This window comes from Corvus cornix, chromosome 8 (assembly GCF_000738735.6).
Source record: "Corvus cornix cornix isolate S_Up_H32 chromosome 8, ASM73873v5, whole genome shotgun sequence".
NCBI lineage: Eukaryota > Metazoa > Chordata > Aves > Passeriformes > Corvidae > Corvus > Corvus cornix.
In genome coordinates, this window is record NC_046338.1 from 30,134,752 (window position 1) to 30,421,695 (window position 286,944).

The following is a 286,944-nucleotide window of genomic DNA, read 5'->3' on the forward strand; positions in this document are numbered from 1 at the left end:
AACCCTCCAATCAAAGCCTCCAGATTATCTGCTACCATGCAATGGTTCACTGAACGTGAGCGCTGGCAGGGGTGCGGAGAATGGCAACAGAGCCAAAAAGCCATCCCACAAAACAGATGTGAGCTTTATGGCAAGGCAGCTCCGGTGCTTTATTAGTCCATAGCACCAGGGCTTCAATCCTCCGGGTGATGGGCTGGGAATGCCACTCCCCAGGGCTTCAATCCTCCGGGTGATGGGCTGGGAATGCCACTCCCCAGTGCACTGCAAAGAACTCCTTTAGTGCAGCTTGTGTTTGCAAAGGAGAGGAGAAGGACCTTGAGATGCTCCAGCGGTGGGAAATGCAAGCAAGCTCAGGTGGGTGATGTGCTGGCAGCTCCAACCTGTGCTGCCCGTGAGGCTGCCTCCATCTTCGACCTGGGAGAAGCAAACACCTTTGCTGTGAAGCTGGGGGAAGTTGGTCTTGTGATGACCAAACAGTGCCTAACGTTTTATATGTGACTAATAAATATCAATATTATAGACCAGCACTGATGGGAAGCACAACTCCTGCAGCAGGCGTGTTCAGCCAGCATGCCTGTATACATAATTCCCATTAGGAGAGGAGACTTTTCAGAAAATATCCAATAAACCTGTGCTTAGGGATCACCAGGAGCATACAAGAAACCAAATGGATTCTTTGATTTCGCATGTTAAGGACAGATGCAGCTTTGATGCTGAGAGCATGGAGACACACTGCTCCTTGTGAGAGGCACAGGACATGGCAGCTCCTGGCATTAAGTGTTGGTTTTGTCCACCCTTCTCTATCTCCAGCTCCTCCTTGAGCATGCCCAGGAGAATTCAGTCACCCATGGGGAATCAGAGAGGCTGGTTGCTGCTGTGGGGGTAAGCGGGTGCAAAGCTGTGCCCCATCCTTGGGTTTCAGGGGGCTGCTGGCAGTGATTTCTCTGCTCCTCCCTAGCATCAGCGGCGTCTCCCTGCATTTAACAGCCGCTTTGTTGCCAGCCTGTGCTCAGATACATTCCCAAATACCTCTCCATTATGTTTGAGATGCCCAGCCACAGGGAGAGAGGGGACAGAGGTGCCACCCTGCAGGGGCTCGCTCCTCTGAGGGTCCCTCTTGGAGCCTAGAGCCCAGCAGGAGCTGCACCCAGACTGGCAGGGCTGTGGGGTAGCACGTTGCCCTGATGGCAGGGGGTCCTGCCACGGGGCTGTCACCCCCAGCCTCAAAACATGAACAAAAAACTTGGAAAGCAACCAGTGGCTTTCCTGGCTCACCAGGATGGAGACTGCAGCCTGCCCAGAGGACAGGCTGCAGGCAGGAGCAGGGAATTTGGGCAGGCAGGGACCGAGAGCAGGTGTTGGATAGAGCATCTCCTCCCTTGACAAAACACAGCACAACCCCTTTGGCATCCTGAGGCTCTGCCAAGCAAAGCAAGCTGGAAGTCTCCCCCTGCTGCCAGGGCCAACCCAGCAGAAGGGTTTATCCAAGCCCAGACACTTGTACCCTGGCGAAGCACAACAGCTCCCAGCTTTCTAAAGCACACCGGGTGCTTTGGGACATTGTCTTCACTTTTTCCTTCCCCCTCTGTCCCGCTGCTCCCAGCAGGAGGTGCAGCAGCAAGGCCTCGGCTGCTCAGAAATGCCCGGAGCTGTGCTCCTTCCCTGGGTGGGCAGCGCCAATCTGGCTTTTGCCCCTCTTTACCTGTCCAGGGTAAGCAATGCCTGCGGCAACACTTCATCATCGTTAAAGCATCATCGCTGCGAGGAGCCTTTGCTTTCTCAGCCATGGGCAGTGCCACACACTGGCAGGAACAAACAGCCCTTAACAGCACAGGCAAGAGGCAGGCAGCCTCTGGGGGCTCAGAACAAGTGGTGCTGAAGCTCCCTGAAGCCTCCTTTCGGAAGCTTTCCCCCAGATTCCTGCCTTCCAAGAAGCAGCGCTGATGCCCTCCCCCAGCCCATGCCATTGAAACCCGAGGCTTTGCATCCCATCAGAAGAGGCTCTGCGGGCCCCCAGACAGACAAACAGCTATGGAAAGAGCCACGGGGGAAACTGGTGCACAAGAGACGCCAGTCCATGGCTAAGTGCAAGGATTTATCGAATGGTCTCGGCACAGTCACTCATTCAGGGACAGTTTCCTTGCCCCTGTGCAGAAGAGGACAAGCCCCCTCCCACCCCAAACTGTCTCCTACTCCTCCACATGAGAGCCTCGGGGGTGCTCCATGCCTGGAGCACACTGGACTGGAGATGTCCCCTCACTGGCTGCGCGGTGCTGGACTCCCTCTCCCTCCTCCTCTTCCTCCTCCTCCTTCCAGCCCTGTGGGGAATTGCAGCATACCTCAGCGACATCAGGACATTACAGATTCCTGGGGTTTTTCAAAGTGCAAAATGCCCTTTAGCGCTGCTATTGCCATGCACAAGGCTTTTTAGATGTCACAGGAATGTAGTGAAATAATTAAAACCCATGTTCAGACCTTAAATCTGGTATTAAAATGAAACTCTGGCAGCTCCAGAGCTGTACAGGAGCTGCACAAAGGAAGGAACCTTAACCCCATGTCTGTGCCTTGGGATAAGGCCATGCCATTCTGCCTTTGCCAGCAGTTTGGGCACATCCCGAGTGCTTCATGTGCCCCTCCAGCTTTACTCCTGCAGACCCACTTTCCTGCAGGAACCAACACACGTGTGGGGTTGGCATGGAGGCAAATTTGTGCCCATTTTACAGTCGGATAAACCTAATTCCAGAAGCAGTGAGGGCAAGGCAGGAGTTACAGGGATGGTTCACCACCTCAAACATCTCCTTTGCCAGGAGATGGCGGCAGCCAGAGCAGCTCAGTGGGTCCTGCTGAGCTGGGGGGGGATGAGGGGGATGCTTGTCCTGCAAGCAACCAGCACACAGGTACTGGAATTTCCATCACTTGGCTGCACACAAGTTGTTAGGAAAAAAAAAAAGAAGATAAATAAAGATAAATGGAGGAGAGCTGAGCATGCTGGCAACCCTTCTCTATCATTCCTTTTCTTCCCTAAGCAGATCAAATTATGACCTGGAATCACTGAATACATATTTTATTATGTGGATAATTTAAAGGATGAGGATGAGACAGAGAATTCATAAGGTACAGTCATGTTAGAAGACAAAGAGTTCCCATTAATCTCCTACAGGGAAAAAAACTGAACAGGAGAAAAGGAGGGGGGGACAGGTTGTAATCGATGCTATCCTCTCCTCTCTGGCTGAGCTGGGACACACAGGGATGTCTTCTCCACTAGCATCAGACAGAAGCTGCTTCTAAAGACCTCACAAAACAGACGTGGTGCTCCGAACTCTTCCTGGCCCCACTGCCCTTCGTTAGCAAGGTAAACCCACCATTTCCCATCCCATTTAAAGAACCTGGAAATCAGCTCTCCTCCTCCTCAGTGCAGAGCTGGGGAGCAGGGGTTCCCTCCCTCCCTTGCCCACAGCCCCGGGCAGCGCTGTCCCACGTCCCTCCCAGGACTCAGAGCCCTCCCTGGGGCTGTGCCATCACGGTCTGCTGGGCTTTGGCCCATTTCACCCCGTCTGGTGCCAGCTCGAGCGTGATGTTCTGGTGACTGTGAGGGGTCAGCCCCACTTTACTTCCCCTCAGCATCCCCTGCCCCATTCAGCCAGGGGTTGCTGTGCTCTCTGCAGATCAATGCCAGCTTCAGGATGTTTTCTGGTCACCACAGGACCAGGAAAGAGCCACTGGCTCTTGGTAATTGTTTTCATAGCTATTAAGCAATAAACAAAACAACTCTCAATGGGTTGCTGAGCCTTGGCACCACGCTGGGGGTGTTGAGGGCTCATCCCTGGAGGCAGCACCCTGAGCACGTCTCTGACCCGGGACACTGGTAGTGGGACAGGAGCAGTGGGGCTGGTGGCTCAGTTCCTGCTCAGATCTGAGGGGATAAAAGGAGTGTATTTTCCCTCTTAAACACCCTAAATGGTTTTATGGAGATTTTGACAAGTCAGATTAAGCACTGTAATCAAGACAAACGTGTTGTTGAAATAAGGCCCCTAAGGACAAAAATCAGAGTTGCTGAACATTTTCCTTCCCCATCCCTGCACATCTCACAGTGGAGAGACAGGTGCTGGGATCATGCCTGCAGCACGAGCTGCTCATCCCTCCAGTGGTCACTGTCCTCTCCGTGGGGTCTGGAGAAGGGGACACACAGGACTGACCAGTGCCTTCACCCCTCCATGGCTCGGTCCATCAGAGCCCAGCAGTGTTCCTGTGGCTCCCTGCAGGCCCAGCGTGGTGGTTGGCCCTCTCTGGGGGACTCTCGATGCTGAGGGGGTTATGATGAGGTAATCTTAAAATGAACACTTCTAATTAATGAATTAGAAGCTCCTGGGGCTGCAAGGGCACATCAGTGCTTGTGGGTTTGGGACTCCTGTTGGGCTCATGCTGCTGGCTCAGTGTCAGCTGTCACGTGCTATTACTCGTGCCTCCTAAGGACAGCCTTTACCTCCAAAATTATTTCCCAATAATTTCCTTTCTGCCTGAAAGAATCTTATGAGAGCGTGTGCTCCCCAGTTCTCAGACGGGCAGAGGCACTGGGGGGATTTCAGGGAGGATGATGGTGTTAGAGATGCTCATGGTGCTCACACTCCTCTGCTATTCATGCAAGTCTCCACCCCCAAATTCTGGGAGTCAAACAAGAGCATCGAGGTAGTGCAACTCCCTGAACAGACTGGGGAGACACTAGGGAAGGCAGAACTGGGAGACGAATAAAACCTGTCTCTCTCTGCATGGATCAGAGGTTTTAGGCAAGCAGCTAGCAGAGGAGATTGGTTTTGTTGCCTCACTCCCTGATGAGCTATTTTCCACCACAGCCCACTGACGGTAGCAGGCACGCTGCAAACTTTCTATTCCAGGCAGATTAGAGGCTGTGATGTGCATATGGAGCCCTCCTTGCCCTGAAAGCTTCGTGATACTGGGAGCCCCGCGAGACGCTGCGCTCCTGGGAGAGGTGGAACCACCTTCTTCCCTTCCCCTGCACACTGGTCAAGGGAAGTTCATACTTAAGTTTTCTTTCTCACAATTTATTTCTAAGAGATGTCAAAAAGCCCTCACTTTTTTTCCCCCTCCTAAGTAGTTTTCCCTGCTGCTTGATGTTGGGGGGCAAATTCTTGTCGCGCCTCTGCTGAGTTACAATGGCCAGCCATCAGCCAGAGCCAGATTTAAGATGTGGAAGTTAAGATGGAGAGATTTGAAAGAGTTTTTTGGTGAGACCTACTCAGGTCAAATGGCTGGTTAACACACAGAGCAGGGAATTCATCTTGCTTTAACCCAACTAAACATTTTTAAATTAACTTATGAAGAATGTAAAGACTTAACCTACCCCAGTACTGCCTTGTAACTGAACAGGGAAGAGATGATCATCACTTCAAGCATTTGCAGCTCCCTCTGAAAGCAAAATTAAAGCAAACCATGTGGTGATGGTTAGCAGAAGGCTGGGGGGACTAGGGCTACAGGTGCTGCACCAAGAAGATAGATGTGGGCTCTGCTCCTTATGCCACTGGTGCTGCTGTAATTTGTGGATTCCCATGGTCTCAAGCACACCCTCCCACTAGCCAAACCTCTCAGATCCTCAGCATTTGAAGCAGGTGACACTCCCTGACCTCTACAGATGCTCCACCCATTAACAAGTGCAGGACACTGCTGAGAGGAAGGAAAATCCCTCTCTGAGATCAGGTGAGGAGCATCCCATGAGGCTGGCCTCGAGGAAAAGTCTTTGCAGGCAGTGGTGAAGGCTGGCAGGAGCAGGATGCAGTCACCTCCTCTGGATGCCCGCCAGGATGCCGGGTGCTGCTGACACACGAGATGAGTTCTTCAAAGCAAACAGTGAACACTCTACTCACCCCTGGGCTGGGCAGGTCCTTGCTGGGTGTTTCTGGCCTCCAGAAAAGCAGTGAGAAAGGAAAGAGCACTTTTGAGCTGGAAAGGAGTGAGATTTGCCTTCCCAATTATCTGCTGATGTCATTATGACCTTCCATAGTTAAACAAAATTACCCTAAACAAACAAGGCTCTGCACTCGGGTCAAACACTGGCATTAGCAGCTGGCTGCACTCACTGCAGCAGAGTCCTGACATGTTGATACTAATTTAAATTTCCCATTGACCATCATTTTCAATTCCCTCCAGCACTGAATTTTTTTTTAGCACTAAGGCATGTTCCTCCTACTCTTCTGTTAAATGCTTTAAAATTAATTGAAGAGGCTGGCTGGCCAAGAAAGGTTTGAAATTCCTTTTCTCAAAGAAAAATCCGACTCACCACCTCTCGCAAGGACACGAATGCTGGAGGCAAAACCGTTCTGGGGCAGTTTCCAGTCAAGGGCTTTGTAAGCTGGTTTTCTCAAAAGAAAGTGAGACTAAAGCCTCCAAGTGCCCACCATCTGCAATTAATTTTCACAAGGAGATTGGTTAAGTGCTGGAACAGGTTTTCCAGAGGGACTTAGGAATTTCCAATCCTTGCCTGGTTGAACTGTGAACATCTCCAGGCCCTGAAGCAACCTCATCCAACTTTGAGTAAGCTCTGCTCAGGACAGGGGCTTGGACCAAAGACCCCTGTACATCCCTCCCAAAGTCAATCATCCCCCAACTCTAAAAAGGCTGAAAACCTGGCAGGAACCATTTGTTGAGGAGGTGTCTAATTAAAAAAAATACTGACCACACGCTGTTTAAAAAAACCAAACAAAATTACAGTAATTATATGTGACTTAATATGTCAACTGTGAAGAGTTACCTGAAGGAAAGAAAATTAAGGGGATTAAAATAAGGAGCATTACCTCTTGTGACAAAGAGACGAAGACAAAAAAATGCCATCAACTTGTGTTTATGAGCTGCTGTGTTTCTAATTAGGGCCAGACACCAAATTTGCATTTTATCTTGATTGAAATAGAATGAAAACCGAAGAAATAAAGGCGGCCGATGTTAAACAGCTTTCCCTGTTTAATTCAAGGAGTAACCTTACAGCATTCAAAACAGCTGCTTTTTTTCTCCTGTTTAAAGATCTCAGCTTTGTCAGAGCAATTTCAATTTAAAACACAGAGGATCTTCAAGTGGGGGGAGAGAAGGAATGAGGTCACCTGCCAACAGCAGCTGCGTGGCACCAGGCTGGGCTACAACAGCAGCCATAGCAGTTTGCAAAATAAATGAGTAGGCATTGATAAACAAGCCAGAGGCTGGGGAAAACCCACACCTGAAACCAGGGGAAGCAGGAAGAGCAATGGCAATGGCTCAGCACATCAGCCCTGCCTTTGGAGGGGCCTGGCTGGGATGGATGCTCAGCACTGTCACTCCACACCAAATGCTCTTAAAATGCAGCAAAATGGAAATCAAACTAGTGCTCAGTGTGACGTGTCGGACAGCTGCCATCAGGCAGAAGGAACCAATTTTGTTTTCTTCCGCCACAGTGACTCGGCTCACTCATACAACAGAGAGCTGCAGGTAGCACTCTGAGCAGGACACAAGCTGGCGTGCTCTCTCCTCTCTCCTTTCCTTCTCTCCTCACTCTCACCCCCAACTGACACACCAGAAATCATGGAAGAAAACCAGCATGCAGCATCTGAAAGCCATCCACCACCCCTCCCTTGGAGCTCAGCAGCACTTTTCTTCCCACTGGACTAGACTGTCCAGAAGCTACTGGTGGTGTGCCCCCACATCCTTCTACCTTTGAAGGAGCGTAGATGACCCTCTAGAAACGTGCACCAGCACTGAGCCAGGACAGGAGCTGTCCCCAGTTCTGCTATAAGGCTTCATCCCTGCTTCTTTATTCATATCAAGAGCATCCTTGCTCTTCCTCCCTGCTCTGTGAGCAAAGGGTGTGAGAAGATCACACAATGCTCCTGGGAAGATCAGAATCAGGCTTTGAACACCTGCAGGACACGAGGCCTGTTAGGGTTCCTGCATGGGTAGCCCATGACCACAGCAGAGCCTTGCTTTGCTGACACGGACTGCAGGCAATGAACGGAGAGAGAATGTGTGTGCAAACCAGAACACTCCCACAGGTACCACTGTCTGCACTGAACCTTTGGTACTCACGGCAGGGAAAAGACGTGACGCCCACCAAATCCACTTGCAAGCTTAACGAGTTCTGGCAGCAATCCTGACAGTTTAGCTTGGCTGCTGCTCGTGACGACCGTCTGCACCTTCTTATCTGCTCTGCTATCCTGCCAAGAAAGCAACAACGACTCCCAGCTTCATGGTTTATTCCCCCTCCATATGTACAATTAAGTGTATGCATGACCATTAAAAATAAGGCTACTTATATCATGGCTCTGAAAACACGTTACAAACCAACTGTGTCCCCTCTCTTATTACAACATTCAAAATGCTTGGCTTCCACGGTGTGCAGAGAGGGGCAAACACAACCAGACCACACAGGTGATTGAGTGGTGCAGGGCTTTGGTAACTGGATCTAGAAGCTTCCTCCTGTAGCTGAGATAGCCAGACACAGCCAGGCCAGTGGGAGGCAGATCTTGATCCCACAATGTCTTGGCAAGGTCAGTCCAGGTCCCAGGAACTGCAGGCCCCCTCATCTCAGCATCTTGCTGCTGGCAGGTGGCCCACATGAAACTTAATCCTCTCCTTCAGAACTGCCCCTTTGGGGCAAGGAAGGGGTCTAAGGAGAGGAGGAAGGGGAAGGTGTCCTTCTCTTCTTGATGACTAGAGGACTTCGGTCTCCAACGGTGTCAACCTCGGTGACATTTCTCAACATATAATGCATCTAAAAAATAATTAATAAATCAAAGGAACAACAGAACCATACCATGATGGCATTTCAAAGTGAATTGCTTGCGTGTCCAGGTAAGGCTTAGAGACTTTCTTTTTCCAGTGAGGATGAAGAAGAGTCCAGACGAACGTAACTGGAGATGTGCAACTGAGGACAGCCCTGTGTGCTCCCGTAAGCTCCCTTCACAAGTAAATCTGTTCCCTTATGCAACAAGACAATCTTCCAGCTTCAGCTTGTGGCTCAATAAATTTTATTATTCCTTTTTGTCTTTATTTAAAAGAATTTGTTTTCCTATCATAAAAATTAGACAACCGTACCACCACCACCACCAGCAAAGTCTGTGGAGTTAATGTTGATGGCACAGTTCACTGGTGTTACCAGTATCTCAAAATGTCCTAGAAAGTCCATAAATGGAAAAAAACCCAAACATGATCGTTTTGGGGGAGGAACATCAAGGTGGTTTTGGTTTCTTGTCCCACTGTGGTTCCCAGATGAATACTGTAGCATATCAGCAGGACCAAGTACCTCATGCCTTGAGAGAAAACCCTTCATACCAGCTCCAGTACCTGATTAGTAAGGAAGACGAGACATTTAGAATAGGAATTTATGACATTCGGTATTTCCTACGTCAGCAAATAGATCACCAAGACAGGACTGACCCTTCCATCTCCACCCCTTACCCTTTCTTCACCAGCATGCAATAATATCCCACAAATGGGATAAGCACTTGGCAAGCATCCCAATTTTGATGTCTGCTTGTGTGATGATAAATGAGCCATGAAGCAAAACCATCCACAGATGCCTCATTTCCCCTCAATCACACAGCTCTTGGAAATCCTGTAACAGAGATCAGAGCTTTTGTCAGCCCAGCCCTCTGTGCTCTTGTTTCCCTTGTCCAGGCTGGGATGGAACAGCAGCCTCTGACAGCAGAAAAGTGCCTGTGGGGCTGCCACAGTCTGCATTAGCCTGGTTGGGCTTTACTGGGACAAGCTCTAGAGCTGTAGCTCATGGGTAATGCCCAGTATGGCATCTGTCCCCACAGTGGTGTGGGTTTGGGCAAACCCAGGCCTCTCCCAGACCATCCCACCTTCCCGCTGCATGCTGCCAAAGGCAAATGGAGACACCAGAGTTCTGACAGCCCTGGCTGTTTGCACATTTCTCTCTGTCTACCTTCTCTCATTAACAAGCAAAGTGCACGAGCAAAACCTCTCCTTTCTAATCATTGCTCTTGCTGCTGGATTCACTTCAAAATATCAAAAGTGTCGGTGCATTTTGTCCATTTTACTAAGGAGGAAGTGAGCAAAGTGACCACCAACCAATTCCAGAATGTGATAAATACCCTATGAATGAGAGGCTACAGCATCACATGCTGCAACAGCAGGAGTAACCCAGCCACCTGAGTCCAAGAAAAGGGGAAAAAATCTTGACATGCAGTTAAACACAGACCACTTGGGTCTCTCACCATTCTTGCATTCTTGGTGATTTTTCCAGGGTGGTTCAGACCAGCAGCTCTGGTATGGCTCCAGAGAACTGCTACTGCCTCAGGAATGTGAGGGACAATCAGGACCTCAGCCTCATGACAGTGACAGTGCAGTGTATGACTCTGCAGACAGCAGGTAAACCCCTTTAGCAGCAGCTCCAGAACGCTGCCAGGGGTCTGGGCTACAGGCTTAGGGCATTAACCACTGAACCTAACAGCATAGGTGGAGGGCAGTGCTGCTGTGTAGAATGTGGGATGAAGTTCTGCGTTTGGGTTCAGTTTGGTACTGCCTTGGCTGAGGGACACATAAAGAAGGGCAGTCCTTTCCCTATCATCACCTGACATTCCATGGATGGAAATGCATTGAACAGACACTCTGGGAGACTTAATTCAAGCGCTGAAAACCTGGCACTGCGCTGGCATCTCGGTGCACGGGGAAGGCTGATGCTTTCCCAAAGCCCCGTGCTGGCAGCTGCTGCATGGTTACTGCCTGTCTGAGCACCAGAGTCAGCAGAGACAGGGAGCATCCCCGCTCATTCCTGCCCTGCTCCAGCCACCTGCGCACCAGCAGCTCAGCTCTCAGCCCTGCTGCACCTGCAGCAGCCAGAGGATGGGCTCAGGTTAACGCTGGTGAGTTAACACTCAGCCTCTGCTGCCGTGGGAGCCAGCACCGGCCTGGGGAGGTGCTTGTGCCAGGCTCTCTGTGGTGCCAGGACCCCAAGGAGCAGCAGCGGGTGCTGGATGCCCACCAGCAACTCTTCCACACCTCACTGCAACTGGTTTCACTGCTGGGGCACTGCCTGCTCGCTCCACTGTGTGCCAGAGGCAAATACATCATTTAAATTACAAACCTCCACAGCCAAGATGACCTTCTCTAATGGTTTCTCCTGGCTGTTCAGTGTCTCTGACCTTGCTCTTTACTATCAACAGATTCAAGTGTTTAGAGGCGAGATGTGTAAAATAACTTACCTTAATTGTACCCTGACTGTTAGCAGCAATAAGCACGTTGGACTCCTGGAAAAAAAAAAAAAAAAAAGGCACTATCAGAACCTGCCATTACTTTTATTGCCCCCCTTTTTTGGATGAAGCAGCAGCGAAGAAGTTATTTTTATCTTAAACATTAGAAGTATATCTAATTTCAAAGGGATTTAACTCTTCCTATATCTGAGATGCTTTCAAGGCTAGAAGTCTTCATAAATTAAACTACCTTGAAGAATTAGAAAGCAATAATCCTTAGTGCTTGTACAGAGCTTTGAATCTCCAAAGCAATTTACAAACATGAACTAAATCTCACAGCCTCCCTGTGAGGTGGACTAATAAAAATAATAGTTATTTTCATCTTTTGGCAGCCTATGGACAAAGGTCTCCAGCACCCTAACGAAACCAACTAATCACCGTTTCAAAACCCCTCCAGCTCCGAGTACAGGAGGCTGCAGATGAGTAAAACAAAGAGGAGGAGAGATTAGAGAGCAATAGCAGGTGCACCCAGTTTGAGGAGGAAGACAAACAGAGAGGGCTCCAGCCCTGCCTTAAGCAGAGAGGCAGCATCTATTTACCTCCTGCCAATTGATGGAGTCGCATTTGGAGATATCCTGGTTGACTGCAAATTAATGGTCTGCTGCATCAGTCAGGCAACCCCCCGGCAAAAGCAGAAGGAGAGAGAGCATCTTCTCTCCAGACCACATTCCTCACGTGACCAGCAAGCACAGATGCACCCTCCCCAGCCAAAATCCTATCCAAAATCTACAGGGAAATCCAAAGGAATGACACAGTGCCAATAACCTAAAGCATGTAAGCACCGGGGTGCTGGCAAGAGCCCCAGACATGCTGAGGGAGAAGCACTGCCCCCAGATGGGTGTCCCACAGCCAGCCCCGTGCCAGTAGATGTAGTGCACGCTGCTGAACCGCCTGCTGCCAACTGTTTTCTCTCAAGACAGCTGATATCTTTCCTGAAAGATGTTTTTAAATTTCTCTCACTGCTGCTATCCATCCCCAGCCAAACTTGCTGTAATTATCCCATCGCTTAACACATGCATTTTTAATAAACTTAGTGACTAGAACACACCCCGCTCCAAAGGGAGTGGGAAGGCAGCTCAACACAGCCCCAAGCTGGCTGTGCACTGCTTCACCATGAAATTCAGGACTTTGCACAGCCCCCAGATTTGGGGCAAAGGGAGAAAAATCCCCTTCATTGTGAAAATCCACAGAGCAGCTAAGAGTAGCCTTGTGGTGGACCACTGGGCTAACTGACACAGATAGATTTGTTCACCCTGGTACAATCATTAGAGGGTTAGTTAAAACTCCTGGTACTATCTCACTAATGATCCTCCAAGTCTAAGCTCCTGAAAAGAAAGTATATCCTCAAATGAAAAATATACTCCAATTTCTGTTCAGTTGGTGGCTAAGAATCTAATCCAGTAAACTGCTCAGCTTCTGGTTAAGCATTAAAATCAAAACCCACTGAGGGGGGGAATGCAGATATAAATATTATTTGGGTACTGAAACAGGGACCAGGATGCCCAATAGGATTCTGGAAGCAAGGGAGAGGGACCAGCAGCTATCTACTGTGCAGTGCAGGAGACCTCAACTCCTGAGTACAGATGATGCAGGGTTTGAATGATTCCTGCTTCCACTGTGAGTGACTGGTAATTCATCCTGCTGCTGCAGTCTGCTGGGGTGCCACTGTAAATGAACTCTGTTTCAACAAACAGTTTTACCTGCTAAATAAAATAAAAAGGCCAGAGGGTAATTTACTCTCACTCCCTTGTTCTTCAGAAGCCCCTGGGTGTTGGGTTTTTTTCAGCAGGGTCTGAGCTAATCGCTGCTCTGCTGCTTTCATCCACAACCATGAGATGCAAACAGGAGCAGACAGCAGCAAAATTAGCACCAAATCTGTCACAGAACAAACAGTGACTTGCTTGTTAAGGCACTCTAGCGCTGCTTCTCCAGGAACACAGCTAAGTAACTTGTTTTTAATCCTCCAAAGAAACAATGCACTTCCTTTCGTGTTGCCTGTAAAACAGTCAATATACTCAACGTGTTAAACACCTAAAGAAGTCATGAAGTTGTTTAGATCTGTAGCTTTGTAACTCGTGACAGCCACGTACACATTAAACCAATCATTTTGCCAGGACATGTATGAATGGAGTCACCGGGACCTCAAAAGAAAACCACATCACCACTGACCTGGCAGAGCACCTATTTCCCCAAACACACTACTATGACCAGCTGTATCACTGAGGCATGAAAAACAGGGTCTCACCATCCATTGTGGCTGCATGTTCTACTTTACCATAATCAATTGGTGTTTCTGTGCAGGGCAAGAGGGTTTAAAGACTGGTCTTACTCATCCCTTCCATTTCTGCTGCCTGCAGGAGCCAGCAACTCCCAAAGCAGAGGCAGCAGGATCTTCAACGATCCAGCCCAAGTGAGTAATCCTGCTCTGAAGAAAGCAGTTATTAAAATGACTCTTCTACACATGAATAATCTTCTCCTATGAGTGGTTTGCACCTCCAGCCCCTCTTAGCAGGAGAGGCAGAAGGAACCAGCTGCCTTTGCTAAAACAAGATTGAAGAAGAAAAAGGAACAAACATAACAAAAATTAAGAGTTTAGGGTTTACTGCCTGGCAAGCAACAGCATTTTGTTCTGTGTGGCTGCTAATCTCAAGCATTACTGCACCCCAGAGGAAAGCCACTGACCGTGTCACCTGCTGGAACGCGGCAGCCTCTGCTCTGCACAGCACGGCAGGTCAGGAGCGATGGGAGGAGACGCCCGCGGGGCGCTCCGGTCCTGCCAGGAGGTAGCACCGCACCTCAGCGAGCCAGGGGGAGCCACAGAACTGACAGGAGACACCTTCAGAATCTTGGTCCTCTAAAGGCAATGGAAAAAAAGCTCTGGGGATGTGAAAATTATGCATCTTCTCGTCTTTTAGTGTTACATATGAATTAACAAATTTGATTGGCAGATGTAGGTGCACGTCAGGACTCATGTTAAGATTAATAAAGGGTGCAGTTCCAGAACTGCTCTAACGTGCTCCAGGGCTGAAGTTCTGTGCTAAGACCTATGAAAAACTTTCTTCATCTGCCTGCCTTTTTTTTTTGACTGCAGAGACAGCATTATGGGAAATCTGAAGGGCAGTTCCTTGACATGGGAAGGACTTGACTCCACCATAAATCTCTGTTATTGCATAGGCTGGACACATATTCACAAGGAGGTAAGCATTATGTAAAATGAAGTAGTAAATTGGTCTTGAGTGCAAAGACAGACCAGAAGCACCTCTGTCCTGAACCTGACACACCCCCATTTCTCCAGTCTGAATATGACTGGTGCACCCACCGTAACTTTGGAGCATTAACCCACAGGATTCGAAGGGACTTTCACTGATTGCACCAAAAAAAAAAAGAATTTTTTGCAGCACATTCTTGATGGCAAAGGAAAACAAAATCAAGTTTAGGACCTTCCTGAGTAGATGAGATACCTGCTACATTCATCATTCGAAGGAACTGTTCACCTGGTGACAGCTGGGTTTTGAAGCACACTGATTTCCTTCCCTCCTAGATGAGCCCTATTTTGGATGGCCCTGGGGAAGCGATTTGTACAGGAAAGGAGCAGAGGAGAAGTAGAGTCTGGCTGACTGCTGGTACTCATGCAAGAGTAGTCAACACTAAGACAATCAGAAATGCTCTGGATGTTTTGCGAGGTTTGAAGACATTCAGCTGAACAACTGAAAAGTTGTCAGAGCTGCTCCAGTGCAAGAGGGAGTCAAAGACAGCTGAGGTTGTAGCTCTTCCCCTCCTTTGTGTAAGAAAACATTGCTGGGAGGGGAGGATAGCTGGATGAAGGTGATCCCAGATGGACAGTTGTTGAAACCACGCACACATCTCCTTGAAGGGACACCCACTGATGCCCAAGCGGACTCAACTCTACGGAGCGAGGAAGAGCTCTGGACAGAGCCTCCAGCAAAGCTGTGGCCCATCCTCCAGCACCTGCACAGCTCCTCTCTGGCTACCCCTCCTCACCCATAACGATGCCTCACTGTGGCTGCAGGAGCTACACATCCCTCTCACCAGTGGGCTCGTGCGAAATCATAGCTGAGCATTTTAGTCCTCCTCTGCTGACATCAAACCTGTGCCAAAAGGGCTCAAAAAAAAGGCAAGATGAGCACAAATCACTAAGAATTTTTTTTCCCTTTAATATAATCCTTTCTGAGACCATTCCTCCCCTGTTATCCCACACATATCGGTCCTTGAAGTGGAATTCAGAAGCCCACACTGAAGGAAAAGCTGAAGAGATTGTTCCTTAGGATTAGAATAGGCGAAGCAGGATGCGTTTCCAAGTTATATGTGCACATTTTCACACAATGGACTGGAAATCCTTTTTGGGTCTTTCACCATATTATAAATAATTAAAGGCCATAATGTTTGTGCTTCTTTGTTATCCTTCCTTTTTTGCACAAATAAAGAAGATTTACCTCAAACTTCCAGCACAGCCATGCTCAGGTAAGCATGAGTTTTCTGGATTTTCAGCTAGGTTTGTTCTATGGATTCACCATTTGGGTTCTTAAAGATCTCATTTTAAATTAACAACTTCTCACTTCCCTACCCAGCAGATGTTTTGGCTAACAAATGGCAGGTTTGTCAGCACTTCTCTTTCAAGCAGACAGACTCACTGTTGGGCAAGCACAACACTTATTCCAAGGAGCTGGAGCCTAATTAAGCAAAGCTGTTGATACAGTGGGAAAATCATTGGGGTGAGAAAGCTTGCACTCAAGTGGCCATTGTCTGCTGTTATTTATAGGTAGAATAAAAGTATATAGTTGAACTAAATCTAGTGCTGTTTGTACAGAAAGCCCATTATTTAAGTAAATTTACTCCTACCTTACTGAAGGTGGCAACTATTACTCAGCTGCTGGCTTTTAGGACCGAGCTGCAGACCATCTGCAAGACGTATTTCAGCAAAACTTTTCCCACCGATGTCACACACAAAGTCTTTCCACACATCTCAATGTGCAAAAGTGGTTCCCCAATAGACCACCACTGCTTGACTGCTCTTCATCTTGTAATTAGCAGATTCTAATGGCTTTTCACTCTCATTCCCCTGAGCCCTGGCTATTTTCTTGTTGTATGACACAAGTCAGCCTTTTGTTTTTGAAAGAAAATTACAAATTCTAACCCAGGAAACACAATGAACCTCCAAGCGTACAAAAATCAAGAGGTTTTGAAAAGCAGAACTGCTAGATTAGATCCCTTCCCAGCAGGACAATGTGCTGCATGCCAAATTTTGGGGTTTTTTTCCTATTTTTGTGATAAAACTGTTATCAATGAAAGGTGCACAGTGGGTTGGTTGAAGTGGTGCACAACCCTCTATCTCCCTGTGAACCAGAATTTACTTTCTATGCCATCATGCTCACATAACATTAATCCCTTCTGAACAAATTTAAAGGAATATTTATTATCTATACTGTGAACATCAGGCTCAAGCAGAAATTAATTACTTTACACCAAGTGCTGCTTTACAGAACAAGGTCTAACGTATAAAAGATGTTGTACCAAAATATTTCAGGAGCAGCAACACCCAACTCTTTAGGTATTAAACCTGAACAGGACATGCACACCTCAACTGTGTCTTTTAATCCTTAGAAACTGTATTTTTATCTCATTCTGAAGGTAATTCCTTTGTTCACACAGAGATAAAGCCTCTTTAGGCCCCAGAAAAAAAGCAAAAACTCAATACATCTCAAAAAGGTCTTGTCTGTGCTTCTTTCTAGATCCAGCTGCAAATACACAATCTTTTGGGCTTTTAAGTCCATAAATGCTACACAATTATACCCACCCAGCATAACAAGGATATTTACTTAAAACGTTGAGCCACAGATTTAAAGATGATGGCACTCCTTTGACTCACTTTCTGTAGAATGAGTTGCCTACAGTCACATGCACATATGTATAGGTTCTTCTTATGTCAGAATTCATGGGCACAATGTAAAGCTTTTTAGAAAAAAAGTTTTCAAACAAATTAGTGTTTTCATCATCCTACATCATGCAGAGTTTGCAGCTTCCACACAAGATGAAGTGCATCTCGCTAGGAAATGGGCACAGGTAGAAATTCAACATCTCCTTGAATCCCTTCCCTTGTTTTTCAGCAATTCTAGACTTTAACCTCCGTATCTGGGATGCCTTTTGTCAAGTTTTCTGACACTTCCACGGCTGATGTTTTCTAGTTGCAACTCAATACCCATGACTATAGCCCTTTTTCCAACTCCCTGAAGCAGTCTTCTCATTTTTGCATTTTTACAACGCATTTTTCTCCTTCTATTCAGATCAAACACAGCACAAGAAGACACTGTGTAACTGAAAGCTGATTTGTTATCATACACACCCAGGTCTGTATTCACAGCACATGGATGCCCTGAGGAGAGCAGTCCAAGGCTTGCTCCGATGACACACTCAAATAAGGAGTAAGCTATCTCTCAGCCAAGGGAGAGTTCTCTTTTTCTTAGCACACCCTTTTCATTGCAGCATGTAGCTCTCAAAAAGCCAGTATCAACAAGGCAACTGAAGGCAGGGCTAGAAGAAAATAGAAGCACACAGATATACAGTGCTGCACACAGGCATCAATTTCCTTGTTTCTACGCCGTCTTCTGAATTCAAGATGGAAATGGAGGCCAACGAGACTGATGGGAAGAAGGCAAAGAAAGCTCTGCAAAGGCAGGAGAGGCCAGCCAGCAAAGCCCACCCCAGGTACTGCTGATATATTACACGCAACTGCCTCTGCAATTTAGTCCTTCTAGAACAAAACTGCTATTGATGAGCACCTAATTTATTTAGAATCCAAGATGAGGAAATCTCATTAGACACTTATTATTCTGCATCTACTGCAAAGCAAGGTACACAGCTCTAACAGCTGCTGCACACTCCCCCATCAGGCAAGGTAGGGAGACATATGTTAAAACCAAATTATTTTGGCGTTAATCCTGCACCCCCAAAGGGCAAGTCTTCCCCTCCTCTCTGTGTGGGAATATTGAGTTCCACTGCCCATTTATCTGTGACAAGGTCTCTAAAGTTACTTGTTCCTGTGGTCATAAATCCTGGGATTTCAGGTGCTCCCCATAAACAATATGCTCAAGACCTTGAAGGAAGTGGCAGCAGTATATAAATACAGCTTACTATAAGCATCCAAAAAACATACACATAAACATGCAACACATTAATATCAATATTGCAAAACCACAGGAAATGGCAAGGCATTACTTCAGCGAAGACAGTTTTAGCATCAATTCTTTTAAGACTTAAAACTCCCAAATATTCATTTGGCAATGCAGTGCCGTACACCGCTTGACAACTGCACGGTTTGAGACCTGCATTCCTCCTGCCAATATGTTTCCCCCCTTTCCCTTCTACTATTTGTTGTTTATTGTCATTACATCATGCTGGAGGTGATGTATTTAATCTCTCCCTAGCCAAGGTCAGGCTGCCCTGCCCATCAGTGCAGTATGGGGCAAAACCAAGCCCCAGGGTGTTATCATTAATATTGCTATTGCCGATGTCGCCCTTCCAAACTCACATCAGAAACAAAATATACAATCTGGACAAACAGCCACCAATCTGTATGAGAGTATTCAGAAACATCATCTAAATCTGGTACTTTCAGATTGTGATTTTGTGCAGACCAGTGGCAAACCATCAGGGATCAGAGCTGTAAACAGAAATCAGTAGAATGTGAAAAGCCTTTTCAGTTCAAGCTACCCTGAATTAGATAAGACAAGCAATCCACCCTACAAACACAAGAGCTATGCAGCCCAGTCCCAAAGCACAGCAAGGACCACAGCTCCCAGCTGCTGGACTAGGAAAAAATGGATGCAGGTGGGAAGCTTATGAGAGAAAGGTTCTTCCCCAGGAAGATAGTTGGGCACTGGAACAGGCTCCCCAGGGAGGTGGTCACAGCACCAAGCCTGACAGAGCTCAGTACGTGTTTGGACAACACTCTGAGGTGTGTGGTGGGATTGTTGGGGTGTCCTGTGCAGGGCCAGCAGTTGGACTTCATGATTCCTGTGGGTCCCTTCTAACTCATGGTATTTTATGATTCTCTCCCAGCTCCTTGGTTCTCTTTAACTTACAGCACACTCCTTGCCCTTCCTGTGAAAGGCACACTTCAATCTGCTAGAGCCCTGCTTCGTGTTCAGATGGTTCTCTCGTGCCTCTTTCACACTCATGATGTACTTCTCCCACCCCTCTTATCTCCTCTATTCTTTTTCCTTCTTTTACCAAGTCAGTGATTTGTCTTCCAGCTCAACTGTACCCAACGCTCCTCAGCTCTCTTTCAAATCATCTTCACACTCAAATCAGCAATTTCCTTACTTGCGCAAGAACGCTTGGATCTTTCCAAGACCATCTGTCCCACGTTCTTCAGGGCTTTTGTATTTGTGAGATCACTGTCCCTGGCATGCCATTTCTCACCAACACCTTACTTTCAGCCCTCTGTTCTTGGTTTCAACTGCCCCTTCCACAGTACTGGGTACATCTTTCCACCTCCTCTTATGAATTCACCTTTGAAAATCCTGCTTACAGCAGTTTCCTTTCTTTTCCAACCCTCCAACACAGCAGCACCAACAGCAATGTGCACATCTTTCTTGGGGCCAGAAAGGGAAGGGATGATGGTTAGCCTTCCTTTCTGGTCCCAGTATCCGATCAACCAACTGTATCTGCTTCTAGAGGCTGCTTTCCCTTCTTGGTTCCTGAGCTTGTTAGTGCGCTAGGATGACACATCTATCCCCCTGGGCCTGGGCTGTCAGCTACAGCTCCTTCCCACATCTAAGAAACAGTTGCCTAGATAAACCCCAGAGGACAAAAGGATATAAGCAGGCAGAAGCCTTATGGTTAGGGACTGCAACCCCATGTTATTTTGTGGGGACAACCTGGTGCTGGGCCAGGAGCATCCAGCTGCAGAAGGTGATCCACGTCAGCAGCTCGCAGATGCACACATGCCCCAGATATCCTTGCTTGCATGCTTTTTCCTGATACACAAGAGCTAATACTGCACGTCAGCTGCTGTTCTGAGCTGGAGCATGGTCCTCTGAAGGCTGACAAATGGTTTCCCAGCTGGGCCAAGAGGTATCACTGCTATGTGACATGTCTCCTGTGCTCTATAAAACTCAGCACACTGTTGATGCTGCCAGCAGCTCGCCTGGGCCAGCCACCAGAATTAAGACACCGTTATTAAATTGGTTCCCACATAGAAATACCACAAAATAAGCCATTAGCCATTGGTCCAGCTCCTGCTTTCCTTCCTTTCCCAGTGCCATTTGTTTCAGTCACTAAACAGCTGAATGATAACAGGCTTAAAATTGATCCAACCACCTTGATGTTAATATTTTAAATTATTAAGTCTGAGTTCTCTAATGCCAATAAATCATTTATATGTGCACATTTAATTAACAATCCAATCAGTAAAAACAACTTTGCATTCGCGCCACACATTTTATCAGAGGAACCAAAGACACATTACAACATTAATTAAGCGTAATAAAGGCCCTGGTGAGGTAGCCAAGTATTATCCTACATGTGGGGAAACCGAGGAAACACACTTGGTGGATTTGCCCAAGGTTAATCCTGATGTTCCCAATGAGGTGTTGAAGAAAAAAGGCAGGGATGAAGACCACTGAGGTTTAACTCTCCTAAGAATTATTCCTGTTGGAACTGCAGTATTTACGTATTTGCTGATGGGAAATCCATTCCAGTTGCATTCCTCTCCCAAAAAGACTTGAGGCACAAACCACTGCTATCAAGCATGCTGAAAACCAGCCCTCAATTGTGACAGCCAGCCAGGTGAGGTCAAACACACTGGGTCCAACACCATCCCCAGCCAAGGGTTCTAAGGATGTTTTATGACCTTCCCACCCCACAGTTCACACCTATGCACACCCCTAAGCTCATGGGATGCTGGACACTCACCTAGTGGTCAGAGGTCCTAGACCTACAAGAGTGTCTGGCAGCTCCCAGGTGCTTCAACAGCTCATCCAGCCCTTGGGGAATTTCATACCAGACTCCCAAGTGAGGGGAAATTCCTGAATGACCCAAGCTGACCTCTGGAGAAAGAGGCCTTGCAGCTGTGTAACTGGTGCTAGTGGGACAGGCTAGGGAAAAAACCTTCCTAAACCCCTCAGATGAAATCGTCCTCTCAAGGCAAAGGTGGAAGAACACTTCATGCATCACAACCAGAGATGGTGGCAATCAATACAGGAGGATGGGTTAATCACAGGTGATGTCAGGAATGATGAAGGGAGCCAAGCTGAGCCAGGCTGGCTGGGTCAGCAGAAGGGAAACACTTTGGCAGAAACTCATGAAATCAATTTATTTAAAACCGATAGTGGATTCATACTGTGCTACTGTTCATTTTATATGGTTGGCTGTCAACAATCTGGGGCAGCCAAGCTGTCTGTCTGGGCAACACCTAGTATGGTGGGGTGACCTGGCTGGAAGCCAGGTGCCCACCAAAGCCAGTCTGTCAGTCCCCTCCCTCAAATGGACATAGGAGACAATAGGCTTAGAATCGAGATAAGGACAGGGAGAGATCACTCTCCAATTACCATCACAGGCAAAACAGGCTCAACTTGGGGAAAATCTGATTTATTACTAATCAAATCAGAGTAGGATAATGAGAAATAAAGGAAAATCTTAAAAACACCTTCCCCCCACCCCTCCCTTCTTCCCAGGCTCAGCTTCACTCCTGATTTTTTCTATCACTTCCCCCCCAGTGACAGAGAGGGGCAAGGAACTGGGGCCACAGTCAGCTCATCATGTATTGGCTTTGCTGTTCCTTCACTTCTCAAGGGGAAGACTCCTCAAGCTCTTCCCCTGCTCCAGCCTGGGGTCTCTCCCACTAGAGCCAGCTCACAACCTCCTTCAATGTGAGTCCTTCCCACAGGCTGCAGTTCTTCACAAACTGCTCCAGTGTGAGTCTGTGTGGTCAAAAGTCCTTGCCAGAAAACCTGCTCTGGAGTGTGGGCGCCTCTCTCCACGTGTCCACAGGCCCTGCTGGGAGCCTGCTCCAGTGTGGGCTTCCCACAGGGTCACATCCTTCTTTTGGGCATCCACCTGCACTGGCACAGAGTTCTCCATGGGCTGCAGGGGGATCTCTGCTCCCTGTGAATCTCCACGGGTTGCAGGGGGACAGCTACCTCACAGGCTGCAGGGAATTCTCCTGCTCCAGGAGCACCTTCTCCCCCTCCTTCCTCGCTGAGCTGTGGGTCTGCAGAATTGTTTCTCACATATTGTCACTGCTCTCTCCCTGATGCAGCTGTGCAGCATTCCCTCTCACCTCTCCTCAAATACATCATCCCAGAGGTGCTACCAGCATCGCTGATGGGCTCAGCTTTGGCCAGCGGTGTGTCCACCCTGGAGCCAGCTGGCACTGGCTCTGCTGAACATGGGGAAAACTTCTCACAGAAGGCACCCCTGCAGCCCCCCACTACCAAAACCTTGCCAGGCAAACCCACTTAGTAAATCACATCTCCTGCAGATTGTAGTTTCTTTGCCCCATTCCAATGAAAACCACCTCCACTCCCAAAACTGGTCTGATACAGAGAATCAAAAAAGGCTCAGCCTGAATTCTGACATTTAGTTTCTATGCTTTATCTGTAATAACATGCCTTGAACATACCCAACCATTTTTAAGTGGGATCCCACCACCAAACCAAAGCCAAATCCTGATACAACAGTATCCCAAACCAACCAACTTTGAAAGTTCGGGACATACTTTTAAATCCTGACCATTGCATTAGTGGGTCTTAAAATAATGTTGCAGGGGGACTTGAGTGCTCAATAAACACATTAACTCTTCTAAATGTTTTGCTTATGCCAGCTGGAAAAGAAGGATGATGGTTTCACTGCGCCTGCAAGCCTTCTAATTGTGTTACTGGATGGGCCAGAAGTCTGGCAGCCATGGAAATCAAACCCTTCATTTCTCTTCAGGCCAAGAACAGTGTATTTAATAGCAATGGGAATGGAGTCACAGGTCCAAGTGTCAGCACTGAGGGGGCTGTCTGAGGCAGGGAATGACAGCACATGTAAAGCTGAGGCTGCAGGCAGGGAGCATGGGGAATTACACATCTGTGGGGCAAGCAGGGCTACAGCAATAGGAAGAAACACACCAGGAAAGCAAAAATATCTCATCCCTGCAGGCTGCTTCCAGCCAAAGGGCTGCAGGGTGCTTGCTGGTAAGAACAGACAAGGGAAGGATACCTGCAAGATGGCCCAGCCTGTAGCTGCATAAGCCACTACTTATATAAAAAGATATATTTATAAATATTTTTTCCTTTTATCTTCTACGGAACACACATGTGCCACAGAAGTGAACAGCACCAGGATCTGGTGAGATAAAAGAAATGATAAACGGTTTCTTGCAGAGAAAACTCAAGGCACAAACATTAACACTAGCACACCAAGAAGCTTCATGAAATTATACCCATAATAATGCTATGTATAACGTATGCTGGTTTGGGAAAAAGGACTGTGATTTAAGGAACTGAAATTTAATTAAGGTAAAACAAAAGTTTCCATTAATCTTGAAAGATTTCACAACCTGCTGCTCTCCTTCACCATCCACTCCAGCTAATGCTGTAATGGGATCAAGTGCAGCACTCTGGAGCTGAAACCTCCCGCAGTGCAGACACGGCTGGGCAAGATGTACCAGAGCACGTGGCCTTCCCTAGGCTTGGGAAATAGGACACTTTGTCTCCTCAAGGTATTGTTCCAAAGACGCCCTGAGTGCAGTGGACACATATTTTCACTAGCCAGGATGCACAGGAGAATGAAGAACAGATGTTGATAAACTTGAGAATGGCAAAGACAAATGGCCAGAGCCTAGACCTGCAGGCAGGCCCTGCTGATGTGCATTTCCTGTCACGAGCACAAGTCTTCTCCTGAGCAGGTAAAATTCCAGTTATACTGAAATCTTCTCCGTGCGTGAATTCCAGTCATGGAGTTGGTGTTACAAACGTTTCCTGTCTTCTGTTCCCATGGTACAGGTAAGCACAGGTAAGGATGGGGCAGCAGAGCAGTGAATCCTCCCCAGCCAGCAGAACCATGTCCTATACACCTGTGGCCAAGAAGGGGTTTAGAGCTGGCTTGGCTCACGGTCAGTGAGGGCTCTGTAGATGTATTTTAACTGTAGGGAAGAAGGAGCTGACCTGAACCACGGCTGGGTCATGTCTGCAAAGCTCTTTGGAAGAGAGGGATCTTTGCTTTGCACAGTGAAAGATGCTGGAATCTCTGAAGAAGATATATCAAAGCTGTTTTTGCAGGTCAGCTTTCGAAGTAAAGCCACAATGCAAACTATCAGCTTTCAGGACAAAATTGTATGGCTGGTATTGAAAAAGACAATACAGTAAATTGCATTTTAGTAAGGTCTGACTGTACATAAAAAGTGAGGAACTTCATTAAACAAGATCATACAGAGTACAGATGATACACATGAAGTTGCTTTCTGATATCCTACTCCTGATGTTTTCTCCATTGTATTTATCTGAGGGGAGAAGGGAGTGAGACCACAGCTATGCCTTAGGCATTGAGAATGATGAGAGTACAGCTTTATAGCTTTAGCACAATAAATGCAAAGCATGGCATCTTCCCTACTTTGTTCTGCAGAATGAACTATTCAAAAGATAATAATGAACTTTGCATCATCTAGAGGACTCAATTGTGCCTTCTGCCTGCTTCCCTCATCTCAGCCATCTAAAACACTCCTGAATCCAGAAGCATGAGTGAAACCAGAAACTAAAATGCACCCGAGAAGTCAGAAATCACTGGGTCATTCAGCTGTAGAAAAGCATTTTGGATTTGAAAACAAAGGATGCAGAAAGAACAAACAAGGAAACCCACCGAGGACTGAGATTAAAGTCAGAAGCAAATACAGGATGTCTTAAGATGAGTTCATTGATTGTGAAAGGGAAAAAAGCCATCCAAACTCAACGCACAATTCATACTAGACAAAAATTCTCTATTCTTTCATTCACCTTCCAACTTTCCCTCTCCTCAACTTGCTCATTCACCTCCCTGCAACTTACCTTCCCCTAAGGAATACCAGGAGGCAGCCCCTGAATTCTAATTGCATTTGCTATTCTACTAAATCCCATAGATTTAAATGGGCAAAATTAGCTGAGTTCACCTATCAGGCATTCTCCACAATGCTAGAGGAGAAGCCACCTGAAGCTGTCGACGGGCTTTCTTTTGTTTATGGCTTTTAAATAATTCAAAGAGGAGCTGTCAAGTTGAATCTGCAAAGCTCCCTTGACTTTGGACTTACGCTATCAGACTGCTTGCCTATTGTTTATAAAGACAAAAAAGGAAAACGTTACGGGATCATATGTCTGCACAGGAGGGGAGTCAAGGACTAGGAGAACAAGGGCTGTCAGGACAGAAGTCATAAAAAATACAGATGGGAAAGCAAAAGTAGGCAGTAGGTGAAATACAGATGTACCAGCAAGGGAGCAAGACCAAGTTGCCACTCTGGTTGTGCTATAAATACACAACACTAGCAGTTTCTTGTGCAATATGATGTTGTCCTTCAAAAAGGAAAACCCCAAATGCAAATGGTTAACTTTAATTAGCAATTAGAAGTCCAACTTCCCAGCTATACAACTGCAGCTGCCTCTCCCAGATCTGTCTCACTTCTGCAAACCCACGACAGCTGTCAGGCAGTGGGCCAGCACTTAATAATCATTCCCAAACCTCAGACAGCACAATTCCATCCTTTCTTTCCTTTTTTTCTAGGCTCTTTGGGTAGACAAAGATTTACTGGATCCTACCTGGGGGCACCAGCAAACCACAGGCGATGGCCCCTGGCATCCCAGGGAGTTCATACATTTCAAGGTGCCTTTTAGAATTATTTTTTTCTTAAGTGACTCTGTGGCATGCACAGTTCTGATGGGGTTTTGCACAGTCATTTTCAATCAAAGCTGCAAACCTGACTTTAAAGCAAATGACTGTTTCTTGAAGCAGCAAGAATGGAGAGAGGAGGGAAACCTCAGGATGTGCGGCCTGCTCCACTCATGCACATCCCTCCAACCGGAATGCAATCACCTCTACAACCAGTTTGCTAAACCTAACCAGAACTTTAAAAAAAAGAGCATCTTAATACCAAACCCAGTAACTATGATTACAGTCTTGCTCTAACCTACTGAGCTGGATTAACACTTGGCAATTATACTTAGCTCTGGATGCTGCAAACAAAATCCTGCCCAAGGGCTCTCCCCACGTGGTAGGACATTGCAGCTGAGGATGCTGCAGGAGCTCTCTCTCAGCACACTGCAGGATAACACACGTGTAAGGAGGGGAACGATCTGATTTAGTTGGCTGTCCTAAAGCAGACAGAGACCCCCACTTTGCTCTAGGAAGACTGCAACAGTGGACAAAAAATATTTATTTTGCCCATGACTGGACCCAAAGGGTCCCAGCAGCTTCCAGTCCTAGAAAATTTCATGATTACACCAGCCTTTTATATAGTGTCTTTTATCCTGGGCTCCTGACCGTATCAAATGCTAAATGAAACATGATGTAAGGCATGCAAATAAGCCGAAGAAGAGAGGATTCACATAATAGGAAAATATCATTAAGTGGAAAAGTTTAACTCAGAAGGTCAAAGTCATTCTAACCAGAAGAAAGAGATGCTGCACGGGGCACACTTACATGCCCGAAAGCCTTAAACGGTGCTCAGTGACTGCCAGCCAACAGCAGGGCCTGGAGCTGCAGTGTCATTAATAAGTCCCTGAATTTCTTGGCCTTGAATTCACTGCTGAACTCCAGGGAACAGCTTGCCAGTGGTGTATTGCCTGCCAGCATCCCCACAGCAAGATGCTGCTTCACCACTCCCTGACCCCCTCCCCTTCTGTTAGAAATTATTTTAAATGAGGTACGTGCATCTGAAATAAGCAATGCCAGCTCCCAAACTCCACTGGTAACAGTCCACTGTCAGGTAAGAGCCCTGAAATGAACAGAGGGGTTGTCAAGTTCCCATGTCACCGCCTGGAAATCCTTTAACTGGCTGCTTCCCCCCCATGCTCTCTTGTTGCCCTCAAAGAGCAAAAACCAGCTGGTATCTTAACTCTGTTCCAGGCTGGAGATTTAGGATGACCTTATAGGTCTACACACTTCCTGGTGGAAAACAAGAGGTTAGAAAAAGACAGGAATTCTAGAAAGCATGTTCTTGTTGTTATGGGCAGTGAGCACTTGGGGCTAGCAGCAAAGGGGAGCAGTGGATCGTGCTGCGGCTCTGCTGGACACACTGCCCAGTGCTGGAGCTTGTCCTCCTCTGGCTTCTCAAAGAGGCATCAAAGCTGCATTAAGGTACTTCACTGTCCATCCTGGCTACTGCACAAACCCAGGAGCAGCTCAGTTAATGGCAGAACTTAAAGCCATCAGAGGCTTTTGCAGGTCGAGTGAGCCTTTTCACTGCATGCCAAAGTAATTTCCAGCTAATCCATTACACAGATTTAACCCATCCTGTACTACACCCCCTAACGACTTTATTCTAAAAGCCAGAAAGCATTTTACTTTCTAATGAGCCAGCAAATGAATAAAAAGCATCTCTCTTTGTGTAATGTACTCACAAGCAACTCTCTCGTGGTTGTGATTTTTCAGCACTGCGAGACTGAAGTGAGATCTGGGTAATGTTCTACATCACTGTTTAAGAGCAATTCAATCATCTTTGTTCTGGATTAAGTCTTGCTCCCGATTAAATTTAACAGAGCAATGAATAGGAAATCCATGACTCAGGAAGTAGGCAGATTTTATCTTTAAACCCAATTCACAAGTAAAATCATCTCTCTTACAATAGATAATTCTGCTACTGTTCAAGTTATTTTCACACAGTGGCTATAAAAAATTATCTCTAGATATCTCAAATGGAAATGACTGTTTTTAATGCTCCCTGTCACTTTGAATGCATGCTAAGACTAACAATACTGCATCAAAAAGAAGAGCTCAACAATCAAGAAATCCATTAAGCTACCAATGGCACTAATAGAAAAAAAAGAAGTTGAAAAAGACTCAAGTATATAAAGAAAAGAATTACCTATTGAGATAATAGGAATGAACAAAACCCCTTGTGTTGCACCACAGTACCTCTGATTTTCTAGTATCCTTCAGCTACATAAATATTAGAATACAAACCCCACCTTTGCTGACAAAGGGCGACGGAAGACAAACACTTTTCTTTTTTTTTTTGCTAATCTGCTTCATCCTCCCTTTGATTTTAGATATTCTTTCTGAAGAGATGCTGCTGTTGACTCATTCCTCAATAGACACCACAGAGCTGGAGCACGTGGCCAGTACTCTCTGCTTTTCTCTGAGTCTGATGGTGCTTAAAACGTTTCAGAGCAGAGATGGGGAGAAATACAGAACAAAATACAGGGGATATAAGAAAATAAAAATAACTGTCCTCTGTCAGGACTACTCAACTTACTTCTTGTCACAGCAAACTTACATGTGCTGTTACAAACAGCAGTAGAAAATCTCCCACATTATCATGTCCTGCCCTACCTACACCATCCAAGGAAGAGATATAGGACTGTATAACGAAATGGCCTCTAAAATAAAAAAAGCCAAACACAGAGCACATACACAGTGTGTGTTTGTGAGGATAAGGAGAGGCAGAGACACTGGCGTTTGGTGTCACAGTCATTACTTCATTAACTTTGATGTGTGATGAGCTAGGCCCAAATTCTGTATTCATGTGTTATCTGAAATCAATACAGAAGCTCCAGCCTGACTGAAAATACATCACAAACCTACCTCAAATTTGTTTGCAAAGGAAAACAGCAGAAACGTCAAAAACCTGTGCAAAAGTAAGTTTTCTTAGCTCCCCATCTCACTCCAGAATGGGTAAGTCATAGGTTCACAATGAATAGCAAAATCCAAAAATTTAGTGGTGGGCTTAAGAGGAGACTGTCCTTGTCCCCGCAGCCATGCTCAGACATCTCTGCTGTTGAGGGAAAACCAAGGAGCACTATGGCAGGAAGAGGAGGGAGGGCTGCAGAGGGTGGCCAGGAGGCATGGAAAGGGTCTGAGTTCACACTCAGGATACGCTGGGAGAGCCGTGGCCAAACTGCATCCCTTCACCCTGAAACAGCACACCTAGCAAACATCTATCTGAAAGGAATCTCCAAAGCAGGAGTTTTCTTAAACAAACTTCTGAGCCTCAGAGTGATTTTTCTTTGCTTGCTTTTGGAAAGCTAAATATACACATTCTGAAGTTTTGAAACAAAGAAAACTCCCAAGCTCCCAATGCTGGCTGCTGCCTGCTGTAACACCAGAGGAAAAGTTTCATAAGCTGCTAACTCCCACTCTACTTCCAATTTCCCAACAATCATGTGGGTTTTTTTCCATGTGTCTCCCAACAATTTACGTTTCTTCTGTTGCATTGTCAAGCAAAGCATGAACCAGGGAAAAACAGAAAGCCAATAGCGAGCTGAATCCCTTTGTATTAAATAAGGACATTTGTATTTCACTTTCAAGTAGTTTTCTCTCTTTTTTTGTTACTTCTGCTGGCCCAAATTTATCTTTTCAAATGCTGTGCAATTTGTGAAGCAAGACATGCAGAGAACTATTAACCTATTTTAATCAAGGATATTTCACTCTAAACAAGTCAAGATATCCCCCAAGCACACACTCCCCAAACTAGAGCAGCTTGCTGTTATTTAGGGGTTGGAAGAAACTTAGCCAGAGCAATCTGCTTTGTAGAAGGTCTTTCTTGGAAGAAAAAAGGCAACGAGGTCTCAATTGATCAGCCTAGAAACTAGGAGAAAGAATCATGAGTGCCTGATTAACACGAGGGTTCTTGGCTGGCGATGCCGAGCCTCTGCCAGCGTGGGTAGTGAGGAGGGACGTAGCTTCTCCTCCTCCTCCTGCAGTTAATTTATGTGCTATCTGCAGATTACAGGTAAAAGGAACTTTTTTCTTTCCTTATTTAATGGATCTGAACCAAACTTTCTTCCCAGTATATGCAATATTGCATATAGTATCTCTCATTATTATAAATACTTGGGAAACAATGCTCTGCCTCATCTGCAGCTCCTCAGGCTGCCCCAGCTACACCTCTCTGCTTAACTTAATATTCACTTCAGACATAAAACAGTAAAACTAAGAAATCCAGTACTGCACCAAACAGCTCACTTCTGTCTGGCTTTAGCAACTAGATAAGCATTTTGGAAGTGATTATGACATACAATACCATAAGAGACATTATTATTTAAAGCAGCGCTTCCCTCGCAGAATTCCCAACACCTTGTGCGAGGGTGAACTCCCGTCAGCTGCGCAACCCCAAATTTAACAGTGCCATTTCTGTCAAAGAGGCACTCATTACATTACTAAACATAACCTTCCTGTCATACTGGCTTTCTCTTCCCTACAAAAGACTGATTATTATAATCCTGTGTGTAACCTATATAAAACAATTATGCCTCCTAATTACATATCACGTAGTTTCAATTCAGACAGAAGATTGCCTTCAAAGAAGCGACCATTTTCACTCTGTGCACATACCTAGCTCATCAAGCATTACCTAGAATTAGAGCAGAACACCACCAAAAGAAATTTAAATAGGTTAAAAGGATACCAATTGTGTTGCTGTTAGAAAATCAGTCTAAGCAGTTGTTTTTGCAAGCCTTTATTCTTGCTTTATTAACATGCAACGCAATTGGCATTAAGCTGGTCACAAGTTAGTGCATTTCAAAAGGCTTTGGGGCTTTGGTACTGACAACAGAAGGGCAGAGAGCACACAAAAACTTTCAGAATGGATACCCAAAGCCAAGCAGTAACTCTATTAATGCACAGATGTACATAAAGTAAAGCTTTTGCAGAGAAAACCACCTATGCATAAATGCTCCTACTTCCATTTCACCCAGAGGTTAAATTATCTGATCAAAATCTTGTGCTGGAAAGGAAAAAAATCAGTTCATATTTTTTCCACTTCATTTAGACTCTGTAAAAACATTAAATCCTGTCATTAAAATTGCTTAATTAGGAGTGCTAGAGCAAAAGGTTGATGCAGCTCATGAATTGTGACTGCTGAATGGTGGTGGCCTGGCAGGATTTGCCATCAATATTAGCACTGAAGAATGGGGAAAAGAAAAAAGAAAAACACAATATTGTGAGGTTGTTTTGACTTTAATTGAAGCAGTGTCATTTGTTAGAGGGAATGAGGTTATAAACCAAATTCAAACAGCAGTGACAGCAGACCACCATCCTTGTGGGGGAATTCTGCATCTACATGGAAGCTGGCTTCAGAGGCAGTGCCTTCAGCCCAATGCCAACGGCATTTCAAAGCCTGCCTCATGCTAGCTTTGGTCTTGCTGCTCTGAAACCGAAGTCCTCCTTTAGCAGTAAGTGTTGGGACACACAGCTCTACCCCTGCAGCTCCTTTCTTCAGTGAGCCCCTTCATCTGCTTTGCAGCACACTGAATACTGCCCGACGGCTATCGGCTCCCGGCACTCAGACCTCATCTCACTGGCACTTTGTGCCAGCCAGGGACTTCAGCAGATGGCACTTCACACAGAAAAAAGCCAGCATGAGCCTAGCAGTGGAAAGTAAAGCAAAGGCTGCTCATGCAGGAGATGCTCTGACTCAGAGGAAACCAGCTTTAGTCAGAGCTTGAGATCAGGCAATTTTGGCTCAGTACCTACAGGACTTGCCAGGACCCTGCTGTGACCTACTGCTTTCAGGGGCTCTGCTCCAGGACACTACACATCATATACAGTGGGTCCAGGGGAGGCCACAAAGCTGATTAGAGGGGTGGAACACCTCTCCTGTGAGGACAGGTGGGGTTGTTCAGCTTGGAGAAGAGAAGGCTCCAGGAAGACTTTACTGCAGCCTTCCAGCACTCAAAAGGAACCTATAAGAAAGATGGGGACAAACACTTTAGTAGGGCCTGTTGCAACAGGACAAGGGTGAATGGTTTTAAATGGAAAGAGGGTCAATTTAGAACAGATATAATGAAGAAGTTTTTTTCTAATGAGGGTGGTGAGGCACTGGCACAGATAGTTCAGAGATGTGGTGGAAGCCCCATCCCTGGGAGTGTTCAAGGCCAGGTTGGATGGGACTTCGAGCAACCTGCTCTCATGGAAGGTGTTTGTGTTTACTGATGGTCTAAATGTGCCTTCCTACCCGAACTACTCCATGATACTGTGATTGTAAGACCCCCCCAAAAAATACTAGGAATGAGCCTTCCTGCCCAAAGGCTAAGGGCTGTAGGAGGGCAGAGAGAGCACTGCTGCCACCTCTAATTCCCACAGTGGCTGAAATGCCAAAGGCACATTGCTAAGAAAAGGCATGGTAAGAGAGAAGCTTACACTTCATGATAAATAGCTTTCCAGGCATCATGTGAAAACCCCCCAAACCTTACAACAGCCTGATCAATTATTTAATCAGTGGCTTTAGAGCCCAACAGGGTACATATCAGAGTCCAGACCAGGGGGCCCAACAGCAGCACTGCTGAGACTGGGTGGAAAGGGAATACAGTTGTCCAATCATTTAATTCTAAAAGCAAGTGCTCTCTCTGAATACAAACCTGCTCTTTTTTTTCTCTCCAACCCAGTATGAGTAACACAAATAATTCTCTTTGCAGTTGTGCTGTTTGGGACATAGCTTATGTAAGGGCCCCATGACACATACTGCTGCACCTTGCAACACGATGATTCAGTAGCAAGCTGAGGATGGAGTCGGGAATGAAGTCCAGGTTCCATGTGAATCCCTGACTTCGGTTCATCTGTCATAAAACTGATACTTGAATAAAGAATTGATGGTTACTAAAGCAGCTGAGTGCCCACAGGAGAAAAACATCCACTTAGAAGTTTAACAACAGCTACAGAGAGACTTCTTTGCATCCCCAGCTCACTGTGTGTAACACAGCAGTATGATTTGCAATTGCATTGGGATGCTCTTATTTTTTAAAGCTTAGGAAACAGCAAGTGCCTGCTCAGACCTCTGCTTGCACCAGCAATGATCTGCAATCCATTATCTCTACAGCTGCACCACTGGGATCACCTACTGGAACTGTAATGTCAACAGCACTCAGTTATGTTGGCCACTATGTCATTCACTCAGTCTAGAAAGGTGACTCCCATAAGAAGGACCTCAGTTCCATCTACAGCTCGCTCTCTACTCCTCTCGACATTAGAAGAGATGCACTGATGAGCAAATATCATCTGTAAAAGTCTGAAAGAGTAAATACTGTCTTCATTCAGGAAACAGATGGACTTTGACGCTGCAGCCATTTTCTGTGATTATGCAAGGAAAAAAAAAAAAAGTGCCTCACCTTGCAGAAGGAGAGAAACTGAGTTTGCAAATGTAAAAGTTAAAACCAACAAAGAAGAAAAACCCGAGCCACCTACATTTCTTAAAGAAGCTATTCTTAAAATAGAAGCTACGATGATATCAGAGTGCTGCAGTACCGCAGGGGACCTGAACTTCCAGAGATGAGCAGAAGTGCCAGACTCAGCCCCCGTGTCCTCCGTGGTGGCACGGGCAGCTGCTCTGCATCTTGGAAAGGAAGAGTTAGCACAGGTACCAGCCACTGCTCCTGTGCCACCCTGAGCCCTGAAACAGCAACATAAATGGTGCAATAGAAGTTTTTGCCCCCAAACACCCTAGGCAGGAGGAGCACAGTGGACTCTCCTGGCTCCCTTCACCCCTGTGGCAGTGGTGTGGTCATGTCCTCACTGGGAGGAAGCTCAGAGGGTACCCTGCAGCCAGGGAGGAGACAGTAAGAAAAGAACATTTACCAGTATTTTTCTTCTTCTGCAGAACTCTCAAAATTAAACACTTCCTCATAAAGTCGGTCATTTGCATAATCACATTATCAAGATGGTCTTTCACATGGATCGAGGTGCCAACAGACTGAGATTTCAATATAATGCACAAACTGCTAATAAGAAGAGTATGATTTCTTCCCCCCCGCCCCCCCCCCCAAGTTCTCCACACTTTGGCTCCAAGGTTTTTGACAGGGAAGAAAATATTGTTAGTCACCTGAGTATTTTTTAATTAATTCTCCTTAGCCACAGAAAAAATAGAGCCCAAAATAGAACATTTGAAGAGATATGGAGTTGAAAGGATATGAGCATGTTCAGCACAAAGGATCATACATACTTACCTTGTGCCATCTTTTATCTGCAAGTAGAAATTATTCTGCATAAGGAATTAGTTTTCAAGCAGCACATAAACCAGTATATACAATGTGTGTTGGCACACATAACTAATATGCTAAAATCTGGGGAGGGGAAATGAAGCACATATGACGTATCTTGTGATGTTCTGAGTTCCATTTGCTTTTAAATTTTAGATTTTCAAATGAGTAAGGGAGCAGTAGACATGAAAAAGGTAGATGGAAGAGAAATCAAATACATTTACTACCTAAGGAAAGCGCAAAATAAAAGTCAAAGAAAACTCTGCGTTTAAAGCATTGCCAATGGCCAGAGAGCAGAGGGCATGTCAAGAGGAGTGGGAAGCCATCACACAGACAGCTGTGAGCCTTGCAGCATGCAGGCTATGGGGATCAGACAGCTTTCACAGGAGGGAGAAAAGCCTTTGAAGACTTTCAGGTGGGGGAGAAAAAAACCCAGTAGAATAAACCCGATCAAAGCCACATCTTGTGTTTTTTAGAAGCTGATTGTTCTCAGCCTTCCACAAACTGCTGTGCATTTCAAGCACAAGAATGAAGACCTCTGTGTTTCCAGCATGAAGCAGTGGTGTGGGATTGCACTGGAGGATAATGTGCAAGGACACAAACTTGGGAGATGCTGCACACAAATGCTACAGGCCAGTCCTGGTCTAGCAAAGAAAGGATGAGTCAGAAAACAGCAGATGCCCTTCCAGAAAATACCTCATGCTGTGACCTGTGGCACAGCTGGTATCAGAGGCAGGCACGGGGCAGCTGGGGTCTGATCACTCCAGGCAGGCACTTATCTCCTAAACTTTAGGTTTCTACCTGGCTATTTCCTGACATCTGAACAGGTAAGTTAAGGATGACGTAAAAATAAAACACCACAGAGTTGTAGCTGGAAGTCAAAATTCTTACCAATTTTAAGACTTTAAAATTTCAGCAGCAAAGAGAAACAATGAAGTATGAAGTGCTACTTGTTCTCCCCCCAAAGTCCCATTGGAATTTGTACTTCAAGCTACAAGAGATATAGTTACAGCTGATACAAGTTACTTAAGAATGACACTGAATTAGCATTTGGTTACTTGGGAATGACAAAGGAGGTTTCATTTTTAATGTTCATAAGTCACCCAAATTAATTAGGGCTTTAAAGTGGCAATGAATCACTTCCTGAAATAATTTGTATTGGCTAAATTAATTCCTGTGAAGGGAGCCAATTTGCTGATTGTAAATTACAAGAGCCCCTGACTAGCTCCTGTGTACACTGTGTACCATTTATAAGGCTACTGGGAAACAAAGGATGGCTACTTTTCATCAGTGAACAAGACTGCAGCCCTATTAAGTGACTAACTTATAGTGCTACAATTACAGGTTTCTATTTAAAGAATCCAAGCCAGACATCATTAAGAAACAAAGCTGAATATTCAAAAGAAAGGAAAAATAAACAGAAGAAAAGCTTGTTTTCTGAAAAGATGCACCAAAAACCTATTTGAAGGGAACATTTCATCCTCTTAGATTAACAAACAGAAGTTCAGACCTGTAGGGCTAATTATGAAGATACTTCCATCATAGGGCAATGCCCAAAGCCAACCTGAAGCATGGAGTTCCAGAGCTGCCTTCTCTCACCCATGGTTAGGTGACTGCTTTGAGAACCCCCCCATCAATTTAAATTACTTTGGAGGAGTGATGAAGTGAGAAAACACATGCATGGATTTCTACTCAGGTGGAGGAGATGCTTTCCTACCACTGGCAGCCTTCCTCCCAGGAGACCTCTGCACCCATCCAGTACATCCCACCACCCACCTGCTCTTTGGTTAAAGACTGCAGCACTCTTCTTAATGGATTTCCCTTCTTTACTCCTCCAAAAAGAAAAAAAAAGAAGTGCATTAAGCTTTACCTAAGCTAATTTGCATGGCTTTCTCCTGTTCTTATCTGCATCTCCTCACTGGTATCAAAGCCTCGACATTTCTGCTTGTGAAATCCTTCCCCGGTAACCTGCTTATCAGCAGTAATGAATACTTGTGCAAACAGGTACAAAATTAAATGGCTTCTTCACAGTGATTATGATAGATTGAGCCATGCTTAATCTACATAATCAATTTGCTTCTGTGTTCTGCTGTAATACCTTTTTGCTGTCCTGGGAGCAGGTTCAGCCTTGGTCTCTCTTTCAACAGCTTCTTTCTGAGAAGCACTAACTGCCTGGGAAAAGGCAATCTTGAGGTACAATCATTTAACACAGCATGTATGAGGCACATAAACTCTGCAAGAGGGCAGAGCAGGTCCAAATAACAGGTGTCCCCTTTAAGGAAGAGAAAACATCCTGTAGGACACCTAAGGGAAAGCAAAGCACAAACCAATCTCCTCCAGCCATGATCCGCATACCCAGACGTAACTGCGGTGACCTTTCCAAGACAGATGACACCTCTACCCACTTAAATGCAGTGAGCTACTACCACTACTAGAATCTCCTTTCCCTGTGCAAGAGCATCCCTGCATTGAAGAGCATCCCCTGTTTACATGCTACTAAAATAGAAGACTGCTGTTTTCAGTCTCAAGACCGGATCCTTGATTGAAATCAAGCTGGTTAAAATGGGTATATTATAAAATCCTTGACTTGGGAAATTAAAGGATTTGGTCCAGGGAATGTTCTGAAAAGCATCTCCATGTCTAACTCATGTTTATCAAGTCACTTAGGCCAAAAGTACCCTGAAACTTTCTCTTCTTTTAAATATCGATCAACTTTTTGCATAAAACAAGAAGGGAGAAATGGTTTTCCCCACAAACAATAAGTGGGTGCTATTTAGAAAATATCCAACAGCCTATTTACCTTTGTCCAAAACACAGCACTGCAAGAATCAGAGCTTGCTTCATAGTCAGCCTGGTGGGAGGCTTGTTGTTTGCCTGGCTTTTTCCAAAGAGTCTAACTGAACAATTAACCTACAAGCTAGTGCTTATTTCTAAACACTTTTATGAATTGAAAATTGAGTAAACCTGGTTCAAAATGCTAATTAAGCACTTAGGGAGAATAATTTCTCTTCCTTATTATGGCTTTGATATAGGTAAAGAGAAGGAGGTGCTGGACCTTTGAGTTGGAAAGGTGACAGCTCCAGAAAAAAGGTCTCTGCATCTTTGTAAGCAAAGAAAAAGCAATGCAGAAGAGAAAAAATAAAAAGATGGGTTCTGGCAAGGGCTGCTGGCACAGATTGACTTAGGCTCAGGAGGAAGTAAAAGCCTGAATTACATAAAAATAGATTTAAGAAAGAATCAATGACATTTCATCTGAAAGTTTTAGTTAAGTTTTAATTAGGATCTCAGATTTTGCACTTAAGTGCACGAAGTGAAGGAGTACATGTACTCATGCTTCCCAAGATAACTGACAGATCTGAAACTTACTCATCTCATCGCAAAAGGTTAATTAAAGAACAATCCTTGAGAACAGCACTGTATAGAAACCGAGAGTCTGCTCCGCTGGGGAGCCCTGGGGAAAGGCTGTGCTGGCATCTCCCACCCCCAGGAACAAACTGAAGATGCTGCCTGGTGACCACAGCATGGAGACGAGCGAGGTGCTTTGAACCAGCCCAGCAAGGAACGGAGAGCAGCGTGCCCACAGCACTCTAAAACTTGCTCACTGTGCTGCCTGTGGATCTGGGGCAGGTTTCCCAGACAGCTGCTGGCCTGGAGCTGCTTCCACACACACAGTCCTTCAGCAGAGAGGTGGGATCACAGCCAGTGGTGAGAGGTACGGGTGGCAATTCTTATAATTAGGAAACTAAGGCAGAGTGACTCAACCCAGGATCAAAATTGTAATTAAGCTGGAAATAGGCTGTGGGTTCCCCGAATCCTGCAGATGCTGACAGCACTACGAGGCACAGGCCTTCTCTGGTTCAGCTAAGCATCAGAAAAAAAAAAATGTCAGCTTGCAGGGAAGCCTGTATATGCAAAGCTTATTTGAAAAAAATCGTGACAGCTTGAAGAAACATTATCAAAATGGAGAACAGGAGAGTTTCATCATTTGAGTAAGACTTTGTGGACATAACTGACCTTTGCCTGTGCAGTAATTTAATTTCCTAAGAACATGAGCAAAGTCTCAATTAGGTCAGAGAGGACTGCTGCACCAGTAGAAAGGAAGAGGAATGTGCAGCTGGATCAGTGAAAAGATATGGTGCAAGGAAACACTGAGGCCTCTTGGCAGAATAAAGCGAGGCTTGCTTGGTATGTGCCACAGTCAGAGGCAAAAACCAGTCTCAGGCAGCTTTTTGCTGCTCTCTTTAAAAGCTAGAGCCAGGTACAGGGGCTGCCACAGGAAAAACAGGCTCATTTAGAAGCAGCCCAGGGAAAAGCAGATGAATGCTGGAGAAAAAAAAAAAAGACCAGAACAGCATGGATTCTGAATGCTGCTTAATGGAGTGAAGCCTGAACATTATTTGGTGAGATCTTGACGGGCCTGATTTAACTATTACATTTTTGTATAATACTTTTCATCCTGATTATGAAGGATTGCTTGACAGCCCTTGGTGACTGCTTAAAAGTTTCTCAGCCACTTAAGCAGAAGATCTATCAGAGCACATTTATCAGAGAAAAGACTGTTACGGAGTGGATGGCAACAGACATGACCCCAGGATGAGACATCTCTGTTATTGCCTCTAGAAGCAGTGGGCAAGACAATCCAAATACTAAAGTGAAGGCAGTTCAAGGAAGGGCATTTCTGGACACACGGGTTCCCACAGCATGTTTTTATCCAGAAGAAAGACAAATTTCCAAACTTAAAACAGCCACGCTTCACCTGAGACACGTGTATACCAAGCCCTCCTAAATCCCCAGCCAGAAAGAAGCTGGTGATCCTACATCACTGACTCTCATGCTCCCTGTTCAAACCACAATGGCCCACTTCTTACTTTTAAACACAAAGGGCAGTTCCAGACATGTGGGTTTATTTTAGTTTTGGCTCAAAAGTGTCCATCCAAAGTGAGTTTGTGTCAGTGACAACTGAATCCCAGTTCTGGGGCAGTGTGTGCACATGCAGAAAGCAGACTGGTAGATGTGTCCCTTCCAAAGTGTTGTCTTTGCGAACACATCATCTCAGGACAGCAATTAGCCAACATTTCAGTTCAGCCACTTTGAAGACTGCATTTAAGATCAACTCCTTTTTGTCCTCTCCCAACAGTTCCATTAAGTATCTGATCTGCAAACCTTGTACATAAAAGAGTTACTTGCTCCATTTTGTTTATGCAAGCTTTTCAAGAACACTCTGAATTCAAAAGCAGCGTTTTGTTCTCCAGAGCAGCCCTGTTCTGAAAGACTCACAAAAGCTGCATCAGGTCTGCCTGACACATTAGCTCACATGCCAGGGATGTGAATTCAGTGTCACTAGAACAGACACTGAGGTGACTGCAGCCTGCACTCACCTCCTTTTCGTATCTACTCATCTAAACACGAAGGCTGTGTTCCAATGAGCAAACCCAGACAGACACAGGAACATTGAGACAAGGCTCCACAACGATCCTTAAAGCAACAACAACCTCACTAATGCACCCAAAAAACCCATCAAGTGCCAGAAAAACAATGCTGCTTTTGGGATTTCAGATGCCGTATAGAGGAATTCTAACACCCAGGCGGAAGAGTTAAGATCACAGCAGTCTCTTCTCCCCCAGCATTTCAGTTACCCTGCAAATCATCAGGGCTCTCACAACGACCTGCAAGTACCCTTAATTTTCCCATGAACAGGGAAATACCAAGTGCAGTCAAACCCTCAGCAAGGCCATTTGGTGAGAAAGCAGGAGGCATTCCTTCTGCATGTGGGCAGAAAGCTTACCCCATCTGGAAGTGCCCTCCAGCACACAGCGCTCACAAACTCATTTGTGTCATCTTCTTTCCGGTCCTTGTCCAGGACACTTTTGACTGTGTCAAACTTGAACGTCAGCAGTGTCTTTGAGAGGCCCTTATAGTATAAGTAAAGGGAATTATTTTCACTTCCTAGAAATAAAAAAAAAAAAAAAAAAAAGTAAGTATACAAGATATACAAGATTAGGTTCCGGTAAGACAAACAGAAATAAGGGGTTTTAGCTCTTTCATTGCTTAAGACAAGCCCAGACATTTCCTTGTAGTTATTGTCACGCTCATGGGGCCCTGGCAGCTGGAAGTGCTCCACAGCAAACTTCCATCACACTTAATAACAGGACATGGTTTTATTACAAGACAACTGCAGCATGCAGCACACCTGCAAAACTTAGAGGATCCCAAGAACCCTCCACAACCTCCTCAGGGCAGAGCATTTTGAGCAAAGCATCTGCACAACCACAGGAATCGCTGCTACATCCAGCCTGCTCAGAGCCACAGCTCAAAAGCAGGTAGCACTATCAAAGTTTTTCCTGCCACAATCAAGTACACCAATTTGGTCTGTGGAGGTTTAAGCAAGAGAGACTAGACTGTACAGGCTTTATTTAGAAACCCATCCCAATTTCTGCCTTGCAAGCTGCCCAGCAATCAGAGAACACATGAGCTAAGGTCCTCCCTTCAGCGCTGGCACAGCTGTCCTGCTCATCCCGCAGCTATCAGCCTGTCACTGCCTTCCCACCTAGAGCTGTGCATTTACAGAGCTTCGACAGTCTGACTTAAGCAGTGAAAGGACAGGAACAGCCAAAGGGGTAGCTAATGAGTTGGTCTTCTAAGGAGCTGTTTGCAAAGCGGGCACTCTTGCTTCACCACGCAGAATGCCACACTAAGTGACAAGTACTGGATCCTCGTGTGGCCCAGGGTACTGGGGATGTATGAGGATGTGCCAATTGTTAATCTTGAAAGACATAAATTGTATCAAGAGCAATGGCATTAGTAGTTGATTTTGATGACAGCAAGCCTGAATCATCATGCACAAAGGACTCATCTGCAATGGAAGAAAACCATCTACAGACCCCCTTAGGGCTGCTAAGGCCATTCCCTGGAGGGGAAGGAGGGTGGAAATTCAGAAGAATTTTCTATTAAAAAGCCCATGCAGCTGTATTGCACAAGTGCTGCTGTGCTTTGCAGCTGGAGAGGCCCCAGCTGCCAGGAATCCTGTCAGCATGTCGGGGTGGCTGCTCTACTCACCACAGGCAATGTAGTCTCCGTTGGACGCCAGCCCTACGAAGTTCTTCTCGTTGATGTGACCCTTGAAGGAGCGCAAGCAGTGAGGCTTCCCTACATTCCACAGCTTCAGCTGACTGTCTGTTGACCTGAAAACAATACTTAAAGTCACCCTGCTGCCATATGGCAGGAACTCCTCCCTGGCCACCCTGCTCCTCAACACTCCAATGACAAAGGAAATGTAGGAAGCCTTAGTGCACAATAGGAGATTTATCCCACTTTCAATCATATGCAGCTCAGCTTGAGCTCAGAAAGGTAGCACCTTATTTTAAAAGCCTGTCAAAACACATTACACGTTTCAATAAAAACACATTACACATTCGAATAAAAACTTCCCTGAAGTATTACTCTTCCTTTCTCCTATCAATTACAGAGCCCTCTACTGAACTGTATGGCCTTTGGGCTACCACTGCCTCCTCCAGATCCTCACAGATCTAGGACGCACCAAAGTTATTTATTTTTTAAACCTTTACAGCATGGATAAAATCTGTTCCCTTCTCCATGCCAGCTGCAACTCTCATTCACGTCTTTCCAGGGCTTGGGTAGGAAGCATTCTCCTCACTCCCCAGCAGCCCTGAAGCATGTTCTCCTCCTCCTGCCCAATACCAAGCAGAAGCACAGAAAAACCTATGGGGGCTCAGAGTTGCTGTTAAAATTAAATCTGTTTTTCTCATGTGTAATCGTGACTGCATGGATACAGAACTCAAGCTTCTACTTTTTTTACCTTGTCGGGGAAAGCTAAATATTACTATTCAAGATATACAAAATATGTTGGGATTAATCATAACTGTTGTTTTCCATGGATCCCCCACATGCAAACATACCTGCCTTCAAAATGTTTTTCTGTTTACTGTGAGAAAACGTTTTGCCTTTGGGGTTAGTAATCTCTACTGCCTGGCAGACCTCAAATAGGAAGAGCCCACATTTCCAGGAGATACAGGATTAATTTCTTCCCCCAAAGCTGAAGGGACATGAACATAATCTCTCACTTCACAGGCATTATTTCCTAGCAATCACAGCTTACATGGCTCTGGTATTCTGGCACTCACTGAGACACACAGCTAGGGAACAAATGGTGATATGGTGGAACTGAAGCCCCATGAAGCCTTTTGAAAGAAAGGGGTAGTGCTGTTCTGATCCCTAAATTTGAAAGGGATTGGGAGCAGGACCTGTCAGCCTCCTGGGCAGGAGGGAGGGGAAGCAGGCAATGCACCCCCACACAGGTCATGTCACCAACCCTGCTGCTCCCTGAATATTTAGAGCTGAAAGGAAAAAACTCAAATCACACAATATTCATCAAATATTACCAATGACATAAGACATCAGCCCTACACCAGTGTCCCATTGACCTAAAAATATAGCACAAAAGAGGAGAGATGCACCTTGTGCTATCCTGCAAAAAACCTTATCTCAGTCCTCAATGACAGCTGGAATGACAAAGGAGCGATAAGGGAGCTGCAGCAAGATTTGTTAGTCAGTATTGTAAGTTAATACGAGGTCATATCACAAAGAAAGTGTGAATTTTATCTGTAATACTGTGACTTAAGCAGGAGTGCATTCCTAACTCCAGGTCGAGATGGGAGGCCCGAAACAGAGCATTCAGCTTCTCTGCCTGGTGCTTGTTCCACATCTGTCCCTGCCCTAGGCTGCTGCTCACTCTCCCTTCCCTTGTCCTTACTCTCAGGGGAACAGCTCAGAGAAGGCAAAAAGGTGTATACTCCTGCTTTTTTTTGGCCCACAAGTACGGGCAGGTGCCTTCTGTGCTATTAGGACAGCTGTATTTTTAAAATGCTGCTTTTAAAAGCTTCAGAGTTGCCTGGAAACTAAACTTTTCTGCAGCCAGGAAGAAGCAGCAAAAGACTAATCCCTGGTCCACAAGCTGTCAGATTCCTATGACAGCTGCTGCTCTTAGCTATCCATCAAGAAGACCTCAGATCCATAGGCACTTAACCTCTGTATTTCACTGGCATACATACTAGGTGTCTTCATTAAAATAAAAACACTTAAGTCTATTACTAATGGGAAATTTTTACTGTTAATGAATTCCCATCAAGCTCTAGCCATGTTTACATTGCTTAGGATAAGCACACCGTGAAAGAAGAAAGCTATCCACCCTGGAACTGCAAGGAGGGAAAAAGGTCATCGATCCTGGTGGTGTTACACTGCTCTTCTGGTTTCATATGCTCTCCAAAAAAACATCCTGGATGTGCTGCTCTGTTAAATCTGTCTCTCTGTAAATCAGCACTGCAATCAATGTGTTGTGCTAAATACCAGGCAGTTCTGAGCACCCCTGAGGTCAAAACCTAACTCTACAAGGCAAAGAAAATCAATGCAATCCATAAAACAGCTTTAGCTAGAAATCTACGGAATCTGAATATATATATAATTTTTTCTTAAATCGGTGCTTGATTTTTGAGAATCACTACTGCTCTTGCCTCTACTCAGTTTGCAAAAGGAAAGACAGGAAAAATAACCTGCTCTGACATTTCTCCCTGTTCACACCTCCCCCTGTTGCTGCCTGTCCAAGTCTGACAGCTCTAACAGCTCTATCGATAACTCCTCTCAGAACTTTGGGAGATGCTTTCTCAGAATGCTGGCCCAAGCAGAACAGGGCCATTCTGTCCTAAAATATCCCATAAGTGATGCTCCACTTGATTATGGCTGTAAAACATTCCCAGCCTTCTCTTGTTCCTGTTAAACACTTCCTCTAACAGAGATTTAGTTCGAAGCATTAAATTTAATTTTCTCTGTGTTCTAGATATGAATTTGCAGCCTTATAGAGTTATAACGTTAATAGAAGTAAGAAGAGAGAAGCTGATTAAATAGAAACAGTACCAGAAGCCACCAGGGAATCCTCCATCATGCAGCTCAGCTCAGAGTAACTCCCTTGCAGCCTGAATACCTTAAAACGCTCTGTTCACTGTGTAAAAACATGGGACAGAACCAAACTGGATCATCACAAGGCAGCAGGCAAACTTCCTGGGACTGGATCTACACCTGTGATCCATCCCTGCTGCCCTCAGGTGTTAGACATGAATGTGTTGAGATCAAAGATCCCCCTGCAGCCCCCCACCTTCTCCATGAGGTAAGAGGGGTTCACCTCTGGTTTACTGAAGAGGCTTGCAGCCAGTCATTCCCAATTTTCACTATGTGACCTGACAGACACATTCATTCCCACGTGATTGAAAACCTACCTAGAAGAGAGGCAGCCACATCTGGCTTTGGGGCAGACACATCTGGCCATGTAACTGAACAGAAGCTGGAGAATATTGTTCCTCAGGGCCTCCACAGCAGATCTTATGGTCTATCCTGGCTGAAAAGCTGCATGCTTATTAGAACCACAAAACACAGCTTCTCTTTGTCTACTTTCTAACCCAAATATAAGGCTAAAAAGTGCCTTCACAGAGCAGATAACAAATTATCAGAGAACAGATCAAACAGTCAGTCCTATTTGAGTTGCTCTCAGGCTGTGGCTAAACCTCCTCTTCAGACCATATACATAGCAGTACCGTTTGATCCCTTCTGTCACTCATTAGCTGCGTTCTGCTGCAGATTATTATCGCCAGGGCTCTGCCAGCAGCTTTCTCTATCACAGAGCTCTGGTCAGAAGCATCCTCAGTGCACACACTGGGAGGAAAGTTCACCTGCAGCTTCCCAAAGTCAGGGCTTGCGGACAGGAGCCACGTCCAGTTGTCTTCACATTCCTCTTGAGCATTTTAGCTCCACAAGACAGAGCACAGCCAGGAGACACCAGGAATGAATTTCTAATTTTGACTCAGAGAAAAGCAACGATCTGCTTCCCAAAAGCACAGCAGCCTGTGAGAGCAGCCACCCACGCAGGTGAACGTGCTCACCAGCCCTGAAGAGCACTGCGAAGCGAGGGCTGCGGAGATTTTAGCCTACATAAAAGGCAACACTTACGCAGAGACGATTTCTTCCCCGCTCACAAATTTTGCGTAGGAGACTGCCTTGCGATGCCCTTTGAACACCATGATGGGCTGCTTAGTGTTGCGAAGGTCGTAGTAGTGAACACAGTGATCTGGAGACAGGGAAGAAAAGGGGCGAAACTTCAGCAGTCGGGAAGGACGCACGGGAAAAGAAGCACAGCAAAAATCCTGCCTGCAGCTTCCACTTCTCACTTCAAGCCCCATCTAGGATAAACAGTCTGCGCTACAGCAAGAGTGGTTAGGCAGGCTTCCTAAAACAGCCCCAAAATTCACTCCACAAGGGTCCATGCTCCCTTTCAAAGGGTCAGGAAGGGAAAAACGTGCATTCACTTGTGTGTGCCTGTACCCGTGTCCTCCTGCCAAGCCCAAGTACCCGTAAGACTCATGTTCAAGGCAACAGCTAAAAGTGCTCTCACCTCTTCTGCCTGCCTTCTCACCTCCCTGCCCAGCCACTCCAACTGCTATTTCTAATTCCCAGCATCCTCCTTTCCCTTTCTCAAGCTGTCCCCTCTTGGAAAACTTGAAGAACTCGAGGGTAAAAACTCAATCTCCTACTTAAACTGGATTGTGGAAAAACAGGATTAAATTTGCCATGCTTGCTTCTGGATGGATAACCTTCATACCTCTGTTTTTTGCTTCTCTCCTCTGACTTTATTACTAATCAAGAAAGAATTAGCATTTCTGCTAACGAGGGAACAGACTAAATTCCAGTTCATCTTAAGATTTAATTCACAGATGTGCCCCAGTGCCACAACCATATAAAAGGGGTCACAGCAGAATCAGTGATACATTTTCTTTTCTGCACAACTAAATACCAATTCCCAAGAAAACAGAAAACCAAGAAGAGAAAACCTCATGAGCCCCAAGCCCCAAACACCCTCCCAGCGCTCCTTCCAGCTCAACAAGGTTAATAAACTGCTCCCCTCCCAACTTTCAGCATTTAATGTTGAATTTCATTTAATTACCCCTTGCAGAATATTCTGGAAGTGCAGGGAGGGACGGCCACACACATGGAAACCAAGCTGGACATCTCTCTCACCGAGCAACTTGTGATACCCAGACATCAGCTGAAAACTGCTCTGACCCTCCTCCCACTGAAATAACGTCCCACTGGTGGAAGTTCATCACAAAGATTACACAGAAATGAACTTAAATGCCAATAGCTACAGCTATTTTTGTATTTACACAGCATTTCAAAGCTGGGTGTTGTCTTCTGTACAGCTGAGAGACCCGCTGCCTCAAAACCCCAGGTGGTTTGAGAGATAACCAGGTTTACATCAATCAAGCTACTGCAACCACCATCGGACCAGCAAGGGGAGCTCCTCCCCCAGATTAAGGAGCTAATTGGTGGCCATGGCAGGATGGGGCAGGAGCTGTGTCAGAAGTACCTTCAATCAAACAAGGCAAGCCACCTTCCCCTCTCACCGCCCCCAGCACTTTACTCTCTGCAGATGACCGGCTCACAGGCCTCTCTGGGTGAGGATTTCTGGCCCTCCTCCTCAAGGTGTAAAAGCAGATACTCCAAGCAACCACACCAAGTTTTCTCCACCACTTACTCTGCCAAATTACTCTGTTGTGTTGAAACCCAGCAGCTATTGCATCCTTTACCATCAGCACTGAAGCTGCTGCGCCCCAAGCAGTCTTTTAAAGAGCTCCTGTGCCTTTCACCTCTGAAATATTAAACCTCCAAATAACCAAAATCCCACTGTGCTCCTACCATTTGGGTATTTTAATTAGCTGTAGAACAACATGATGTTGCAACAGGCTTATTGAATAATGGGATAATTTTCTAAGGGACTTTGAATTAAGCATTAACACTCCAGCAAGATTTGGGCATCCTGGTCTCTTCTACTCTGAAAGCTGGAGCCAAGAAACTCCACAGTTTTTCCATCTATAGAGCAGACCTGTGGGAGCTATGAAACAGTTAACTGGCAATTACTATTTTAATGAGCAGAATGATTCTAGCAGGGCTTTTTATTAGGAATCAGTTAGTGGATAAGCCTTTCAAGTCTATTTTTGCATACAGTTTCAACGCTGGCCCATCATTAGGGCACCTTTTTGAGCACCAGATTTTATCCTTCAGAAAGAGGCAGGGAAAGGGCTACCTGCAGATGTCTGCATGTGAGCAGCTGGAGCAATGCAGAGAGGAGAGAGCCATAGCAGGGCAGACAAGTCTATTTGCAGAGCAGAGCCACGAAGTTGCATTCACCTTCCAAATATCCCAGTAAACAGCTCAGAGCCTGCCAGCATCTGGCCCCAGCACGGCTGTGCCTCTCGGCATCGGCAGGGCAATCAATCACTGTCTGCTCAAATCACAACGGGGCTGAGGGAACCAGCAAGGCCACTGGGCTCTAAAATTAGCCACTTAATTATTAATTGATTATTTCAGCAGACGAAGTGTTGCTGCCCAACTGAGTTTTAGCTTTTTGTTTGTTTTTGTGTTTTGGTTTTTTTTTTTAATTCCATTGAAGCAGCTATTTTTAAGTAGCTGTATGAAGATGAATGCTCACTGCATTCATTAAAATCTGAACAGGTGGTCATGTTTTACAATTAAAAGAGATACTCTCTCTTGTAGGCCATATGGACTTTGCAAAAAACATGATAAAAATGCCATCTGCTGAGGAAGCAGAGAGCCCCAAAGTGAAGTTAAATGGGAAAAATACAACTCCCAGGTACCCCAGCAGAAGCCTTGCCTGGTGGACTTTGATGAGGCTGAATTGTCTGGGATGGGCAGCATCCCTGGCACACCAGCAGGTCTGAGGGGAGGTGGCAGGTTGCTCCAGGAGGCTCAGAAAACGAGTTTTTCCCAAGAGGCAGCTGAAGGTAATGGAAATGGAGTGGGCAATGAGGGGAATCAAACACTTCCTCAACTCCACCTTTAAGCTCATCCAGCATCCCAGCGCTGGCTCCTGCCCTCGGCATCCCTGGCAGACCAGGGAGCATGCTCCACTACTAACCAGCAACACCAGGGGTATTTGCTTCTTGTTTGCTCCTCAAAATGAACATTAATATCATAATTCAGCCAGTTTCCACCCCAACTAGAAAACTCACTTAGAATAAGTTCATCTCAGAATTGACATTTACAGAGTTAAAGCCTCCCGCCCACCCAACCCTTGGGCAGCAACAGCTCCCTGCTTTACCTTTTCTTCTGCATTCAGGCTTAATTTAAATATTTATGAAATAATGGGAAAGAACATCTATATATTTCATAACAAATTAAACACTCCAGAACAATTCTCATCTAGTTCAATGTCACTGCAGAAGCTGAGCACGACAGAAATCCGCTGCTACGTTTTCTGAATTCAAATGTTTGCTGGGAAGTCATTTTATTTTTTATACATTTGTTTTTAAGTGGTCTCAGAAGGCAAAAAGGGCAGCTAAGCTCTGCCATTGCTGCTGAGAGGTCCCTGACCACAAGCCTGAGTTTTTAAATAGTGCTTTTCCATTACGCTCAGCTTAGTTTCCCTTAAGACACTGCTGCTTTCACCTTTGAGCCATCTAGTGACAACTCATCAAGAATTCAGACTTCTCCAAACTTCTGAGAGATCTTGCCACCTCTTCAGTAAATACAACCCGTGTCAGCAAAGGATGGCATCCCTCACTGCTCAGCTGCTCATAAATTCACAAGACTCCAGCTGGCAGCCAAAGGGCGAAAGAGGAGGATGGGTTTGTGCTGAACAAGGTGAAGGGATCAGCACCTCCTCAGTCTCAATTCTTGGATTCAGCTTGGTTGCAGGGGTGGGGATGCAGTAAATGAACTCATGATGTGGTTACCACAGCCATAGGAAATCAGGTTTAAGAACTTCTAAAATAAGAGAATTGGGAATTGCTAATGGAGCCAGCAGCATCTTAGGTAATCTCCGAGTTGTTCAGAAAAATGGGATGGATCTTGGATTTTTGGTTATTTAAACAAAAGAAAGAAAAGGACAAAGTCTGTTTTTGCTAAAAGTGATTTTCCTTACATTTAGATTTGTTACTAAAACTTACAAAGCTGCTGTTACCCACGGGCTTTAGGTTCAACACCACCTGTTGTAAAGCTCTTCCTGTGTACTGATGAGCAGCAGCTCCACAAAGAGCAGCGAGGGTTATGACAGGGCATCACAGACCAGCAATTTTTCACTGAGTACCAGCACACACCAGGCAGCCACACACAAAAACCAGAGAGCAGAGCAATCCCACTCTCCAGCTACCCAGCAATTCCAGGTAACATTCATCTTCTAGGTCCTGTGTTTCACCCACCTTCACCATGAACATTAATCAGCATCAGCTAATTCACAAGACCCCCCAGGCTTTTTTCAACCAAGAACCACTTACTTGAAGGAATATCAAGCCAAGGACAGCAAAACAAAAATTTACCTGCAATGCAACAGTTTTATATTCATAGGATGTAACAACTAGAAAGCCCCAAGAGCTGCATACAAAGGTTCTGTGGCTCTCTCCTGGAAAACTAAATTGCTGGAGAATCAATGCCCATTTTTCTTATTTCAATCATTTAAAAATGCACATTTCTCAACTGCTCAATATTTAGATTATTGATCCATTAAAAAAATAAGTCCTTTACATTACTTGGATTTCTCAGCGCTCACAGACTTGAGAATGTAAGTGGTGCTCCTTGTTCCACAGCAGATGAATATCACAGACAAGAAGATGCCCATATTCAAATGCAGAGCTGTCGGGTAGGCAGCCAGATGTTAATTAAGTGGCCTGGTAGAAGTATCCTGTGATTAAAGCACATCTTGGACTTTTTTTTTTTTTTAATAAAATATATCTTCAACAGCAAACCTAAAGGTCAAAATAATTTCGTGCATTAATGCTCTGGCTACAGCCTGCAGTCCTGCACACCTCGTGCTACAGATCTTTTACTGAAAAGTTTTACACTGAGGCTGGAGTGTAATCTCTAATGTGCTCTTGTGCTTCTCTGACCATGATGATCTGATTTGTTACATCTAGTAACTCACGTCCTCAGCTCATGACTGCCCCATCTTCTTCATTTGTCTGTTTTCCTCCATAGGAACTTCGAGCTTGGATCAAGTCTGGCTTGTTTTCACCAGTGAAACTCTGTACATCAGCAGTAACAACAGGAGATGTTTATAGTCTGAGGGAGTGTATTTAAACGACTTGTTTAACAAGACAAACTGAGTAAGAGCAAACTTGGTGCAAGATACCTCTGCTCGCCATCAGTTAGATTATCCTGGGGAAACCAAAAGAACAGCAAAATAGAAGGATATAAAACAAGCCCACAAAATGCTTTTCATCAGAATGGAAGAGGAGAGACATGACTTTGTAACATTCCATTTCGGTTTTATTTCCACTGGCTAAAAAAAATGACTTCAGAGATCCTGAGGAAGCCTCTATCACTCAAACATTGAAGGGGATAGCTGACACCCAATTATAGATATTTAAACATCTACCTACATAAATTGATCTTTCCTTTCACTCGTTTCTGCTCTGTATACCAAGTGTAAGCAAGATCACTCCGTTTTCAGGGCTCTGAGAATTGTATCTAGGCAACTTGTTTAGCAGGAAAATGTAACTACATCCTTATGCCTTCACGTGTCCAGAGCACAGTGGTTCAAATCAAAGCTTGTTTTGAGTGTCTCTGGGTAAAAGGAAAGAGTACCTGCTGTTATTTCCCTAAGTGGTAAGTCATGAAAGAGGGGATAAGCCATCTTGATGAGTATTTGCTGCCCACAGATAAACAAGAGGTAGAACAACAGAACTTTAGATGGGTTAACCAGAAGTCTCTTTTTCAGCCAGGCTCAGTGTGATTCCTTGCTATAAAAAAAGAAGCTTGCATCCACAAAGGTAAAGTCTTTGGCTGCATTAAAAATGGAAACAGGATCAGGAGGCTCACAGGAAACCTCAGTTTTCACAAGGAAAAACTCTTCTTCTGTTAGGGAGGAGAAAGAAGAAGGAAATAAAAAGGAAAAACATCCTGATTTAAAAATAAACTCAAATGGCTGTACTTCCATGCAGTACACTAAGGATGGCACGGCACATTAGGGTACCTTGGTCCTTAGAGAAACCTGAACAAGGGCTGCGTGACCAAGTGCTGCTCCCTCAAACACCCGAGGAAAGGCAGATGGCTACCATCAGAGCCCAAACCTTGAAAATGAAATGCTTGAAAACACATTTCCTTTAATTCCAGAGGAAATCTACCAAAGCCATCCACCAAGCTCCAGAGTTACTTACAGACTAACTCAAAAGCCATCAATAAAAAAAGTGGAACCAGGAAATGGAGCCTCCCTGCCAAGGCAATGATATCAAAGACTGGTTGAAAGACAACTCAATTTAATTATGGGGAAGCTCAAATGAAACTTAATCCTATATAGAATGCAATTTCTGTTAGAAATCCATTCTTGCTCAAGGGCCCTCAAAGTCATGGAGTACTGTAGGTTGGAAGGGACCTCTGAAATCCAGCCAGTCCAACTGCCCAGTCAAAGGTGGGACGACTGCAAAGTTGGATTCAGTTTCCAAGTGAAATAATTGTGTTCAAGAGTCCTACTCAGTCATGCTCCCAGCATTTCCAAAGACAATTCTATAAACTCTTCCCTCAGCTGTCTTGAAACTGCTCTTATGTCAAAGGATTAGGGAGAAATTTTTTTTAATACAAACTTGCTTAAGCTATTTGCTATTGACATAAGAAAGGCAAGGCATTAGCCCACCTCTCAGCATTACAGCAATATGTTTAGGCTGTGTTTTGCTGCACAAGTTTCTGCCTTCTCAGATGTTTCAGGTTTTGTCTGTCTACGCCCACACGATGGGGGTGGCATGAAGCACTGCCATACAACCTTAGCTCTCCTTTAATTCAACTTTTTTTTCTTACTAGTTAAAAAGAAAATGAACTGCTGAATTTTAACTGCTGCCAAGCCTGTAATACCAAACAACAGTACTCGCAGATCTGACTGAGGTGGCTTTGTTCAGAAAGCTTAGGGTGGAGATTTCATCTTCCCTACAGCAGAGAGGCAGGCTGGAGTTTGAACATCCCTATGTGGGTCTTGCTCTGGAGAGAGGACCGGGGACATAGGACAGCTGAACATTCCATCTTTGGGAATAATTCAACCCAACAAGACAAGTGTAACTTCATGCAGTGACCCCCCACCAGCCCCTCCCCCAAAAAAGATTAAGAAAAAATTCTTAATCTTGGGTCTCCTCCAGGACAGGAAAAGAGTGTGGGGAAGAAAAAGGGGTCTTTATTACAGCAACAGAAATGCCAGGTGGCATTTGACAAAGAATGGTGAAGAAGCCTTCCAGCCAACAAACACTTTAAAGAGATTTATTTCACTTGAGAGAGTAATACTGGGATGGGATATGATCAGTGCAGGCTTTGGCCTACCACAAACCATTTCTGGGAGAGAACAGTGTGATAGCTTCCACTTCATAAAAGAAATAGATGCTTCAGGACAAGAAAAGAGATGACAACGCATTAGGGACAGGAAAAAGTGGACTTGAAGTCACAGGAATAAAGCTCTGCACTAAAAATTAGCACGAGAATTTTCTGAAGAAGAAACTAGGTAACATCAACAACAGTAAAGTTGACATCAGTGCCCTCTGTACAAACCATTTCCCTGACTGTAAAGGCAAGGGATTAAAGATGGGTTTGATAGAGCCCAAAGAGAAGAACCTTTGCAGATGGAGCTATCCAGAGCATCTTGCTGAAGAACGCAGAGTGCCATTTCCCCTCCTGCAGCATGACAAATCACACGAGGAGCAGACAGCAGAAACCAACCCATTTCACCCCAACACCTCCCCTCAGAACACTGCAGCGCAGGCAAAGATAACTGGTATCTTTTATTTTTCCTGTTTGTACTTTCCCTTCCAAAAAAGCCCAAATAGAGCAAGAAAAATTTATCTCAACAGCCATTATCACAGGCACATTAAAATGTTTGCTGGATATGGCTTTGTAGTCACAATTTTTTGTTCCAGCAGAAACTGCAAGCGCTTTGTTTCTATAACTAACACAAAATTACTCATTTGATGCATTTGCTTTTTCCTCTTCTTTGTACCTGAAGTTTCCTTTGCAGCGAAGGAACAGTTTTCCTCTGAATAACCATTTTCTGCAGCCCTGGGGGAATCTCAGCAATCTCTTCTAGAAGCAATGCTCTGGTCCACAGCAGCAAACTGGAACAATGCCCTTATTTTGTATTTCGTGTGTGTCCAAGATGATTTGGGATGCGGCACTTTGTTCATATTTGCCCTCAGAGTTCTGTCTAGACAAGTGCTCTCTCTACAAGTGGTACCAGACTCCTGGGGAGGTCCTGCACACCCCATCTTCATAGGTGTCAAACATTCAATGGCCACCCTAAAAGGGACTGAACTTGAGGAAAGCATTCAATACATATTTTCTCTGCAGGCAAAAACCTCCTCCGTGAGCTCTAAAGACTGTACAAGATTAAGCAAGGTCTGTGTGATTCATCTTGCTGGTGGCAAAATCTTAAAAAAAAAAAAAAAAGGAAACCAAACAAAACCCTTCAAAGTGAGGAAGCTACAGAGCCCGTGATGTTAGCAAGGAGATGAAAGGAAGTTTCTAAAGCAGAGGAAGGCACATGGGTATTTGGGGATGACAACTTAATCTCATTTTCCTACGCTGCAATACACACGATGGGCAACAGCCTCCAAAAATTCGATTTACATAATCCAATGGAAATCCACCCTCAAAAAAATCATATTTAGGGTATTCAACAGAAATCCAGCCCAGGTCTTCATTTAAACGAACAAAGAACACAGCTTTGAGAAGAAGGTAAATGACCAACAGTGTTCTTTTTAGCAAACTGGATGATAAAAGGAGCACCATGAGAAAGATCCACTCCATGAAAACTGAAACAAAGAGCTGAGCTTAGATTGAACGTCTGGTAGCCTCAGTTTAACCTCTGGCAAAACCAACATCACAATAAGACCCTTCTACTTTTCCTTCTACAAAAGAAAGGCTCAGGGATGTGCCAGCAGAGGGTTTCAGGTCAGCACTTGAAATATTTTGACAGAGCTGTGCAGGAAAGGCTATACCCTGCTTCAGCCAGTGATTTGCATCTCTCACACCCACTGTACTATTTTTTAAAAAAATATACACCAGCACTAGCATTCCTCTAAAGATCTATATCTCCCTCTGCTGAACAGATGAAGAGAACAGCAGCCTTGATGGGAACTGCCAACTGGGTTTTTAACCTCTGTGTTCCACGGATTCCCTACGGCTCAAAGTCACAGACAATATTTGCCAGGTTATGGATAATGGTCTTTACACAGTGGGGACATTTTTTTACTGACTTGTCTAAAGCTTTTGACAGAGCAGCCCATAAAGCCTGCACCCTAAATAACTTGTCTTGTATTAAGGAGAGAAGGAGGAGACATAAAACATTAGATATTAATCAGTTGAGAAAAGGGCTCTGATGGGAGAGGGAAGCAAAAGAGATTTCTCTAGAACTCTTTTGAAACTTTGACCTTTATGGTTCTGAAGAGCTACAGCAATTTCTCACAGGAACGAGGTATAGACGGCTTTTGTGCAATTCAAGGATTGTCATCTATCAGACTTGTTGGAGAAACGAAATATTCAGTACACCCAAGCAAGGTTTACTAATGCTACAAAACTAATGAAGACAACAGCAGTAATAACCTGCAGCTTTGGAAAGAATTCATTCTTTACATCTGAAGGAGGAGAAAATAATTATGCACTGTTCAGAGGCAGCATTCAATTATGCTCCTAACCCAGCTTTTCTTACTGGCTATGTAACATGCATAACTCTACATGCACTAGTCCCTGTAACCTGATATCCAAAATAAATTTTATGACACCTAGAACATCTGAAGAACAGCCATTTTATGGTAAAAGGCGCTTCAATCCATGCTGTTTAAATGTACCAGACCTTGGAAGAGATGAAACTTCTTACATGAGCACCAGGAGTCTTTATTTGTACAAAGAGAGCTGGGTTCATCTATCAAAGCCAAAAACACCGTGCCATTTGCTGAACGCATCTCTCTCAATTCAAGATACGTACTGCACACAACAAATACTCTTCTTACTGCAAAAGCCGTGTCAGCTCTGGCTCTTGAAAGAATCAAAGTTGCACAAGTCATGGAGCTGTGATGGAGGGAAAGGGCAGCACAGTCAGATTCCCTGGAACCACACACTCCAAGAGGTCAAGATCATGTAGACAAGAGCTTGAGGCATTACAAAGGACAGATGTAAACAGGAACATCCTCCCTAAGATTTTAAGAGTGCATTCATGAAGCAATAGCTTTCAGGTTTCTGTTGTATTAGCAGACATCATACAAAGAGAACCAAACAGGCTTGAGAGCAGTCAAAGTGGCTCTAAGGAAAGGAAAGCGCACGCTCCTGAGAACCTGAGTCTGCCAAATTATCAGTCAAACCTGATTTTAGTCCAGAACTACATTTTGCTTCACTAGCCTGAGGAGGTATTAGCCTTCTTAACTAGGTTCTGGAGATGACGATGTGATTCATTACCTAAACTGACCTCGCAGCAGGCTCCACTGGAAGAGAGGAAGGGTATTAAATATAGTGTCCCAATTGCTAAAATCCAAGCTTCAGATAAGAAGGCTTAAACCAAAGGTATGGTGGATTATGTATACAGGGAAACAAGCACAGGAAAGCATATGATGATACACAGGTATCCCACGTGGAAAAGAAGCAACGCGTGAAGAGCAACTGGATTTGCACAAGCACCTACAGGCTCACTTCTTGTCTTCTTCTTGAGATTTAATTGGCTAACAGGAACCTTGCCCAAACATTCAAAACTCTGCTCTTAAAAACTCATGCAATGTTTAGATGCTCAGACACTACGAAAAGAGGCCTTTGAGATGAGAGCCCACACTGCACTCACCAGTTACAGATTCTCCTGAGCAATGTGACAGTCTTCACCAGTTAGCATGGAAGCACAGTACCCAAATAAAAGGCTGGAACAGCTAATCTGTGCACCAGTCTGAACAGGAGGAAACACAGGAAGCCATTACAAAGGATGTCATTCCAAAGAGCAATTCCTTTGAATGAGCTACCAGAAAAACTGCAGCTTTGGAAACTGCCGAGGTTGGAAAGCATTAAACTCTTAAGGGATAGAGCAACAGCTAGCAGCAAGAGCAATTTGGCATTCTGAGTAAAAGATGAATGTTGGAGTTGCCTATCTGCTCCTGAATTTCAAGGCTCATTTCAATTTAAATTTGAATTTCATCACATTGACTAAATGACTTCTATGCCAGTTGTAAGACAAAATGTTCAGGAAAAGAATATTTAAGCAAACAATTAGCACGCTCATTTCTGCTAATGACAGATTTATCCTTTTCTCTAGAGAATCAAATGGAGCTTTTCAAGTTCATTTTATTCATTCACTTGTTACTTAAGTGTGATGACCTCTGGGATAAAGTTAGGAAACTCCCAGTAGGTCTCTATATTGTTACTCACTATTCATTGCAAACACTTTATCCAAGACAAGTCAGATACCACTTCTTCTGTGCAAGTAAAAAAGTTGTATCAGCTCTTAAACTCTTGAGGCTTATGTGAAAATTGCACATGCAACACATCCTGCACACTGATGAGAGCTTTCAGGTCCCTCTGTGATTTCCTAGGAAGCAGTGGCAGCAAGGCAGGAAGACAGTGCCTGGCAGCATCCCTGAGGTGCAGGAACAGAAACATCAGCTTAACTACAAACATCTCAAGTCAAAATAACATGGCATAGCTGCAGTTCTCCTCACTGTCTGTCCCGAGCAGAAGTAGAATGTGATCTACCTACCAGAGCCAGAAAGATTGTCTTCACCAGAACAGCAGAAGGCATGGTTTGATACCTCACCTTCATTTACATCCCAGGGTGCACGAAGAGGGATAACATGTAAGTCAAACATTCAAAGAGGTGCTCTCACCCAAAAAATCCCACTAAACTCAGTGCTTCCACTACAATAAGTGCTTTGGGACAGAAATATGATGACAGCCATACTGGCCAAAAATGCAGATTCCTCCAAACAACCCTTAACTGACTGAAGTGCTGTAAATGCTTTCAAATGCAAAACAAACAAAGCCTTTGCAGTGAATTTTGGAATGAGTTTGAATTAAAGGCGACAAATGTGCACTTCCAAAACACAGACCTTGTCCCCTACTTCCCCTGGCCAACAGCCTCAGAGATCATGGACTAGAAGAAGGATTTTAACTATCCACAAAATGAAAAAACACACTGCAGGTAAAGTCTTGTCCAAGTAATGGGCAAGCCCTGGACTGCTGCATGCCACTTTGTTTTCATCAAGGTTGAATTCTGAGCACTGCTGTGAAGTTTTTCCACAGGCCTTGAAAGAAATACCTGAGCTTTGTCTGTGCCTTTGAACACCGTGCTCCATTCATATGCTGAAGGTAATCTTGTAGCTCAAGCCCAAGGAAGCTGCTTAACTCCACCCTAAACGTGTCATACAGTCACACAAAGAGATCCTTTCTGAGTCACTGCAGGCTTTCCATAGAACACACTATTCACCCACGAGAATCTATTAAGGTAAGACCTTGCTCTCAGCTGGAAAACATTAATTCTCTCCCAAAAAGGCACACGACCTTCTTGGCCATTAATATCCCATCATTCTTTTGAGCTGAGTGACAAGCCAGGTAAGTCATCCAGACTTGAAACAGTGTGAAAGGCTAACTCTACAGGGAGATGTTTGAAAAAGAGAAATCACTGTTCCAGTTACTGCAGCAGAAAAATCAGTATTTCACTGGCCAGGATAGTCTCCAAAGTGGCCCCGCTTGGACATCAGGCACATTAGGAAAATGGAATGATGATGACAAAGCCACATGTACCCTGAACTGTTAAGTGCATCAGGGTGATGCAGACACCTTAAGGGGTGGGTAAACAGTTGCAAATGAAAAAGCTGTTGAGACAGCAATAGGAGTCCTTTATCATGCTGATACTGATCCACAGTATCCAATTAGTTCTGTGGCCATTCAATGAGGAAAGGAAGGTTAGCACCATTCAAAACCAGAATACAAGACCATTGTGTAATGCTAAAGATGGTGTACAGGAAACATCTTTAAACAGCCTGGAAAACGTGGTGAGGAAGGGCAAAATCACCTTCCAAGGAAAACCACAAAGTGGGGAAGGGAATAAGGAAGAGAGAGAGCTGGTAAGAGAGGAGAACCTCAGCATCAAGAGCAGACCTCATGTTCACTGAGGGTTTGCCCTTGTTTGTTAATAATGGCATTGATACAGGCTGCCAAAAGCCTGTCTGGGGCTGCCACTGGTGCTCAGTGGATCAGGGAATAACCTGATCCAGGAAAAAGGCAATTCAGTTTTGGCCATGCAGTTGGTAGTGTGAAGGACGAGATGGAAAAGCAAAATTTGGAGTGTGGCATCTCCAGCGCAGGGAGTCTCAAACCCTGGTGCTGTAAGTAGTAAAATCAACATCAATCAGCACTACCCCATTTCTTCCCTGCCCTGGTCACTTAATCTGAACCCACACTATCAAGAGTTTGTGACAACACAGCAAATCTGTTTTAGGGACTGATCAAAGCTAAAACTAACCCAGCAAAACCTTAAGTTCTGATCATGTTGCAGCTGTTCTCTTGCTATCCCCTGTCTATATGTATTTCTCTGCTGCTTCCACTTATTTTGTGAAGCTCCTAGAGAGGAGACAGTCTCTCTCTCCTACATCTCTGCAGACCTGAGAAACCTCTTTCATCTCTCAATCCAACCTGCTAGATTTGTGGTCCTACAGGAAAAAAACACAGCATTTGAGAAGATGATGCATCTAATGTCATTGAAACTTCAGATTTCTGAATTCTTACAAAGTCTCTGCCTAATATATGGGAAATAAAAAGTCAGTGGTAGCTGCTGACAGCATTACAGCAGGCTGGGAATAAAACATTCCTACTATCAACAGCTACACTGAGCTCACTGAAGTTAGCAGACAGTCTGATCTCACCCAGACTGCACAACTTGGACATTCCAGCTGCAAAGTGCATGATGCATTTTCAGCCTTTACTTTCGTTTTTAAATCAGGGAAACAGCACTGCTAGAAAATATATGGGTTAAGAACATCAGTGCTATTGCCGAGGCAGAACAATAACAACTTCAGCCATGATTTATATAGCTAATTTTAGGATAAAACCCTATCTGTTTTTAAAAGGAGGAAAAGACCACAGAATGACCTGATTTTGTATTTGGCAGTGATTACAGTTTATACTGGACAATGTTTCAACTCAGGAAGCATGCAAATAGAATATTTTATTAAACTAACAGACAAAAGGGGTCTTTTCTTTATGTGTCCTCTCCACTGCAACAGATTTTATCAGGCTGCACCCAGACACGCCAGCTTTCCTCTCACCTGAAGTGCCTGATTTTAAGAGAATTACTTCCCAGACCAAATATCCATTTCTCTCTTCTATAGGCTCTATTTCTAGTTTATTGCTCATTTGTTCTGTTTGAAGCTACCCAAGATAAATTTTTTTGGTCATCTAAAAGCTTCAGAGTGAAGAGTCCAGAAAAGAAATATATATATCATCCATATTAGATGCTAATCCTGGGATTCGCTTTTATAGTGGCAACTAAAGCTTGGTTTCCTACAGCATCTGAAGCCAAGTCAGTGCTCTCCACTAAAGAAGAGTGTTCCTCACGGAGATAAACAGTCTAACAACACTTTTAAGCATGGCTACATTTAAATCAAAGCATCACAGCAAATCCTGTGACAGAACCCCCCATTTCACTCACTGTGCCACAGCGTTCACAGCCTGACTTCGCTTCAAAATCCATCCCTACAGTCCTTCAGTTCCCTCCTTTTATTTGGCAATGCAGCATGTCAGCTGGGTGCAGGTGGAAATGCTTTTATTAAACCAAGATCTCTGGTTCAAGATTCCCTACAGAGCCCTGAAGCTTCAGATGAGAAGCAAAGGCAGGCTGTGGAGCCCTGTGCTGCACCAGCTCACGTAATTCCTGCCCTGTGTTAGTAGATCTCCAAGGGCCTTTCGTATCTTCCTTACAATTTTTCTGTAAAAGGGAGTTTTAAAACTGGAGAAGGCAGAAAGGTACCTCTCAACATTTCACCTGTGCACAATGTAGCATCATGGGGAGTGGTGGGCCAACAGCCAAACTACTACTAACAAGTGAGAAGAAATGTAAAATGGGGACAGGGTGGAAAGAATCTTAAGACGGTCATCCTATTTCTGTGGTGAAGGCAAAAGAGGGACCAGCACAGAGATGCTGCTCTAGCTGAAGCATCTGATGAGGAAAACCCACTTCCAGGAGGCATTCTGAACAGATGGATGCAAATGGGCAAGATGCATTTGTCAAGGGCAGAGAAGAGCTTTTCTCAAGCAAGGTGTGAAAGAACAGGACCTTATGAAAAGATGCCCCAGCTTTATGGATGGTTAAGAGAGAACCTTAAAAGCAAATAAAAATACTAACCCTGTAAAAATTTAGACCCAGAGTCAAATTACATTGCTTAAAGAAGTTATGCTGGCTTTGAGCTATTCTGCATATAGAAAAAGGGAACTGAAATGTGTATGAAATTTATTAATAGTATAGTAAATCAATTTACCTCTTCCTTTTATATCTCAAATATTAAGTACCAATACTTCCTTAACCATTTTATGAGTTGCTTACCTCATCTAAACTATAGAGATATATATACACACACAAAAATACAGACACACATTAAGCATTAAGCTCCATCAAATCAGCAAATAAAATGAGAGCATATACAGAAACAGCACTTCTGTTTAAATACAATACCGGACTGTGTGGGCATGAAATGCTAGGAAGTCTTGGCTCTTCTATCCTTGAATAAATCACTGAATAAAGTAATTGAAACAGTTTTCAAAATGTGAAAATCATCTCAGCGTGTGAGCAAGCCAAGGCAGGGCTAGGACAGCTTCCTAAAATTGCCCACTACACTGGTCACTGAATTAGTGTTTAGTGCTGTGGGTTGCTCACTTTTACTCCTACTGGGGGCAAACAGGAGTGGTCAAGTCAGTGTGCCCAGTTCCCTGCTTTTTTTTAGTACTACTCAAGGAAGGCAGCTTTGACACTTCCTTTAGTAATTTTATAGCCTATGTGACAACTCATGATATTTAAAAGTTATCTTCCTTTTTCCACAGACTAAATGAAATCATTAAGCAAGACCAGCTGAAACTGATGAAGAAAAACCTTTGTTTCCATCATAACACATTAAACATGACTGTTTTACTATATGGAGTATGAAAGTAGACACTAACTCATTTCTTTGCTCTGATTATTTTTTAGGAGGTCAGAAATGATGTCTCTCAAGATTCTAGTATTTCTTTTAATATGCCATGTTTTCCACATGTATTCATGGCTGAAAGATCAATTAGAATTCCTTTGTGGGAAGTAATTTCCATCAGTTCAATTACCCCACATAATTGTTTCAGCAATCATAATATCAATCAAATATCCATTTTAATTTTTATTTAGAGATTCCATTACCAAACATCAAGCAGCTGTAAACACTTCTTTCAGTACAAATACCATTTTACCCCTCAGCATCCTCTAAATCATAGAGACACACGTGTAGTCTTTTAAAACCTCCATGAAACTTTCAGGGCTTCCCAATGCTTCTTTCACAACACACTTGCTGAAGACAAACCCAGTTTGTTGGACCTGCCTGTGGGGATAGAGACACTCCTACCTGCTCCTCACCCCACACGCCCTGCAGCTCCAAAAGCCTTCCTCAATTTATCTGTGCCTTATCCCCCTCTCTGCCTTTCAGGTGGCAAGGAACGCAGTTATCTATTTATCAAGAAGAATTCTGTTTCCTGGTGCTTTACAGCTGTATTTTAATCAGTGGCTGATCCATTTGGAGCTAGTGCTCTCATCTTTCCCTAGAGCTTTTCCCAGACAGTCCCTCTCATTCAAATGCTGCTAGTAGGTATTGTCATTCAACTCTATTTTTACATGTAATTCACTAAACTTCAGGAAGATGCCTGTCGAGCAAGTCAATATTTTACACTCCAGCTTGAATCCATTTTTTGCAGTGCATCAAAATGCAAGTTTATTTTTTTGCCTCCTAAGAGTTACAACCAAAGTAGAACCAGCCTGGAAATGAGAACACCTGAATGAAATGGCAAACCAGTGGTTCCAAGAATGATCAATGTATCTCCTAGAGTCCACAGAGAACAAATGTTGTCAGAACAACTAGTTACAAGTGCATTAAAACTCCCCAAGGAGAAAGCAAATACAGAGCTGCTTAAACATTTATAGGTGCTGCTGAGTTTCAGTTACTCTATGCATAGCACAATACAGCTTCCTCCCAAAGTGACACCTGCTCTGCTCTCAAATCTTTGTATAATCACCAAGAACCATTTAATCTAAGTGAATAAAAGGCTCGTCGTGCCTTCCCCACTGACTACTTCAAAAAAATAAAAACATTAACAGCCATCTCTGCCCAGCCTAGGAAAGCATGAGCCCACCCACAGGGATTGTAGTTGGAGCTATGGGAACATGCACAGCCCCAGCTTTACAGCACGCTTCAGGTAAAACCAGTTAAAATTCCCAGTATGGCTTTGTAGTATTTATAGAACAATATTATAAATCAGAAAGAGCAGCTCTTGTCGTGTTAGCACATCGAGACTCCCACAAGCCAGCTCTGCCTGAGTGAGCCCAATAAACACACTAGGCAGCTTGTTCCCCTGCCTTTTATCTCTGATAGAGGCACCCAAATGAAAAAGTCAGGCTGGGGGATGATGTTGACACGTCACTGTGGGTATTGTGGCACTTGAGAAGTTCTACTCAGAGACAATTGAACGGCAAAGACACTCCAGTTTTGGGCACAGCAGCCAACATCACATCTTTGGGGGGAATAAAGAATAAAGGAGGGAAGAAACAATATCCCTTTGCCCCACATCCCTTTTACCTACCTGCACAGCCAAAAGCTAGGTGATACCTAGAAGATGGGCTGAATTTGACACAACACACATTAGCCTTGGCCTCGATGCTCGCGACTGAGTTGTCCAAGTTGGTAGACCAGAGTTTCACTAGAGAAAGGAAAAGAGAGACATGAATAAACATAAACCAACAAAAACATGAACTTCATCTGAAAGGCCTAAAATCTAGTTATTTCACGAAGAAGATTCTGCAAAGCCTCAGTTGCTAAGACATTAGTGAGTCTAAAGGGTCAGTTGTCACTGGTGGTTGGTAAGTTTGAGAATATTCTCACATTGAAAATATCCTGCCCACCTCTAGACACACAGGAGATGCCAAAAGCCCCCATCCCACACACCTGAGACCATCAGAGCAGGAGACTAACCACATGCTACAACCTCAGTGCTTAAGGTTACTGCAGGGCAGATCTGTACAACAAAGAACAGGAAGGCCTGCATCCTTTTTTGCTCCTTGTCCCTGTGCTGGGATGCAAGAACTCCTTGCTCCACAGCAAAGTTGCTTTGCACAGAATAAATATACCTAATTGTATGCACAGTGAGTGAGAACAACTTGTTTTATTCTTGAGAAACTGGCACAGACAGGAGAGAAATCAGTATGCTGGCTTCCTATGATGCAATAATCCCTTAATACAAGAACTTTACTGTTCTGTGAGAGTACCACATGAACACTGATTATACTACGTGCTAGAATGAGCTCTTCCCACAAGCACTCCAGTGCTTCAGAGAATGACCAACAAAAAACACCAGGGCTTTTCAAAATACAGCCTTCCCCACCTACCAGAAACACTTCAAGCACCATGTAACCTTACGATGAAGAGTGCCAGGTGCTCCTCACATAGTTAATCTTGGTATTAAAAGCTGAACAACACCCTGCCTTCAGCCCAGATAAAGAAGCAGCAGACTGGCATCAAGCCCCATTGATGCCTACAAGGCAGAAAAGACTTCAACATTCTCCCCTCCCTCTTTTCTTGATCAGTGGCTCAAGCTGTACTTGAGTGTCACAAGCTGAGGCTGGAAGCAGAGCAAGCTGGAATCAGTGTTGAACATGCAGGAGCTACATGGAGGGTTAATCCCCTCAAGAGCTCCCCTTGAGCTGCACGGGCTTCTTCAGATCTGTGGCCAACAGGTCCTCCACAGTCTTCTTACTGAAAAATCACTTTGGAGGTGAAGTGAGCAAAAATGGCAAAACAACAGGAATCTTGCAACCCACTGTGACCAACACATGAGAGATCAGCAGTCTTGTGGTGCATCCCCCACTCTCTGAGGGGTTCTCTGTGTCACCTCTTGGTCAGCATTTCCCAGGGGCTTTGAAGGAGAAGCAAGGTTTCCACGTCGATGATCCAAGGATGTTTTAGAAGACGAAGGAAAAGGAGGAATACTGGCAGGTTGGTTCTAGTGCACTTTTTAATAGTATAGCAAGCAATGAAAGCAACAAAATCAGGCTGTTTCTGATCACACAAGGATGGAGGAAACAGCACTGCTCAGAGCACACCCAGGAATCCTTGTAAGTACAGCACTGTGTGGATCTCTGGCAGCTGCCTGGAACCACCAGAAAGCAGCACACATAGACACCAGCAGAAATACAAACACCAGTGGCAAACTCTATTTGCCCAGAAGCATTATGTAAAATTCAATGAAAACAGCACCCAGCCCGAAGCTGGTTTTCAGAAAAAAAATCCATTCTCATTGATCAGAGCTATAATATTTGTCCTAAACATCTGGCTACATGCAAGCATGGCTTAAGAAGCCCTCTCCTCCCAGGCACAACTGGATGAGAAAGATTCTCCACCATGTTCTGCACTTGGGGGCAGAGGGGAACAGGAGCAGGGAAGAATTTTGCAAAACAAGAAAATATTAACATTTTGCTTAAATGAACAGACACCAAGAGATGAGTAGTCTAAGTTCTGGTGGCAGTAAAGGCCATCAAGTTTATGGATGAGATAAGAAGCAAATAAAACACGTTTACAAGAGGAGAGTGTCAGCACACAACACCACTTCACCCTGAGGAGTGTGGGGCAGTGGACATGATCTCAAGTTCAGAGCAATACTCTGGCCAAATCTAGTATTAAAACAACACAGGCTTATCTTGAAGCCTTCCAACCAGGTATTTAAAGCTGCATCCAAAGCAGCAAAGTCTCTCCTTGACCCCCCCCACCCCCTGCCCCAAACAAACAAACAAAAAAATGGCCATCTGCTCCCAGCTTTGTAGCAGAAGCTAATTGAGGGGCTCCCTTTCAGCTTGGCTCCTCTTTTCATTCAAGCTTGCAGGTCATAAGCTGAGCCATTTAATCTGGTGAAGAGACAACCCATGTGCTCAAAGTCATGATAATATTCGCTACAACTGACAGGCGCAGATTAGAGCCTGCAATTTCTGTGATCTAACTGCTGTGAGATATACCAGGCTCCAATTATACCTTAGTCAGTACCATAAAAAGGATAGATGGGACATATAACAACACATAATGAAACATGTCAAGTTTTACCTAGAACTGCCCATTATTTTTTAAAAAGAACTGACAGGTTAATCAAGCATAATTCATAAGGGTAGAGTTTATTTGCTGTAGCTTTCATTGATTTTGCTGCGGTCGAGGCAGTAATTATACAACACACAGATGTCTTGATAACATCTAGAATTGTGTTGATGAGACAAGCAACCATCTGAGATTGACTATTTCTGAAACACATGTTCTCAAAGCATATTTTTCCTCATTTTGCAGCTGCTGAGAGACATCTTTATGCGGCCGAACACCTACTCCTCACAAAAGTAGTAAAAAGATGCCTCCAGAACAGTGTTTTCAGTTTAAAATGTTTAGGTCTTTTCGAGGATTTTTTTTTTTCCCCAGTTGGAGCTTTACATCAAATGTGTAAGCTTATAAATTAATTTTCCATGCATCAGTTCTGTGTCTAAACACTGACTAAAAGAGGCAGAAGCCTGTACCACAATAGCTGAAGGTGTTGATGTTCACAGTTAGTACACAAAGATGTTTCATCCAGCCTGTCACTTGTGCAATTCTTATCTGCTCATGTGATGAAGAGCCCGCTGCCACTCTGTAAAAGCTCTAAGCCAGGAATAGGATCTTGCTACCAGAAAATTCATTTGCAGAGATTAGCAGAATCCCTAAGAAAGGAGAAAGCTACTGAATTGTCCTGCTAGGCAAAATTTTGGATCCACTGCCTTGTGCAGGTGTCAGGAAGGTGAGACTGTCAGTAGGCAGTGACTGCAGGGCACTCTGTTGGTAAGACACAGGCTTTCTTGTCAGTATTATAATTGTCAACATCATCTTGACTTTTTCAAGGCACTCCCACCAAATGAATCCAACAACCCCACAAATCTCCAGAAAATCCCTGCATTTTTTAGCCAGGAAAATGACCAAACTGAAGGTTCAACTTGGTATTTTGAGAGCAATAAATACCTACGCCTCAAGTCAACAGAAGCTGAAGGAATGCAATATCAATGAAAGTGAAGTCCCAAACAATCCTGTGGAATTTGGAGGAGCAGACTCTGAGCTGCAGTTCTCAGGCTATTTTCCCTCTGTAGAAGGCTTTCCTTTCTTTGTTTTTAATGAAGTCAATTTTTTTTTAATGAAGCTCTGCATATCTGTGTTGCCTTGCTGAATTCAGGGACACTATAAAAAAAAATAGCTGTAGGACTAGTACCAGGGTCTCATTTACTAAGGCAGCATGGAAATTATTTTCCTGAGATGCAATGAGACAGATGCCTGCATTCCTCCTTGCCATAAGACAATGAAAAGTAACTACTGCCACAAACTCAGTGCTCTCAGTGCTCCTGTTCTATCCTACCTCTTAATTTTGAGCCAGGAATAATGAAGGAACTACAGGTGTAAAACCAGGACTCTTTTCTTCAGTCAAATTTATCAGTGCTCCTTCTATCTTCTTGAGGTTCAGAGAGCTTCAAAAACAAAGCCAGAGCAGAGAAACACTTGGTCACCCCCAAAAAGGCTTCTATCCCAGTGAAGACAAATTCTACCACATAGCATCACAAAATATTTCACTCTCCCTCATCTGCTAACTTCACCATGGCCATAAAACTACACTCCCAACCCAGAACAGACACCTGTAAGGCATTAGCTAAGTGTGTAGCTCCAGCCCTGTCTCGGTACTTTCGTGCCATCATTTTTCCTTCACAAAATTAATCTTTTCTCCTCCAAGAGCAGAAAGTCACCCTTTACTACTTACATGAGAACCACATCTCCTGCCATTATTATGTGCATAAAAGAATTTAAATTAAGACTCTGCCTTCTCCCCAGGCTGCTTGTAGAACAAGCAAACACCAATTTTACTCACTGCTGTCTAGTTAGAGCATACCTTTGGGTCCCTACAGACATACACAAGTACCTTTGTCCTTTGAAGAGGGGAGGGCATAACAACTGTAGATAAAAGCGAAGGGTTTGGACACACAGCAGTTACTCTAAGTACAACAATGTTTTTATGCTGTCATTGTCTGCTATGAAAGTAGAAAGCTCTTGCACAAGTAAGCGTATTCTGGACTACATTCGTCTAACAAGATGGACAATGCAAGAACCTGGGGCCCAAGGATGCTGCTTCTAATTACAGCAGAATAATTTTCTCCCTGGTAGTACTCTGTTAGCACCCCCTCCACAGTGCCTGAGCCCCAGCAGAGAGAGCTGTGAAGCCCAGGATTTTTCATTTATGAGCACCTTCTCCAGTGCACGCCTGCTTTCAGAATTAGCTTGCGACTCGAAACGACCGAGGACAGACAGGCAGATACACAGGCAAGAGAGTGGAACTGGCAAAGCTGTCCCTTCTTTTGCTGGCTTGTCTTGATCACTTGGCAGGGAAACGTGACACTTGTGCTTTGTGGGGAAGAAGGACGAGATTAGCCCCGGAAAGCCCAGTGTGGCCTCAAAAAGCAGAGAAATGAAAGAGGACAAGAGTAGATAAAAGATCTTTCCTGCCAGATACTCTACCTGGCCAAACATGTATTACTGTGTACTAAAACTGACCAGAACTCAACCAAACAGTCATGAACGTAAGCAGAAGGACAACATTTTAAGTTAAGCAGGTTTGAATTAAAACACTTGTCATAAGCATTACCTTTCCCTCACATTCAGTCTTTCAATGTGATCACCAAAACAGAAGGGGGACACTACAACATTAATGTGGACATTTTGCTACTATTGCTCTGTACCTCAAAGACTTTTAAAATCTGTCCTGAGACTCCACTTGCCTCTAAAGGGCTCTTTATATATGCAAATCACAGGCAAATCATGGTAAAAATTAAGGATAAAATGTTCCAGGCCAGTTTTATCTACCAAAACCCCAATACACCTTCAAAGGACCTTTGTGAATTGAAATGCAGGTTATGTGGATCTGCAGGCTTTATTACAATAATTTCTAAGTAAACAGTACACTTTTAGAGACAATTACTGAAGAAGTGAACTGTTAAACTGAAGACAGAAGCTCTGCCTGCAGCTGGGCTTTGCAAAACTGGACACCTCGTTAACATGCTGATAAATGCAGATCAGCTTTTCCACATGCATGGCAGGAGTGGGGAACACTGATGAAGAGGCTGTTAACTTACAAGGTGACTATTCACTCCTGCTGCATTTAAGCACACAGAAAACACACCTGCCTTCCACCAAAAAGGAAGGGGAAACATGTCGAAAACATTTAAAACTCACCTTAATTATAAAATAATCACTGAAGTTTTGTAAACGGAATTACCAGCTTCAGGAACAGGACAAGAGAGAGTGGCTTCCCAGTGCCAGAGGGCAGGGTTAGATGGGATATTGGGAAGTAATTCTTCCCTGTGAGGGTGGGCAGGCCCTGGCACAGGGTGCCCAGAGAAGCTGTGGCTGCCCCTGGATCCCTGGCAGTGTCCAAGGCCAGGTTGGACGGGGCTTGGAGCAACCTGGGCTAGTGGAAGGTGTCCCTGCCCATGGCAGAGAGTGGAAAAAAGTGAGCTTTAAGGTCCCTTGCAACCCACACCATTCCATGAGTCTGCGATTGCCAAATGCAACTGAGGAACAGTCATTTCTTTTGGAACAGCATTTAAAAGCTTTTTGGAAGGGGTGGGGGGAGCAGCGTACAAAGTTTAGTACTTATGAAAAATTAATTTATCACTTCAAAGCAAATCATGAAGAGCTCTGTCCAGAGCTCTATCAGCCCATCTGGGAGAGCAGATCCCCACTGATTAGGAAAGGAACTTTTAAGCTCTTGCTGTTAAATAACTCTGATTTGATACTGTAAACATATTACAGATAAAACTCTCATTCATTAGGGATGAAGAATACTACATCTCACTCAGTGCTATCCTCTTCTTAGAAGAGGAACATTTTTTTACCACCATGTGGTAAAGGGCTTGGCCTAAGGGTTCTCCAAAAGTGCTTTGACAAATGGGACCCTGGAGCGTGGAAAGCTGAGAGCTGCTCCCAGCACTCCTGCTCAGTCCACCATCCAACTCCTAAAAGCTCCAAGAAACGCAGGGCACACTTGGAAAGCAGGAAGCTTCAGCACAGTGTTCAACATGCAGAGCTACAGGTAAAAGAGCAGCAGGCATTTTTTAACTGCTGCTTTTTTATTGACAGCCTCCTTTTTGAAATATACATACACGCTGCTCTTTTGAAAGGCCCCGAGGCTTTAACTCAACAAGCTTAACTAATGTTAAAACACATTTTGGTTCGTTTGGAGTCCAGGAAAATGTTAGCTGAGGGTATATTACACACACACAAAAAAAAAGTGAAGCAAGAGATCTTAATCCAAACAAAGCCTCTCCTTCTCTAAGATCCAAACGGCTCAGTAATATCTTGACACATCATCACAACAACTACAATACTGAAGGCAGCTGAGGAATCAGCTCCTTGAAACAGCACACTGTTGTTCTTCCCAGGGAATACACAGAGCCTAAGTCTTCTGCACAGAGATTGAAATAAAATAGTACCTTTGGCATCATCAGAGCCTGAAGCCAATAGCTTAGGGTCCATCAAGTTAAAGTCAACGCTCCAGCACCTTTTCTCATGCTCCTGGTTGAGAAAAACAAGAAAAATATTGCAAGGCAGTGAGTTGTAATATGATAGAACAGTAAAGGAAAACACACATGTTTGGTATAAATTGTCAGCAGGCCCTGGAGAGAGAAGCTTACTATCTTTAGCAGCTTTTGAAAAAATATCTTTTCTCCCAATCAGACCAATCCTATCAATATGCTAGACATGCCAGGAAAGCAAAAAGCATTAGAATGGTTTTTTTAAAAACCTAGAACTGATTTCATTTGTCCTCGGAAAGAAAGAAAATGTTTCAGGAGATACACATTAAAAACCTGGTTTTGCAGCATGATTTGACTGGCTGTGCTTCCACCATGTGCTGCTTCTCATCCTAGATCGTAGTTTTATCTTCCAATATTAATAAGCAACTTTTAAGTATCTCCCAATATTGACAAGATGGCCATTTCAAACATGCCCTCCACTCTGGAAGTCCTGGAAATCCTCACCTTCCTGTTGAGCTATTAAGCAAATCTTCTGGTATCTAATCCTCTGTTTTACCACTCAAATAAATATTATTAAAAGACTGCACACTCCTCCTCAAAACACAGAAGAGCTGTAATTGCTGTGCTGGCACATCCCACATGGAAGCAGAACATGGCATTGAATAAAATCTGAAATTCAGTCAAACCCTTTGTTTAAAACCTTCACACAGGCTTAGAAGACAAAAAGCTCACGACGATGAAGTCACTAAAGGGTTTCAGTACATGCAAAGCAGATGTCAATGCCTCTATGCAAATCCAAATAAAAAATTCAAGTAATCTGATAGGAAGCAAAATTAGTTTGTTTTAACATAAGCAACAGCTGGTCATCTCTAGGTTGATTATTCAGCCTCATAAAGAAATGCAAAATGTATTTGAGAGGAAAACAGACTAGACTTATTCTGTCCAGTATAATTTCTCCTTCATTGAGATATGCAAAGGATTAATGAAAACAAGCATTATAAAATGGGTAAAAAACAACAAAAAAGTAAACACAGGCTTAGATAGGAATTAGAACTTATGGTGAACTGTCAAGGAGAGGGAACTAAAGTCCAGCCTGTAGTTCCTTCATTATCACTGACCAGTTTCAATGGACTATGCTATCTACACAACAGCCTGCAGCACTTCCAGCCTCTTCCCAAACACAACAGCCCTCTTCCACCCTCCTTGTTCTGACCAAGCTTCTCAGAAGCCATTAGATAGAAACACAACGTTTGAGTGTCACGAAGAAGCACAGCTCCAGGAACTCCTCCTTAGCAGCTCTGGCTGTCGAGCTGAGCACGCTGTGTGCTGAGGGCTGTGTGGGGAAGGAAGGGTTCTGCCTTGTGCTCCCTTCCCCCAGCCTCACCACCCAAATCTGCATTTTGCACTTCTGCTTCACGAGCACCTGCGCTGGCAGTCACTGCAGGGCTTTACAAAAGGCTTTTGACAAGGACTGAAGTGGAACAGGTATGGAGAGACAGAGGCTTCTAAAGAAAGGTGAGACAGCTTCCAGGAACTGAGTTCTCCCTGGGCAGATTCCCTGCCTGAAAGCAGCAGCAAGAAAACACCAGCTGCCTCACGACTGTGACAGGAAGACAGAGCTGCCTCCCTTGCAGGACTACAGCTCAATAAAGCTGTGCGGATGAGACGCATTTACCAAACAGGAGGAACATCCATTTCACCCTGTGGAAAAAGAGGGTGAAAAAGTACCAGCAAAAGTACCTCCAGAACTGAGTAAAAAGCAAAAGGCTTTTGCTGGACTAGGAGCAGAACCTCAGACTCAGTGCTGCTTGCCCCACACAGGAAATGTTGTTTGCTGGTTGCATGTTACCTGGTAGACCTTGGATCTTTGTCCTGTGAATCCATCCCAAAGGATGACGGTGCCTTCATAGTCACTGCTGGCTAGCAGGTTCTTGTGGTAACTACTCCAGCTGATACAGCTTAAAAAGAGCAAGCCCTGGTCAGTTTACAGTCAATCATAACATACAACACAAAAATCACTTTTGCAATACATCAGGCAATAAGTATCTTGGCAAAGCACACAGCACCTTGATCAAAGCACCCCACTGAAACATGCAGTTTAGGGGAAAACAAAAACCCATCAGAAATAAAACAAACCTTCTTTCACAAACTAAAAGCAAAGCTTCGTTGGCTGAAGAGACATTTCCCCCTTGATAAGAAGTGCTAGGGTTTAGAATTTTTTAAAAATGCATTTATCTCAAACACTGTGATTTTTTTGCTATTTGAATACCATACAAATTCTCAGAGAGCTCAAGGTTTGACTCCTTAACCTCCTAGCAATAGACACTACTGTTATTATTACCATAAAGAAATTATTATCATACCATAAAGATAACTACTTACCAAAGAGTAGCTGTAAATGTAAAATGCATAGCTGCATGGACAGTAAATCAGCCTCTTCTGCAGCACACATCTAATTTTCTATATATGTACCTATGTGCACAGGAAAGTTTGACTTCTGAGAAACTACTTCCAGCTTTCTGTAAATGCTGGAAGTAAAGCCTTCCTATCCAGGAAGAAACAGCAGTTTGTTTGCTGTATTTTAGGAAATGTTTCTGATCAAGAACTGGAAAATATATCACACAGATTTTTATTTCAAGCTGAATTGAGGGGCTGTGCAAAACTAAATGATGATTCCACTGGCAAACTCTAACGATGAGCAGAGAAAACAAGAGCAGCAACACTGCCAAGTTGCACTCGTAGCATTCTGGCACTACGCCTCCACTCTGACTCCCAAAAAATGTGACAGAGGTAAGAAAATTTGTAATACTTGTTCACCAATTTTTGGACCATCTGGCAAAGAAGCACGCCAGTTGGTATCAACTGTGATGTACACAGCAGAAGCTGAACTGACAGATCCCATTTGTGCAGGTCCTCGAGCAGCTCTGACACAGATAACTAGATCATGGTAGCCTTGGGGGCAAGTTTTAACCAACAATACAAACCAGAAGTCCACAATTCCGTAACTTCTTAGCACTGCTTTGATCAGTGCAACTACACATTGAAATGTGTTGTAGATACATGGATACTGATTTAGGAGTATTATACCTTGCCAAATTCTTGGTTCCACTATATGCTTGTATCCCGTTTTCCTTAATAATTTACACACAGAAGAGGAAAAATCCTCTTCCTTTCTTACGGTAGTTAAATATAAACATTTATTTTTCCATTAGTTAAGTAACAGCAGGCAGCATTGGTATTCTGCTCCTGACTACGGTGAAACTTAACAGTATCCCTTGGCTTTAAAACTTTACATTCAGAAACTTAAAGTATTTTTTACCCAATGTAAGCCACTGTTTTTAACCACCAGCTGCTAAGAGGATAGTTGCAGTGATACAGCTCACACAATGATTTCCCTGGCTTCACCTCTTCCACGATACATCACTAATGAGGAAATGTTAAGTATCCCCAACCCTTATAGGTGTGAGAGCTGTCCACAAATACACCATCAAGGAGCCATCACTATTCCAGCTCTACTTCCATTTAGGTACCCACACAGAAAAGCAGGTCTTGACAGCCTGTGTTTTACTGGAAGCCTTATTCTGAGAAGCTTAAGTGGCTCCCTGAGTTCCAAATGAAGTTGGCAGGCACTGCCCACCAGGACCATGAGGTGAAGGTTGCAGCAGCCCAGAGATAAGCACATCTGACATCTGGAGTCATGTTTCCAGGTGGAGCAGTCCCTGATGGAAGCAAAAGCGGTTCAGAGGCCTAGAGCAGTGAGCTCTGGGCTGGGAGCAGTCTCCAGCTAATGGCAGGGAGGTCGACACCACACCACAGGAGACCTTTATCAGTTCAGACCTGTTCCCCTGACTAGATTATCTCCTCTCACGTCAGGGCTTCAAGGAGCTTAAGGAAAAAAAGGAACTAATCTGTAAGTGAAGCCATCATGTACAAGCAGGAAGCAGGAATAAAACCCAGAGCCATATCATAGAAGGCAGTCTCCTATCTGGATGGCTTTGAGAGGACATCAGACAATATCAGCAAGTGAAGAGGGTCCTAGAGAAAGGCTGATGTGCTGGTAACACTTCAGGTGGTTTGAGGATGGATGTTCCAGCTGAAGTATGAAGATGATAATCACATAATCACATCTTGTCAAAAAGGAAATCACCTGAGACAATGAAAATTAGGAATTACTGAGTAGGTAGAAAGATATAAAGGACAAGAGTTTAACAGTTCTGTTTGAGATGTGATAGTTGTAAAACAGTTCACTGGCTCAGATGGTCCAGATGGAGAAAAACACAGGGTTTCTGTGCCCAAAAAAGCCATATTCATTGGATCTGGCACAGTAAAGATCCCACTGCAGCCTGATGGTGTTCACAAGGGGTTAACACTCATTTGGAAAGAATTTGTAGATAGACTTAAAGGGGAAAACAGGAACTGACAGGTGAAAAATGTTTTGGGATATGCAGCCACTAAGTGGTTCAATTAACACCTTTTAAGTCACACACACCATAAATCTTTCATTTTTAAGTAATACGATTAAAGGATCATAGTAAGACAAAAATCAACTCTATTCCAACTCTCTGCCTTAATTCTGCCCTCATCCCTACCCAACTCTCTTTACAAAGTTTGAAACTAGAGCTTTTTCCTTAACACTGCAATACCTGACCTTCTTTTTAACTTAAATTCTCCAAAGTAACCTTTACAGAGCACAATTTAGGGTTGGATCAGGTGGAGGGGAGCACCCTTTCCAGGCAGTGTTTGAGCAAGGGCTATCCTTTCATAGAAATCATTGAATGGTTTGGGGTAGAAGAAACCTTAAATGTCCCCTCATTCCAACCCCCTGCTGTGGGCAGGGACACCTTCCACCAGACCAGGTTGCTCCAAGCCCCATCCAACCTGGCCTTGGACACTTCCAGGGATCCAGGGGCAGCCACAGCTTCTCTGGCACCCTGAGTTGTACCATCCTCTGAGCAGATAGCTTCCTAACACGTAATCTAAATCTCTCCTCTTTCCACTTAAAATCATTCCCCCCCTTGTCCTATCACTCTCTGCAGCTCTAAAAAGTCACTCCGTAAAAGTCCTTTGGTTGTATCCTCTGGCATCTGTGACAATGCACACCTGGAAGGAGGATGTCCTAGAGCTGGGATGTTATGATGTTTCTCTTCCATATGGCTTTCCTGGCACCTGCAGAGGGTTGAGAACCTACTGCCAATGTTCCCCTTAAGGGAAGCACTGATCTTTCTTCCATGCCCAACACAGGCAATTTTGTTGAAGCTTTAAAGACATCTATTTTTTCGAGTTCCCTTGAGATGTTATCATGGGTAATGAACTGAGTAACAAACTCAAAAAAGGCATGGAGGAGCAACCTGGAGAAAGGCACAGGAAAGGGCAAAGGTGACAAGAACCAAAAACGCAGCTTGCACAGTGCTCAAAACAGATAAACCATCAAACCCCTGGAAGTTCATAAAAATAACCTTTTGTAGACAACCTTCAGATGGTCTGCAGCCACGTCCAGGAGAAGCTGATGTGTGAAGGCTCTAAGATATGATATAAAGATAACTACCTAGGGCTGAGAGAATGTATAATTCAGCACTGGACTAAAAGCCGTTGTGCCATGCCATCTTTTATTTTAAGTACAGTAGCTGTATTTTTTTTTCAGTTTTTGCTCTGTTCTTTAATCCAGAAAAAGAGTGATAGTTACACCCCAGAGATTTATTTTATCAGGAGGTGTGATAGCTTTCCTTCCTAGGGGATTAAGCTGGAGAAACTGTAGTTGAAAGCTAATCACCAACCTCTGAAAGACTCTCCTAACCTCAGCATCTGATCCAGCCACACAGAAATCCTGACCCTGGAAAGATTCATGTGCATCCTTCATTTTATTCAGAGACAAGTGGGCCAGCTCAGTCAGTGTTGTCAGTTATGCTGATCTTTCTTTCATGAGCCAGTATTTCTATGGCTGAAATGTCTCAAATCCAGGATCAAGCTACCCAGTGTTAACCGCCCCTCTGGCGGTGAGAGTTAAAGGAGGTTAAAGCTTTTAATAAGGCACAAACTTCCGTGGTCTCATCTGCTTCTGAGCACCAAGTGCTTCAGACCCAGTCTGTCACCACGAGCCCACTGATGACTGGTAGTTTTAGGACTGAGATGTTTTTAAGGGCATGATCTACTGCAAAGAACATCCACGTGATTAACAACACGAAACGAATACTTCGGAGACATATGGAATTACATTACTGTTATGAATGTTTTAAATAAACCCCTTTTTCCCTAATCAATTCAAAGAAAACCTCTAGTGTGGTAAAAGACAAATACTTCTACAGAAAATTTCATCTTCCTGCAAAGTGAAGCAGTAATTCTAAAAACTAGAATTAATGCAAGTTGAAGGCATACTTCCTCATAACCTGTTTAGTGTCAAACATCCTCTGTATTGGAAATACAGGCATCCAACACAACCAGCTCATACCACCCCAAATAGCAAAGACTCTATGATGAAAAAGACCATATGACAAGTTTTTGCTTAATTTAAACTTAATAGCAAGAAGTGGCTGCCATTTTCAAAGCTGACAGCAATACACCCATGAAGTGCTACAAGGATACAGAAATCACACGTTTGATTTATTGACACCGAAAAATGAAAACAGTAAATTATTAGCGCCTCCTAAAAAAGAAAGACTACTGATGCTTTGCTTTTACTGCAATTGACTAAACAGATGCAGCTGATTTTGGAGGTTTATGGTAACATCTATCACTGAAGTACAGATGCTGCAAACACACAGTGGTGAGCATGCAGAATACTAAACGTGGATTTCAAAAGCATGTTTACCTAACCACACTCGCACATCACCTGCTGTAGATTAACAAGGTCTAAAGCCAATTTTTTACCTGAATGCTAGATCTCCTTGTTTTTCTCCCCCTGCAACCTATGGCAAAACAACAAATCTGCCTCTTGAATAAATCAGAGCAGAGCTGTGGCTTGCTGCTAGCCATTCCTCTTCGTCCTTTCCCATCTCCCACAAGGGGGGAGCTGCAGATTAGTGCCTGCCATAGCTAGGGACACAGCAAGTCATAATTAGCTCACAGGGTGCTGTTTATAGCTACTATACAATGCCAGGATTTGTTTCTTGTACTGAAGCTATGAATCTGTAAATGGGATTTTTATGAGGATTTATGTGTCATCTTGTGTTTTTCCTGGAAGCTTATGCCACTGTTGTTCCCAGGGGACGCGATGCACATTTACCAGAAACCCGACACACCGACTTCCTCCCCGCTCTTAAAAATAGGGATAAGAAGGCTCAGCAGATGATGAAAAAAGCATGTATTTAAGAAGCAGGTGGGTGTAAAAAAGGGAGTTGGAAAAGAGGAAGAGACTCAGCTACAGCTGGTACCAGGGCTCTGCTCCAGGAAAGCCTACAATCAATTACTGCTGGCATGAAGCTCAAGCTTTCAGCAGGCACCCAGCTGGCACACGGCAGAGCAGGGCTGGGCTGGCGCCAGCCCCGGCCCAGGCACGGGCTTCCCTTCCCGCAGCTGCTCTGGGCCAGACTTGCTCTTGGCCAGACACAAATGCTGTCACCTGTCTGCTTTTATAAAAGCCCATCAGAGCCTCTGCTCCTCTGAAAGCTGAGTCACCAACATCATTGCTAATGATTTATGTTCCAGCATCATTGCTCTGAACAAGGTTAACCAGGATCAATTTAACCAGGAGAGACAAGTCACCAGATCTCATCTGCACACAGACCCCTGCGTCTCTGCTGGGAAGAGAAATACCACCCATGTGCTCGAGCAGAAATGTGTTTGTCTTCAATATCAGAAGGGGCACTCACAGGTAGAGCAAAGCCTCTCAAAGAAGCTGCACTTTCACCCAAATTAAGATCAACAGCTTTAAGCTGAGGCTTCTCACAAAGCACAGGCTCCACATGTTTAGATTTTTCTATTACAATATGGGCACATTTTCAGCACACTGCAATATTCCATAATGAAATTACAGCCTTCATCTATAACTTCTCCCTCAAGCTACACCACTTCAGAAAAGCAAGTTATTATGCTGCTCGATGCTGCACCAGCGAACCCCAGCACCGGTGACTGGCAGCACAGCTAATGGATATAGCAAGGATGCGTTTGACTGACAGACCAACTTTATTTGTCAAAACCAAAAGCACCTACATGCCAAAGGAAGCCTGATATAATTGGAGGAGGCTGATGCGGGGGGGGAAAACCCCACCATTTATTTCTTCAAAGGAATGAGAGAAACCAGGGTAAGAAAATGAGAGAGGACCTGATCCTCCTCTACTGAGGCAGAGGGTCAGAGAAGAATGCATTTAGCACTGTCATATATACATAAAATAGATCTGTGCGTGACATTTGAGAATGAGAAAAAAATCTTGAGAGCAAGCAGCATCTTGTCTGGAGCACAAAGCCAACACATGTAACACCCCTGAGGGCACTAATGTGATTCTCCTCACTGGCAGCTGTGGGACAAGGGAGAATTAACAATTTTCCTAATGACTGGCAAGAGCATCAGGGTAGATCCCCTGTCAAAACTGAAACAGCGAGTTTGGAATTTATTTCATTTCAAGTTGCCCAAGAAATACCAAACACACACTGCTTTCCCCCTTCTAATTAAGGCAAAATTGACTGCTAGATGGTTCTCCTATTATTCTGCTCCTCTCTCCAGAAAAATGAAGCTGAATGGTGCAAACTCAGCTATGACTCAAGTAAAAATGCAGGACTTTTCACCAGCCCAGCCAAACACAAGCTCCATAATCAGTACAGCATATCAATACTAATCACTCTCAGGCTACTTTTACCCACTGTGAAATCTAGTCTCATGGTCAGCTGCATTTATATCCTTCCCTTCATAAAATAGTGTTATGCAATTCCTGGGAATAACGAGCACAAGCAACACAGGAATGACTGATCTATCTTCAGCAATGTGTCAGCTACAAAAAGCGTGACTTTTACGCTCTAAAATAGGCTCGCAAACATTCCTAATTTTGTTGCACAACATTTTGTTTTCACGGAAGCTGGACTGTTACATAAATTTATTACTTGCACTTTCATGGGTGCTTTACTGCTTTTAAAATGTAGAGTACCAATAAAAACAAATGAGTTTAACAGAGATGCTGGAGACTAGCATTATAATACTGAATGGGTTTGATTGCCTGGATTATTTACTTCTGAGCTTTAACAGAATTTTTGAATTAGGATTTTTGAGTTATTTAGCTGCATTCTTTCAGTTGAAGTTCCGACATGGTAGTCTATATTTCATTGGTTTAATACATCTAAAAGGATAAAAAAAATGGGTTGACAGTAATGATAGCAGCACAGAAACAAAAAAAAAATCAAGGAAGGTCTTTTCTCAGGAGCTTTATATTATGAGGCCCAGCAGAACAGTACTTCAGGCAGACAAAAATTCCTAGGCAGAAGGTGCCAGTGAGGAACATTTCCTGAGAACTAGCAACCTCTCAGAAGAATGGAAAGGATTTTGTCAGTGAAGAGGAAGAATCAGTAACTGTTGAGGAACTGGGTACAGAGGTTACCTTGAGACAAGCTATGGCTTTAGCTGGAGCATATACCCACCCCTTTGAGCAGGCATCTAACAGCGTTTGCAAGGAACACAACAGCAATTGACTACCCTGTTGCCTTTTCTCCTCCAGATACATGGGGCTTTGTTACTACTTGGGGTGAACCCAGCACAGATGAGTAACAGTGCTTGTGCCACCCAATCTCCATCAGCTCCTGCATTCCTCCTTTCCCCTCCAATTCCCATAAAGAAAGCAAAACAATCATTATGCATAAACAAGCAAGTGGAAAAGGCACTCTGAGTTCAAATACAAATCAATGCCTACCTGATTTTGGAATTACAGGTCATTTCATTCTCAGGGTAGTGAATATCCACCGCGTCCTGAATGACTGTACCATACTCATAGACTTTAATCTTCTTTGTCACTCCAGCAATGGCAAAGTAGTCACAGTCTCGGTCGAACTCAATACTGAGAAACAAAAACATAGGTTGAGAGCTCTGTAAAACACCACACATACTTAGCAGGAAGATATTTTACCTCCTAAACATCTTGGTATGGCAGAGTTGAAAACCACAATTTGCAGTCTGCAAATACCCAGTTCAACACACCCTGGTCAGGTCTGGCACACACCCCAACAGTGTGGAGTTCTTGCTCTAAGCACTGCTCTCCAATCCACCCCCCACCAACACACCCACATCTCCATTTTTGTGGTAGCACAATCACCCTCCCACAGGCAGGATCTTTGCTCAGGGGCTCTGGAGGTTTTTCAGTTCAGCTACACCATCTACATTGCATGGTACCCCAATGTCAAAGCCAACAGCTTGTCCTGGAAACGTGCTTAACATTCAGCTGTACATTCCACCATTAACGTGCCATGGCATGACTGCCCATTGATCCCTCCTGTGTGCAACAGCTTCAGGAACTTCTACGTGCTAATGCAGAGCAAAGCAGTATTTGTGGAAAAAAAAAAAAACCCTTCTACATTCCCTGGGTAACAACAGGGGGTCGAAATCAGATCATCAGTGCTGAAAAACAATGCACACTCCGACTTCCACTTAGGGTTGCTTGTGCAAACAGAGGCACCTTCTTTCTCGACCTGCAGGGCAAGTTTGTAATAAATATCAATGAAGTTGGAAGTAAAAGCAGACACTTTGTAACAAAGTTAAGCTGCAAATGAGAAAAGCCTGAGGTTGTACACGAAATACATTGAAGAGAAAGGCAGGTAGCCTTACAAACATCTAATATCATTCCTACCTTCACAGCTTGGAAGGGCTTGAGAGAAATCTGCTAGACATCCAGCAGCTGGGGAAGTAATCCTACTTCCCAGGAGCTTCTGCTTTCCTGCAGCGCTGGCACTGCTGGCAGGGCAGGTGCACATACACCTGTCTCCTTCGAGGGCATCAGCCTCAGTGAGACACCTCCCCAGAAAGGGTGTGGGGGCAATGTTTGCCCTCAGTCACAAAGTCTCTATGATCCAGAACCAGCTCTCCCCAAGTCTTCTGACTAAGCAATCAACCTACTGTTTAGAGAGGTCTCTTTTGGAGTTTTTCCACTCCTAATTCATTTCAATCCCTGCTGTCTCTATCCCTTTTTTTTTATTTCCCCTTAAGAATCCAGAGTGTTTATGAATGAGGGAGGAAGTTCTTAATAGCAGCAGGGAAAACTGAGTTTACACTAATTTCACATTCAAAATCATGAGAGCGGGGGTATTTAAGGTACCTTCCTACAATTAGAAGGCATTAAACCAATTACAAGAAGAGAAAGGGCTCCTCAGGCTGCCCCCAGAGCTGTAACAGCAAGAGCTTTCCACTCCTCAACAGAGCTGAGAAGTCCAAGGCAATGCAATGTTCCCAAGGGAAGATAAATTTAAATGCCACCAGAATTTTCAAGTCCTCGTAAAGGAGATATCAGGAAGTTATTTTCAAACTATGGAGAGAAAAGATTGTTGATATGCAGTCTGTTGCTATAAAATAGTTCAGTGAAGCAGCTTGAAACTTGGCCTTTCAACTCAGGCCCCCAGGCTTCTCCCATGCAGTGGCAGGAGATGGTCCCACTCACAACTACTTGCTAGAGAAGCTACTCAAGTGCAGCCTGCAAAACCATGAGCCCCTAAAATGCATGGAGGAACATGCTTATGGCTGGGGAATTAAGCAAGCATGCAGGCATCTATTTAAATAAAATGGGAGAGGGAAAGAAGCCACCTAAGCATCCAGGCTGCTCTCCCCACTCCCCAGACCTATACTAGTCTAAATCACTTTATATACACACAGGATGAAAACACCATTCAGGCCTGTCTTGTTTTGTCAGCTCACCCTATTCCGTGGAAGAATTTTATAATCAAAGCCTCTACAACAATACAACGGATTTACTTGTACCACAATCTTAATTGAACTGCTGTCTCCGCTCCTGCTTGCTGCCCTGTGGATTCAGGTAAAGCACAACTAAACTGATGGCAGTGATTCATCTGCCTGGATTCAATTTATACCCTTAGCCTTCTGCTGAAGAAAGAAAAATAATGCATTACAATGTCTGGTAAAAAGCCAAGTTATTAGAACAGAATAGAACCTCTCTCACTTGGGTTGGGTTTGCTTCTCTAGCATTAATTCAATTTTTTTTTTTTAGGAGACATGCTGTAGACATAAAAAATTAGTATTTCAATATGCCCATTAAAGTTAACAAATCATTAAAAAAATAATAAAGAGCCTTAAGCAATGGAATTGTTAGACCTGTGACCTTCAAACAGCATCAAAGACACTGCAGGGAGAAAAAGAATGCAAAAATAAACCACTACCAGTACAGACCAACACACACCTGCACCTTGGCCTCCCGTCACCTGTGCTCAGTCCTGGGACAGCCAGCGTTCTCACCTTCTGCCAGTCAGCTTTTCATCAGTGATTCACAAATAAAAATAGGAACACCCTAAGTACCTAATCAAGCGGATAACATACCACATAAAACTGTTCCTAATATTTGCAAAGCTCTGCTTAAGCCTGGACTAATCAGCATTAGGACAAACAGCCCACTTGCACAGCAACAATTATTTTTATGCTTTTTCCTGCAAGTCTTTTAAATACACTTAGTATTATGCAAGCCTTATTTGCATTTAACTAGCTCGAGGATATTCCTGTCACTCCATGCTTGAAGTCTTTGTGTCAATGTAAGCACTTGCTTAAACACAAGCTTATCTATATGAAAATTCACCAGAGAACTTAAGTTTTGTTTTGTCTTGTCAGAAGACTCAACAGGCCCAGCTCAGAAAGATAACATTCTGCTTTGCAGGTGATACACTTCCACAGTCCAAGTGAATTCCTCATTAGCACAATAACAACATGCAACAGAATAATAGGAAATAATTCAAACCCCCAGTGAAATTACTTTTTGGACCAGCAGTGGTCCTTGCTCCTCAAAGATGTGCTTGTTAAAAACAGTTACCAATTGCTTGTTTTTTCTTAGCCTTTTTTTAAACTCCACATATCTGACCAACAAAGACTAACCAAATTTCTATAAGGAATCTTTTGGGGACACAAGAACTGCTAGATATTTGAAAGAGCTTTATAAACATGCCGCAGAATTACTTACAGAAATCAAATTGAAAGGATCTGATGGTTTTGCTCTAGGGAAAACAGAAGACAGACATCTCCCATTCCCAAATCACTGTTTTCTTTCTCCTAAGAAGTTGACAACCAACATCTTACAGAAATACCACTAAGAGCTGCTGGAAAGTAACCACATCCTTAAGGGTTCGGGTTTCTCCACTGCTTATCTTAATGCCCAATCTGTGAGATTATAAATCAATTGCTTTATTGTAATGGTAAAACCTATGACCTTGGAGAACACTCATAGCTGACAAATAGAATTATGAAATAAATTGCTTCCAAAACAGGTCTGGAAGCCTGCTTTGGTGTTGAGGATGGAGCAGCAAGGAAAGAGTAAAAAATGAGTATTTAGCAGCTCTGCCATTGTGTAAAGCCTTACTACATTTGCATCCTGCTGGGGTGTGCAGTTGTTCTCCACATCCCTGGATGATGCGCTGGAGTTAGGGAATGCATACAGATGGGCAACCCAATTGATTAAAGGAATGGAGCAGCTACCTCACTGTAAGGGTTATGAACAAGGCAACAGCAAGACTGGTGTTCAACAAGTCACACTACAACTAGGAGGTACTCGCCAGAAGGTTTGATTTGGGACAGATGAGGGTTTCCTCCCTCCCAGTTACACTTCTAAGAGCCACACGTGTTTCAGGCAGCAACTCCTGCAGAAGTAACTGGTGGTAGAGTGAACCTGACAACAGCAATCCATGTACATCTGGTTCATGCCAGATATTAACAGGTACATACTGTATCTCCTGTTTGAAAACAGGAGAAGGCATCTAAGTGCATTTGCCTTTAACTGCATCACCAGTTACAGCCAAAGGTCTTCATCCTCTCCCCTTTCCATACACAGTCTACAATTGCTGCTAAAATCAAAAATGCCTCAGCCCTGACTTGTTACCGAGATCTGTGACTGTAGGAGTTGCCATTTCCACAAAATAGATGATTCAGTTTCTCTCATGGAACTATATCTATATATCTATATAGATATATATATACAGACACACACACACACACGTTTTCTCCCTGAATATACCAAAGCCTTTCAACTCTATTTCTCCCCACCACAGCGCTGTTTCTATTTCTGTATCTTTAACATCAACTCCTATCTTGCTGTGGGCTCCCATATTTAATGACAGCATGGATATATTGCTGGGACTTAAATGGTGAGAAGGAGAGATGCCAGCAGCAGCTTTTGCTCTTCACTTACGAAATATTTCCTTAAAGTCTTTCTTACTCTGTGCTTCCACTCCGTGGCCTCCAAGGGGTATCCTGTCACTTCTAACAGTCCCAAGTCTCGCTCTCTCTTTCCAATGCTCATTTTGAGGCATTGGAAGATTAGCCAAAGATTAGAAATTTATGTTAAAACCCAACACCATGGGCACCAGAGCAGACTGTTCAGCACCTGGGACCAACACAGAAATTGGTATTGATATCACACACCTGAGAGACTTTTTACAACAGACAGATATTTTAAGGCAAAGTAATTAGTGTCACTAAGTATGCACTGGCATACTAATATGTGGTTTTCAAAAACAAAGCTATTTTCCAGCAGAGGAAGCTGCAGTAAAGCACTCAGATTTTGTGTTCTATCAGCTCAAAGCCTAAATTTTGTCACACAAAACCAAAAGCTACTGAGACAAAGCATATGAAGTTTCAGTATCAAAAGACTGTTTTGCTAAAGCTGTGAGTGGCTGAAAAAACCACTGAGGTTTTTCTCTTTAATAAAGCAGCACTTCCATTAGTTACTCCTTACCTCCAGAGCACCACCTAAGTAAGGTCAGTGTTTATTTCTGAGTCCTTAATCTGTGCCACAGGAACAAGGACAGTCCACGACTGTAGAATGTGTTTCTTGGTTCATACTCCCAGGCTGCCAAATGTTTTCCAAAATATAAACTGAACAAGCATGCCATGATCCCAGACAGGTTGTTGCAATGTCTAGTCAGAAAGGACCACTTAAACCTCAATTCTCTCTAGACTGTTATTTGGAGAGAAGTTAAATGTATAAATAAGATTACCACTCAAAGTCATTCTATCAGAGAGCAAACACTTTTATCCCTAAGAATCACATTACTTTAGGTTAGATGTGACCCCTAGATTACCAGAAATTTGCCAGATATGTCCTCTCATCAAGGTGAAGCCATCTTGATCAGATTCAAGTCTAATGGATGTCTAATAAAAACTGTGGGACAGAGGACCCCAAGCTACTTCATGCTGATCCCATTCCTTGGAGTTGTTTGGAATATCCCAGCTCCAGCAGCACCAGCACTTACTGAATGCACCCAGGGTACCCTTCCCATCACCTCTCCTCCTCCAAGCTCCGAACATCTGATGAGAATTCGCTACCCCTAATCAAACCTCTATTTGGAGCATAAAAATAAAAGACGAGAAAGTCAGGTCTGTGTGTTAATTAACCTCCCTTCCCCCCCATCTGGGAAACAGACTGGGAAGGGTGGTGCATTAGCCCATCAAAGCCTGCACTGCACAGGGAAGGACAGTCCTCAGCTCTGGGCTCCCTTGGAAAGGCATCATTGCACCAGCCATGCTGCAGCCATACTTTCAGCATCTCTCTTACAGGCACAGCAGCCTGGAGGGCTGTTCTGCTCTGTTTGAAGAAAGGCATAAAAAGGTACCACACTAACAAAGTAATGTCATAAGACCTAGTTCCAGGCCCACTTCATGCTTATAAAAATCCTTTTAAGTGGAATGAAATGCCATCAGTTCTAACAGAGACCACTTCATAATACTCCCTTTCCATAAAGAGCTTGTTTAAAGGAAACTATTAAACCTGAATCGAGGAGATTTGGTGGTCTTAGATCCATCTCACAGTTTGGAAATCAAATCCAACAGAGCTACTTTGATGCTTTGTCATCTCTAGATAAAACAGAGTCGTTCTTTTTTCAAACCCAATGAGAGCATATACTATGCTGTGAGATTAATTGGGCTCCTTGCAATAGCTCAGTTTTCAGAGCCATGTTCCCCTCTACTTTGCAAAGAGGTTACCATGAACCTAATCTCCTCTGACTACAACCCAAAACCTCCCAGAAAGACATGGCAGAGTCCCAGTCTTGGCTATAAGACTACAGCTAGAGACATCCTCTTCTGCTGCATAAGGTCTTTTTCCCATACATGTATTCAGGGGAGCTTGGCTTAATTAGTACTAATGATGAGAAAACCTACAGGGAGCTGCTGAATTCTGCAAGCAACCAAATATAAAGCGTACTGATAAAAAGCCACTTTGCTGCTGGGCGATGCTCTTCTGCATGTTGAAGAGAAGATGACGACAATCCCAGGGTTTCTATGCCAGATCCACAGAAGTACAATGAGCCAAAGCTGCTGCAAACAACTACCATGCAACTTAATGAGGAGTAGATTCAGTTTTTCCACAAACAGCATTTTAAATAAGCTGGAGTAGGAAAAACTTAACTGAAAGTGCCAACTGTTCAATGCAGAGCGTTCCTTATGACACTATTTAAAATTCAAGCCAAATGATCAGACTGCCCGCTGCAGTATTTTGGGTAACCTATATCTATATTTGAAACCCAGGAGGTGCCATTTCACCCAGCTGGGCTGATACACAGTGGGTTATGAACAGCTCTGACAGCAGCCACGGCTCAGTGCCAACATTTTCAAATACTAAGGTGGAAGAGGTTACAACTATCTAAACATTCTCATCTGCCTTCAAGTTTGGGAAATGTTTCCAGTAGAGAATCACTGAACGGATAAGGCTGGAAGGCACCACCGTGGGCCATCTGGTCCCACCTCCCTGCTCCAGCAGAGTCATGCCAGAACACGTGGCACAGGCTTGCATCCAGATGGTTCTGGAATATCTCAGTGAGGGAGACACCACACCCTCTCTGGGCAATCTGCCCCAGCGCACAGCCACTGCACAGGAAAGAAGTTCTTCACATTCAGGTGGAACAGAACATAGCAGCTCTACCCAAGCTGAGGTTTGAGGGAGGAACCCTGCTCCACGACAACCTGTAAGGTGGTCTGAACAACAGCTCTGTTTTATCAGGATTACACCACTAAGTAGGAAGGAACGAAGTCAGTTGTGGTAGGTACTGAAGTGCCTTCTAAATATAAAGCCATTTGAAAGCTTGTTTCCTGAGCACAGCAACTGTTGACAGAGCTGATGAGGCAGGGGAACAAATGGATCTGAAAGAGAGATCTCCATCAATACTGGGACTTTAAACAGTGCAGTCTGTCTGTAGGCGCCAATTCATGCTTCCTCCATGATTTGGCAGCAGCAGCTGAGGATGTCTGTCTCCAGCTGACCACACTGCCAGAGGTCCCATTTCACAGGACAAATCACCACCCCAAGCACAGCAACTCCAGTAACTCAAGCCTCTGCATTTTCCTGACACTGCCATCAGTTCTTCTGCCAGACACCCTGCAGAGAATCAGGAGGGACAGCTGGAGACAGTAACCTCTTTAGACAACTCAGCTCAATCCAACAGGCACCACCAGTCAGGGCACCAGCCTTCCTAAATATCAAGCTCATACACCACAGATGAGCCTTTCTCAAGGAGCCAGAGGATGGGCTTGGGCAATTAACTCCAATGAGCCTGCTGCCTGGTAATGACAGAACAAGGTTAAAACATCATTTGAAGCATTTTTCCTCCAGCTGACTAAACTGCTTCATGAGATTTGATGGAATTTTGAATCTGACTTCATCAGTATTTTTGAATGCTATCCTTAAGTATCTTTACTTTTTCTAAAGAATAGTTTATGCATACCCTTAATTCCACAGTCTCACAGAGAAGTTGTTCTGACCTCACCTGCACAAATGTATGCACACACTTGTATATAATCCCGTGAGAACATAAACATCACTTCATAGCTTATTCTGTGTTATTTATTACCTTATTCTACAAAATAACTATGCAGCACATAAATCCCCAGCATGACTTGGAAACTGTCTTTATTAATGCAAATGATGACATATTAATAATCATGAGTTCAAGCCTTTTCTCCAGGCTGAGCTGCTTGTAAGGTTTATTCTCAGAATCATTTAAGCCCACACCACACATCTTTGCATGCTTTAACACACCACCTTATCATATTCTTCAACTACCTACCATTTCACAGGCTAACTTCTCTAGTTAGCTGGGAACAAACAAAAAAATCCAAAGGCATGCTAATGCTTTTCAGATCATTAGCTCCTATAAAATTCAGACATTTACAACAAAATGGCTAGAAAATTAAAAGAATACTGTAATAAGCTGCAGGAATCCATGTTCTAATTAATAAACAGGTTTGTGTCTTCAAGCAGAAACAAGCATTCACTGTATCAACACTCAATGTCAAATGAAAGCCATAAAACTGGGGGGGATTAAATGAAATCCATCTTTGACTTTTACAAACGCTGTCAGAATGCAAACTCTGTGCATAAGATGCTCCACAGCTTTCATGGCTTGCCTTTCCAGCTCCTGAGGCCAAGACACAGCACTGCTGCCTGAGGACAGCCATTATCACACGAGCATCAGGAGGAACGGAAGGGCTGCTACCTCCAGCCTCACTGAAAAGATTTTCATCCTGAGCAATCAAGAGGGGTGGATGCAATGATGCAAGGCAATTTCCAATGGCACCATCCTCCCACCCTGGATATTGATCTCTCAGAGCACATTCCTGACACTACAGCATCCATTTTGAGTTCCTGCACTTCCACAAAACTTCTCTTCCAAAGAAAACCAATCCTGAATCTAATGACTACAACACTGTTTGTAAGCAGGGATCCCAAAGTTTGCAGGAAGTAAAATACCCTTTGCACAGTACATGTCAAAGCCACATACAGTGCTCCTCCTTAAATTCCTTCCTCTTGAAACCTAAGGCCACAGGAAGATGCTCAGCAGAAAGTGAGGGCAAAATGTAAAATGTCTAATGATCTGATCACGTACCTTTATCACAAGTACAGCCCCCAAGACTTTGAGGTCTCTAGTCCAATATCCCGGTCAGAGCAGGGGCAGCTCTTTGACCAGACCATGTTGTTTAGGGCTTTCTCCAGCCTGTTCTTGAATAACTCTGCGGATGGAGCTTGCACCACCCCTTTGGGAAGCCTACTCCAAAACTGGATTACCCCATGCTGCAGGCAGTGACTGCTACGCAACAAGACATGGAACCTCATTGAATAAACCACAAATAGATCCTTCAAGATATTGGGGGGGGGGGGAAGCCTCAATAACAATCACTGTTTTAAACATTTTGTTTAAAAGCCAATTCCCAAATTCATCGAAAGACTGCTCAATACTTTTAACAGACCATTTATGAAAATTCATAAGTTGAAATTCAACTAAAAAGTCTCATCTAATTGCCCGCAGATGGAGACAGGTTTGAAGTACTAAGAGAGCTTAATGGGAAAAAGATCTTCCTATGACAAAATAGTCTGAAATTAGTAGGAAAAAAATGAGGTCCCACTGGTGGCCATGCCACTTCCATTCATTAACCTCCCAGTTTCAAGTTATTTAAGTTTTATCCCTTATATTGATGAAAGAAAAAACTTCTCTCTGTAGCAACACCATGGTCACCAGAAGGTTTACTTTTCAGGTCAAGACTGGAGAGAAGAGCAAATAAGCTCTTTACTGATGTCAGTCCCTGCTGGCACCAGCAGCCCGTCCTGGGGACTTGGATGGCTACGTTACAGGGCTGAGTGTCCCTGAAGTCTGAATTCAGAGATCAGAGCTGACCCCTGAATAACCCTTTCGCTGGGTACAAGTCACATTTAGCTTCTGCTCAAGGGACCCAGACCACAACCATGAACTAGGAAATATATCAGTTCAGCACTCCAGAGAAAGATGGGAAAGTAAAGGAAAGGCTCTGCACTTCACTCAGCTCTAATTAAACAAAAATCCCATTTCAGCCCCAGACAATGTCTCATCTAGAGGCCAAAACTTCAGATGAAGGAAAGTAAGAGAACCACAGGAGAAGCACAAACTTCAAGTAGGTTCAGGGAATTATACTTCAAGTTTCCTTGGTAATTCTGCAACTTAATTTTCTTTATCCAAGCATTTCTCTCTCCCTTCTACTTTTGGGAACAGTTCAAATAAGACAGATTCATCCACAGTTTTGAGCTGCCACTTGTAAATAAGAGTCCATTTAAAAATCTATTTAACAGGCTATAAGAAAAATCCAGCCCTCCTCATTTCTCATCTTCTCAAGGAGCAGCATCTACTGCACTCAAACATAATCCTGTAAAGGATAAACCCACTTCCATTTCATTCATTTATATTTACCTCCAAGATAAAGAAGCACTGCTGGTCACAAACTTAATATAATGGCTCACCTAATCCTAGCCAGCCCAAGCATTAAAAAAAAAAAAAAAAAAAAAGAAAATTAAAAAAAGAAGAAAAAGAGGCTTCTTATGGTAGATACAGAACTAAAATGTATCTTGTTAAAGTCTGGATCTGAGAATTTATATGGACAAGTAATTGTAGTCCAAAGTAAAAAAGGGAACAGAAAAATTAAATGGTTCAGTGACTACACAAAAAACTCGCTCATACTGGATTTTTTTCTTTTAAGCTCACCTTTGAAGAAAGGATTTCAGGTCATGTTACTGAAAGGGTGAACACAAACAAAAATGCAATCTTGAAACAGACTTAATTGTGCCGTTTGGATGCTAAGAGATACCTCTTCACACCTTGTTCACTACTTAGAAGCAATGGAATAACGAGCAACCAATGAAAAAAATAATGGACACTACAGGTAAGATGCAGTTTTTGAACACTGGATCATGATTTAATAGAGGAGTTCACTAAAGCTTCTGCAGCCAAAACCACAAGTTGTTTATTTCCCTCTCTGTAAATCACTGAGCCTTTAGATACAGTTAGCATCAGCTATCCAAAAACTTTAAAATGTCACTTTAAGATCTTTCAGAGAAATGGTAAACTAATTTAGAAGAATTTGAAGTCTGAGTCGATGACAAAAACCCACACAAAGCCCCCAAACCACCGGAGCTGGGAATCATGGAGCAGGGAGAACCAGCTTTCTGATACCCAGCTTTCAGAGAAACATCTCGTTGTAGTACATTTCTTGGCTTTTCCTGTTCTTTTTCTCAAATATGAAAGACTGCCACATTATTCTCTAAGGCCTCTGACAGTGGTAAAGCAATTTTCTCCATAAATCATTGTAATGCTAACACAGAAGTTTACAGACTCATCTTTAAAAGAAAGCCTTTACATTTACTGCCACTGCCAGCAGAGAGAAGGAAAGTTAAGCTCTGACAACTGTTCTGTCTGGGGGCAAATTAAATGGAAAATTTATTCCTTGGCCCAATTCTAACAAAATTTAATATACTTGTGAAAACTGTGTAAATACTTTGTACTTAAGAGAAGTGAGTGCATTAAAAAGCCATTTAGCATATTGAGATACATGCACATTCATACTGCAAGCGTGCTGAAGTCCCCTGGATGTTCCAGCAAAACTGAGTAACCTGCAATAGAAAAGCCTCAAATGTTCTTTCTCTGAACGTTCTTCTTGATAATCTGTTGTTCTTGAAGAAAATAAAGGAAAAAAAGGAGAAAAGGTTGGAATTTTCCTGGTTTGTCTCCTCATTCCAGAAGGCAACTGGAGCTTTCCTGAACATTAGTTTATTTTAGTAAACATACGTATGTTTAGAGTACTTTATTAGTCCACAGTAAGTCCAGACATCCATAAACATTCTTACCACAAGGTCCTCACGAGGGTAGTGCTGCTGCCCAGTTCCAGGATTTTTTCAGCCTATTTGTACATAGTCTTTGATTACACTTTTCACCCTGTTAGCATAAACCCAATTTTATTTCACTTCTAAACACCAATGTTTTGCAGATAAGGAACATTTACATCTTTCTCCTCCGTGAACCTAAAGGTAATACATCTTAAAAAGCTGTTTAAGCCAGCAGATCTTTTGGAGTCCAGTCTGTGAACTTCACATAGGGTTAAAACAATCAAACCAAACACTCTTGTATTCTGTCCATCTGTAACAGCAGCTTATTTAAAAAAATATAACCCAGCCAAATTTAATTGCAAGGAAGTTTAACTTCCGGTCAATTCTACTTTTATTCCTAAGTATACTTAAAATATCCCTTTAAATACTTCCTAAAAAATTTATTAAGATTTCTTATGTATTAGTCTTGTATTAACTCGGTATTTAAATCCATTTGTCTCAACAGCAACAGCTAAACACCAAGACTTACCTTCTGCCATTTCATCACTGTTTCTTACTGCATGCCCAGGAAAACCTTTAAAGATCAGTGCAGTGGACCAAATAATAAAACTTTTCACAACACTCTAAAAGCATAATTTCACTTTATAAGTACCTTAATTTGGCTCATCTGTGAATACCTAAAAGCTGCTCTTACTCAGTTTCACAGACTCTCTGAACTTGAGGCTGTTAGTTTAAATGAAAAGAAAAGGTGAACAGCAGACTGTGCTGGCTGACACATACGATGTGTACATTCTCCATGAACGAATTCTGACTTTACAAGAACTCTTTGAATAGCCAGAAGCCAACAAGAAGAACAGGAGCAGCACATTCAGCAAAGCTACTTTACCAAAGCACTGAAGGATGTGCTCAGATGTGAACTGTCTTACTCAGCCTACATGCTAAAACCCCTAAAAATTTCTCAAACACTTTGATAAATAAAAAGCATGAGCAGGGGAGAACATTGACTTGGAAAACAAGTTATTTTTCAATAAAATACACTTAATTACCAATTCTAAGATGGGCCTGGAAGAAGGCCTCACTGTATCTTTATTATAACAGTAACACACATACTTTCCAAACACATATTTCACCCAAGAATTAGGATGCCTTCGAACAGGAGTGTGATTTACTGTCCTTCCAGCATTTTCTAACCAAATACCACAGAAATGCTGCTCTTGCAGAATGTCAAGGAGAAGAAAGGGCAAAGGAGCAAAATCCAATCCGTGCTGAAGCTGGTAGCTGAGAAAGTTTGTCTACACTGCAGTGAGATTCCCATCTGCATTTCATTGCAGCTGGTGTGAACCCAATCAGTGCAGGTTAAGCGTACGTCAGATCCCTGATTACTGTGCTCTGACCCCGGCTAAGACGGACATTATACATTCCTGCTACACACTGCAGTAGCTAAGGAATCAATGCTGCTTTAAACAAAATGTCCTCTGTGCTACACGTGCCTCCAATTTCTTCACATAGTGCAAATTTCTTGGGGTCCCTCACCAAATACTCAAGCTCTTCTGTCGCTCTCCGTGTGGCGCCTTTGTAAGGCACCAGATGAAAAGTGAGAAAACCCAAGTTTAATCTATCTATCTTGTCAACATAATGTTTTTTCCAAGACCTCACGTATGGTCTCCTTGGATTTCCTGCTCCCCATATATAAAACAGGGATGATGCTACTTCTCTCAAGAGACTGCTGTGAAGCAGCCTTGAAATTAGTGAGACGTGCTTGCAAGAAGCTAGAACAGGTCCTGAACATATGCCATGCAGAAAGATTTCCTAGTTAACATATTCCCTCATTTTTTCCACCCCAAGGAGCTCCAAGCACAAACTACCACAAATAAGCAAATCCCCCAGGGTAGGGAGAAACCAGTTTAAGATCAGGGCTGTGGCAAGTCCCAGCCTCTTCATGTGCTCTCTTACAGCCCGATCCCTAAGGGAGCTGGTTCATGGACCTAACTAGAAGAAACTGATCCTGTTGAAAGACAGTCAAAAGCATTTCACCAGTTATGTGTCAAAACTGGTCCACAGGAGGCTCAGATGAGCTTCAGCAGCAGTACACAGGACATGGCCACCCTGCACAGGTGGGATACACAGGAATTGCTGGCAAGAATGGAACTGTTGCATTGGCTTTCCCACAACCACTCCCTCACTAGTGCTCGGCACCGCAAACAGCTTCCAAAGACCAAGACTTCAAGCAATCACAGCTAAAAACAACTCAGCTTTTTAGTATTTGCCATTGTGATTGGATCTGTGGTGTAAAACCACCACGGATTCTTAAGACTACCAAACATGATGATTGATTTTTAAAATGCTAGAACTGCATCACTTAGAACTAAGCTAGCATGAAGACAACAGGCTTCGTACAACAGCTGCTGATACTGGCACCTCAGAGGTTCTGGATTTGGTCTTGACCAACACCAACAGGAATAAAAAGTACTGCTGAGGTACCTGAGTGCCATCACAGACCAATGACAGTCACAAACTTATCACACACAGTCACAGTCACACATTGGCAAAACGATTTTTGGGAAGCAAGTGCTAAGTGCAGCAGGTGTACCAACAATAACTTGCTTCATATAGGCTATTAACTGAGCCTCAGCAGCCCATGTGCCCATGGCCTGCTGCCAGAGCCACAGTGTGTCCTACCTGGATACTATGCTGGAGCCATTGTAGAGGTCACTGGCGTAGGACAGCGTGGCCAGGGGCCGCACAGAATTGTAGCGCGTGAACTTGGACAGACACTCCTGGAACTCATCCAGCTGGCTGGTGGTTCTGCTGTCATCTAGAAGAGGCAGTCACATTGGAGGGGGCAGAAACAGAGCAAGGAGGTAAACTCAACAGTAAAAAAAAAAAAAAAAAAAAAAAAAAAAAAATCAAGGTATTTGTCTCCACGTGATGCTTGTTATTTGGGGAGGACACTTGGTCAAAACCAGGCTCTCTCTCATCTCTAGCATTCTCTGAAGGCATTATGAGCTTTTCAGACCACAAATAAAGTGCTGGGTGAACCTACTATGCTGAGAATCTGCCTAGAAGTCAAATACAACTTTCCTGATAAGCTCATTTATTTTATTCACATTCAGAGCCCATGGGCCATATAGATTATTAATAGGAAACCTTTAAGCATATCAAAATGCACTGCAAAGGACATGTCTAGTTTTCAGCAAGGGTGAAAGTATATTCCTTTCCCTGATCTGTTACGGTATGTTTACATTTGGTGTCAATTACATTCAAAATACTTTTAGTAAAAAATACTTCTCTTGTTATTCCAAAAGCAACAGAGCTAAGGGAGAAGTATTTCAGGGCTGGAGAATGAAGGCAAGCATGAAACCAGAAGGCTCCCTGTACTAGAAATTTTGTGAAAATTATGACCTTCAGCAGACAAGGTGAAATTGAGCCAGCTTGAATAATGATGATATATATTCTGTGGGAAATGGAACAGTTTACTACAAAAGTTAAAAGTAAATTGCAGTGTAGATAGTTGAAAGTCATTCACTGACTTCTGAGAAGTCCCAACTTTTCTTGGTAGGAACATAATTTTGTTTAAAGCATTCTAAATTTCAGTATTTTGTAAGCAAGGAAAAATTCCTAACTTACAGCAATGCCTCACAGGCAAATCTGGGTTCCCAATACCGTCACATACCCACAGCCAAACATCAGGCAGCACCTTCAGGCTTCATCACAACCCCCCAGATCTGCAGCAATTCTCATACTCCTTCTCTAATGCTTCCACCCTCCCTTTCTTTTTGCACCAGTGCATTTTAGGGGACCTACAGCTAACACTGCTGGTTTACAGGTACTGCACACCTCATCTCCTGTTCCACCCCAGCATCAGAGAAACCACCCACACACCCCCACCCCTCCCAGAGATCACATTCCACCCACTAGTTAAGCTAGCCTTATCAGCAGCATGAAGAAATAACAAGATCTACTTAAAGGCTTAGAAATACCAGGGTGAAAAAAGAGAGGTTGATCTATAAAAGCAAAATCCAGCCATGATTTCTTGTGGGAAAACACAGAGAATAATCATTTCTGCACTCTGGTAATTCCTTGCCATCAGAAATTATTATCTCTACACTTACAGGCATTTTGAAGTGTCCCTTATATGCAGTGTTTAATGTTTGATCATATAAAGGAACAGTGAAGGCTAGTAATTAGCATGTTTGGAGTACTAGCATATACATTATCCATGGCAGACAGATGAAAAGGGGCAAAATGAACAAAGTGATGCTCTAAATTAACATCATCAGCACCTGACCACTACAGAAAAAAGCCTGAGAAGAAACACAAACATCAGTCAGCGTTTTTCAAAGACTGTTTTCTCTTTCAGCACTGTGATAGGGACAAATAGCTGCCACCCTTCCATTTCCCTCATTTAGAGATCAAGCACACAGACCTTCTATAATTTTTTCTCTATATGGGCGTGGAAAACCGAATATTATTTCTCAAGACATCTTCCCCTGGCAAAGTGCAAGGCCATTTGATAATTACAGTAATATTAAGTCTCCACTCCCTACTCGAACAATCAGAGGCACTTCTTGCAAAAAGCTTTAAATCCACATTAAATCCTATTTAAAATGTGTCAAAATGCAGGAATGACTTAGGAGAGGAAAACTTAATCAAGTATCATAGGTTACCCCTTATTTAGGAGAAAACCTGCCCTTGCAAATCCTCCGCTCTTGGTGCAGCTGACACATATGAATACAAAAAACCAGTTTCACTGCATTCATATTTATAGTTCCAATTATGAAGAAAGATGCCCTCTACAAGGGAATGCTGGGAAGAGCCCCATTTGTTATCCTTGGTTAATAACTTTTATTTTTACATAAACACAGTTATGCATCACCAAGATAGCACTGCATAACAACATCTCAGTGTGATCTGTGAAGAACTGCATTCTGCAAAGCACCTGCTAGCACTCCACAGGGATCTGGCTGGACACATGCAATGTGCTCCTCCAATATTTCAGATGCTGAAGTAACCTCCCAACGTGCTGCATTCCTTGCTAAAATAATTTTGCTGTGCACCATGAGAACTGAGTCAGCCCGTGCCCTGAAGTAGGTAAAAGATGTTAAATACTTCTAAGAGTGAGCTCCCCTAAGACATGCTGCAGCCTTTATATTTGGAGCCATTTATTAATGAATTTTTAAAGTTACTTTTTATTTATTTATTTTAAAGGGACAGAAACTAAATTCATGGAAAAGAAAAAAGCAGAGGTTTCTACCCCAGCAATCCTGCTGATCTGTTCCTTGGGAGGTTGGTCCTTGCCTTAAGTAAAGATCCTGGGGTGCAGCAACCTCTGCCTGGTTTCCTCTCGTGCCTAAGTGGTGTCTCCCACCCCCTGAGGGCTGGCAGCTTTCCTTGCAGTCTGTCACTCGATATGGGCTGCAGCTCAAAGCCTGGTGGTGCAAATCTCTTGCCTGTTGCAGTCCATTGCCTGAAGCTTTTTTTGCCAAGCTGGTTTGCCCTCCAGAGGGGCTACAGAACAACCCTCCTCACCCTCAAGACTATTTGACCCTCTCATTTCTTAAGAGGGTCTTGTGTGTAATTAAGACCCATGGATACAGTAGGCAACAATTACTCTAGCTGCTGTCACACTGTTAGTCAATTATGAATGAGGCAATCTAGGCAACTTTGAAAACAGCTTCTAATTCTTCAAAACAAGCCTTAAATCTAAGGTGTGCCCCATGGGACAAGAGCACTGCTGCACAGTCAGCTTCTATAGTCCAAGCTATTTGTTAACCAAGACACAATCTAGACAACAAAGGGTAACCTCCAAGTGTCCCCTTGCATGCTAAATACAGGAGAATGTATCCATTTATGTTTACACCTCTGTAGCATTTCAATAGCAGTGTTTTTAACTACTGGGTTTATACCACATCTAGTGGACAGACAACTCAACCTCTGCTTTCAGGCATTTTCATCTTCAGAACAGGCACCAGAGCAATTATTTATTGTAGGTTTTACCCGTCACAGTAAGGGATTACAAAGCCATACGTGTGCCCGCCAAAGTGACAGGATTAAGTGTTCCAAATTTAGCAACTTCAAAGATTGGTCAAGAATAGCAAAAGGGAATGATCTGAGTGACACAAATACATACAGCCACATTCTCATGCGAGGAAGAAGTGCGAGCTGCTCTCTCAAAAGCAAAGCTTTTCTGCGAGAGGTACCTGCCACCAGAAGTGGAACACTGCACAAGCACTCACCCGAGACACGAGTCATCCTGGTGGAGAAATAGCACTGCTCCAGGTCCTCAAAGTGAGCCGTGAGGCGCTTGCGTCGCGAGGCCAGCGTGCTGTTATACCACGGCTGCTTTTTGGTCTGAGGGGAGAAGGGAGAACACTTCAGAAAGTTAAAGCCAGGCCTGGGTTTCGCTTCCATAGATTGTACCCAATTTTAAACAATATATACGATAGGTTAGAAGTGTAAAATGACAATAAATGAAGAATCTTGGCACTGTCAACAGTTATTTCTTAGGGTCCTATGCTGCACCCCTTAATGTAACAAAAACAAACCCCTGCTTTCAGAACCTTAGCAAATTAGTGATTCTGGCCTCACACACAGGACAGGCAATCCCAACCCTTGGGGAACCCTGTCTTGCATTTATTCAGATAGACAGCAGAAGCCATCTTCCAGCTTCACAAATCAAACAGACTCTACAACAAATACTCCCCAGATCCCTGGCAGACAGCTCATTAAAAGAGAAGGGGGTGTTTATTTTAATGAGTTACTGAATTATTTCTTTTGAAGCGACTCAGTAACTCTGTAAAACTAAGCAAATAAAAAGAGAAGTAAAAGACAACATGAAGTTCAAAGGTTAATTGAAAAGAAGTTCATGAAAATCATCACTAAAGCCATTTCCCAACCTACCCAAACAGTAATAGTGAGAGGTAGGAGCAAAGGATTTAAACTAAGTAAGTAATCTTTCCTCCTGAAGGAAACACAGGACATGCAGTACTTACCATTTTAATCACGAGTCGTGAAAAGGAATGAAACCCTCTACTAACATAAGAAGCACAAAGAGCTCCTTGCTTTAATTTCTATTTAAGAAGCCTCACATACCACATCCTCAAAGCTAAATTTTAAAAGATTTAAGAACCATCAAACTCCCTAATGAACAACAACCCTGAGCAAGTACAAGGCCCATAATGCTACTCAATGGCACTGACAAAACCCACTTCGTGTACAACTCCCCCTCAATCCATGCAGGAGAACAGCCTGTTCTCATTACAGCCACCTACCAATCCAACAAGAACAAAATCAGTTTACAGCCCACTCAAATTTTGTTTGTACCTGTACAAAAAGCAATCTAACATTCTAGGAAAAAAGCAAACCCCAAGCAGTGGATCCCCCAAGTCACCACTTCCCACCCGAAGCCACACACTGACATCGTGGCTCACGCTTGCCTGTGACAGCGCCTATGGTCTTCACAGCTTGTTCACCCCAAAAGCAGCTCCAACCTCAACACACAACACTGGGAAGTGCTCCTACATCAATACCTTTCAAGTACCATTTTCTAAAACGTCACATCTTTAAAAAACGCTCAACAGAACACTTCTGTAGCCTCCTCCTATAATTTTTGTGTGCCAGCCTGCAATGCCTCCAGGCTCTCTCAGCACATCAGTAGTGATGTGGGCTCGAGACAACTTCAGGCAAAGAACAACGGCTTCAATCTCAAGTTAAGGCAAGCTGCCTGAGCCATGATGAGCGATACAACCCAAACCCACGCCTGATCTGCCAGATCAGTGCACACTGAGATGGAATCAATCACGTAAGAGTTTGCCTGCTGGGTCTCCCAAGAAAGACCACTCACTGGAGCAGGTCTCAGGCTGGCAACATGGCAACCCAGCTGTGCTGAGAACCAAGCAAGGGGCACTAGCCCATTGTCATCAGACCACCCCCAGCTAAACATTTCAATCTGCTCAAGTTTTGCCCAAAACCAGATGTTCAGTTTCTATGAAGCCTGCTCCGTGGCTGCTTTCTAAGCAATACTGGGCAACAGGAGGAAAAAATAAGGGAAGAGAGAAAAGACACCCAAGCAATTTTTATTCGATGGCTAAAACTACTATGGTTGCCCTAGCTGAGGATATTAGTTTGGATTCCTCTGTTATCAAGAGTGATTTTACTGTCTGAACTCCATCAGATACTCTTAAAGAGTCCTCTAACAACTGTGAAAAAGCATCATAGCTGCACACAAGCTCCTTATTTCTAGCAGAAAAAAGGTACTGCCATTAAAATACTACCTGCAGAATTGCCCAGGGCCTCAGTGAATTGTCCACCATTTACTTCTGAAGCTCAGCTTCTGGAAGAGAAGTGTCCTAGAGCTCTGTGGTATATAAATTCTTCCCTAACAACATGTCTGTGGGCAATGCACAAAGTAATTATATTGAGAAAGAAAGCTCTGCTGTCCATCCTAGATAAACCTTGCTGCCAGCAGTGCCCAATATATGATTTTTGCTGTGACTGACAATTAGGGAAAACCCTCCCAATTTATTTTATATTCTTAAAACTACTTTTATGGCAAAGTCTTCCTGAAATTAGACTACCTTTGAACAGAAGTGTTTAACTTCAAGAGTTCTCTTTGAACTCCCCATCCAAACATATATTAAAGTTTAATTTGAAAATTTGTACTTGAGAGCACAGATCTTGCACTCTTGAGGACAAGAAATCGCATTTGAGGACAAAAAAGATTATTCTCACACAAATAAGGCTGTCATACAGAATGACTAGAAAGTCTGGGTTGTTTGTTTTCTGAGCTCACCAGCAGGATAGCTATGCTATCAATTTTGGCTTTGAAATAGGAACTACTGAGACAAGTAGTGTCAGTGGAGAACAAATACACCATAGCACATCAGAGTCCTGAACATAAAACCCCCATCCGCATTTCACCTGCCCTCTGAAATGTGGTAGAACTACAACTCCCTGTTCCAGCAAAATCCTCCAAGGGCCAGAGTAGCAGGAACCACAAGCATTTTCCCACAGACTAATAGACAGAATTTTCTAATTACCAGTTAGTTACACAGCTTCAAACCCAAAACCCTGCATGCAAACATGTATGTGCACCAGCTCAAAATCCAGGTGGTTTTTTCTTTACATCAAGTAAGATCCAACAGCACTTCAACCTGTTAATTTACCAGTTTGATGCTGGTGCGTGCCAGGGGCAGTCCACCACCACCAGAGAGCACCCAAGGCACAGCTGGAATGTGACCAACAGTCCATCTGCCCAAATGAAAACTGTTTCACCTTTTTGGAACTGTGAGCTGGGTATCAGTGACAGCTTCCCAGCCCAGCTGAATCCCTCTGAGCTGCCAGACTACAGCAGTGCTGCTTGGAATTCGGGAGGCCTTGCAGATCAGACAGTTTGGAGGCTGCCTGCCAAACAGCTCCATTCTATATGCAACTTTTTACCCTCTAGATGAATTTATAATGGTTTGTAAGGCCCTGATGAGGACAAACGATGTAACTGTGCAAGGCAGGTTTTTTTTTGTTTTGAAAGTCAAGCTTGATCTACAGCTATTTAAGCCAATGCAAAGGGTCAGGGATTTACCTCCCTTCCCCAGGGCTGCCCACATGGGAGATGCAGAGCAAACTGTATCCCCTCTTCCATGGAAGAGTCAGCTTTAAGAAATAAGTCTCAGATGTCTAAATACATCACACAAAGTCTCTCACACAACTGGGCACAATCATTCCTACAGCTGCAGTTGCCCATACAACCAGTTAAAAGCATTTTCAAGGCTCCAGCTGACCGGTGCTCTGGAGATGGATGAAGGTGCACCTCAACCCTGCCCAACCTCCACATTCACTCTCCCGTCCCCCCGTGCAGACAGATATATTATCTTACCTGAGAACTGCCACTGAAGCCTGGAGGCTGGCTATACTCGGTGGAGTCAATAATACTACTGCAAAAATAAACGAAATAGTCTGCTTAAATCACTGCACAGCCATCCTTTATCATTTTTAACCTGTTTGCTATTCCCCCCTTGACACTCTGCAGCATACTTGCCTTTGAAATCCATTTTACAGACAGGGAACACAAGGTTATATTTTTTTGGGGTTTTAGGAGAGATTTTTTTTTTTTTAAATAGAGTTTTCCTAGAGCAGAATGCTGTCACACACAATTATGTGTAGTGCAGTCGAATAATTTCTAATTAGAATGCAAAAGCATATCTTTTGTATGAAATATGCAGCACAAGACATTCTGAAAATAACATGCTACCATTCGTTTAAAATTCCTTAAAAAAAATGATAGAAAAAAGAAGTTTAATGCTCTGGCATTTGAATCAACACTGGAAAGGGAAAAGCTAAAGAAATCAGTGTAAGACAGACACTAGTTTAAACAGAAACAACTAAGGAAATACAGAAATAAACTAAAAAACCAAAATACTGACAGCCAGGATTACTATTATTAGAAAACACTACACCACATTATAGTATCTATAATCACACAACATACCCTTTAAATCACTGTTTTAAAAACACAGCATAGACATGCAAACTCAGTGGAATTTAACTTTCAAAACTGCAGAAAGATCTCCTGATCCCAGCAGAAAACAGGTGGTTCAGTGTTCTTCGACATACAGGCAAAAAATTCAGCTCCCACAGTAAGACACCAGAGCCAGATTAAAGCACATTTATCACTCAAATTCCATATACTTCCAGGACAGGTAAAGATTAGCATATTAGAACACAATGATTATGCAGAACACATTATGAAAATAACCATGATTTGTTTCTAAAAAATCTTTTCATCTGCCTTGCTTCTGCTGTGTCATTTGACTTGGACAGAGAAGAAACTATCTGGGATCATTATTCTCATTATTCGCAGTCTTTCTTATGACATAACCTTAGATTTTAAGCATTGCCTGGGGAAGCTGAAGGTTTCTTTAAAAAGCTCCTAGAGCAGTGCTAGAGGTCCTAGTTTTGTCAAAGATGAGTGTACCTATTGCTGCTTATGTAACAGTTGCCAGAACTTATGTGTGAACTTGAGAACCTTGGTCATAAATAAATTGGTTTGCTTGAAATGCCAGGCAGGGCACCTGTAAATCTAGAAGAATGAACCAATGGTACAGCAGTGCTTAATTATTTCTCTGAATGTTTTCAAGCTCCCCTGTAAGTGGAGGGGAGTGGAAACAGAAGATGAGACATAACCACTGGTGAGACTTAAAAAATTAACTTGGAAAATGAGACTGATTTGACTTTGGTTCTAGGCAAGACAAAAAGCTGAAAACAAAGAAAAATCTGAGGGATGAAAATCATTATTTGCTGCAAGCTATTGTACGGGAGAAAACAGCAGAGCTGTTTCAGGCATGGCTGGGGACAATGAACTTTAAATTAGCATGTGGCTTCATGAAATAATGAAACAGGGACAGCAGATCCTGCCAGGAACCGCAGGAATAACACATTCAGCTGGAAAGCGATGAAAAAGTACTCCACTCTGAGACAGGTACAGCAGCAATTAACAGCAAAACACACAGACTTAGAGTGTCTGGTCTCGTTCTGCTGCAGGTTGTCTGGTGATGTAAAGCCTTCAAGAGCGCAGACGTCATCTCCCCAACCAGAGTACAAATTCAAAGACATTTCTGTGCAGTGCCTATAGCTGAATTAACTCATGTGTGCTTGAATGTTTTTCCTTTCAATAAACACGAAGCAAGTAACCAGAAAATTACAGAAGTGCCCTCCAAGTTCTTCTTTAAAAGCTGTAACATCAGGTTCAGTTTGGAAATTCAGCTACACCGATACGACATTTAAAAACCCAGAACAACAACAACAAAAAACAAGGCAATCCACAGACTATAAATCCCATTACAGGGATGGGAGGAGGTAATTAGAACAAATGGAGGGGAAGGAGGATCAGGATTTCAATAACTGAGTCAGAGTTACCAAGCAACTCATTCCTAGACCAGAATTTTCCCCTCAAACTCCTATTAGGGATAGTTTGTTATTGCTATTAGCCCTGGATAACATCTCAGGGAAGCTGCTCATTCCTACCTTCTGTTCGCACCATTTACTGGGAGCACAAAGCACGCGCGCCTGTTCAGAAATCCACGCACAGAACTATTTGTTCTCTTCCCTTCTTCTTCCCCTCTTGTTCTCTATTAGTATACGAACCAAGCAATATGCAACGCTGTAAACAAGCACTGTGCTATTACCCAATTTAGTATTTCATCATCCCCTGTGTAGGCACAAGAGAAAACACGTGTTTCTTGCAGACAAGGATGTACTGAACATTATAGCTGGGCTAGGTTCTTTTGCTAAAGAACTTCTGAAGGAAGCTGGGGGGAGGCAAAGTAATTTCACATTTTGAAGATGTTAAGAATGGAGAGGAAAAAAGCTACAAACAATGAAAAGAAACAGAAAATTAATGAAGCAAGCCTGTGATTTAGAGGAAGCAGATGAATAAGGGCAAGTCACCAGAGACCAGATAAAACTGAATTCCAAAGAACTCTATTTTCTTGAACTTTAAATTCAAAGGCTAAAGAAGTTTTCTTCATCTCAGCACTAGTCTGTGATAACCTTGTACTATTTATAAGGCACATTAGGAAAGTGTTATACAATTATATTTCATTAGCAGTGTGTTAAGTATGTTAAGTTATATTTTGATTTAAATACACCATTTTAATTCACTGATAAGCTAATAAGTCTCCGCAAGTTCAATATAATTTTAACATGGAAGTGAATCCATCCCCAACTATGTTTGTATTTCACTCTTAGTGGCTCATGGCATCTCTAAAATGCACTTGAGATTAAATATTTCAGTTAAGAGAAGTGAAAAAAGTCAGCCTATTTTAAAACTCCAATCAGCTGTTCTGCAGCATTCCTGCCAAGGAGAAATGTTGCTGAGGTAATTCTTCAAAACTTACCCTTAATGTTGAAAATAAAATTAGTTTCAAGTGGTAGACATTCCTGGAATCTAACTGATGGTAATTCACACCAATGCAATTACTTGAATTATACAAAACTGTCGAGACAGGGTGGGGATAGAAGTTACAGGAGTAACTTCTGGCAACAACTGATGCCTCTTCAGACATTCCTTCACATACTGGTTTCTCTTTTACCACTCAAGGCTACTTCTCAATGCAGGAATGTCACCGAGAAAAAGCTAAGGGGTCTTCTAAAGCAGAGAGAACAAGGCAATCCCACATCCCCTAGCACACACCTAAATATGCAATTATCACACCCCTGGCATGTTGTACCAGGGGGAAAACCCAAAAGTTCAAGACACAGCCAGGATGGACCCAGACAGGCATAAGAAGGCAGCTAAGAAAGAGCCCATGGTCTCTGCACCCATCATGGCTCCAACCCACTGCCACCTCCCAGCAGACCCCCAGGTGAAGCACATCAATCCACAAAGCACTACAATATTTTTGATGTTATCTCACACCTTCAAAAGCAGGAACTGAGACTGACTGACCCCTAGGACATGAAATAAATAGGCATAGAGGAATATTAAGAAATTCTCAGTAGACTGAAACCAGTGTAGCTCTCACCACAGTCCATTCCCCCCTCAACTCTTCTACTAAAATGTTATTCCAGCCTTCAACAGACAAAAATGTTCTTTGGGGGCTTGTTTGTTAGCTTAGCTCAAGTAAGAGAGATACATTTTGACTCATAAGTACAATCTTCTGTTAAAAGAGAAAGGTTTCTCGGCCTGAAGGCATCCAACATCTAACATACCGAGCGAGCCCAATCGGTGCTCAAGTTTATCCCAAGCGTCAGTGCCACGGAGCAAAACCAATCTGTTTAATAGCCAATAACCAGAAAAGTAGCAGAACTTGACAAGAATCTCATCAGTTTCACAAAACTGCTTCTTAGCAAAACAGAATACCCCATATCAAGAAACACATCTGCACCCAAAGAGAATTAAAGAGGCACAGAAGAGCTGAATTAGAAATGCTGTTCCCATCCATTGTGACTGTATTCCCAACCTTTCCCTCAGGGCCAGTCAGAGCTTCACAGAAATATGAGAGATACTGCTCTCTGTGTCCAGAAATAGCATCTCAGTAGGAAATCCCAGACAATACTGCTGGGTTCCTCACCACAGCACCGTGTCTACATTTCTCTAGGGGAAGGAATCTGGTCGTTTTTTACTTCTGGGCTATTAGGCAAAAAATCTACCAGTACCATTTTGTAACAGAAGCTGACAGTTTAGAGAATTCTACTTCTAAGAGACAGCAGAGATGATCACTTAATAACACAACTCGGCCCCGTTGAAATCAAGAGTTTTCTTGCCACCAAAAGACACACCTGTAAAGTAGAGCACTTCAAACTCTGGCACTTACAACTCGAATACAAGAAGCATCTGCAATATTATCATCAAGAAACCAGACTATGCAATATTCCAGACAAAAGTACACATTGAAATTAAGTTATTAGAAAGGCATTTCATTAAATCAACACAGACAGCAGATAAACAGAATCATTAGGCTGTACATTTTAAATTTTGATCTGAGCCCATACCTTTAGCTATTCATGCTGACTGGGGAAGCCAGAGGACTCCAATATCACACAAAATTAAGACCTTTCATATGCCAAGCAGAACTGCACAATGTTCAGAAAAGGCAGCATATAAATAACAGTAACATTTTATTCCATAGCAAAGGCTTATGACTCAAGTTTACTAATTCACATGACATTTAAAGCCATCAGTTTTCCATGGCATCTGGTTCAGAGCAGATTCTTCACCCAAATGCAGACTTAGATGGCTTTTTCTTCACTTCTTTGTTCACATAAAGTTTATACCAATCAGAAACAGAATAGGAAAATACTGTACAGCATTTAAAACCCAGTTTTGCTTGTCTTTTGGGCACTGCTTCAAAAGCACTAGCAAGCAGAGTGCAACATGCACAGCTTGAAATGCAAGTTGAGTTGCAAGCTCCATACCTGTGTGAAGGTGAGGGAGCCTCGAACTGTGGCACCGTGCTGTCCTCACTGACTGGGGAGTACAGGCCGCTCATCTCCTGAAACAGAAAGCCATGTCACATCAGAACTGACAAAACACGCATGTTTGATACATGTGTTCACAGAGTACTGGTGTTTTTCTCATTTTACTCAGCTCTTACCTAAAAATCTTTACTATCCCTGACATAACATTGATTTTCTTCAATTTTTTTCAGTTATCGTTCCAACTGAGTTTCAAAAATCTTACAGCTGTGGCACTCAGTGCTTCAAGAGTGGCAGTTTTGGAGCTTCTACTCCAAAAAACCCAACAGATTTGGTTATCATCCAATTGCCTCTAACCCATCTCCCTTAAACACACAGAACAAGCAAGCTGTAACTGCATTTCTGAGATATGTGCAAACTTATCTAACAGCCTTCACAACTGGAAAGTAAAGCTGGATATGGGTCATGGCAAGAACAGCCACAAAGCAACAGGGCAAAGGTGGTGCCACAGACTTAAAAGAGGATCTATCAATCCTCTGTGGGACAGCTGCACAAGAGACAAACTTCACACATAAACTTGGCTTTGTCCATCCCAGACTAAGTCACTGCTGTGTACCCAGTGTGAGACTGTCTTTCATCTGTTTGGGAAATGGAAGCTATGCAGGATGCAGCAGCTCATTAGTTGAGGGGCAAAGCATTCTCAGGACAATTACTACTTGGGCTTTCAAATTCCCACTAGGTGCCTATTAGTTGGTAGGTAGAAAGAAGGGTATTTGTGACAAGAGAGATCCCAGGCTTGAGAGGTCAAAGGCAAGGTCACCACCACACCCCCAGGAATATACCCCAGCAGCAGCCCACTGAAATGCCTGATTAAAGAGCAGAGAAGCAGGTAGCTGGATGCTCTTCTCTGAGGGATCCCACAGCTTTTGGGAACAGTTTCTCCTAGAGCTCAAGGCTTATTTTACCAGTCTGAAGAAAACATGCTAAGGTATATTTATTTCACCAAAGCCAAGAAACATTTAGGAAAAGAGGTCTGAAAAAATTCCAAATAGCTATCAGATAAATGGAAATTCTGGCAGTTGTCAAGTCATATTTATATTTTGCCAATTCATCAGCGCACGTATTAATTGAGGGAAGAAATCTCAAAAGCTTTTGGGAGGTAGTTGGGAACACATGCTGACTGCTCAAGGTGAGCAAGAAGCGAGAAGCAAACAGGCAAACTGATTCCCAAAAAGGTTTAAGGGAATGGTATTTTGAGAGGTGGCAGTCTGATGTATTCTGAAACACCAGCTTCCTACTCCAGGATTAAACACTAGAATGATTACAGGAAAGGACCAAAGAGGAACCTAAAGACTCAATGAAGACAGGATTGCATTGATGGGTTCACAAATTCTTGGAGAATAATTCTTAGCAAAAATGTCAAGAGATTCCCATCATTAAGGAATTAAGAGAACTGTATCAGGAGGTAGCAGGAATCAGTTTTGACATGCAGCAGGAGCTGGTTTTGTTCCTGGCCAGTCTCTGCATAACAATCCTGTTGTGAATCCCCAACACCTCCCCATTTTAAGACCTGCATGCTGCTCAGATTTAAACAGCCTGTGCAGAACACTGCAACATACAAAAATCTTAAGTTCTGATCAATATGCCAGCTGCTGATTTCTAGCAACTACTCTAAAATACTTACTACTACAAAGAAATGATTATATAAGAGCTACCAAACTGCAGCCTGAACACATCAACTAAATGAACAAATTAAAGAAAGAGCATCATCTGTTCATTTTCCCATTACTGACTTAAATGCCATAAATTTAACCCAGCAGCCTCACAGCAAGGCAGACAGCTTGATGAAAATGAAAAATTGCCAGAGTCAGAACAATGTCTGGGCACCTCACCTCTACTCGTTTAATATCTTCTTCCAGAACACTTAGCTCCTTCTGGATCTGCTCCAATTGCTGTGGATAAGAGAATGGGAGAAGTCTAAATCAATCTGCACTGCACCAGCACCAAGATAAATTACAGTCTTTCCAGAGAGGAACCTGAACTATCTTAGCTGGTGTGCTACACAATTCAAAAGTCACCAGGCAGGAAGTTCAAATGCACAGATTAACCTAAGTGTGCACACAAACCACATTCAAGACAAAGCTTATTATTTTGAAACAATGCAAAAGGAGAGCATGAGGTGTTTTGATGTCAATCACAGAGACCCACATTATCCAAAGTAATACTGTTATGCTCCTCTAACATCTCTCAGGCAAGGTGTAACTGGCTTGTAAACACCGAGTATAGAATCACAAAGTGGTCTGGGTTAGACGGGGCCTTAGAGATGATCTCATTCCACGCCCTGCTATAAGCAGGGACACCTTCCACTATCCCAGGCCTGTCCACCCTGGCCCTGAACACTTCCAGGGATCCAGGGGCAGCCACAGCTTCTCTGGGCACCCTGTGCCAGGGCCTCCCCACCCTCACAGGGAAGAATTTCTTCCTAATATCGAAACCCACATTCTTTTACTTTAAAACCATTCCTCCTTGAACTGTCACAATTAGAAAAAAACCCACCATGAACGACAATGATCATTTCACCCTTCAACTAAAGACAAAATATTTTGCTAAAAGGTATTAAGACTAATTCTCATCCTAGCTGTTAACCTGTCACTTGCCCATTTAAACTTTGTCATTAAGTTTTTGGATTGGAAAAAACCCATTATGACCAGAGCAAGATTTGCTCCTGGCACTGAGCAAGCACCGCATGGTATCAAGGTATCACTTCTTCCAAAGGTGTGGTACTTACCTTGGATTACACCACAAACTCGAGTCAATTTGAGGGCTATACCTGAAAGGGTCGGAAGAAGACTTCCCCTCTCACCAGCCAACATTTCCTTTCCCTTCCTTGTGCCACATGCAACATCTTCCAGGTTTTCAGTCAGTCAGCAACGTGGCTTTGCTCACCTCGAGTTACTGAAGCCACAGACTTGACAACTGTTTACACCTAAGCAAGGACATCATCTACTTACCTGCTTATTCAGCAGGTAGGTCCCACCCCAACACCCACAGAGCCTATACCCAGCCCTGCAGGGCCCAAACACACACACGCTGCTCTGGGCGAGAGCTCCAAGTCTGGACGCAAACCAACAAAATTCAGCTCCAGTGCAAGTCTGCTTCACTGAGACACAGAAATGAAATAAATAGATGGAGAACTGGAAGTCCACCTGACTCTCCTGAGCTCCCAGTAAAATTTACAGACAACCAGCAATGTGGCCTGTGACCAGAAGCATTTGCTGATTTAAGTCCACTGAAAGCTTACGCACAACACATTCTCCAAAGACAAAACAAATTTTTGTACTTTCAGCTTTACAACAGAATATTAAACTGCCCAAATCCAAAGTAACTAGTTTGGCAAGACATATTACTCTTAGTATGACATATTCCTGGCAAGCTACTCCTGAAAACTTATTCACTCAAGTGCTTAAGTTCAATCCTTTAAGTGTCAGAAGGTTTTGCTTAAACAAAAAAGCACAATTAAAACCCCTCTTATTGTAAAGCATTCCAAATATGTGGGCTCTACATTAGATAATCCACCATTTCAATTCTCCTTTTAAACACTAACAAAAGCCTCTGTCCCTGAAAACAGGAGAAGGAAGGACTGCTGGGCCCACACCTATTTCTAACATGGCTGCTTCTTTGGAATGAGATGACATTATAAACGTGTCCTAATCTCTGTACTCTGAAGGTTTCAGTTTACATTTAATTTGAGGCACAGACAGCAGAAGTTTAATGGTTTAGAACTAGACTGCCACAGATAATTTACAAATCACTACACCATAACAGATAATTCCATTTTCACTTTCGGAACCTACAGCAAGAATAGCAGGTGGTGCTGTAACTCCAAGATTAGTGGTAAAGCTAAGTGACACTTGCACAGCATGGGTCCTGCCTGAACTCAGCTCTAGCAAATACCATTAGTCCCCCACACTCATAAATCCCATTTAAAAAGAAGTTACAAAACCACTTACAAGTTCCAAAATTACAGTGAGGAAATCAGCTATTCTACAATGTACTGGCTCACAGCCAAACTGGACATCTGAAAAATAATTGATGGTCGCTGACATCACATAAACAGGATACTTTTTATAGGAACAAGAGCAGAGACCTTTTATTGGCCAGCTTTCATTAACTATTGCACACAACCAAGAGCATGAGATCTGGGACTTTATTTACCAATTCTTCCTTCTAGTTACAACCTACCATAAACTTACCCAACAGTAGCAGCTCTAAAATGCAGGCAAGAGTGTGTCATGCTTATTTTAGGAGGGAGTCTTCTCATGCCATCAACATAAAATAAGTTAATGCCCACACTGAAACCTTTGGGGTTTTTTGGTATGTTAGTTAAGTGTTTTAATCTATCAAAGACCTTAAATCAATCCACATTCATTCCAATTAAACTTTGAAAAATGAGACTACTGATTTATAATTGTCAGCCTTTGAGGGACATTTAAGGAAAGCTAAATTAATTATAGTTCTTGCAGTATATCCAGATTTAAGGGCCTTTAATTTAATTTTCACTATTGGGCACAGAAAGCAAGCCAAGTCCTGTCCCAGTGATGGGCAGAATCACGCCTGTCAGACTTTGGATTAAGTCAGCAAAAGCACTTCCAATGAACACTGAAATGTATGCTAAGAGAGAAGCGCACAGTGTGAACTCTCAGACACAGATGCTTTCCTAGAAATGAAAAGGCCAACATGGACAAGGAGAAGGTCCTTAATTCAGTGGTTAAACCTCATAATTTCAACTCCAGAGAGCGAACTACAATAAGCAGGTGTGTAACACTCTGGTCCCATTTTTCACACATGAGCATATGTACAAAAGAAAAGCTATGACCTCAAAACTTTTTTATAATCCTGGAAAAGCGATTTCAGACTTTCAAGTCAAGAAGCTACCAAGAACTTACACAATGCTAAACACCAGGTCAGGGTCATTTTGGTTTTGGTTGGCCATCTACTAACAAGCATATCTGGGTACAGCACTAAGGTTTCATCCTGGAGCTTCCTGTTTTTCCTGGAGGGAGAGCCTCTTGGGAGGCAGCAACTTCCTGCTTTGTGTTTGTACAGCACGGACAACAAGCAGTCCTGACTGGGTCTCCTGGTGCCAGTTCTAAGTGTTTGCAAAAAGCTAAAAGCTCAGCAGAGCCTCCCAGTGCCACAGACACAGCCTAGAAAAACGCACAAGGGAAGGAACCATACAGCCTTGACCAACTGTCTTTCCAATTCTAGAAAAAGCACAAACAGAACAGCAGGAGTTATTTTCTCCTTTATTTTTTGAAGAAATACTGCAAAATCAGCAGCACTATTCTAACAAGCAGCTTAAACAGCAGAGTGGATTCACGCTTTTTGGAAGCTCACAGCCCATGTTATGTTCAGTCACACACCTTCAAGGCTCTGATCCAGACTCCCTGTGCAGTCATCACAATACACACCATAGGTCCACACGAACAGTGTCTATTACCAGAGGGAACATCACCTTCCCAGACACATAAAGCCATTGCACCAACCAGGATGGGTCAAAATCTATCACCTGCCCACCTGAGGAGGATAAACCAGGTAGTTGCTGTAAATAAACCCTTAATTCTGTCCCGTAACTTTATCCATCCAACTTCAGCCTCTTCCTACTTCTTGTTCTCCCACCAACTACTGCTCTTACAAACCACAGCATAAACTTCACTACCAGCCAACAGCTGAAACTTTTCTAAAGGTACCCAGTGGAATGAATTTCTATCTGTAGAATTCAATACCTCAATGACAATACACAACAAGATCAGTTTCTCTCTCTGGAAGTCTTGTCTGTCTCTGGGTTTTCTTTTCATTATTGCTTTGGATGCAGAGCCTTTTACAACATACAGGGCAACTATGGCATGGAGGTCATCTTCAGACCTTAGAGAAATTTTAGTCTTATACATTAAATCAAATATCACTTATTTGACAAAATACCTCTCTGTTACAATGTCTTTGCAGAACTAGAAGGAGGTGCAAGGTTTTTGTTTGCATGAAGACAGGAACACCTGAATCTCCACAAGTTTCCTAAGTGAAATATGGCATCTGAGCTTCTTAAACATGTGGACAGACCATCTATAACACATTATCTGCTCAGAATATTTCTTCTCTCTGATCAATACTTCCTCCAAATTATAAATGCTTCCTCATAACTGGGGAAAAGCTAACAAAAGCCTTGAGAATATCCATATTCCCAAAGGTAGGAGGAAAGAGATGCCTGGCTGATAAAGTGTGTTTTGTATCTTGAATTTTCCTCTCCCTCATTTACATCCTACAGTATGGAGGAAACATGCTCTGAAGGCTTAGTGATAGGGTCTGATAGAAAAGCCTGATGAGATAAGGACATCTGGGGCGGGGAACAAAGCTGCCTAAACAATTAGACTAATTGCCTTAGAGTCTAATACATCAGTAGTAGGTGCTACTTGGCTTCTTTCTTTGCAAGACCTCTCCACTGCAGCAAGGAGAGCCAGCTATTATATGCTGATACCACTATGGGAATTTTTAGTTTGCTGCTCACACATTCACTGTATCCTTGGGCTTCTTATCAATGCTTTTGGAGCTCACATCTCTCATTCAGTAACTTAGAAATGCAAATAGATTTAAAATACCAGGTAAGTGCAGTGGATAGGGACCAGATTACTCTAGCTATAAATTCTCCTCAGCAGTCCTGAAATGTAACCAAGACCACATGACAACAAAAGAGCATGACTGATTTCTGGTTCTGTCACCTCCTCTTGCTTACTCATTAGTTCATCCATGTGTGTACACGCAGAACACAAGACTTGACAGGTGAAGTGATTAACACAAGGTAATGACATCCCTGGAGAACTCATGCTTATAATTCCCAGCAATTATCCCATAATAACTCCTCTTATTTTTAGTATTTAACATGCTCACAATATGGAGCAAGTGAAGACAGCTGGACAGAGACATGCATTTGAGGGTGCGAAGAACAACGACGATTCTGAAATGCTGAGCAGGCACTCAGTGCCACAAGCCTGAGACACTTCAGGATTATTTTTCTGTCCCAGGATGTTTAACAGCTAAAAAACAGCCTTGTGCATTAGCAGACATGAAAGAGGCCTTGTTTGTTAGACACGAGAGACTTAATGCCACATTGTTAGAAAGAAAAAGCCCAGAGAACATAAAAATGAAGTGACATCTGCCAAGGGAAACATGAACAGACATAGCACCTGTGTAGCACTTGATTTGTGATACTAATCATCAGGCTCAGTATTCTCCTTCAGTAAGCAATGGTGCTGCTTGACAGAAATACCATCAGGTAGCTGAGCTAGCAATATTTTAGCAGAAATTATCTGTATGATGTATATGGCGGTGTCCAACTACTCGGAAACATTCAAATCCTGACCAGACAATTAGCAAGGCCTCTTCTTTAAAGTGATGAATATAAAAGTGGGGAGAATTAACTGATATAATCACCTCTCTCACAAAGTGTTCAAGAGGAAAGAACATGTGAACATTTAGAATTAACAAAGTTAAATTTGTGAAAGCATTTATGCAACACATGTATGAAAACAAGAATTTTAAAAAGTCACAGGTTGCTGCATTTGGTTTCCATGGAAAACAGTAATAAACACCCACCACTACCAAGTCATAATATTTCATTATTAAACTTGACCTTCCAGACTTTTTGGGTTCTTAATTTCAACAGAAGAGGCCGCTGGATAAAAAAACAACAAAAATGCAGAGTGTGCATTCAATTAACTGTGCACACATATGGAAAGGCACTCAGCCATGCTAAGTTTGCCTTACAGACAACCAACTGTTGTGGATGATCAATACATTCCTCCCCTCCAAAACTACCTGTTATTTGTTTGAAAAAGTATTTTTAAGCTTTAGGCATTTGTTTTCAACCTTTTCTAAAGTAAGACTTTTTTTTTTTTTTTCCTATTACTATTGCCAAGGATTTGGGGTTTTTTGCCATATTGCTCTAGGTCAAAAAGAAAACAAAATACATAAACTTCAAAAGAAAAAGGACTTGCAAACATCTTTGTGCAAAAAACATGCAGTAAATTCCAGCTTGAAAGATCAACCTTTCGAAAAGTTACAAACAGATCAAAATAGCATTTCTAATAGAAACTCCTGCAGGTGCTGAACCTCACATTTATCTTCTAGAGAAATTATGAAAAGGTGACAAAGAGGCATTTGTCAAAAGACTTGACTGCACCAATATTCTGAAGTACAAGTCTAAGAGACAGTTTTCTTCTAGCTATAAACCTACTCCAATATGCTCAGAAGTCACCATTTCATTAATGCAAGAGAAAAAAATACATAACTTATGAGTGAAGTAAGCAAGGAGGGTTACAGGTGGTTAATCATCTGCTCTGAACATGTTGTGAAATGTTGTACAAGTACACTAACTCTAAGGCAATACCTGTATTCACTTACAGAAGTACCTTAGTCCCTATGTAAGAACTTGCAGTATGTAGTAAATTAAACCTGTTAATAAAATCTTGCAATGAACAGTACTCAAAGAGGCAAGTTAGGAAGCAAAGTTACCATGTTCCTTTAAACATTTAAGCCAAAAATTAGAAATAAGAACTCAGGGTCATAAATAAAAGAATCTTTTTTATTTATTAAGAACTTATCTTCACAGCTATAGCTTACTGAGTGAAATTGCATTTACTAAAACCAAGTCTGAATTAAGAAAGGAAAAAAGGTCATGTTCCTCCCCATAATAAGGCTGCTTGTGTGACTCACAATGATGTGCAATACACCACTGTTCCAAGGTCCACACATGTTCCTTGGGCTCCCTCCTCCATTCTTAAGCAGTCACCTCTCACAGCATCAAAAGAAACTATGGCGAACTTTGCAGCTCTGATAACCTTTACTGCATTGTTAATATGGTCACTTAACCCCCCCTTTCTCACCTTCCAAGCCACCATCTCAGGCTTTCTGCAGTCTGGATACACCACCACTGTCATAACCCAAACAGTAATTGCTCTATTATCCCCACAGAACTCCCTCCAGCCAGGGGTGCTTGCCACAAGCTCCACCAGCTACAGGGAGGACCTTGTCACTTACCAAAAAGGAAGCATCAACTGGTGTCATTTACTCTGTGTGTAAACTGACTGCCCAAGACAGATTTTGATACGTGGAGCTATCCTACTGACTGGTCTGTATTTTCCATCCATCTACCCACTGATTTCTATCTTTCTTACCCTTATCAAGTGAGAGCAAAGACTGCTACAAGTCTGACAAGTCCTCATTTCCCTCAAAATAAATGGCAAGGCCAGACACTAAGCGCTATGGCAAGGACAGAACTGACAGGCCTGCACAGAAGTCTTTTGAGATGTGACAGCCTGCATTTCATGTTGGAATATAAAGGGGGGTACAAAATAACATTAGAGGAAGTCTTGGCAACAGGGGGAATGCCTAAGCAGGGATATGGAGGAGCTGAAATAAACTATATGTCCCAATTGCCTTCAGGATGTTCCGACAGCTGTTTTCAGAGGATCTGCAGCCAAAATTAAGTTTCTTTAGCCTTAAAAGGAGATGTTAACCTTTAAAAATTATTACTAAAGAGATACAGATGCAGATTAAATGGGAAAGGTTTCCCAGGTACTGAAACTCACAGAATCAAGGTTGAAAGAGACCTTCAAGATTATTTAGTCCAACCACCACCCCAGCACCACCATACTAACCCCTAAACCATATCCCCAATCTGTATCCAGATGCCTCTTGGACATTTCCAGAGACCGTAACTCCACCAGCTCCCTGGGCAATTTACTCCAATACCTGACCACTCTTTCAGTGAAAAAACATTTTTCTAGTATCTAATCTGCACCTCCCCTGGTACAGCTTGAGGCTATTTCCTCTCATCCTTTCACCCGAGACATGGCAGAAGAGCCCGACTCCCCCATGCTACAACCTTCTGTCAGGTGGTTACAGAGCAATGAGGTCCTCACTGAGCCTCCTTTTCTCCAGACTGAACAACCCCAGCTCCCTGAGCTGCTCCTCCTAAGACGTGTTCCAGACCCTTCACCAGCTCTCTTGCCCTTCTCTGGGCTTTCCACAACCCTTGTTGGCTTTGGCCATGGATATCTGTTGGTAGACAGACTCCAGACTCGCTTTGGAATGACTCCATAACCAGACCCTCAGTGCATTCTGGACAAGGCTTCTTACACCCATCACATTTAAATGGTTTCAAGCTTGACCTTACAGTCACACTGTTGGGTCTTGTGTTCTTCACATCTTTTCTTAGAAACCATGGGCCACAAGAGAGCTCATCTTTCTGCTGTGTTCATGATCATTTTTCTAGGTTTCTGGGATATTTGTGGTGTTAGGGTTTATGTATTGCATGACCTTATAAAGGAAGAGTCCCAAACTATGAAAGACTGTATATGTGATTATAGAACTCTCTCATATTCCTTGAGACACTCATTTTAGGACAAATAAGGAAAAAGCACAAAATATTCATTCTTTTGTGTCACCACGTTAGTCATGGTATTTGATAAACTAAAGGAAAAAACTTGGTAGTGAAAATAATTTCACTCCTTCCCAATCTTTGATGTTTTTTTTGTGTTGGGAAAACAATCTTGTTTCAAGAACTTGATGTACATTTACACCAAAGAGTCTCTATATTCCCACATGCTTCACCAGTGTGAGACAAGAAGGCAAATGATTAAAAACTGAAGCTGTCACACATAAAGAGATTAATTTTCCTTCAAACCCATGTGTCCTCTGTCTGAGATTTCCCCAAACATGCCTTGAGTTGTTCTTTGCAGAAATAATGCCAGGCTAACACATCACTTCAACAGAAATGCACTGGGAGCCAGCAGCAGACACCGCCTCACACACTGAAACACAAAGGAAGTTACCTCTCGTTTGTTTCTCCTGGCAACTTTAAGAAATTCCATAAGGATCTGCAATTGGGCAGCATGGGACTCCTGCAACACAGTAAATAAGGAAGCATAACTCTTCCATGGACATTAAGAGAAACAAATATTCATTTTACACACAGAAATCCACACAGCACAGAAACATTTAAAGGTTAGCAAGAGAAAAATAGCTTAAGGCAGTTTTAAAAATGGTAGTTTTGCTTTATCTCACAGGTCTTAAGGTTTTGTTTGGTTCACAAGCTTTTATGCAAAGGCAGCAGTCCTTGTAACAGTTCTTACTAATAAGTTGAAAAGCTTCTTTTTTTTCCTTTGGCTACTGCACCTGGAATTGATTTTGGAATACAGGTTCCTCAGAGACTCATTGGCTACCCCGGAAAATCATCAGCATCCACTTCGTGATCAACACACCAAAGGATGAAGTATTTATATAAAAAAACCGCCTTCCCCAAAATAAACATTTATGTTTATGTAGAAGTTACTGCTGAAGAGTTCTCCAGAGTGGAAGACAGCAATAAAGTCACTGATGAAATGAAACCATCCCTTTCTAATGTTTTCCATAACAGGTTATTTACCTCAGCCATCAGCATAGTATTTTCACCCAAATTGGCCAAGAACTTCACAGGACATGATAAAGAGAACCACAAGAGGAAAGAAAACTAAGACCTATGTTCCAGCATTAATGCAGCCCTAATCATCTCCCAGCATTCCAAGACTTATTTGCACAACCTATCAAAATATTTATTATTAAAGGACTGGGAACACACACTCAAAAGGGATCAAGACATAGGAGCACAGAGAATCCATTAAAGGCAGAGGGCACAGGGAAAGTAAAGACATTAGAATGCAAGAATACTACTTTTCTGAGGTTATTTTCTCACTCCCTATGCTCTGACAATAATGAAAGTGAACAAGTAAAGCTAGGCAAGAAAAATGCTTTCAAATTGTTCTTTAAATGTCAGGTGTGGTTTCACTTTTTAGGCTTAGCATCCTTACAAGATATTCACACTCAAAAATACTCATCCACCAAGTCATATGCCTTCTTTGCTTCAGATTTGTCATAAATAATACAAAAAGGCTTGCAGAGAAAAAGAAAAAGTAAAGTTTCACCCTCTTTTTCCCTACCATAACTTCACTGAACCACAATAAATATATTTACAAGTCCCCATGCAGTAAGGCAACATAACAATTTTGCTAATAGGCAAGCGTATTTTGGGGTTACTTACTCTCCAGCAGAAAATCAAGTTGTAATTATTGATTCTGTAAGAGTGAATAAGTTAAGCCATTCCCAATACAACTTTTCCTCACCTGTTTTAAAGCACTGTCAAAATCCACCCTGCTACTCAAAGTTCACTGGGTCAAATTCTGTAATAATCCAGTCTAATTTACAAGGTCTGGTTCTCATAACTTAAACAGCATGGAATGGCCAAATACACAAAGAACTACCCCAAGCCAACTACACTTCAGTTAAATCATACCAACAGCTTGCTTCGTATTGGATAAATCTTCAAACCAGCTTCATAAACAAGAGATCTGAACTTTTCTTTCAAGCATTAAATATTGAAAAAGCCTTCAGGAAAGGTGGCCATTCAGATGCTGTAGGTTCCAGCAGAAACTAAAGGGTGTGATCCTTTTCACACCCTTTAATCTATATTCTGGACTTCATGCTCATTACTAAGATCTGACATTTACTTGTGCAACAAAATTAGCAAACTTCTTCACGTGCTTTTCTGTGTTCTATGAGTCATGGTCACTTATCCTTTTCTATTTTTTCTGCTTGTTTATACAACCCTGCCAGCAACAACATTATAAGCATGTTATGTGCATCCCAGCTGAAATGTTACTTCACTACAGAGGTCAGCAAAACGGTCACCTTTTAAACACCAAAACACAAGAGAAAATACTGAGCAAATAATTCACCAATAGAATCTTGCTTCTGGGAAAAGGTATCAAAAGAAAAAACTTCTAAGTACACAGTGTTCATTTAAATAAGAGAAACTTCTTACTGCTTCCAACTGCTTCTTCTTCTGCACCAGCAGCTCCAGCATCAGGTTGACATTGGCTAAGTCAAGATTGTCTTGATCAGTTCCCAACAAATCTTGAATTATCTGCCACCTGTGGCCATTCTAAAAAGAGAACAAGAGGTGTTGGAGAGATGGTGAGTCCAAGCCATCCAGGGCTATATAAGCCATCCAACAACGGATATTGAAAGCAACACAGCAATATTTCATCCCTTTGTAAAACTGCAAAACAGTTTTCATGTATCCAAATTCCCAGTTCTCCCACGTGTACAGGATATGGCTCCTCTGACCTACTGTGGAACTGCTTATCTTATTTTGAATATATCTGTGCTTCATGAAAGCACAGTTAGTTGCTGCTGCTGGGAAAAGATTATTTCACAGCAACAATTTTATCTGATTTGTGCCTCAGTTTCTGAGAACATATTTCTGTGGGGAGAAAAAAAAAAAAAAACAACCACATTTACCCAAGCTTAGTTGCATTACATCTGAAATACCTTTATGTGCCAATACCTTTTAATTTTTTTAAACCCAAGTAATAGGTAAAACCCTCATGCTAAACTCAAATCAAAGAAGGTAGTATCAGCTTATTTGTTCTACTGTTGCCTCTCACACTACTCCTCCTAAGCCTAAGGGAAATGTGAAAGCTGGGAAGAAGATGGAGCTCATCAGGTTGATCTCATTTAAGCTGCTTGGAGCTGTGGAGGACTCCTCAGAGGGCCAAAATACTACTATACAGCCCATTCTTCCCTGCTCTTTTCTCTTCTTCTTATCAATAAAGAAAGAGGAAAAAAGGTATCTTTAAGCACAGGAAAACCTGAATAATAGGTTAATGATAGTACAGCCTTACATCAAAAAGCCTCATGAACCAACAGGAACAGATGAAAGGTCTAAAGAACATCTAAGAAACAAAGCTGGATTAAAAAATCCTGTCCTAAAAAATCTATGACACTAAATCAAGACATTTAAATTGGAGAGAACTAGAAATGCCAGCCAGTCTAAATTAGGTATTTTCTCAGCGGCTGTAGCCTTTATGTATTAACTAGATTAAGATAAATAAAATACGTAACATCCATATAGAACACACAACTTTTTCTACAGCTCTCAACAGAACCTGTGGAAACTACTCAGGCAAAAAACTCAATTTCCATCTGCAGTAACTGGAAAACAACCCATGATTTTTGAGCAAGTGAACAGGATTTGAGACACATTTTAACATACTAATGCACTAGTTAATTGTACTACTGCTAAACTACTCAGAGGCTCAAACATGCCTTAACATGATTTCTTAATGAGACCCATTGCATTTGCTGCAATGTGTTCTTGGATGACTTCCCTTGATACCAAAAGTAATACAAGGCACATTAAAGAACAGGTACAACAGCAATGTAACTCTTTTTATAGATGTCTGCAATTTTTATTTGCTGCCAAAAGGTAGGCACAACACTTGTTTGGGGCATGAAGTCATGGTAGGTTGTCCACTTTTTGGTAGTTGTCAAAAATAGGTGCATCTACAGGCATAGCTTTTAAAGAGTAAAACCAGTTTCCAAGAAGCAATTGTACATGCCTTCAGGTCAGTTGTGTGCACTTCAAACCATACCCAGCTTATGCATATTTTATAATGAATATAAAAACTTACTGTGAGTAAACCAATGAATCTTTAAAGAATGCTCTTTTCAAACACTGACAGCACTGGTTTCTGCAACACAGCCCCTAAATTAATACCACTTTAATATAAGCTTTTAAAAACAGGGGCTCCATGAGTTTTAATATTATTTTGCAATCTTATTTATGAATTACAAAAGACAAGGATGTCAGACATAGCAGGACAAAGTTTTTTGGCTCATGTCATATATTCTTTTCAATCTTAATGTACAAGAGCATCCACTGGTGCTGCAGAGAGGTTCTGACGGACTGAGGACACAGATCACGCTCTGAGATTCCATGACATGAAGCAAGTCTAGAAGATATCCAGGCAGTTTTCTGTGGCATCTGAACCAGAACAGCAGACTCCAAACGCATCTTTCTCCCTCTTGTGGTTGGTATTAGCCTTCCTCCAGCTTCCCAATAGAACACAGCTTCTCACATGTGATCAGACAAGCCCGTGGCACTTCTAATCACTCACTGCTCTCACTGTAGCCATAATTTCCAACACTGAACGAAAATGATTACCTTTAAACAAGTGTACTTCCATGGGCAGTTTCCCAGGTTATATGCAGTACATCACAGGACACTTGCCTATGCTAACACAGCTTGTCTCTACACATATTGCTGGCAGGAAGAACAGGAGTTAACGAGGTAGAAGGGATCTACTGCCACTGATATTGGTATTATGCCCTCTTAAAGCAAGTTAAAGCATCAGCTCAACAGTGCAATCTCTTGCCAGGTGCCAAGTCATTACAATTGCTGCACAGAATCATTAAATAAATATAAAAGTAAAAAAGTTGGAACATACGGTGCTACTCACTGAATGGTCCAGTTTGAGTCTTTTCTCCTCAGATCTTTGCTTCTGTTTAAGAATTAATTCATTAACTAAAAAACATAAATAAGATGTCAAAGAGATGAAGTTCACCAAACCAGTATGAACGATTCCACCTCAATATTTTTTACTTTGGCTATTAATTCCAAGATGTTTATCAGTAATTAAAACAGTGGAAGATGTCTCCACTTTTTTCCTTACCGATTTATTCCTCAGTGGTTTGTTGTAACATACATAAAGATTTTTTACAAATCATCAAAAATACAAAGCCTACACATTCTCCAAATTGATTCAGTTCCTTTTTCTAAACACCCATGGTTCCTTGAGAAAGTTTTTCAGCTCCAAGGCAGAAGTGTATCACAGAAGAGTAGGAGGGAGATAAATCAGGTAATGTTCTATTATAGGCCAAAATAAACAAGCACAGCTGAATAGCACAACTTTTTCCTTGAATTACTATGTGCATTTTTAAAGATATATTTTTGCTATAATTTAATTTTACACCAATCTAGTGAATGGTGCAAAGAGGAAGATAACTTCAGTCCTTCGCATACATATATACACAAGCTCTTCCCCCTCCAACACATGCCTCAAATCCCTGGACACCGGGGTATGGAAACACTCTTTGGCCCAACATGTACTCCAAGACCTGCCTCAGCACCATCTCCAGCACAACATGATTAGGTCTGAATCAGAATGCCCACTTCTGAAGCATTCCTTGGCTACTGTGACTTTGCAGACATTTACTAATAAATGGGTATCTCAGCACATGAAATCAAGATTTGCTTTAATTTGGGGTTTCACACTGCAGTGTGTTTCCTTCGATCTTTTCTCCACTAAACTAACTTTTAAACTGTATTTCCACCTAGCAACATTTCCTCCCTCTGTAAGAAGCAATTAGGATTGCATATAGGTATATGTATGAATATTTTCTCTGTAGCTAATTTACACCTACATCCATCATATGGGCCTCACTACAGCAGCCAAAATAGCACAGTATCTAATACAGCCTCTGCCCTTTCAGTGTCCAAGCTTTGTAAACAGGGCATGTTCTTTATTATTAGGCAGACAAGAGTGCAAAAAAACAAAAGTAAAGAGAGATTCACATCTCTAGCCACAAGAAAAACAGCTTTGCTTTTCATAGTATGGAAACAGCAGCAAGTTAATCTCACTACTGTCACTCAGCACACAGAGCTGCTCGAGGCAGTGCAGTATTAGCAATTTATACTACTAACCTTCTCTATATAAAAATGACAACCAAAGGGATGATATTTGGATTCTGTTTTCAACATCCAGAAGACTGTAATTTACAGGACAAATTTAGAAGTGCCTGCCTTCCTTAACAAAGATGTTTCTCATGCGAGCAAGCCTAAAGCTCACCTAAGAAGTTGGGATAAAGATGATCTATGTTGTCCACAACATAGTTGCATTTGGGACATCTGTTATTGTCCTCCAGGCTCTGGTGAATACATTTATAGCTGTTCAAAAACACAAAAAACAAAGCAAGTGAGCCCACGTGAAGGAACAAAGCATAAGCACAAGGTAAGTAATATCAGCCTTAGACAAGGTGCACTGTTTGTGTTGCCAGCTAACAACTGTGCTGCCAAGAACCTACAGTGGAGTCAAAATGTTCCAGTGTTTGAACTCAGAGTGTGCTACAGCAGAAAGGCAGCAAAGTTTTCTGGCAAGGATTACAAAAGGTAGTCAAGTACTCCACTCTTATTTCCCTGAGGATTACTGCAATGTGGATACTTCAGCCCCAATACCATCTCAAATTCATGCTCCCCACTACTTCCACAGGCAGAAGTAGCAAACAGATTGAATTATTCAGAAGCAACTCTTCTAGATTAGCCAAATACTTAGCAATCTACATTAAAAACATTTTAGGTAGCTGAGCAGAGGAAACACCTTCACCAACTTCTGGTATTTCCCCCCACCCACGGCTGCTTTTCTCACTATTGGTGACTTAAGAGGTGCTCTCTCTTGAGCTGAGGCACAGAGGAATGAGAAGATGCACTTTAGCATCAGGTTTAAGCATCTCACTAAGAACCTGCCTGATGTCAGCTCCTGAGAGACACCAGGTGGTAACATTGCTCCACTCCTTCTAAATAAAGATATTTCAGTGCTTCTCATCTTGGACCTCTAAAAAGTTACAGGTCACAGGGATAAAGTGCTACCACAGAGGGCACAAAATCAGCTGTTATCTCACCTGTTGCAAGACAAAACTCCTCTGAAAGTTACCTGAATCTGCTGCTTGAGGAAGTACTTTATACAACTATGATATCACTTCTTATAAAGTTTATTTCTAATTAGCAGACACTGTAAGAGTATAACATAGACAGGACACTATAGCACATCATGGTTCAACATTTATACCTCCCATATATATCTCCCTACGGGAGAGGAGGAGCAGCAGGTGGTCCCAGGAATGCCCCTGAAGGCTCTTACACTTCTCCATGAAACATTTGCTCCTCGTGACAGCCAGAGAAAACACACTGAAAAGTAAGTGGGGCCAGGCCAATTCAATACAAGGAAAGCCTGGAGCATATCCTCTCTTACAAGGTTTAAAATAATTGCAAAATACAATGTACAAGCCGCTTCAAACTGTGCATGGTCTTGCACAAAGGCAAGGAAGAGCTGCCAACATTGCTCACAACACTTCTATACAGGTGATGCCAACAGAGGTAAATTAACAAACTGTTCTGACTTGGGGTAGTGGGTGTTACCAGCAGTTTATGAACATTTGATTTCTCTACAGAGGAAATATGGTGGCACAGCACTATTTCGTTAAGACACTTAGTTGTTTTGGTTTTTTGTTTTTTTTAATCTAACAGGTACCCATCTTCAGAAAATTTATTTCAACCTCTTTCTTCAGTGTAGGGACAGAAGACAGAAAAGAAACAAACTCAGAAGGAAACGGAATCACAGCAACACCTGTCTGCACATGCTGTAAGAGATGGACATTTTATGCAATACAAGAAACCAAATATTACCAGAAGCTGTGTCCACATTTCGTCATGTAGGCTTCCTCAATCATATCAAAACAGATGGGGCTGAAAACAAAGCAAAACAAAAATCAGAAAGACGTCTTTTTTGTGTTAAAAAATGAGGAAAAGTATTATTAATTCAAAGCAGCCACCTAATTATGCTTTGGTAATAATCTTCTATATGTAAAATGAAAGGACACAGTAGTGCAACAGCAACCAAGCAGTATAAAGATCAAAAGGGCAATCAACAGTTCTTTGAACTCTCAATGATACTGCAGTTTGCTACAATTAGAAACCAGGTAAGTGTTCACTTAGAAGCTTTTAACACCTGCAGACAACCCAAACAAAGCCAGAGAATCTTCAAAAAGCAAGGCTGCAGAAGAACCTTCTAACTAGCTGTACTAGGTTTCAAACAAAATGTAAAAACCCCTGATTTTTTTACATGAATAGACAATGTATTTATAAATTATACCAAAACTAGTTTCTCCTTCATTTTTTTTCAGCCAATAGCTATCTATAATTTTAAAAAGTGGCACAAAGAGGAAGGGCAGATCAGAAATAGTAATGATGTCATGAGAACAAGGACTAATAAGTGGGTGGAGAAGGTGCCAGCGAGGGGGTGTGCCTGCAGAGCACTGCCAGGGTTGAGGCTGCAGGAGAGCAGGATTAAACCAACAGGCAGCACGTGATACAAAGCCAAAGATGGGAAAGGTAGAATAACTAGTTAGTGACCAAAGCACAGCCAGATCTCTGGGAGGGATTGCCAAGAAGCAAGCAGGGACCTGAAGAGAAGGATGTGCAAGCAAGCAGTGCTCCACAGAAACCTGAGCATGACAAGAGACAGGAATCCAGTGAGATGGGTAGGGGAAGAAGGCTGGCTCGTCAAGTGTCTCTGATATGTTTGAAAGGAAAATGAAACACAAATGAAAGAAGAGGAGAGCTGCATCCATCATACTTCCAGTGACTCCTACAGCTGCTCTCCCTGATAACTGGTGAGATATGCTCTCACGTACATATTCATCTCCAGGTCTTGCCAGCTATCCAGCAAGATGCCATGGGCAGCAACATCACAATTCTGCATGTAACACATGGATCAGCTGTGTCACAAGCTTCACCTTGTTTTCAAGGCCTTACAGAGATCCAAATGCTCTCCTCTCACTCCCACAAGTCCACAACAATCTCAGTTCTGAGAAGCTTTCACCAGCAGTTGCTTTCTTCAGATACAGCCTCCTCCCACCTTCTGCCAACAAGACAGTTCTCACCGAACGAGCTGTTAATAAACTGTTAACAACTTCTGCAAAGCAGGAATCTTTATTGCATCCAAAACCCAGATCAGACTGAAAAAAGCAATGCTTGTCTGAGCAGGGGAGAGGAGCACCTCCACAGAAGGCATTCCCCCATTCTGTAATCTATTTTAGAGTATACTAGTGCTTGTTACCCCAGTGGGAAACAGTTACAAAAACAGGAGGGAGGAAACACCTCTTAAATACTTATTAAGCCCATAGAGATGAAGCTGTGGGCTTGCTATTGCAAGCCCCCGCTCTGAATCACCCTACTGGAAAACGTGGTTGTCGTGAAAGGTTTGTCCAGCCTAACATACAAGCCAGGGTGTCTTAAATATTCCACCAAATCGCCTGTATAGACACAACATAAAGGCAAACGAATCAAGCCAGAATGCTACTCTCTGAACCAACTGAGCCATCTTGAAAGAGGCCTCAGCACCTGTCTCTCTTCCACCCTGACAGACCTTTCTCTACACTTGTTTTGAGTAGCACCAACTTCAGGAGCTCAAGTCACCTTTTTCAAGTTATTTAGTTTCAAGGCACTGTTTAGTCAGAATGAATTATGACCAAGCTCAGCCAACGCGGGTGGATTATTAGCAGGAGAATAAGGCATCTCTGAATTCTAGTAGCTGGCCTTTAAAAGAGGAAGTCAAAAACTTATGGTTACATGAGTATCTAAGGGTAGTTTTTCCCCACTGGCACCGGTGGGGAGCGGTTTAACTTCTTCACCTTCTTCTAGTGATACTGTATAACTGAGGTATATGCTCTGTGTGTCATGTTAGAAACTGCTATTCCCCACAGGGCCAGATGTGACCCTTCCAGCACACTCCTAACACCCTGCAGCAATCAACAAGGCTCCTCTGTCTGCAGGAGAACATCACAAATTAGAGCTAAAATAGGAAGATTACCTCCTAACATGCCAGGCACACGAGATCACTGTTCCCAAACTACTACTTCACACCAGTTTGATTGGAGAAGTGACAGCCAAAATAGTTGAGAAAAAGCAAACAGAGCCAACAAATGTAGTTATTCAGTACCAGGGACATCATTTAATAGTACTGAAGTTTCCATTAAGAACTGTTTCCCCCAAGTGCTCCCTGATTTACAAGGGGAAGCAAGATTGATATATTTTAATACTTACTGAAGCCAAGCTGGCTGCAACACATGAAAGTTGCTACGCACCAGTTGTCTGAAGTTAATCTAACACAGAGGGAAAGTTAAGAAAGAAGTGGAGTGATAGGGACTTGAGGCATACTGCAGTTTATAGTACACACTGAAACAGGGAAGCAGAAGCATGATGAAATCAAGACTTCTATGCATGAGGTAGCTTATTTTCTACTTGTTTTAAGCAGCAGAATCAGGTTAAAAGGATGCAGATGACTTCAGCAAGTCAAAAATATCACTGATCTCTAGGAAATAAGGCATCAGTATCTGATGAAAATTATTTTTTAATCCAGCACTGCAAGGGCTTACCATTCTTTCTCTGCAGGGCAAACCTCAAACATTTTAAACATCCATTTTAACCAAGTTCATGGCTCTAAGTTTTGCCAGTTGTTTTCCAGGCACCTCTCAAGAGTGCTAACATCACCCTACTGCTACACAAACACCTGGCTGAAGTGGTCACTATGAAATTTAAACACACTTCAACAGCAAACAAGATTCATTATAGTGCCTGCCTCCTATTCAGCTTCTCTGTGGTGTAATTGGAGACCAGGACTTGCTGCAGGCTCTGTCCTTCCCATGGAAGGTGGCCAGATTAAAGATCACTGCTGCTAGAATCTCCTCAATAGGAAGCTCTAATATAACAACGGGTAGTAAGACTCCTTGTACATGGTATGCAAACAGCTTGCTGTGTTTTTAGTTTGTGACTTCAGGGCAGATCTGCAATATTCCTTACTAAAACTGCTTTCCAGACCACAAACATGGGAACAACTACACTCAGCCCATGCCTGGATTAACAGGTAACCAGCTGAGGAAAGAACTGGTTTTAAAAACCTACGAACCTGCAAGTCCAGGTGGCATACAGCCCTTCCCACAGCTGAGCTGTGGTGTTGGGTGTACGCCTCCAGATCAGCATGCAACACCCCCTCTGCCATATATTATTTGTGCCAGAGCTCAGAAACAAGGACTGGTACGAAGCAGCCATTGGAGAGACGAGGAAGATCCGCTCCATCCAGGGAGCAAAGCAGAGAGTAACTGGTTTGAAAGAGGTTTAGTCAACCACTAATTGGGAGGGCTAATACAAGGCCTGGGAAAACTAAGCAATTACATTGCTGGGCAGGAGAAAATCCTCTGATTAGAGGATTCCCTTTCAGACACTCTCCAGGCAAGTGAAAAGACACCTGGCTACAGGAACAGCACAAAAATACCTTTATATTCTGCTTCTTGCACTACAAGAAACAAACTTTTCCCTTTTATAATAAAGTTGTCCAGGAAGTCAGACCTATTTGCACTCCCGACTGGAGTTACACATTTCCAGGCAGAAACTGACATACGCTACAAACAGGACGCATTTGCAAACTCCTGAGCATACACTTGCTAAACATTTCACAACCCAAAGTAGCAACACATGCCAATGTTTACCTTAGAGCCTCTGCCTCACTTGAGACAGTGCTTTCAGAAGACAGGCAGGGAAGTCGCACATATTAACACTATTGAGGGCATTTCCACTTGCACCTTGACTTTCAAAACTCACCAAACTTCTTTACTCTTTCCCACCTTCCATCTGCTACAGGCATAATCTGCCACTGAGTTTACAGCTGTGGCTAACAGCAACTTACAGCTCATGTTCATAAAAATTATCAGGTGTTCTCTGCATCTGGCAGCATCTTGAATGCGTCCTTACAGAGGCAAAAAGGGCATATGAGAAACTTCTGTTTCTCACACTGAGATATGTAAAGGTTGTTTAAATCAATTATTTAAACTTACACACACACCTGCCTTCTTGGACATTGCTCTAAACTCCAGAGCTGTCCAGTTCAGTTTATTTCTACATAACTGTACTGCTAACTCAAATAAAAAAGACGGACACTGTAATTTGAAGCTAGAACAATAATAAGTAAGAACAAGCCCTTTAGCCCACAGAAACATACAGCAGTGAAAAACCCAACTATAATCATTGTCTACTCTCAAAACTTCTGATCCACACTTCAGTATGTTCAATGTGGCTCTTGTAAATACCAAGAAAAGACATTTTGCCCTGATTACTACTAGGCTGATTTCTTTCCTCTCACTTGTTCTGTCAGCAGTGCTTCTCAATGAGGAGAAAACAGCTAATTACAGGTTCTCCTTGAAGCATGCGCAGTACTTACCTGCAGAAAAAAAACCAAGAACCTCAGCTTTTTGAGCCATCTAAAAATACGTCAAGTCTACAAATTGGTTATGGGTGCAATTTCCTTTGCAAACCCTTCATTTCTACAACAGACAACAAAATAGGAAATAAGAGCTGACTAGAAAGGGCAGGGAGCCATGCTGGCAGAACACTACTGCCAGAGTGTAAGAGTAGAGGGAACAGAGGAGAATGGGCACTTGTAAATGTGTTCACACCCCATGACCAGAAAACCTGTGAGCAACAGAGCTCACATGAAGAGCTCTTAAATCCACCTAACACGGCCTAGAGCCAGAGCAGGCCATCAGCTGATTACAGCAGTCCTATCATCCCCATTCTGCTACTGAGCAAACGACTAACTGCAATAGGAAGCAGTAACTTTTGACTACTACTTATTCTTAATAAGAATTACTTACTGTTTTTTCTGCCACTCACTTCTTAGCAGCTTCAGGTTCTCACTTCAGTAGCAAGGGTATTTTCTATCAACTCTGCTAAACGCTTTACAAGCTGTAAAGTTAAGCCTACAGGGTTTTGAGGCAATACCTGTCCTGTGGGAGATGCCTCACATCCAATCCTCACCTGTAAGTCAGAGCTTAAGTTAGAGCTGTCAAAATCATCTTGGAAGCTGTGGCCTACTTACCTTCTTCTTTTTTTTACTGCTTTCTTTCCATACATGACTTTCCTACAACTTGATCTTTTTCCCACTACCTCTTCCCTGTTTGCCTTTCTCAGATTCAAACACCTAACCTTACTTCCTGTTCTCACATTTTAGCACATCCAACCAGCTACAAAAATCAAACCTAGTCCTTATGTTGGGAGGTTTGAAACCCACCAGCAACGAGTTCTCTTCAAAACTGCAAATTGCCAACAGTCCTCAAACCATGTCGCAGTGGGCCTTAGTTTACCAATTATGTTGAAAGGTGATTTCCAGCTATGAGCTACAGCTCTGGCTGTTAGAAAAACAACATCTGAAAAATGTTTATCCCATCACAGAGGAAATTCCCTACTAATCTGGTTTTAGGTGCCTGCCTGACACAAAACTTGTTGCTGTTTCAAACTAGACAACCTTTCCCAGCAACACAGGCAAACCAAGCCAGCTTTGCTGGAGCTATCAACCATCACGAAGCTCCTTGGAGTAGGAGACGGTGTGCCCCATCCCGAGGGGTACTAAATCCTTCACTGAATCCTCTTCCAAAGACAGAGGGCTCCAGACCACTCGAGGTCACATTGTCCAGGAAAACAAGGCAGTTGCTGTGTTGTCAGTATGCTGTGAGGAAACATCTCGTGCTGCAGGGCCTCTCCAATAACTTGGGTGCACTCAAGGAGGAACCTGCCAAGAATAACCTGATTTTGCTTAAAAATAGAGAGGGTGGAGGCAATGCTGCTACACAGGGCCAAAACCAGACAAAATCAGAGAATCAGTTAGGTTGGAAGAGACCTCTGAGATCATCAAGTCCAACCTATGACCCCACACCACCACGTCAACTAGACCAGAGCACTGAGTGCTACATCCAGTTGTTCCCTGAATAGCTCCTGGTCCAGGTTGCTGCCTCCCTGGGCAGCCCATTTCAACATATAATCAACCCTTCTGTGAAGAAATTCTTCTTAACATCCAACCTAAACCTCCCCCGATGCAGCTTAAGGCTGTATCCACGTGCCCTGTTGCCGGCTGCCAGAGAGAAGAGTCTGATCCCCACCTGGCTGCAACCACCTGTCAGGGAGTTCTAGAAAGTGATAAGGTCCCCCCTGAGCCACCTCTCCTCCCTAGGCTAACCCTCTCCCCCCCCAGCACCCTCAGCCGGTCCTGGTGCTCCAGCCCCTTCCTCAGCTCCGCTGCCCTTTTCTGTACCCACTCCAGCACCTCCATATCCTTCCTGAATTGAGAGGCCCAGAACTGGACACAGGACTGGAGGTGTGGCCTCGCCAGAGCCCAGTACACAGGGACAATCACTTCCCTAGTCCTGCTGGCCACACTATTTCTGATAGAGGTACAAAAGAGGGTAAACCCCAAAGCCAGAAACCCCGGAGGGCAGCAGGCGTTCCAGCGCCAGGAGGGGCTGCCGCCCGCTCCCTCCCCCCGCCGCTATTCCACACTCCCCAGGCTTCCCGACGGCATGGCGGCGCCCCGGCTTCCCCCAGCGACATATCGCGACATATCCCGCTCACCACACGAAGTCGTTGCTCTTGTCCTCGTAAGAATTGATGAGCCCGTTGCAGAGCGGGGTAAGCAGCGGCCTCTTCCTGCCGCCGCCCCCCGGCGCCGCGGAGGAGCCGCCGGGCCGAGCCGCCCCCGCCGCCAGGCGGGCCAGCCCCGCGCCCGACCCCGACACGGCGGCCGCCACCAGCACGGGCCGCGCCGCTGCGCCGCCCGAGGAGGACGAGCCGGGCGCCATGGCCGCCGAAGAGGAGGAGGAGGAGGAGGAGGAGGATGAGGAAGAGGAGGAGGAGGAGGCCGGTGTGGCGGCGGGCGGCACAGCGGGGTGCGGCGGGCGGCTGCCCGACATGCCGAGGCCGGGCAGGGCGGAGCGGCCTCAGCGCATCCCCGTGCGCGCGGGGACAATAAAGTTCCTTCAAAGAAAAAAAAAAAAAGGAGGAGGGGGAAAAAAAAAACCAAAAAAGAAAAATGAAAAAAATCCCACACAATAAAAAAAAAGAAAAAAACCAAAAAAAAAAAACCCCAAAACGGCAGCCCCGGCGCGGCGCTTGTTCAAGCTTTATTGACAGGCGGACAGCGCGGCCGCGCGTGCGCGGGGCGGGGCCGCGCCCCCGAGGGGCGGGGCGGGGCGCGGCCGCGCTCCCCTCACGGGGCGGCAGGACCCGGGGCTGCTGGGGATTGGAGTTTTCTCCGCACAGCCCCGGCCACAGGCGCGGCAGCCGGCTCGGAGCCGTGGGACCGGCCGAGGGGTGTGAGCCAGGAGCTTTCCAGCCCCGCCTGAAGCCGCTCCCCCTGACACCGCGTCTGGTGGTGCACAGTCCTGAGGCGCGAGTGTGTTGAGGAGCGGCTGAGGGAGCTGGGGGCGGCTCAGCCTGGAGAAAAGGAGGCTGAAAGGAGGCTCAGAGAGACCTTCTTGCTCTCTCCAACCGCCTAGAGGTTGTGGCCAGGTGGGGGTGAGGATCTACTCCTAAGCAACCAGGGATAGGACAAGAGGACGTAGTCTCAAGCTGTGCCAGGGGAGGTTCGGGTTGGACATAGGGAGGAACTTTTTCACGACAAAGGGTGATTTTGTATCGGAATGGGCTGCCCAGGGAGGCTGTGGGGTCACCGTCCCTGGTGGTGTTTAAGGAAAGACTACAGGTGGTACTCGATGCCATGGTCTGCTTGGCAAGGTGCTGTTGGGTCACTGCTTGGACTCACAGGTCTTTTCCAAGTTAATTGAGTCTGTGGTTCTGTGGTCTCCCTCAGAGCACTGAGGGGAAGGCAGTGAGGCCTCAGAGCGGAATGTGCCAGGCTGTCACTCAGAGACCCTCCCTGCGCACCCTGAGCCCCAGTGCCACAGAGAGATCCCCTGAAGGCCAGGGCTAACCTGTCTCTCACAGGAGGTTCTTCACCTGCAGTTACCCCTAAGACGTGTACCCCAGAAGGCAGCTGTAAGCATGCTGAGCTTTATCCTGAGTGTCAGGTGCCATCCAGCCCCACAGAAAGAGATGGATCCGTGGACTGAAGCCAATTATGTGAGATTCAACAAGTGCCAGGTCCTGCACTTGGGTCACAACAGCCCGAGGCAGTGTGACAGACTGCAGGAGGAGGACCAGGGGGTGCTGGTCAACAGCAGCCACACCTCAAGTGCTGTGTCCAGTTCTGGGCCTCTCACTGCAAGAAAGACTTTGAGGGGCTGGAGTGGCTCCAGAGAAGGGCAACAAAACTGGGAAAGGGGCTGGAGGATGAGTCCTCTGAGGAGCGGCTGAGGGAGCTGGAGGGGGCTCATGCTGAAGAAAAGGAGGCTCGACCTTATCACTCTGACACTCCCTGACAGGAGGTTGTGGCCAGGTGAGGATCAGGCTCTGCTCCCACATAACAAGTGACAGGACAAGAGGAAATGGCCTCAACCTGGCCAGAGGAGGTTCAGGTTGGACATCAGGAAGGATTTGTTCATGAAAAAGGTTGTTAAGCACTAGAACAGGCCGCCCAGGAAGGTGGTGGAGTCACCATCCCTGGAACCTAACCCTAACCCTAACCCTGGAACTGTTCAAGAAATGACCGGACATGGCACTCAGTGCTCCAGTCTGGGTGAAAAGGTTGTGATCAGTCACAGGTTGGACTCGATGGTCTTGGAGGTATTTTCCAACCTAAACGATTCTACAATTCTGTGAAAGATGTCTGGTATTGAGTGAACAGCTTTTCCCAGGCTTTAGCCAGCTCTCTGCTGCCTGGGTGGGTGGGAATCCCAATGGTGAGGACCACAGCGGGTTCCTGTTTTCCAACAGCAGGCCTGAGTTTTACAGAAGCAAGGGCAGACCAGTTTCTGCACAAGTTAATTAGTAAAATGTTGATAAAGGATGCCCCAAAGATGCTTTGGGTGTTATGAGAAACGTTGCCCCCACATCCAGCCTTTTGCAAGCCAAACTGAAAAGTTCATGAAACACAGCACTTGTCAGCTCCTTAGCTTGGCCAGAAGAACTCTGGAGAGATACCTGCTGTTCCCTTTCATTTCTCTTTCAACAGCCTATGGAAACATACTGCCTCCTTTGCATTGAGTAACTGTATTGTCTGCAGTCAGCTTTACTTGTCTAGAGTTAAGGAGGCAGCTGGTGAAACACTAGGGCATTCCCTGAGGAGGGCATTCCCCGAGGAGGGTAATCGTAAACCCAGGTATGGGAAAACGCCCAAAGAGATCAGCGCTGCAGCACTCCTCCCAGTAGGGACAGCAGAGTGAGCCGTAAAACCAGTATGGGAGCTGGTAAAACTGGTCTGAGAGAACAAAAAGAAGGTGCTTCAGGTAGGCAGTATTGGTCGGGAGACCTCACAGGCATGCCGCAGGCTGGCAGGGATGCTGGATGACATATGTCCCAAAGGGAGCCTGGCAAAACACAGCTCTGGATTTACCCTGGAGATGCGGCTGAAGGGGTGGAGCTGTGGAGTGCTCCTCCTGACCTCCCCTGTCGGAGGTGCTCGAATACCATTGGATATTTGCCTCTGTATGTTTACCCCTCACGTTGGGAAAAATCCCCAAGGCAGTCAGCAAGACCCAAAATGTCTCTGAGGAATTCGATTCAAGCCAGGAAATTCAAAGGCAGTTTTGCTGTGAGATCCAGGTCATTAGTCTCACCTTTACAAGCTGACGTCTGCTATTAGAGTCACTCCCATGATTTAACTCTTCGTTGCTGTTATTAAAAACCATTTAAAAATATAGTTTTGGGGGTTCTTTTTTGTGTTTTGTTTTGGGTTAGGATTTTTCTTTTTTTAGCCATTGTGTTCCCATGCTTTCTGTAAATCGCCTTCTGACTGGCAGGTCTCAGGACTAGCTCCATAAAGTCATTGAAATTCCCCTTGTCTTCAGTGGAAGCAAAAGAGAATTGCTGTTATTTACACCTTTCTTTCAGCCTGGCTGTTGGTGTCTGTGTGCATCTTATTTTCTATTGCTAAGAGAAAGGAAAGCCTCATTTCCTGGTCTTCCAGAGGGATCAAAAGCTTTATGGATGAGCATCTACAATGGACTTTCAGAAGTCATAAGGAGTAGTACTGGCAATAGCACAACCCCGTGCTTTGCACTGAAATACTGGCTGATCCTTGAAAAGTCTTGCTGATGGCATTACTGACTGTGCTCCAGGGAGGAAAAAATGACACAGGCAAAAGCTGTTAAAGATCAAATATATGCCCACTTATGCCTGTATATAACTGGCCTTCACAACATCCCCTACACCCACAGCCCTGGCAATGAGTGTGTTACCCAGCACTTCAGTACCCGAGGAAGATCTTCCTGATTCCTGAGCTTTAGGATACCATTATAAGCTCTTGGAGACCCTTTAAGTGAATGCTTGCTTTTCACTGCCCAGATACACCCGGAGCAGCCTCTGGCTGCTGGAGACCCTTCTTTCCTGGAGTTACCTTGCATTACCAGTTCCACGATGCATGTATGCAGCCCAAGGGAAGGTCAGATGCTGCTTACTGGAGATACCTGTGTGTTGTGTCGGGAAGAAGGACACGGATAAAGTCTTCCAGCTTTAAAGTTCACTGCAGCTGGAACAGTGATTTGTCAGTTATCTTCTTGTTCTTGTTAGCACAAAATGAGCTCTAAGAATTAATTTGATTTAGTCCAGGTATCAACAACACTGTGATTACTCTCAGTGGCCAGGGTGCAAGGGTGAAACGTGATAGATCAGCTGTGAGAGGTTTCTCTGTCTCCTCCACTCAGCAGTGTGCCTCTGCACTGCCTGCAGGCCGGAATCCTGCATTGAAGCACAACTCACGATGGGCTCAGGACAGAGGGGAAAGTCTCGGTGTGGGGACATCTGAACCCTCATGTAGCACACTCTTCATAGGGTCCTGCTTCCAGAGGATCGCCTGTGTTTCCTCACTTAATGGAGAAATGTCTGTCTGCCTTCAAAGGTGTGTGGATCAAGCAAAGGAAAGCAAACATCACCCATTCCCAAGTGGCCTGAAACTTAGGCTGCAAACAAATCAGTTTCTTTGGGATAAGCTGTCTCCAGCTATAGACCTCATGGTTATTTTACGCAAAGAAACTGGTATTTCTGACAGATGTACATTTTGTAAGGCTGGCTGTAGGAACCTGATCTTACTCTTCTGTATTTTCTAGCCTCTGAATCCAGTCACTGACAATGTCCCAGCAAAGTATCAGTTCTGATCCTGTGCAAAGAGGGAAGACACACTACTCATGGCATTAAAGGAAGGAGAAAAGGAGAAGACAAATAGTGTGTAGGTGAATGAACTTTAATAGCAGTGTAAGATTGTGCTCTTTTGGGTACATAAATCCTACTTACTACGGCCCCTGAGTTTGCAACATTTACAGCTGCAGCTCCATTTGCCTGTGCAACAAGCAGCTGCAGCCATGATGTCCAGTGGCAGCACAGCCACGGGAATCACTAAGGATGCTCTGCACGGATCATCCCTCCTCTTGCAGGGAGACGGAGACTTCTTCCACACCGAATGATACATGGGCCGCATGTCTGGGGGAAGTGACAGCCACCTCCCAGGCTCCAGGCTCCATTCCGGACTGCTGATGACTCATTAGGAAAATTGCTTCTGCTTCCGCTTCTGAGCCTGCTGCTGCCACCTAATTTCCACCGGGTCCGTTAGTCCATTCAGGAGCTCAGCAAACCCTGCTAGGAACTGCCACCCTGGCTTGGGAATTGCTGCTCCAGGGGTTATTAGAGAACTTTTATTAATAATCATTGCATTAACCACTCAGCTAGTCAGTGATAGAAATGCCATTTCTCCCATTTTATAGCTGAGAAAAATGAAGCACAGACAGATTCATCACCTGGTTACAGAGTCAATAGGAATTCTTAATGCTCCATAAATCTGAAAATTAGGCTGTCAGCATCTTCTGGAGTGAACCTACAGCAAAGCTATTCAGGAGACCTAGTTCCTACCCATCAGGTACCTCCTTCCCCAGTTTACTGGGAGAAGCCAGGACACACCTCTGAATTTCAATTCCTGCAGTCAGGCACAGAGACGTGGGGGTCTCGACGGGATGGAGGAACACAGCTCGGTGCTCCCTGCCCACAGCAGACGTCTCCTCCACAGTGAAGAGCCCTGAGGAGGGGCCATGATGCACTTAACGACCATGCTTTGATACAGGGCTAGGAGGTAATTGCTCACATAAAAATTCAGGTACGTGTCTGGCCATCACCCGAAACTTGACTGTGAAAGATTATTTTGTTGTTAAAATAGACAATTTAGGTTAACTCAGGCTGCTTGGGAGATGAGAACAGCAGGAACTGTGGGGGACTGAGTTGGTTGGTTGTTTTTTCAATTTCTTTTCTAGTTTAACAGTACAAAAGCAAGTAGTGCTAGGAGGGAGGATGCTTAGAGACATCTACTCTATTTAAGATTATACAGAGTTCTTAAAAAAAAGATTTTTTTCAATGCTTTATAACAACACCTTTGCTACTTGCAAGATGAAATTGGATGCCTCAGCCTTAGGCTAGCTCCAAGCTGACATAGGGATTTTAAGCAAAAATGGTTTAACCCCTTTCAGAAACAAGGAATCAGCAAAAATAAAGTATTTAAATTTATTGCTGTGTATAAAAAGTTCAGATCTATTAAAGAAAAAAAAAGAAAGAAGTATATGGTAGAAGTGTCTTCTTTGCACTGCGAACAGCTACATCACTCTGGTCTTCTGAAGAGAAATTTGACTTGATTGAACTAAAATGAGGTTAAAATAATTTGGTGATTCTTTCGTAATACTGAAATACTGTCTTCAAACTTCCCAGGCTCTACAGAGACCTGAAGAGAAATGTCCATGAAACTGCTGTTTTAACGTGTGTGCGCTGAAGCAAAGCTACAGGGGAGCCTGACCTACAGCAGCAGAAACAGGTACCTGATTCACTGCTCAAAATTATGAAGTTCCCCTTACACAGGAAAAATGATGATACCATCTCATTGTTAGACACCACACTGGAATGGATGTGTCTGGGGGTAGAGTGAAGGTTCCCTCATGGCACATCCTTTTGTTCCAAGAGTGTTTGACCTTTTATTAAGAGTAGGTTTTCTAGGCAAATATTAACTAAACCCTCTGCTCGGTATAAGCATGGATAGAGATGGTTTCTCACACACACAGGCTTGACCCAGACTCAGTTTGTGCAACCCCAGGTCTGTCTTGGGATGCTGAAGCTCTGCCAAACTCTCTGGTTCTCATGCAGTGCAGCGGCAAAGCTCAGCTGTTCCTCACCTGCTCCCACTGACACCCCCCAAATCTGGCCAAACTCAGCCCCTGTTGTCACTCCCATTTAGCTAATACACCATGTCTAAATACAACCACAACCAAAGTAACTTCTTGTCTAACTGTAATAATCATTTTAATAAAGATGATTTTGGTATCTATCTATGTCGAGGCTGATTTCTCTCTCACAAGATGTGATAACATTGATGTAGTTATGTGCTCTTACAGTATGAAACAAGTCTATTTAGCGGACTGCATTTGGGTCTTTGAACGTGAGCATGTGCTGCTATCTCTGAAAACTCCTTCCTTTATTATCATGGAAGGCAAAAGTCCTAGAACCACAGAATGGTTTGTGTTGGAAGGGACTTTAATGATCATCCAGTCCCCCTTTCCATGGGAAGGGACACCTTCCACTAGACCAGGTTGCTCCAAGCCCCATCCAATCTGGCCTTCAACACTCTCAGGCTTGGGGCAACCACAGCTGCTCTCTTTCAGCAGAGGAATAGAGGAGAGGCAGCATCATACCAGGTGTCAGGACCTTGGGGGCACCAAAAAGTGTTGACTGCCTTGAGCAGCCTCATCTGGGACCTCCACCCACACATCCTCTGGCAGTTGGCCCAGGCACTATATTTAAGGTCATCCCGGGACTTTTCTCCTTGCCTGGGATGTAGGGTGATGATGCCTAACCCTCTCTATGGGTGGGACCTGGTACCTCTGCTGTAGGTACCTGGTTGCCATTCCTGCCTCATCTGCTGCTGCCTCTGGATGGGCCTAGGACCTGGCTCCTCTGCCATGTCTGACTGGTGGACTCTGTTACCAGATTCCAGCCCTCCCTGCTGTGCTCAGGCTGGACCCTTCTTGATGAGTGCCCTGCTGTGCTGGGGTTACCCTGGGCTCCTGGCTTGTCCCCTGCATGGGGCAGCCCTTGGCTGCTTCCCCTGCCTGCTGTCTCTTTGCTAGGCTGGGTGGATGGCAGGTGACAGGGGTTAGTGCTGCAAGAATCCGCCCAAAAGAGTCAGCTGTCAGTTTGGGGTAAGCTGTAGATGGCTGGTAGAAAGTCATAGAATCTTAGAATGGTTTGGGCTGAAGGAGACCTTAAAGATTATCTAGTTCTAACCCCCTGCCGTAGGTAGGGACAACTTTCAATAGACCAGGTTCCTCCAAGCCTCGTCCAACCTGGCCTTGAACACTTCCAGGGATGGGGCAACCACAGCTTCCCTGGGCAGCCTGTTCTAGTGCGTCACCATCCTCACAGGGAAGAATTTCTTCCTAATATCTCATTTAAACCTGCCCTCTGTCAGTGTGAAGCCATTCCCCCTTGCCCTGCCACTCCAGGCTCTTTTCCAAAGTCCCTCTCCAGCTCTTCTGGAGCCCCTTTGGACACTGGAAGGGGCTCTAGGGTCTTTCTGAAGTCTTCTCTTCTTCAGGCTGACCACCCCCAGTTCTCCCAGCCTGTCTTCATAGGAGTTTATTTTCCTTTGTTTCTCTGTTTCTTTTTTAAGCTAGTCTATATATATATAAAAATTTCTGTGGTCTTGTTACCTGCTTTGGGCTGCTGTAGCATCCCTGCAGTGCCTCAGTTGGCCTCTGCCACCCCTGTCCCCCCCAGCCCTGTGTAAGGCAGGGCACAATTTGGGCTGTCATGACCAAGGAGAAGCTGCCCTCACCGGGACAATCTTCAGCCCCGGAGCTGAGGGTGCCTTCATGGCAGCAGCGCTCTACCATGCCGGTTTAGCATCAGGGCGATCAGCCGGAGTGGGGAAGACATAGTTTTGAGAGCAGCTTCTCAGTACCAGTGCTTGCCATCAGAGGGCAAACTCAGCCCAGGTGAAGATGCTTCGTACGCGGTCATTGCAGCTTGCTGCTTCCCAGACTCATCTCTGCGAGGTAATGACGAAGGCAAGAGGCCATTTACCGTCCTTCTCGCAGGGGACGGACACAGCTTCCCATCTCTGCCTGCTGCCGGGAAGGGCTCTGCTCCTCGGTTCCCTCGAGAGCAAATCTTGCTTTGCAGGAGCATCTCAGCCAACAGCAAGAGGCAAGGATAGTGCTGTGAGCTTCGAGTCAGAGCGGTGTAACACAGAAGGGATTCCCGGAAAGCAGCAGATTTGGGCTTTAACATCCCAAATACAGCATAACCTTCCTACTCTGGCTGAATTTGTATTTATGGCTGAATATAGACTTTGAGCAGCACTCAGAAAACTGTACTGCTTGGTGCTTGCTTTCTGTCCAGCATCCTGCTGCTCTCCAGAGCCACCGGTGGGCATGGCTGTACAGCCCTAGCAAAACCAGTGGCATTAAAGTAACCTCTATGGGAGTGGTGCCCCTCAAGCGTTTCAGATGCATCCTGGAGGAGCAAAGTGTTCTATACCGCTGCAGCTCTGACCTCTCCCAGGAGCCCCATCTGCTGGCATGTGGGCCCGGCTGCCAGCCCAAAACACTCCATGCTTCCCAAGGCATTTGGGGAGGATTTAAATCTTGCCAGCTCTCCCCTTCGCCTCTTCCAATGAATCTCAGTCTTAATCCACACCCCTCCCCTCAGTAGCCAGAGGCTTCCTTTAAAAAGCTGGAGGGCTTTTCAGAAGGGAATAATGAACCAGACGCTTTCCCGGTGTCTCTCTTTGTTTTTACAGCCCTGGGTCTCCCCTGAGGACAGAGAGTCCTTTGTACTGCATGGGGTCCCCTTACAAAAAGGGGCTTGTGAACAGAGCATCCTCCCATTGGGTACCACACCACATGGATTTTTTTTTTTTCCACCTGTCCTCCTAGGCATAGCCAGCGTCAAATCCCTTTCTGTGTGTGTGAGGAACTGAGCCAAAAGCTTTAACCTTGGAGATGCATGGTGGATGCATGTCAAATTGCTCAGTGCCATCCTGCTGCCCACCCTCAGTCTAGCTGGAAGGTAAACAAAGGGTTAACCTGGTTGTCATCATCTCCCCTGCCCAGTTGATATTTGGAGTGAAGCCACATTCCAGTTTAAAGACAGCTGATAATTGAATAAACTCTGCATCTTGAGTGAATGTAAAACCAAGACAGGAGCTCTCCCCATCAGAAGTCAATATGTTTCCTCTTGCAGGGATTTTTGTCCAGAGCTAATGCCGCAGCTGCCCTTTCCAGGGGATGAGTGCATGTTTGGGAGCAGTCAATTTTTGCCTGCCTTAAGGCTTTAAATTTAGGTCTCTGTGTGCATAAAGGAGATTCCTATTTCTATTTCCTGCTAAATGTGAAATCTAGGGCTACAGCCTCAAATGCCCTTCAAACCATTAAGCCTTAAGTAACTTACTGATGGTTTGGTGTTGTCCAGGATCCTTGCCCAGGTAACAAGGAAAGAAAGGCAGAGAGTTGCAAATACAGCTCATGTGCCTTGTTATGTTTATATCATGGTGTGAATGGAGGAAACCAAGGTGATGTAGCTAATTGACATCATGCTAATTAAATATTGCCTACTCTGCATGTACCCTTGCAATAAATCACTCCTAGTTTCAGGTGGGAAATTTTCTCATTGTCAATACACAGATAGACTGTGGACCTAGAGAAAGCTGTTTCCTGCAAAGTTGAGGCTGGTGATTTATTGAGCTCTGTAAAATATGTTTGCTTTGGTCCTTCTTTGTATTCACTGTTCAGTGATATTCAAACAAATGCCTTTGAGCCTGGGAACCAGCAGCTTTTTGGCACATGTTCCTTTTGCAAATGGGGGCATTCACACCAGAAATGCGGTTCTACGATTTCATAGCCACGTGGTGGGTAGGCAGGGATGTGCCGTGCAATCTGTGCCCCATCAGAAATACCTGGCACTGCTTCTGTTTCAAACTTCACTAACCAAAATAATTGCATGGAGCTGTTTACTGTCAATCTGTTGCCTGCATGTTATTAATAGGAAAGATGGAGTGAATAATTAGGACTAATGATTAGAGAAAGTTGTCATCTGTTCATGAATAGTTTGAAGAGAGGCAGTGTTCAACAATTACTGGAAAAAATGACTTATTCCTTTTTGGAAATGTGTTTTCTACTATGCCAATACATAAGCACCCACACATTGGGCCAACATTCAGACTTCAGCTTCCCCCAGCCCCATTTTTGGCACTCAAACTGGTGTGATGTGACTGCCAGAGGTGCTGGGGATCCCCTGGCCCATTGAATTTCCCTACCAGGCTTTGGAGTCATGTGCCTTTAGGAAAGCAGGGACACCTTTCTAAAGTCCAAATCACGGTCTGAGGATCACAGAATGGTTGAGGTTGGAAGCAACTTTAAAGATCCTCTCATTCCAAACCCCTGCCATAGGCAGGGACACCTTAGACTGGATTGCTCCAAGCCCCATCCAGCCTGGCCTTGAACACTTCCAGGGGCGAGGCAGTGCTCATTCATGGCTTCTCTGTGTCAGGGCCTCATCACCCTCACAGTTAAGAATGTCTTCCTAATATCTAATCAAACCTGCCCTCTGTCAGTTGGAAGCCATTCCCCCTTGTCCTATCATGACATGGTCTGGTAAAAAGTCTCCATTTTCTTATAAGCCTCCTTTAGCTATTGAAAAGCTGCAATAAGGTTTCCCTGGAGTTTCTTTGTCAGGCTGAGCAAGCCCAGTTCTCTCAGCCTTTCCTCAAAGGGGTGGAGCTGCATCCCTTGGGCTCTTTTGGTGACCCTCTGACAGGCCCGTGTCTGTCTCTTGCTGGGGACCCCAGGGCTGATGCAGTGCTTCAGACAGGGTCTCACCGAGCAGAAGGGAGCATCAGCTGCCAGGCTCTGCTGGCCTTGCTGCCAGTGATGCACCCAGGACACGGTGGCTTTGTGGGCTGTGAGTGCACATCACCCACTGCTACCCCCAAGTCCTTCCCTGCAAGGCTGCTCTCAATCTGACTTTGGGCTCTTCTGTTGGGTGCTGACAATCAGCTTGTGGGGATGGATGAACCTTGGTTTTCAGTGGCCTCACAAATACCAGAAACTTACTGTGTGAGTGTGGAAAAACTAGCCAGCAAGGGGAGACCAGGGAGCTGGGGCAGTTTACCAAGAGCAGAGAAGACCGAGGAGAGGGTATAGAGGCTCCAAATATATCCAAAACCGCCCCAAAAGGAAAAAAAAAAGTGTCTCTTGAGAAAAAGGTGAGAAGAGATTGGTTTAAGCTGCAGCAAAAGAGTTACAAAGAATGGAGGAAACAGCTTTCTGCCAGTAAAGTTAGTGAAACACAAGGAGATACTCTGGGAAGTCCCTGTTCCTGGCAGAAGGATCCTCGATGAGAAAGGCCAAATAAGGTTTGCCCTGTGGTCCGGGGTGCCCTGCCTGTTCCTCTCCCACTGCTGGCTGTGAAGATGCAGCCTTCCTCATGCAGCAGTCATGGGGAATAATGTGTGGAAGTGGACCCTGGAGAATGGGATGTTCAGACACTGGGAGAGATCTGCAAAGGTGCAGGTGGGCACCAAGAGGCAGGATTAATTTTATCTTGCTTCAGCCATCCCAAAGCTAGTTATTGCAGCAAAAGCTATTGCCCAGTGTCCCTCAATGGCCAAAGGACTGAATGAGCAGCTGTGTGCGAGTTATCCTTCCCATCTGTGCCAGTTGTCCCAAATACCTGGGATAAATCAACTCCTCGATTGAACTATAGCTTGTCTTTTCACTCACCAGAGAGGGAGCCTGGATGATTTTCTGGCTTTACACAACAAAGCAAACCAACCAGTCTTACAGATATGTGATGTGAAGTGCATTCACCTTGAGCATCACAGGGATTTTCCATCAAACCACTCAGGTGAGGTCAGGTACCCAGGGCTCTGCTGAACCTGTAAAAGCCCTCTCTAGACGGCACCAGGCGTCTGACCGATGTCAATACCCCAACCCTGTGCACCATTCCTTCTCCTCAGCCACCCTCTGCTCACCAACCCTTTTTTGTTGAGTCTGGCTCTCCAAGTCTGGGGCCTGCTGAAAAAGATCATCCCACAAAAGTTCAAATGTTTAAATCCATTTGCTTCCAGACAGGAACCATACATGGGGTGTTCACTATCCCAAGAGCTGTAGAGCCAACTAATTTTGTGGTGGGAAAGCCTGCCAGCACGTTGAAGGCTGAGGGAATTCTGTGGAACATGTTCAGAAAGCAAATGATTGATTCATCATCAGTGGTGGAGAACTGATTCCAGGAATTATGCGTGTGCCAAGCTGAAGCCTGTCGAAGCCAGGGAAAAGGCATCCTTGAATTCAGGTCATCAGTCAGGGCTGGGAAATGCATGGAGGCCCTGGTACAGGAAAGCTTAACTTCCAGTGCGTGCTCAAGCCTAACTAACCTCCGTTAACGTCAACGGTGATAGAATTAAACATGAGGTCAAGATTTTGGATAAGAATGGTTTATGGCCTGGAGGCTTACACGGATGAGAAGGTCAGACCAACAAGCCAGGGCGTTCGATATTGATCAATCTAATCAAGGAACTCCTGCGTAAGCTGCCACGTGAATCAGGGAATAATTCAGGATAACAGACACATCTGAGTAATTCGTGACCTACTGGCAGATGATTCATGCAGACAGGCAACATCCATCAGCTGCATTATTCCTCACAGAGGTCTTCTTGGAAGGCTTATGGGTCTGTGGGTGGCCCCACCTCCTCAGGGGCTTCATCAAGGGAGAAGCTGGGAGCAGGTGGGATTGTGGGGATACCCCAGCACCCATTGCTGCATGGGGCAGAGCTTCTCTTTCACCCACCAGCAGCCCAAGAGCTTTGGGCAAAGAGGGATCTTCAGGTTTTTCAAGCTGTCTTTGTGAAGAAAGGGATCGAGATGAGGGGGGTATAACTGTAGACTCCATATCCTATCCCTGTTGTGCCACACATCTCCCACGTAACCTTGTGTGGATGTGCTTTATAACCTACTTTCCCACCGGAAGCATCAATGCATGTCTCTGCTTTCTGTTCCTTGTGTAGTCTGCAAGATCCATCAACTATATCTGGGTGTTCACCAAGAGTCATCATGGAACAATACCCCATATACCAGAAGAAGCCTAGTTTGGACCTCTGAAACTGGGAGCTAAAGTATAGGACTCAAAACCTGGAGAAAAGCAAGCATTGTCATCTCTGTTCACCACAAACCAACTACCTTTCGAGTAGGTAAATGCCTACTCCAGGGACACATTGCCACGGGATAAAACACCTGCCTCACCTCTCCAGCCCAGATGCACAGCAGTGCTAAGGCATCACAGCTGTATCCATGTTAGGGTTGTGGTTTGCCATGCTGTATCCAAGATTCTACATTGGACAGGGAAGAGTTTGAGCCTGACACCATCAAATTCCTGTTTGACAGTGAATCAGCAGTGCCTTTTGGGAGCGTCCTTTGGGTGCACTGCACCTTTGCTCCTCTTTGTGGGCCAGGTGATGCCAGGCAGTGCCAAGCGTTCCAGAAGCAGAAAGTTCCTGTTCCCCTCAGAAGATGTAGTCCAGCTGTTCCACCTGGCTTGAAGTCACAAAGGGGAGAGGGTGGCCCCAAGGCATTGGCAGATGGGGCAGGAAGTGAGTGTTACGGTGTGACAGGGCTGGAATGCAGCTGGAGAACCATCAAAGAGTCAAGGGACAAAGCTTCCTGAGATCCCAACAGGAGACCTGCACTGGCTCCAAGTGTCCAGGGAAATGTCCTGGACAAAACAATCATCTGTGGGACTGGTTCTTTGGCAGAAAGTCTTGAAATAATTGCAAATATAGCTGCAACCAGAATCTATGAAAGACCAGCAAGGAGAAAGAACTGTGTTTGCATGATCAGCATCAGGCCTGGAGATGCTAGGACAAGGAAGGGAGGAAGAAATCTCTTTTCTGCTGTGGAAAGCACAGTAAGGGGAGACAGCATGTCAGGTCCTGATGGAGTTTGGCCGGGGCCTCACTTGTGCCAGGCTCTTGCAGAAGGTGCGAAAGGACTTGCAGGCATCCTGCTCACGCTCTCCTTCTGTGGGATGCACCAGCACAGCCCCCAAACCAGGGTAATGGTACCAGCAGGATGAGCATGGCTCACCTTTCTTTTCCCGAAAGGGCTCCTACTTTGCCTTGGAGATGGGGAGCAGCTCAGAGCAGTATGGAACTCTCCATCCTCACCCCAGCACACAAGCATGGACTTGACTTTTGTTCATTTCTCACAGTTTTGGTGCATTGTTTGTACCACCTTTGGTGCTCTGGAGCCTCCTGCTTAGGGGCTGTACCCTGTCCCTGCTATCTGGCCTCTGTCTGCATGCTCCAGCGTGGCAGGTAACCATCGAGCGGCTCCCACTTAGCTTTAAGAGTGGCTATAAAAAGGGCTTGACAAGATCAAATGCTAATAGAAAGGTTTTCTGAAGGTCGAAACTGATGTGCTTGAGGGCATTCGTGACTGGGAGATGCCAGAAGAAACCAAATAACCAGTTCATTGTGGAGTAAATAATTGGATTTTAAATACTCTCCGGGAAAGAATTCTGGGTGGGGGAACACTCTGCTAAGTGCTTGGAAAGCTGCTGCTCTTCTAAATCTTCACTTTGCTTCAACATGTATAGAGCATTGTCATTCAAAGCTACGGATAACAAACAGGGGACTTTCTTCCCTGAATTTGTCTCAAGGGTGTGAAGCTTCAGCATCTACAGCATCCAGCCCCCATGGTGTCCATGGATGGTATGGAAAGCAACGTCCCACTGCTTGTATCCTTTGTTGCCCCCTATTTTTGTATTTGGAGAGGCAGCAAGCAATGCCCTGGACCCTCACTGGCTGGAGGAGCTTTGGTCACAACCCTGAGTATTGTCCCTTCCCACACTGGAAGAAAGGTGCTACCGGCAGAGCTACAGCTCCCTCCCACCCGGTTGCAGCACGGAACAGTGCCCATCTCCTGGCATGGAGCAGCTGTATGTCCCTATTGACTTCTGGAGGTTAGCTGAGTGCAATTCCACCCAAAACATGACCTCTGCCTCCTTCTGAAATGGGGAAGAGGATGTCAGTATTGCTCTGGCATGTTGGGGATCAAGAGCTGTAGCATCAGCAACAGCTAGGAAGCACCCAAATGGCTCATTCAAGCCCTGCCAGCATCCACGTCCTCACCCTGACTGATGTTGACTGTCCATAAGAACAGCAACCACGTCATTGCGGCCTCAGGGCTTTATCCCTGTCAGCACCTGGGCCCAACTATCCCAATTTTTAGTCCATGCTGGTGGACAAAGGCTCCCTCTTCAGTGATTTCTTTTTGCAGAATAGATGCCGAACCAAAAATGGTCTCAGCCCTGCTGACATCGACCGCAGCTGAGCCGGGCAGCCTGTTCTGCAGTGAGTCTGTCTGTGGGAACACAGGACCACACAGCCATGGCTACACAGCTCTTGGACCAGAGCTGACCCCTAACCAGCCATGTCTGAGCACAAGTGTGGGCCTTGCCCCACAAAAGCCATGCAGATGTGCCTTCGGGAAGAGCTGGCTCAGATCCTGCAGCCAAGCATCCTCAGGCTGCCTGGGGACCAGAAATCCCCAGCTGTCCTGTGTGTGATCCCCATCTTTGTGCTCCCGCTTCTCCCCCCCCATTTCTCCTCTCCACCGTTCTTTCTCCGCTAATGCATCCAGCATATAAAACTGAGGTTTCCAAAAGGTCTCTGAACCCAAATAGACATCGAGGGGATGGAAAGAGAGGGAAAGAGAAAGAGGCTTTTTGAATATTGAATTAAGGCTGTCTCCAGTATTATTGGATTCCCATAAGGAGGTAGCCAGGGAGCCCACTGCTTTAGTGTCCTATGAATATTTCATTGCTTGACTTAAGCTCGGTGAAAGGTGTTTCTTTGCACAAAACCACCTTTTTGGCTTATGGTTTTCTCTCCAAGCACGTGGTTGTTGTCCCTGCTCTTATAGCGGCTATGCAATCAACCTGGCTTGTGGACAGAGTCATCTGACGCTACAGCAAGCTAAATTTGTCGAACCTGGGTGATCTTTTGGCACAATCTACCCAGGAATTTCCAGAAGACAGCCAGTCATGGCTCAAAACATCTTGGTGGCTCACTGGGTCAGACTGCACGAGTGCTGCAGCAGTGATGCTCAGTACCTGTGTCTCCATCCAACCATGGTGATGTTGAAGAAGGTGCGTGGTCAGGGAGGTCATTTCGTCCCACTTCAACCTGCCAAGTTGGCTGCAGAAGTGGGGAAACAAGTTGTGCTGCCTGGTACCCAGCTGTAGGCACTGGCCTGAAGGGCCTGGATCTGCCTTGGTTCCTCAAATTTTAGGTGCTTACCTAGAACTTCCCTGGATATTCCAAACCACGAATTTCTCAGGCTGGAAATCATTCCAAATTGAGCACTTTCACAAAAATTTGTGGGTGTCCTGCTTTCACGCAGGCTGCAAACCACATTCACCAATGCAATGGAGAATCCCGACATGAGCATTGCTTGCCCACTCTGCACAGATGGAAATGGTCTCAAATACTGCAAAAACACCTGATTTTCCCTCTCCAGGACTGTTTTTTGGAAGTGCTTCTGCCCTACTCCTATCACCCTGTGCTTGTCCTCCATGACCCAGGAACTTCTTCTTATATTACCCAACTGTTCAAGCTCCTGCTCAGAGATGGCAGTGGCAGGAACCTTTTCTTTGTTAGATGAGCTCAGAGGTCTCCTAACCACAGCCCTTAACACCTCTCCTTGCTCTGCCTGGTGCCATCTCACAGATCTAGAGTGATTCAGGTCTGGAGGAGGTTGGCTAATTCCATCGCTTTCTTCTCTCTTTTTTGTCTTCTCTCTCTCCTCTGCCCGCCAGTCTAGAAATCCTCTTCAAAGGCAAAGAGGATAAATTAATGAGAATTAATTGTTTACTTGTAGACAGGGCAGATAACACTACTTGTTACTGAGATTGCCCAATACTTCCCATTAAGGGGCTATGTTTCCCAGTACCCAGAACAATGACGAAACACAGACATTTAGGCAGAAATTGTCTCCCAGGGGTTTGCCCCAACCTGAATTTCTGCAGAAATTTTCAGCCAAACTGGGCCAGATTTTCCAAGAGAGAAGGGAAAGCCATTTGGTTTGCCTGTGGCCAAACACTCTTCCTGAATCTCCTTGGGAAAACTCTTTCACCCTGTGCTTCACCTGAAGAGGTGAAATTTGGAGAAAGAACCCTCTTGGAGCAGACCTGCAAACCCCTCCCGGTTTCCTTAGAGGGACACTGTGCCTTTTGTAGCTTATTTAAGCTTCTAGAATTATTTTTCTTAGTGATAGTTTCAGCAGTGGTCACCCAACCCACTGACCAAGACGTGCCCACCACGTGGTGTGCAGCTCCAGTGCCATCCTCCCTGAGCCATGTCTTCTGCAGGGTGGAGACCCTCTGTGTCTCCTGCACGACTGAGTCTCAGCACTCCCCAGTCCATGGCTGTGGGATTAAACAGTCCCCACAGAACCCAGGATGGCAACAGACAGTGGGACAGAGAGCACGAATCCCACTTCTCCTTGCTGGGCACCTGCCTGCTGCTGACGAGGAGCTTCAGCTTATCACAGCTGTTGGTCCCCAATGAAAGATGAGAAGAGAGGTGGCAACACATTTTCTGAACTAATTTCCGATGACCACAGATCATAGAATCACAGACTGGTTTGGTTTTGAAGGGACCTTTAAAGGCCATCTTGTTACAACGCCCCTGCTGTGGGCAGGGACACATTCCTCTAGACCCGGTTGCTCCAAGCCCCATCCAACCTGGCCTTGAACACTTCCAGGGTTGTAACATCCTCACAGTGCTACACTTTCTACAGGGTGTGGGACCTCTCTTCCCCATGTGGCAGGAGGGCAGCACGCTGCTAATTCCTGAGACACCCCCTGAGCCCCTCTGCAGCATCCCAGGCAGGGACAGTGGGGACCCAGGGTGCAGCTGCCACTGTTGCTTACCCATGTGGCACAGGAGCAGTGTGATCTTTTCATCTCAGACAAGAAGATGATGCCCCAAGACAACACCACTGCTTTCCTTTTCCAATTTAATCAGGAGAATTGAGAAGTTCTCTGGGTTAACTGGGCTCTTTGCACACCGAGGGCACAGGGTCCATGCGCTCCACAGCACGCCTGCTGGCACATCCAGTCCTGATTACAACTGCAAATCCCTTCAGAGCCCACCTTGGTTCTGCCCATCCTAGGCTTTAATTTTCTAGGAGGGTGACGACAGGTGGCTCCGGCTGACGTCAGTGGAATTGTGTTAGTGCTGCTGAGGACCAGGCCCGTGTCGTCTGCTCCAGCAGAGCCCTCTCGGAGCGCGGCGGCGTGCGGAGCCGCTCGGCGTACATTAGGGTGGGTGAGATGGATTGCTCAGCTCCTAACTGGGACAGATAGATAAGGATAATGGATGGATGGCCAAAGAGCAGCCATGCTTCAGGCAGAGGAATAAATCGCTTTGATTGTTCGTATATAAACAGGCGGTACCAGCAGGACTCAGCTTGCAGAGCAGGGTGCATCCAATTTAAGCCCTACGATTGTGTTTAAGGATCTAGAAACCATTCAAAATGGACTTTGTTAATTGAGGAAACCCCACTTACAGTGCTCCTGAGACAGAGCCATTGTCACTCAGGGCTCAGCTGAGAGCCCCAGTCCCTCTGGTCCCTTGGGAACCTCCATCCTGAGACACCCTGTCCCTGTGACACCTTTCCTGGGGAAGAGGAGGTGTCCAGGAAAAGGAGAGGCGCAGTGCCCTCCTGCTGAGGGAGGCTGACTGCAAGACCTGCCTTCCAGCTGCCTACCTGTCTGCACCAGCCACAGACCCCCAGCTATCCTGGGAACAGGAGGGGTCTTCAAGAGGCTTTGCAGAGCATGAAGTGCCCTTAACTTCAAAGGATGCTCAACTCTGGCATCCCCAGCATCTGGGTATGGGGTGGTAGGGTGATATGGGTCAGTATGAGGGACATACCTCCAGCACCTGGAGATGGGGCTGTGGGGTGTTACAGGGCCACTGCCAGGGCCACTACATCTCCAGCCTGGCCTCTTCATGCTGCTGAGCACTGCATTTACAGCAGCCCATGTGCTTGGTGGGATGGCAACCACTAGGCTCTCAGGCTGTGACATGGGACATCTTTCCCACCCACAGCAGTGGACAGTGTGTGCCTGGTTTCAGCATTTTTGGTACAGGAGTTGTGGCTGTTCCCGTGGGTGTCTGATCGTGCTGGGATCCATGCTGAGCACATGTGGAAATGCTACAGTGGCTGCGGGTCCTAGAGGAGGAGACCTCCAGCCTGTGCTGGGGTGGGGCAAGCTCTCAGTGCCCATCCAGGGCCAGACACAGCCCATGGCCTGCTGTAAGAGGAGCATCTGGTGTGCTGTCACTGCAAGGGCTGAGCCCACACCAAGAAGCTGGCCAGTGTCCCTGCAAATATCCTCGCATGCCCTGCACTCGGTTGGGAAAGCCTTTTGGTGTCCATCGACACCGCACACATCTGTGTCTTCCTTGCATATGCCCAGGTGAGTATGGCTTCCCTGGGGACTCCCTCTGAGCCTCCACCCCCAAATAACTGCGCTGTGGGTCTGGTTCATGGGGCTGGGCTGCCATGGCTGCTCCCCCAGGCCAAACCACAAGGGCCAGCAATTAGACTCATCTCAGTTAGGCTTCGCTCACAGCACCAGCTGCCAGCTCGTCCTTGGCATCCAGCTCCAGAGATGCTTCTCACTTCCCTCTGAGGACTGAAGCAAGCCCTGAGAGACTCCAGGAGCCAACCAGTGGTGTCTATCTTTTGATCCATCATTCTCACCATACCTTTTATTTGCCCTCAGCAATGGAGCAAGCCAGGATGATGCTTCAGCCATCCCCTCCCAAAGTATTTGGGGTCCTGGATGCAATTCTGCTCCTTTACCAAAAGCTGATTCAATCCCTTCCCACCAGGCAACCCCTCTGTCTGCTTGCTGCCTTAATATCCCTTAGATCAATCTCAGAAGGATCCAGTAACATGGAATGGCAGATGGGGAACAGAGCATGAATATTAATTAGCAACGAATTCCGAACAGAGGACTTTAATTACATTAAGAGCGCAGGCTCGGAGGCAGTGACTTACTTCCTGCTGTAAATCTGTTGACAGGTCATTTGCCACAGTGGTGTCAGTGCTCCTTAATGAATGAATATATACATTTCAAGTGCTGGTGTATGGGAGAAATAGGGTCTTGTTTCCAAAAGTGGCAACACAAGCCTGCACACCAGCGAGAGGGTTTTGCCCGTGGGGAGGATTCGGGGAAATAATGATTAGTATAATTACCTGGTAATCACACACTACGTTCTGGGAGCCAGGAGCTCTGCTCGTGGGGCTGGCAATCCCCGGCATGAGCCAGACCTGCTGCTTTGTCATATGTGGTCACTGGGGGGAGACCAAGAACCGCAGCACCTTCTCCGGGGCCGGTGGGTGCCGGGTCCCCGCCACGCTGGTGCGGGCGATGCGCCTGGAGCGCTGCTCGCCGCGCTCGGGGCTCACGGTGGCCTCGCGGTGGGGTGCGGACACGTCTCAGCTTCCACTGCTGGTGGTGCTTTGGCAGCCTGGCGGGGGAAATCAGTCCTGTGCGGGCAGGGGGTTAGCCGGAAAACCCATCCAGCCAGGATCCCCTCTCAGCCCAGGGGCAGCAGCAGGTTGGAAAAGCACGTTTTCCCCAGAACGGTTTAATCCCAGGAAAAATACAGCCGATGCTGAAGGCCTTCTGTACGAGCAAAAGGGTCTTTTTGTTTTAATCCCTCGAACTAGCATGGGACAACAACGCTGCCAAACAGCCTCTTATGGGGACAACTCTTTCTTGTGCTCAGGGATTTTGCTGGATGAGTTTGGTCTGAGGTTTTCTGCTCGGAAAACCAGCTTGAACGAAGAGGGTCGCCTGAGTGCCAGCATGCCAACATCCCAGCAACATGAAGCTTTAGCTTTATCTTTCTTCTCAGCTGCCTTCAGTCTGCAGAGCAGCACGTTCCTCCACAGTCCCCGGTGGCAATGCTGGAGAGCCGTGCTCTGTCTAGGGGCAGCACACAGGCACAGACCCCTTTGGCCAGTGGGCAATGCTCAAGGGACTGCTGCATCCCTGGAGCTCCTCCTGCCTGGCCCAGTGCCCCCAGGCCTAGTTGGGAAGCGGTATGGGACATGACATGTTTGCAGACTCTCCTAGTGAAGGCAAGGAGGGAAAGGATCGCTGTGGGTGATGGTGGGAGAGCTGCAGCAATGGGCACAGTGCTGTGGGCTGCAAGAAGGAGATAATGTGGGATCTTGAGCTGCAGGGGACTCTCCAGCAGCAGATTCAGGAGCTGGAGGCTTGCACAGGAAGGACATGGCACAAACAGCCTCTCCTCTTCATGTTTAACTGGCATGACGGTGGGTTTGCCTCCAAAGTGGTAGATGACTGATTTTGTCAGCTCTCCCCAGACTGGGACTCCTGCTCTTTTCCTGTGCTCCTTGCCAGCACAGTGAGGCTGGCAGAAGCTGGAAGTGCTGCTGGCCAGCTCTGCCAATGGCATGAAAGGAGATCAGAGATGGCTTTGAGTAACCTTCCTCAACCAGGGGTCACTCATGCATCTACAGCTCCAAAAGAAGTCGCAGAAATGGTTGAGGGGAAAACCTGACCTAGGGATAAAGATAAAAGAGCTAATTAGCTCTGACTGAGCTGAGATGAAGACTGTGAGAGCAGGCTACAGAGATGCAATGCGTTTTAGCACCGAGGAAGGTTCTGGTTTGGAAGGGGCGGTCCTTGCCAGCAAGATCTTGTCCTGACCAAGGCTTTCACACCCATGTTTTGCCCTCTTCTGCTCAGCAGCTGTGGTGAGTATTCCGGATTGAGAAGGTTTGGAGGTGGCACCGGGGTTAGAATTGGGTAAAAAATGCCACAAACATCTCAGGAGAAAAGCACCAAACATTCTTAGAAGGTTTCTCTGTGCTCAAGGTGGGCCACAGTGGTGGACCATCATCACAACACCATTGACAGAGACACTGAAGGGTTCAGGAACACAAACCCAAAGACTCAAGGGCTTCAGCCAACTGGCACAGGAGGCACAGCATGGCAGGACACATCCCAATGCAAGTCCTACGGGAAATGGAGGAACCCAGTCTGGTTGCAAAGGCTGGAGGGAGGCAATGCTCTTGGTACCTCCATCTCTTGCTACATGTCTGGACTCACAGGTACCAGGATGCCACTGGCCTGGGGGTGCACACCTGGGGCTGCTGCCACTTTCTACAATGCAGGTGCAAAACCACACTGTGGGCAACATCCAAAGAGCAACCCAAAAAGCAACTGAAACCTTGCTGGATAGTGGGTGGTGCCAGAGTACATCTCTTGGTCTCTTTCCTGCTCCAGTGACAACCAGGAGGTGTCATGTCCCCAGCCTGCAATAACCACTTTTTTCTCTTGCTTGAGAAGAACGTGTGTGTGTGTGTGCCCATCCTTTCTTCCACATTTTAACCAGGGTTCCAACCTGCCCCAAGGTGGGTCGTGAATGACCTGGGTGGAGCAGGTCCACGGCACAGTTGTGAGCTGGAGGCTGTGAGCTTCCTTGGCAGCTGGCACATGGCTGCATCCCCCTCTCTACCCTGTCTGTGGCTCTTCTGGAAAGTCTATTTTTATTTGTCTCTTCTAAAAATGAATGGGGAGGACAGACGTGTTTCCTTGTTGTGATGAACTTGTCCAAACCCCAAATACTTAAAACCCTGCTGGCCAACTTTTAAGAGCCGAGTCTGACTCTTCCACATTTCTTTTTGTTGCTCATTGCCAAATGACAAAGCAGGTTCTCTGCAGGATGGAGGATGTCCCAATGACAGTGAGTTTTTGGATCAACAATAAGGTGGCACCTCTAATTCACAGTGCCAAAAATCCTGCTTTACCCTGAGGACAGGGACAGCAAAGTTAAGTGCAGCCCCTTTGCCTCCACCCAGCCACTGTGCTCATTTACTTCTGCTCCTTTTCTTCTTGCTGCAGTTGTTCCCTAGCTGGGATCAGATGAGAGATTTTAAAGTATGAATTTTGAGGAACCGCTGAGCTCTGCATCTGCGCTGGGGTGGCACAAACCATTTCTACCTCCCCTCGTCCTTCAGATACCAGTGCCAGATAAGGTGTGTTCACTCCATGTCTTATAGACTGGCTCCAGCAAATGGCTTTTCTGTCTGGGTGACACATGGAAAGTGCCTGAAAATGCAGCAGCAGAGTGAAGGCTATCGGGAGGCGGTGGAGGTTTGTACAGGTAATTGCTCTGACCCTCCTGCAAGGAAAGTCAGATTGAGGAAGTGATGCCATCGTGTGAGCAGCATTTCCAACAGGGATTAACAGGCAGGGGTTGGTGTGGGCACATGGACGATGGAAATGCAGCAAGGCCGTGTCATTATTCCACCTGGCCACCAGAGCTGCCGCAAGTGTAGTGCTCTCCTGGAGCTCCTGCCAGCAGACTTGGCTCTGCTGGGGTGGGATTTTGAAAGTCTGAGCCAGTCCCTGCTGTGTTTGTACCAACGTGCTCCTCCTGTCGGTGTCTGCACAGCTCCTCTGGGATCCTGCCTCTGCTGCAGGGACAGGAGCTGCATGGCATCCCTTGGCAAATGCTTCCCACTGAGCTGGGATACAGAGCTGTGCTTGGACTAACTATCCTGACTTAATGGGGCTGAAACTCCCCAACGACAGGAGCAGAATGGAAGTGAGAAGCTGATTCCATTTCCCCCCTGCCTTTTCATGTATGCTTTTTCTCCTTGGCTGCTGGCAGAGCTACGTTACGTAAAGGCAGATAAGCCCCTGCCTTTTGTCAGCAGTTGGAATAATTTTCAATATCTGAGACACCCTGTCTGGCAAAGGTCATGCCCTGTTCTCTAGCAGGTCTTAATTTAGCACCTGCAAGTTCTTGGTGAAGTGTGAAACTTCAGGATGCAGGAAGATCCTTGGAGGCTGTTGTGTAGGGAATGTCTTCCCTGCGCAGAGACGTGAGTGAGCTGCTGAGCATCTTCACCATCCTCACCTCCCAACTGGAAGTAAATGCCTTTTACTGGAAGCTTGCAAGAGCCATCCAAAGCACAGCTCTGCTGCAGCTCAGAGCTCCGGCATGATGTCCAACGCTGCTCCAAAACAGCTGCATCCGATGGTGATGCAGCGAACCGGCTTCCAAGCACCTTAGGTGATGCCCCTATGACTGCCTGGCTAGTTGGCTTCCTCCGTGGACTCCCTGCCTTCCTGCTGCCCTGGCCAATCTACAGGCTGCAAGGCTCAGAGCACAGGGGAGGAGGCAGCTGTGAGGGATGAGGACAATGCAGCACACATATCCTTTGCTGTTGTTCAAATTCATTCCTTGGCTCCATTGCCAAAGGAGTTCGGGTTGTGTACATGGCTTGTTAAAGGCTTGAGGCAGGTACAGCTGAATTCAGCAGAGAAATTGTTGTCACCAAACTCATGGGACTGAACAGCACAGGGAAACCTCACTGAGTGTTGCAGGATGAGGGGAACCCAGCCTCCCAGGCCGTGGAGAATCCAGGGGAGTGCCCTTGGGAGGTCTCTGTCATTGTCTCTCATCCGTTACAAGATGTGCCCATCTGCAAGGCACAAACGCACAGAGGACAGGACTTTAGACAAGGGCATGTAGTGAGTGATAGGACAAGGGGAGATGACTTCAAGTGAAAGAGAGTAGGTTTTGATTAGGTACTAGGAAGAAATTCTTCACTGGGAGGGTGGGCAGGCCCTGGCACAGGGTGCCCAGAGAAGCTGTGGCTGCCCCTGGATCCCTGGCAGTGTCCAAGGCCAGGCTGGACGGGGCTTGGAGCAACCTGGGATAGTGGAAGGTGTCCCTGCCCATGGCAAGAGGGTGGAACTAAATGATCTTTACAGTCCCTTCCAAGCCAAACCATTCTGTGATCCTTTGATTCCGTGGCTCTGGAGCTTTTGCTGCTGGATTTGCGGTGTGCGACTGTGGACTCCTACCGGCCCTGGCACCAGACGGCAGCTGCACACCAGGGCTTATCTCCAGACCTACCAGGAGCAGGAAACTCAGCGAGTTCCCAAACAAACCTCTGGTGCGGGAGGCCAGCGTCTCTGACCTCCGGGGGTCCTGAGTGTTTGAACAGGCTCCTAATCTGCTTGGGAAAAGCAGGAGAACTGGGGAGGGAGAGGAGGGAGGGCTGGGGCTGTGCCCTGAGCGGGGTCGGCTGTCGCTCGTGGCTTTGATTGCTGAGGCTTGCTGTCTCAGGCTTGCGGGATTTGGCTGCCTGGCCGTGAACAAAAAAGCTGGATTCTCCCAGAGCCTTTATTCCCATGTCAAGATCACTGGTGGTTTCCCGAGGAGTGGAGGGAGAGGAAGGCTTTTGCTGATGGCTTTTGACAGGCGTGGGGAAAAGCAAGGCTCAGCCTCTGCTCCAGCTGAAATCCTAGAATCATAGAATAGTTTGGGTTGGAAGGGTCCTTTAAAGGTCATCTTGTCCATTACCCCTATAGTGCACCCCATAGCTGCCCTTCACCTTCCCCCAGTGTGGGCTGGACCAGCCCTGGGTACCTCACTCCTGTGTTGGGACCATCCCAGAGCCCTCGCTCAGCATCTCCCTTTGATGGGGCTCCCCCCTTCCCCCTGCCTCCCTCCAGAGGCTCCTGGCCCCCTGCTCCATCCCAGCATCAGCAGCCTGTCTTATCCAATCCCTGCCCCAAATACCCCTGACTGCAGAGACTGACAGCCCAGAGGGCCCAAAGAGCAGGGACATGCCAGGAAGGACAACGAGAGTGGAAGGGTTGAGGAATATCCCGCCAAACTGACCCTCTGACACCACTCTGCCCTCCTCCTTCCTCCCACCCAGCATCCTTCTCCTTGCTCCTGAACATCAGCAGCAGATTTGAACTGCAGCAGGACCCTGCCTGGGAGGAGCATCTCCATGGAAGATCCCAAGGCTGTTGCATTCCTTGGCCAAGACCGTCTGGCTCTGAGCTGTGATCTCTAACAGATGCCCACTCTGCTTCCCTGAGAGACAGAAAACATGCTGAGGGCACATTGCCACTAGCCTGTCACCCTGGAATCCCTGCCTTCTTCTCTTCACAGGTTCACAGGCAGCAAAATCATCTCAGTGACCAGTTAATTGGGTTTTTTGTTGTTGTTGTTTTGGTTTGTTTTGGTTTTTTTCGGTTGGTTGGTTTTTTGTTTGTTTTGTTTGTTTGTTTGTCTGTTTTTGGAAAGCAAATAAAAATTACCAAAATGACACGGATTTACTCTGTAGCCCACAGTGGTGCTGGGATGGGAACAGCATCCCAGCATGTCTGCTCCCCAGGTACTGAGCCAGCCCAGTGATGTGTCCCCATTGTCCTGGTGTCCTCATCCTCACCGGCCCCACCTTGGCAGGGATTGCCAGGGGAACCTGCCTGGGTGGAGAGTGCTCAGGAGCCAACATGGGATAATGATTCATAGCCTCAGCTTCCTGCTCAGCTCCGGTGGCTCCTAAATCTGGACAGCCTCAGGCTTGGACAGGCAGAGCAGGGGAAGACAGGGGCTTGGCACAGCAAGGAGCCTTCCTCTGCTCAGGAAGTGGGCTGCTTGGTGGGCTTTGCAGCTCCTGGTGCATCCCAACCCTGCAGACAGCAGAGCTATTTGTTTGTGGGTGTCGTTCTGTCAAGGGAGCGGCTTAGCCCAGGCCAGAGCCTGTATATAGAGCCCCTGCCTGGGTGCACTTCTGGAGGGTTTTATTGCTTTGATGCTGGATTCATCCCAGCTAGGCCATCCCTGAGGGGGCAGTGCTGCCAAACCTCTCGGACGGCAGCATACGTTGCTGAGGGTCTTGCTTCTTTGGAGTACCTGGGGAAGAATGTTGTGTGGCAAGAGGATAAACAGCCTCTTAATAAAGCCACCACCATTCAAAATTAGCCATCCCCTGGGATCCTTTCTTATCAGGCCCTGGTAGACAGGGCTATCGGGAGCCTGGTTCATTCCTGAACAAATACGCACTGCAAGCAGCGCTTGCTGGCGTTGGCCCCAGGACAACACTTGCTGGGCCACCTCACCAGTGCCAAGCCCTGAGCTGGGTTGTCTGCATGCCCCCACTGCCAGTGGATGGGCACTGGGTCAGTCGGTGCAGGCAGGAGAGCTGCAGACCTCTTCTCACCACCTCCCTGCAAGCAGTGGGTGTTGGTGCAGTGCTTGGATGTGGTTCACGCCCCAAATGTCCTTGGGAGTTGCTTGAACACCTTTGCATGAGGCATCCTTGCTCTGCCTGGCCTTGTTCGCTCCCTGGTGTCCTCCCTTCCTCTTCACATCCTGCCAGCCCGGCCTTGCCATGCCCTCACCACCTCTCTGTGTGCTCACAGCCACCTTCCTCCTTCCCCAGCAGCTGGAGATGCACTCTGCTCACCCCTCCTAACCCTCAACCTTTTCCAGCACTGCATTTTTCTATCTCCCCCCGACTAAAAGCACCAGTCCCCCACCCTTTTTCCCATCACCCTCCCACCCTGAGAAGACAAAAAACCCGCCCAACCCCACACAGCCAGCTCCTGCCGTTTATTCTTAAATCCCTTCCCTCCTGCCTTGCTGGTTTGAAAGCCTGTACCCTGGAATGGGCCTCCCAGCTTTCGCTGGCAACCCTGCTTCAGACTGACCGCCACAGATAGTGTTGGGGAGTGAAAGAAAATAATATATAAAATAATAATAATGAAAAGGAAGAATAAAGAAAACCCTCTCATCTCGCTGTATCTCCGTGCTGAAGTTTTCCCAGTCTCCCATGCCATGTGCTGGTGTGAGGGAGTCTTGGGAACAAAAAGGAAACTTTGGGGGTTTGTTTTCTCACCTGTATGCTTTGAGAAACTCTCCCCAGCAGCGCTGGTGCTGTACCCTCTGGCAGAGGGTGGATGAGATGCTTCTCACACTGCTGCCCACTCCCTCGGTGCACTCGTAGGGGTTTTTTTGGCTTTTGGATGTGGTTTGCTCAGGTAAGGCACCTCCAGCCCACCTTTCTGCATGTGTCATTGTTTGGGAAAGGAAAAAAAATAATAAAAGAGAGAAAAAGCAGAAAAATCTCTTGCCGAGGAGGGACCCTGAGTCCAAGACAACCTCTCCCCTCGCCCGGGGGAGGGCTGAGGGAGGGTTTCCCCTCCTTCCAGCTTCTTTTCCTCCCCTCTAGGTGATGGAGATGGAGGATGGAGGCGAGGCGGGAGCTACAACAGAAGAAAACACGGGCAGGGGCAGGGCAGGTGCTGTCCCAAAACCCGAGGGCGGGAAGGGGGTGCGGAGGGGACCCGGCGGCCGGAGGGTTGTGTCCCCTCCGCATCCCCTCCCCGCCAGCATCCTGGGCAGCGCCCGGGAGGGCGGAGGGAAGGGAGGGCGATGCTCCGCTCGGGGTTTATTAGATTGGACATAATCATCTTTAAATAAGGGCAGCCCCCCCTCCACACCCCTCCTTGAGGTGGGGGGGGAGCGGAGCGCCTCGGGGCTTTCTAGATAAGGGCGACTAACGCATCCCCCGCTCCCGCAGGCAGAGCCGGGCAGCGCCGAGAGCCGCGCAGGGTCCGCCGTGCCCCGGGAACCCCGGCTGCAGGCAGAAGGGGGGTCCCCGCCGCGGTGTTCTCGCCTTCCTTCTCCTCCTCCTCTTCCTCCTCCTCCTCCTCCCGCAGGAGCAGAAGGGAGGAGAGCGGTGCCGGGGAAAAGTTGCGGCGGGGGGCGGGGGACTGTGCCCCGGCGCTGCCGCCCGCCGCCCCCCTGAACACCCCATTTCCCCCGGGGCCACTCGCCCCCCACCTCCCACGCCCCAAACTTCGTTCCCAAGGAGGATGCTGCGCGGCGGGGCCCCCCTGGCCGCGCTGCTGCTGGCGGCGCTCAGCCTGGCCCGCGGGGAGCCCCCGCCGGTCTCGGGGTGCGGGATGGAGGCTCCGAGCCGCCGCGCCGCCCCCCCGCACCACCCCTACGGGCTGTACCCGCAGGGTCCCGCCGCGCACGGGGCGCTCGCAGCCGCATCCCCGCGGGGCCGGAGACCGCGGGGAGCCAGGGGAGGAGGAGAAGAGCCGGGGGGCGAGGCGGACGGCCGGGGCCGGGGCCGGAGCCGGGGGGAGAGGCGGCGGGGCCGGGAGCCGCAGGTGCCGGACCCTCCCCGGGAGCGGCCGCTGCCCGCCCTGTACTTCTCGGGCGGCCGGGAGCAGCTGGCGGCGCGGGCGGAGGCGCTGCCCGCAGTCCCGCGGGAGGAGTTCACCCTGGAGCTGTGGGTGAAGGCGGAGGGCGGACAGAACAACCCGGCCATCATCGCAGGTAAACCCCGGCAGGGAGGGATGGGGACCCGACACCCCCCGACCCTCCTCGAACATCCGCACGGGGCACTCCCTGACTTCCCCGCTCTGGCAGGTGACACCCCGCGCCCACACCCGTGTTCTCAGCACCGCAGGCGTGGAATATTCCTCCTTCCCTTGAGACCAAACCCTAAACCATCCCCTCCCCTCTGTTCCCACCCGCCCCGTCCTCCCAGCCCGCCTCCCCACCCCAACCGCCCCCCCGCCCCCCATCCCGCCCCGGCTCCATCTCGTTTTTCCCTCTTCCCTCGCCGGGAGCTGGAAGGTCCCTCTGGGTGATCCGCTCCCCCTGATCCTCGTCCCCTCCGCCCCAGCCCACCAGTCCCCCTGCTCGGGGCACGCCGAGGCTTTCCGGGGCTCCCGGCGGGTCCCCGGGGCGGTGGCCGCACGGTGGCAGCCGCGCCGCACTCACGGCCCGGCCCCGGTGCGATCCCCCGGGCTGCGGCCCCGAGGCCTCTGCGGGACGGCTGCGGGGCAGGGGGGACCCAGGGGCTTGTTCCACCGAGAAGTGCCCCCTCAGGCGCTAAGGAACAGGCAAGGGGTGAGCGAGTCCCATGGGGAGCAGCTGAGGGAGCTGGGGGAGCTCAGCCTGGAGAAAAGGAGGCTCGGGGGGAACCTTATTGCTCTCCACACCGACCTGGAAGGAGGGTGTAGCAGTTGTCTGCCTCTTCTCCTGAGTAACAAGTGATGGGACAAGAGGAAATTACCTCAAATTGTGCCAGGAGACGTTTATATTGGATATTAAGTAAAATTTCTTCTCTGAAAGAGTTGTCATGCACTGGAACGGGCTGATGGAATCACCATCCCTGGAAGTGTTAAAAAAATGTATAGATGTGGTGCTTAGGGACGTGGTTTATTTGTGGGCTTGGCAGTGCTGCGTTAACTGCTGGACTTGACCTTAAAGGATTTTTCCAACCTTAACGATCCTATGGTGGAGAAGCTGAGGAGACAGAGAAGACTGGCACACAGGCACAGAGTGGGGCAGATGTCACCTCCTGCAGCGGTGCTTCATTCAGCTGTGCCGGCATGTGTGTCTGGGTACAAGCTAGGCAGGGCAGTGCAGGGATGCTAGGAAGGGCTGGGAACAGATGGCAGTGCCAGGATGTCTGGGGTCCCCACAGTGCAGGCCCCCGTGTTTCTGTGCTGCCCCAGCCAAGCTGGTTGGGGAATCCCTCTCTCTATCCTAACTCTCCCTTGGCTTGTGATCATTCAGCTGAACCTCCCTCTGCTTTGCCTGGCCCCTTTCATTGATTTACCTCCTCGGTTGTAGGGCAAGAACCACACCTGTGCTGTGGAAGAGCAGGAGGCACGGGCTGGAGTCTGTGGCAGAGGGGAGAAACAGACGTGTTCAAGCAAACTCCCTGGCATCCACCTCACTGCCCACCTTCCTGTCGGCATCCTTGATGCCTCCCTGCTGGCAGGCAGCACCTTGGGATGCGTGGAGCACAATTCCTAGTCATCGCATCAGCAGCACAGCTGTTTGCATCTGGAGGTCTGGCCTGCAGGTGCTGGGTTTTGAGTTTCCCAGCTAGCCAGCAGAGTTTTTTTATTATTTTTTTTTATTCTATATTTTTTAATTTTCGTCTGGAGGGCGGGACAGTTGTTAGTGCTGAAAGCACCACCCGTGAGCACTGGCATTCACTCGGGTAACATCCCCCAGCTTCCCTGCTCCGGGGTTTGAGTCAGCCCCAGGAACCTCCGGCTGCCTGAGTCACTGTTCACTTCCCACTGTCTCCCTGCAGTTGGGACCAAGGGGCCCGGGTGTGGGTGGCCAAAGGGGGACAGCCCCGTGCTGCTGGCATTTTGTGTGAGCAGGTGACAGAAGCAGCTGCCAGCCCTCGGCAGGTGCCGAGTTTCCTTCTGATCTGCTGCTCCTGCTCTGTCGAAAGAGAGGCAGCTGAGCATGAGGTCATCCAAAGGTGCAGAGGAGCTGGAGATGCTCCAAGTGTCCATGTGTGAGCGAAGGCAGGGGCAAAGCAGGGCAGAGCTGAGCTCTCCCAGCATCAGTGCCTGGGAAGTAAGGCCAGGCTGAGCAGCTCTGATCATGGAAAGCAAGCTGCTGTGTCTGCTTGGATTGAAGGCTCGGGAGTTGGCGCTTTTTTTTCCCCTAGATGCCACATTTTGCCTCAGGGCCACCCTGGATGGGGTTGCTCATCCTTCTTAGCCACACTTTCATGGGGGGATTCCTGCTGGGGTATAACCCCAGTACCCTGGCACAGCCACTGTTAGGGAAGGAAACTTGTCCTTCTTCCTTGTCCTACTCATTTTGGGCAGCAGATGAGAGTCCTTTCACGTGATGCTGTTACCTTTCCTACCTTTTTTGTCTCCCCTCCATCTATGCCTGCTCTGCTTCTGGGGAACCCCAAGGGATGCCCCTTTGTGCCAGGCTGAGGTTTGTTTTTACTCAGATTGTAGGTGATTTTGTTGGGTCAGATCCTTCACCGGAGACCGTGCCAAACATCTGCTAAATCCAGATGTCCTCCTTGGGTCCCTGAGCTGCAGACCCTGAGGGATGACCATGCATGAGGGACCCTGCAGTTCCCACTGCAGAGCCTGAGGGATGACCATGGCTAGAGGCTCCTGGCCTTTGTCAGATGCTCTGGAGCTTTGGCAGCCAATTTCCCCCAGTATCTGGGTCTCAAAGCACAACTGAAAGCTATCCCTTGTGCTGCAGAACTCCTGGCCCCAGTGGGAGAGGCTGCCTGCACTGTGGTTCTTACGAAGTGGCACACTTGATCTCGTGGGCTCTTTCTCCATGACCTTCCCTGGCAGGTACCTTCCTCTTCAAAATCTTTGTGCTGTTACCAACAGCTCTTGTTTCAACCCCCAAAGGTGTTACCTAAGGCACAGGTGAACAGCATAAATAGAGCTCCCCTTTCCCACCTGAAGGACCAGAGGCAGCGCTGTACTTAGAGCTGCTGAGGAGATACCTCGCACTTCTTCTACAAACAGCTCTTTCCCTTCTGGTGGGTTGCCTCAGGACAAAATACTGAGCTCCTTGGCAAACTCTGGGGTCTTGAAACTGCTCCTCTGATGATTTGTCATGAAGGCCCTTGAGAGATGTCAGGACCTGGTGCTTGACCTTTTTTGTTACACTATTCTGCAGCCGCTGCTGATGCGGAGGTGTCATCCCTGGCCATGTCTAGGAAGCACCAGCTGCTGCTTTACTGAGTTTCCTCCCCATTGTAGAGCTGGCCTTGGCCTTACTTACATCCCTTTGATGAAGTCCCTTTGAGGACTTTGATGAAGTCCTTATACCTGGTTCTGGGCTCACTTAAATTTCTTTTGGCCAATGTTGAACCCATCAGGCTTGGCTTGGCTCCAGCGTGGGTTTGTGAGACTGATAGCTTACACCCACCCCAGGGGCTGTTCCACCCCTGATGCTGTTTTTCCCATTTTTGTCTTAGGGTTTAATCAAATTTGGGGCACTCTGAATCATTTCTAGGTGAACTGCAAGAGTTTTCCCAAGGGAGAAGGTACCAACCCGTTTCCTCAACCCCAGTGAGAACCAAAAGATGGCTCTCGAGCGTGCAGGTCTCAGCACCTTTCAGCCAGCACCCAGCCCAAAAGTACTCCCCAGCTTTGCCTCCTCACTTCTGCAAGGCTCCTTTGCTCGCCTCCTGCTTTTTGGCTTCTCCCTGTCTCAGCTTCTCCTGGTCTTTCTGCTTCCCTTTCACAATCCACCAGAAAACAAGAGCTGGCCAAAGCCCATCCGCCCACGGAGGCTTTGTGCGTGGCTGCCTTTGTAGTGAGCAGTGACAGGGATCCATGCCCAGGGTGGTTACGGCCGTGGGATGGTTTTGGGGCCACCACCCATCTCGCCCTCGATGAAAGTGATGGATGGAGGGAGGGGTGCTGCTTCCTGGGGTGCAGCAGGGCTTGACGTGACCTTTGCCAGCCGTGTTTATGAGGGGGAAATGTGGGGTCATGGTAACCTGGCTTCAGACACATCCCCTGGATGAGAGCCAGGAGATCCTGCTCCTCCTGTTCTCTTCTACACCTCTGCTTCTCTCTGCTGGCCTCTTCGGAATTCCAGCAGCAGGTGGGCCATCCCCAGGGACAGGCAAGACAGTGGCACAGGCAGGAGTGCTTTGTTTTGGACCACGGGGTCCTGATGCCGTGAAGATGGGCAGGCAGTATATGCAGTGGGAATGGCACAGCAAGGGGCAGGAGAATCCATGCAGCAGGAAAAACAGGACGGAGAATAAGAAATACCCCAGAAGGAACATGAAAAGAGTCTCTGGGCATGGCAGCAGGTTTTGTCAGCATTGGGACAGTTTGTTGGGGTGATGAATGGGAGAGCAGGGGGCCCCCAGAAGACACCACTGGTGGGGCTCAAAGAGTGACTTCAGGCTCATTCACCTCAGCCAGTGACCTGCATGAACGTCCTGGCTGTGGTGGTTCAGGAGCCCAGAGGCATTTATTTCAAGCAGCAGGTCCCTTTACCCTTGCCAGTGTTTAAATGCCTTACAGGCACCGATTCCCAAGGGCATTTGGTTCTTCGCTGTGGGCACTCAGCAGTCTGGGGGAAAGTCAGCACAGCTCCAGGTCTTGCCCAGCCTAAAATAGGTTTGCAACATGCTTGGGTGCAGAGGGAGAGGCTGCTCCTGGGAGTGGGTTTATGTGCAGGTGACCTTAGGGGCTGAGGACTGCACTCGCCAGGCTGGAGGCAGCACATCCCTCTCCAGCCCTCTCCCGCCAGCACTGGATGCATGACTGGGAGGGAAACTGGAGCATAAATGAGAGCTGTAAATCTGCCTGGAAGCTGTTGGGGAAGCAATCCCTGGGGGAGCCTGTATTGCCTTGGGTTGCTGTGCTCTAATTCTTAAAAGCTTTGGCTTGCAGATAAAAAGCTTAGCCTCTAATCCCATCCCGCCAGAGCACTCCTACGGAGAGCGACTCAGAAACACCTCGCTCTTCAGCCTCTCCTCCCATCCACGCTCTTCCTCCCCTCTCCATCCTGTCTCTCTGGCTCTGCCATTCTTCCTGGCTGCTCCACCTACTCATCCAAATGATTCTGAGTGGGGGCTGGGGTGTCACCCCTGGTGGAGCACCCACTGCCCAGCCTCTGACCACCTTCATTTCCCTGCCGCGGAGGACCCGGCTGGTGCTCCAGGGAGGAGTGGTGGTGCTCTCTGGTCCTTACCAGCTCTCCTCTCTCTCTCCATCCCTGTCCCTGACCTGCTGCAGGTGTCTTCGACAACTGCTCGCACTCAGCCAGCGACAAGGGCTGGGCGCTGGGCATCCGCGCCCTGCAGCTCAGCGGCAAGAAGGACGCCCGCTTCTTCTTCTCCCTGCGCACGGACCGGGCAGCCACTGCCACTGAGGTGACCTCCCACCACCGCTACCGCCCTGAGGCATGGACACACCTGGCCGCCAGCTATGACGGGCGGTGGATGGCCCTCTACGTGGATGGGGTGCGGGTCGGCCGTGCCGGCGGGCAGGAGGGACCCCTGCACAGTGCCTTCATGTCCTCCTGCCGCACGCTGCTGCTGGGGGGGACGCCTGGGGCACCACCCACACTTTCCGGGGACACCTGGCTGGGCTGGCCCTGTGGCGTGGTGCCTTGTCCCAGTCCCGCCTCCAGCGTTCCTTTCTAGAGGAGGTGGCTGAGGAGACGGCAGGGCTGGCTCTGGCCGCTGGCTTTGCCACCCCGGAGGAATGCTGGGTGCCTTTTCGGGAGGGTGCCTTCCCGCAGCAGTGGGTGCTGCTGTCCCCGCCATCCCCCATCCTGCGGCCGCTGGGCCCCCCTGCCTGTGGGCAGACCGCCTGCGATAACGTGGAGCTGGTGTCCCACTACAACCAGCACTGGCCGCTGCGCGGCTGGAAGGCGGTGCGGTACCGCGTGGTGAACCTGGCGGAGGATGACGGCGGGCGGCCCACGGTCAGCTGGGAGCAGATCTGGCGGCAACACCGGGCTCTGAGCGAAGCTTTCCGGCCCTACAACATCTCCTGGCAGCTCAGCCTGCTGGACGTACACAACTCCTCTCTGCGCCGCCGTGCCGTCCTCCTGGGCTGCGAGCCCAGCAAGGTGGGCAACGAGCGCTGTGACCCCGAGTGCGAGCATCCCCTCACGGGCTACGACGGCGGCGACTGCCGAAGGCCCGGCCGCTGCTTCTCCTGGAAGCGCCGCGACGGCGTCTGCCACGTGGAGTGCAACAACATGCTGGACGACTTCGACGACGGCGACTGCTGTGACCCGCGGGCCACCGACGTGACCAGGACCTGCTTCGACCCCGACTCGCCCCAGCGGTAGGCGTGGGGCTTGTGGGGGGTGGTGTGTCAAGGGATGGGATGCGCCCTCTCCCCACCCTCTGCTCTGCATCTGGGTGTTGCTTCTGACCAGTGGCTTTCCGGCGTGGGAAGGCAGAGGGGTGTTTTCCCATGGATGGGTGGGTGTGTTTGCCATCAAAAGAAGTAAATCCTATGGTGTGACATGGCACCCTCTGTGAAGCCCTGCCAGTAAATGTTTTTTCCCCGCAGGGGGATTCCCAGTGCAGAGCTGCCAGCCTCTGGTTACATGCCAGTGGGACTGTGGGCATCCCTGGGGTGGGCAGAGCAGCCCGTGCAAAGGATATTGCTTACCCTGATCCCCTGCAAGGCATGTAGCTGGGGAATTGCTGCCCTTCCCCACCTTCTCTGGATGTGTCTAAAGTCTGATTTCTTCATTTGTGTTCAAAATGCCTTTTCTTGAGTGCTGGGGTGGGGAGAAGGAGGCAACCCAGCAGTGCAAGATGTGAGGCACAGGATTTGGAAAGGTGTGGGTGGGTGTGCCTAAGCCTCCCTGAACCTTGCCCTGGGGGAGTCATGTCTGCAAGGAGATTCCCTTGGTTGGAGAAGGCCGTGTGCCTTCACCGTGTGCTGCAGGTGCAAAACAACTTTAAAACACACATGGACTAAAACCCACGGAGCATCAACATGATGCATTAGTGGACTCTTGCTCTCCCCAGGGGTCTTTGGAGTCAGAGCAGGGGGTGGGATGGAGAGGAAGAGCCACTCACGTGATGGGGGACCCTGGGCTGTTGGGAGCAGCGTCCTCAGTGCAGTCGGTGGCTTGTACCCACCTGCCCTCCTTGCTGGAGCCTCTGGAGTGCCGACAGCCCTGCTGATGGCTTCCAGCACTCGGGGCTCTGCCAAATGTACTTTCTGGATGGAGATGGGGAAGGGGGAAAAAAGCCGTGGCTTTTCCTTTTTTTTAATGTTTCATTTAAAGCCATTTCTGTCTCAAAGAAAACTCATTCCGTGCTGTGACAGGCAGAGGTGCCTGCTGGAGCGGGAGTGGTGCAGCACACGTGGCAGCATCTGTGGAGAAAAGCTGCACGGGAGCGTTTTAGGGACACATCTGTCCTTTGATCTTCTTCCTCCTTCGCTTTTCTTTCCCTGGGCTGTGGGAGCAGAGAGGCTGTAGCCGTAAATCCCTTCTTCCCAAGTCTGCTTCTTCTCTCAGCTTCTTTCCAGGCGGGACACGGAAGGAGGAGGGAAGCAGGTGTCTCTGTCAGCGGTGAGGGAGAGGAGCAATGCTTTCCCTCCTCCCTTCCCGAGCCTTTCTCACCCATCCTTCAGTTGCCTGAGAAAACATAGGAGAGAGAATGGGGAACCTTTCCCAGCCACACAGAGAGCCATCACACCGTGTCCCTGCGCAAGCAACCCTGCCCAGATGTTCTCCCACCTCTGGAAGTCTCTTTGGTGACAGCCACCATGGCCATCCTGTGCTCACCTGTCCCCTTGTTTCCCATGCTGTGAGCCAGCGTGGCAGTGCTTTCCTGACCACGGGGAGGTCCTCCCTGACGAGGGAGACTTGAGCAGATGAAAAGCCTGCTGCACAACAGCTCTCCACTTGTGGTGGCCATCAGCACCCAACACCACTTGGCCTTGGCTTTGGCAGGGCAGAGGCTCTGTCCTTGCCTCTGTGTGCGGTTAGAGAAATGTTTTCATCCTCAGGCAAGAAGGGCTCCACCTTAAATTGAAATTGGCCAAATTTTTGCTGGTATGAATCAGGGCTTCCATTTGTCAGGATTTTCCCCTGAAAGTTGGGAAACAAAACAAACCAAAACAAAAAACCCCCTAGCTTCTGTGGGAAAGGAATGGGAAAATGGGATCACTAGGGGAATAAATCTTTTGCAATTTTCTTTCTGCAGACCTCATTGGTCTGCACAGAGGACAAGAATGATTGTTTGTAGACCAAACTCAGAAACATGAAATCCAGTGCGCCTGGCATTTGGGAAATGAGGGGGCATGAGTTGAATCCTGCTGCCACTGAGGTCTTCTGAGCTGCTTTTGGCCGGCTTCTTCAGAGAGCACAGAAAAAAGGAGTCACTGAATGGTTTGGGTGGGAAGGACCTTTAAGTGCATCCAGTTCCATGGGCAGGGACACCTTCCACTAGACCACATTGCTCAAAGCCCCATGCAATCTGGCGATGCTGGTGGACATCCACCCTCGCTGTGCTCATCCCTGCTGAGGATGGTTTCTGGGGAAGAATGTTTGTGGGGAAGCCACTGGGAAACTAGGGGGTGTGTGTTTGGGAAAAACCGAGGTGAACTTGTGCTTGCCGAAGAGCGTGGCCAGGTTGGTGTCAGGTTTGGTCCCCCAAAATTGGTGGGTGAACCCCAAGACACAGAGGCAGGGGACCTCAGCCCGAGGGGTTTATTCAGGCAGAGCTCCCGCTGATTGAGTGCTGCTGCGTTTGCTGTAAGGTATTATACTTAAATGAGCAGGGCAGCTGGCGAACTTACAGAAGGATTTTTAGGGTGGAAGCCAGAACGGGAGAAATAATGTGAAATAAAATTTAACAAACTGCGGAAAGGCGGCACAATGGGAGCCAGGTGCTTTGATGCGAACAACAGCTCTGGGGCTGTAGCTGAAGGAGAGCAAGCTGGCTGCTGCTCACCCAGACATCTCTGCTTTCCCACACCTGTGCCAGAGCCCAGGAGGGAGCTGTGGCTTTGGGAGAATCAGGGGAGAGGGAAGCCTCCCCACTGCAGGTGATCTCTGCATCTCCTTTCAGATCAAGATGGCAAGACCAAAAATCTTGGGATCTTTTTTCATGGATTAAATAATCTCCATTTCATTTCAAGGCTTTCACAAAGAGTGGTTTGGGTGTGAACGTTTCTTAGCACAGACAAAAATAATTGAATTGAGAAAGTCAGAGTGAGACACTGGGCAGCTTTTTACCAGCACTGTAGAGAGATTCAATGTATTTTGGTGAAGGGTCTCAATACTGTGTCTTGTCCTTCACAATTGTGAGCACTCAAGCAAAGCTTTTTCCATCTTCACATATCCCTGATTTAAAATTCCCTCTTGGGCTGCAGCTTAGAGAGAGGTAAATTAGAGGGAAGGGCTCAGGAACAGCGATGGCTTCAGTGCTTCTTAGCTGGTGAACATCTCGTTATACTTCCAGGGCTACAGCTGGTGCCAGCTTATACCCTCACCCAGGGGAGGGAAACGAGGTTTGGAAAGAAGGATTATTACTATTTTCATTACAAGGGTGTGTAGTGACAGACAAGGAGGGATGGGTTTAAGCTGAAGGAGGTCAGGTTTAGATTAGATATTAGAGGGAAATTGTTCCTTGTGAGGGTGGGCAGGCCCTGGCACAGGGTGCCCAGAGAAGCTGTGGCTGTCCCTGGGTCCCTGGAAGTGTCCAAGGCAGGGCTGGATGGGGCTGGGAGCAACCTGGGGTAGTGGAAGCTGTCCCTGCCCATGGCAGGGGGTTGGAAGGAGTTGATCTTTAAGGTCCTTTCCAAACCGAACCATGCCAGGGTTCTGTGAAAACTGTGGTGGGAACGGAGCCAGCTGTGGCCAAGGCAGGAGCTGGGATAAGGGTTGGTGCTGAAATGGTGTCAGCGGCCACTGAATCACATTGCTGAGTCTCTCCTGCACCTCCTCTGGTAGCACATGGAACAAGACAAGCCCTGCTGAGCTGGGAGCCAGCTGGGCCACCACCCACGGGTGACACCCACCAGCGGGACTGTGCGTTTGTGGCTGGAGGGAGACTTGAGCAAGACCTCGGGTGAAGAGCTGTGTGTAGACATCCCTGCAAGGCACCCTTACTTCCCAAGCAGGGGCCATGGGAAGCAAGTCACAGACTTCCCACTCACCCCTGGGCCACCTTATGAGGAACAAGGGGACAGCAACATCAGGAGAGCTACTGACTATCATCCTTTACCCAGTTTTATCCTGACTTCAAGTGTTTTCCAGGAGTTGCTGGCAGTCCAATGTCAGGGTCTGGAGTAAAATTTGCCTTGATTTTCTGCAGGCTCCCATCTTCTCACAGAGCCTGAGTGCTGCTGTAATTGGTCCTCTTGGAAGGAAAGCAGCGACAGCTCATTAGCAGCAATTAACACTCAGCAAGGGTTCCCCCTCGGGCACTTAGTCAATGAGAAGCTGGTGTGTGACACAGTTAATGTGAAAGAAAAACCGGAGGGGAGTCTGGAGAGCAAAGTGGGTAAGGGCAGAGCTGCTGGGCCTTTCATCTTGTTGCCCAAAGTAATGGCAGAAATAACCAAAGTGACAAAAGGAGGTGAAAACGGACGAGGTGTCTCCAGGCTTGGTGGCCTCCGCTGGCATGACCAAGGCTGTGATGTTAAAATGTACCTGATTAACTGGACACTTGATGGGCTTTAACGCAAGCTTAGCTGGCCTCCCTCCTAAGGGACTGGTGCTTAATTGGGTTAAGGCTGCTTGGGAACCTCCTGCAGTTTAATCCTTGTCTTCAAAAGTTGATCCAGATTAACCTCACTAAAAGTCTCTGGTGGACAGCCCCTGAGGAAGAAAGAATTGCTCTGAGCCATCCCTGGGCACCTGAGCAGCCCCTCGTCAGGAGATGTTCAGCTGAATGAGGTTGGACCTGAGGGTGTCCAATTGAGAGCAGGTGAGGCAATGAGGGGCCAGAGCTGACCTGCGCAGACCTTAATCCCAACCAGATGGTAAACCAGCAAAAACAGCATTCAAATTAGCTACTGCCTTCCCCTTCTTCTCCCCTTGCTACAGGAAACCTTAGCAGGTCTTTCATAGTGCAAAAGAAGGCAGGTATGTGCAGAGTTATTGCAAAAGTAAAAGTGTTGGGTACAATCTCAGGCCACTGGCGATGTTGCAGAGAACAGACTCAACTGGAGGTGGTAGGTGTCTGCTGCTTGTGGTGGTTGGATACTGGAAGGGTGCATGGGAGAGGGTGTTTTCAGTGATTCCCATTGCCTGTGGAGTGGCAGAAACTACGTTGGTCCCATGAAGAAAGCATGGTTAGGAGGTTCTCTACTCAGGACCTGAGCTCTGGCTGCTTTTGAGCTCCCGATGGCACCTCTTGGAGTCCTACTGGCATGTATGGCCAAATATTGTCCTGGTGTATCCAAAGAGCCAAGCCTCAAGTGCTGGGCTTGGGGCTTTTAAGGGGTGAGGAGGGGAGTGCTTTGGAGACCCCAAAAGTGGCAGTGATGGGTTCACTGGCTTCTGAGCTTGCTGCTTCTCCTCTCTAGGATACCTGCTGGGACTGTGGGGGTGCAGGAGTAAACAGGACTTTTTGCTGGAGCCTGATGGTTTATTGGTGGGTGCTTTAAAGTTTCCTGAGTGCTTGGATTTGAGCTCATTGGAAAACTTTTCCTTTCCTTCTAGGAAAGTCCCTTCTCTCTGAGCTTTCCTGTGGATTAACAGTTTTTAAACTTAGCAAAAATAGGAGGGGATGTCTTTGGTAAAGCCCACGTTATCAAGTGGGCAGGATGTCTCCCACGTCACCTGCCTGTGGTGGGATTTGGAGGCTGCATCCATGTGACTGTGCCTCAGCCCACCCAGAGCCCTAGCTTGGGGGTGAAGACCCCAGATTTGCTTTTGACCTTCTCAAAGTGTTGGACAGTCTGGAGATGGATATTCTCTCACTGGAGGGTGTTTGGCATGTTACCACCCTTAGTTCCAGGAGCCCAGCAGTGGGATTTTGCTCCCGAGAGGGAAGACTTGGGATGGTGGGAGACTGCACTGCTGTGGCAGAGGAGGTGGTGGTGCCAGCTCCAGCATGGACACTCCCTCTGAGGCACATGTGGCAGAGCAGGGTCTGACTCAGCCCATCCAGCAGCTGGAAGGCAGTGGGACTGTGGGAGTGACCTCTTTCCAGAGGGAAATAACCAAGCACTAAGGTGCCAAGGGCCCGTGCAGGCTCTCGGGAGCCCTTTCCAAAGGCAGAGGGCTCCATGTGATACCCACTTCTGGTGGGGCCAGAGCTCTCTCGTGTTACCCCACGGGGCTGGAGGAGCAGCACCGGAGCATAGCCAAATCCATCTCCAAGGGGTGGCTCCCACTCCCATCTTGGTGATGTGCACAAATCTTCCCTGCTTTTTTTGGGTGCTAACTTAGGGAATAACATCACGGCGATGCGCTCCTTTTCTCGCCGAGGTCGAAGGCTCGGGGGTTAATTTCCAGCAAGCCTCTGTGGGAGGATGAGTCTCCCTCGCTCCCATAAGCCTTCCAGTGAGCCTGGAGCTGCCGGGCTGTGTGCTCCTGGAGGAACCTGCTAGGTCCCCCCAGGGGTGACCACATCTCTGTGGGAGAGGGAGAACATGATCCGCGTGTGAGCGAGGGCACAGGACCCCTGCCCAGTGGCTGTAGGCAGCCCGGGTGCTTTCGGGGAAAACAGCTGTCCCAGATGTGAGCTATTGTTCTAGCAAACACCACCGACTCGGGGGGCTCACTTGAGGGGGGCCGATTGTGTTGGGATGGCAATTGTGAAGGAACAGCATGTGTCCGATGGCTGGGAGGGGTCACTCTTTGTTAGGCCTCCCCAGGGCTCCTCCTCATCCTCCTGTACCCTCGCCTGTGGGTGGAGGACGCCAGCTGAGGCGCTGGCCAGGCCCGTGAGACCCCAAGAGCCGAGGTGGCAGGGGCTCGGCAGCCATCTGGGGGGACACCCCGGCGGCTGGCGCTGGTGCTGCCTCTGGGATGATTTAATCTTCCTGGGTTGGCAGCCTGAGCTACGGCCACGGGAGTCCTTAAGTGAACATACTGCTCTTAGTTTTCCTTGGCCCAGCCACCACTGTTATTTAGGAAATCAACTCGCCCCTTTCCAGAGGGCAGTGGGGTGAGAGGGAAGGAGTCCAGCATCACCCAAACCCACTGAGATGGTGTGAAGCAGAGGACTTGCTTTGGAGGCTTTAAGAAGGATGAGGATGCTGAATGTTTGTGACTGCTGCCTCCCAAGGGCTGTGCCAGGGATGAGAGGCAGCCTTGGATTTTTATTTTTCTTCTGTTAATGTATGATTGTTACACTACAGAATTTCCCCACTAAATTATCTTGTGTCCTTTTTATATCTGTGAGGAAGGCATTTTTAGAATACTGGCTTGTGCACTTTGTGCTCTGGCTGGGACACCCAGTTGCCTGGATCTAAAAATAAGTTGGAGGCTTAGGACTTGGTTTTACCCTAAAAAAAAATAAATATATGCACATAAAAAGCAACTTGGAGACATTTGGCTTGAATAGATTTCTCTTCTTTTCCTCTGTCTCAATGCCCTTTCTGACCAATATCATGTTTGCAAGGTTTTGTCCTTTAGTGAGGAGTTTAGGGTGAATGTAGCAAAGTTTTGGATCTTTTGGGAAGACTAGGCATTGCCATTGTGGTGAAGAGTGCACGAGGAGGGGCTTATTGACCACAGGGCTGTGTGGTTCCTCTTGAGCAGTTAGCTCAATGCCCTGGGAGCATCATCCTTGCTCAGCACGATGATCCACTGCTGTCAGGCCTGTTAAAGCATCCTTATCCTGCCAGTGCCCAGGAATTGGAACAGAAGTGACAGGCCAGGGACTGGAAGGGTGGCACCCTGGTCTTCTGCCACCCTTTTATTGCCTTCTGCTGCTGGCCTGTGCTGCCCTGCTGAGGGATGGGATGCCCATTGCAGCTGGCTGCAGGCTCGTCTTCCCCAGCCTCACAGTGTCTGTGGTGCCTTTTCTGCTGCCCTGTTTGTCAGGGAGGCTGGATGAAGGAGAGAGACTGATTTTTTAAAATTTTTTTTTTTCTTGTCACCTCATCTGTTTTTGGAGATGGCCTCAAGCTCGGGGTTCTGCCTTCTGCATCTGTGCAGAAACCAGTTTGTGGTCTGGCCCCCGTTTGCCAGCCATGCCTCCTGTCAGGAGGTGACCAGGCTGCCTCCTGAGACACATTAGTCCGTGTTTCTCTCCAGCCTGGGCTGATTCTAGCAGAGATCTCCACGGCCTCCCTCTCTGAGGCCTGGTGCTGAAGGTGATGTGCGCCAGTCCCAGCTCTTGGGCTTTAGGCACCTCCTCACTGCCACATGTGCTGTAGGGTCACCTTCACCATCTCACCCAGTCCACAGCTCTCCCTCTTTCCCAGTAGCTGAGATCTGCCCTGTGAAAAGCAGGGTGCTGTGGGAGAGGAGGAGACACTTGGGAAGAGCGGGACACTTGCTTTCCCTTGAGCAGCAGTGAGATGTGGGTGCCTAACTCCGCTGAGCTCCTGTGAAAACCCTGCACAGCAGAGATTGCATCTTTCAGGATGTTTGCAAATGCCTGCCTGTGCTGTGGGCAAAGGTAATCATCAGCCAGGGAAACTGAGGCACAGAAGTCTTGGACATCTTCCCCCCAGTTGTGCAGCAATGAGGTGCTGCCATTAATGCTGGCCTCCTGCCTCCTAGTCCCTGGGCAGGGAAGAGAGGCCTTTAATGAAAGGAGAAGAAGCCGCTCTGTCCTGCCTAAGTGCAAGCACCAAAGCTGCACAGTTCCCCTCTGTCTGGGGGGCTTTAAGGAGCCTCCTGGCACTGGGACACTGCTCGGCCATGTGAAGCCCATGCCGTGCTGGGGGAGCCCAGGAGAGCTGCACCCGCTGGTGTTATCCCCTTTCCCTGACCTCGGCAGATTGTGAATTGCACTATAAAAATTGATAGTGAAATTTGGGTTCCTGGCGACCCTGGGCTGTGTTCCAAAACCATAAGGTCCCCCCCTAAGCCTGGAATGTTGCTTTATCTTTTTGTTGTAGGCAAAAAGGAAGAGAACCGATTTACAGGTCTGTTCTTGTGGGTTAGGTGGGACAGGGCTGATCTGTGCAACCTTAGGCAAAAAAGACCTGTAAAACTTGGTCCCAGCCTGGGATGGTTTTTTTTTTTTAATTTTGCTTTGAAACAAACAATCCAGGCAGAAAGGGAACCATCCCTGACTGACTTTGGCTTGGAACTGGCTCTAGAATAACTTGCCACCGTTGAGTTCTGCCTCCCAAAACCGCACAGGGCTGCAAACATATTTCTCCATTTCCCCTGCTGCTTCTTGCTTGCCCTCTCTCCGGCACTCTGTGTAACTCCAGCCAGCACTGGCATTGCCAAAGGAAGGTGAGTGCTTACCCTGTGCTGTGGATAGCAAGTCTCTCCCAGGTTGTTGGTGGGTGCTGGAGCTGGGATGCTGCCTGTGCTGGGCTTTGGAGGGCAAGGCTGGACTCCCCTCCTTCCCTGAGCTACTGCTTCATTGCCTTTCTCCCAGGCAGGGCTCTTTTCCTTCCCCTAAGTGGTTCCAAACTGGATCTTTAACCCTTTTTTTGAATTCTTTCAACTAACTAAGTGCAACTACAGCTCTTTCCACGTTTTCAAGGATGACGTGTCGGAGCAGCTGTGGCTGCCCCATCCCTGGAAGTGTTTAAGGCCTGATTACTCAGGGCTTGGAGCAACCTGGTCTAATGGGAAGCATCCCTGCCAATGGCAGAGGGATGGAATGAGATGGTCTGTCAGGTCGTTTCCAGCCTAAACCAATCCATGAGACTTGAGCATGGAAGTGGGAGACACGTTACTGGGATGGAAGCAGCTGGGGAGCTGCAGCGTTTGTCTCCTTTGCTTATTCCACTGATGAGGAGGAGAGGCAACAGTCTGTGGCTCTGAACTCTCTAATTGCTGCTTCACTGGGATTTTGAAGGGGAAGGTTAGAGGGATCCGGAGAACAGAGGTCCCTTTGAAATCTGGGGATTTTCAGGTCCTTGGGATTTTTTTTTCTGCTTTGTTCTAAGGGATCTTGCCATGATGGTCACCCAGCCCTGCTGTACTGCACACATGTCCTTGAATCTCCTCTTTGCAGTGGCTGAACCCACAGTTTTGTTTCAAACAGGTAAAAATCTTGGGCCTCTGTGCTCCTGTAGGCTCACAACGAATGCAGTCAGAAAGGAGCTGCTCCAGTGATGGGAAAAATGGGGAATAACTGCAGCCTTGGTAGTCCTTGGAGGGCTGTTGGGGGTGATAACCCTAAATACGTGCCCTAGTTGGGGCAGGGAGGCTTCAGTCAGTGCTCTGTGGAATAAATATCAGAGTTTAGTCTGTCTGTTGCTTCCAAGATTACTTCTGAGCACTTAGTGCATTCCTTTGGAGTTCACTCCTGTTGATGTTTTCGATGTGTGTTAACCTCAGACAAACCAAGATTTCTGCCTGGGAATTTCCCTGAAGGATTGTCAGCCTGTAGGTTGGGTTTAGACCCAAGAGTCTGAGGCACACACGTCCCTCTTCATCTCCCAAGGAGTTTTCCTGTGAGCAATGGGCGCATCATCCGTGAGCGATGGTCCGTGCGTGCTCTGCTCCCACCGTGGGAGCATCTGGGAGCCCGGCTGTGCGCAGAGACCGGCTCTGCATCATTGCCTGGTCTAATGAAAGACATCCCTGTCCCCTCGTGGGGCTCAGATGGGCCGCGTGCTTTAGGATGATCTCAGCCGTGAGGAAATGGTGAGCCTCTCCGCGGAAGAGACGGCCATGATTCACTCAGATAGAAATAGAAAGCCCAAACAAGCAAATGGAAACTCCCTATTGACCAGGTTCCTGCCATTTAAATGGGTGTTTACTACCTATTCCAGTATTCATTTGAAAATCATATGCATTTACTCATACAGGCTACAATCAGATGGTTTTTAAGCCATTAAGGCCCATTGGGTCAATAACCAGCATTTTCAAAAATCTATTAAATCCCCATTTCCGTGGAAATAGAGCTCTTACAATTGATCATGGCTACCGACTCCCATTAAAATAAACCCTAAATGCTATCAACTCCCCCAAGATGTAGAGCACTAAAAGACAGTTTGCCAGGACAAATTTATCCCACGGGAAAGTTGATGGCCCATTATGCTTAAGCAACATGAGAATTGTCATATAAGTCAGGAAGTTTATGGGACTTGCGTGGATTTGTCCTCCCTGAGGGGGTGAAAAGGAAGGTTCATGGGTTGAATCGCTAGTGCTAACACAAGCTCCAAGCCAGAGCCCTGCAGGAGCTTTTTGGGAACATTCACCTTATTTTGTATTAAATTTCGAGTGTGTGTAGACTTTGGTTGGTTGGCAGAAACAAATGACGCTTTAGGGCTGAAGTGCTGTAAGAAATGCTAAGTATGTGGATCAGTTCTTGGTGGCACAGGGCTCCCTGTGTTGCCTAGGTCTGCACAGCAGAGGTGCTCCAGCCCTCTGATCATCCCCGTGGCCTCTCTGGGCTCTCTCTGACAGGTCCACATTTTCCTTATGCTGGCAGCCCCAAACGCTGCAGCTCTGGGACTCTGCAGGTGGCGTCTCACAAGAGCAGAGTAGAGGGGAAGAATCCCCTCCCTAGCCCTGCTGGCCACATGCTTCTTTCCATGCATGGGAGGCAAGATCTGTGCCAATCTTAAAAGCACAGCAGAGCAAGCCCAGGTGTCCCTGCTGAGCACTGGGGCTGGAGGGTTACAGCTCTGGCAGGCCCATCCTGGGAGGTGGCCCAAAGGCCTGGGACCCATCGATGTGCCTCTTGCCCCCTCTGAGAAAGGGCAGTGGTTTTCAGGACATGCAGCAAGTGCAGAAGAAAGGTGTCCCAGCCCTGGCTCCCACATCTTGGCTTGGCAGAGAAGCATGGGGAGCTTTGTGATCCAGCTGTCCTTCCAGATTAGGGCTTTGCTGCTTACCATCTCTGCCAGACAGCAGCAGCTCTCAGGATGCAGGCTCGCTGCCGGTGTCAGCTGAAAGCTGCCGTGGCCCTTGCAGGAGAGGTCAGGTAGTCCCTGCTGAGCCAGAGGCCATGCTTCCCTTGTTTGTCTCCCTTCATGCCTCCTTCAATCAGCTTCACTGCAGCCCTCTGCTCCCTCCCACAGCCCTGGATTTCTCTGCTGTGTGTGCCTGATCCAGCACCCCTCTTCCTGCTGCCGTTGTCTCCCCAAGACCTCTCTTGCTGGCGATGATGTCTGTGCTATGGGGCCATGTCTAGATGCTTCCATGAGGCCACTGCGAGAACACAGCCCTTCCCCTCCAGCAATGTGGTGATGTTGGGTGGTGTTTGTGATGGGAGTGGAGGAGACAAGGCAGTGAATTAGTCCTTTCCTCCTTAAGAGAGTCTAATTTGAGGCAGGTGGCGAGGAGCATGTGGGTTCCTGGGTGAAGCGTGGACAACTAACCCTAGAACTTGTGGGACTTTGTCTTGTAATGGGTTCTGTGTCAGACAACTTGGGATTATTGGTGGTTGGCCTTGGTGCTGTTTGCAGTGCAGGATTGGCTCCTCCAGGAGCTCAGGAGAGAATGACTACAGGTCTATCAAACAGCCACAACCATCAGCCTTCTTGCATTTTTTCGGGAACTGGAAAAGCAACTTGAACAAAATGCTGGTATCTGAGTCCTGATGAGTATTTCTCAAAAACCTTTTTTCCTCCAAAGGTATCCTAGGGCTAGTAGTACTTCAGTCACACCCAGGAAGCCTACCCAGGCACATGGGATTCCCAGCACAGCCATCCCAAGGGACCTTGGGCAGGCTGTGGTGCCCATCACATGCATGGCAGCTAGCAGCCGAGCGAGGCAGTGAGCCAGCCCTGCCCTCGGGGTGCAAACATCACAAACCCAGTGTTTTTCTGTGACCCAAGCATTTGATGCACATGTGCACCCTGCTGGCACTGGTGTCCTGAGGGTGCCCACTGTGCTGTGAGAGCACAGCTGGGGGTTAACCTCTGCTGAGGCTTATTCTCACGTATTCAACACAAGTGGGGGACCATCCTTGGTTCAAACCCCAAAACATGAGTACCACATGCAAGCAGCCTTGAAACTGGTCGCTGCCCTCTTGCTCCTCACGTAAGCTGTCAGCAGAGCTGTAACAAGATCCAGAGAAGAAAGCAGCATGTGGCAGAAAAGCAAACAGTCTCTGGGCAGGCTGATAGGGAGGCATTAACGTAGCTTTCCTAAAGTCAGGTGTCCTGTTGTGATGCCAGAGGCAAAGACAAGTCCTTGGTGCCTGGCTGTGGCTTTGCTCTATGTTAGGGAGAACCTTGAATGTGTAGAAGCCAGCTGTGATGGATGTGGAAGTCCTGTCAAATGCCTCTGAGTCAAGATCAGAGGGGTTGTCTCCAAGGGGCATGTTACAGTAGGGATCTGCTACTGACCTCCAAACCAAGACGATAAGGCCAGCAAAGCAATGTTTGAGACATTTAAGCTCTGAGTCGTCAGAACCTCATCCTTATGGGTGACTTCAGCTACCCAGATGCTTGCTGGAAGAATGATACAGCAGCTCACAGGTCATCCGTGAAGTTCCTGGAATGTGTAGAGGACTGCTCCTCATGCAAGTGTTGGATGTGCCAGCCAGGAATGAGGCACTGCTGAACTTGCTGCTCACAAACCAATAGTACCTGTAATAGCTCGGCTAGTGGCAGTCTTGCCTGCAGTGATGACAGTATTGTGGATTTTGGATCCTGCTGTGCTGCTGGTGGTTAGTGCTAAGATAGAGGTTTTAGACTTTTGAAGAGTAAATTGTGTCTTGCTCAAGGCTCAGCTGGAAGGGATTAGCTTCCATGGAGGCTAAAGGAGTGAGAGCTGGGAGTTTTTAAAAACACTCTCCTAGAGGCACAAAAACAGTTCATCACCTTTAAAGGTAAGAGAACCAGGTGGGAACAGGTCTTTAGAGAGAGGACAACCCGATCAGCCTGTTGTGATCCTTGTTCACCCTCTCAGACATCACTGCATGTACAATGTCAGCTGTTCTCCAATCATGGGCCCTGTGCGTCCAGGGTGGTCAGCCCCTCTGCATCCAGGGTGGCATTTCCCCTGCAAATGTGTTACATCCACCGAGTTTTGTTTATCTATGAATGTTCGTATTTCTGCATTCCTTCCTTTTGCGTTTTTCCCCCCGCTCTGTGTTCCTACATCCCACACTTCCAGAGTTGGGACTTGCCACCTCCCCAGTCGTTCATCTTCCGTGCAGTCAAACTGAGACTTCAGTCCCCATCCAACTGCTGCCACCTTTTTTTTGTCTTTACCTTGAGCTCTGCTCCACTACCACATGTTTAAACTTGGATAAAGGTGGGGACCACACTGTAATTTTGTCCAGGGATGCATCTCAGTTACACTGAGCTTCAGCTCCACTTTCCCTTCTCAGCAGATCTGCTTCTTCCTTCTTTCACCCTTATTTCTAAAAGGATCTTTTACTCTTTGTTTTCGCTGGAGTCACCTTGATTTCAGAGAATTCCACTTTACCCCGTTCTCCCTGACGGCTCTGGTGGAGCGGTGTCTGCTGGTCAGTCCTGGTTTTCACTTCTTCATTCAAGACTTGTATTTGTCCCTCCATTTAAGTTGATCTGAATCAACTCATCATAAGTTCAGGCCAAGTTTTCTTTCTCTCATCTGCTCTTTCATAATTTCTACACAGCTTACCAAAACCAGGTCTAAAATAGCATTGCCTTTTGCTGATTCAGTGATGATTTAGTGAAGAACTTTTTAGCCAACACTTCCAGGAATATCTGGGCCATGCCATTGTTAGCAGCACTTAGTCTTCAGCCTACCTCAGGGCAAAATGCCCTGCAGGCTTTCTGGTCTGACACTAATGTTATTATCTTTCTTTCCCAAATCTGACCTCAAGAAGCTGCCTACTGCTCTCTGACGTAACAGAGCTGTGTGCTAGGGATCTGCAGCCTTCCAGCTCCCTTTCCCCTGTGAATCTATAGGGAAGGGTCACAGCCTTGAACTACACTGTGTCTTTCTGATCCCATCTGCAGCTTTTGCCAGTGCTGCTCTCTGACCCTTCAGCGTCTGCTACTGCTTCAGTCCCATGCTCACACATGGAGGTTGAGAGTTAATTCTGAATCCAACAGGAATTGCTCACACTTAAGGGAATCTCCTGATCCTGAAGGATCCTGTTTTGCCCTCTCACCCTCTTTGACATCTTGATACTCAGCCACCCGTGCAAGACTTAAATTGTGCTGCCAGTGATGGCTGCTTCCTAGGCTGCTCTTCTACTCGTGCTGTCAGTGCCTCAGAGGTGGATTTTTCCAGGCATGTCCAAGAACTGTGTGATGTCCTCATCCCTTGTGGACTCAAATGCTCTTTGGCAGGAGTCCAGCCCCCAGTGAAGTTGATGAAAGACTCCTGAGCACTACAGAGGGTATTATTCCAGCAGTGTTGTGCTTCCCGTGATCCCAGGGGAATGTCTGGCTCTTTCGCAGCCTTCCCTTCCCATCTTGCATGTGTTTTGTATCTGGCTGTGTTACCAAAGCCTGTCCAGATGAGAGTCATTTGGATGTTGCTGCCTTGTCAAGTTGTCATGATGCTGGCAGAGATGTTTGTGGCATACCAGCAGAGTGCTGGACTGGAGTCAGAGCTCCCAGACGTGGTCATGGGGATGCAAGTAGTCTTAGTAAGTACAAAAGGACTTAAAAACACAGCATCCCCCCAGCTGCATTTATGCCAGAAATTTTTGGGCAGGTAAACCCAGTGTGATGCAGCTGCAGTTACAAGAATGACCATCAGCCTCGTCTGGAAGCAGACCAAGTAACCCATCTGGGTGCCCATCTGTGGCCCCGTGTTTACGCTGTGGAGGTGGCCTTTTCTGCCTGTGGTAGGGAAGGAGGGAGGCAAGGCTGAGATGAGAACAGGGATGAGGGTTCCCAAATTCTAGCAAGGAACCATTCATTTATGCAAGCAGAGAGCCCGGCTCTGGATGCTTGCCTATTTAGACCCCCTGCTGAAGAGTCACCATGCAGAGGAGTCCTTTGGTGGGCCAGAATGGAAGATGCTCCTCCAGATGGAGAGCCAAAGTGAGTATCTCCCTGCGTGGACAACACGAAGAATTTAGAGTCCTCTCTCACAAAGTGTTCACGCTGCTTGGATCAGCACCTGTCTTCTTGGCTTGAGCTGTGACTCAGAGACAAGGTGGCTGTGTTTGTCCTTAACCCTTTGCAGCCTTGGAGAAACGTGTTACCCACACACTGAAAATGTTATTGGCAGACTGGTGCTCATTTCTGGGAAGTCTGAGGGTTTCCTCACTTGTCAAGCAGAGGTTTGGGGGAAAAGGGAGCCTCTCTGCTTGCAGGAAGTAGGAAGAGGAATTTCCTTGCAGTGGTTGAAGGACATGAAAGCAGAGCCAGGAATCCCCTGTGACTTTTTTAGGCTGTATGGTTAGCTGGAGCTGGCTGGGTCTCAAGTATTTTCCAGTTGTCCATGGAGGGCACTTGGACAGCTTCCACCCAACCCCACTCCCACATCCCCTCTGAAAGCTCTGCTGGGAAAAGACTCCTATTTTTGAATTGCAGTGGAATTCCTGTGGCATTACACGCTGCACCCTTTGCAGTACCCAGAGAACTCAGTTTGATTTATGGTACTGCAGGGGGTATGTGCTGGCCTTGCTTTTCTTTTGGAGGTGCCATCTCTTGCCTCTTGCTGGTTGGGGCCACAAAGTGGCCCCAAGGCTTCCTGTTATGATGTAAAATGTGCCCCCCTTGCCCCTCTTCTCCCACCTTCTCCCACGTCAGGCTTGTTTTACAGCTTCACTGTGCTTTCTGCTGCCCCACGGATTAGCAGATCCTCTCCTCCCTCCCACCTGTCCACCAGCCATGGTCCTATTGTTGCTCCCAGGAATTTGTGCTGGAAAAGCTGCAACAGCTCTGTCTCTCCTGGGTGCATCAAGTTGTCTGCTGTGACCAAGCCAGCCTAGAGGCTGACTTACAACCATGGTTTAGGAAGGTGCTGCCTCCCCTGTGGTCAGGACAAAACTTTCCAAGGAAAAGCATGAGAAAGGAATGTGAGCTCTCCAGGGATCATGGGTGGAGTGTGATTTTTCTGCTGCTCAGAAAGGAAGCTTTGGGTCTTTAATAAGGTAAGGTCTAGTGCAGTAAGAGCTTACCATGCAGATCTACAGCCATTCAATACTTTCCCCTTTGATATGATGAGGTGACACAGGGAGGATGGAGCAGGACTCCAAGAAGGCAATTGTCAGGAAGCCATGGACACAACTGGGAATGTGAGAAATTTGGATTAGACTTGAGGAATTATTTTTAACTTGAGGATGCTTTAATACTAGAATAGGTTGCCCAGAAAGGTTTGGAAACCTCTGTCCTTGTGGCTGTTCAGGCCCCAGCTGGGCGTGACCTTGAACAATGTGATCTAAATAGGCCAGTTTTTGAATAAGGGGGTCAGCATGGCCTGTGGAGATCCCCTCCATCTGCAGCGGGGTCTCTGACTCTGCTGTTCTGTGGTCACAGTCACTGAGGCTGCTCCCTCTTCTTTTCCTTTTTTCAACAGCAAGAAGCACCACAGGATGGCAGCCCCTGGTTATGTCCTGTTCAAGTAAAACAGGATGCAGTGTGGTGCCCTAGAGTCAGGTCATCAAGCAGTGTCGTTCAGCAGAACTCTGAGCCAATACCCCCTGTTGTGAGGGAGTGCATCGTTCCTGGACTCATCCCTTCAAACACCATCATTTTGGACGGTGTTCATTCCCATACTCGTGTCTAATAATGTCATTCCATAGCCCTCCCACCCCTAATCTCTCTCTACTGTTGCACATACTCTTCTTCTTCTTGCAAGCTCCACTCTTCCAGGGCTGCAAGTGCTCCCCACCAGGTCCAGGCGTTATCCTCACACAGCTGGCTGCTCGCCACTGAGCTTTGGATGCCCTTGGAAAAACAGTCACGTGGAATCTGGCAAACCTGATGTCCCACCTCTGTCTCCTCTGTCCTCTGCCCTACTCTTCGGGCTCACTTTGGGTTTTGCTCCTTGGCTGATAGCTGTACCTTCGTGTATCCTTCTGTCCTTCCTTTGTGCTTCCATGCTGGACTGCGGTGCCCATCCTGCTGGAAATGCCATCTCGTTTGGAATACTCTAGTCTTGCAGGCATTTGGAAAACTGTTTGGGAAGCAGAGGAGAATGCTGTCCTTTAGGCTGTTTGTGGAGACCAAAGGCTGCTCTGCCTTCTCCTCAGCAAAAATCCCCGAAGCACTGAAGGAGAGGGAGAGCATAACCTTGGCAGGAAGCAAAAGGCTCAGCTGCCAGTGGGATGCTCCTTGTCTAACCTAAGGATGCCAGCAGGAAATGTAGATTAAGGGGAGTTGGAGTTGCCCATTCTAGAATTGTTCTGCTCGCATCTTTGGGGACGTTAGTGGGATATTTGTGCTTTCTGTGCCACAGGGGGTGAAATTAGGGTCCTTTCTTCTCCTTGCCCATCCAACCCATCCGAGCAGCGCTCAGAGCTGGAACTGCTCCCTCTAACCCTTACACATCCCTGAACCATCCAGATCTCTCAATGGAGGGAATTACAGTTATTTATAATCAAGCCTTGACAGAAAATGTTGCTAATGTCAAGGGAACGGCAGGCGACAGCCAGAAAAACATCATGTCTCCAGAAGAGGGGCTGCAGGAATATCCCTCTGAATAGGGCTGACGTCGGCTCTTGGAATTTGGATAGCCTGGAAGGCTTTGGGGCTATTTTTCCGAGATATCATAGGTCAGGAATTGATGTTATTTTTAAATCTGTGTCCCCCGAGCAGCTCTGATGAGTGAAGGAGACTTTCTCTCCCCCCTCCCCCTCCTTATGCTCTATTTCTATGAAATTTTTGCTTCTGTTCCTTCCGAGTCATGCCACAAGTATGTCCTTCAGGTTTGTTTATTCTTCTCACTATCTATTCCTCCCGGCCTGCTCCCGTCTTGGTTGGGTTGAAGGGATGGCGTCAGCGTGGCGCGTGTCTGGGATGCTCAGGCGAGACATCACAGAGAAGGGATCGAGTTCTCCTAATTTGTCCTTTCCGGTGGGGAGAGTTTTCTCTCCACAAGCTGATGTGGCTGGGGAAAGTGTTCTGGGAATGCTGCTTTGTGGTGGGAGATCTCGGGGCCTGGTGAAGACAAGCTGGTCATCTCATCTCGCCACATAGCCCAGCCAAGATTTTTTTGAAGTAACTGATTCTTCAGAGCTCCTGGGAAGGTGGGTGAGATGCCTCCAGCCTGGGATGGTCTTTTGGGGCTGACTGGTAGAGGCAGTCTGAAGATCCTGATTATCTGACACCTCCCAAGTCAGCAGTGGCTTTTGAAAGCCTCTGCTATTCTAGGTCCAGGGAAATAGCCCTTGGGTTTACCCAGCTCTGTTCCACATGCCGCCCTGCTCTAGTTTATTTCTGGAATCCTTTCTTTTTTCATTTTTTCCTCCTCCTCTTCAATTTGCTGTAGCAACATCTCTCTTTCTAAACAAGCCTGTTGGTGTAGCAGCAGCTTGACTAGGGATCTTGCCATTTCAAACAGAGCATTTGCACATCTCACTGGTTTCCTCTCTCACTTCACCTCTCAGATGAGAACGTGCCTTTCTCCCTTTAGCCCGTGCTCAGCTCCAGCCTTCTGTCTGTTATCCCCCATGGTGCGGAATACTCTAATGGGCGTCTCTGCTAATGGACACCACCAGCAGCAGCTTGTTCAAAGACAGCTGGTGCTCCTTCATGGCGAGCCCAGTGTGGAGAAACGACTGTGCTGCCTTCATAATCCATCCGTGCAGCTCAAAGATGCCAACTGCTCCTGGAAGCATGGGAATAAGTGAAATGCTTTCCACCACCTTAATGTTGCTGTTGGCCTCATGCTGCAGGTTTAGTCATTCTTATGACATATTTCCACAATGGTGTGTTTCCATCATCATTCCACGGTGATGTATTTAAAGCCTTTCCATGAGTTGTTTTTTTGGGTTTTTTTTTCTTGCTCAGAATCTCTTAAACGAATGGCTTCACAAACTGTGGGCCAGGGTCTTCAGGTTTTGAAGACTTAGACATAAGTCATAGAAATGTGGAGACAATGTGTCCCAATCCTGTCTCAGCCCATGAGGTTAGTGGCACAGATGGTGGCAATGGTAGTACTTGATTTACAGAATATCCTGAGATATAAGGTGCCCCCACAAGGATCACTGAAGTCCATTTAAAAGAGTACCTGGCAGCTGCAGCACAGTCCAAAGCCTTACGATTCCATTGCTATTATCATTGGAATTATTATTGCTGATTTTAAGTTAGACCTTAATTGTTTTGCGTAGCTGAGGACATGAACTCCCTAAAGACCAATGCTGGGACTGTTGGTGTACTGGTGAATGGGATACAGGCTTTTGACCCGTGCAGGAACAGTCACACAGAGGGAAGAGCGAAACCTAACTTTCCTGGCTGCTGGAATTTTTGGTCTCCAAGTGCTGAGATATGGCACACTGCGAGGATCACTTCATGGACACTCAGACACACCTGTGGGTGTTACTGCTCTGCTGCAGTGCCTAGTGCCTACCCACCTCTCCCAGCCCGTTACCTTCCTGTGGCCTTTAGAAAAGGATGTCTTGGATATCCCCATTCCTGTGTTCTTTCTGCTCCTGCAACTCTTTATTCCCAGCTCTGAAGATGCAAGGAGAGACAGCCAGCAGCATTGTCAGGAGGCTTTCCCCACTAAACCTTCCCTTCGATGGATCTGCCTCCAGAGATTACCCTCTCCCCTCTAAGCTTATTTTGGGAGATTTTGTTTTTGCCCTGCTGGCTCCTGCAGATATCCCAGACCTCCTCTGAAAGATTCAGATCATGTGCAGAGGGGCAGATTGATGTGAAGAGGGCCCAGCTCAGTGCTGGTGAGACCCAGGCAGAGTCTTCTCCAAGGTCCATTTTGAGCAGAGCTGCAAGAGCATTTTTGGTTTTGTTTCTGGGTTTTTGTTGTTGTTGTTTGTTGGTTGGGTTTTTTTATTTTTTTGGAGTAAATTCCAAGATACCTTTTGCTCATGCTCTTCCTTGTGCAATACCTGGGGATGTGTCTTGATGGGGGAGATGTGCCTGTGCACTGCAGTACACCCTTGTTTTTGCCATGTACTGCCATCTCTGGCATACTGATTTTCCTGCGGAAAAGGATGGAATGAAAGTCCAAATAGAATAGAGAAGCTGGAGAAGAGACTTCTTGGCCCCAGCTGACAAACCCTCTCTGCTCCCAGCAGTAAGATTTGATGTCCATTCCTGTCCTGCCCCATATCAGGGGTAACCCCTGAAAACCCCATTGTTAGAAACAGTTGGAGTTCTGGACTCATTCTTCTCTCCCTCCACCTCAAATTCTGTTTTTCTGATGCCAAACCCCCTCTCGTTTCCCCAGCAGGACCAACCTCTGCATTTCCTTCCTTCTTTCATGTTTTCTCCTCCTGTTTTTTCCCCTATTATCCTCGTTTGTGGGGCTTCTTTTGTCCCCACGGTTGGAACACCTTTTCTGAGAGTAGAACTCGTGAACAAAGCCACTGTAATTAGCAAAACTTCTTCAGACTTGCATGAGTGCCTTCCACCCCCACCCAAAGCCCTCGCCAGCAGAACTTGCACCTTGCAGAGCAGAGCTTGCAGTGGCACAGGACATCCTGTTGAAATGCTGAATTCTTCTCTGCCTTGAAGCGCTCTCTGTTTCAGAGAGTTGAGGATGTCTCCAGGTGTGCTGCACCCTTTGCAGGATGTCTGTGGATGGCCTCCTGCTTTTCCTCCTCGCTCTGCTGGACTGTGTGCTGACTGTCTCCTCTCCTTTGTCCTTGCAGGGCGTACATGAGCGTGAAGGAGCTGAAGGAGGCTCTGCAGCTGAACAGCACCCATTTCCTCAATGTTTACTTCGCCAGTTCGGTGAGGGAAGAGCTGGCTGGTGCTGCCACTTGGCCGTGGGATAAAGAGGCCCTTAGTCACCTGGGTAAGTGAGTTAGCCCAGTCACGGCATCTCAGAATTACTGGTTTTCCTCTCTCTTCCTTGACTTGGCAAAAAGAGGCGGATGTGCTGTGCCTCAGCGTTGGGGATGGTTGATATGAAGGTCATGATAACAGGGTTTGGGTGTTCCAACAGCTGCTGCAGTAAGGAAGAGAGCTGCCTGCTCCCCGAGTCCGTGTGGGTGAGAGGGTGAGGTTACACACTGGCAAGGGACTTCAGCATCGTTATGAGAAACTTCTGGTGGTGAAGGCGGTGAGGCAGTGGGATTACAGGTTTACCATGAGTGCCGGCTCTGGAGAGGGCTCCAGACTTACATTTGGTTTCTCCTGGATCTTCCAGGTCTATCTTTTAGGATTCTGGAGACAGTGAACTTCACTCTGCAGCTCATAATAGCAAACAGACATAAACCAGGAGTGTCAGTGTTTTCAGAGCTGAGATGGCAGATTTCAGCAACCCCAGCGCTGCCCAGGCAGCAGCCAGAACCAGCCACTTCCGAATCCAGCTGCAAGTGTGAGGATAGCTATCAAATTTTACCATGTTTTTATAACTTGGCCTACTACCTGCTGGAGGCAAGTCCTCGTAGGCTGCAAAACAGCCCAAATGGCGACTGGTTCCCTAGAATGAGGTTGTTTTGTGCGTTTTCTGCTATTTCTCTTTTTCTTGCCCCTTCCTACCACCTCTTCAGTGTCGGGGTTTTCTGGCAAAGCCCTTTACACTTTGCAGTCAAAATGTCTAAAGTGTTTCTCAATAAGTAACTGGAAATAATTACTCCTGACACCTGCACAGCAGACCTAGACCTTCTGCTTTTACAAGTGCGTGATGTTCAACCCTTAAAAGTTTTACACTGCTGTTAAAGACCTGTTTTAAAGTTCCTTTTTGCCAGTTTCCCTCCCTCAATGGGTTTCAGGGCTGTTTTTTCAATAGCATGTGGCTACAGCTGCTTGTTGAGGAAGGCAAATCTCCATGAAATTTATTCTTCCAGCTTCCAGAAATCACTTCCAAGGCTCAGCTTGACAATCATCTGACTGCAGCAAGTGCTTCAGCCACACACGTTCTCCTCAGACCCCTTCCAATGGCTTGCAAGCAGTTGTACAGAGGGGTAATTGGGGTGACTGGTCTCATCAAAAGCTTGCATTTAGCTGCAGTCTCTGCGCTCGTGTCCAGCCAGGGACACGAGAAATGGCACCATCTGGAAATGTTGGATCAGGGTTTTAGCGTGGAGGTTGAGGGGAGAAGGGGTGTTGTCTTGACTCTGGTGCCAGAGCTGTGAAGTATGAAGCTGGATCCCAACTTCTTTAAGGCTCTGGCACGGACTGAAGACTTCAGCTCAAGACTGTCCTTGGTTTTAGATTTAATGAGCTCGGGAGGGCGGGTGGCAGACTCTGTTCTCTGTAAACTGTGAGCTCCACCACATCATCACTTGCTTTGTACCATGCACAATGTATATTATTGTCCCACACAGAAGAAACCTAGGACTGAGGAGGCCATGCATATGTGGCTTTTGACAAAAACTCTCACAAGAGGCTGCTGGAGAATCTGAGTAGATGTGGAAGTAAAGTGGTGAATAAAGAGAAAGGAAAACCTTGGGAGGAGTTAATGGCAGTTTGAGAAAAATTGCTGAGCTTAGGGACCTAACTGTGGCCACGGGTGGAGACAGGTCTATACACAAGAGAAGGGTCTGTCTCCAAAAAGACAGACTCCTTTCCTTGTGCTAGATCTTGCTAATCTCCTGTCTACCCTGACCTTAAAATGTGAGGGTCAGCATGCAAGACCTGCACCCCTCATGCCACTGTCTGCTCCCATGGAGCAGAAATGCCATGCTGATTTTTCCCTACACACAGACAGACCTTCTCCTGCTTTAGTTCTCTGCATGAATCAAGTCGGTTCCTTGACTTCTCTGAGAAGCCAAACTGCCTCTTGTCCCCAGAGAGGCTTGGTCAGATTTTGCTCTGTTTGTTTCTCTGAACTGGACTTTCTTAGATGTTTTCAGCAGAAGCATCGTGAGACTTTTTCTCCTCCAACTGCCTTCCCTTCATCTATTTTAATACTTTGCCTCAGCCCAAAAATCACTAGGTTTTCTTGCTCTCCATCAGTCCTTCTCCAGTTGTTGTTTAATCTGCCCATCTGGATTTTGATCTTCTTATAAACCATTTTTTCATGATCTTTGAGTGTGTTTCTCAAGAGGGTCCTCTTCACCTTCCTGCTGGTGTCATCACCTCCTGGAAGTCTTCAGTGAACTTTGTTTTTCATCCCCTTCTCTTCAAAATGCTCCTTTGGGGCTACCAGAAATTACACAACTGTTCGTGTGCTGGTTACTTACAGTTCTATTGCTCTTCTCCAGACTTTTTTCCTGAGTAAATTTAATTTTGAGGCAGCCTTTCTGAAGGCTTAGGGAGAGTTTACCAATAATACAGCCAACAGCAACTACTTTCAATGAAGCATAAAAGGTAATTACTGGCTTGGAGAGGGCTGAAGTGGTCTATGAAATTTCTATAGAGTGTGTTTCAGCTGCTGTGGAGCTCCCAGACAGAGACAACTTGCTGCCAGACAGCAGCAGAGGTAGAAGGGCTCAGGTCTGTTTGCACCACTCCCTGTGACTATACTGTCTGTTTCAGTCTTTCCACCGTAATCACAGTGAGTTCCTCGCAAATTCAGATTTCTTGGAGTCTGGAATGAGTTTTCTGAGAACTTAGAAGTAAATCTTTTTAACTACAAAGCAGAAGGAGTCAAGGAACTTCCTTAAAAAAAAAAAAAACCAAACCAACAAAACCTTAGCTTTCTGTGATGGAAAGCCTTGTTCAAAAAACCCAGCAATGTAATAATGCAGATGCTTTAAACTTCATGTGTAGCTGCATGTGAACTGCATAAACATGGTCGAAAGGCAAGGGAATTGTGAACATTTGATGTTATAAATACCTTCTGTAGTTATATAAGCTGAGGCCAGCTCATATATCTGGCAGAGGTCAGTGGATCCTGAAGGAGGGCCAGCCCTTCCACCCGAGGTACCTTAGGCGATGGCCATCTTCCTGTCTGACTAACTGTCATGGGTTTGTTCCATTAATTGCTGTGACTCAGTGCTTGGGGCAGACTGGCCCTGCAGTGCAGGTTCAGCTTTGTGCCTCACTGTTTAAAGCTCCTGCAGTCACTTGAGGATGTCCTCTGGGACAGCCCTGACCTAGGAATGGCTTGGCTCCTTTGGGAGTCCTTCAGCACTGCCATTGATCCTGGCTGGTAGCAGAGAACGTCCTGGGAGCAGGAGCTTCCAGGGCTGTGTGAGTAAAGGAGGAGCACGCTCTACACCAGCACGGATCATTGGCTGTACTGGTGGGCTGGGAATCTCCTGTTGCGTGTTCAGAGTGGAGGCTTGCCCTTGGGGACGTGAGCAGGTCGTGCAGCTGGCAGGTCTGGCCTGGAGGGACAAGGTGTTGTGGGGCCAGACCTGAAGCTTTCCAGATGCCCGGACTTGGCTGGGTGAGCGAGTCCAAAGAAGTCTCTGGTTCACCTGCCTCGGAGTGCTGGACCCCCTTGATACCACAGGGACATGGAAGTTTTTAGCTTTGTTGTGTAAATGCTGACCTTGTGAACCTCCTTGAGCCGGTTCTCAGGCACTGGAGGCCCAATTTAACCCTTCTCCCAGGGCAGGAGGAGGCAGAGGTGAGAAGGGAATGCCTGATCTGCAGTGGAGAGAGAGGGGAGGGTGGTCCTGTTGGGATGTTGTGAACAATTCCACATCTTGCCTTCACAGCCAGGATCCTGCAGAGGGGAAGTAGAACTTCCTGGTCCGAAGCTGGGAGCCCTCCCAACTCATCAGGGAGCAGTGGGGACAGGGAATGAAGGGATAGGGACGTTCTGGAAGGCAGAGTTCTCAGGCTGTTTCTAATTCTGCGGTTTAATTAGCTGTTAAAATGAGTACTAAAAATATGGTCGTCCTTGTGGAGTGTGGGGGAGGAATGGGACAGGGGAAGCCAGCAGAGAGGAGGGGAGGAGACAGGGTACCCCGGCCTTGGCACCCCTCTCTTGTGACAGTTTTCTGCCTCCCTGTACTGGAATCCCATTTATTCACCACATGGGAAGAGCGCGGGGTTTCCGCAGGGAGGAGGGCTGGGCTGCTTGGTCCCAGGGCCCCCTGCGCCCTGGTGCTCAGCCCCTTTCCCTGTGGTTACTGCTGCAGGATGCGTGTGGGGCTTTCACGTCTCATTTACTTGTTTATGAACTCTATTTTCTTTCTGTGTGTGCATTCCTCCTTTCAGACCTTTGGGCAGGCAGCCCCCCTGCCTTGCTCAGGCTTGGGTTTGGCTGTAGAGATGCCTTTTCTTTATTTTCTCTCTTCTCTCATGCCCTGTTTTGATTGAAATGAGAAGCAGGGCTCTTTTTTTTATGTGCCCACTGGGTTTCCCATCAATGGGATGCCCTTTGCTATCTACAGCATTTACCAGGGTGGTAACTGAGAGGGCGATGGCTTCCAGAGACCTAAGAGTTGACAGCACAGAACGTGGAGGTCCCCAAAAGGATTTTTCAACCTCTGTACCTTCTTGTGACCCATCTCCAGGCAACTAAAGGGTCAAGAGCTGATTGATGGGATGCAAAGTCCTCTGCTCTGTTGTCTCACAACTAGGAAGAAAGGGAATTGCAGCTACTTTGTGACCCATCCTTTGCCTCAAGCCCTGGACAGAAGATCCACGCTGTGGGAAGGAAGAGCAATAAACATGAATTTTGAGCTAAGAAACGGTGCCACTTGACAGGTCAGTGGTGCCTCTCAGCCCTTCCATGGGCCACACACGCAGGATGTTCCATAGAAGACGCCACCCTTATTTCTTCACCCCTTGTTGGAAGGGCTTGGGAGAGAACTGCTCAGGGCATCTCTGAAGGTCCCTTTCCAGCCCCCAGCTCAGTGTTCACCCAGCATGGCTCCCCCATAGGAGTCCCAGACCTGCTGGTGCCTTGCCAGAGACACTGCGATCTGAAGAAAACGGTCTCTTGGAAGGAATGCCCCATCCTCGAGGACATGAGGTAGTCGGTAGCGCACGGAGCTGATCCAGGAGCAGATTTCAAGCAGTCTGTGTGGCTGGAGACAGGATCACGCTGTGGCCACCTGCCAGCTCCAACTTTGCTGGCAGGGCAGTGCTCATCAGCAGAGATGCAGTAGCACAGGCTCTGCCGTGAGGAAGCTGGCACAGTAAATCCTCCAGGGCCCTGCAAAGGAGAAGGGAGCAAGCTGTGCCGGAGCCAACTATTCACCACGCTGCCATCCAAGCTGTCTGGGTTAAAAGCGGTTGTGTAAAAACAGCCTCCGGAGACATGGAGGAGTTGCCTGGAGTCAGCCTGGGCACACTCTGGGGTCTGCTTTTAGCACCCCTGTCTTGTTACTCCCCAGCCCTTGCTCCTCCACTCTAAAGCAGCATGGAAAAGTGGATGGAGCATGAAAATGGGAAGAGAAAAAGGGGGGGAAGTGGCCAGTGAAAAACCTCAAAACAGGGAGAAAAATGCGGAGATTCCAAAGAGATTTTAATCTGGACAAAAAAGAAAGGAGGCAAATAAAAGGAGGCCAGTGAAGCCAATTGTTTTGTTCTTGAGCACCTTCTGTGGACAGTTTCCTAGCAGGTGTGGTACAGAGCTGTCAGGACAGGGTGTTCATCCCGGATCAGGAGCTGGAGATGCTGGCAGTGAGCAAAGGGAAGGCTCTGTTCCACCTGGCTTTTGTCAGTATCCTTGATCCTTATTCTTCCCATCACAGACGGGCTCACAGGAAAGGAAAAGCAACTTGTCCTGCAGCCACAGGTCAGTTTAGGGCAGGATCACCATGGGTCCTGTCCAGCTCCATGCTGTTGCTCTCAGTATGAGGTGGTAGCTCCGGGACAGTTTCTGGGGGACTTGATCTGTGCCTGTGCTCCAGCATCTTTGACAGCTGAACCTGCACCAAACTGGCTTGGGGATGAACTGCCCCTCTGTGTTACCTTGAGTCAGGGGTTGGGGTGCCCCAGTGAAGAGGAGAAGGTTTGTGATGGTTTGTGAGGCTCTTGTTGGGTTCACCTGGTGCACCTTGCTCACATGCAGACCCCTCTGAAGGGGAGGAAGCGATCTTCAGAAGCTGTGTCTTGGGAAATCCCACTCTAAAATACACTGAATTTGGGTCAGGTTTGTGGTAGAAGTTTAGTGGATTTCAACAGCACCTCATGAGACTTTTAGTTTACCCCTCAGAGTCTGGTTTGGAGGTTGAAGCCATAGGTCGTGGGTGATTTCTCAGCAGGGGCCGGGGGCAGTGCACGTGAATCTCCATATGGGTTTGTGCTGAAGCTGGCTTCTGGTTGGCACAGCTGGGTGTGCCGGGACTTTGCTCAGCACCTCATGGTCCTCACCTGCCGTGGGAGCTGGCCTGCCTCAGACACCTGTCTAGGCCAGGGAAGGACTTCTGTCCTCTGGTTCGAAAGATGATCCCTGTAAAGTCACAGCACGGCTCGGTTTGGTGCCCTGGCTCCAAACCTCCTGTGGAGTTGTGTGATCCAAAGCAGACACGGAATTACAGCCATGCAAAAACGATGCAGACGGAAACGGTAGCTGAAATGATTGAAGGTGTTGAGGGCAGAATAACGTAGGAGGGGAAGAAAAACCACCCACGATGTTCCAATCCAAGAGGGCAAAGGAGCCTCTTCCTGTCCTACAAGAAGCTGAATATGGCCATCTTTGGGTCTCCATCTGGCCCCTTGTCTGTGGCCTGGAAGCACAATGAGAGGAGTTTCACCTCTCACAGGTGAGTAATGACAATGTCCACTGTCCCTTTCGTGGAATGATGCTCTTTGTACTTGCAATTCCAGGCGGAGTTGTCCTCAACCCTGCTTACTACGGTATGCCCGGCCACACCAACACCATGATCCACGAGGTGGGACATGTCCTGGGGCTGTACCACGTCTTTAAGGGAGTGAGCGAGCGGGAATCTTGTGACGATCCCTGCAGGGAGACCACTCCATCTATGGAGACCGGAGACCTCTGTGCCGACACTGCCCCCGCCCCAAAGAGTAAACTCTGCCGGGATCCCGACCCCACCAATGACACCTGTGGCCAGACACATTTCACGGGGACGCCCTTCAACAACTACATGAGCTACACAGGTACCGAGTCATCGTTGTTGGGACTCACAAGGGGTCATCTTCCTTAAAGCTTGGGTTTCCCTCCCATCCACCTCTGCCAGTAGTACCTTCCCTCATTCCCTAGCCAACATGGTCCCTCCGGATGTGTTGGGGTGTGGCAGGCAGTGCTTGCAGCAGCTTCTTAACCACTTTCTTCCCTCGGGCTGTTTCTATCCATCCCTCCCTTCTGGCCGGTGGGTCCCTGGACATGCATCAAGGCTGCTCTTGTCTGCGTGTGCCTTTGTTCTCCAGTCCTGAAGCTATTTTTATTCTTGTTGTTGTTGTTAATTATTAACCTCCTGCCCCCTTTTGGCGTGGCTCCCAAAGGCGTGCCGCAGGGGGCTGGTGTTTCTCCTGGCATGCAGGAGGACGGGGGCCGGAGGAGCGCTTCCCTGCCGGCGCTGGCGCTCCTGCGGCGCGGTGCGGGCGGTGGCACTGCCCAGGTGTCGGCGCTGGCGCCGGGCAGGTGCAGGGGCGCGGAGCTGCTCAGGCAGTGCCATCTTGTGGCTTCGGGGACACACGACACCGCAGAGCCCCGGCAGCACAGCCACCGCCCGCTGGTGCCTCCCAGCCTTCCCTAGAAGAAGTGCCCAGAAACGTCTGGCCAGGAGGGAAGAGTGCGTGTCGCCGTGCCCCGACCCTCAGCCCAGCCTCTCTTCTCCCGCAGACGATGACTGCACCAACAGCTTCACCCCCAACCAGGTGGCCCGGATGCATTGCTACCTGGACCTGGTCTACCAGCGCTGGGGCCACAGCAAGAAGCCGGCGCCCATCCCGATGCCTCCCATGGTCACGGGGCAGACACAGGACTCCCTCAGCATCTACTGGCTGCCTCCCATCAGCGGTGTCCTCCACGAGAGGTGAGGCTGCTGTGCTTGCCGTGCGCTTGGGCTTGCACGGGAGCCTGCTAGAAGGGACGAGGGGTCTCTGTGGCGTGGACCCCCAATCCCCTTCCCACCCTGGTCGTGTCCAGCAGAGCCCTCAGGCACAGGAGCCAGGCTGCTGCGATGGCCCCCCGGCAGATGGGCTCTCCTGCAAGCTTCCTGCTGTCGGGGTGCCGGGAGGGGAAGCCAAAGAGCATCAGGAGGCAAAGCCAGCTCTTAAACCCCAGAGTGCAATCAGGGAATGAAAAATGAGCTTAATTTAGCACTTATTGTATAAAGTAGCTATTTACCAGGAGGAAATGCAGCCCTGTGGTTAAGGCAGGGAGCTCGAACCACAAGAGCTGGGTTTCGTTCCCAGCGCTGTCACGGACTCGCAGAGCAGCTAACTGGGGGTAAGTCAGGAAACTTTTCAAGCCGGAGAAATGATGCCAAGGAGCCAGAGTTGTTTGGCTGGTGAGCAGTGCATGGCCACGGGTGTTGGGAGGCTGGCTGTCTTCTCCCCCCTAAAAGGGAGCCACCAAGACCTGGATACACCCACCAGTGTCTCTGTTCAGCAGCCCCTCTTACTAAAATATTTCAGTTTCCGCCAGGTTTTAGGTGGTGAGACTTTATATATATATATATATACACATATATATATATATGTATTTTTGCTTATGGGATCATAAGCACATACATAAAGAGCTTTTGAACTTATTTTGAAGCTGCTTCATAAAGTTGTCTTTTGTAATTAAAAGGAAAATGCTGTTTGAAGGCAGCTGGGGCATTTTTGGGTCGGTGTTTGCTGACTTTTCAAAGGACGGGTGCTCTCTGCAATGGGCTTTTTGCTCAGGAGTAACAAGAGCACGTGCAAGAGTCACCCCACAGACAGGAGAGGCTCTGAGGGCTGGCAAGCCTTGAGTCATCCAAATAAGCTGCTTTGTTGGGGGATGAAGTGATTTGGGAGCAGGAAACCATGGGTCTGTAAGGCACTTTTGAGCCGTCCCAAGTTGTCACTCCTAACTGGCTCAGGAGCTGATCCATTGTGGGAGTCCTGCGTCCCCTGAGATGAACTGGTCAAGGAAAGTGGCTGAGGCTGGCCCTGATAATAGAAAGGGGCCTTTATCTTTTTTGGAGAGCACAGGAATTGACATTGTTGTGACTGGTTTGTATTAAAATAATGCGGGAAGCCAAAACCTGACTCTGGGTTTAGCAGAGAGAGCCTTAATTGCACCCACTCTAGTCCAGAGGCATTGCCCTGGGAAGTGTGGGGTCTGTTCGCTCTGACTGGCGGGGAGGGGACAGGTTTTTCATTCAAGACTACCCAGAGAGCATGGAGAAGAGGAGAGGTGAAATCCAGCCTGTCCCAGGGCCACCCTTATTTCCCTGTCTCTGAAGAAGCTTTATTGCAGCCAGGGAGTTTCTGAGGCCTTAGCTCTGCTGTTCCACCGTGCTGCCTGACGGCACCTGGACAGGCGTGGGTGGAAGGTTTGACATGGCAGTGTCTGTGCTCTGTCAGCAGGGAGCAGGACACGCTCTGTGACAGCTGTGCCGAGGACGGCACCTTCCGCCAGTACGTGCACGAGGCCTCTTCCCCGCGGGTCTGCGACTCCTCTGGCTACTGGACCCCAGAAGAAGCAGAAGGTAAAATGTCTCCTCTCTTTTGCTGTCTGTGAATCCCCAGGCAGAATCTTGCTGGTACAAGAAAACAATTTTATTTTTTTTTTTTTTCTTTTAGAGAATCAGTTGTCTTCCCTTTGCAGGGGTTCTGTAGTGCAGGAAGGACTTCTTGGTGCCCAGGAGAAACCTGGTAATTAATGGCCAGCTGGCTTTGGACAAACCAACTGGCACGCCAATATTAACCCAAATCATTGTTCAGACAGGTGTTGTTGAGAGATACTGACCAAAGGGAGGAGGAGCATGTAACTGAAATCGAGCTTAAAATACAGATTGTGGGACCTCAGGGACACTCGCAGACTTTAATGTAGTCTTGTCCAAAGAGAGCAAGAGGAGCTCCGTGCTGAGTCTGTGCCAAGCCCTGGGCAGCCCATTCCTCCCCAGCAAGGCGAACAGCAGCCGGGCATTACAGCTTCTCTTGTGCCGAGACCCAGATGTTGGTTTAGAGACCCACCTTGTGGGCACGCTGGTGACTTTCAGGGTCACACAGCTGCCATAGGAGCTGCTGGGCTTTTCTTGCTGCCTCAGCTCCTCCAAGAGCAGGGCAGAGGAGGCAGGAGACCAGGGGAGCTGATCCTGGGAGCTGTGTGAGGTGCATGTGCTGCTGCTGAACCACGCAGAGCTGGAGGACATGGTTCTGTGTGTCTGTAGTTATCACAAGTGCTTGTTTGCTCTGATAAAAAGAGAGAGTTTGTGGGTTTCAGAAACTTTTTAGACTTGTGTTAAATGGGTGAAGGCTTTGAATTGGTGCTGGGCCCTAAGAAATGCTTCCAGTGGCTAATGAAGACAAGGGTATTTCTACTACAGAATGATAAATTCCAGTGATCCTTTCTGGGTCTGAAAGGCCAGCACTCCATTTCTCTTGCTGAGTGCTAATCCACCGTCAGGGGAGGCAGGCTGGGGCTCTGAGGTTAGCCTGGGCACTGCTCTGGAGGCTCTTCTGGAAAATCAGCCTTCCAGACCTGCTTCCCTGCTTTGGACCTGGTCCCTTCCTGATTATGTTCTGGCATGTGCTTGTGCAAAGCTTCAGTCTCTGCTCTGCTTGGAGCATTCAGGTGCCCTTGGCAAAATTTCTGCACCTGTGGGACTACAGAGCAAAGCTTCATGCTCCTCAGCTGTGTCCAGGCTGTCCCTGGATCGTGGCACTGTGTCCAGCTGCAATGTGGATACCATTGTTCCCATCTGAGAGGGCTGTGAGACACCAGACCTGCTCAGCCTTGTGTATGTGTGCAAGTACCCAGCAGGTGGGAAACCAGGGGGGATTATTGCTTTCCAGGATGTTAGGGCAGGTGCCACCAGTTTAGGACGTGCCTGTAGTGGGTGAAAACCCACACGGGTGTGCAGTTACAGCCTGGAGATGGGTGAGGAAGATCACCCCTGTGGGTCTCCTCTGAAGCCAGCTTGCCCCCTGGTTTTCACCAGCTTCCTGCTTGTCCCAGGTCCTCCCGATGTGGATCAGCCCTGTGAGCCCAGTCTGCAGGCCTGGAGCCCGGAGCTGCACCTGTACGACATGAACATGACGGTGCCGTGCCCCCAGCCGGACGGCTGCATCCTGGAGCTGCGCTTCCTGCACCCCGTCTACCCCGACTCTCTCACCCTCTGGACCACGTACCTCTCCACGGGCTCCCCCAAGGCGCTGTCTGACATTGAAATCCTGACAGAGCAGGGGGAGTCCATCCACCTGGGCCCCCTGGACACCTTCTGTGACGTCCCCTTTACTGTGAAGCTCAATATCCCTAAGAAGATGTCTGGGGTTAAGATCTACACCTTTGACGAGAGGATGGAGATAGACACGGCCCTGCTGAGCTCTGTGCCCCGCAGCTCCCTGTGCTCGGCCTGCCGGCTGATCCAGTACCGGCTGCTCCGTGAGCCCCCGTTTGCAGACGGGTCCCCTGCCACCCCCCTGCAGGCACAGCGCCAGTTTGTTGACACGTGAGTCACCAGGCTGCTCTGTCTTGGGCTGAGGGGGTGTCTGAGCCAGCTTTGATTCCCTCCTCGTGTCTTGTGTCTTGGAACCCCTGGATGGTTTCACCTCTGTTTTGGCTTTCCTCCTGGGAAAATTCCCTGCACTGGGAATTACTGCATCCAGTGCCATTGAGCAGGCGTGTGGCAGGCCCACCATGCCAGCACAACCCTTGTGCACGAGCCCAGGTTAACTTAGAAGGAGCTCATTAAACCCAGAAACATTTTCCCCATCAATATAACCCGTAAAATTACATTTTCCCCAACAATACAATCAGTAAAACATTTCTCCCGTCAATACAACCAGTAAAATGATTACTCAAGCTAATGCTGCTTCTCCCCAGCTAAGACCCTTGGGAAATAAGCAGTGTGTCCTAAAAGACTCTCTTCCCACATGCTCTGCCTCTGGCTGAGTATGAAGACACGTCAGATTGTGATACTGCATGGACACGCACGTGGTATCTATAGCTGTGGCGAGCAAATCTCAGTGTTGCAGACGTTGCTGTTTCCCTCAAGTTCTCTCCCTGTTCCTGCAGGGAAGTCGTGCCTGGGCAGGTGTACCGCTACCAGGTGCAGGTGGTCTCTGGGACAACCTCGGGAGAAGCCTCCCCGCCGCTCGTCCACGTGCATGGAACGCCCTACTGTGGGGACGGCAAGGTGACCACGTAAGTCGAAAAACTCAAGATCTCAGCTGAGCTTCTGTAAGCTGTCAGGTCATCCTGCCCCAGAGGGAAGCGGCAGGTGGTGGGTCCTCCACGCACAGGCACACAGCTGAGGGTGCTGCACTGAATCCCCGCAGCAGACCGAGCTGTAGGGCTTGTGTTTTGTAAGGTGCCACGTGCGCAGGGGATGGAGGTGGTCTTTTCGAGAGGCATGCCCTCCCTGGGGGGTCCAGCCTGAACAGCCTCTGTTCTTGACTTCAGTGCTTGGATTCTGGCCCATCTCAGTGAACTGTTGCAGAGTCTGACCCGAAGGAGCTGCTTTTGGCAGTGGGCAGTGCAGCTTTTCACACAGGGCCCTGCAGGAGTAGGTTCTGCAACAAGTGCAGTCCCACATGGTGAGGTGCCTTTAGAGAGCTGTCCAGTCTCTGCTCAGAGACCCCAAATCGTGGGGGATGCACCACCTCTACGGTGAGAGAGCCCAATGCTTCAGCTGCTCTGCCTGGGAGTTAATTATTTTGTATTCTAGCTTCTTCAGACTTCAACTTCCAGGATACTCATGATCACTTTCATTTGAAACCAGTTTTCTTAGCAGTGTGAGGAAAGGGAGAGGAACCTTCTGTCTCTCCCTTCTACCTCCTTCTCCAGCTCCCACTGAAACCCCAGCCCCATTTCAGAATCTCCTGCCCTCTCCAACACTTGCTTTCTCCAGCAGCACATCTTCCTGATGCTTAGTTCTCTACTTCTTCTATTCTCCCATAGCTCTTGCCTCAGGTCTTAGAGGAAAGTCACAGTACAATCATGTCTGCTCCCAAATGCTGTGATTTTAACCTCCTTTTATCCCCTGGCAAGGTGTTTTCTCTTGTCTATTTAATTCCACGTGTGGCTCTTCCTTTCGAATTGCTTGTGCAGACAAAGAACCAAGACAAGGCTCCTCGCTCATGACTGGGCAGGAGCACGGGGGTGTTGAGTCAAAGGTGCTATTAATACATCTGGCTGTTGCCCTCTTAGGAGCCTGGAGGAGGAATGTGACGATGGGGACTTGCTGGATGGAGATGGGTGTTCCAGGAAGTGTAAAAAGGAAAAAGGCTTCAACTGTGTCGGTGAGTCCAAGCGGGTTGAGACAGGTCCCAATGGATTGACTCCTTTCGAGGTAGGAGTCAGAACTGTACGTAGTTCACCCTGCTCCTTGGAGCAGAGGGCGATGCACCTCATCGCAACAGAGCCTGGATTTGCAGCCGGAGTGATCTACGGATCTTGTCAGGCCCTTGTGGTGGGAAAACCCCAGGCTAAAGAGACTGCAAACCTCCTGTAACAAGGTGTGAGTGCCTGGAGCCTGGTTTGTCAGCAGCTCACCCCCGTTCTCCCTGCAGGGGAGCCAAGCCTGTGCTACGTTCACGACGGGGACGGTGTGTGTGAGCCCTTCGAGAGGACCAGCAGCATCCTGGACTGTGGCCCATACACTCCTGAGGGATACGTGGATCTGTGGGCAGCGAAAGCCTACGCCTCCCAGCAGGATGCAAAGTCCTGCCCTGCTTCCTTGGTCACTGGAGAGCCTGTTGTGAAGGTGAGTGAAGGCATGGACAAGAACAAACCAAAACCACTCACTTTTCTGGGAAAGTCTGTGCTGGGGAAGGCACAAACAAAACCAGCTCTGGAAGCATTCATTGATTACTACATTCCCGGCCAGGGAGTGAGTGGAGGACCTGGGCGTTTCTCACACTCCTCTTGCATCAGGCCTTGAGTTCAGGAACCGCAGTTCATGGAGAGGTGCTTCATCCTGGCAGGGAGCAGCTCCCTCAGCCGTGCATTTCACTGAGCAGTGACCACCCCATCCCACCAGCCAAACGCTCAACTTGGAGCGTGTGACTTGTCCCACTGTTGGCTTAAAAAAAAATCCCGTAAGTCTAATACCTTATAAGGTCAGGGCCTGAAAGGATGAAATCACGCACACATCAGCGTCTGTACTGTGCTCCCAAGCCCTCTGATCTGGAGCCAAAGAAAAATCAATGGGAGAATTCCCATCTTTCATATGGGCCTTGGAGCAGAGCCTGGAGGGGATTTTGCCTGATCGGTGTTAACGTGGTGTGTATGTTCTTTCCTAGCAGGCTGAAGAAAGGCAAGAAATATGTAAAGAGATCATATTTAGCCCTTTACACGTGTGTTTCTACTGACTTGATATGAGGAACAATCTTCTTGAGACCTGCAGCATGATTAAACTGCGCAGATATACATGTCTAATGAGGTGCCTTGGGTTCAGGTGTCTGCTCCTTGACAGTGACACCTGTATCTCCCAGGTTTTGTCTGCCAGGCCTGTGGAGCTGTCTGGGGTGCCACAGAGCATTGAATGGAACAATTCATAACACAAGAGTGTTATTCAGGCAAATGAATTGTTCCTTTGTATCTCATGAGCCCAGCCAAAATCAGGATGCCCTGGTCTCACTACCAGCTCACAGCTTGGCTCACTGTTTGCTACTCAGCCCTGCAGGCACCACGAGATGCTTGAACAATGCATTTACAGCACTCCAAAAATGCTAAAGGCCTTCTGTGCACATGTGTGGGCAGTGAGATGTCACTTAGGAAGCCACATCCTAACTTGTGTGGGCAGTGAGATGTCACTTAGGAAGCCACATCCTAACTGTCTTCATGCTAGGAGCCACCTTGGGGTCCTTCTCAACATTTGTTGAATCTTCCTTGAGGTTTTGTAGGTGCTGTTTTTCTCTCCTTCCCTTGCAGCCTTCTGGGTTGACATAAATCTCTTCTTCCAGGTGTGTAAATCCCGCCTCCATGAGGTGCCAAAGGACCTTTTGCAGGCTGCTTGGTTTCCCTGTGCTCCCAGCCCAGAGAATGCTCAGGACCCGAATGAGAAGATGCTCTTGGGTGATGAGGGGGTTTGGCTCAAGGTAAGTGAGGACATGTGGTCAGGCACAAAGGATTTGTTTGTCTTTACCCAGCACTGGTGACAAAACCCATCCTTTTCTGTCGCATAGGAGCTAGAGCAACTTTTAAAACTACTCATATAGTGCTTCATGTCCTACTGAACTCCTTGCAAACCCCTAAATCCTGTGTCTGGATCTTACACAGATGCCCCATTCCCACTGTGAACAGCAAACCCATCCTAGGGCAGATTGCAAGAAGGACTGCATGAAACCAAAACACCACAGAAATGCCTCGAGGCTGAGAAACAACTTGCTCCTGACCTTCCCTCGCAGTCAAGCTGTGCTTTAACACCCACCAAGGGTAGGCACAGGCTGTGTTTGAAGTCCTAGTTGCCTTTGGGTCCCCATGGCTGGGAAGAGCAGCAGAGGGCAGCTGGATGCCCTCTGCCATCCTGAGGGGTCCTGAGCACCCCAAGCCCACAGCAATCAGCTGTGGCACACAGGTCCTTCTGCTGACTCCAGACCAGAGGTGGCACTTCTATGCCCCAAGAGGCTGGTCCTACAGCCCAGCAGGGGCTCAGGGGGCTGCCCTTGGGAGGGTCAAACCCCTCTGTCCCAGCAGGTAGAGGAGAGGGACAGAGGAGAGCTGAGGGCTAGGCCACTGGGATTTTTACAGTGTTGGGTTTCTGACCACAGGCACAGTTTAGAGGTTTTGTGGCTGCTGCCTTGTGTTGCTGGAAAGCCAGGCTCTGGTATGCTGCTCCCTCTGTGCTCCAAGGGGCAGCTTCCCTGTTTAGTTCAAGGTTCTCTGGAGAAGGCCTCTTTCCCGAGATGCTCAGACAGCTCGGTGAATCATCAAACCAGAGTCAATATAAACACGGGTATTGCTCTGAGGTCCTCTGTCTCTCCAAAGCAACTTTCTTTAACCTTCTTGCAATTTTCCCTCTCTTCCTCATCTGTGTGCTCACAACCCACTTTCCGGCTGCAGTCTCTGGCCATGACAAACGTGCCTCCTTCCTTCCTTCCTTTGCTAAGGAGAAAGCAGTAATCCTCCCCCTCTGCCTTACCTAGATGAAAGCTGGCTTTCCACTTCTCAGCAGGGGTTAAACATGTTACAGTTTTATTGGAGCTTGTGGTCAGTTCTCTTCCTCTGTGGATGTTTATACTAAAGACTTTCATTACTGGTTCTCCGTGCTCTCTCTAGGAGTGCTATTATTTTCCACCCATAAAATTATTTATGGACTAGTAATAAATATGCCTTTCTTTCTTTTTTTTTTTTTTTTTTTTTTAAGAGTTGGCCTGATTGGTAACATATTGGGTTAGGAAAGAGAGCTTTTTGTTGACAATTTGCCTAGCACAGCTGCCTGCCTGGACAGGAATGGTGCTGTTGATGCACATGTGTACCCACGTGCAGGGCGTGTTTGGTGCCTGCCAACTGCCAGGGCCATCTTACAGCTGTTGCACCTGTGTCACCCGGGCTAGAGCTGCAACACAAAACTCATCAGATGGCAGGAATCGTTTCTGAAGAGGTGGCACCAACGAACAAGGGAAAGGCTGGCTCAAAGGATCGTGGAACGATTAGGGTTGGAAAGGAGCTCAAATGCCCTCTAGCTCAAACCCCACTGCCATGAGCAGAGGCACCTTCCACTAGACCAGGTTGCTCAGAGCTCCATCAGACCTTGAGCGTTTCCAGGGACCCACAGCCGCTCTGGAAAAGCGGTGCTGGTGTTTTACCACGCTCGCTGTCGTGCCGTGATTAGGTCGGGGGCCAGAGGTGTGTGTGTGTCTGTGCCACCAAACAGAGCATCTGCTGTGCCCCTCGGGTCTGTCTGCACGTGGGAATCGTTACCATCTGCAGATCTCCAGCCATGCTTTGTTCTCAGTTTTTTAATACATCTGACGAGAAAAGACATCATAATCACATGTAAGCAAGTCAGGGTGTGTAATGCAGGAAATTGAATAGGAAAGGGGGAGAGGGAGGGAGGGAGAAAAATTAAGAAGATAGCCTGCTGTGGCCAAGCACATAATATGTATTGAAAAGGATTGGGATGTTAATCAAGTTAGCTGCTGTTGGCCTAACTTGGGGCCAGCGTCTTTCGGCCTCATGCAGATGTACTGTAGAAAGGGAAGGACTGAACTCTCCACCCTGAGATGTAGTCCTGGGAAAGCCTCACCTGACTTCTCTAACTACCTCTCCTCCCCTGAGGGACCACGCTTGGAGGCTGGGTTAAAATCAGCCAGGTCCTTGGGGCATCACAGCTGTAGCTCTGTCTTGGGGGGTGCTCCTTGTCTGTGAGCACTGCTGGCTCTTCTCTCTTTCTTCTCCTCCCTTCTTGCTTTCCCATTTCTTTTCCTTCTTCCCCCACTTACCTCACCAAGGGAGACAGGGGGGTATACCAAATAAAAATGTTTGAGCCCTCTGGTCCACTCCTTGCAGCCAGGTCAGTCCTGTAAGTGAGCGAGCCCTGGCTAAGGGAGCGAGGAGACAGCAGTGGGGCCTCTCTCGCAGGGCTTTTGCTGCTGAGCACCTCCCTGCAGGGTGGGACCCCTGGGCTGGAGCCCAAGGTTTTCTCCTGTTCCCATGTGTGAACAATGCCTGACGTGGCACAAACCACCCTGAGGCTAGGCTGCCATCACAGATTGCGTGGTTGTCCCCTCCATTCCCACAGTCTGCTCCTTGGGCTGTGCCTGGCTGGCCAGGACTTGTCTTCTTTCCAAATACACCTTTGCCTCGAATTTCTGGGCTTCCTTCACGCCAGCACTCGACAAAAACGTGGTGTTGGGCAGATCTTGATCAAAACACATCTCGGCACTGGGGGGAAGGGAGGGTACCAGGGTGGGGGAGAAAAACATTTCTGTCTTCTCACTTCCAAAGAACATCTGCTCTGCCATGACTGATACCATGAGAGTCCCAGCTACTTCCAGCTGCCTTCAGGGTTGTAGACAAGTGGCAAGTTGCTGGCTCTCCCAGCAGGCAGGGCTTCTTCCCACAAACCTTTCCACGTGTTGGCTGGTGGACAGTTTGCCGTATCAGTGGGTACTGGGGACATTCTTGGGCTTTGGGGTTTTTTAATTGGAAATATTTTGATGGTAAGGCTGGTAGCTGTTTTCTCTGGGTGCCTCACTTGCCTGGCCAGCTCTGTGTGGGGTGGGAGTGAGAGCCTGGTGAAAGGAGACCAGGAAAGAGGTTATCTGGGTCTTGCTCAATTTAAAGAGTAGCAAACGTGAATGCTGTGAAGATGCTGTAAATTTATGTCGAAGTGGGACTGAATAGGTGAGGAGAAGGCTAGCAAAAGGGAGAAGGGAAATTAGGAGGGAAAGGACTGTTTTGGCTCCCTCCCTTCCCCCTCCCCTGCCCCCACCTTTGCACCCATTTGCAGCCCTGCAGGGTCTCTGACCCCTTATGCCCGCTCCTGCTGTCCTACTGCTCTCGCTCTTTCTCTCTCTCGCCTGTATGGGATCTGAGAAGCTGTATTTGGTGTGCCTCTGCTCTCAGAGTCTCTCCTGCCCTCTCTCCTAGGTTTGCTTTGAGAGACCTGCAGTGCCCACCTCTCTCCTGGTCTTCCTGGCCTCCTCTGGCACTGTCCCAAGCCAGCAGCACAAGCCGGTGGTTGCCGTCCAGCTGACTGACACCGATGGGCGGAACCGCTCTTTAGGTGAGCAGCCTGTGGGCTGTGACACCAGCAGGGACACCCGGAGCCGCCACCACGGCTGTGATCTCTCACTGCTGTCCCCTGCCCCTCGTGCAGGATCTTCTGCCCTCCAAGCTGGTCTGTTGGCATGTGGGGGGCGCAGATGTGAGCCAAAAGCAAATCCCCGGAGCTGGGCGAGTCTCTTCTCTCTTTGCCCTGTCTCGCAGGGATGTATGAGCTGTCGTGTCAGCACAACCCCCTCGTCATCGATGTGACCCACAGCCAGGAGGACCCATCCCCACAGGTGGCTTCGGTGCTTCTCAACTTCTCCTCTCCGCTTGTGGGCATCGCAGCCGTGGCCTTGCGGACCTTGGCTCAGCCTGGCTCCTCTGACCCCCTCACCACCTGCCTCCTGCAGCATGAGGAGGGTTGTGGCCATCGGTGCTACAGGTACGGTCTCCTCAGGGCACGTCCCAGTGGCCACCCAGGGTCTCCTCTGGGAATTTGTGTTTGAATTCTGGAGTTTTTACCTTCTCATTGAGTGCTTTGCAACTATCCTCAGATGGCTTTTGAGGTGTTATTGGGAGATTTGATGTAACGAGTCTCGATTTGCTTATCTTGCTGGAGCGAGTGGGAAGGCAGAAACTCACATCTTGTGCGTGGCCTCTGTGCCTGTACAAAACGGTGCTAAAGGACAGGTTCCTGGTGGGAAAACCAGGAGAAGTTTGAAAATGGCTGAGAAGTTGTCACTGGGGGGTTTTGCTAAAGCCTCCCAAAGCAGCGAGCGAGGGGCGGCGCTTGCAGAAGGGCACCGCTCTCCGAGCGGGTTGTGCTGGCAAAAGGACGGGCGAGGACTGGTGTCCAACACAGACTCCATTCACCCAGGCTGGAGGAGCGTGCTGAGCAGAGCTGGAGGCCCAAGGAGGGGTGATGGGATGGTGCTCAGCCTGGGTGCTAGAAGGGTGGAGGGGAGGACGACAGCCAGATCTGCCAAGGGTGGCTTCGCTTTCGGGTCACAGGTCCCTGAAGTTACCAGCATGTGCTGATCCAGGGCTCCAGTTCAGCCAGTTACTCAAACCACACCACTGGGAGTTCTGATTTTTGAGTTGAGCTTTGGGGTTGTTAAGCACAAAAGGGCTTTGTCTAGGGTCATCTCATTGCTGCTCTTGTCATGTTCCTTCTGTTGATGGCTCTGGATGAATGAATGTCCCTGATAACAAAGGAGTGTGTGTGTTTTTCTTAAAGTCTGTGGGATTGTGGTACAGTTGATTTATGTAGAGTTCTGGAAGCCATGAATATCCTGAAGTGGCTTTTTACTTTTTTTTTTTTTTTTTTTTAAGTGCATGTGTGATTTATACAGAAACGTAAATCTTAGTGAGTCAGAATATAAATATTATTCTCAGCCTTACATTAAAAGATCAGTGTTCACCTGAAATGCAGCGTGTTTCCTCCTGGTAGCTGTTACAGCAATGTACCCACATACTTCTAAGACCCTGGCCAACTGATGTGGTTTTTCAATTACATTTTCTCATCCCTTAAAATAATTTGGCATTCTTGTTGCTTGAGAGCTTCCCCCTTCCCCTGAGAAGTGGCTGGAAGGAGGAAAAGACTCACTGGTCACAGCTGAGCAGTGACTGGTGATGAGGAGATGCCCATATAGGGGCAAATAGAGAGGAAAATAGATGTTTTCCTCATAAAAGTCTCATTATAGCTGAAGCACAGGCCAGTTCCCATATTGCCAAGGCACACCAAGCTGTGTCCCTTTTCCAGGGGCCCAGCAGGATGCTCGTGTCTCCTCTTCCTCTTGTTGCCATCCCATGGGCTCCCCATGGCCTTGACTTCGCAGCAATATGCTGAATTGCAGGGTATGTGCGTGTCCTTAGCAAATACTCGAAGTAAATCAGATTCCCAGAGTTTTCAGAGTGAAAAAATCTATCTAGAGTATTGATTTTCAGAATTAAAGTCTTGAATATTCGGGGGGAGGGGGGGTTAGGCTCTCAGCCTCAAGTGGCCATGCTAATGATAAAGGATCTTCCTCTGTTAAGTCAGGAAACATTCAAGTATCCCCCCGTTACTATATTTTTAAAATCTGTTCCATCTCCAAAAGGAATGCTTTGCAGTATTTTTAAAGGCTAACAATTCATTTCATATAAGGTAGACGGACTCTGGTGGGGGGCAAGGGGGGGAGACCCCTATAAAAATCCAGGAATAGAAAATCTTCAGAGGCTGAGAGACATTTGAGTGTGAAAGATCGCAGACCATCCATGTTCTTCCTGCACAGAGTTGAACTGACCGTCTGCACGCACCCAGCCTCGTGTACACAGTACGTGCGTGTGAGGGCTTTCCTAAAACAACCTGAGAAAGCACAGTAACAAAAGCAGCAAAGCAATGGGGTCTCCTGCCTTCAGCCTAGAAATGCTCCTTGCCAAAATAATAAATATGTGACAGGTTGGTATTTCTGTAGCATCTTTCATCTTGAAGGATCTCGCAGCGCTTTGCGGGCTGCAGAAAGCATAGAGATGGTGTTTATGCTGATCAAGTGCAGCTTTCTCCAGGCCAGGATGCAGCAGGTGTTTGACTCCAGAAAAGCACGTGCTTGTTTTGAAGAAAGTGTCACCTTCTGCTTTGGGACCCACTCGAGGTGCTGAAGGTTGGCAGAGCGCTTGCAGACCAAAGCAGTGTGGTGTCCTCACTGTCATCACCAGGAACCCCTCTCTGCTGTCTCTGCCAGCAGATTTGGGGCTGTCTGTGCATTCTGCTCCCAATCACAACCTTATGAGGTCGAGCAGAAATCAGACTTCTAACAAGTTTCCACCCAGGAGACCCAAAGTCTCCTGGTTTTCATCCTTTTCTTTGCGTTTTTAAACTGAGCCAGGGTCCCTCCTGTTTAACTTGGTACAGGCTATACACTGAACCAGGGGAACATTTTTCATTTCCTCTGCTACATTTATTTTTAGCTTGCTTTTATTTTTCGTGTGTTTTATTTTATGTTCACATATGCTGGGAAATGCCTGGGTGAATTCACAGGAAGGTGCTACAAAAGACGATCTGCTTTGCGTTTGTATTTCCTGTATGAATGCCCTCCTCTGCTTCCCCAAAAGTGGGTGTAAGGCATCGAGGGGAGACTGGTTTGGATTCCTTTGGTATGGAAAATGGATGTGAGGGAGAGAAAATTAGATGGAGGGAGGGAGTTGTTTACGTGTTTTCAATTGATACACTTTATTCAGTAGAGAGGGCTGTTTCCCAAACAGGTTTTATTTGGTTTGTTTTCTTTCTTCCAGGCATCAAATTTATGTAGGGTCAGTTTATGAGCTGCATGTGTGATGGTATGAAGATTTATGGGCACCCTGGGTAGACATGCTGGTGTCTTATTTCACAGAAATGTAGAATAGTTTGGGTTGGAAAGGACTTTAAAATCCTGATTCTTTGCCTCTGGCTTAAGGTGCCCTGTGGATGGAGTCCCTATCTTTGGAGGGATTTAAAACGCCAGTAAATGTGGCACCTGGGGACATGGTTTAGTGGTGGCCTTGACGCTGCTGGGTTAATGGTCGGACTCAGTTTTAGAGCTCTTCTCCAGCCTAAACGGTTCTATGTTTCCAGGGTCCTGATGGCCACCTTTCCTGGGGAATGGGCTCACCTCTGCCTCTGAGACCTCTGGAGGGTGCTTCTCCTCCAGCATCAAAGCCTGTTGACCTCTGGCACTTCTCTTGTGGGTCCCTGGCTGGCTGATGGGCAGCAGTGGCCAAGGCTGTGCTGTAGAATGTGTTACTCACTTTAACTGGTGGCTTTGCTGTCCCCCTGGAAGGTGTCACAGGTAACCCTTGGAGGGCCAGGCACCATTCCATGGACTGCCCCATCCCGTTTGCTCTCTGCAGCCTAATAAGTTTCTTGAGATCAGTGCTCTGTGTATGGGCTTTTTTTGGGGATGCTCAAGAGGTCTTCTGCCTTTCCCTGAGAGTAGCCAGTCTCGCCTAGGGAAAAATATCTCCCAGCACAAGTTTTTCACCAATTTGATCTTGAGTCGAGCACAGTAGCTGAACAGCTTTGAAACAGGGTGCTTGGTGTCACCTCCTGGAAAGGAGCACCCCGGTCTGACACACTTGTTCCAAGCAGAGCTGAGCCCTGGCCCTTCGAGGGAATGTGAGTTACAGCACAGAGCAGTTGTGCGAGGTGCAAGGCACCTTTCCTTTCTGACCTTGCCACAGGCGTCACCTCCCAGTGGTACCCTGGAACCTGATCTTGATTCCTTGTTCTCTTACCAGCACGGACCTTGCATGAATCACACGAAGCCTTCTGTCCTTCCCATGTCCAGTGGAGAAGGGAGCAAGCACCGGGAGAGCCCAGGTTTGCCAGCAGAGCCCTCGGTGTTCGGCTACAGCCAGCCTCCCCCATTCTGCCCTGCCTTTCCTGATGCCGTACACAGGCACAGGGATTCTTCACAGGAACTGGATTAAATGCATCCTTCAGAAGGTTCTCTCATCTCCTGTCACGAGCTGCAGGAGGTGATGAGTCCACCATATCCCCTGCTGAGCTATTCTCATATCCAGTAACCCTTTCTGCTGAGAAGGTGCCTCTGATTTCAAGATGAAAGTTGTTGCTTTTGTTCCGTCCTTGTCGGAAAGGTCTGAATGCCTCCTGCCAGCAGAGAGCTCTTCTGTGTCAGTGTGTCTGTACAGAGCCATCACATGCTCTCACTGTCTCCTCTCTGTCATGATAAATACTTTTTCCTTCTTAAATCTTACAGCAGAAGCCTTGCAGCCCAGCTATGGCTTCTGCTTGCAGCTCCCTTTTGAAATCCCTCTGCTATTTTTATGTCTTTCATGGTGATGGATGTGGCTCAGAAATTAATTCCTCTGGACAAGATGAGAAAATGAGGTAGAGTGTGTTCCTGTGGAGATCTGATAGGGACAAAGATGTTCTTTGGGTGTGGCCTGTCCTGGCTTGGGTTGGGAAGGTGACTAGACCAAACCTGACATCCCATTCAACCTTGTTTTCTGTATCTCTACACAATTATTTTGGTGTAGCAAACAATAACAAAAAAAACATGGAAAGGAACTGCCTGGAAATGCATTAAGATTTATCTACTCTTCCTTTCCCCCCCCCCCCCCTTTGCTGCTATGGCTACAGAGGGCCAACAGGTCATTTGATGTCTTACTGGGGCCTTTTCGCTGTCTCTGAGGCAGATGACAGCGGATGACTCACAGGGATGTTATTTTTTGCAAAGTTTCCTTTGGAGTCACATACAGAAGCAAACACCTTTTCTTGAGATGGCAACCTCAGTGCAGATTGTAATCAAGAAGCCATCACCACCACTGGGTCTGTACACGCAGCCTGCTCCCACAAGGATGGTTGCCATCAGGTTGACTGGAAAAGTGGGACCTTTCACCTTTGCGGGAAACACGCCCGAAGGGAGACATTCCCAAGTATTTCCAAAACACCTTTTCTCATTTCCTAGCTATTCTCTTTTGCTAGACCGCACTGGAGTAAACGCCTTTTATCTCACTGATGCTGGGTGTTACAATCCAGACTCCACCAGAGTATGTGCAGTGACGACTTTTAACTTCAGGAGATTTGGCTGGAGCCTTTACTTTTCTGTCAACATCTCCTATAACCCCCCTCTCCCAAAAATTCGCACCATGAGAAGAACTTACAAGTTTCTGCTGTTGAGAGTTGGAGCTTGATGATAAGGGATGTTTCAGCAGCAATCTTGGGGTTGAAAGCTTGAGCAGACACTGAAGCAATGTGCAGATGATTTATTATACTTTAGGCAGCTGCACTGCATTTGACTTGGCTTAAATTGACGTGGGTAAATCCATCCGTGTTTTCTGTGTTGCATTAAGTAATTGCTGTAAAACATGAAATTTCAGCTTTTGAGAATTTGGGATTTGTCACAACAAAGTAGTATTACCGTACTAGCTTTGCCACCACTGGCTTAACACGCTCTATTGCTGCTTTTATTCTAGAAGGATGAAGGATTCCAAAGGAAAAGCTTTGCTCTAGTTTATAGAATTGTTTCCATTTCAGAACAAAGCTCTTACCGTTCTGGAGCAGTTAGGGCCATCACTAGGCAGAATTTCACAGATTTCCAGACCTGAAACTTTCTTTGATGTTTAAGTTGTGGGACTTGGTGAGCCCAGGGTATCGTGCAGGCTTGTGCTGACATGAAATAAGTTAGGAGAAAAACCTTGATATTTTGTAAAAATGTTGTTGACAAATCATTAGTTTGAGCTTCAAAAGATGCTGGGATAGAAGTGGAAATTTTTTTTGATGTTTTGGGCAGGAAAAAAGTAAAAAAATATTGGCTTGTCCCACATCTTATATGGCCTGAATCAGAAATGGGCAGAAGTCAAGAGTTTGCAGCTGTGATACAGGAATTTCATTTATTATCAAAAGCAGAAAGAGCTCCTTCATGCTGAGATCAGAACTGGGCTAACTGCACCATTTCCTTGTCCAGCCTTTGTTAGGGTGTTCCAGGGTCTGGGAGCTGTCATTTATTCCATCACTTTACCCGAGCCCTGGCATAGCATGTGGATCATGATGGGGCCAGGTCACAGGGCTTCTTTTCTCTTTTGACCTGCACTCGTTCCCCATCAGGCTCAAAAGTGTCCTGGTCCCAAGTACGGCAGTGATAGCTGTGATGATGCTGATAAAGGAAGCAATCAAGGCAGTGTCTGCAGGATGGGTTGATATGTATTTCTTAATGTTATTGATATATTTGAGAAAATCAGACAGCTTTCAGTGATGTGAGCTCCTCTTCCGGTCTGGAAGAGCAGCACCAGACTTCAAAGCTAGGTGTGGGACAAGCACAGCTGCTCAGAATTTGAGCTGCTTGGTCTCGGATCATTTCCAAAACAAAATCTAGGGGGTATTTGTAGGATTAGGGGTGTTGTTAATCACAGAGAAAACAGTGCTAAGCTAGTCATCTTTGGGGACAAAGAGAAAGGTAATTTTTCTAACCCAAACCTTTCTATTATTTCTAATGCCCATACAGAACATGTGTGTGAGTGTTTATGTATGTGATGTACATAAACAGAAATATTTTGCTGTTATGACCTGCAATTATCAATCTCTTATGCATAACTACCCTATGTAACATTTTGTATTTATAATACGTGAGAAACCTGCTGATAATCTTGATCTACTTTCTACCACACTGCTGGTTACGTTTCTGAACTGGTGGAAAACCGAAATGTCCCTGGTAGCGCTCAAAAGGATTAGCGCTTCATTTAATTGTTACTTAATAACAGCGTTGTCCCGACTGCCAAGGCTGCCCCAGACAACGTGCTGTCTCTCCAGCAGCACCAGCAGAGCTGCTCCAGCCAAGCACTTGGCCTGGATGCATCTGGAGGATGCCACGGCACGCCCTCAAACCCGTGCCGTGATGGGCGCGAGCTCCGTAACTCAACACCCTGACCATGGGCTGTGAGGGTGCTGAGGCCCTGGCACAGGCTGCCCAGAGAGGCTGTGGCTGCCCCATCGCTAGAGGTGTTCCAGGCCAGTTTGGAGGGGGCTTGGAGCAGCCTGGTCTGGTGGAAAGGTGCATGTCCTTGTGTACCTTTGACTGGTGAGGAAGGAGATGGAATGGAGAAGCGAGGCTGGAAAGAGGACATGGGTGCCCAGAGACAAACACACAAGGAAGTTTAGGACAGTGGCTCAATCCACTGGGCAGTGGAACTGGGGACAGGAGCAAGTAGGAGCCAGGGGCACAAGGCAGGGAGCAGAGCAACTGCCCAGAGAAGGTGACTGCGGGAGGGGAGGGGAGAGGGCTACAATTGGTACCAGATGCCCTCAGAAGCTAATGACCTGACAAACGCTGCACTCATAAAACAAATTCTTTAAAAAGGAAGCAAATGGAAATATAAGCTAGTGAAAGAATTTGCAGCAGCTGCCCTGAAACCATTTCTCACTTCATAAACAGGTCTGCATTGAAAAAACAGCCCCTTTCTTCTTGTTCTCCTTTGTGGTCCCCTCCTGTGCCCACCGGTTCTTTTGGGGCTGTGGCCTGCAGGTTTCCACCATGTCTTTGGCTCGGTGGACTTGTCCAGAGTCAACAGCACATTGCGTTCCCTTAACGTCTGCGTCGGTACCGATTTGGTTTTTTTGGGGGTTGCTGGTTTTTGGTTTTTTTTTTGTGTGTGTGTGTGTCTTTTGTGGTATTTCTAGCTCTGTGCATCCTTGGCTGGAAACGTTGAGTAAAGGCAAGAGGCAGAGGCCTCTGCCTCGCTGGGAGAAAGGCAGTGCCTGAAAACAGCTGGCAGCCCTGTGCCAAGCAGGGAGCAGAGGAGAGCGAGGCGTTCAGGTACAGCTCCCTCCCTTCTCTCCCCAGTCATTGCCTGAGCATGCAGCACCTCTGTCCCTGACTGAGGAGGGCTGGGGTCAGGTGTTGCACCTGTATCACCTGGTAACAGATAAAGCCAGGCTGATGGAGCTGTTGTATTTCCCTACGTCTTGTCCCAGTTCCATCCCAGGTAATTAATTGACTGGCTGCATTTCCCTGATGGAGACCGTAACCCTTTGGCCAGCACTGGTTCTCATTATGGAATTGGGATGCTTGAATAGTCAGTACCTAATGGCTGCTGCAGTGATGAGGAGGAGGAGGTGTGGGCGATGCATTGCAAACCAAGGAATGGGTGATGCATTGCAAACTTTCCTGGGACCTCTTGCACCTTGCAGTGGTGCCGAGGGGAAGGTTATTCCTCCCTTTAGCTGCATCTCACCTTGGTGGCCGTGGTTGAGGCTGTGGAGCTGGACAGGTGCATGTTGAGATGGTCTTGATCCCCAAGAGCCTGGCATCAGCATGCATAGGCTTGGGGTGCTGTGTTGGCCTGTGGGAAGAGCAGAGGTGCTGAAGACCATCAGAGCAGAGGGGGAAGGTGACAGGAGTGGGGTTGAGGAGCCAGTGGTATATCCAGCTCCTCCCTTCCACCACAGGCTGTGGTGTAGCTGTATGGATATGAAGGGGGACTGCACAGGACCTGAGGAACATCTCAAAGATGATTCCCTAATATTTGCAGAGGTTTCCTCTTAGCTAAACCTTTCCTTGGAGTTGGATTCTCCAGTATCCTATGGAGAGTTTGCCATATCTGATTCAAAGGTTAGACAAAGGTGTAGCTTCTGCCTCCCCTCTCCTTGTCACCTCCCTCCTTTTGTTCTCTTGGTCTACCTGCAGTGAGCCCCTTTGGTGCCCGGCAGCGTGCACACTCTGTGCCTGTGTGCAGGCAGCACAAATTTTGGAATATCGTTGAGCTGTGCCTCCTTTCATCAGCTTGGAAGAGCATGGTGGAGGTTGGTGAGAAGGTGTGGGCTGGGATGAAGTCCAGCTGAAACAGAGTTGTGATGAAGTACTCTCCTGGCATCATTGTCAGGAGACTTCAAGCCTGGAAGAAGCTGGAGCTGTGAGGGATAGGTGTGCATCTCTGGGCATCTGTGACCCGCTGAGCATTCATTCCACGCAAGTGCCTCCTGGAGAGAGCCCTTCCTTGCTGAAGTAGTCCTGGGAGCCACTGGTTGATCCCTTCTCTGTTCTCCTCCACAGCTGTGCCCACGGTGCCTGCACAGGATCGGGAAGCTGTACGCGGCCACCGCTGGCTCACGCTGCCACCCTCAACTGCAGCTCCGATGGCCCGAGGCACATGACGTGCACCGTTGCCTGCGAAAAGGGCTTCGTCCTCCACTCCAGTGGTGGGAAGAAGCTGGGCTCCACACAGGTGAGTGGGCCTCAGGATGGCCCATGGGACCAAGACCTAGATGAAAAAGATTTAACCCCCCTGAGGTGGCTGGAGAGAGCACAGACCACTTTGCTCCTCCAGCCCCGACCTTTTTGCTGCTTTCCCAGCAAATCCCAGCTCAGTGAAGCTCCAGCCAGCCTAAAGGCTGATGCAGGGAATGTCCCAAGTCAGGGTGATGCACCCCAGCAGAGGGAGAGGTAGATACTTTTGCTCTCCAGACGGACATTGCTTGGAGAGTAAAACGTCCCTGGGATGTTTTCTCTCTTAAAGCTGAAGTTAGTGGCTCAGGAAAAAATGAAGTCATTGCAGAGCAACTATATTTAGAGGCAGCTGAGAGCATGGAGAGCTTTTCTTCCTTTGTGTTGTGTTGCAATAATGGCACAGAGGTCACCGTGAAAGAGTTTGTCCCACTTTGCAGAGGGTTGGGGGTTACCTCATTAAAGTCACGAGCCAGCACAGCTCTTAGCTGTTGACTGAGGAGACCTGGGATGATGTGTCCTTGGGAACTGAGCTGCTTTGGTCCAGGCAGTCACCTTGGCAGGGGTTTAGGGACAGAGTGTCCTGTCCTTAGGCTGTTTCTGGAGGGGGGAACAGGAGTCTCTGGGGCTGAGCTGGCCTACATGCCAGACTGAGCGAGAGCGTGGGCTTACTTGGTTCAGACAGAAGTGGGTTGGGCCACGTCAGCAGGGTGACCCTTCCTCTCCTCGGAGATCTGCTTGTGACACCTGGCAGGCAGGTTTCCCACGCTGCAGTGTTGGCCAAAGGAGAGGTGGGCACTGGGAAATGCACCAGGACAGCTGGAGATGCGCTGCTCATCACTGGGAGGTCATTAATTACATGGCCACGGGGTCTGTGGGCCAAGGCATGCCCAGGGAAAACAAAATGTTCCCATTCTCCGAAATGAAACCACACAAAATAAATCTGCCTCGGGTGACAGTTTTCCTGTGTTTGGCAGTGAGATGGGAAACTTCTGAACAGAGCTTTACCCCAAGTGGCTGTCACAGCAGAGGGCAGCTTGCAAGTGCCTTGCCCTGAGCCCTCCAGGGATGTTGCAGTGATGACTGGCTTGTGACCCTGTTTAGGAAAATGCACACAGCTCTTCTCCTAAGCATCCTCTCCACCTAGTTCAGCTACACTATGATCCTGCTGCACACTTGGGAGTGCTGGACTCAAATTTAATGATGTCCTTCAGAGCCACCACATCCAGGTTCAATCAAGACGTGGTGGTTGGGAGGATAAGGTCATGTGCTCGGCTGTACTCAGCCAGTGAAGGGACATCAGGAATATTGGTCTGCAGCCCCTGGCTGAGGGCTGCTGGGCTGGGGCTAGCAGTTTGGGAATGGAAACCATAGAACAGTTGGGGTTGGAAGGGACCTTTAGAAGATCACTTGGTCCAAGCCCCCCGTTGTGGCTAGGAACACCTTGCACTAAACCCGGTTGCTCACAGCAAACCATCATCCACCACTCGGTTTTGATGAAGCCTGTAGCGCATGTTGACCATATTTAGTGGTGGGACCATGGTGGTTTTTGATGTCAGGCAGTTGCCCAGCTGAGTAAGAGGGGCTGTATAATTAGGATTTGTAAATGAGGTTATATGATTTCAGTGGGGTCTGTGGGCTGAGGCATGAGGGAATTGGTACATTTAGGGGAAAACAATCAACAGAAGAGCTTTCTGACAACAGTTGAAGTAAGACTTGATCTTTTAGGGGAGGAAATTGCAGTGCACAGAGCTGGGAACAGCTTAGCTCAAGAGGTTTCAGTGTATCTTGAAGGGATTTTCCTTTTCTCCTTAATGTGGCCAGACAACATAACATGCACAGTGGCCGGATTGTTACCCCAAGGCACATGTGCTGCTCTTACACCCCACACATCTCCCTGTGAACAGGTCAGGGCTTTGTGATTTGTTGTCTGGAGTGGGGAGAAAGGGCACACTGGGGGAGGAAAAATGTTGGAAAGCTCTCCTCGTCCTGAAACTTGGCTCAGACCTTTCTGCTGTGGTGGCACACCTGTAGGTCAAAGCTCCCTTCGGGAGTCTGATGGAGCTTTGCTTTTTCTGCAGCAGGAGGTGGTGCTGACATGCAGTTCGGGACAGTGGGACAGATCTGTGACTTGTGACCCCGTTGACTGCCGTGTCCCTGACCAGTCCCACGTGTACTATGCCGAGTTCTCCTGCCCCATGGGGACCACCTACCTGCAGAGATGCTCCTTCTCCTGCATCCCCCCAGCCAAGCTTCAAGGTATGGTCTGGAGTGTCGAGACATTTAACCACCCTTTTTGATGCTACCTTTCCATGCCTGTCCCAAGCAGTTCAAACAGAGCATTGCTACTTAGAATTTCTCACTTATCCTGGCTTCTGCCAGCTGGATGGGCTCTTGTGATGCTTCCTGAAACTATGGGTATCCCTCCCCCTGGAGCAGAGGCATCCTAGTGTGGGGATAATTCCCTCTGACTCCCATCCCCTGGCAGGCAGCCCTTATTCATCCACCTCCGGGTGTAGCAATGTCCTCTCCTGATAACTGGTCCAGCCTCCAGCATCAGGGTGATGGAGACAAGCAGCATGCAGGCAGACAGGACTTCAGAGAGCCAGAAGTGGCTCTGTGCCTGGTGGCTCTGGGAAAGCCTGTGGTTCAGGGGGCCTGGGGCTGTATAAGGCCATAGAGACCGATGCCCACAGCTGCAGAGAGGTCTGGGAGATGTTCACCACCCAGACACACCATGGCCTGGCTTTCATTCTGCCGACTCCATCAGTAGCCGCAGGAATTTTTTAAGCCAAGTCAGAGAAAGAGAGCTACTGTTCTGTCTATGCAAGGGCTGAGCTGGATGGGATTTCAGGGATAATTGCCTTGACAGCTTCAAGCATTGGGACTTTGTGAATTTCCACCAGTGCCTTTGCTCTGAAAAATCACATACAACAAATCATTTTAATGGGTGCCCTATTTTATGGAGACATTTATAACTGAAATGTATGAGAATTGTTTACTTCTTTTTTTTTTTTTTTTTTAAAGTTAAATCTAAGGAGCAAAAACCGCAGAGAATTAAGGTCTCCTTTCATGACAGGGAGGATGGTGGCAGATCCCCAGAGTGAGCTGATCAAAGGGTAGCGTGCGAATGTCATCTCAACAACACAAATTCTGCACGAACTGATGCCCATTGCCTAGGGTTGGTCAACTGAGGGCAGAGCTTTAATCTGATCTTTCACTCACAGCTGCAGTCACTGTGAGGTTTGCCATGGGCTCCCTCAGTGGGAAGGCATCCCCTTGATGGGCCCCTGGGTGACTTCCAGCATGATGGCTGGAGGTGCTTGGCCAAGGCTGCCAAGCCATGTGGGGAAACTCTTGGAGTCCAGCTGACACAACTGAGCCATTGAGGCAGGGACATGCTCCATGCTTTTTCCCCCCCAAGACTTGCATCCTTACAAGCAAGCTGTCAAGGCTAATAAACGCTAAGAATAGGCAAGGAAAGGATGACATGGCTGTGTGGCACTCGGAGGTGGGACGTGACCCTTGGCAGCCTTGACCCATGAGGAACACAAGCGTTGACTAGAGATGTGAGCTTGTCTCCACTCCAAAAGCGTTTCTGTAGGAATGTTTGAAGGAATTGTAGAGCAGCCTGGCTGCGCCACAGACGTGCTGATCCAAACCTCTCAGTAGGAAGGGTCCCATTCACTCCAGTCCAGCTCTTTTTCTTGCTCAGTAGTTCCCAGTGAGCTATCCATCATCCACACTATGTGGGTGTTGTAGTCCTGGGCACTTCCCGCAGGCACCCAGAGCCGAGCAGTTTTTGGCCACCCATTTAGCTGGGTCTACCAGGGACAACAAAGAGCTGGGCTGTAATGCTCAACCCAAACCTCTAATGATGGGTGGTTTGAATTCCCACCAGTGAAGCCTCCCACATCTGTCCTTGTGGCATTTTCCATCCTCTTGACATTCAGGTTGCCCAGAGAGGTGGTGGATGCCCCGTCCCTGGAAACATTGAAAGCCACGTTGGGCAGGGCTCTGAGCTACCTCATCTGGTGGAAGATGTCCCTGCCCATGGCACAGGGAGGTTGGACCAGATGGCCTTTAAAGGTCCTTTCTAGCCTAAGCCATTCCATGGTTCTGTGATCTTGCACTGCACCTGTAGTAGGGTATGACAGCTTGATCAGCATAGGTAAGGACAAGCTGCAAAAAGCACTTGGGGACAATGACGGGGGCTGAACTGAACATGACAGAAAGGTGTCTTACACAAAGGCCCCTGGCTGTCCTGAGGCACCACTGAAGAAGGCAAGTTTAAGGGAAAGATCTGGGGAGATTTGCAGAACCAAGGTCCTTTTTCCAGCCTCTAGAAGTTGACCCTTCCATACTTCTGTCTGCATTCAAGTATTTTCTGCTATAGCCTGACCAAGCAGGCGATGGAGTCTGCGGTCTTCGTGTTTGTTGCCCCCTTTGGCATCAGTATACACTCTAACAAGAGGACTTCTGCTGGTTGCTCTGAACTCCCCTCAGCGGGGCTCCATCCCTGGCTCAGCTGTAACCCCACACGCTGCTTCTCTTTTGGGGTCAGGAACAAACCAGTGGCTCACCTGCCTGGAGGATGGTCTCTGGTCGCTGCCCGAAGCCTACTGCAAGCTGGAGTGTGACGCGCCTCCCGCCGTGGCCAACGCCAAGCTCCTGGTCCCTCGGTGCCTGCAGGGGAACCACGATGTGGGCTCAGTCTGTCGCTATAAGTGCAAGCCTGGCTACCACGTGGCTGAGAATGCAGCGGACAAGCCTAAGAAGTAAGTCTGTGGCAGGTCTGTTATCACCGTTTCTTTCCTCCTCCCAGTGTGCTCAAGGAGCAGAGGTGATAGGATGATGGCAGTCTCAAAGACCTGACTTGATAGGTAGAAGGCAGAGCAGCTTGCTGTGATTACAGAGATTTCTCAAAATGCAAGAGGCATTCCCTGGTCTGGGTGAACCCGGTGGGAATGAGGTGCTGTTGCACACACGTGTGGGTTAAGTGCTTTGACCTGAAACAAGCAGATCTTCCTGTGCACCTCACTGGTGAAAGTTAAGCACCAAATTAAGTGTTTGCAGACTCTCAGGTAATTAGACATTTACAAGATGTTGGCAGACTCCTGGAGCTCCTGTCTGTCCTAAAAGCGGTAAAACGTAGAACAGAGGCACTGCAAGAATGAATGGCTGCCTTTTGTCAGGGCTAACATCTCACCCGCTGTGCCTCTCAGCTAAATTTAATCTGTAGCATTGGCATTTCAATGGGGGAAGATTTTTCCTGATGCTTTGGGGAAAAATTCCTGGTGGTTCGCTAGCCCTGCTCTCAGCCAGTGTCGCGATGCTGGGGAGTAAAGCAGCGTTTTGTCTGTGACTCCTCCAGCCGAAGTCCCCACTGGGTTTGGTCACTAAAGATTCCCTGGCACTGGCCGGGTCCTCCCCAGAGTCTTGATTCTAGCCCAAATCAGGTAATTATGTGTTAATTGTTTAATGCCCCCTTCCAGTTTTAATTGGATGCAGACTTCATCTCTTCTTTGCTCTGGGGTAGAGTTGTTGTGCAGTGGGAAACAGTTGCCAAATTTCTTGCCTTGTAATGAAGGAAGTGGTTTCTGTAAACAGCTTTTCACAGTGTTAGGAGCATTTCTTGGGCCAAAGGGAGCTGAGCAAATGGTGATTATGGCTGCAATCACATGGACTGCTTTGCAAACTCTAGAGCAGCTTTCATGCCTGTGGCACTGCAGGCACTGGGCATTCAGATCCACTCAGCTTGCAAAGTTAGGCCCCTTCTTGTCCTGCTGCAGCAGCTGCTGGCAAAAATGATGACCCCTGGGAGATCCCGAGGCTCCTCTGATGTGTGAGTAACTTCCACGTGGGTCTGAGCAGCCTGTGAGACAAGTCAAGGAGAATCATGCGAAGTGGTTTATGTTTTCATAGCAATGTGTGTTGACATCACATTTTCACATTTGCAATTGTCATTGCTGCTCCTTCATCGGACATCTCTGATGGTGGAATACAAAAACCACATTCACAAAACCAGGGAAAGTATTGCTTTCCTGTCATGCAGACTAACTCCTATATGAGTGGCCCACCCCAAGTGAAAACCTTTCCTTGGACTTGTAAATGTCATTGTACCGTCTCATCAGGAGCTCTTGGTGTACACTCAGCAGGAGTACAAACCCCTTGGTGGGGTGTAGCAGCTGCTAGCCATTAAGTCAGTTCCTGGATTGCTGGAATTCCTTCTGGTGTCTCAGTACTGGCAAGGAGAGGGTGGGAGCTGCCCAAGTGAGAGGTTGGTTTCTTTGATCATGCCAGTTTTGGAGAGAGTGAGGTGATGGAGAGTTCTGGAAGCAACCAGCACTGATGAGGTTCAAGTTCCTGATGTGCTGGTGTGAAAGTAGGGTCTGAGCTGGTGGCTTGGACATCAGGTTTTTGGGGTTTTCTGCTGTCTCTTTGGGCTCAGAAAACTGAGTTCTTGATCTATTGTCTCCCTGTTGTCCACCAACCCAGCAAGCACAAGCCTTGCTAAAGGATTTAGTGCCATACAGGTGTCGATGCACGGAAGGAAGCAAGACTCTCTCTGTGTACTATATATTGGAAAAAAGTCAAGCATAACCTGTGACTGACACTGAAGATTCCTCATGCCCACTAACTAGCTCACCCTTGGAATTATAGTCAGGCTTCCTTTGATGGTTCTTCCAGCTCTAGCTTTGCTCCTGGTGTGGAGGCGCCCACCTTATGCGGGCCTGAACCATGGTTGGGACCCAGCTGTCTGTGTGCAAGCCAAGATGATCTTGGACACGGAAGTTCATGCAATTCCCTCACTTCTGTTTTTTTAGGTGAATTTTACTTCAGGAGCAGTAAGGATGCTTAGAAGGGGCTGAGATCATAGTTGAAATTTCATTTCCCATAGCTGAAGTGGAAGAGAAAGGGATGAAGAAATCAGTTGTCTCGGAGATGCTTTTGTCTATTAACCTGGGTGAGGAAAGGCCCTTGGGAAATCGCTGCTTGTCAGCAAGGGATCCTTGAGGAAATACTGATTGTGTAATCAAGATCCTGCCAGAAATTTGCTGCCTTCCTGCTGGCAGGTTCATCTGACTGACAATGCTGACATGAAGGGTAAAGCTTCTTTGACTCTTCCTAAAGGAGATCTGTTATCAGCCTGGAGAGGCCATGTAACAACCTGGATTCCAGCTGCCAAGGCACTGCACTTCTAATTCCAGAGGAAGGGTAATAAGTGGAACTTAGCATGCACATTTGGACTTCGTGATGGGAGCTCTCTGGATTTAGGCAGGACCTGTTCCATGTCAGTACCAACCCATCACCTGGATCACACAAAGATGTGAACTGTTAAGGAGAAATGTTCAGCATCACCCAGAGCTGTAGCATTGAAAAGCACTGGCCTGAAAGTCAGGGGTGTCAGATACTTTGGGGAAAAGGGCATCACGCCCACAGTGCTCCTTGCTGTTGTTCCCAGCATGAGAAGTGCCATCTGAAGCAGATCTCTGACAGGAATAGACAAGGTCAGGTTGGATGGGGCTTGGAGCAGCTTGGTCAGGTAGAAGGTGTCCCTGTCCATGGCAGGGAGGTTGGAACAAGATGATCTTTAAGGTCCCTTCCAACCCAAGACAGATCCATGATTGTGTGATAATAGCTAGGAGATCCTTTAGAGGAGCACTGTGATATTGGGAGGATGCTCTCAATTTGGGGACCTAAGAGGTCAGACCCTTCAGAGGACTTGTTTCACTTGCCCATTTTGGGATGATTCCCTGGAGAGAAGAGATTTGGGGATCTCCAAGCAGCCTTTGTGAGGGGTTGAGCTCCTTCTGCTAGCTTTAGGGAATGAAGCAAAGAACCATTTGGGCATTTTCAGGCAGATTTGAAAGTCTCAGCCTGCATTTTGACCAGAGATCGAGGGAGCCCAGCACAGTCCCTAGTGAGCTTCCATGGAGATGTCGGTCCCTCTTCCTTCTCCCCCTGTTCAAAAACTGCAGAGACCATGGAAGAAGGAGAGGAGGTGGGAGAGTGTGGAGGAGGAAATGGGGACTGGAAGGAGTCAGCAGACTGGGAACTGGAAACCAGAAAGTTCACAGCTGAGCAAGCAGGACGGCCTCTAACCCAGGGGCACTGCAGCTTAGTAGGGCACCAGGCACAGGTGAGGTGGGCACAAAGGCACTTGCTGCCTCTGCCCATATCTGGCCCCTTGCAGATGAAAGGCAAACACACACAGCTGTGGGGGCCAAAGAGCCAGGTAAAGAAAACCCAGGCTGTCAACCAGGTTCCTCTGTCACTTCCACCTCTAAGGTCTCTGAGCATTTACAGCCCAGCTTGGCCAGGCTGTTCGGAGCACAGCAGCAGAGAGTCCTGCACACTGGTGCAGCTTCCCTTCCATTTCCTGACAAATCTCTCTCTTTTCCCCCTATTCTCTTTGAAGCCATAAGTCTCCTGCCATAGAAGATGAGGCTTCAGACTCATTTGTCACCATTCCTGCACAGCAAACCCGCTCCCCCCAGGCTGGCTGCCTCAGAAGATGGCTGGATCCCTGCCAGGTCCTGCATGCTCAGCTCCTGGAGCTGGGCAAGTGCTCATGCCTTCACCTCAGAGACAGCCCTCACTGGCCTCAGATGTCTCCTTGCCTCCTCTGTCCACTAGGCTTGCCTGGTTAGAGGGTTGACTCTGATTTTCCTGGCTTCCTTGTTAATCCTCAAGAAGTGCCGCTGACCCAGATCAGAAGAAGTTGGGGGGTGGGAGGGAGTCCGGAAATGTCAAGCTCCTATGAAGTTGTGTGTATTTAGGTATATACTTTCTTTCTAAAAGCCTCTCCCTTCCCTTCTCCACGCTTCCACATGAACTGCTTATTTCCTATATGTGGGAGTGGTCCACACCCCACCCTCTACCCTGGGCTCAGCCTGGGCTGTGTTTGAAGTCCCTGGATGGATGCTGGCAGTGAGTCGAGCCTCCAAGAGCAAGGTGCTCTGGAGGGGGGTGCAGGTTAGGGGCAGAGGTGTGAGAGGCCATGGGGAGAGGTGTGAGAGGCCGTGCACGGTGCTGGCTCCCACTGGGGTCACTCCAGCACCACATCAAAGCAAGGAGCCCCTGTGAGGATGACAGGGCTGCAAACCACAGCCTGCACCTGTGCAAACTGCAGCTGCCACAGCGTGTCCTCCCCATGGCTGACCCACCTCCCCAGGCCTTCCTGGGCACAGGGCCTCCACCACGACTGGGAGAGCAGCAGGGAGGCGCAGTGGCCGGTGAGAAGTCGCGTGTGGCTGGGATGCTCCTGGTCTTCAAAGGAGCTGCCTCAGTGCCTGAGGTGTTGCTGTTGCAGGGACTTCCCGCTACCAGTTTGCTTCTATCTCCGTAACCCCCAGTGCTTTCCCCCTTGCCAGTCCTACAGCTGGATCACACCCTGTGAGCCGGGAAGTTCAGGACGGGGAAAGTGCTACTTGTGGAGCTGGATATGCAGCATGGATTAGTACTTCTTGGCATGTGCCTTTGCTTACCTTGAACGTTAGGCAGAGCAAAGCATTCAGTCAGATTTGGGAGAAGGCAAAGTCTGATGGGGACATCTTTGTGAGGCAGTGGCTGTCATCCTCATGGAAAGGGCAGGCAAATGAGAGAGTTAAATGAGGAATGGACTGAAACCACAGATGCCTACAATGGAATCCAGAGTCCCTCCGCCTCACCAGCTTTCTGAAACACTTCATAGTTGCAGCTCCCTTAGTTAATCCAAGGCTGCTGCCGCTGCTTGGGTGATATTGCGGCAACCCTCACTGCTCAGGTGGGCTGGTGGGAAGATTTGTGCAGAGCTCTGTGCCAGTGGACTTGCTGTGGCCCATTCCCTACCCTGCCTGCCTCCGTGTTACCTGCTGGAGCCCGCATTGACCTTGGCAGGCACCCACTGCCCCTTTATACGGTCTGGAGAAAAAACAGGTCCCTGATTTCTGAAGGGAGAAGGGGACTCTCCAAGAGCTGCAGCTATGTTAAAATATGAGAATGCTTCAAAAGCCTCTAAAATATCTCATCCATGAGTTCCCAGCAGAAATCTGACAGGGAGCACCCCTGGTCTGGCAGTGGGGTGCAAACGGGGTCCCCTTGCTTCTCCAGGCTGCGTGACCTTGCACCCTGTGTTGAGGGGCAGCTGGGTGGCCCCACACAATGTCATGACCCTGCATCAGGTGTTAGGGGGCACACAGGTGGCCCCAAGCTCTGTCAGAACGAGGGGCAATTTAGTGCCTTCCCCCAGGAGTTCCTCTAACCCCTGGCGGCCCTCTGCACATACCTGTGGCAGGCTATGAACTCCCTAACGTGGTGCCTGGAGCCCTGCCTGCTGGCACCCGTGGTGGGAGAGGGCAGGGGCAGGCAGCTGGAGTGTGCTGTCTAGTAGAGGAGGTCAGGAGTGCGGGAAAAGTCTCATTAAGGATGGAGCAATCAGCTCTGGCTCAGGTAAAGCCCATCAAGGTGGTGACACGTCCTCTGCCGAGAGAGCCAGCCTGATGCCTCACCAGTTTTGATGCCTCTGTGTAAAAGATGTGGTGTGTCTACCAGTGCCAGGGATGGGAGACTGAAAAGTGGGTGGGCTCTGCTCCTGGACTCTTTCCCTCTTTCCCTCTTTCCCTCTTTCCCTCTTTCCCTCTTTCCCTCTTTCCCTCTTTCCCTCTTTCCCTCTTTCCCTCTTTCCCTCTTTCCCTCTTTCCCTCTTTCCCTCTTTCCCTCTTTCCCTCTTTCCCTCTTTCCCTCTTTCCCTCTTTCCCTCTTTCCCTCTTTCCCTCTTTCCCTCTTTCCCTCTTTCCCTCTTTCCCTCTTTCCCTCGTAGCTTGTGTCTGGGCTGTTTTAGCAGTACAGGGTGGTACTGGTGTGCTGTGGCACGGCAACCCCTTGGCAAGAGTGGGATTGACATATCTGGCTGGATTACAAAGAGGAGCCTCAGGAGTAGCTGGGCACAGGCCAGAGGATTTTTACTGGTGGAGGCAAACTCCATACAGCAAAGTATGCAGCTACTGGCGATGGGACAAAGCAGCCCAGGACCTGCAGGGACTGTGGGAGGAATGGTTATGGGGCACCACAAGAGGTAGGGAGCAGTGGGGTGGCGAGTGCAAGGGAAATCTTGCCAGTGCCCCTAGATCAATGCAATCTCCCCAGTGAGGAGAAGAAAAGGTCCTGGTTAAGTAGGGGGTGTCCGTCTGGAAGGACGTGCCCATGATGAGGGATTGTATGGTGTGGGAAAGTCCTACACATGGCGGGGCGTGATTGCGCTCCAGGAGAGGTATCTTCAGTCTGTTCCTGACATCTGGGGGATGCCTGGTACAGCCAAGATGGAGCGTTTGGGGTTCTGCAGGCCAGTCTGGTGTCTGTGTTTCCCCAGGAAGTTCCTGAAGGTCCAGTGCCTGGAGAGTGGGCAGTGGGAAGAGGGACACTGTGTCCCCGTGGTGTGCAAGCCCCCGCCCCTGGTCTTCGAGGGCATGTACAACTGCACCCAGGGCTTCGAGCTGGACAGCCAGTGTGTCCTCAACTGCGAGCAGCAGGAACAGCAGGTGAGTGTCTGGGGGGAGGCTGACATTGACCACACCTCATGTATCAGAGCACCTGGGAAGCGCAGGGCTCCCTGTGTCCTGCTGTGCAGAGGGGCCCTGCAACAGTCTGACCCATCCCCAAGGCCAAATACCCTTGTACCACCAAAGAGCAGACCCTCTACAAGCCCAAAACTGTTCTTGCTGGGCCTCATAGATGGCACAAGGTGCACCACTGCCTGGGGATGCTCGCCTGCTCCCTGGGAACCTTGTCTGGAAAGCAGTGATCCTAAGCAAGCCAGCCCATGTTGGGTGAAAAGGGTCAGAAAGCATAAGCAGGGGTTTCCAGTGGCTTTTGGGAGCTGCTCTGAAAGCATTTACTTGGGATGATGGGCACCACACTGCAGCAGTTGTGCTCACCAAGGGGCTTCCCTGGGGATGGAGGCTGCTGCCTGCCAGCCCTTCCATCTGGTATCTTACTGATGCTTGGAAGGGGTCTTGTCAAAAGAAGTGTGGCTGATTCCCTCTGGTGGGATCCAGCAGCAGCTGGAACACCATTGGCTTTTGGGTCAGTGCACATAGGCTGGACCAGATGGCTGCAACCCAGCTGCCTCGGGGAGCGTTCATCTGGACGTGGCCGGCGGGAGGGCCGTCCTTGCACGGTGCTTCCCAGGGACGGGCAGTGCCCAGGCAGGCCGAGTAATGCCAGCCGCTCTCCCTCTGCTTTGCAGGTTCCCATCGTCTGCACTAAGGAGGGCTTGTGGACACAGGAGTTCAAACTGTGTGAGAGCTTGCGGGGCACCTGCCCACCACCCCCGGAGCTGAATCTCGTGGAGTACAAGTGTGAGCAGGGACATGGCATAGGTGAGGGCAGATGAAAGCCAAACTTGGTGTTGACTCAATCGTCCCAGGGAGTTGGGAATCACAGTGACTTTTCCTGTATCAGTCCCCACAAAATAAAAAAAAAAAAACTTGTTTCCTCTTCTGTCATCTTTATAAATGCAGAGCCAGGGGTGGCTTTAGCCTTGTGCTCACCCTGGTTGCACTCTTGGGCAAGACCCAAAGCTAAAGCTGTCTCCAGCATTAAGCATCTCTCTTTTCAGAAGCAGCAGGGATTGTCTTTAGGGTAAACCCAGCTCTTTGCCTTCATTTTCCTGATCTGTAACCCTCCATCTTTCCTAAGGTCTCTCCACTTGCTGCGACTGTTGCTGTTTGCAGGGTTCGTGTGATAGGTCCTAGATGAGAGCCATAAAAGCTGCAGTGACAGCTGAGTGTAACAGGGCACTTTCACCAGATGAGGGACCGCATCCTCCATTTCTGTCTGCAGGACCTGGCTGCTTTGTGCTTTCAGGAAAAGCTGCAACAACTCAGCTGTAGTCATTGCATCTGGTCTAGCATCCCTCTGGACAGGATGCTCGAGCACAGCCCGTGTTACTCCGAAGCAAACGCACCAGCAAACCAGGCTGAGGAGAGTCTAATGACAGGGACTACTGAGGTTAAGCTCAGGACAGACCTGACATGAGGCTAGGATTAGGGCTGGGATCACACCTGGTTTTCCAAGGTGGTTTTTGCAGCTTGTTTTTCCTCCTGGGTCGTGGGAAGGCAGTGGGAATTCTCTGTGGTAGGAAAATTGTGAAAGACGCTTCTTAGCATGTCAGCAAACATCACATAACATCCAGGCCAGACTTATTTTCATGCTGGGTCCCATGTCCTGCCATCAAGGTTGGAGTCTTTCTCTTAGGCTGTGTTCAGTTTTCCTTTCGTCTGGGAGAAGAGAATTGGGCACAACTCCTGGGGGCTCTTGGATAATTCAGGATTTGGGGAAGGAATTGCTGTCCCAGGCTGGGAGGAAAAGGGTTCCCTCCACGTCTGTCTCTACTATCACTGGTGGCCTCCTATAAGACATCGATGCTTTTTAGCCATTAGAGTATGCTAATATGAGTATGCTAAAATGGCGTCCTGGTGAGGTCCTCAAGGCTCTCCCTCCTCCCACAGGTGCTGTGTGCATTCCTTCCTGTATCATTCCTCCCAGCGACCCCGTCATATTGCCCAAAAATGTCACTGCTGAGACAATGGACCACCGGCTGCAGCCCACCAGAGTCCAGGTAAGAGGGGAGATGAATTCCTCTAGCGGGGGGGTTGCTGGCAGCATGGAGAAGGAACCTCCCTTCCTCTCCATCTGGTGTTTGAACCCAAAATCCCTGCCTCAGGTGGAGAAGGGTCAGGCTTGGAAAGACAAGCAATGGGTGCTGCTACGCCTCCTCCTGCTCTCCTATACCAAAGTTCAGCACAGCTATCAGCTCCCCAGCCAGCTTTCAAGGAATTGCAGGATACCACAATATGTGAAGTTTAATGCAAGAATCCCACTGATTTTTCAGGACGTGCTGTGTGCCTAAACCTGTTAAGCTGCTGTTTATTGTCAGCCAGTGTGCTGGGAGAGCAGAAGCTGCCTCTGGCACAGTGTGAGCCTGGGTCCCCAGCTACCTGGCAGCGGAGATGCAATCCCAGGCAGGCATTTCCCTGCCAAGGAAGAGGCAGGGCACTGTCAGCTGAAAGGTGTCTCCAGCTGCCAGGACCTGCTGGCCGGCCGGGTGCCTCTGCTGCTGGAACAGGGGAGCCTTTCCCTCCCCACCTCTTACTCATTTTGTAGGCAAGGCAGCTCAAATAGCTCAAATAGTTTGGATCCTCGTGGCACGACTTTACCAAAAAGCAGCTCTGCTGGGGTAATATTTCTTAAAATAAAAATGAGATGTATAAGGAAGGAGGTGGAACAAAGAAAAGCAAACAGTCTTCCCAGGAGCCAGTGCTCCCATCCAAATGCTTTCCCCTCCTCCTGGGAAGCCGCAGGAGGCCCAGCATCATGCCTGTGGATACTACCGTGCGTCGCCTTGAATCAGACCCACGGCGGACGCTGCGGGGGGGGTGAGGATGCCTGGGGCATGTGGGATGGTTAAGCACGAGCCTTGGAAGGAGTCCTCGCCTTTGAGGGATCGGATGGCTTGGCCCGTTGAGGCAGTGGTGTTCGGCTTCCCTTTCACCACCGCTGCAGGCTTTCGTGCAAGGGAGGCATTTTGCAGAGAGGAGGAGGAGGGAGAGGAGACGCTATTTTAAGAAGTAGCTCTGTCCTCTGCCAGGACCTCTCTCCCTGGACTGTCTTGTTTTCCTCTCTGTCCTGGCTTCTGTCTCCGCTCCCCACTTGGCTCCCCCAAGCCTCCAACAGTTTGCTGTTCCTGGGAGCTGCCATGCTCCATGAGATGGAGAGGATGGGGCAAACAACACATGGAAGGCACAGTCCCGTTTTGCTTTCTGATTCATTGCATCCCACAGCTGAGCAAGTTTGTCTCTCTGCCCTGATTTCCCAGCCTGGAATAGGAGTATGCTAATATGAGTATGCTAAAATGGCATCCGAGTTGCTCAACAAGCACATACGCGACAACTCCACGGGGTTGGGATGCACACATCCTCTAGGCTGAGCAGGAACTGGTGGGCTCTGGAATTCCCCAGCCTTTGCCCCATTAGGGTGGCTCCCTCTGGGTCTGCCCTCCCTGCACTGGTTGAGGATGGCCAGGACCTCATCCTGCTCCAGCCTCATTACGGTCTTGACCAAAGATGCTGCAGAAGGACCTGCAGCTGGTCCTTCTGTGTGGGCAGAGCTGCCCCATCCCTAGCTGCTGTGCCACCTGGGAATGCTGGAGCCTGTCTTCCTGCTGCTGGACCTATCAAAGAAGAGGCTGGGAGAAAACACACCTACCCCTCAGTGCGATTCCCGTGCTGTGAAGGGCATCCTAGGACACTTTCACAGGCCAGACGCTGTTTTATGGGGCCTCAGATTTCAAAGCCTGCCCGAGCTTTACAAGGAGGAAATTGCATGTGCGGTGGGGCTTTTCTTCCCCCTGTGTAATCATGAGTGTTCCCCACAAACCCCAGCTAAATGAGCAGGGCGGTGTGTTCCAGGGCCGGGAAACCGAGCCCTTCACATCTTGCTCCTGTGTCCATCTGGCTGCAGCAGCTGAGTTTGTGCCTTGTAAATACCAGTGAGAACCTCAGAGTGACCGCGAGTCCCGTGTATCTACTTCAGGTCAGGTCTGGGGAGATGAGTCCTCCCAGGATGCAGTTTTTGGAGCCTGAGCAGGGATCCATGAGCCAATTGTTGTAGGCTCTGAGTGATGACCAGCTGAGAAGCTGGAGAATTCAGCATCACACAGAGACATGATGGTAGGCTCCAGCCTTGTGTGGCTTACCCCCAGCAGCAGCTCCTGGCCAAGTTAGGCACTGTGGTGGCACTGCCAGCCAAACCCACTTCTCAGGTAATCCCTGTCCTCTCCTTTTGTCCTCTTCCAGTTTTGTATCAATATAGAAACATAGAATCACTAAGACTGGAAAAGACTTTCCAGATCACCAAGTCCAACCAATATACATCCACACACACACACAGACACATGTATCTGGCCTCTGCCTTGAACAATGTACCCTGCTCCGTGGGTTCAGCAGCTACCCTGGGTTTGGTGGGCCTCAAAGGGTGCAGAGAGGGTCCTGGGGGTGTCACTGCTGTTCTGCCCCAGAGTGAGCAGTGCAGTGTTGTAGGAGACCCTCTAGCTCCAGAAAGCACTGCTGGCTGTTTCCCTCCCTCCTCCACCTCGCCTAACCGCTGTCTTCTCCTTCTCTCCCAGAACATTGTGTGCACGGGCAGGCTGCGGTGGTACCCGGACCCCTCCGCCATCCACTGCATCCAGTCGTGCGAGGTAAGCCCTCCCTGTCCCCAGCACAAGCTGTGCCTGCTCCTTGCAGGAGAACTCCTGGCAGTGAAGACCTGCTCCAGCACACACCAGACTGCTTTGACCTTGTGTTTGCTCCGAGCTGGGCCAGGGCTTGCTGGATGAGCGGAGATAGCAGAGGAAGCTATCCTTGGGTAGGGTCCCCACAGCCAGGGCGATGCTGGGGAGCAAGAGCTGCACAATAACCCATTTCCTTCCTTGCCTGCTTCTTGTTGGCCAGCCCAGGCAGAATATTCTAGCAAAAGGATTTCACTGGCAAGGGGTATCCCCCAAAAGCCTGAGCTGGCTCCAAGCTGGAATATTTCCTTAACCAGAACCGCAGTTCTGGAGTAACATGGGTCCAGAAAAGCCCTGCGTGGCTCACCTGTCCAAACCAAACAATCAGGATTTCCAGCCTTGTACATGCAAAACAAACTGCTCCTGAAGAATCTGCAGACAAAGAATTCCTTGCAGAAATTGGTTAGCCACTCATTTAGCTTTGAATAATGACCAGGCAGGAGAAAATCATAGGCAGCCTGGAGTCAGTTTGCAAAGGAAATTAAAAATAGGCAGTCTTTGTCAAGCACTAGTTGTTATTATGATTGAGGATAAAAGGAAAAAGGGGGGAAATTTTGGAATGTTGTATGCTGAAAATTTGGGATTTTTACCAAAAGGGAAAATGTAAATGGAGTTTGCACACCAAAAATAGCTTTGGGGTTTGCTGATTGTATTTTTTCTTGTGCTCATTTCAATGCGAATGATTGCTTTTCCTCACTGGTTCTGCCGAGCTCAGCTCTTTGTCGACTCAAGTGTGGGGGAAAGGGCGATTTTGCAGGGGGCACGTCCCCAGGAAGGAAACCTTATGGTCAGCAGAAGGTGCAGCAGTTATTTCCCAAAGTCAATGTCTGTGTTGTGCGTGTCTACTGCGGGGCACAGGCAGTAAGAGTGGGGGAATGAGGTGCTGCGTGCTAGAGAGGTGTTTGGTGATTGAGTACCAGAAGTGAGTGACCCTCTGACACTTTGGGAGTTCGAAGTCTTCTAAACCACGTCTTTTAGCACAAATCTGGTGTAATGTGTTTGAAATGGGATGGCTCAAGTGGAAGAGCAGACCAGATGGTTGAGTGGTTGTCTCTGTGGTGGTTCTGCTCATGAGGGAGAACTTCTCCTTGTGCTCTCTGGGAGCTGGTCCTTTCAAAAAAGCAGATAGAGTGTGAGGTGCTGCTTCTTCCCTTCCTGTGCAGCTCAGGTAACACAAAGCTGACACAAACGTGAGGATTCTACCTTAGGCTCAGGTACACCAGACTGACCCTAGTGTTTCCTCCTCTGGGGTCCCTGTGCTTCACCTTGGCTCTGTGTCTTCAGTGACAGATCCCATAGGGAATGATGAAAAATGCCAGCTTATTTGTGTGTGTGTGAGAGAGAGAGAGAGAGAGAGACACACCGAGTACCTGCAGTCCCAGTGTCTCAGTGTAAGTCACTGCGCTCTCATTAACCACCCAAACGTGCTCACAGCCAACAGGGGCTCTTTCTGTTCCTGTTTGCTTGTCACACTCCTTTACTCTTAGAAAGCAGCCCTAGGCAGGACTCTTGGCATACAGGAGGTTAACCAAGCCAAAATGCTGCAGTGTCCCACCAGATGATGGAGAGATTCCATGTTCTTCATTACCCTTGTAGACCTTTTAATGGTTTTTCTGCTTTCAATTATTGTTTTATCAGGAATGACCAAGCAGGCAGTACATATTCTTCCAACCGAGGTCTCACCAAAGCCCTGCACAAAGCTTCCTTGTGCTGGAAATGTCTCTTTTGATGGGACACAGGACTATATCTGTTGTTCCTGCAGTTGCATCAGTCTGGCAGCTCAGACATCCTGAGGTCAGCAAGTACACCCAGATCTTTCTCTTCCTCCTTTGTTTCCAACTGATGAGCACCAAGCTAACAGCAGATGTTTTGCCATCAGTGCAAGAGCTTGCCCTTCAATTTTATGCAGGAGAATGTCATCCTGTTTCTCTTCCTAGTCCTTCAGGTCATCTAACTAATTGTTAGATACCCTGATCCTCCTCTGTGGAACAGTGCCTTCTTCCTTCTTAGCAGTTTCATTAGGGCAGGCCTATTTTTAAGGTCACAGTCACTCACTGTAACACTAATGAAGATTCATCCTCAGTTTCTTTCACCCTTATGCTCTCCTTTTTGACACAGCTCCCAGCCTCCTCCTCATCCCTGTTTTCCTTCTCCTCACTTCTCACATACATGTCTTTGTTTATTCTTTTCCTTATGTTTCCTCCTACAGTGCTGCAAGCTGTTAAGGTTGGACCAGTACTCCAAATTTTCCTAGATAACATTTTTTCCCCCCACATGAGTTTCACAGCAGTCATTGTCTTGCCATAAAGAGTAACTCTTACTGAAAGAGTCTCATTCAAAGAATTGCTGCTGCTTGGCACCGGGAAGAAGGGAGATGTTACCAGTCTCCCTATTTGACCACAGAACACCCTGAATGTGGTTTCTACCTCATCCATGCTGACTTCCGTCCTCGTTCCTATTCCTCTCCTGCCCTCCTCCTTGTGACCAAAACCACTGCAGTTCTCGGAGGCTGTTTCACTTCCCCCGATCCCTTGGGGATGTGGAGGCATCAGGCAGCAGCAGCAGGGTAGAGAAAGAACATAACCTGTACTCTGTCCTCACTGTGTGGTGGCCCCCCTCACACACATGGTTCAGCTTCACTTGCCATGTCCGTGGGTCATCTTAGTCCCAGGTTCCCTCTCATTTCATAGGAGTCCCTCAGTGGAGACACCTCCTTTAAGAGGCCAGACTCTGCCATCACTGGGCAGTGAAGTGCTGTTCCAGGGGACTGTCCATGTCACCTCAGGTCTGAGTCACCCTTTGGAGATTCCGTTGTCTCTCCATTGACTGCCAAGTGTGTGTTGGATCAGGGAGCTTTCTCTTCTGGATGCCTCAGTGAGCGGAGCAACCCTACATAAGAGAAATCCAGGCCACCTGGCAGCTCGTACCGTCTCTCCCTGGTGGAGTCACTTCAGGCCGGGGCATGGGAGCAGTAGCCAAGGCTCAACCTTCCCAGCTCCACCTGGAGCTCTGCCTCATGTTGGAAAGTCCAGGTCACCGTGCAATGGCGTTAGAGGGACTCTCGCTCATCTCTATCCCGCGCTGGCGGCGGATCAGCCTGCCTGCTCATCCCTCTCACTCCTCTCCCCACCTCCCTTCTCTTTCTGTTAATCTGGTCATCCATCCGCCTCCCGCTCTCTTGCTGTGCCTTGCCAAGTTCCCCAGCGCTGGAGCAGCGAGGCACGTACTTCAGGGAGGGAGGGAGGGATGCAAACCCTTCCAGGAGCCCGTCAGGAATACAAGTTAGCGCTGAGCGCACTTCGCCTTTCGAGGGCCAGCGGAACATCTCGTCCCCTGCCATCAGTAGAAAAACAGATGGCGGCACCAAGGGAGGGGGCTTGGGGCCGTCGGGAGAGGAGAGTGGAGGAGGAGAGAAACCCCTCCTCCCCACCGTGGTTTGGGAGGAGGTGGTTTTGGTCCTGGTGGTGTGTTTGACTGCCGTGAGGGAGGTGTTTGCAGCATCTGGGTCACGTTCTCCTAAGCCCATCCCAAGCTGATCACCTGTGATGCGTCCTCCTCCTGTGCTCAAAAGCAGGTGAGACTGTTGGCTTCAGAGGAAGAGACCGCATGTACAGAGATCCAGGTTGCTCCCTTGGGCTATTTCTGCCACGGTCCAAAACAGTCTGTGCATGAGCGTGGCTGCTACAGAGCACCTCCTAGTCTGTGCAGTGCCCTACCTCTGCACCCTTCTACCTCCCACCACAGAGGCTCCTGTGCTTCACATTGTAGATGTGGTTAAGGTGCAAAAGTTCACTTATTTTATCATCATTGTGCTTACCCAGTGTTGTTCACAGGACGGGGTAACCACCACTGTCCTGCTCAAACGCACTCAGAGAAAGCTAGGCTGCTCTTGCAGTGACCAGAGTGAACGTGGGTAGCTTTTTTTGGGCAGCCAACACATTGTGCAGCGTGCTGGCCTCATTCTCACCTCCAGCTGCACGTCATTATGTGCAGGTAGCAAAGGGATAATAGGAAGGGACCTTTACTTGAGGTCTCTGCCTCATGCCCTGGATGAAGATGGGCCATACCAAGAACACTGTTGTGAGCATGAGCTGCTGGGAATTTCTCAGGTCTTCCCTGCATGAGGACAAGGTCTTGCTGGCCTCTCATGCTGCTGGTCACGTTATCACAATCGTAAAACGTTAATCTGTTCTCTGTTTTGTGGTTTTCCTGAGGTATTACAATGGAAATGATTAAATAGGGACTGAAGTGTGTTTGTGGTTGCAAGTTGTTCCTGAGTCTTCCCGATCCAACAGGTAGTGAAGGACCCCGAAGGATCCTTGGCTCTTCCCACCGGCATGCACTAAACCCTCACTCGGCACATCTGTGGCTCGTGTCCAGCATTTCTCAGTCAGAATTAACCCTTTTGAAGGCATATGCAATAAGGGTGGTGGGAAGTGTCACTGAAAATCTGCTGTTCTTTCATGAGATGGGAGACAGGGTGAGGCTTGTTCCCTGGGCAAGCCTTGCAGCTGGGGTCCAGCTGCCTCTGCTCCTCAGTATCAGCAGGGCCAGGGACCCTCTGTTCTCCCTCATCCCAGGCTTGGGGGTCTCTGCTTTTGTGCCATGGCAAAACTCAGCACAGGAAACTGGCAAGGAATGTGTGTTGCTGGTGGAACGCTCTGCTCCAGGAAAGATTCTCTTCCGTGCTTCTGGGGCTTAAGGCAGCGAGGACTACAGGCACGCCAGCTGCTCCAAGGAGCGTCTCTAGAGCAACTAGAGCAGCATGGCCAGAATTTAGTCACCCTCTCATGATTCACACGTCACCACTCTCTCCTCTCTTGGACCAGGCAGTGCTGTACCTTCCACCCTGCTTTCATGCAGCCTGTGCAGATGGTGGGGGAGCATAAGGAGCAAGGACTGCAGGTAGTGGTCACTTCTGGATCAGACCTGGCCTCTGACTGGTGAAGGCAAACCCCTTCGTGCTGGGGAGGTGGAAGGCAAGACAGGGACTTCTTTACATCCCTGCTGGGTACATTTTCATGCTGCTTTTAACATGGGCAGTGTGGGCTGCTCAGCATGGGATATAGCCTTCCAGGGGCTAATCCCAAAGAAATCTATTCCTCTTCCAAAAATCTCAGCTGAGGCATGCTTTTCCTAAACAGTCAGAAGATCTCTGTCCCCTGCACACACATAGAGGGTGATTGTAGAAGCATCATTTCATTAAGTGACAAAGCAGAGGGAAACAAAATGATCACACAGCAGCACGGTGCAAGGACAAGGGACAGGTGCCCCTCCCCTACCTGCAGGAACAGACTCACAGGACCCCAAAAGCTGGGGAGGTATTTTGGCATGGGTAGGGCTCCAGCACCCAGACACACCCCCAGTGGTGGTGGAGCCCTGAAGAGGTGGGAGCAGCCTCAGCTTCCCTGAGCTGCATTGTGCCAGCACTTGGGATGTGCTGCTTCTCTACCCTCTCCAGTTCAGGTGCCTTCCCTTCATCCCTGCCCAGGTCCTGCTTTCCCCCCTCCCAGCAGTCACAGTCGTGCAGCCGGTGCTACAGACAGAGTGGAAAACCACTGAAAGCACCCGCCGAAATAAAAATCAATGAGTCGTTTCTGATAATAAACATCCCCAAGCGTAGCCCAGCCAACTGCTCTTCCAACACGAATATTCATTCCCCTTCAGCTCCTTCATCCCTTGTACATTGTTTTTCTTTCTGTTTAAGATCTGTAACAAGAACTTGGCAGAAACCAGATACAAGTGGGTCAGGAGGCCCTTGTGGTTTTCAAGGCTTGTTTTCCATAACCCGTTCTATCCTGTAACATATTTTGCACAAAGGGCTTGGCAGCAGATCTAATCCATGCAGCAGGCAAGCTGCTGAGGGCAGGATGGCAGGCTGGTGCTCGTGGCATGGGAAGTCCTGCCTTCCCTTGTGTGTCACAGCAGTGTCCCTGTGAATGGTGAGCACTGGGGACTATCTCTGGGAGCCACCATGCTTGCCAGGAGCACTATTGGCACACAGCAACTTCCCCTGCTCCTCTCTCCCTGTTCCTTCCTGCTTCTGTTTCTCTTCTCCTGCTAGCATTGAGATCAGGGTGTAAAAAGGACAAGGCTAAGGAGCTCACCATGAATAGATCATAGATGTGGATGTTTTGATGGAAGCAAAGGCCTGCTCCGATGCGGTGATCTACACAAGCTTTTCATCCCTCTCTTCCCTCTTGTCCTTTGGACTGTGCAAAGACCTTTCTGCTGAGACGTGAGGCCTCTGAGCAGCACAGAGCAGGACAGGGATAAGGAGACACATCCCCATGCAGGAGTCCAAAGTGCCACAGCAGAAGCATGTCTGAGCCAAATCCTGGCCTGGGACACCGGAGCACTTTCAGGCACCATGAAGGCAAGGACCCACTCTCCTGGGATGGCCATCGACAGCAGCCCATGGAGCCTCTGTGCACTCCCTCCCCCCTACAGACACCAATCCTGCACAACCTCAGCACAAACTGGTTCACATGAGCCTGGCTGTCTGCAGGAAACCCATGTCCAAGGGACCCCACTGTCCTGAAGAACACCTGGAGCTCCACAGCAAGACTGCTGGGAGCTGGTATGGTAGCGCCAGTGATGGTCCACGAGCTGAAACCAGGCAGCAGGATGTCACAACCCTCCAGCCCATCACCTCTGCCCTGAAGTGTTCCTTCAGGTGTATGGAGCATGTTCTCAAGCAACAAGCCTCTGTTTCTGTAGTGAGAGGTGGGGAGAAGACATTGGGGCTGGAGACCTGAGATGTGATATCAGCAAGGTGCGTGCTTAGCTGACGAGTGCCTCAGGGACACCAGCAGGCTCAGAAGCAGTTGGAATTTCTCTGTTTTGCTTTCTGTCTGTGTCTGAGGTGATGGGGCAGGTCCATGATGTCTCCAGCAAGCCGTGCTACAGGCATGTACCTCCAAGGGACAGCTGCCACAGTTCGAAAGGAGCAGAGGGATGGCTCAGGGGACAGAAACTGAAAGACATAAAAATGGGGAATGAAGTACTAAGTCTGTAGGATTTTGTTTCTCTTCTTCGGGCCACTTGGTCCCAGGTTCCTGTTTCCAGATTTCTAGAGGTCTCTTCCTCTGGGTGGTGCTCACCCTGCTTCCCTCTTTACAATGGGCCAGGTAGACCTTGCTCACTGCTCAGGGCACAAAGACATCCCGAAAAACTTTCTGAGCATAAGCCAGACCTGTTCCCTCTCTGTCCCTCTCTGTTTTTGAGAGCCGATTTCCTCCTTGTGCCAGAGAGCCTCCAAAAAGAGAGAAGGAAAGTGAATGTGCTCGGGGTGTCAAGGGGGGGAGAAAAAATAAAATAAAAGACACTGCAACAGAGAGAGGGCCAAGAAAAATATTTAATCCAAACAATGAACATTGTCATTTCCTCCCACAGTCTGCATTCCCAGTCAACTTCCCTGGGCAAGCAGGGAGAGCCAAGAATGACCGGGCGCTCTGCCTCACCAGCGTGAATGTGTGTAAGGAAAGGGCTGTGTCCTATAGCATCCCTTTAGCCAGCTCCTGTCACATCTCTGGCCTTAAGGACTGACAGTCTTCTGCAGGGGAACAGTGGTTTGCAAGGGTGTTGGAGGGATTGGGACAGGGATGGGAGGGGGAATTTTCAGGGACCCAAGCTGGGGTGGTGGATGTATTGGGGCTTTAAGTGAACCAGCTGTTTAACAAGGCTTTGGGCACTCTTCAGGTCCTCCCAGGGGCCTCCCAGAGCTTTTGGAAAGATCTTGCTAGTGGCTGAGGTGGGGAGGAAGGAAAGACACCCGGCAGGGAGAAGCTCCCCTCTGCTTCTTGGAGGGCTCCTGCAGCCCCTCCATGCTTTCCTTTCCCCACACACCCCGCCTGTCCCTCCCTGCCACGGGCAGCACCTTCACCTGGGACATGGCTTCTCTTGCTCCAGACCCCTGGAGCTGTAGCACTCTGCAGCCCTGGGGCAACTCAGGCTCGTGTCCCATGGTTCTGTGAACCCTGGTTTGGGCTGACATCCCTCTGCCACCAAAGGGATGGGGTTTCCAACTGAGCTTCCCACCACTAGTGACTCATCCATCTCAGGAGCAGAGTTACCGGTGGCGAAGCTGAGGCACGAGGCATGAGTCCGAGGGCAGCAGCAGCAGCAGCTTTTCCAGGGCTGGTCCCTGCCCAAATGGTGGTTCCCCTGTTTCTCTGGGGGTGCTTTCAAGGCAACAGCTGAGGAGGGCAAAGACACCTGCGCCTTCTCAGCCACGTGGCTGTGTCAGCTTGATGCTCAGAATACCAATTCCCAAAGGGAAAAATGAAAGGACAGCAAAACCCAGGCTGACTTAGAAGCTCCATGAAAGCAAACTATGCACCCTCCTTGGGTGGATCAGCACAGTCACAACACCCTGGACCAGTCTGGGAGAAAGCATTTTGCTTCTTAAGGCTGGACTTGACTCCCCGAAACTGGGATTTGGCCTTTCAATGGCTGTGTGCAGATAGAAACGACAAGCACTTTCCATCTCAGTGGTAGATCAGGGGAGTCTTTCAGCTCCTCAGTTACACAGCTGGCCAGGTGAATGCTGATTTTTTTTTTTTTTTTTTTTTTCCTCTTTATTCCACCTTCCTCCAAAGCATCTGGAAGGGGTGATGGCCAAAAGCAAGGTGCTGGGCCTTCAGGTGTGCTCAACCAGAGCAAAACCTGCATTCCTGGAAAATAATGTTTCCCAAGCACCGGCAGTGCAACACTGAAATATGTACAACACTGATGGGATCTGGGATTGAGCCTTCATGATCCACCTTTCCCTCACCTGTTGCACCTTTTTGTGCTCTTTCACACTGAATCAACCTACGTGTGAGGTGGATTTGAAGAAAAATGCCTGGAGCCTTTCTTCCTCACTGATGGCAGGGCAGCAGCCCCGAGGATGGAGCCAGCCTGGGGACTCTTCAAGGGCTGTGGAAAAATACTGTGCACAGGCACTGTACCCTGCGTGACATCTCCCAGCATCCTTGAGAGATGGACCCACTGAGCACTCGGAGATGCTTCTGGCTGGCATGCACTGGGCTCTAACCAGCCCTTTCTCCCATCCTTCCTCTGCCTGCAATATTTTTCCCTCTTCCATTCTTTTCCCTCCTTTGATTTTTTCTCTTTTCAGCTGTGCCTGCTCCCAGCTTTGAGAGCCTCTGTTTTTTTAGCCTATTTAAATTGCCAAGCCCTTGATTTGCTGTTACTATTTTCGTGCCGGCAGCACAGGGCCCTGGCCCAGCAGCGCCAGATGCTGCACCTCCACGTGCTGACACACGCCCCGCTGCAGCTCCTGTCTGAACAAACAAGGAAGATGGATGGGCGAGCGGGAGATCCGCTGACACAGCCCGTCTCCCTGGCTGCCTCGGTGGCACGCCGCCTGGCCCAGCAGCTCCCCACCACTCAACACAGCGCAGAGCGGCTGCTGCAATTGCCTTATTCATTTTTTCCCTGTTTATAAGAGACATTTCAACCAGCCCACGACCCCCCCAGGCTGCAGGGTGCGTGTTCCGGCAGTTGGGACCCAGCTGACCATTTCCCTGGATCACATCCGTCACCTTCGTGTGGCACAGCTGGGCATTGGTGTTTTCCTTTTTCTTGGCAGCACCTTCCGACATCGTCAGGTGGTTTTGCGAGTGGCCTTCTCCCACCGCTGGCATTGCTTTCTGTAGAGCCACGCGTCTCGAGCACAGGCTGAGCAGAGTCTGTACAGGGTCTGCTCCCTCACATCGCCTATCCTCGGCACATTGCATCGCCTGTGTCCTCCCTTGCCATGATTCCTGCAAGGCCAAAATGAGACTGATGCAAGGACAAGGGCTCCTGTGCCCTCGAGGGTAACCAGCACTTTACTTCGCTCTTTCTGCTTGCAAAGACAAAACCATCTGGAGGTTCCCAGTAAGGCAAAGGCACAGGAGTCACCATGTTCTCCAAACACTAGGCAAGGAGCGGGGACAGAAATCCCCAAACCCTGTGCCTGGCTCTCCTGAGCCTCGAGTCCAATTAGTCATTTTTTATTTTCCCTTCATATGTTTTTCCAATGTAATTTGGAGCATGAGTTGTTAAGTTTCCCCAACAAGTGTTGCCATAGGAGCCTGTATTTGTTTAGGGTGGGGTACGGGCTCCGGCTGGGTGAGAGGAGGGGGCAGTTAGCCCTGATAGGTGTAGTGAGAGGCTGAGAGCCTCTCCTTCCCCATCCTGTCCCTGCCTCTGTCCTCCCCCCACCTTGCACGCAAGATCTGGAAATCGTTTCAGACCTGTGCAGCCAGGATGGGCAAACCTCCCCATAATTGTATGGAAACTACCAAAGCGACGGGTGTTGTTTTGCCAGTGACTCATGACATATGGAGCAAAGCTCAAGGAAAAACTCCACCGCGGGGAAGGCTGCAAAAGCAAATCACACCCAGAAGAGCCTTCCCCTGCCAGCGGCCCTGGCCAGTCCCCTGACTGCATCCTGGCACCTGCCAACCCCGACATCCCTGCCCTGGCCCTCCCGGTGCTCAAAGCTGCTTCGAGACTAAGAAACCTTCTTTGATCACAATCATTTAAGACCCACCTGATGCTTTTTAGTGGAAGAGGAGTGTTAACACTGTTGCCTTGAAGAAAGTGCACCCTGGTCTCCTCTGGATGTGGTTTGTGACAGCAACGATTGGGGTCAAATCCCTTTTTGTTTTTGAGCGAGCTACCTAACTCGGCTGTGCCTCAATTTCCCAGCTGCAGGAAGGTGTGCTCTTTCTACTGCTCTTCCGAGGTCTTCCAGGCTAAAGTGATCTCTCTGTGGCTGCCTGAATTTGGCCTGTGGCCTGTGCTACTGATAGCAGAGACCAGACTTGGTGGTTTGCCATAATCCCTGCTGCTACTGCCTAAAGTGTTAGTAGCCTGTGTTGAGCCCATTTCTGTTCCTTGTGAGTCACAAGGACAAAAAGCCACATGGGTTCTCTGGTTTTGGCATGGTTTCTTCATGTGAATTTACTGGCGTTATCACCAGGCCCACATGTTGGCTTTGGCACAGGGGGTGCAGGGCTGTTGTGGGGCAGTGGTGTTTTTCAGCAGGCTGTCATTCAGTTTAAGGGTGCTACATGTGAATGTCCATCATCAAAGGCTGAGTCTGGGCATTTTTGGGAGTCTGGTTGTTGTGTGGGGCCAACCAGATCCAATGAAACTAGTCAGCTGTTTCCATGAACAACGGGATAGCCAGGTTTCCACCAAGAGTCCTGTTCAGTCTGGAGAAGACTCTGGAAACCTTAAAGCACCTTCCCGGACTAAAAGGGGCTACACAAGAGCTGGGGAGGGACTTTCGGCAAGGGCATTGAGCAATAGGATAAGGGGTAGTGGCTTTAAACTGAAAGAGGGTGGGTTTAGACTTGATATTAGGAAGACATTTTTGACTCTGAGGGTGTTGGGACACAGGCACAGGCTGCCCAGAGAAGTTTTGGCCACCCCATCCCTGAAAATGTTCAAGACCAGAGTGGACAGGACACCTGGTATAGTGGAAGATGTCCCTGCCCATGGCAGGGGTGTTGGAATGAGATGGTCTTTAAAGCCCCTTCCAATCAAAACCATTCCATGATTCCACAATTCTGATAGAAACCGTCCTTCTGGAGGTTGGCCATGGTTGCTGGGCCAGCAAGTACCATCAGAGAGCCCGAAGTGGAAGAAGCATTTAATTGCTAATCACCCTATCAACGAATGGCTTCTCCATGCTGTAGCTCGTTCAGCTGCTGCCTGGCGGTGCTGGTGTGTATCTGTGATAAATAAACCTTGGCTGCTGACCGCTCCTGACCCTCCTTGCAAGCGCTGCCCTGCTCGCAGCCGGTGCACGGGACAGTTTTCCAGCCTTCGCTGGCTGCTTCCCAGCCCTAGCTGCTCGTTTCTCTTCTCTGATCAGATGACTCATGTAACTAAAACAACAAAAAACTGGTTTTCTGAATGGCTGCTTGTGCCATTTAACATTTCTGACACGATTCCATGATCCTCTAGCTGCTGCCCTTGGAACACCCACTACTCCCATCCAGACCAGCTGGGATATCTGGTGCCCTTTGGCTTTGAAGAGGGGGTTGTGTATGGTGGAAGTGGGCACAGGGGCCTTGCTGAGGACCCGGGACCTGTACTTTTGGGGGCAACCTTATGCTTTTGAATGACCTTTCACAGAGCTTTGTTCCTCTCTGCCTTAGCCCTTCCAAGCAGACGGCTGGTGTGATACCATCAACAACCGGGCATACTGCCAGTACGACGGCGGGGACTGCTGCTCCTCCACACTGTCCTCCAGGAAGGTAAGAGAGCACCTCCCAGGGCCTTGGCCAGGATCTATGGATTCAGGGGTGACTGCTATCGACGTTCTTTGGCTTTCCTGGCTGTGGAACTGAGCCTGCAATGCAATTCTCCCATGAACGGAGAACAAACCCATGATTTTAAACCAAAGCCAGCTGAAGCTGATGGACATCGTTGCACTGATTAAGAGTGGGGTTTGGACACAGGCCAGTGTGATTGAAGCTTCAGCCCAGCTCCCCCTGAGGTTCATGGGATTTCCTCTCATTTTGGGAAACAAGTCCCAAAGAAATTACTTCCACAGGACATAGTGCTAGACATGGTGAGTCAGAAGTCACCTTGTTGTGTAATTGAGCTGTCTCAGGGGATTTTTGGTATGGTCCACTGGCATCTGCTACAAATGATGTTTCCTCCCCTCTCTGAGGAAGGAAGAATAGTGTAGAGGGAGCAACTTGGCATTCAGGTTGCTCAGACCCTTCTTTGTCTCCCGTCACAACCTTCCCTCCCACCTAACTCGCTATCCAGCACTCACAGCCCATTCTTCCTAATCATATCCAACAGCAAAACAAATCACAGGGCATGAAATAACTTCTCACTGCGAAAATATGTGAATTTGGATCTTCTCATCTTTGTTGTGGAGCTCAAATCATTTCTCCTTTCATCACGCATACATACACAGAGGAAAGAAAAAATAAAATCCTGGGAAGATCCGCTTGAGATAGGAAAGAAAAGGCTTTACACCCAAGTGATGAGTGAAATCCCCACAACAGTATCATGACATCTCGGAGCAAGGCATGGCCAAAATAAAGGTTGGGTTCACAGCGGAAAGTGGAGGGGTTCAGTCCCATGGCTCTCAGGAGACCCAGACCCAGCTTGCATCCCCCACAGGTCCCAGATCAGCTGCTCGACAAGCCTCTAGCACATCTCTGTTAAGGCAGATGGAGAAATACAGGGTTTAAACATCACAAGATCCCCAAAGCACTCCAGCCCTTCCTTCACTGATCCAGTCTGTGAAAAATCAAATGTGTTTTCACAGTAAGAAAGACTCCTGGCTCTGAGCCTGGTGTGTATAAAACCTCTGAAGGAAACTGTTTTCTCAGCTCCCATGGCTCATCACCAGGCCACTGTCAACCAGGAGTCAGATGCTCAGCGCACGCCCTCCCTCCTTTCTCTGCTACCACCAGCTAAGGGGACGCAGGCTTGCTCAGTCACATGCAGTTGTTATAGAGAAAGTAACGTGCAATGAACCTCCCTACCTGCATGGGGTGTCTCAAAGCTGCCCAGCTTGTGAGTGGCCCGAAATGAACCCACTGCCTGCCCCACGGAAGGCTGTTCCTGCTCACAGAGCCTCTCTCCTGCCTGGCTTTCCTTAATCCACCATGCACAAGGACAATACACCCTCATGTTGGGCAGTGTGGAGGTCAGCTCTGCAGCTGGGAGCTTGGCTGAGCTTCTCCAAGAGCTGCAGAAGACGAGGCTGCATTATCTTCGTGCTTTGCTGGAAGAGTCACAGGTCCACAGGTTCAGACGTGGATGAAGGGGGTTTTCTAATAGGGACCAAACCTAAATCTAGAGGTGCCTCACCACTGCCAGCCCTAGTCCGAACATCTTACACCCATCAGGGGACACTTCTTCCCAGGGCTTGACATTGGGGGCACAAGATTCAACCTGACCTTTGGCCACAAAATTTGAAACACGTTAACAAAAAGGAAAAGGCTAAGAACAAAACTCAGCTGGAGACAGGTTGTATCAGAGCCCATTCCCCAGCGAGCGCAGAGCCTGGCCATGCCAGCAACTGGGCACAGCCCAGAATGTCCATTTGTCCACAGCAGGGCTGGAGAGGCCTTGTGGGGGTGCGGGGGTGTCTCGGGGCGGAGGCTGAGCTCTCCCTTTGTCCCGCAGGTGATCCCGTTTGCTGCTGACTGCGACCAGGACGAGTGCACGTGCCGCGACCCGGCGGCCGAGGAGAACCAGTAGCGGCAGCTGAGGGGCCTCTCTCGGTCAGGCAGCGCCGCAGGAGCGAAGGGGCAGCGGCGGGGCCGTGGGCATGGCGGGGCAAGGGGCAGGAGCGTGAGGGAGAGCCGGGCAGGGGGATGGCGACTGCACATGGAGGGCTCGAGTCCAGGCCACCAAGGAGCCCAGGAGGGCAAGCATGTGGTCCCCTCCCCATCGCTGCTCCCTCCAGAACCCACGCGAGGGGCTCAGGCAGGGGTCTGGTGCCACCTCAGCCACACGCTGGGCTAGGGTCCACGCCGAGAGCCCAGGTGCTGCCATGGATGGTTGTCCTGGTCCGGCTCCTGGGTGTCTGTCTTTGCTCTGGATTTTGTCACTATTCACCCCTCTCTGCTGTACAGGCTTCTTTTAGCAAGGTCGAGGTAGTTGTGATCTCTCTGCAAATATTTAAACTTAATTATATCTATATACATATATATAATATATATATATAAATATATATTATATTTTCTTTGCTCTTGATGAAGCTGAGAAAGGATATCCTTTATCACACACCCATGCTGCTGTGAAGTACAAACCGTTGGGAAAAGCACAGGAGGAGCAGGGATTTTCCCCTTCCTTGCTGAGAGGGAGCTGGAAGGAGGACAGAGAGAGAAGCCAAACATCCAGGCCATGCCAGGAGAGAGCTCCCCAGGCGTGGAGGCTCCCACCTCAAGGTGATTTGGGCATCTTGCAGGGACCAAGTTTTGCCCTTGGTATTTGCCAGTGCTTTGCCTTGTTCTGCTTAGGGTGTGGATCAGGATCAGGAATCTGGGGTTGAGAAAAAATGTTGCTGTGCCCTTGAATCATCCCAGTGAGCACAGCAGATTCCAAGGGCACCACAGGCATCCATCACACATTATTTTAAAGCCCTCTGGGCAGGGTTATGTGTCCATGGGGATCACTGCATGGTCAATAGGAGCAAAGACTCACCATGCTCCCTCCCTGTCTCACTCCCCCAGCCACTGCACACCCAACTGGACATAGAGGCCAAACCAGCGTAGCTGTGTGATGCTTGAATGAAGGATGCTGAGGCAGTCCTTCTTCTCTTCCCCCCACGTCTGAACTCCAACTGAGTTGTGTTGTCAGCAGCTCTCAGAGGAGACTAGACCCTGTAATGCCAAAGGGACCAAAAAAAACCTGTCAGGAGACTTTGAGCATCATGTCTCACTGAGATTTTCCTTAGCAGAAGTAGTAGTATTATCTCTGTCCAAGCCCCTCACACTGGACATACAATTGCTGACTTCCAAGAGGCTCCTGCTCCTGTAGGCACTAAGTGAAAATCTGCAGATTCAGTTCTGGCCTCAAAGAAGCCCAGCAAGAAACTCTGCCCCCCATAAAATTGATTCCCAGAAGCTCAGCTTGGACCCAGCCGCATAAAGGCAGCAATAGGGAAGGTGCCTGGCTCCAGCTGGGAGTATCATGGATGGTTTTGTGCTGCAAAGAGGCAGAGAAAAGGGATAGAAAGAGGAGAGGAGAGCAGAGAAGGGACCACAGAGTTGGAACTCACTGCAGTGTCCCCGGGTGAGCTGCAGGCTGAGACCAAAGGACTCCAGGCTGCCTGGCTGTGTCCTGCCTGCATGGCCTGTGCTGTTGGATACAGGCTTCAAGCCAGAGTTTGTCTGGTGAAGGAGTGGTGGAGAGAGGGTGACACGGTGTGGAGAGACCAGGAATTTTCAAGGCATCGTTTGGCTTCCGCTAGCTCTAGCCCATGCTGTTCTGTCGGGCACTGCCTACGGTTGTGTTTTACTGGAGGACCCGAGTAGGGGCAGAGGTGCTCGGACATCCTGCCAGCATGCAGGCAGGAGATGCCTTTTCCTTCTCCAAACCCTTTCCTGACCCCATCGACTTGGCCTAGGCAGGGATTTGAAGAGAGGTGGGGGACAATGAGCCCCATCCCCTCTTGCAGTAGGGACGCCAACATTTCTGTTCTCGTCATGCACAGGTGACGACACCCCAAAATTCACCGTCAGCTGGGCAGAGAGCAGCAACATTTTGTCAGATACCCACTTTTCAATAAAAAACCAGCTCTCAAGCAACCCAAGGAAATTCAAATAATAGCTGGCCCAACACCCCCAGGATGTGCAGCTCGGGCAGCCTGTCCTGCTCCACCAGTGCAGGAAAGGGGAGACCCAGGGGTGCCAACACAGCAGGAGTGGGGTCCTGGCAGCCCCCAGAGGTGGGGACAGCAGGGACGTGGGATGAGCGTGACATGCAGAAGCAGAATTTCAAGTCCCAGCATCTTGCCATGACAAACCCTTCCCTGCCTGGTGTCAGCATGCCTATGTGTTAATATGCCAAATTTTTATCCTCTTGGCATGAAAATCCCATTGTTTTTTTTTTTCTCTGCTTGCCTGTGTGTGCAGGGAAGGGACTGTGCCCCATGGAGAGGAGAACTGGGGGGTTGGGATGGGAAATGCTGGCTTGGCTGGTAGACATTTGTGCTTCTCATGACCAGACAGCTTCTATGTACTGAAATATTGTTCTTCTATAGCGACACTGAGCGGTTTTTGTCCCCTTTAGGGTTTTATTCACAACGGAGGCTGCTGCTATTTTTATTTTTTTGTATGTGATAATTATTTTTTATAAAAATCTATGAAAAATAAATAATCTTCTCATCCTCCATCTCTTTCGCCTCCTTGATTCACCCAAAAGGGGGCCAGGGAGGTGGTTTGCCTGTCCCGACACCTTCGGTCTGACACATTCTGCTCTTCCCAAACCACGGACTCTCCCAGAACAGTCACAGCCCAGCTGGAGATTTCCTTCAGGTTTTGGGGTGTGTAGGGACACTCACCTCCAGTGAGTGCCACCCAGGCAGCTTTTGCTGTGCCACCAGCTGCAAGAACACTTTTGCAGAAGGTCTTCTGCTGGTTATGCTACAAACTGGGTCAAGGCTGGTCACTTTTTCTAATTAATCCACTTAAAATGTAGTGAAATCTGTGTGTGTGTGTGTGTGTGTGTGTGTGTGTGTTCACGCCCCACCTCCCTGGGCATGGGGAGCAGAAGGTGGCTCACACTAGAGCCAGAGGACCATGTGGTATCCTGGCAAGAAAGTTAAAACCCAGGACAATAAAGTTACTTTAAGATTTGGGGATTTTTTTTCTTTGTTTCTTTAAGCAACCAGGTAAACTTCGTACCTATGGGCTGAGAAACCCCAAAAAAGCCCTTGCCCTGTGTTTAAACCCCACTCTTCTTCCTCCAGCCATCTCTGATGCCCCTCATCGGTCTTTTCTTGGTGTCTGGTCTTTGCACAGGGACGCAGTCCCAGAGGAGGAACAGCATCTCCTGGTGACCTCAAATGTCCCCTCTAGGGCAAAGCTCCCCAGATCATGCACTCTGGAGAGCAGCCAGATTTGTTGAAAAGGAGTGGTCCCTGCTGCCCCCTGCTTTCTGGGGATGAACAGGGCCTGCTGGCCAACGCCAACCCTTCCAACACACACACATATCACCAAAGCCTTCCTAAAAACCTACCAGTGTGCTGGTGACGTGCCCCTTACAGTCCACTTCACCCTTTTTGGGGTGGCTTTCTCCAAACCCCCATGGATTGCAGGCCAGATGAGCCCTGAGGAGATTTTGTGATGAGCCAGCTGTGCTGAGATCTTCTTACACAGCAGTTTAGGCTTGCAGCTGCACAAGCTGCTGCCAGACAGACCCTCTCCTCCTCCTCCTCCTCTTCCTCCTCCTCCATCTCCTTACATAGCCACAGCTTATTGTGCAGTGAGCTGGTGGTTAACTGCATGGAAAATAGCAGAAGGAAAGTATCGGGGTGTATTTTTAGCTTATTTTCCTGCAATTTAGCACTGGGAAAAGAAAAAAAAAAAAGTCAAGTTGTTCCATGAGACTCGATGAAGTCTGGTTTCCTATGGATTCGTGTGCTACAGCCCCTAAATTCCCGCTGTGTCCTCCCAGGTGTCCTGTCTGTCTGCCTGCAGGAACCCCGGGCTCTCCCTGGTCTTCCACCCTTCTGGCAGGGCAGGTGGCAACACACGCTGGGCTTGGCCAAGGGACCAGCCCCTGTACGTCCCGATGGCCTGGCCATTAGGCACAACACTGCACTCTGAGTGGCTTCTGGCATCCTTGGCAGACCTCACCTCGGTTCAGGCGCTGCTTTTCACATTCTTTGTGGGATGTTAACACTCGTGTTGCTGCTAGTCCTCTCTCAAAAGTCTGCCAGATAGACTAGGACATGCTCTGGGGGTGGCTGACCACCAGACAGCACCATTCCATCCCCCTTTTATACTAAAAGAACGGCTGAAAGAGGCTTTTTTGGACGCTGCTTCCAAGTTCCCAGCCTCTGTGGAGGCTTGCAAATCAAGGGCTGAGAGACCCTTGCCGAGGATGCGTAAATAAGTGTGGTTTTTCCCCCAAAGGTGACTGGAGACATCTTTACCTTCCCAGGTCCGGCAGAGCAGGTGGGCAGGGCGAGGCGCAGGACATGGCTCCATCTGTGTGTGCTGAGTGGTTTGGGACTTGGCTAACCCAGCAGGCAGATGGGCTAATGCTAAACTTGTGTGAAGACTCAGCCGAGTTCAAAGGCTGGGAGTGTTTCATCTGTGACCAAAGATGACATCAACTGGACCAAAACTATAAACAAACACTCCAGCTTGCCAGAGCCAGGGATTACTAACAGCTCCGTTTAATAGTCAGTTAAATTATCATCTGGAGTTTTACATAGTGTTACAATGATTTTGTTGCTGTTGTTTAAAACCTTGGGTTTTTTTATTATTCTCTTTTTTTAATTAATCCAGAAGGGTTTTGTATTTCTTGCCATATGGCTATCTCACCCTAAAGCACCCTACTTTCAATCTACAGTAGTAAAACATCACATTAGAGTTTTAATAGAACATCAAGGAACATGAATTGTAGCCATCTTTGTAAAGAAAAGGACCAAACCGTCTTTATATGTTAAATAACTCCACGACAAGTAAAAGGTAGTAATGCTATTACAGGGGTACGGACGCAGCAAAGAAAAGTTAACGACCCAGAGGTTCATCTCAGGTGAATGATTGCTCATTAATTCACAAATAAAACAAAAAGAAAGGGCAGGGGGTGAAGGAGGTTGCAGAAATGGTTGGAAAACAGTTCTCGTCCAGTTTTCATGTTGCTGGCAGCTTGGGAAGAACTGGGAGTCCAAGACAGAAAATGTTGTGCAGGCCCAGCAGTAGGACCCTGCAGCAGATGCGGGTGGGGTCAGCTCTGCAGGGAATCACAGAGTCATAGAATGGTTTAGGTTGGAAGGAACCCTAAGGACCATCTCGTTCCAACCCTGCTGCCATGGGCAGGGACACCTTCCACTAGGCCAGGGCACACCTGTTTTGGATGGGCAAGCCCCACACAACACCTGTTGCCAAGGCCAGGCCTTCAGCCACGGCGCAGCCCCCCATGGCACATCGGTCTGGTGCCCCATGGTGGCTGCTGGCATCTGCCTGAGATGGACTCGCGTGGTAGCTGAGAGACTCGGGCAAGAAAATCCAGGCTTGGGCAAGGCTCTGACTTGCAAAGCCAGAGTGAGGAAACCAAGAAGGAAGCCCTCACAAAGCCAGGGTCACCATGAAAATGCCCCACAGCCGTGCCACGCTGGCAGGCCCCGCCAGCACGGCGGCTGCAGGGGCACCACGGCGGGCAAACGGGCAGAGCACAGCCCTGCCAGCAGCCTGCACAGTCCGTCGTGGGACGAGGATGCTGAGCCCCATCCAGCTGTGCAAGGGTGCTGCCAAATGACTTTGGAGGGGTGGCTTTCCCCTCACCCTCCAAATCCCAGCCCATGGGGAAGCCGGGGCCCAGGGAGCAGAGTCTGGCCCAGCTGGCTGATGATGCTGCAGGGCTTCGGTTGCCCATGCAAGGGCTTTGAAGTGTCAGCACAGAAGCAGAACAGAAATATCTGCAGAGCCTCAGTGTAAATCTTGGGGCCAGATGAAAAAGTAACCTAGGCAGGTGTGGATGCATGGGGTGTCCAGGGTTTTCCTGGCAGCGTCACAGCGAGTGGCTGGCAGACGGCACTGCTCCCATCCTTGCTGCTGCACCTAGCAAGCAATAAAAGAGAGGAGTCTGCTACCCAAAGGAAAACAGTCTGCATTTCATATAAAGACCATGTACATGGTATTACTTGGCGAGAAACCAGCTGGCGTCTGGGCCAGAGCAGCCTTCGTTCAAGCATCCCTTCGAGGCGTTGAGCAGAGGTGCCCTTTGCCCAGGCCTGGATGGCTGCCCAGCTGGAAGTTAAAAGTTGTCTCAGCATCTGCTGGGATAAGCAAAAGGACAAACAGAAGTGTCTTGGCCAAGAGTCTCTCTGGCTGAAAGGAAAAGGAGTGATGACGCAGTACAGATCGCCTGCCTGCATATACCTGTGCATGGAGGTGGCACTTGGTCTTGCTCTGAGCCCTAAGCACTTGGCAGCATCAGGCACATCAAAATGTAAGGACAAACACATGAGAAAAAGCCAAAAGGATCCAGGAGGCTTCCTTCTTGCACAGAGCAGACATTTGTCTGATGACCCCTGCTAGACACATTCATTACAGCAACGATACGGGGATGCCCAGGTCATACTGACTGCTGGTGGCTGCTCCCAGCCGCTCCCCAGTCCAGGCCAGCTGCCCCTGGAGAGAGGTCTGCCCATGAGAAGGAAAGAGCAAAGCACTGTGTGGTCCTGCAGGAAGATACTGAACTGCTGTTGAGAAAATACAGGGACGCAGCGCTGCTGGCAGTGACTGGGTGCAGACCACAGCCGCCTCCCTCTCAGCACCATGCAAATATTCAAGCCATGTCCTTGGCAGGTAGGAGGAGGAATGAAGCAGAAAATCATATGAGACAGGCTGAAGAGTGTTCCTGCCAAGACTGAAAAAAATGAAAAGGAAATTTCTCTCTACAGGCATCGTAAAAATCCCACTGTAGGGCTCCAGTCTTGTCCGGATCAAAGGTGCGCAGCTGGCAAGTCCAGAGCTGCCTCCTCTGCAAACCAGGCAGGAAGCTGAAGCTAAAAGGAACCTGCTTTCTGCCTCCAACACCATCTGCAGTGACAGGGATGTGGAGAATCATTTGCTCTGAACCAAACCGAGTGTCCCAGTACAACCCCAGCTCTCTGGCTTCAAAGAAAAAAGTTACCAGAGGAAGAAGCAGATGTGAGCCTGAACACAGGCAAGAAACACCCCCAGAAGCCTGTCCTCCATGCCCTCTCTGGGACCAGAACCTTCAGGGCCATCCTGCACCACGGCACTGGGGTATCCTGCATCCCTCTCCCCTCACCACGCAGAGCCTGGGCTATGCCACTGGTGCAGAACATCTTGTCTGTGCCATCAGGCTGCTGCTCCCCTTGCTGGGCTCTCCTCAGCAGCAGCTGGATGTTGCTTCAAAGTTTTTATTGTGGTGGGTAAAAAAAAAAAATAATAGGAAGGATTTTAAAGTTGACTTCCTAGGAGTGTGGTCCCTCAAGAAGAAAGCTCACTATGTCCAGCTGACCACTGGCCCTGAGGCCAAGCTGCTTTTGTTCTGGAGGACTCTGCATCTTGGAGCACATGTGAGTTTTGACCATGGCAGAAGAACCTGAGGAGATGGGGTCACGATGCCCAGCGGTGACATCACGATGCAATGGGGTCTCTTCACCCCAGCTGATGACAGCACGCCAGCTCTGCCCATCAACGGCACCGCTGCTCGCTCAGGTCTCACCCAGACCTCATGCTTTACAAGAGCAACAAACCCCATCCCAACCCTGTTGGCCATCCAGTGGCTGATTAGCTCAGCCACAACCATAAGCATCTCAACCTGACCTGCATGCTCTGCCTCCATTTTGCCTGCATCACCTGCTCTCCCATCCTGGCTGTGTCATGGTGTTTCTCCCGTGACTGGTGTCCCCCACCCTTGGGGACAGTCCCCACAGCCAGGGCAGGGATGGGGCAGGAGAAGAGGGCTGTGCCCTCCCAACCTGCCTTCTCCACCAATGCTGAGGAACCTCTTGGCAAAATGAATAAAACAAAACCAAGAAAACTGGGTCCCACAAGACTTCTAACTAGAAAGGCTTTTGGCCAAGTTGAAGAAGAAACTAATACTGAATCAGTCCTGCACAGAGCAGCCAGTTTTGCTCCCCAGTCCAAATTCTTGCCTCCAGAAACATCAGTGACACCCTCCCCCTCCATGGGTCCGTGTGTAAAACCCTCAGAAATGCCCATGGGAAGGCCAGCCTGAGAGCAGGTGCCCAGAACCCTCAGTAGTCCTTGTCACCATAGTCATTGTAAAGGACACTCAGCGTCTGCTCCTCGCACGTCTTCCTGAGGTCCCGGCTGAGCTCCGACCAGTCGAGCCCATAGGGCTTGATCTCGCTGTAGCGACAGGCGAGGTACTTGAGGGATGAGCGCTGGAGGCTGATCTTGGGCTCCTGCAGGAGGCCATTGCACCAGCTGCTGAGGTCCCCCAGCTGCGAGAGGATGAGGCCAGCCTTCCTGCAGCGAGGGCGGGCAAGGGGAGATGCCAGGGGGGCGATGGACAGCGAGGGGTGGCGGGGGTGATGGAGACACCATGGAGAGGATGGCGGGAAGGGCGGGAGGTATGTATGAGGAGAGAAAAGTAAAGACAGTTAAGGACACCATGGCAGCTCCTTGAGGGAGAAGAGATAATGCAAGAGCAACTGAGCAGAGCCTGATGCTACCAGGACAAGAAGGGATGGCAGGGCTGGGGGGGACACACCATCCCCAAGGCAGCACTGCAAGCTAAATCCATGTGAGAATAGCCCCTACCCAGGGCAGAGATACCCATGTCACCATGGCAGTGCTGGGCCTGCTGCACTGGTCTTATGACTCACACTTCCCTGTCCTGTCCCCTCTTCTTCCACCATGTGTCACCCACACAAGGCCAGGTTTGCTGAGAGTTTGTTAAGGAGACAGTCACGGGTGTAGCTGTGAAACCCCCAGCACCTCCTTGGGGTGGACATCACCAAGGGCTCAAGTGGCACCACCTGTCACTGTTGCAGCTACTGGACCCCAAATGTAACAGGATGGGAAACTGGGAGCCAATAGCACTGTGGGCACTGGGGATAAATGCTAAAGAGTGTCAGGCGTGACATATATGGCCAGCCCAGAACAGTGTCACCATGTGTGTCCTCTCCTGTAAGTGTATGTGCTGCATAATCAGGAGCTATGCTGGTCACTCATGGCTTGGTGTAGGACACAGAACCACAAAATGGTTTGGTTGGAAGAGACCTTAAAGATCATTTTGTTCCACTCCCCTGTGCCGTGGCAGGGACACTTTCCTCTTGACCAGGTTGCTCCATGCCCCAACCTGGCCTTGAACATTTCCAGGAATGGGGCATCCACAACTTCTCCAGCGCCAGAAATGCACAGTGCTGGGACCAGCACGCCAGGACACCCCAGAGGATGAGGGAGATTGAAGAAAAGAAAAAGTCCAGATCAGAACATCATGCCTGGCTTGTGAGGGTCTGTGTGGAAGGCTGAAGGTGAGATAAAAATTGAGATCCGCATAGGATGCGATACCACAGGACATCAGTACAGCGAATGACACTCCGCCACACGACTCGTAATGCTTAGGAACAGTTTAGGAAACCTGTCCTACAGGACACTGTGCAAACCAGAAGGGATACACTGGGACATACATCAGACACATCCAAAAAGCTCTGAGGGAGTGGGGGATGCGGCAGAGCTCCCTGGTTCTTTGCACGTGCGTTTTGCAGCTTCCAGTTGTGGAGAACCAGATGAGGAAAGGCAAGTCACTGCAGCAGCAGTCTGTAAAGAGTCACAACCCAGCCAAGGAAGCCTTGAGAGATGGTCAGGTGGCAGAGGGAGAGGAAGTCCAGGATGAATCCATCTTCTGCAACAGACATACAGCACACCCAGAGCATCACAGCCTCAGTGCAGGCTTGTCCTGGTAGTGAGAAAGCACTAAATTACCAGTCTCTTGTATTGGATGAGACATTGGAAGAGCACAGAGGATCATGGCCAAACGTGACCTAAGTAGTGTTCTCTTCTTTGCAAATTTCTCCTCTTAAAATCATGCTTCTAATGTTTTTATCGAGAGAATCAGTTTGTACAGATAAAACACATTGTGTTCATTTTAAACTTGTCTCGCACTTTGGGTGATCTCCAGGGAATCTGGCAACTGTGGAGGCAGTGGATTCAAATGAAGCATCTTGAAGGTATCTCACGTGCCTGGAAACCCAGACAAAAGTTTAAGTGATGAGCTGGGATAAGTCTCCTACCCAGCCACAAGGTCAGTTGGTGGGTTAGAATACTCAGGGAAGAGAAGATACATCCCCTCGGTAACTTTAACTCAGCCTCTGCTCAGCCCAGAACAGGCAGCAGTCACAAATCATGATGCTGAAGGAAAAAATCCCATTCTTACTGGACATTCTTACTTAGGATAAGCAGGGAGGGCTGGTTTGACAGCTCACGGGTGTGTGTACCAACCAGGAAGGAACATGCACTGCCTCTCCAAACCTCCCTCCAGGCCAGGTACAGCATGGCAGAGCTGCTTGGAGAGGAATTAATTTACCCCAAGTCCAGCCAGAGCCAACCTTGGCTTTCCTGGAGAGCAAACCTTTCAAGGTTTGGATGTGGCCGCAGCTCCAAGGGCCCAGTCTGGAGACACTGAAAGGTTGTCCAGTTCTGCAGCCACATGACATCTGCCACCCCAGAGCTCATGTCCAGGGCATGCCAGAGAGTGCTTAGCATGGTTCTGGCTCTGGAGACAGCCACCCAAGCTGGCCAGCCGTGAGAAAATAGCCAAGCGCTCACTTGTCTTGGTCTCTGCATCTGACACCTGAGCAAGGTGCCACGAGTGCCTCTCCTCCTCCAGCATTACAGGTACCCTCATGGGAATGTCTACCTAATACCATCCCACACATCTTGGCTCAAAGCCCATAGGCACCACCAGACTTCACTAGGCTTTGCACCAAATCCAGCTTCCACTTCTTGCTTTTTTCTCCATTTCCTTTCCTTATGCAAAGACCAGGACTCTCTGCATCCCTTCTCGGACCGTGAGGGAGCGATTCGCTTTCGTAGCCTCAGACAAGTTATCTATGCACTCGTGACAAGTTATGCTTCTTCAGTCCAGTAGCCAGCACTGCCAAGAAGGGAGACGAGTGCACCCCAAATGAGCAGAGTAGGAGGAGGCCTGGATGTGTGGAGAAGGAGGGACATGGTAGAGTCAGTCGCGTGGGTCCACATCCAGGACTTCAAAGGAGCATCAGTAACAGTCAAACAAACACTGTCTGCTGGCTAAATAATGTCATCTGCAAGTGATTTGTCCTGTCACCACCAGTCTGGGTGCTTCGCCCTCGCAGACGATCAAACAGGAGGTCTGCTTTCCAAGATTTGTCATCACCAGAACCCGCTGCAGCTGCCTAAATGCCTCTTTCCAAGTAGTGCGAGCTGCAAACACTTCATCAGCAACTTGCGTCATCCTATCCTAAGCGCTCCAGCATTTCCAGAGGGTGCAGTTAACCCTCTGGCTCGTAGATCCATGCAGCAAATGGTATCATTTGGGCAATTCAGTGGCATTTCTGGCTGCTCCGTGCCAATGCACCTCTGCCTCGCAGGGCTCGAGGAGGCAGCTTCCAGGTCGTGTTCTGGCTGGTCCTCGGCTTCCTCGCTGGGGCAGAGAACAGCAGTGGCAACTTTCAGCCTCAGTGATGGCAGCAGCTCTGTGACGACTCCAGTCTGCCACGTAAGGAATTTTATGTACTCCCCATGCAAATCACCACAACAGATGTCAGATGGTCTGTGCAAACTGGGGCTGGATTTCACATCTGGAAGTGGAGACAGAGCGGCATCCCCACAGCTGGGACCGAGACAAAGGTGAGACGTAAGTCCAAGCCTGCTGATCCCACTTGGTGTCAGGGGAATGAGGCAACCCTGGGCAGAGGAGCTGCTGGGAGCCTCTGCCCTAGAAATGGCAGACATCTGTGCTGGGATGTCGCTACTGAGCTTGGAGGTTGTGCCTCAAAGAGCTCACATTTCTTAGGACACAAATGGGAAAAGCGGAAAGAGAAGAGACCCCAGCTTCACTCCAGGGCGTGAAGGACCTGGGCATGACCAGGAGACAAGTCCAAGGCACTAAGTGCAAGACAGGCACAAGCTATTTGCTGAGTGTCTCTGACTGACTAGCAGAGGTTTGGAGGACAGAGAATGTACAGAGAATCTCCTGTCCTCTGCTAGAAACACACAAGTGATCACCTGGAGAAGCAGGGCTGGAAGACAGGCGGTAGTGAGACCAGCAAGAGGAGGTATGGGAGGCCATGGTGTAAGGTGGAGGCCATGAATTTCACACGTAGGAGCTCCTGTTGACGTACATTTGAAAGTAACCCTGATTTCCAGATGAGGTCACAGCTCTGGTTCTTTGGAGGCCAGATGCTATGAAACACCACTGCAGCCCACGCAACCTCTCAGCCCAGCTTGCTAAACTGACTGGAATCATCTGCGTTACTGGGAAAACACGCAGACCAAAGCAGATGCTGAAGGACACGGGGAGAAGGGAACATCTGGCTATCTCTACAAGCCTGGGACATTCTCAGGCAGCTGGAGGGGCTTCAGTGACCTGGAGAAGCCTGAGGAGAAGACATGGTGCCCATGAAGGCACAAAGGGACTATTTCAGACAGGAAGAGCTCAGGACAAGCTCCTCCAAAACCTGCTGTGGCAGCTCAGCACTGCCTGGGCACCAAAAACACTCGTGTCACCCCCACACAACCACAGATGTGGACCAAAAGTGAGGAAATACACAATTCAGACCTAAAGTCAGTCCTCTGCCTGCTGGGGACCACAAGTTGACAGAGCTCAGCACACAGAGGTGCATTCAACTCAAGCCAAAGCCCAGGAAAAGGCAGAAGGCAGAATCCGATCTCCACTCCTCAAAGGGGCATTATTTTTCCTAGACCTTCTGCCTTTTTGCCTGCGGCATCAGCTACCAAGGGAAAGAGAGAATCCCATCCCTTTGCCACTCTGCATAGCACGAGCATATTTGGCCACACTCTAGGGACAGTGTGGGGCTGAGGGGATGGACAAGGGCGCTGGGTTGACAACGGTCAGCCACTTTCCACCTTGTCCTATGTTAATGCTCCTTGCACGTGCACAGCATCCAGCAAAACAGAAACCCCACTGTGACACTCTATCACCCATCATCATATCATGAGACTTGCTAAAGAGATGCCTTCCTGGCGGCCAATATCCGTGAGGGACAAGCTTGCTGATGGGCAGGCCTGCCTGCCTAGCCAGCTCAGCTCCCAAGCCTACCTGGGCCCCAGCTCATCTTCACAGCGCCAGGTGAACTCCCCAAAGCTCTCGTAGTGCTGGTTGTAGTGGTAAAGGACTCGGTGGAGGCTGGGGGAGCCCAGGTCCAGCAGAGTGTTGTAGGCTGTCTGCTGCTCCTTGCCGCTCGTGTAGCCGTTGAAGAGGTTGTAGATCTTGTCTGCTATTTCTGGGCAGAAGGACAGGGGGTGTTCAGGGGGGTGCAAGGAAAGGCATGAATAAAGCCCACCAGGGCTAAAGCTCACTTCTAGGGAAACCAAGACCAGAACCAAGATTTGTCCAATGAGTTATGATTTATATCGTATCAGGACAAGGTCCCAACGGAGGAGCAACAGACTAGACGGCCTTCCCTGGACTCAGTCCAGGTTAGCTTCCCACAATTTGGTCTAATTAAGAGAAGAAATGGGTGGTGCCATTGGGTAGCGTTAGTGCAACACCATTTATTCACTTTTGTTTTCAGAGAGGACGTATGCCTCCTGAGGCCCCCCATCTCAGCCCTCCACACCACGTTGCAGCTCCTGGGCCACTGTGGGTGCAGGAGATGTTACAGCCAGGACACGAGACGTGTATGGGACCGTGCTGGAAGGGGGAACTCCCTGCTGTCGGTCCCAAACACCACAGTCCAGCAGCTCCCTCCATCTCACCTTGAGCTTTCACATCATCTACCACAGGGCAGGGCGTCTTGACCGTCACATCACTGGACCTGGAACGTCTTCCTGTGTTGTCGACTCCCCAGAGTGTGAACCTGGATGAGAAGGGAAAAAAACCAAAGCTCTGGGCTCCCAAGACCACACGGAAATACATCAAGGCAGCATCAAGCAGGATGACCACGGTCAGGGTGTCGGCGCTGCCACAGGTGTGGCACAGGGCACTCACATGTAGGTGGTGTCGGGCTCCAAGCAGCGGATGATGAGGGAGATGGTGGAGGAGAGTCTGTCAGGCACTTGGGCTGGCATGGCACAGGGTGACTTGGCACCAGAGATGATGTCATCCACGAAGCTCAGCACCGTCTCTAGGGAGAGAGGGGAGGATGTGCCACTGGCGATGACACAGGTGTCCCCGGGGCTGTGGAGAGCCTGTGCCTGCTACCACACAGGCTGCCTGGTGCCAAGGGTGACCAAGGCTAATGCATGAAGTTGGGGTAAAGCTGGACCCATTGCTTTTCTAGCAGAGTTCACCCCCATGGTACGGAGCTGCCCCTTCTGCAGCATGGTGGGCAGGAGAAGGGCTGCTCTCTCTTCCACAGGATGTTTGACTTGTTGCAGCATCCCCTTGCAAAGAGGAACATCTCCATCTTCTAACATCTCCATCCCACTCTCCCTAGAGAAGCAGTGGAGTCACCACTCACCTGTCTCCACCTTGGAGTGGTCCATTCTGTCGGTGACCTTCTCCTGGCGGAGGAGGTAGTCGACGATCTGCACCCCAATGGGGGGCTCCGAGTGGCCCCACTCCAGTACCACCAGTGTGCTGCTGGGCTCATGTACAGTGGAGAGACGCAGGCTGCGGGACAATTTTTGCATTACTCTCTCACAACAAAATTCAAAGCCATTAACTCACAGCAGAGAGCAACCTCAGGAGAGAAGTGGCTTCCCCTCCCTTTCCCCTCCTGGCTCTGGGCATGCTGGTCCAAAGGACTCATTCACTGGGGTTGCTTTACCAGGGTGGATCCACAGCCAGCTCTGCAGTCCTCAACTGAACTTCGAAAAGACACTGCAGCTCTGTACTCTCTGCCTGATTTCCAGGTCACCCATCAGTTTGCAAACCCATCCCATAAAGGCACACAAGCCCCATAAAGGCACACAAGCCCCACCACCTCCTGCCACCACACTGTTGGCCATGACCACCTCTTTGCAGACCCATCGCACCAAAGAGCCACGCTGGGCACGTGTGGAGACCTACATGGGGTGCGGGAGAGGCGCACAGGTGGGCAGCCCGTCAGCCCCGAAGGCACTCGAGTCACAGCGGCACCAGTCCTCGATCACATCCCCGCTGCCCGAGCACCACAGCAAGCTCATGGTGGCCTCCTGCAGGAGCTGGGAGAGAGAAGAAGGGGTTGAGCACCGAGCAGGCGAGCTCCCATCCCGCCAGCGCTTGTGCCAGTGTTCATCCATCCCCTGGTGGGCTCAGCACAGTCCATCCACCCTGGAGAGCAGGGCTGGCCAATGGGCAAGGGCTGCCACGGCTTGACACGATGCCATCTGGGCAAGCTGCCTCCAAAGACAACCACGACACCATCCTGCCACCCCTCCTGCCCACTCTGCCACCCCCAGCACGCGGCTCCTCACCCGCTGGGTCTGGTTGTTGGTGACCAGCTCGTAGAGGGGGGCTGCTTTGGTGACCTCCAGCAGGATGGGCTCGGCTGGCACGTCGGGGCTGGAGGCGGCGTGGCAGAGCGGGCAGGAGGAGGGGCAGCGCCCGCGGCTCTGGCACTCCATCCGCACGCCGGCTGCCATGCGCTTTGGTGCCAGACTCCGAGAGGCTGGCGATGTACTCGGGGAATGTCAGCACCTTGGGGTCCCGCTCCCGCTCCTCTGACTCGTCTGAGGGGGAGTTGCCTGGAGAAGGGGGGAAAAAAGTGACACCAGGGTGGGCTCCAAGCCATGGATGATGGAATATGAGGGGGCTGGAGCTCTGCCTTCCACCCAGGAGAGAGGCAGTGCTTCCAAAGAGCCCCCTGTATCCTTAAGAGCTGTTTGCTCTGTGGGGATGGAATGCTCACTGGTGTTCAGAGGAGGAATCAGGACTGAAAAGCCCATCCTGGCCTCTGTGACTGCAGGTCCTCTGGTCTCCCGGTGCCTCAGTTTCCCCAGCCCCATCCCTACACCTGGACTGGGACAGACCACCCTTGCAGCAGGTCCCCACGAGAGGGAGCCTCCTTCACGTGGCTGGACACTCGTGAAGGACCTGCCTGGGCACTTTCACATCACACTGACTCCCCACCAGAGCCCTCTGCTGAGCCGCTCTCCTGCAGAAGCCCTCCTGGCCCTACAGCTGAATTCTCCACTCCTCTCCTTCGGATCCCAACCAAAACTGATGCCACAGAGTGCTTTGGAGACCAGAGACAAAGAGTGTCAGGCCAGGGAGAACAGCAGTGATGCTGACCTGCGGCCCCCCCGCAAAGGTCTGCAGTCAGCAGCACCGAAGAGCTCAGAGTGAGCAGGGAAGACCTGCCAATGATGCCTCATGATGCCCAGAAAGCTCCCGAGGTGGCTGCAAACCCACCGAGCCCCCGTCCAGCCCCTCCAGCCCTCTTACACTCAGTCCCCACACAGGGAAATGGAGATGGGGAGCAGGTTCTACCCTGCCAACCCTCAGGTGACCCTGCAACCTAACAGGCTCAGAAAACAACAGTGCAGCAGGAAAGCATCGACAGAGTCTATGCTTTTCCCAGCTCTGCACAAGGATGCCTGACACTGGGTGCCACCGTGTCCCCAAGGCATGGGGCAGCGAGCCAGACCCTGCACTCAGTGGCCTTTTCTCCAGCATTCCCACAGCAGCAAATATTTTGGCACAAGAGTCCAGTATCTTCAGCCCTTGCACAGAAGTCAAAAAGGTAAAGTCTGCCCATCGCTGCTGCACCCTGGGTAGCATCACCCTGCCATGGCGAGCCTTGCCATGACGGGAAACAGTGCTCTGCACACAAAACCCCTGCCAAAGGATGGCCCTGGATTTATACAGAAGAAAGAGGGGCCTAGAGGGACCACTGACGGCGGTTGGTGGGGTTGGAGGAAGCTGAAGGATGACCAGGCAAAGCCTCACCCCCAGGGCAGGCTCAGGCCATCACTAGTGGTGACCTGGCACGGGCTGGCTGCTGTGGGAGCCACCATGGAGCATGTCCATGGCTCAATAGGGAAGTCACCCGATAGCAAGGATCTGTGGAGAAACGGGCCAGCACTAGCCCGTCCTCAAGGCTCCTGCAAAGAAAACAAGGCTGTTAAAACAAAAGCTGGGACACAAAAGTGTTGCTCTGCTCCCCCAGGAAGCTGGAGATGGATCACTTTAGGCTGGCTGTGAATTGCAGCTTAGCAGGCACTGAGAAAAAGAAGAGGAGCCGGGGAATGATTTGTCTCTTGCAATTTCTCAATCAATATCCAGCCCCTGACATTTGCAAACAAAAAGCAAAGGAAGGAAAGTGGCAGGTGCTGGAGTGAAACCGAAATGTGATATTGTGGGTAGGAAAAGGCTGCCAGACCTGAAAAGCCTCCAAGCAGGAAAATCAAAGAGGAGGAAATTGCAGGAGAATAAAAGAAGTACTTGCAATCAAGAGGTGCTACATCTGGAGACAGCCTACAGCCAAAACAGCAACGGGTCTGTACTCTTCCTGGTGGGCTTGTGAAGAAGTCCAGACTCCAGGAGGCCTGAGCCCACAGGGTCCAGACTCAGGCTTTGAAAGAAGCCCTTCCCACACACGAGCCCTGGGGACATAACAAATGTCTCTGTGGCTGGGACATAGCAAGAGCAGCACCACAGGCTGGTGCCAATACTGAGAATTAGGAAGCTTCATGATGGAAATGATGCGTCTGTCATGGTGCCTGTGAGCTCCAAGCCCACACTGCTTGCACCTGGGAATTCCTGGGCAGGAGCAGCAAACCGAGATCATCTAAAAAGCAGCAGCTCTGCTCAGCATTCCCCATGTCCAGGCTTGGGAGCTGGCTCTTGCTTGCTGCCCAAGCCTGGCTGCTGCAACCCACCATGCCCAGCACAGGCAGGAAAATGCCTGCAGGCAGCTTTGCTGAGGCCAGCACAAGAGACTGCAAAATCACAGAATCTGAGAATAGTTTGGAATGGGAGGGACATTGAAGACCATCTCGTTCCAGTCTCCTGCCACGAGCAGGGACACCTTCCACTAGACCAAGTTGCCACGGTCCTGAGGACAGATGGCAGCAGGCAGGAGTTAGGCTGCCTCAGCTTTTGTAAAGCTGCCATTCCAAGCAGGCACCACCTCTTCTTCCACTGGGGATCCCTCACAGCTCACTGCAGCCAGGGCACTGGAGGGGATGCAGCAGTGCCAGATGCCCTCTGCACCATGAGGAACTTCCCAGCTCCCAACTAATTCCTAGGCATTAAAAGCACAGTGCTGACAGCCCGGGAGAAGGAAACACATTGGAGGGAGGAAAGTCTGGCTGTGGGATGCAAGTGGAAGAGAGCAGATACGGCAGAGACAAAAGGAAGGAAAGAACAAGATTAAAGACAACAGTTAAGTCCAGAATGAGGCAGGATGGCTTGGCGGGGTTGGTGCACTTGTTTTTCATCTCCCTGGGGCTGTGGGTATTGATCTTTCTTTTTTGGCCTGGACCAGTGCCTGCTGCAATCCATGGGAATCCTTTGTCTGGCTCCAAAGGGTGCGAGAGCAGGGTGTAAGTGAGACAATGACGTGGGAGATGCAGTCCTGGCACAGGCTGGGCACTTTCCTTGCTGTGCCAAAAGCAAACCCCCGCTTCCCACTCCCCTGGGGTGGCTGTGAGTGCCCTTCCCAAGGGTAAACAGGGCTCCTACCTTTGCTGATGTCCTCATACTCCAGCCAGAGCTGCCGCTGGACCTGCCTGTTGGGATACCAGATGGAGCAGGACTCCTCGAAGCCGTACACTGCCTCCTGGATGTAGTGGTTGCCAAACTGGTCCAGCAGCGCCACGAAATCTCCACGGGAGGTGGCTCCATCCAGAGAATGGAGAGCATTGCTGAAGGCTGGGAAGCAGATGGAGGAGACGCCCAGTTCCCAGAGCCCACCAAGCCCTTGCCACCTCCCTACACACTTGCGATGGGCAACCAGCCTTTGAGCCCATCAGCTGCCAGCAGAAGGCTACATCACCTCTTGCCATCCTTCCTCCCCTTATTCCGCCTGTCCCTGCACACTTACACTGGGAGATGGTCATCTGGTTGAGCCGGACATGGTACATGACGGACTGCACCTTCCAGTGCTGCAGGAGAGGGTACCCAGACACCTCGCTGAAGTTCACCATCCCTGCCAGAAAAAGGACACAGGGACTCAGTGACACTGGCTAGCCATACCTCACCATGGGCATGGCTGCAGCCCTTCGTGCCTGGGGCAACACAGCCAGCAGGGTGGGAAGAAGCCAGGGAAAAGGGTTGTGTACACACCACATGCCCCCAGGGAGGCACTGAGAGCTGAGGGTCAGGTGGTCCCCAGAAATTAAAATGATGGCTTTGAAGGAAAACACATAGGCTTGTTTCATTCAGCCGTCTGGGGCTCTGCGCTGGGAGATAATGAGCCTCCTCCTGCATCCCCTCCTGCTTCCTTCCCAGTGCCCACTCCCAAGGCATGCCCAGGTGTGCTAATTATTTCACTAATGAGAGCTGCACTTTTTAATGAGCTGTTTGCAGGCCTGGGAACGGTCACCGTCACGCCACGCGTGCCCAAGTGTGACCGGCCAAGAGACCCTGGGTCCCTTTCGGCTGGGACTGAGCTGAGTGAGCAACAGATGGACGGGGAAATGGCTCGCCTGTTGATGCTAATGCTCCCTCAGGACATTATGGCAATGCTGGGGCTGAACAGGACCCAGGGCTTGTCCTTCTCCTTCAAAGACATCCCGTTCTTCAGCCACGTTAGCTGTGAGAAGCCAGAAATTCATGGAGGCCACGGGCTGGGTGGCCACTTACTCCTGCCCAAGGCCCATGGCAGCTCAGCTTCCACGAGCAGAGGGACAGAGAGGCCACCAAGGCTCAGACAAAGCCCCAGCACGGGACCTGAAGGGTGCTCATGGCTCTGAATTTGGTGACCAGAGCATCCCCAGAGTGCCACAGCAGGATGCTGGGACAGGCCACCCCCTCCCTCGCAGCTCTGGTGCTGCACAGCCCGCACGTCACGCCTCCGCCCGGCAAACTCTGCTGCTAAACAGGCACCCAGCAGGAGTTCAGGAGGATAACAGCGGGCATCCCCCCCTCTGAACAAGAACTGAAGGCAGAGGATAAGCAGGATAAGATCCTTTGCCTTCCAGCGCCTCTCTCTTCAGTGCTGGCTGCTGCCGACAGCTTCAAAGCCTTGCTCTTCCATGCAAAGTGTTTATGTAAAAACAGCCCTTCCTTACTCAGCAGCTCTGCCTCTCGTGTATTCACAGCCATATCCAGATCTGCTTCTGACAAGCAGAGAATATTTTACTTATTTTCCTTTTTTTCCCCTGGTTTTTTTTTTTTCTTTTTTTCCCCCCTTAATCAGCCACAAATGCCAGCAGAGCAGTGGGAAATGAATAGGATAATTTACTGGCTTTTACCTCCCCAGCATAACTGCCAGTGAAGTGCTGGTCCCACTGTGATGCTGGGGCTGAGGTGGCAGTGCCTTCCTTACGTCCATGTCACAGGCAGGAGAGCCCCACTGGCAGGCAGGTGTCCTCCAGCACCTCCAGGCAGGGTGGAGCATCCCCAGAGAAGCAGGAGTGACCCACCCATCCAGCTCTCTTGGGGAAGCTCAGCCCCGCAAGACCCCACCGGCACCCTCCTCCCTGGTGAACCCGCCTGCACGCACACCTTCATCGCCATGCACCCTGTCAGGGCAAGCAGCACCCACCAGACCCTGGATACAGCCCATGGGTGCTCCCCAAAATCCTCCTGGAAGCTCTGCCAGGCAAAGGGAATGCACAAGGTCTCGTATGAGACCAAAACACCTTACTAGCCACATCCTATGCTTAGTAGCTCCTTGATGCCTGGGCCCTTTCAGCCAACAGCAACAAACACCAAGGAAACAAAGGTTAGTTATGGGTGCTGGCAACTTGGAGAAAAGGCAGATCCTTGAAGGCTCTCTGGGAAGCCACGATAACTTATCACTCATGGCCCGTGATGCTCTGGCACAGCAAACCAAAACATTTTGGCTTGGTGGCACTGGGTTTTGAATGCTTCATTACATCAGCAAAGAAATCAAAGGTAGCTGGAAAACTTCTTTTGCCTTCGAAAAAAAACCCCAAGAAAAATCCTTTTGCAAATGCTCCAATATTTGATGGATATGCCCCAATATTTCTACAATGCCCCAATATTTCTACACCCCACAATTAATTTACAGCCTTTGCCTCTCCTTCATTTTTAATGCCTTCCTCTTAGGCTGCTGGTTCCTCGACGTGCAGCTGAGCATGGGATGCTGAAGCCAGACTGGATATATCCCATGGTAGATACATCCTGTGGGAGGTTCAGGTGCTGAAGCTGGACAAGCTGGCAGCTGCCTCACTGGGAGAAACACGGATCCAGCTGGACCCACTCACCAGTGAGGAACTCAGGGTCGGGCACGGGGTCGGAGAGCTCCTCTTGGCACTGGTTCTCCAAGGGCACTGTGGCCACCACCAGCCCATCCGGCAGCTGCTGCTCCAGGCCCCGGGCAAAGTTGTTCTGCCTGGAAGTGGATTGCAGAGAGAAGAGCAAGGTTGGAGGACAGCAGAAATGACTGGGATCATCCCTGCCAGCGAGTGACCCATCCCAAAGAAACACCTGGCCCTTCTCCTTTCCTTCAGGCACAGATTAAAAAGATGTCTGCTCTTGATGGCAAGTGTCAGATGCACCCTCCCCACCAGCCTCTCCATCTTCTGCAAGGCGAAGCCAGACACAGATGGACCAGGCAGCCTGCTAAGGCTCCTTCCCATGCCTTCTTCAGTGAAGTCGGACCCTGCTGGGGTCCCCTCCCTACGTCTGCAACTCACCTGAACGTCCCTTTGAGCACCTGCCCCGGTGCCACCTCCTTGGAGTGGTTGTTGTAGCCATAGAAGATCTCCCCGAAGAGCGTCTGGTTCATGGGCAGCTCGCGGGGCTCGCCGCAGTCCCCCACCTCTGGGCACGACTCCGAGATCAGCTGGCACGACCGCCCGTCCGTGCCCAGCTTGTAGTCCTCGATGCACCTGGGAAGCCAGCACAGGCCCCACTGTCAGCTGCAGCCCCCCGCAGCGGGGACAGCCACAGGAACCGAGGAGACCCCCTCCATCCCAACCCTACAAGCTGGGGGCGGCAGCAGCAGTGGACAGCAGCACCTTGGGGGTGTCCCCGTGGCCAGGGAGGTGGTGGGTCACTCACCCACAGAACATGAGGATGTTGTAGAGCAGGGGGTCTTCGGGCAGGGGGACCATCTGCTGCAGGCACAGCTGCTCGCAGCCCCCGTTGAAGCCATCGGAGCAGTCCACGCCGACGTGACGGTCATAGCAGCCCGTGCCATCCTTCATGGGGCTCAGCCCCGTCGGGCACTAGCAGGGTGGGGGAAGTAAGAGGTGAAAACCCCTGGGAAGAAATCTGTCTCTGGGGCTGAGGTGGAGGGCAGGGCTCCAGCACTGCTCTCCTCTGGAAACTGCAGCCTGAGCAGTGCTCAGGGGCTGCAGGGAGGACAGCAGCAGCACCATCCATGGCTGCAGATATTCCTCCTGCACCAAAGCCACTTCGCAGCCCTCAGGAGCGTATCCCCTGAGGTGGGAGCCCTCCAAGCCATCCCCCACCAAGGCAATGTGCTGGTATCTCCAGCAACCCAGCTCCGGTGACCAACAAAGCAGCGCTGCCCTTTCCAAACCCACTGTCTGTCCACACAGCCTCGTCACCCCAATGCCCAGCTCTGGTGACATTGCAGCAGCGCACCCCAGCCCCACAGATTTGGGGCAGAGCCGCTGTGGTGGTGCCAGGGCACACACATGATTGATATGGAGCCTCCCACAGAGCCAACAAACAGATGAACTCTTATTGCCTCGTCTGTGTGTGTGTGTGCAGCAACAGAGGAGATGCCAGCCCAAAAACATCTTCCTGCTACAAAATGAACCTCAAAATATCTACCCTGAAGTGGCATTAAGGGAGGAAGGATTCCCTCTCTGGCCCCCCCTTCCTTGCTCACGCACCACACAGCCCGTCGAGTCCAGCTTGCGGTCCGAGATGCAGCGGAAATTCTTGCTGCAGCCCCCGTTGTCCCGGGAGCAGTCACGAACGGGGCCAAAGGAGTCGAGAAGGACCTCCAGGCTGTCGAAGGAGGACGAGGTCATCAGCTCTTCCCTGTGAGGAAGAGGAGGAGGAGGAGATGTGTCACTGCTTCAACAAGATGTTGTGGACGCATGCACGACCGTGGCTGCTGCGTGGGTTTTTCCAGAGCTCAGGTTTTCCTCAGGCTGACAGTGAGCTGGATGGCAGCCAAGCTTTTAGAAGGATGCAGGAGCTACTGAGATGAGGAGGAATACTGCCAAAGGCTCAGCTTTGCAGGCACTAAACAGGGGCAGGTTAATGGTTGTACTCATCTCCACCTGCAGAACGTGGGATGGGGATCCCAGCTCTGTTTGCTGAAGGCCCTCCTGAACTCCCTCACCCTGCTGTCCCACCTACCTGACCTCCACTGCATCCTCCATCACCGTCATGTCAGTCTTGCACTTGGCTGAGGGGTTGATGGCCAGCTCGGCCGGTGGGATGACGAAGCTCTTGCTCAGGGGCAGCCACATGCCCTCCCCCAAGGTGTAGGTGAACCTGCCGGGGAGAGCAGGGCACAGGGGGAAATGCTGAGCCTGGAAGGCTGTCTCTGCCCAAAACCAAGCCCTTGAGCCTCTCTGCTGCCCCACAGGGATGCCAGCCCAAACTAAGGTGTGTGGGCAGGGTAAAGTGGGGTGGCTCCTCCAAATACACCCAATGATTCCCAAAAATAGCGTGTAAGTTAAGTAATAAAAAACAAAAGGCACTTTCATTTTCCATAGAAACCCTCCTTCAGAGCCGAAAACTCAACCCTCACCATGAACAGAGAGGAGGAGCGGACTGCTGGGTACCCAGCACCCACATGGCAGCTGCAGGGGCATCTTCCCAGCCATGCTCACGTGTCCCCAGGAGGTGGCACAGGACAGCCGTGCTCAGCCCTGCCAGCTGGGCCTCCTGCATGAGTCGTATTTAAGCCCCAAAATGTGCCGAGCAGGTTGGCTTCACCACTTACCGAAAAATCTTGTCAGAGGGCTGCTCGCCCAGCACCAAGTCAAAGCCGCGCTGGAAGATGGTGTACGGCCACGGCCTGGAAAAGGAACCCAGTAGGATCACACCAGCCTCGTGTCCCCACTGCCGCTCACAGCCCAAAAGGCTTCCCCTGCTCAGCCCCCAACTCACTTGCAGAAGGGTCCTAGGGTAGGATGACTCAAACCAAGCTGGGACAAGGGGATAAAAGAGCCTCAGATCTGAGATCTCAATTCTGAGGTCCCTGAGACATCAGATTCTCATCCCAGCCCCAAGCTGCCAATAGGACAGTGGTGTATCGCATCTGGTTTTTTTAGGGTACTCCAGCCGTCCCCACATCCCTTCATGCTTGGTACCACCCGCCTGCTCCTGTTTTAGGGATTTGCATCACAGCTATGGAGCTGCAAAAAGAAAACCAAACTGCAGCTGGACCCTCTCTCTGAGAGGCTTTTGCCAGGGAGCACATCAAGCCTGGGACCGCAGTTTCACCACCTGCCTTATTACCCTCGTGCTTCATTGTTCCAGGAGGGGGAGCTTTGCAAAGGGGACTGAGAGGCAAGGTGGAAGCTCGGAGCCAAGCAGGAGTCTGGAGAGCTGATGGCCCCGTGCCCTCCATCCCTGCTGTCGTAGATAGCACAGGGTGATGAGTGATGAGCCACTAAGATTTGGAGGCCGGTGCTTTCAGTGGGACACCCGTGGCCACGACACCTTTGGGACATGAACCCCCAGCAGCACAGCCCTGCTGGCAGACTGTCACTTGCAGAGCGAGACTGACAGGAGACCCAGCCATGGTGGGCTTTGAATCAGGCAACATGAACCCTGCTCTCGAACCCTAAAACTCCAAATCCCCTTTGCAAGAGCTCAGAGCTGGGGAGAGAAGGAGATTTTCCATCCCATCGCATCACTGCTGCTAAAATTCAGAGTCAGAGTGTCAGGTGCCAGTGACAAGCCCAGGGATTTTCTCTAGAGGCTCTCCTGCACAAGTACTTTAATTTGTAATCTGAAGTTATTTCAGCCAGGACAAAAATAATAACGATAAAGAAATCCCGACTGCAGGATTACAGCACGCCTTCTCATTTCTTTGCTGGGATACAATGCTGTTCTCCTGCCCAGTCAGCTGGGAGCCGGGGATTACATTCAGCCCACAGATCGGATTGCCTTGAACGAGGTCAGCTTCGGCCAGAAAGAGATGTGCTCCTTGTGTCTTGCCAACACCTCGAATGCTTCACGCCTCCACCTTCCAGTGCTCCTGCAGATGGGTTTTATTCTTGCTTCTGAGGAGCACGTCGGGCCGGGAACAAAAGCAGAGGCTGTACAAAAGCGAGGTATTGTTCCCCCTCAACTCGGGTGGAAAAGTGGTTGTGGAGAGCTGCTCTTGGCTTGCAGCAGAGCTCAGAGCTGGGGCACGTGCTGCAGAAGCACGGTGGCTGCCAGGCCTCCGCCTGGTGGCATGTCTGGGAGCCCACAGATGCCAACACACCCAGGACATGGAGCCAGTCGTGTGTTTGGACCCGCCTGGGAGATTGAAATCAGCACCCAAGGCCATGTTGTGTCCACCCAGGATGCAATTCCCAAATGTGGCTGAAATTCTTGTAATCATAAGAGTCCCAGAATGGCCAGGGTTGAAAGGGACTTCAAAGATCACCTCATTCCATCTCCCTTCCACTAGACCAGGTTGCTCCAAGCTCCATCCAGCCTGGCCTCGGACACTTCCAGGGATGGGGCAGCCACAGCTTCTATGGGCAACCTGTGCCAGGGCCTCAGCACCTTCACAGTGAAGAATTTCATCCTAATATCTAATCAAACTTGTCCTCTGTCAGTTTGAACCCATTACCCCTGGTCCTAACCCTACATGCCCTTGTAAAGAGTGATGATGGCTTTGATCCAGGGAAGAGGTTTCTGTGCTTCAGGGACTGTGTGGCATCTCCCCAGCCTGCCGCACTTTTCCCTTAATTGGGGTGAAAAGAAAAGCCCCTTAAATGCAATGTTCAGCCTTTAGCTACATCCCTACATGGCAAGAGAGAGCCAGTGTTGCCAGGCACCACTGAGTCTGTGAGGACATGCACCTTCTGCAGAAAGGCCCTGAGACATCCGCCACACACGAACTCCGGCTCAACGAGCGACACTCACCCATCCTCATCTCCAAGGAAGCTCTCCAGGAGCTCAGCACTGATATTTCCACCCACGCACTCTTGCTGACTTGTGCCTTCTGCTGCAGAGGACAGGGCAGCATCTGCTCCCCCAGGCACCCCTTACCTCCCCCACTGTTGCCTTTTGCCCCTGGTGCCTCTGCCACTGTTTCACCTCCTCCTTCCTCTGCGCGTGTCCCCACATGGCTGCCTCCCTCCCCACATGGATGTGTCCCTCCCCACACTCCCCACACGGCTGTCTCCCCGCCTGCTTTCTGCAATCACCGGAGGCACCTCACTGCTCTGGTTTGGGTTGTTCTCGGTGGGCATTTTGGCTGAGTGGTCTTCAGAGCTCACAAAGAAAGGTGGGACAAATCAGCAGCTCTGCAGCTGATCAGGTTGGATTAAATGGGCCAGAAATGACAGCTCTCAGCTCCCTGCAAGCCTTAGCACTCAGGCAGGCATCTGAAACAACAAACTGGGGGATTACCAGGGCAACTGAGAACCACCAAATTCCTCACACTCAGCCAGCAAGTTCCCAAGGCTGAAGTGCTGCCAGTGCATCCCCAGGATGATCTTAAGCCTCTTGGCTTTTCCAGATGGACCATTATCTGGATGCTTTGCTCCACATCTGGGCTTGAATGGAAGCTCACAAAACACCTGCTAAGCCCTCCAAACCTGGAGCTGCTGGTGATGCTTTGAACCAGCTCAACAGGGCCCGGCCATGCTTCAATTGCAGCCCCCAGGGGATGAGGCAAGACTGACTTCTAGCATCAAGAACTGTGCTCCAGCTTGTCTTCACTGCCTGCAAAACTCTTCCAGACAAGATGGGTGGGGTGAGGAATAAGCCCAGCGCTGGCAGGATGCGACCACCAGGAGCTAACCTGGAGCAGCTGGTTTGAGAGGAGCTGGCAAGAGGCTGGAGGGGCCGCAGGAGAGGGTCTCTGCAGAAGGCACGAGAGGCTGCTGCACGGGAGTGTGACTGAAATGTCACTGGAGGAGAAAGCAGTTGGTTGGTACACGCTGCAATAGGTGACTTCACATCTGGTCCCCTGACCTTCTGTGCTCTTCAGGGTTTCCAGCCAGTGTGCAGCACAAGGATGGCCACGCCAAACCCCATCGTGGCCACAAAGCACCAGCTCCAAGTGCCTGCCAGGACAGAGCTGCACCTGCTACCCCACCCCTTCCCCGGCAGCTAAGGAGCTCAGGCCCAGGGTGAACAGACCAGAGCATCCCCACAGCCCCTCCTGCACCCCAGGACCCCAAAGTGGGGACCCATGGAGACCCAGCAGCTGGGTCTTGTTATAGATTGTATAGCATCAGTTATCTTTCTTTCTATTATTATTTTTTTAGCTGGACCCAGCACCCAGACCCCGACGGTGGAAGAGCAGCGAGCAGATGTCACACGAGCACCTCGGCCCATTGTGGCTCCTCCCCAACTTCGCTTTGCAACAGCTTTGCTCGGCTTTCAGCTGCTGGTGCCTCTCCCCTTCCCACCCTCCACCCCTCCCGCCCTGCCATCCCTTGCAAGCAGCTCTTTATTATTAAAAATGCTAATGCCGGCACTTTCTCCCTGGGCTGCCCGTAAATCTGCGAGGAGAATGAGGCGGGAGGAGGAGGCGGATGGGTGGTTTGGTGAAAAGGATCTGAAAGAACGAGGAGCTTTTATCACGCTGTCCTTCAGCTTGCAAAGCCGAGGCACATAGCAGGAGATGGAGAGAGGCAAGGAAAAGAAAAAACAAGATAGAAAAAGGGGTGGGGAAAGAAAAAAAAAAGGAAGAGGGGAAAAAAAAGACTTTGGGCAGGAAAAGTGCTGTCCTTGTCACTTCAGTGTGTCCCTCGCTCTTCTGTGGGATGGGGAGCGGATGATGAGCGGGGATGGGATAGGAGGAGCAGGGGCACTGCCAGGATGGGGATATGTGTGCGCAGAAGAGGCGGGATGGGGACGGGAGGGGACGGGAGGGGAGCTGGGTGAGCAGGGCACAGGCTGATGCACTAATTCGAGTCCTGTGCTGGAGTGAAAAAACATCTGCAAGGCTGCGGGCGGGGGAACAGGACTGGGGTGGGGCAGTTTGCCAGCTGTTACAGAAGGATGAGAGCACCCAGCCTGACATGTTCACCATGTCACCTTAAACTGGCTCAAAACCTCCCCAGGCCAGGGTGAAGCCCATTACAAGTTGAAAGAGCAAATTGATAAAGACTCCTTCAATGCAGAGCACCTTAAATCTCAGCGGGGGAGGCTGAAAAGAGCACCCAGGGAACTGCTTGTGCGGAGGGGAAAGCCACGTGTGTGTGTGATGGATCTAAGGGCTGGGATGAAAAAGTACAAATGCAGGCAGGTAACAGTTTATTAACTAAAGACAGAACGAGCTGGTTTGATTTTTGGCGAAGTTATACCACAAAAAGAGCCACAGAAATTTGGTTTGATGAGCAGAGATGAAGCAGGGCTCGTAGGACTGCTAGAAACTGCATCCTACTCAGGAAACATTAGAGTAAGAGCCGAAAAGCAGCTAATTAACAATGCATATCAAAGCAGGGAGACAGACTGTGAACACACAAGCAGCACCAGACAGATTTGTTTAAAACAGCTGAAGAGCAGCACACACACACCAAAAAAATGACAAAAAAAAAAAAAAAAGAAAAAGCAGCTGATCAAATGTATCTGCTACCCATGATCAAAAAGACGTGAGTTTTTGAAAAACTGAAGAAGGTTTAGGGTCCGGACACGCTGGGTAAAAGATGCAGTGCGGAGGCGTGGATCTCAGCCTGGTACCCAAAATACACACAGCACAAAAAGCTTCTCACTGCCATCACCAATGAAGTACAAAGATGAGCTCGCTTTCATGAGCAAAATTAGATGCTACTGAGTGAACAGACACCGAGCCAACTTGTCAGCACTGTAAATAAAAACAAACCAACGGCAAAACTAGCTAAACCAAAGGGTTGAAATGAGTTTTCAGATAAAAAGGCCACCCTGGGAAAACAGAAGAGGTCATATCCAGAACACATCACTCCCAAGTTTGCCAAGGGATTTGGCAAATCCTGCTCTGTTGACCAAGCGCCAACGTGGTTTCTCTGGGGACTGACCCGTGGTGGCAGCACATCACTCCAGCATTGGAGGGCTCAGAGCATATTAGACAGTGGTCAGAAACGATTCAGGCACAGCTGATCTCACCTTGGCATGGGGGCAGAGAGCAGGAGATTTGCAGACATCTCTTTCAGGAGAGCCTGCAGGCCACCCGGTTGGGCTGGAGCTGGGAGTGAGCTGGTGAGCCCAACAAAAGACAGCATGGCAGCTCAACCTCCACCCCAAAAACCAAAAATACCAGCTTACAGCTACAAGTTACTCAGCTAAACAGGCTCTGACAAGATGGTTCTGCTAGGCTAAAGAGACTTCATCACAGTCATGACCATGTGGAGGCCAAAGGTTCATGTAGAAGAGACCTCCAGCACAAGCCCTTCCACGCAGAGCTGCACTAAGCAGCACCTGGACATCAGGAACAGATAGCGGAGCAGGAAAAAAACTCTCATTAAACACCAAGCTGCCCTCAGCATCACGATGCTTAGTGTGAACATGCTTTCAAGAGCCCCTAAAAATAGCAGAAGCTGCAGGTAGGGATGGTGAAGTGTGGTTTCAGCTGCTACCATTTTGCGAAACAAAAATCTGATGAGTTCAAGGGAGAAACACAAAATGACCCCGGTTTCAGGTGGCTTCAGAGAGTTTTCTACGGATAGTGACGCTGCAGCATTGGAGCCTTCTCAAGAGCCCAGACAAGGGCAGAAGGACTTTGACAGCCCCACCATGGTCTAGGGCTGTGTTGTACCTCAGGGAAAAGGAGAACTGCCAGGTTTCTCCGCCCCAAACAGAAAAATACTTTGGAAATGCTGCACATGATTTGTCATAGCCAACTCCGGTATATAAGAAGAAACACAAGAGAAGATGCACCCTAGCCAGGTATGGATCCTGTTGCAGGAGAAAAGGCAGAGGGAAGGCTCCTGTGGGAGCATCAGGTTGGAGATGTATCTAAAAAAGCAGCCCCAAATCCCCCAGAGGAACAGAGGAGGTCCTGAGCACCTTTCAGGTGGGCACTGCTGAGGCCAAAGCTGCGTCAGGAGATGCAAACAGGTCCAGGGGGCTTCAGGAAGGTATCAGTCCTTCTTGGCTTCTCTCCAGCTTGTTGCCATCTCTATTTTTTCCCAATTTACCTGAAAGCAGCATCTTTTTCTCTGCTTTGCCTTAAGAAAGCAAAGCAGCTAAATCAGGAAAAAGCTAGAGAAGGCAGTGTGCATGGAGAAAAAGCGTGAAGCTGCAGACCCACGCCCAGGAGCGAAGGAGAAGCAGAGGGTCAGGAAGCCAATGTTTCTCCACAGTGCTTATCCCATTTTATTACTAGCCTCGATGGACAAAGTCATTTGCCAATCTGCTTTTTGCAAGGTGGTGGGCAAAAAAGCTGCTCTGATGGAGGCAGAGGCTGGCACCAAAGCCACGTGTGGTCATGGGTGGCTGTGGGCTCTTTCCACCCACTCTGAGACACTCCTAAACACAGCATATCCCCACACAGGCAAATCCCTGGCAGGGGAATACCCCCCCACACACCCCAGCCCATCGCTCAGTGCCTCTTACGAGATGGCACAGAGGAGCTGGGGTCACCCCTCCTGGACACTGGTCCCTGGGGACAAACAGGACAAGGAGCTGTATTTCTGCCTGTGTTTTCCTGGCCCAGCAGAGGTACCTTGCAGAGGTTTGGGGACCATCACCACACCACGTAGCACATCCCCAGCATGGGGCCACCCGCGCCATGAACATCACCCCGGCTCAGGGCACCCAGAGCAACAACTTGTCCAACACAGCTGGTGCTCCACGCTGGATTTAATTGCTAAATTGCCTTTAAAAGGATAAAAACCAGAGAGGGGGCTGGAGATGGAGCAGCAGTGCTCCCTCCAGGGCTGCAGTTCAAAGGGACACAGCGGGGCCGGCCGGCACCAACAGCCCCCCAGCCACACGGAGCGGGGAGATGCCAAGCCCAGCCTTTGATGATTTTTCTCTCCCCACTGTGAAGACTAATAACTTCAGAGAGGGCATCCTGACACGTGCAGGGCCACCAGCGATCCAGCTGCGGCATAATGAGGTAAGGGGATAAAGAAGGGTTTGGAGGTACCATGGGACCTCTGAATTTGGGGGTGTCTTGGCTTTCTGCACACCACCTCCAGCCATTCCAGCTGCACCTCACAGACACGTGAGGGTTGGGGGACAGATGCAGCACGCCCTTGAGGGTCAGAGAGAGATGGGAACTTTTGGAATGCACCGCCGAATTGGTGCTGAAACACCAGAATCATTTCCCTTAGCACCTGCAGGGGTGTGAGGCTGGGAGCAGACCGTGACTCCTCTGTTCCCTCAGCCACAGTATCAGAGCATCTCATTTTCCCAATTTTCAACAGGGACCTCGACCCGACCTCAGCCCTCCTCTGATGCCTCCCACACCCGAAAGGAAAGCCCCACAAAGCGCAGGATGCCCAGGATAGCGTGCACAAGGCGGCAGGGCAGGAACAACCTCGATCTTCTCCAGGGGGTGTTCACTCTAAAATGTGACAATGGCCTCTTCTACATCATTCCCGATTATTTCGAAGAACAGAAATCCTCACCTCCCACAGACCTGCTGCGGAGCCCAGCTGTGTGCTGACCTTACAGTTCACTGAGGTGCCTCTAACTCTGCCACCCAAGAAGTTACCACAGCCCCGCTCTGCTGCTCTGGAAGCCCAGCAGCTCTGTGCCAGGACCCTCCAAGCCGGGGCACTCACCCCTGGTTCGTCCCCCACTCGTTCCGGATGCAGAGGTGCTTGTGCACAGGGTCCTTCATGTAGCCTTCATAGCAGAGACATTCCCCTGTGGAGACAGGGACGGGAGGGACGTGGGAGAACGCACCTGGGAAAGCTTTCCATGTGCTCCCCTGCCCAGTGCAGCCTGCAGCCACCCCAGGGCACCCGGCAGCTCCAGACTGCACACGGAGAAGGTGAGGAAGCACCCACGGCAGGGTTCAGGAGGCAGAGGTGAGCTCACAAACCCACCCCAACCTCGACGACACTTACCAGTCTCGGGGTCACACTGGTGCTCACAGGGGTCGAGGAGGCGCCGGGCGCAGAGGTCCAGGGCCCAGGGCCCACTGGAGTTTTGCTGGGAGAAGAGGACGACCTGTGCTGGGTTCAGCCAGTCACTGGCATCCAGCTGGCTCCCCTCCAGCAGGATGAACCGGCTTCCTGCCACCAAGACAAGGGGAGTCAGTGCCAGCAGCCTGCTGCTGTACCCTCCACCCCACGATGGTCCCCTGCATCCCATAAGGGACCCCTCCATCCTGTGCTGTTTCCCCCCCATCCCGTGATGGATCCCTCCATCCCCTGCCCATTCACTCCATCCTGAGACAGTCCCCTCTGTTCCACAAGAAATCCTCTGTCCTGTGCCCATCCTGTCTGCCCTATGACAGCCCCCTCCATCCCATACCTGTCTTCTCTATCCTATGACAGCTCCCTCCACCCTGTGCCTTTTCCCTCTGTCCCACAGCAGCCATCTCCATCCCACACCCCTTTCCCTTGGTCCCACACTGAGGTCTGATCCCTCTGTCCCACAGTGTCCTTCATCCCATGATGGTCCATTTAATCCCATATCCGTTCCCCTCCAACCCACAATAGTCTCCTTGGCCCTATGCCCACCCTCTCCATCCTGCACCAAGCCCTGTGTCCCCCAGCAGCCATCTCCACCCTGTGCCTGTCTCTTCTGTCCTGTGCCTATCTCCCCCATCCTGTACCCCTCCATCCCTTGCTCCCAGCATGGTATACCCTCCATCTCACACCAGACCCCTCTGCCATGGACCCATCCCCTCCATCCCATAACAGCCACCTCTGTCTTCTACCCATCCCCTCTGTGCTGTGCCCACACCCTCCATCCCATGCCCACTCCCTCTGTCCCACACTGGTGCCCCCCATCCATGCCTGTCCCTCTGTCCTGCCGCCATCCCATCCATCATTCCCCTGCTCTCCTCCATTAGACCTCACAGAGTGGGGCAGGAAGAAATGGGGAAGGCCACGGGGTGCTCACCGTCAGCGATCAGGTGCTCAGGGACGTGCAGGGTGATCTTGACGACCAGGGGGCAGTTCATGTGGGAGGAGCACACCAGGCTGATGACACAGCTCGTCACACTGATGAGGGTCAGCGTGGTCTTGTTCACAGGGCTCCGGGGGGACCCCACTGCAAAACACGGGAGCACAGTCAGACCTGACACCTGCAGGACCTGGGAAGATCTCCAGGTGCAGCCAGGGGACCTCAGGATGCAGAGACCCTGCCCAGCCCCCAGGAAATCCAGCATCAATTGAACCAAATGGAGTCTCTTTGGACTTTGAAGAGCATGAAGCAGCCTTTGCCATGGGATTCTCCAACCCTCTCCCCGGCTGTGACCAGGATCCTCCTGATCCCCCAGAGCCCTGGCTCTTCCACACCCTGCACTGCAGCATGCTGAGAACTTTGCAGCAGCAGAGCTTTAAAGCAAAGCAGAGATATTGAGGGGGAAAACAGGCAAATGCAGTATCCTGGTTTTCCCCACTCCTTCTTGGCACTTCACTCGGGTTAATTTTGTCATGACAACAGGCTCATGGATGCTCTTGAGAAAGCACTAGAGAGCCCTAATTGCTCAGGGCATGCAGGTCTTTGACTTTTAATCTTTCAGCTGAAGAAGCTGAGTGGGAAAAAAACTGGCTGGAGACAAAGCCTGAATCAGCCTCCCAGCACCAGCTAAAGGAGATGGCTCTCAGTCTCGCCACTCCCAGAAAAACAAGGCATCATCCAGCAAACAAGGCTCAACGAGGGAAAACAGACACTAACTTCCCTCTTGGGAAGAGGAAAGCTCCCAAAGGGATGGTGCAGGGCAGTGGGGCAAGACTCCTGCCTGGGGCCCGGGGCCATGCCCATCCCCTGGTGCACGTACAGCTGGTGTGTGCACGGTGCTGGAGCAGACCCCGGCAGCGCCATGCTGAGCAGCAGCACGGCAACGCAGGGGCCAGCCTTTGAAGCGTGTTCCTCATTAATATACACCCGTGCCCGGCAGCAGCCTCCAGCAAAACATCAGAATACATTTCATCCTCTGCTGAGAAGCTCCACCGGAGAGCAGCAGCAGCCTGCTGCGGAGCAGGGACCGGTGCCTGCCTGCGGCAGCCGCGATGGCACTTGGGCTTCCATGTTTCTGCCAATGCAAAGGCTCCAAACCCAGAGAAGCAACGGCAAATTAAAGCCAGAGGGGTCACGGCTCGTCACCCACCTCGGCTGCGCCTCCGGCTCCGCGAGGGGTCCGTGTAGAAGGTCAGCTGGGGATCGGTGTCTGCCTCTGTCCCCGAGTCCCCCTCGGGGTTGAGAAATGCCGAGCCAGCTGCAGGGGACACTGAGTGTAGTCATGGAGGGGTTGGCACCATGCCACCCCACACCTTGGCACCCTGCATCACCCTTTAGGGAAAGCCTTGCCCTAAAGACCAGAAGCCCCATCTGCCAGGTGCAGCAGGGACAGCATCTCTTCCCCTGCCTACCACACACAGCCTGACCCCCCCGCCATGGGTTACCTTGCAACTTTTCCCCATGGCTGTGCCATGATCCTGAAATATTTACTGGGGCAAACACTCTCTGCATCTTTGTAACCAACCGGCCCAACATCATTTGCATCCTTGCAGGCAGCACATTTTCTGCTTCTCCCCAGCCAAATCCTCTTTTCCACGCTCTCACCCAACTCTGGCCCTGTTTCTCCATCCCATGGGAGGGTGGGTTGCTGGAATGTGGGTGGGTGGAAGCCCAAGGCAGCCCATCCACCCCGGGGACCGCCCTACCTCGTGCTTTGTTGTTGATGCGCTTGCGCTGGCTGCTGGAGGTGTGGGACAGCAGCGTGGCCTGCTGGTGGTTCGAGTCCACGGGGCTGGTGGCAATGATGTTGTCCTTGTACTTGTTCATCAGGGACAGCTTGGCATTATCACTCCCTGAGCAGGAAGAATTGAAGGGAAAATATTTCAGGGATAAAGCGTTTTAAAAGGGAGGGAGGTGAGAGAAGGATTTCCTTGGATCCATCTCTAGATCATCCCAAGGTGATCAAGGTGCTGAAGCCAATGAGCTGAGCTGCCCCCAACGCACACTCACGAACACCTCAAATCCTGAAGAGGACTGGCATCTCCACCAAACTAGCCAAAAGCTGAGAAATTAACAGCCTCTCAGGGCACTTCTTCATATGCAGGAGAGCATTAGGCACCACACCATGGTATTCCCAAACTACGTCTCAGCTGAGAAGGCTCTAGCTGGATGGCTCAGTCAGTGATGTGGCCAAAGAACAGGTTTGTTACAAGCCTCAAAGAATCCCTGCTGGCGATCAGAAGGCAGCATTAACTCTGTATCGTACTGATGGCAAGTATAATTTTGCTACTAAAAACCTCAGCTGAAGAAGACACCAGAAATCTGGGGATACAAGAGGGAAGTTTGGGGGTCACGATGGGATAGCATGGAGGGAACCCCATTCTGGTTCTCTGTCAGGCTGCAGGAACCACAGCCTTCCCCCACAAAGCCGCATTGTCCCAGCCATGTCCCACTCAGCAGGGACTGCTCTCAGCTGGCCGCAAGGTCTCCCAGCAGTGGAAGCGCCTTCAGGCGACCACCAACATCTCACACCCGACGAAAACCCGGAGAAACGGGGAAAATGCTCAAGGGAAAACACGTGCCCGCAACTGTGGAGAGAAGACGCGTTGGAAAGGACCCGGCTCAGCCCATGCCCACCTGGTGTGAGGTCCATGCCGGCCTTCTCATTGCAGCCCTGCAGCGAGTCCAGGGTGCGGGTGACCTGGCTGGCGGAAGTCCTCGCCGCCGTTCATGCACTCGCGCTGCAGGTGGTGCCGCAGGTCGGTGATGTCGTACTCGTAGCCGTCCAGGATGGGCGTCTCGCGGATGCTGAGCGTCCCGCTGGAGTTGTGGCCCTGCACGCGGGCGTTGCGCAGGCTCTCCCGCCCGTGGCCCCCGATCAGTACCGATGGGATGTAGTGGATCTCGTTGGCCGCCTCGGCGCTGGCGCTCTTCTGGGGCTGCGGCACGCGGCGCCGCTTGCACCACCGCCGGCGCGTGTAGAGGATCATCACCAGGCAGAGGATGGAGAGCAGCAGGGCGATCATCCCTCCCTGCGGGGCACCAACGAGAGCAGGGATCAGCCGGGGACCGCCACCGGCCATCCCCTGGGACACAAACACCCCAGGTGTGCTCCAGGGTGGCCAAAGCAAAGGAATTGGCGAGGGGAGCCTGATCGCACCAAGAGTGTGCTGGCACCGGGAGCACCCAGTGCTGGCCAAGGGCTCCCAGATGGAGCCTGCCTCAGGCTGGACCACTTTTGAAGTTGCCACCGAGGCATGAAAAAGCAGCATTTAAAGCAAAGCGCGTCTTGTTTCACTCTCCTGCCTTTGAGAACAGAGATCAGCTTTATTCCAGGCAAATGCTCCTACGGGCACTTTTTCTGACCCATTTCCAACCGGTTTCAGTGCTGTCACTCTCAATCTTGGGAGGTTTTCCCAGGGTATCTGGCAGAAATTGCAGTGCAGATTAAAAGACATCAAGGCTTGGGACAGGCAGATGACTGAAGTGTTGTTTGGGGAACATCTTGGGGGGAAGAGGCTGAAAAAGCTCCTGTCCCACAGGGACAGGCCCCAAAAGAGCACCTGGCATCCTGCCATCCTGCCACTGTCCCCAGGATCACCCTCCTGCAAGATGTCACACAGAAAGAGGGCGGTGAGATGAAAACCCCAAACTGGCCCGTTATGCACAGTCCACCACGAATTATAACAATAATAACAATAATAACAATAATAACAATAATAACAATAATAACAATAATAACAATAAAAAGCATGCGGAGCCAGCTAAGAGCTCAGAGTCCATCCACAGCTCCCTGCTCTTTCCTAAGCAACAGGTGATCTTGAGAAAATAAAATAATAGTAATAATCTGCTCCATTAGGATAAAACATTAAGGGAATTATTGGATGAGAAGCAGGAGAGGCAGCTGGAAAAGGAAGTTTAATGGCCATTACAGTTTAATCCACTTTCATTTCCAGAATAATGCAGCTGTGATGTGAGGGTGACCCTCCCAGCCTCCTTCCCAACTTTCTCTAAAAACAAAAAAAAAAAAAAAAAAGAAAGAAAGAAAGAAAGAGGAAACAAACTCCAGGGATTAAGGAGACCAGCAGTCCTGCAGAAGAGGGGGGGCTGGCTGGCATCCTTCTGGCCAGCAGCCTACAGCCAGGAAGTTGGAAAACCTTTCTGGGGCTGAAAACTGGCCCTGGATCGTAGAAATCAGAGAAACCTACAACAGTTTTGATTGGAAGGGACCTTAAAATTCACCTCATTCCAACCCCTATGCCAAAGGCAGGGAACCCTTCCACTGTCCTAGGTCACTCCAAGCCCTGTCCAGCCTGGTCTTGGACACTTCCAGGGATGGGGCAGCCACAGCTGCTCTGGGCACTCTCTGCCAGGGCCTCAGCACCCTCACAGGGAAGAATTTCCTCCCAATATCTAATCTAAATCTCCTCTGTGTCAGTCTAATTCCATCACTGCACGCCTTTGTATAAAGTGCCTGGCACAGTCACGCAGAATTTTTTGGTGGTGAGTGAGCGCCTGTTTCTATATCGTGTTCCAGTCCCTATGAGTTCCTGTGATCCATAAATAAGTGGGGACTGTCCCCATCCCCACCAGAGGTGGCCTCCTCTGTCATGGCTCTCCATCACCCTAGGGAAAGTCCACCTGCAGGTGGGGTGACGAGCAGGTAGG

The 286,944-nt window shown here is 48.3% G+C and overlaps 3 protein-coding genes and 1 non-coding gene across 5 annotated transcripts in view; 1 reads left to right on the forward strand and 3 right to left on the reverse strand.

Moving 5' to 3' along the window:
- Nucleotides 1-6,837: 6,837 nt before the first annotated feature.
- COP1 (COP1 E3 ubiquitin ligase) lies at nt 6,838-132,657 on the reverse strand. Of its 2 annotated transcripts, none has more exons than XM_039555938.1 (20): nt 132,087-132,657; nt 125,316-125,375; nt 123,703-123,800; nt 122,314-122,378; nt 119,835-119,954; nt 117,811-117,879; nt 108,817-108,876; nt 106,925-107,001; nt 101,886-101,943; nt 98,251-98,365; nt 94,694-94,829; nt 80,108-80,251; nt 72,127-72,235; nt 70,236-70,317; nt 63,290-63,406; nt 45,419-45,536; nt 41,462-41,586; nt 40,191-40,351; nt 11,202-11,246; nt 6,838-9,318 (listed from the first exon to the last, which is right to left on the reverse strand). In XM_039555938.1, exons 1-20 carry the CDS (start codon nt 132,422-132,424, stop codon nt 9,301-9,303), a joined length of 2,115 nt encoding a protein of 704 aa, XP_039411872.1. In that variant the 5' UTR covers nt 132,425-132,657; the 3' UTR covers nt 6,838-9,300. The 2 variants fall into 2 exon arrangements, with proteins under 2 accessions (XP_039411872.1, XP_039411871.1); XM_039555937.1 differs by having other exon boundaries at nt 122,302-122,378.
- On the reverse strand, nt 26,550-26,694 carry LOC120410437. The gene has a single exon (XR_005602569.1).
- A 20,330-nt stretch (nt 132,658-152,987) lies between the features above and the next one.
- Nucleotides 152,988-248,899, forward strand: PAPPA2 (pappalysin 2). Its single transcript, XM_039555625.1, is given in 24 exon segments — nt 152,988-153,148; nt 161,390-161,865; nt 167,094-167,417; nt 167,420-168,155; nt 189,620-189,765; nt 196,593-196,886; nt 197,572-197,764; nt 199,290-199,411; nt 200,884-201,376; nt 201,943-202,071; nt 203,077-203,168; nt 203,439-203,632; nt 204,834-204,968; nt 208,465-208,600; nt 208,804-209,026; nt 218,112-218,283; nt 220,364-220,541; nt 222,847-223,060; nt 229,636-229,804; nt 230,512-230,644; nt 231,776-231,885; nt 234,451-234,522; nt 246,774-246,872; nt 248,770-248,899. Coding segments are annotated over 24 exon segments (5,076 nt in total). The 3' UTR covers nt 248,845-248,899.
- A 4,574-nt stretch (nt 248,900-253,473) lies between these two features.
- ASTN1 (astrotactin 1) overlaps nt 253,474-286,944 on the reverse strand; it is a 55,690-nt gene continuing 22,219 nt past the window's right edge. The window contains 23 exon segments of the mRNA XM_039555877.1: nt 253,474-257,291; nt 262,090-262,273; nt 262,749-262,849; nt 262,981-263,116; nt 263,453-263,604; nt 264,004-264,137; nt 264,390-264,563; nt 264,565-264,659; nt 267,601-267,789; nt 267,962-268,066; nt 270,312-270,439; nt 270,744-270,938; nt 271,111-271,277; nt 271,914-272,064; nt 272,389-272,526; nt 272,981-273,055; nt 280,923-281,007; nt 281,211-281,378; nt 282,214-282,363; nt 283,427-283,534; nt 283,983-284,129; nt 284,914-284,986; nt 284,988-285,308. Coding sequence (XP_039411811.1) covers nt 257,057-257,291; nt 262,090-262,273; nt 262,749-262,849; nt 262,981-263,116; nt 263,453-263,604; nt 264,004-264,137; nt 264,390-264,563; nt 264,565-264,659; nt 267,601-267,789; nt 267,962-268,066; nt 270,312-270,439; nt 270,744-270,938; nt 271,111-271,277; nt 271,914-272,064; nt 272,389-272,526; nt 272,981-273,055; nt 280,923-281,007; nt 281,211-281,378; nt 282,214-282,363; nt 283,427-283,534; nt 283,983-284,129; nt 284,914-284,986; nt 284,988-285,308 — 3,411 coding nt within the window. The 3' untranslated portion in view covers nt 253,474-257,056.

What these genes read in the sequence shown, in the direction of transcription:
- COP1 (XM_039555937.1), bottom strand. Translation starts at nt 132,424, where the DNA reads ATGTCGGGCAGCCGCCCGCCGCACCCCGCTGTGCCGCCCGCCGCCACA. An exon ending in TCTTTATCCCAACTTCTTAG is followed by an intron (nt 122,379 to 123,702) that starts GTGAGCTTTAGG and finishes TATGTTTTTTAG; the next exon opens with TTAATGAATTAATTCTTAAA. An exon ending in GGGGAAGAAATCGTCTCTGC is followed by an intron (nt 41,587 to 45,418) that starts GTAAGTGTTGCC and finishes TATTGTTTTCAG; the next exon opens with GTCAACAGACAGTCAGCTGA.